Source organism: Eulemur rufifrons, chromosome 7 (assembly GCF_041146395.1).
Source record: "Eulemur rufifrons isolate Redbay chromosome 7, OSU_ERuf_1, whole genome shotgun sequence".
Lineage (NCBI taxonomy): Eukaryota > Metazoa > Chordata > Mammalia > Primates > Lemuridae > Eulemur > Eulemur rufifrons.
The window spans coordinates 187,353,383-187,607,620 of NC_090989.1; the positions used below are offsets into that span (position 1 = coordinate 187,353,383).

Here is a 254,238-nt window from a genome sequence, read left to right on the forward strand (position 1 = left end):
GCCTGACGGGCTGCCCCCTGATTCACAGCACAGACAGGCTGTGCTATTAGTTCAGAGTTGAACTTGACCAACCAGTGCTCATAAGCCGGGTGAGGAAATCAAAACAAGCAGAAAGCCCAGAATCCCTGCCTCTAGCGTTGCAGTTCCATGAACGTGCTGCCCTGTGGGACGTGGGCAAGTCCCTGGGGCCTCCGTTTTACCTCCTTAAAATGAGGACATCAGACAATCTCTAAGATTCTTTACAGCTCTAACTTCCTGTAATTCTCTAAATATGGGAATGAAAACGCACACAACAAAGCCGCGAGCACAAGATGGGCTGATGAAGCACCCCCCCCCCCACCACCACCAGTGCCAGCCTCGGCACAGCACTTGGTACGTACTCGATCGATCCTACAGAAAGAATGAGCGCGGACTGGGCAGGAAAGGTGGAAGCGCTCTGCTGAGACAGTGAGTTTTAAACAACTGAGATGTCATTTCCCACCTAGCAGACTGGAGAAAATGAAAAAAGAAAAGACCTCAGGGGAAGCTGGTGCTCTCAAACCTTGCTGATAGAAGCGCATTTTGGAATAGCCTCCTTTGAAGGAGGAAATTCAACAATATATATCAAAAGCCTTAAAAACGTGCATATCTTTTGACACAGCAATTAACTTTTCTAATGATGTAACTTAAGGAAATAATTGTTCAAAAATGCAAAGATATTTGTATGCAGATGCTCATCAGGCTTTGTTGCTAGTAGTGAAAAAGGGTTAGCAGGACAAGAGTGTTTATTATGTGCATCTGGTGAAAAGCCAGATAGAGGTTGAAAATGACAGGATGGATCTGTGCTCACCTTCGTGGAGAAGCAACATGTGCGTGTGCGTGTGCGTGTGTGTGTGTGTGCGTTGGGGGGAGAAGGAGAAAGAGCAGCTACAGAACAGGATATATAGAATGATACCGTTTTTATAAGTCTGCACAGAGAATGGTCTTAAAAGGATATTACAGACAAATTAGCAGCAATTATCTCTAGATGGTAGGATTGGGAGTGATTTAAATATTTTTACGATCTGTATTTTCTGATGTTTCGTGGTGAATATGGATTGCTATGTGAAAAGAGAGACTCTACTTCAAAAATGCCTCGTCACTCACTGGCACGGGCACTCCAGCCAGCCTCCATTTCCTGACCTGCCCCGCAGTGTGCAAGGAAGGGGGTGGATTCCTTTCGAGTGTTCCCAGGCGTTCTCAGCCAGCTGGCTGGAGTGTTTACAAACAGCAGCTTTGATCAGTGAGATGGGCAGCCCCGTGCCAGCCAAGAAGTGGCTCCTGCACAGCTCTTTAGGGGTCCTGGTGCGAGCAGGACACCCCCTCCAAAGGCTTTCCTGCCCCCAGCTCTTCCCACAGTGGCCGCGCACCCAGTGCTTTCTCTCCATGCTTAAGGTGCTCCTGATACCTCATCAACAATTTCTTAAAGGTGCCCAGTTCCAGCAACATGTCCATGCAAGAAAGTTGTACCAAACAAAGCCGGAGCAGCCAAGGGCTCCGCATCCTGTGTGCTTGGGGCGGTTAAAAGTGTAGGAGCAGGCTGGGCACAGTGGCTCTTGCCTGCAATCCCAGCACTGTCCAAGAAGGAGTATCACTTGAGGCGAGGGGTTCAAGAACTACCTGAGCAACACAGCGAGACCCGTATCTCTACAAAAAATAGGGGGGGAAAGTGTAGGAGTGCTTCTCTGAGTGCACGACAGCCAAAAGCTGGCACAGGATTCCCAAGGGAGCAAGGCATGCCTTGCCGCACGGCCTGAAAGGCAGGGATCCCAGGATGCTGGAATGCTAGAACCATGGGGAACACAGACACACGTCTGCATTCATCTCACACGTGACGAATCCGAGGCAAGTGCGGCCTCAGAGTGCTCAGTAAGGCCCACATTGCCCAAGCTGCTGTTCCAATACCACACTAACCCAACTCCCCGTCCTTAGCAGAGTCTTCTTAACTGCCCTGCACAGCCCCTTGGTGCCCTCGCCCCACCCCCAGACCTGCCTCCTTTCCACCCATGCCACTGTCCTTCTGCGCCAAGCTGGTCTCCACGGACACGACCTCCAACACTCCTGTGTACTCCAACTCCATGCCCACACTCAGCTCATTCTCTCCACTGGGAATGACCCCCCAGCTCATCCCTCAAACTATCAAATCTCATATCTTGTCCACTTTACAGATGGAGAAACAGAGGCTTACAATTTGCCTAAGTTGTCTGGCTAATTGGTATCAGACCAGATCTCTGATTCCCCTCCTACTCTGTTGCCCTTTCTCTGAGAACCGTCCTTTCTGGAATTTTGGAATAGGGTGCTAGAGCATGGGCATCCTCTGTGCTCCCTCCAAAACGGTTGATTCCTGAAATCCTGGCTCTTCTTAGGGCCTCTATTCCTGGAGGGCAGCAGATCAAGGACAGCAGAGGGGGATTTAGCGAATTGGCTCTTGCAGGCCCCCTGGTATAAATGTGCAGCCCCTGGAGTCAGCGTCATATAGAGGAGTCCTGCAGGCCTGGATTTAAATCCTGATGCTGCCACATGCTAACAGTATTATCTTGAACGACAGCACCAGTCTCACTGTGCCTCAGTTAAGCCAACTAACAAATGGTGATAGTAATATCACCCATGTGTTGCAGTTACTATGGCTACGTAACAAATTGCCCCAAAGTGCAGTGTTTTCAAACATTTGTTGTATTTTGCTCATGAAACTATGATTTGGGTCGGGGCTTGGCAGGGACAGCTCATTTCTGCTTCATTCAACATCAGCTGGAACAGCACAAAGACTGGGGGATTTGGAACCATCCTATGGCTTGTGAGACTGTCCTCCCGTGCAGACGCCAGTCCATTCTGGCTGCAGGCGGGCACCTGAGCTGGGCTGCAGCTCAGAACTCCTGTGTGTGGGTTCCTAGGCTGCCTCAGAAGATGGTGGCTGGATTCCAAAGGCAAGCATCGAGAGAGAGAGACAGAGACACGGAAAGAGACAGACAGAGACAGAGATAAAGAGAGTCAGAGACAGACAGAGACAGAAACAGAAATAATCAGAGACAGACAGAAACAGAGAGATGGAGACAGAAAGATAAAGAGACAGAAACAGTCAGAGACAGCCAGTGAGACATAGAGAGATAGAGAGACAGAGAGAGGCAGGAAGAAGCCATATCACCTCTTGTGACTTAGCCTCAGAAGTCATACTGCATCACTTCTGCCACATTCTATTCAACAAGGTGATCACAAAGTCCTACCAGCCTCAGGTGAAGGAGAACACAGGCCCTGCCTCTTGAAGGGAGGGGCAAGACGCTGGAGGCATGTGAGACCAAAAGTATCACTGTGCCATTTTGAAAAATACATGATCATACCATGTCACTGAATTGTTCAGGCTGATTCAATGAAATAAGAGCTAGGCTGGTGCCTGGTATGTAGTGGGTGCCCCATAAACAGTAGCTATTATATGGTTGCTGCCTACAAGAATGCCCAGAAATCTGCCACAGGTTAGGAACCAGTGGCCAGACCCAGTAGATCAAGCTGGAGTTTGTTCTCTATACCACAAGCAAAAAAGCTCAAAGTCCATCTGTAGTCACCCCAATTTGAGTGAACCGGGGCCTATGATAAGAGAGCTAAAAAACCATATTAGCAGGAGCTTTCCCCACATGCCCCTGCACCCCACATACCCACGACACCCAAACAGATTGCCCGGTGTCCCAGATTAGGAGCCAAGGATGTTGGTCCTAAAGAAACCACACGGTGCTAAACAAGACATGAAGTACTGAGCAAACAGAAACGTCTGCAAACTGCAGGGCCAGGTAACACAATGCAGCTTCCAGAAAGAGAGAGTCAGCTGTCATTTAGGTCAGCAAAAGCAGTCCCTGGAAGTACATGGTGCTTCTGGCCCACCCCAGGGACCTGGGCTGCCCAGCACTGGCCCAGAAGATGACTGGGCGTCTGTGCTCCTCAGTAAGGCTCCTCCCTGCATTTCCCATGAAAGATCAGGCCACTAATAAAAGAACCACAAATATCACTTCTCTCAGATGTATTTATATTTTGACCAGGGCAAAATATAAATACTTCACAGTGGGACCTCAGCGTATTTCCCACAGGGACCTCACAGTGTATTTCTCTTTGATAGTGGAAAATCAGGCATTATGACCAAGAAGCAAGCAAGCCCTTCCCAGGACACTCCGAGCCAGTACCTAAGACATCCCGGCAATCCTGAGTGTCTAACACGGCCCAGGATGGGCTGTAGAGAACTGGAACGAAGACAGCAAGAGAATTACAAAGATGTTAAATGTTGGGGCTACAAAGGACTACAGAAACCATAGATTGCAATCCCTTGTTCCTCAGAAAATAAAGGTGAGGTTCAGAAAGGGATCATGACTGGCCCTGGTTTCCCCTGACTCCTTGGAGGGTCTGACTCCTGTGGCTGAAGTCCAGGCCTGTTCCTGGTTGATTGTTGGGGACAGTGAGCCCTCTGGTTCCTGGGCCTGGGCCCCCTGCTCCAGAGGAGTTGGCTGAAAGACAGCCCGAAACTATGGTGAGGGCTGAGATCCCCGGTTCCAGCCCCAAGGGCAGGGATGGCTAGAACATTTGCAGGGCCTGGTGCAAAATGAATGTACAGAGCCCCTTGTTCAAACACTATTAAGGATTTCAAGACAATGACAGAAGAGGAGTAAACTGAATTTTTTTTTGAAGCAAGATGGAGGAATAGGAGTTCACCCACTGTATCTCCCCATAACAACAATTTGGCAGCCATTCGTGGGCAAAAGTGCCTTTGTGGAAGCTTTGGGATCCAGGTAGGAAGTTTTTGAAACCAGAGTGGAACCCAAGACCAAGAAAGGTCCTATCGAAAAGGCAGGTCCGCACCCAGGTGGCAAGCTCACCAGCTGTGATCCTGGCCACCCACCTGGAAATAGCCCCATCACCCTGTGGACTCAGCTACAACCCTATTTGGGCTTGGTCCTGCTGCTAGAATCATCCACCGTGGGACCTGGGAGGAGCACACACGTGTGCCTCAAGTAACAGGCCCACTGACCTCAGTCACAGCCGTGGACCCCAAAGCAACCCTGAGCTGGTTCTAGCCCCTCTCAACTGTATCCAGGGCCAGTCTTGCCAGACCATGGGCCCACCCAGGGACACAACCGGAGACAAACCTGTCCTTCACTTGTAAAAGGCCCGTATGTGGGAATTTAACTGCAAACCCCAAAGTAAGACCCTTGTCCCTGAAGCCAGCTCTAGGTCCTGGAGGTAGTCCCACTCACCCAGGGACCAGGCAGAATCCACACCTACCCAAGCCCCTGGTAACAGACCCACCAACCACAGACGTCACTGCAGACCTAGCAGCAGCCATGTGACCCGGCTCCAGCCCTGCTCACCTGTGACCGTAGAGGCAATCCTTTTAGCCCAGGGACCTGACAAGAGAAGGTCATTGCTGGCTGAAACCAGACAGTAAAGACTGGAAGAAATATTTGCTCCTTCAAATGCACAGACACAATATGAAAACATATGAAAGTATAAACCTCATTGATAAAGATAAACAGTCAAATTCATATATGGTCATGTGCCACATAGTGATATTTCAATCAACAATAGACCACATATTCAGTGATGGTCCCATAAGATTATAATGGAGCTTTTATACCATATTTTTACTGGATCTTTTTTATGTTTAGATATGTTTGGATATACAAATACTTATTATTATGGGACAATTGCCTACAGCATTCGGTATAGTAACATGCTATGCAGGTTTGTAGCCTAGGAGCAATAGGCTACACCACATAATCTAGGTGTAGTAGGCTACACCATCTCGGTTCGTGGAAGCACACTCTATGATGTTTGCACAATGACAAAATTGTGTAACAATGCATTTTTCAGAGCATATTCTCCATGTGAATTCTAGGATAAAAGTCAAAAGACAAAAGTATTAAAATACCTATAGCTACAATAATTTGTTAATGGATACACAATATGAAAAGATGTAAAGGTGACATTAATAGCATGAAATGTGGAGGGGGGGAGAAGTAAAACTTTAGTTTTTGTATGCAATTGAAACGAAGTCGTTACTAGCTTACAACAGACTGTTACAAGATGTTTTATGTAAGCCTCATGGTAACCACAAAGAAAAAGCCTCTAGTAGATAAAAATAAAGGGAAAGAACTCAAAGCTTATCACTACAAAAAAAATCAACAAATCCCAAAGGAATGCAAGAGAGAAAAAGAGGGACAAAAAGCTGTAAGATAGAAAACAATTAACAAAATGGCATAGAAAGTCTTTATATAGCAATAATTATTTTAAATATAAATAGATTAAATTCTCCAGTAAAAAACAGAGTACTGGAAGTCTTAGCCAGAGCAATTAGGCAAGATAAAGAAATAAAAGGCAACCAAATCAGAAAGAAAGAAGTCAAATTATCTCTTTTTGTATATTACATGATCTTATATATGGAAAACTGCAAAAACTCTACAAAAAACAGAACTAATAAATGATTTCAGTAAAGTTGCAGAGTACAAAATCAACATACAAAAATCAGTTGCATTTCTATATGCTAACAACAAACAATTTGAATAAGAAATTAAGAAAACAATCCCATTTATAATAGTATCAAAAGAATAAAATACTTAGGAATAAGTTTAACCAAGGAGGAGGAAGATCTGAATTAATATTGTTAAAATGTCCATATTACCCAAAGTGATCTATAGAGTCAAAGCAATCCCTATCAAAATTCCACACAATGAGTGCATTGCGCACCGTTTGGGGAATGGTAATGCTTGAAGGTGCTGACTCGGGAAGGGGGCGTGGGGAAGGGAGGGATATATACCTACATGATGGGTGCAACGCGCACTATCTGGGGATCAGACACGCCTGGAGCTCTGACTTGGGGGGAAATGCGGTACCTGGACAACGTATGTAACCTGCAATTCTTTATCCCCCATAACAATAAGATGAAATAAAAATTAAAAAAAAAAAATTCCAAAGGCATTTTTAACAGAAACAGGAAAAAAGAACTAAAATGCATGTGGCACCACAAAAGACTCTAAACAGCCAAAACAATCTTGAGTGAAAACAAAGCTGGAGGCTTCATGCTTTCTAATTTCAAACTATATCACAAAGCTTTAGTAATCAAAACAGGCATAAACACATGGTACTGGCATAAAAACAGACAGATTGACCAATGCAACAGAATAGAGAATCCAGAAATGAGCCCACACATATACAGTCAATCTTTGATAAGGACACCAATAATACAAAATGGGGATAGGATAGTCTCTTCAATAAAGGATGTTGGGAAAAATGGATATCCACATGCAAAAGTATGAAATGAACCCTTATTTTACACCATTCACATAAATTAACTCAAAATGGATTAGACTTAAATGAAAGACTTGAAAATGTAAAACTCTTAGAAGAAAACATAGGGGAAAGCTCTTTGACATTGGTCTTGGCAATTATTTTTTGGATATGACACCAAAAGCACAGGCAACAACAGCAAAACTAAAGTGGGACTATGTCAAACTAAAAAGCCTCTACATGGCAAAGAAAACAATCAACAAAATGAAAATGCAACCTAGGGAATGGGAGAAAATATTTGCTAACCATATATCTGATCAGGGGTTAATATCCAAAACACATAAGGAACTCATACAACTCAATATCAAAAAACCAAATAACCCAATTAAAAAATGGACAAAGGCTGGGTGCAGCCTGTAATCTCAGCACTTTGGGAAGCCAAAGTGGGAAGATTGCTTGCTCCCAGGAGTTCAAGACCAGCCTGGGCAACACAGCCAGATCCTATCTCTAAAAAAAAATTAAAAAAATAAAAAATTAGCCAGGCATGGCGGTACACATGCCTGTAGTCCTAACTACTCCAGAGGCTGAGGTGGGAGGGTCACTTGAGCCCAGGAGTTTGAGGTTACAGTGAGCTATGATCTTGCCAAGCATATCATTAATCGTCAGGGAAATGCAAATCAAAACCACAATGAGATATCACCTTACGAATATTAGGATGGCCGTTATCAAAATGACAAGTGACAATAGGTGCTGGCAAGGATGGGGAGAAAAGAGAATCCTTGTATACTGTTGGTGGGAATTTAAATTGGTGCAGCCATCAGGGAAAACAGTATGAAGATTCTTTAAAAAATTAAAAACACAACTACCATATGATTCAGCAATGCCATTTCCAAAGGAAATGAAATCAGAATTTCAAAGAAATATTTACACTCCCATATTCATTGTAGTATTATTCACAATAGCCAAGACATGGAAACAACCTAAGTGCACACAGATGGGTGAATGGATAAAGAAAATGTGGTGCGTGTATGTATAATGGAATATTACTCATCCATAAACAAGAAGGAGATCCTGCCACTTGCAACAACATGGATGAACCTGGAGACGTTATGCGAAGTGAAATAAGCCAGACATAGAAGACAAATACCGCATGATCTCACTGAGATGTGGGATCTAAGAAAGTCAAACTCACAGAAGCAGAGAGTAGAACGGTGGTTGCCAGGGTCTAGGGGTGTGGATGTGGGACACTGGAGAGAGGCTGGTCACAGTGTACAAAGTTTCAGTTATCAGGGGAGTAAGTTCTGGGCATCTAATGTACAGCATGGCGACTATCGTTATCACTGTATTGTGTACTTGAAATTTGCTAAGAGAGTAGATCTGAAGTATTCTCACCACACACAAAAAATGGTAACATGTGAAGTGATAGATTTGTTATTAGCTTGACTGCGGTCATCACTTCACATATATCAAACCATCACATTGCATACCTTAAATACATACAATTTTTATTTCTCAATTATATCTCAATAAAGCTACTGGGAAAAAAGAAGAGGAGCATTAAACCAAGCACGGGCCCTCTGAGTGTGGCTCCCACGCTCCGCACAGGTGTGCCCAGAAAGCTTCCTCCACACCACCCAGCCCTCCCCACTCTGCCTCCCAAACCTCTCCTGAAGCATCCGGCCCCATCTCCATGTGGCTGCAGCCCTTCTGGCTCCCTCCCCCCTGCTCTCCATATAGCCGCCAGTTCCCTTTGAAAATGGCACACGCGAAGACATCCTCTTTTGTTGAAAACAGTTTAATGTCCTCGCTCTGCCCCTGAGGTAAAGGCCAAACGCCTTAACGTGGCCCGCAGCGCCCACACGGTGCCGGCCCTGTGACCAGGCCTGCCTTTCCCACCACACGATTCCGGTTCCCAGGCTTTGGCCACTGCCCCACACCCAGGCCGAGCTACCTGTTGCCGGAGTCTCACGTCCCAGCAACGCCACCCCCCGCCCCCACCTCCTCTGAGCTCCTTCAGGACCTCTTGTCATACAGCAGACCTCTCCTTCTTAGTACTTTCCAAAAGGGTGGTTTTTCCATACGTTTGTGTGGGGTTTTGATTGATGCCTGCCACTAGGGACGGAGCCGGGTCTGACTGCATTCACCACGGTGTCCCCAAGCCGAGCACACTGTGTGTGCACAGTTCACACACTGAATGAGGTAACCACCGACTCAACGTCTGCCACACACGGAAATCCCGGGCTGACAGTGTGTCCGGCCGGGCATGACGGGGACTGTAACAAGACGATGAGAACGACGTCCCTGAGCAGATGTTGTGAGGATTAAATGAGACCATGGCTAAAAAGCACCTGGCACAAGAGAGATGTTCAGTACGTGTCCAGGAGACGTCTGTGGAGGGACTGTGTGAAGCCCGTGGCACGGGGACATCACGGGAGCCCTTCTTTCTTCCCTTCCCTTCTTCCACGTACCTGGGATTCTGGAAACAAACTCGTAGGTTAATTTATTTCTACTGCTTTACTAGCGATGCAATGCATGTCCCCTTCCTGAGGGATATGCATTTATAGAGGGACTTCCGGGACTAAGCTGGGTTACAGAACACCCCCAGGCCAGGCACGCTATGTAGGCGGGGGAAGGGCCAGTTCAAATCCAGTTGCAGCTAATACCAAACCCAGGTTGCATTCTTTCATACTAGATTGCCTTTTGGGGAGAATGCTTAACCTAAATTAACTAACTTTAGCCTAAACTAGGTTTCACCTGAATCCTAATTTCAATCTAAATTAACTGACTTTCAGCATCAACAGAAGCAGGTGGACAACCCCCCTGGCCGTATGCACAGAGCCGCTCCAGTGGGACCTCAGTGTGTGGATACCAGACAAAGCCGCTCCAGGCTTTGCCCAGCTTCCTTGCTCCTGGAAAGCTTCTTCCAGTTTGGACTCAATGAAAAGATTATTAAGTGGCCTGGTCAACTTAAGCAGAGTTGTCACACCCTGCTAAGGACAGAAGGTAGTACAAGGACTGCCGCTGCCGTGTCCCCGGCCAGCCTGACCTTTGCCTTGCCCTGCCAGGCTGGGAGGCAGCTGGGTATTGTGCAGTCCCCACCAGCGGCTGCTGGTGTGTCTAGAGAGAGGATGGCCATGTGCATCCAAATGAGGCCCCAGGCAGGGGCAACTGATCCTTCACAGCAAAGCCGGGCTCCCCTGAGCCTACATAATTTAGAGTCTGCAGGGAGCCAAATGTCTTTTAAAAAGAAGGCCTAATCATAACAACCTCTGCGTCTTGCTTTTGTTCCTCCTTGAGCACATTCCAGCTATTAGCTTGTTAGAGCTTCAAAACAACCCATGAGGTCCACAGGCAGGAATCATTACCCCCATTCATCAGAGAAGGAAACTGAGACTCAGGGGATCATTACCACCAGCGGCAGCAAGAATCATTATTGAGTGCTTGCTGTGTGCAGAAAGGTTTACATGAACTATCTCAATTAAATGCTGGGAAGTAAATTCTATTATTATCCTCATTCTATAGGTAAGAAGTCAGAGGCTGGGAAAAGCTAAATAACATGTTCCAAGTTACACAGCTAGAAAATACCAGAGCCTGGATTTGAATCACGTTTGCCTAACTGCAAAGTTTGTACCATGGGATAGTATGCCAGACATTTCCCAGAATGGCCCAGCATGGAGGTGCCCACTCCAAGTCCACAGTAGCAAGAATTGTTTTTGTTTCTGGGCTCCACCCTTCAACGAAGCTGAACCTACCACCAAGCTCCTCTCTCAAGCCTCACACCAATCCTCAAGTCTATAAACTCACAGCTTCTCAGGAAGTAGTATGCCTGGTCTCCATACACACCTTTCCTGGAAAATGCTGCTGCCGCCGCAATCATAAATTCCCATTCCATAAATTCTAGGCACATGGAGCTGTTTAATATAACATAACTCTGGCTTTGAGGAAATTATAGCTCAGTCGGATCCCTCACCCCCAGGTATGTAAACTCCCATCTTGCAACAGGTGTTAATCACACAGCACAGCTCCCGCTGTGGGCCAGGCGCTGATTCAGGCCCCCGGGATTCAGCCACGAGTAAGAGAGACAAAGTCCTTGCCCTCACGGAGCTGACATGCTAGTGGCAGAGGCAGACATAAGCACACCTGCACGTGGAATGTTAACATGACAACAGGAGCCGGCAAGTGCTCTGAAGAAAAATATCAAGGCAAGGAGATGGAGGCAGATGAGCTGCTGTTTGAGATGAAGGGTCAGAGAAGGTTGCTGATCAGCTGATGTGGAGATTTTCCTGGGTTCTCTGGGTGGACCCTATGTAATCACAAGGGTCCTTGTAATTGAAAGAGGGATGGGAGTGGAGTCGGTGTCAGATTCAGAGTTGAAGATGCTACACTGCTGGCCTTGAAGATGGAGGAAGGGGCCACAAGGCAAGAAATGCAGGGGTCCTAGAAGCGGGAAGGAGACAGACTGTCCCCCAGAGCCTCCAGAAGGAAGCAGCCCTGCCAAAGCCTTGATTCTAGTCCAGTGAGACCCACTTTCAGTTTCTGACCTCTAGAACTGTAAGGCAATAAATTTATCGTGTTTTAAGCCATTAAGTTTGTGAACTAATACACCAACCATCAGCACAATAAATTTTAGAACATTTTCATCACTTCGTGGTGAAATCTCATACCCATTAGCACCTACTCCCACTTCTCTCCAAGCCTCTCAGCTCTGGGCAATCACCAACCTCCTTTCTGTCTATATGGGTTTGCCTATTCTGGACATCTCATCTAAATGGAATCAGATAATATGAGGCCTTTTGTGTCTGCCTTTTTTCACGTAGCATGATGTTTTCAAGGTTCATCCATGTCACAGCATATATCAAGACTCCATTTCTTTTTATTGCCAAACACTGTCTCACTGTTTGGATATATAACATTTTATCTATTCATCAGAAGATGGACATTTGGGTTATTTCCATTTTTTTGGCTATGGTGAATACTGCTACTATGAACATTCATGTATAAGCTTTCATGTAATACATACATGGACATATATTTTTATTTTTATTGAGCATATACCTAGGAATGGTATTGCTGAGTCATATGACAATTCTATGTTTAACCTTTTGAGGAACTGCCAGACTATTTTCCAAAGTGGCTGCACTGTTTTATATACCCTAACAATGTATAAGTGTTCTCCACATCTTTGTCGATACTTGTTTGATTATAGCCATCTTAGTGGATGTGACCTGGTATCTCATTGAAGTTTTGATTTTCATTTTTCTGATGGCTAACAATGTTGAGCATCTTTTCATGTATATCTTCTCTGGAGAAATTTCTGTTCATCATTTGCCCATTTTTTAATTGAGTTGTCTGTCGTTTTATTATTGGATTGTAAGAGTTTTTATATTCTAGATATGAGTCCCTTATCATATATATGACTTGTAAACATCTCTCATTTTTTAAGTTGTCTTTTCACTTTCTTGATGGTGTTCATTGAAGCACAAAAGGTTTTAATTTTGATGAGGTGTAATTTATCTATTTTTCATTTGGTTGCTTGTGCTTTTGGTGTCATATCTAAGAAACTATTGCCAAATCCAAGGTAAAAAATATTTGTGTTTATGTTTTCTTCTAAGAGTCTTATAGTTTTAATTCCTACAATTAGGTCTTTGATGCATTTTCAGTTAATTTTTTGTTTATGGTGTGAGGTAGGGATTCAAATTCATTTTTTTGCATATGGATATACAGTTTTCCTAGCACCATTTGTTGAAAAGATTACTATTTTTCCATTGAATGGCCTTGAAACCCTTGTAGAAAATCAGCTGACCATAATTATGATGGTTTATTTCTGGACTCTCAATTCTATTTCACTGATCTACATGCCTGTTCTTATGCCAATACCACAGTGTCTTGGCTACTATAGCTTTGTTAGTGAGCTTTGAAATTGGAAAGTGTGAGCCCTCAAACTTTGTTCTATCCTAGGTCCTTTATATTTCTATATGAATTTTAGAATAAGCTTGTCAATTTCAGGAGAGAAATCAGCTGGGATTTTGATAGAGATTGCATTGAATCTGTAGATCAATTTGGGAAATATTGCCATCTTAGCAATAGTAAGTCTTCTGATTCATCAAAATGAGATGTCTTTCCATTATTTAGATCTTCTTTAATTTCTTTCAATGATGTTATGCAATTTTCAAATGACAAATTTTGTATTTCTTCTGGTAAAATTATTCCTATTTTATACTTTTTGATGCTAATGTAAAAGGAATGGTTTCCTTAATTCCATTTTCAGATTGTTCATTATAATTATATGGAAAGATAATTGATTTTAATATATTGATCTTGTATTCTGTAACCTTGATAATTCTTTTATTCTTTCTAATGACTTTTTAGTGAATTTCTTAGGATTTTCTACGTACAAGATCATATCATATTTAAAGGGAGATAGTTTTACTTCTTTTCCAATCTGGATGCCTTTTTTTTTCTTGCCTAATTGTCCTGACTAAAACTTCCAGTACAATAGTGAATATAATTGGTGACAGCAGACATGCATGTCCTGTTATCAATCTTAGGAGAAAAGCATTCAATCTTTCACCAGTAATATGAGGTTAGTTGTAGTGTGTGTATGTGTGTGTGTGTGTGTGTGTGTGTGTGATAGATTCCTTTTATCAGGTTAAGAAGGTTCCCTTTATTCCTTATTTGTTGAATATTTTTATCACTAAAGGGTTTTGAATTTGTCAAATGCCTTTTCTGTATCTATTGAGATGATTATGTTTTTTTCCTTGATTCTATTGATATGGTATATTACAATATTTGATTTTCTGATATTAAACCAACCTTGTATTCCTGGGATAAATTCCACTTGATCATGGTATGTGATTTTTTATATGTTTGTGGATTCAGTTTGCTAGTATTTTTTGCTTTATACATTTCGACATTGTCTGAACTGGTAAACATGCAGGCATTGTGCTAGTTAAATGAATGAAGGAATGGGAGGGAGGAAGGAAGGGAGAAAGGAAGAGTCTGCCTTCCATGCAGCAAAGCACAAGGGCCAGGCACTAACAGAGGCTGAGATCTGTGCCCAAAGCTCCAGAATCAGCTTCTCAAGCCCCCTCTCATCCCTTACCCTGCCCTTTGGCTTCCTTCCCACGGAGGAAGCAGTGCTCTGAAGAAGTGGAACCATAGCTCTGACACTTACTGGCTGTGGGACCAAGTGTCCCAGCCTCTCTGAGTCTCTGTGCACTGTACCGCTGTGAGAAATGGATGAGTAATGAATTCTAAGTGCTCAGCATGGTGCCAGGCATGTGGTAAGAACTCGAGAAGTGTCAGCTTTAATTAGCTCCTCATTCAGTTTGAAGCAAGCATGACGTTGGTCCCCTGCCCAGCTGCCAACCTCCAGCCCCCTTCTGTGAGCATCGGTGCTTCTCGCCTCCCACACCACGCTTCTCCCGCCTCGCCAGGGAGAATGACTCAGGAACAACATCCGTCCTCCACCTTCCACCCTCCACAGTGACCAAGGCCGCCTGTCTGAGAATGGCCTGATCAACTCATTCACGTAGAGATGCCACAAATTTAACATCTACCTATAATTTCAAGTGAGCAAGACCGATAGGTACAGAAACTAATCTACAGAAAGGAGCTTTGGGGTGGATTTGGGGGAGAGATTTGGGGAGAAGGTGGAGTTTCCTAGTGCGGGTGTTAGAGCCCCTGTGTAAGGCTGTCCCATGGGAGAATCCCCAGGGAGGCTGGCTACAGAGTGCTTCAGGAAGACCCATGCTGGCCTGGGAGGACCCCCTCCCATGACGGAGCACTCTGCATCCTGTGCCTCCTCCAAGAATAAGCCTCCTCCCTGGCCCTGCCGGCCTTTCTCTCTGCTTCTCCCTCAAGCCCTGGACAGGTCCAGGCTCAGCAGAACTTATTCCCCCAGGACTCTCTGTGATGACACCCACCATGAGGAACCAGTGGCAGCTTTGGACTGCAGTGCAGGGGGACAACTGCCCTGCAGTCACCAGCTGTAGGACCCTGGGTGGGCCACCCGTCTCTCTCGGCTGCTTCCTCTTGTGCCACGAAGGCCTTCCTCCCCGGAGTGTTGGGAGGAGGCAGGGAGAAGTCCGAAGGGCAATTTTCCAGCTCAGGGCCTGGTTGACAGTAAGAGAGAGAATGTCACAGAGGCATTTGGGGGTAAGGAGTCCTGCAACATTCCCCTAACAAAGACTGCCTTCTCGGTGCCTCCCTGTCCCTGAGCCACTGTTTCTGAGGTCTCGTTTGGGGGCCAGCCATCCCCTCCAGTTCTAATGAGTGTGCGTGAACTCTAAGGCTAGGGACAGAGAAATAGGAAGGGGCGTCCACAGCTAAAGCCACGGTGCCCAACCCAGGAGGCAAAAGAAGGCATGGAGCCTCGGATGCACCAGGCATTGCTCCACTTGTCTGAAAGAAAGAGACGGGCTAATGCTGGCGCAAGGGACAGAGTTATCTAACCAGACAGAAGGCAGATGGCAAAGGTGCTTGAGGAAACTGGATAGACACAGGGGATTCTGAACCACTGGTGACTCAAAGTCTTAGAGACATTAGCTGATAGTGAAAGTGGTTGCACGTGATCAGTGACAGGATCTCCCACGCCAGGCAGACGTGAAGCCTGGACATCACTCAGATGCTCAGGTGGGCACCGTCCCTTCCTGTGTCACGGCAAGCCCGGGGCCACTCGGTGGGCAGCTGCTGCCATCCTGAAGGCACAGAAGGCAGTCGGTAATTGAATTTAGGGAAGCAGCCTCAGCTTTTAGAAACAGAGACACAATGCACTTAAGCAAGCAACCCCAAAGACAGCCCTCCACACGATAATGTTATCAGTTTCAAATATCTGGGAAGTTACTTGAGTAAATGAAAAGGATTTTATGTGGTCGTTTCCCTTCACACCAAAGCAAATGTGTTTGTGTGATTGTTAAACAGCACTGCGTGCAGAAACTCCAACCGCCTTGCTGCTCGAGCGCGCTCGGTGGGCCAGGGGCGCCAGCGTCCCCTGGGTGCCTGTTAGTGTGGGATCTCAGGCCACCCCACAGTTCTCAGAATTACAGAATCAGAATCTGTATTTTAACAAGATCGCCAAGTAATCTATATTCTCACTGAGGATTAAGAAGCACTGCCCTAAGAGACATAATCATTTGCCTATTACTAAAGTTGCTTCCAAACAATAGTCGTTTATCAAATTTGTTAGAGGTCTAGGAGCCTGTCAAGCCCTAAGGATGCAGCTGTGAACAAGCGAAACCATCCTCTCCCCCAGAACTTACATTTGACTGGGGAGACACAGATGATAAACACATTCTGTGAATTAGATAGCTGCAGACTGTGGTAGGTGCTGGGGAGAAAATAGACGGGAGGGTGTTTCAGAGTGACGAGGGTGGCCAGAGAAGTCTCTCTGAAGAGACGGCCTCTGAGTGGGGTCTTGGAGAATGGAAAGAATCCAGCCACACCACGACTGCAGGCCCAGGGGGCAGTAAGCGCAAAGGCCCTGAGGCAGGCGGGTGCCGGTAGCACCTCTGAAGAACGGGAGGGTGTGACCACAGCATGGAGCCAGGAGGAAAGCGGCAGGCAGGGAATGGGTACTGCCTGTAAGCCATGGCAAGAATTTGGATTTTATTCTAAGTATCACAGGAAGTCACTCAAGAGGGATAATTAGGGGAGCGTTGGGGTCTGTTTTACGTTTTTCTCAGTGGCTTAAAACAGCAGCCCTTTGGTTGCTCATGATTCAGTGGGTTGGGAATCTAAGCAGGTCAGTGGGACAGCTCATCTCTGCTCCATGGGAGGCTCCCCGGGGGTGGCGGATCCCAGATGGGCTTGCTCACAGGCCTGGAGCTGCAGGGTGGGCTCTGGGGAGGGGGGCGCACCTCCGTGCCCCTGCACGTGGCCCCTCATCATTCTGTGCCCTCACCAAGCTGGTTTACGTGCGAGCAGCTGCCAAGAGCCGCTTACGTTTTTAACAGTCTCTCTGGCTGCTGAGTGGGACAGGATGACAGAGAGGACACGGCTGGGAGCAGGAAGCTGGTGCCAGCGGGAGACACTGGTAACTTGGGTGGGGATAGGTGGCAGGGCGTGGCAGGAATGGACAGGTGGCTTCGAAGTTGAACCCATGCAACTTTCTGATGGATTGGATGCCGGGGGAGAGCGCAAGGAAGAATCAGAGACTCTTTCCATGGTTCTGACTTGGGGAACCATGTGGATCGTGGTGCCAGATGCCACTTGCTGAAATTAGGAAGAGTAGGTTTGACAGGGAGGCAGAAGAATAGAGGGTTCTGTTTTGGACACCAGCATTTTCAGACGCCTATTAAACATCTGAGGGAGATTTCATGTAACCAGTCCAGTGAATCGTTCTGGACCTCATCGGGGAGGTGTGGACCCAAGATGTTATCAGCAGAAAGAGGACAGTCAAATCCATGGGGAGAAGTAGGTAGAGAGGGTGTCTCTACCTACCCTCAGAGGGGGCATCAAATAGGAGAGTGCGTGGAGGCAGCCAGCAAGGTGGGAAGAAAACCCGCAGAGTGAGTAGCATGACAGCCATGGGAGGAGAGGGGGCAGTCGGTGGACAGGCTCCTTCCGGGCTCATTCCCAAGATGGAAGGTTCTAGAGCATGTTGGGGTATTGTTGGGATGCTCTGGCAGAGGGGGGTGATTGCAGGAGAAAAGGCCTTGAGAAGGAAGGGGAGCAGACCCAGCACTCAGGCAGGGCCAGGGGGGCAGGCAAGGGCCCAGGTACAGGTGTGTCTAAAGGGGGACATGGGGCAGTTTCCGTCTGGTCATCTCTATTTTCTCAGCAAAGGACACGGTGAGCTCAAGTGCTGGCCTGCAGCCAGTGTGGAGGGGCTGTGGTAGGGAGGTCTGAGTGAGAGTGACAGACGACAAGTGAAAGGAAAAGCACTCTGTGGGTGGGAAATCAAATCGATCAGCACATAGATTCTCCCCTGCTCTTATCCGCATATAATAAATTCCAACAACTAGCATTACTGAGTTGTGTCCTGGCCATCTCAGTCCCTCATTTGTGCCTCATAACAATTTCAGGGACGGTGAAGCAGGGATAAAGATACTAGCCCAAAGAGGAAGGAGATTTGCTGGTATCCACGCAGCAGGTCCGGGAGGCACAGACAAAACTGGCCCCAGGGCGGCTGGCCCCGTCGGAGCTGCCACCCTATGCTCATGTCCTCAGAGCCGAGGGGCCATCCCCAGCCTCAAACTTGCCTCGTCGCCCCCTGGAACTGGCACCAAGTCTGTCCTCCCCAGGGTCCCTCCCCACCCATCTTTACTCTGGGCATCCTTCCAATCGGGCTTGGCTCAGGGTGGCGGCTGGTACGTTTCTCCTCTGAGCTCCATCGTCCCTAAATTGCTGTCAACCAATTGAGTTGGAAACTTAGGATCATGGTTAAGACATCTGGCTTTAGAGTCAAAAAAAACTCCAGTTCACGTTCTGAATTTGCATGTGATCATGGGCAAGCTATTTATCCTCTTTGATCTCCATTTTTTCCTCTTTAAAACAAGGGGGAGGAGTAGTCACAGTAGTATCTCAGAGGGGTTTTGCACAGATGAAATAACTGTGATGCACATAAAGTCCTTGAGACAGCTCCTGACCCATAGAAATCATTCAATAAATAGTGGCTACTATTAACATTAGGCAATAGATAAAAATCAGTTTGCACTGAGATTTTTACTTGAGACTTAATATTTGAGATTTAAGAACCCACAGAAAAATAATATTGAACACATCTATATTTTTATGTCTACATATAAGACAAGCCAGGTTCACTGTTTGCCCTCAATTATTAAATCAATGTATGTGTGGTTAGTCAGTGCTTCAGAATCACCTGGGGGCCTGTTAAAAATATAAGATGGTCCACTGCAGACCCAAGGAGTCAGCCCCTCCGAGAGTGGGTCCTGGGCACCTAAAAACACACACACACACACACACACACACCCCACACACACATACACATGCTACACATGTACACACACGTGTACACACACAAACATTTGTTCATAGGATTCTGATGCTTAGCTAGAATGTGTAGAAAATTTCAACAGAATAAGGATGATAATGCATTCATAAAGCTGCAATTAATTAAGAAATTCTGTCACATATTGTAAAAGAAAAGAAAGCAAAAATGACTAACTACAAGAAGTGCAACTTCCCTGGCATTTAATTCACAAAGAGAAGATGCAATTAAAAAGCAAACCTGGGTGGGTGAAGGGGAAGTTCAACCTCTAATAGTGAAGAAATGCATTAGAACATACATAAAAGAGACAACATCAGAAGTCAGGGAGTTTGTCCATTGGGGTAGGTAAAAATGTGAAATATTCACATGAAAAGCAGTTTTACACTGTTTAAAATAGCCTTAAAAATATAAATGCCTTTTGCTTCAGCAGTCCTATTCTTGTGCATTTATGGTAAGGTAATAATTCAAATGTGGAAAAGAATGAGGGGGAAGTATTTATTGCAGTATTATTTATAATAGCATAAAATTGGGAGCAACCTGAAAATCTAAAAACAGGGAAATAGTTATATAAGTTATGGTACACTAAGTTGGTTAATATTATGTAGTCATAAAAATTATTGTGTAATATGTATAATGAAATCATAGAAAAAGCAAGATTTACAATATGTCTAGTGGAAAAAAATCAGACTTCAAAATGAGATTTGTGTTAAATACGACTACACATAGCTTAAGTGCATGGGAACAAGAATTGTAAAGGTTACATTAAACTGGAAAAAAGTTGATTTATTAGGGAATGGGATTCTGGATACATTTTTTTTCCCTTTTAAATTTCTTTTGATGTGGCCATTACACTTGCACAGCACGTAATTCTAAATGTAAAAAGCGCATGTCTCTCCCTATGTAACTTTCAGTACATTTGGTTTGACTCATACATTGTTTCAAGCCAATTTCCATTAATAATCCCACATTCAATTTATCTTACTATGACGCACCAGTCTTTGTGGGCTCTAGGACAGCTTCGTCCTTGGGTTTCAGACTGGCCTTTCTCTTTCTCTCTGGAGCAGACAAGGAAACCCTCCTCTCTGGACAAAAATATGTGCCTCTGGTCTCGATCTTTGCTATTTGCCTGGTAGGGCGACTAGTCTGCCATGGGAACTTTGGAGCTAAGTCAGCCTCTCTCTCTGGCCCTGTCTTTGGTCCTATGTGAGGTGCCCAGGCTGGGTGAATAAAGCCTGGCAACTGTCTTCACGAAGGTGCTTAATAGAAGCCCGAAGACAAGTCCAGATAATTACGATAACAATGTCAAATACAATAGGGGTGATCAGAGAAGTACTAACAGGACAAGATTCACAATTCAATTACTAGTTAATTATTTAACTAGTTAATTAATCATTAACAGTTAATTAAAAATAGGATTAAGGGAGGGAGAAATCATATAAGCAGAGGGAGCTGGAAAGGTCCTGGGGAGAAGGGGATGATTGAGGAGGTCCTAGAAGGACGAGTGAGATGAAGATGGACAAGGTGAGGAAGGGGAAGGGGAGCAAGGGGAGGAGGGAAGAGAAGAACGAAGGAGAGAGGGAGGCGAGGGAGGGAGAGCAGAGCAGGAGCAGGAGCAGGAGCAGGAGCAGGAGGAGGAAGGGGTGGGAGCAGCTGCTTCTGGGTGGCTTTACCTCTCTGGGGGGCTGAGCAGTGGGAGTATTGATGGGAGGAACAAGCCCATGAGTGTCAGTGAAGGAGAGGGAGGTACACACATAACCACAGCAGTCGGACTTTTTTCCAAACAGTGGTCTTCTCCACAGTGGTCTCTTTTTCTTATTGCTTTAAACCACTCTGAGAGGCTGCACCCTTATTCCAAGGCAGCTGCCACTGCTCAGACACTTTAGGAACCGGTCCGTTCCTTTGACTACCTTGAATAGTGGAAAATACAGACAAGGACAATGAATTGTGATCAGAATGCTAGATTTGAGTCCTTGCCGCCCTACTGATTAGCTGGGACACTCAGGGCCAATTGGTGATTCTTGCTGAGAAGTATCCTCATGTGTAAAAGGGGTGATGAGAAGCAGTTCCGGGGCTGTTACAGGACTGCGTGAGAAGGTGGACGTACGGCACTGTGCAGGTACCAGTGGTGGAGGCTTCAGCCTGATCTTCGAAGCTATCAAAAGCCTAGAACCTAGAGACTGGAGAAGCTGAGTGGGCAGGCTGCGGTGTAGAGGTGAAGGTTGGATAAAAACAAGATACAATGAGCCGATTTCCTTGAGAGGCACATACTAAGGTTTGAAGGCAGTTTCCTACTTTTTTCTTTCTTTCTTTTTTTTTTTTTTGAGCAAATACAGCGTAATTGTAATAAGTATGTTGTCTCCAAGGGGATTACCTTTGTCTTTAAGATAAGAACTCTTATATTTTAAAAAATATAACCATAATTCCATTTTCTACCTCAAAAATAACAATAATTCCTTAATATCATCAAATATCCATAGAGGCTTCTATTTAATTTTTAATTGTATCATACATGTCCTCAATTATTTTAACAGTTTATGTGGATCATGATTTAAATAAGATCTAAACATTGAGATTAGTTGATATGGGTTTTTTGGTTTCTTTTAATTCATAGGTAGATCTCTTTCTCCCTCCTCCCCCCCTTAATTTTAATTGTGATTTATTTATTGAAGAAACTGAGCTCTTTTCTTACAGATTTTCCCATAGCCTGGATTTTGCTAATTGTGATGTTCTTCTGTCTTCTTAATTTCCTGTCAATTGGCAATTGAATCTACAGCAAGGGCCTATGACCCACAGGCCAAATCCAGCCCCTTCTGCCTGTTTTTATAAATAAAGTTTTATTGGAACATAGCCACGCCCACTTGTGTACATATTGTCTATGGCTGCTTTCAGGCTACATCGGCAGAGATGAGTAGTTATGACAGAATGTGGATTTATGGTCCACAAAGCCCAAAATATTACTATCTGGCCCTTAATAGAAAAGTTTTATCGACTCCTATCCGGAGACTTGATCAGATTCAGTTTTGATTTTTTTTACCCCACAATTATGTCACCGGGGGTGTTTGTGGACTTCTGTTGAGGAAGTACATAATGACTGGCTGTGTCTCTTTTTTGCAATGTTAGCAGTATTACTGCTCAGGACATAGATCCATTAAGTCATTAGGGACTGTCAAGTGGTGATGTTCTCATTCTAGCATGCTTTCTTCACTTAGCAGGAATGCTTCTATAAAAAGAAAATTTTCCTTACCTACTATTTGGTTACCTAGAACTAGAGCTCTTACAGAAAAGACAGGATAAAATGCTTGATTTTTTCCTTTTATTTAAAATGCTTGATTCTTTCCTTTTATCTACCAGTTTTCAAAATAACAAATTGTTTTCTTCCCTGGCATCCTTCCATGGTGATCATTTTTTTTTAAGTTTCATGGTGAACTTCTGGATTTTAATGCATTTGAGGACTTTCCATCCATTGCTGTTGTTAACCTTGCTCATGTTCATCTTGGGCCAGTGGGAGCCTCTTCAGATTGGCCCAGCCCTTCTGACATATGCTAGCCATTTTTGATGGCTTCCTTGCTAATCTGGAATGACAAGATGTTCCAGAGCAGCACTGATCTGCTTATATAAACTTGGTCATATTCAGTTACTTGGGTTTTTTGTTTTAGTTTTTAAGTCTTACGACTTTACACTTACACTATGGCCTGGAGGCTGGGTGATGTCATTCTCCTGTAACTGGCTACCTCCCACAGTAACTAATCAAGCTTGGCCTTTTAAGGTATACCCTTTATTTTGAATTCCATAGGCCAAATATTGTTAAGCAAATTAGAAGCAAACCTCTTTTTCTATACAACTTCCCACACTCATCTCCCTGCCCCTGGCACCACTAGCTGTTCTCAAGGGGAACCCTCAGAAAGCTCCCGGTGGAGGGTGGTAGTCGTGGGCTCTGCCCCCCATGGTGTGAGCACCCAGCATCCAAGCGAACCCTGCTTGCCTATAACTGCTCCAGCCAGGCAGCAGGCACGTCTGCTGTCTTTCCAGCCCTGTGCTAGCTCTTCCCCTCAGGGGATCACAAAAAGGTCTCATGGGACCCACAGGGTGCTTGAATTTGACAGCACCTACTGTTGGCTTCTTCCTATTGAGAAAGAGGAGAAGGAGGAGTGGGGAAGGTCCAGGGAAGGGGAGAGGAGGAAGACATGCCTAACTTATATACAGCACTTGAACACCTGCGATAGGCTTTCACACCTGTCTGTCTTTTAATCCTCACAGCAAACTATTCTGGTTTTATAGGTGAGGAACGTAAAGCCCAGAAAACATATACGACTTGTTCAAAGTCACGTGGCTAATAAATGACAGAACCAGAATCTAAATCTAAGCTTCTCTGCCTTTAAATCCAATGCTCCTTCCATCCTCCCTGCCCCAACCAGCACGACCACCACACATGGTGAGACTGAAGCCAGCCCCTATGCTTGTCTCTACACAAATAGTCAATTACAGCTGGGATAGGTAATGTGCCAAAAAACACAGAGCCCTTGTGGACAGAGAATTAGGTGACCTCACCTGGTCCTGAGGGAGGGGTGAGGGTTCAATTAACACCTCCTTGAAGGAAGGAAACAAGATGAGACCCAAAGGATGAAGTGGACTGGGCCAGGAGAGGGGAAAGAAGGAAGATCTTCCTGGAAGACAGTATGCACAGAGGCCTTGAGATTTGTGGGGGATCAAAGATGGCCACAGGTTCTTTTCCACCCCTCCCACAGAGAGGTGGAGCCTATTCTCCTCCCCTTAAATCCAGGCTGGCCCTGTGACTTATTTTGATCAACAAATGCAGCAGAAGTGATGTTGTGTGACTTCCAAGGCAAGGCCTTAAGAGATCTGCAGGTTCTGTTTTGGCAAGCTTGGAACACTCCAGGAACCCAGCCACAGTGCCAGGAGAAGCCCCAGCCATGTGGTGAGACCAGGGACAGGGAAGAGAGGTGCTCTGTGATGGTTATTTTATGTGCCAACTTGACTGGACCAAAGGGTGGCCAGATATGTGGCCAAATATTATTCTGGGTGTTTCTATAGGGGTGATTTTGGATGTGATTAACATTTAATTGGTAGACTGAGTAAAGCAGATTGCCCCCTGATGTAGGTAGGCCTCATTCAGTCAGCTGAAGGCCTGAATAGAGCAAAAAGGTTGACCCTCCCCTGGGGTAAGAGAGATTTCTTCCTGCCTGACTGCCTTCAAACTGGGACATAGGTTTCTTTCCTGCCTTCAGACTCACACTGAAACATTGGTTTTTCCCGGGTCTCAAGCTTGTTGGTCTTCACTGGGAACTATGCCATTGGCTCTCCTGGTTCTCAGGCCTCCAGACTTGGATTGGACCTGCATCATTGGCTCCTCTGGGTCTCCAGCTTGCCAACTACCCCTGTAGATCATCAGACTTACCCACCTCCATAATCACATGAGCCAATTCCTTATAATAAATATTTTATGTATATATTCTATTGGTTCTGCTGCTCTGAAGAGCCCTGACTAACATATCCTCCAACTGACAGCCTCAGCTGAACTTCTCGCTGCCAGCCATGTGAGTGTGTCATCTTGGCCATTCCAGCCAGTGGGGCCTCCATCCAGGTGACTACAGTCCCAGCAAACACCACAAGGAATGGATGAACCCCGCCCCCCACCCCGAGTCCCCCGTCAACCCACAGAAGTGTGAGAGATAACACTGCTTTTCTAAGTCCCTAAGTGTTTGTGGCTTGCGATGCAGCAATAGATAGTGAAACAAGGGGGAAGGGTCTTGGAGTGTTGGAGTAAAGAAGGCCAAAGTTGGAGCAGAGAGCAACAGGGAAGGCAGAGGGGGGCAACAGAGGAATGGGCAGGAGGGCAGTGCCAGATCATGCAGGACAGGATCTTGCAGGCATGGAAGTCAGGGTTAAGAGCATAACTGTCTCATTTGCCTCCATTTTCTTCTTTCTGTTTCGACTTGTCTGTTCTTTTGTCTTTTAGCATCAGGTTTATTGTCAAAGCGCTGTTTGGAATAAAGGAGCAGGAGTTCACCAGTGCCAGTACACAAGTGTAGGCTACCTCAGTGTCACTTCCGCAGGTATGGATTTTTTAGTTGCAAGAGTCCAAGAAACTCATGTGTGTAAAAATGTAAATTTATTTCTCAAAAATTAAAAGGTCTCAATCTACTGTTAATATTTTCATGGATGTAGAAAAACTGAAGCTTTCCAATTCAGAGTATCCAAATCATTTCTGATCAAAACCTCAGTCCTTCCTAGTTAATTTGGAATTTCTCCTTTACCTGCTTCCTGGGGCTGCACCAAGTGCCCAAGTTCAGGCCGTGGAGGGGATTGAGTCCTGGGCTCTCCTCCTTCTCTGCTTGGTGGTGTTGCTTATCCCCTGAGTGTTGGAAACTGAACTCTATTGTCCAGAGACATCACCATGTCCTTCAAAGCCCAAGCTCCTTGGGTCTACCTGTCCTCTTGCCCCGCCATGGTCCTCTCAGAGGTCTGGAAGTCTTGTCTCCTTTTCCCATGCCATGCTGGGGTGTGGAGGACCCTGTGAAATGGCCTCTGGCATAGCAGCTGAGCCACCTTCCTTGGCCAGTCCATTGCTCAGGTACTTGCTGGACAACGAAGCATCTCTACACAAAATGCAAGCTCCTGGGTCACCCCAGAAGAATACAGGCAATAGGTGTTTCTAATCTGATATATCCCTGGCTCTATCTGTGGGCTGTTTCTCAAGCTTTCTGCCTTCCCAGCCCCATCCTGGGGTTTGGCTTGAGAAGGAGATACTGATCTAAATCCCAATCATCTCCCCTCTTTTACTTCCTTTCTGGCCAGCTGATCAAACTCTTATTTCCCTTAGGAAACTTCACAGACTTAAAGAATAATCCTATCCTTTGAGACCTTTCAGTTCTTGATACTTAAAAGCTAAGCTTTTCAAACTCAAAAAAATTTTAAACCTCTTTTCTTTCTCAAAAACTTGTTTTTTACCATTAAGAAGTCATGGTTCAGACTATAGTCTGTGCTATGTGGATTTATAAGAACTTGATTCTCTTTATTTCATAGAGAAGTGTGTATGGAGAGCCCTTGCTGCTGCTTTAATGGTGATGGGAAGATAGATGTTAAAGGAGTGGAGTAAAATAAAGTTTAGCAATGTCATCCTTTTACAGTTTTCTCTACTATTTGATGCAAGTGCCAGAAAGAAACTAGAGGTGGCTTAGACAGTGTATCTCACTGCTCCCACCAACTTTGCAGGTGAGAATAGTGTAACTCAGAGAGGTCAAGGTTGGACTCATGTTCTCCATCTCTCAATGTGCATTTCATGATACTAGTACAAACTCCTCTCAGGTCATTCCACCCCAGTGTCTTCCAATTCATTCTTGTTTTGTTTTTAACTGTGTATCCCCTGATCCTTCTTGAAATGTCTGATTATGAAAGTAACCTGTAACCTATGGATGCCCTGTGTGACATATCTTTTCTTAGAGCAGACCCAAGTGTTCAACTGGGGAAGTAAACATCTCTGAGGTTAAAACCAGGATGGCTAATATATTTAATCCTGTGGACCAAATCTAACTGATGGCCTGGTACATTGTGTTGAGGATAGGGAGCACTCATCCAATCTCAACAGGAAAGCACGTGCTGGCAGATCAATTAGTAACTCCTGCCCTGGCTGCTGTGTATGTGCATGTGTGTGTGTTGGGGGATGGGAGCAGAGTGTCGAGTGACAGAATACGTGCCTGAGCTACAGGCGATCACTGAGATAAAATGAGTGGTGTGCATAGGGATCCAGAGAAGGGAGCCATTAGTGGGGTCTCTGGAAGACTAAGAGCTACTCAAACAAGGACTTTTCATGTATCGAAGAGAAAAATAAAATGAAGTTAAAATAAATGCAATTTCCACGCACACACAAAAATCCTCTAACTGCTTCTAGTTTATGTGAAGTGAATAGGCTGGGTTCAGATGTGGAAAGTTACAAAAACACCATTGCTAATAATCCTATCCTCTCCAAGCCAGAGAAAATGTTTCTTTTATATATATATATATATGTGTGTGTGTGTGTGTGTATGTATGTGTATATATATGTGTGTGTATATGTATTTATATGTGTGTGTATATATATATATATATCACGTGTATGTATGTATGTGTGCATGTGTGTGTGTGTGTGTGTGTGTGTATATATATATATACACAAGCTAAAATATCATAGTTTTAAAAAACTCATCAGAGAGCATGGACACAAAGAAATGTAAATGAACTATACTCCAGAAAGTGAGCCCTTCATATGAGAGAAAAATACCCCACACTTCCTCCATAGTTGGTGGAAGTATGAAATAAGAGTAATCCTCCACAGAAATTAGTACTTAGAAAGCAGCTGAACTTTTAGCAAACTTTTAGCAGTTTGGTGTGACTGATTAGAATCCTGAAGAGCCCTACCCACAGAATGAGTGTGCCCTCACTCACTACCTCTTACCCCGTGAGTCTTCAGCAAGTATGGAAGTTAGCACACCCAAAACAGGGAATGACATCAGATAAGGAGAGCTGAGAGAGATCCATGACAAGGTACTTGGGGTTGGGACCTCTCTCCAAGTGCAAGTTCCCCTTAGAAGGGCAGGGTTGGGCAGGAGGGCTGAGAGAAAACCTGTAGTGTAATGAAAATATATCTGGTCTTTGATCCAGGTTCCTGGCACATATTCAAAAATCCTTGGAATTTGGTGAATGACAGAATTTTCTTTGTAATGCTAAGAGTTGACTCATGGTGGGCCCCTAGATAGCTTCAAGATGGGGGCTGGTCACCAAAAAGACCAATCATGTGGTTAGAAGGTTGGAACTTTGGGCCAGCCTGACCACTGGAGAGGGGTGAAGGCTAAAGATTGAATTCAATCACATGGCTAATGATTTAATCAATGCTGAGGGGATATTACTGATCCTGCCCTCAAATAATTTGAAGCCAATGGTGAACTGAATCAAAGGAAGGCTACAACAAAGCCCAAACACTGCTCAATTTCAAATCCAATTAAGTCAGCCCCCTAACAGCCTAACAGAAATGGTATTTATTTTTTATCTCTATGTTCTTTAATACATGATATTTCTCATACAACCAAAGATAATAAGACATGTAAAAAAAAAGCAAGAAATATGATTTATCATCAAGAGAGGAAGTAGTCAATAGAAGCAGAACTAAAGATGGCCCAGATGTTGAAATTATCAAACAGGGATGTTAAAATAGCTATAATAAAGATGCTGAAAGATGCAGTGGAAAGGATGGCTAGCATATGTGAATAAATGAGAAATTTAAGCGAAGACTTGGAAAAAGCAAACAAACAAAAGAATCAAAATTGATGTACTAGAAGTGAAAAATACAAAGTTAGAAATAAAAAATTCATTAGTTGAACTTAACAATGGACTGGACATGGCACAAGAAATTATCAAGGAACTTGAAAAGTCAAATCAGTAGAAAGCATCCAAACTGAAACACAAAGAGAAAAGGAGTGACATAAAAAGACAGACTAAGGCATGTGGAATCTGAAGGAGAATATAAAATGTCTAAAATACATATAATTGGAGTACAGAAGGAAAAGACAGAAACAATAGAGCAGAAGAAATATTTGAAGAGATAATGGCCCTGAACTTTTCAAAACTGATAAAGTCATCAACCCCACAGAGCCAAGAAGCTGAGTAGAACCCAAGCAGGACAAATACAAATAAAACTACATGTAGGCACATCATAATCAAATTGCTGAAAACCAATGATAAAAATCAGATCTTAAAAACAGGCAGAGGCTGGGCATGGTGGCTCATACCTGTAGTCCCAGTACTTTGGGAAGCCGAGGCAGGAGGATCACTTGAGCCCAGGGGTTCAAGGCTGCAGTGAGCCCTGATGCTGCCACTGCACTCCAGGCAGAGGGAGACCCTGTCTCTAAACAAACAAACAAACAACAACAAGAACAAGCAGAGCAAAAAGACGCATTATGTGCAGGGGAACAACCATTTAAATGATGGCAGACTTCTTACCAGAAACAATGAAGGCCAGAAGACAACAGAATGATATCTTTAAACAAAAGAGAAACAAGTTGAAAAGCTGTTGACGTAGAATTCCATATCCATTGAAAATATCCTTTAAATAGCAAGGCAAAATGAAGACTTCTTATTAGTCAAAAACTGAGAGTCTTTCTCTCCAGCAGATACCTGCACCGCAAATGCCAAAAGAAGGTCTCTACGTAGAAATGATATGATACAGGATTGAACCAGATCTGCAGAAAGAAAAAAACAGCACCAGAAAGGATAAATATCTGCATAGGTACAAAAGACTTTTTAAAATTATGTATTGTTTTCTTTAAAAGGTTATCACTTTTTTTTTTTTTTTTTTTGAGACAGGGTCTCGCTCTGTCACCCAGGCTGGAGTGCAGTAGCCTGATCACAGCTCACCACAACCTTGAAGTCCTGGGCTCAAATGATCCTCCTGCCTCAGTCTCCTGAGTAGCTGGGACTACAGGCACATGCCACCATGCCTGGATACTTTTGCTATTTTTTGTAGAGATGGAGTCTTGTCTTGCTCTTGCTCAGGCTAGTTGCAAACTCCTGGCCTCAAGTGATCTTCTGCCTTGGCCTCCCAGAGACCTAGGATTACAGCCATGAGCCACTGTGCCCAGCCAAAAAGGTTATCACTTTTAAAGCAAAAATAACAATGTACTATGGGATTTGAACCACACATACATGAAAGTAAAACAAAAGACACCACAAGCACAAATATTGCAATTTTCCACATTATTGTTTGAAAATAACCTGTATTAACTTAAAGATAAATGTTATAATCTCTAAGACAGCCATTAAAAATAACATAAAAAGGTATGGCTAAAAAGTCAACATAGGAGATAACATGGAATACAAGACACACACACATACACTTCACCGGAAAGAAGTTAAGAAAAAAGAAATACAGGCAAACAAAATAAGAGAGGTAAAAAAGAAAATAAATACCAATATGAGAGACTTGCACTCAACCATATCTAACACATTCTGTATAAAAGGATTAAAATTTCCGTCATGACTAAGTGGGGTTTGTGACAGAAATGTGAAGTTGGTTTAACATTTGAAAATCAGTCAGTATAAGTGCATTCATTGTCTATTGCTGCATAGCACACTACTCCAAAACTTTAGTAGCTTAAGACAATAAACACTTATTATGTCACACAGTTTCTGTGGATTTAGTAGCTTAGCTGGATGGTTCTGGCCTAGGCCTCTCATGAGGTTGCAGTCAAGATGTTGTCAGAGGCTGTGGTTATCATAATGCTTGACTGTGCTTGGAAGGTCTGCTTCCAGGCTGGCTCCCTCACAGGCCTGACAAGTGAGTGCTGGTTAAGGCAGCAGGCCTCCATCCCTCACCATACAGACACCTCCTCAGGACTGCTTGAGTGTCCTCACAACATGGCATCCGCTTCCCTCTGCGTGAGTGCTCCTACAGAGGGAGCAAGAAGGAAATCACAATGCCTTTTATAATCTAGTCTTGGAGGTGTCTCGCAATTACTTCTACCATATTCTATTAATTAGAAGCAGTCTAACTAAGCAGTCACTAAGCCCAGTCCACACTCAAGGAGAAAGCAATTAAGCTCCAACTAATGAAAGGAAGAGTACCAAATAATTTGCAAACATATTTTTTAAAACACCACAGTAATATACCAAATCAATGATTCTCAACCAGAAGTGATTTTGCCCTGCAGAGGCATTTAGCAATGTTGGGATATTTTTGGTTGTCACAATTGGATCATTGCTACTAGCATCTAGTGATAGAGGTCAGGCATGAAGCTAAACATTCTATAATGCACAGGACAGCCCTCTTACATCAAAGAGTTATCCAGCCCAAAATATCAATAATCATCTTAATATATGACACAATTCAACATCCATTCTGGCTTTAAAAAATAAACTCAAAAGAACAAATTTAGAGCACTGATATTATCCAACTTCAAGACTTATTATAAAGCTATAGTAATCAAGACTGTATTGGAGTGCAAAAGAATAGACAAGTGGAACAGAATAGAAAGCCCAGAAATAGAACCACATAAATATTGTCAACTGATCTTTGACAAAAGGGCAAAGGCAAGAGAAGGAAGAAAATCTAGTCTGTTTAACTGGACATCCACAAGCAAAAAAATGAATGGACACAGACCTTATGTCCCTCACAAAAATTAACTCAAAATGAATCACAGAGCTAAATGTAAAATGTAAAGCTATAAAACTCTAAACGATAGCATAAGAGATAATTTAGATGACCTTGGGTTTGGCAGTGACTTTAGACATGACACCAAAGGTACAGTTCATGAAAGAAATAATTGATAAGCTAGACTTCATTAAAATTTAATATTTCTGCTCTGCAAAAGACACTGTCAAGAGAACAAAAAGACAAGTCACAGACTGGAATAAAATATTTGCAAAAGACATATCTGATAAAGCACTATTATCCAAAAATACACAAAGAACTCTTAGAGGTCAACAATAATAAAACAAAAAATTCAATTAAAAAATGAGTCAAAGACCTTAAAACCGCAGTCCCCAATCCCTGGGCTATGGACCAGTACCGGTCCTTGGCCTGTTAGGAACAGGACTACACAACAGGAGGTGAGCAGTGGGCAAGCAAGTGAAACCTCATCTGTATTTACAGCCACTCCCCATAGCTCGCATCACCGCATAAGCTCCGCCTCCTGTCAGATCAGCAGAGGCATTAGATTCTCATAAGAGCTCGAACCGTCCTGTAAACTGCACATGTGAAGGATCTAGGTTGTGGCTTCTTATGAGAATCTATTGCCCAATGATCTGAGGTGGAGCTGAGGCGGTGATGCTGGTGCTGGGGAGCAGCTGCAAATACAGATTATCATTAGCAGAGAGGTTTGACTCCACAATAAATGTAATGTGCCTGAATCATTTCCAAATCATCACCCACCCTTGCTCCATGGAAAAATTGTCTTCCATGATACTGGCCTCTGGTGCCAAAAAGGTTGGGGACTGCTGCCTTAAAAGATAACCTCACCAAAGAAGATATATAGATGGCAAATAAGGACATGAAAAAATGTTCAACATCATATGTCATCAGGGAAATGCAAATTAAAACAACGATGATATACCACTGCACACCTATTATAATGGCCAAAATCCAAAACACTGTTACCACCAAATGCTGGTGAGGATATGAAGTAACAGGAACTCTCATTCATTGCTGGTGGGAAAGGCAAAATGGTACAACCACTTTGGAAGACAGTTGAGCCGTTTCTTTCAAAACTAAACTCTTACCATATGATCCAGCAACTGCGCTCCCAAAAAGTTGAAAATATGTCCACACAAAAACCTGCACAAGGATGTTTACAGCACCTATTCATGCCAAAACTTGGAAGCAACCAAGATGTTCTTCACTAGGTGAATGGATAAATAAAATGTAGTACATGCAGATAGTGAAATATTATTTTATAGTAAAAAGAAATGAGCTACTAAGCTATGAAAAGACACAGAGGAAACTTAGATGCATATTACTAGATGAAAGAAGCCAATCTGAAAAGGCTATATTCTGTATGATTCAAAATATATGATATTTTGGAAAAGTCAAAACTATGGTGACAGTAAAAAGATCAGTAATTGCCAGGGGTTAGAAGGAGAGATGAATAGGTGGAGCACAGAGGAAAACTACTTTGATACTGTAACAGTGGATATATGTCATTATTCATTTATCTAAATCCATAAAATGTGCAACACCAAGAGTGAACCCTAATGCCAACTATAGTCTTCAGATGATAATTATGTATCAGCGTAGGGTCACCAATTGTAGCAAATGTGCCACTCTGGTGGAGGATGCTGCTAATAGGGGAGATTATGCATGTGTAGGGGCAAAAAATATATGGGAAATCTCTGTATATTCCTCTTTTTTTTTTTTTTTTTTTGAGACAGAGTCTCACTCTGTTGCCCAGGCTAGAGTGAGTGCCGTGGCGTCAGCCTAGCTCACAGCAACCTCAAACTCCTGAACTCAAGCGATCCTCCTGTCTCAGCCTCCCGAGTAGCTGGGATTACAGGCATGCGCCACCATGCCCGGCTAATTTTGTATATTCCTCTTAATTTTGCTGTGAACCTAAAACTGATGTTAATAAAAATAAAATCTATTAAAAAAAGAAAAGAAAACTCAGCAAGCCAGACTAGGAGGGAACTTCCTCAATATGATAAAGGACCTACAACTAACATCACACTTAATGATAAAATATTAGTCTTTTCACCTAAGATTGGTAGATTGGTAATAAGCAAAAATTTATGCTCCCAGCCATTTTATTCTACATTGTAGTAGAGGTCCTAGCCAGTGCAATAGAGCACAAAAAAGAAATAAAAGGCATAAAGTTTGAAAAAATGTAATAAGTAAAACTGCATTATTCATAGACAACAAGACTGTGTGTGCATAAAACCCTTTGGTTCTTAGATATGACACCGAAAGCACAAACAACAAAAGAAAAATAGATAAATTGGACTTCATCAAAATTAAAATGTTTTGTGCTTCAAAAGGTATTGTCAAGAAAGTGAAAAGGCAACCCACAGAATATGCTTGCAATCATATATCTGATAAGAGACTTGTATCCACAATCTCTTTTAAAAATAAATTCAAGTTTTTACAATTCAATAATAAAAAAGCAAGTAACCTGGTTTAAAAATAGGCAAAATATATAAATAAAGATTTCTACAAAGAAGATAGACAAATGGCCAACAAGTACATGAAAGGATGCTCCACATCATTAGCCACCAAGGAAATGCAAATCAAAGGCACAGGAGATACCACTTCACCCACTAGCATGGCTAAAATAAAAAAGACAGATAATAACAAGTGTTGGCAAGAACGTGGAGAAATTTGAAGCCTATACACTGCTAATAAGATGGAAAATGGTACGGCTGCTTTGGAAAATAGTCTGATAGTTCCTCAAAGGATAAAATTTAGACTTACCATGACACTCAGCAATTCCATTCCTAAGTATATACCCAAGGGAAGTAAAAACATGTCCACAAAAAAACTTGTACATGAATGTTCATAGCACCATTATTCATAATAGCCAAAAAGTGGAAAAAAACCAAAGGCCCATCAAGTAATGAATATATAAATAAAATTTATTACATCCATACAATGGAATATTATTCTGCCATAAAAATCACATGCTACAACATGTAAAACCTTGAAAGCATTATGCCAAGTAAAAGAAGCTGGTCACAAAAGACCACATATTGTATCATTCCACTGACAAGAAGTGTTCAGAATAGGCAAATCTGTAGAGACAAAAAGTAGATTGGTGGTTGTTTAGGGCTGTGAAGTAAGAATGGGAGGAAGATGAGGAGTAACTGCTAATGGATACATTGGGGGAGTGATGACAATGTTTTAAAATTGGATTGTGGTGATGGTCACACAGCTCTGGGAATAAGACTTTACACTTTAAATGGGTGAATTGAATGGTATGTGAATTATATCTCAATAAAACTGTTTTAAAAACACTATAGAATCTATTATACAGTTACTAGAATAAGTAAATTTAGCAAGGTTTCAGAATATAAGATCAATATACAAAAATCAATTGCATTTCAATATGCTAGCAACAAACTGGGAAATGGAATTTCAAAAGCAAATACCATTTACAATAGCATCAAAATACTAGCCAAAATCAAATACCCAGTAATAAATCTTATAAAAAGTATGTGATATCTATAAACTGAAAATTATAAAATCTTAATTTGCAAAATTAAGACATTCCTAAGGAAATGGAGGATATACTATGTTCATAAATTAGAAGACTCAGTATTGTTTGAGATTTTCATCCTCTCTAATCTACAGATTTATGATCTGTATCAAATATAAGCAGCCTCTTTTGAAGAAATAGAAAAACTAATTCTAAAATTTATATGGACATGCAAATGATATAAAATGGCCAAAACAATTTTGAAAATGAAGAACAAAATTGGAAGACTTTTAACTACCTGATTTTAAGACTCACTATAAAACTGCAGTAATCAAGATAGTGCGATGTTGGTTATAAGGACAAACAAATAAATTACTAGAACAGAATAGCAAGTCCAGAAATAGACCCTACACACATAAGATTAATTGATTTTTGACCAAGTAAATCCGATGGGAAAAATAAAAGTCTTTTAAGCAAACAACTAGATATTCACATGGAAAAAAGGAACTTTAACCACTTTCTCATTCCTTACACAAAAATTAAATTAAATATAGCAAAATGTTGATGTTAAAATCTAGGTGGGTGGTATATAGATTTTCTCTGAAAGTCTTTCAAGTTTGTTGTATATTTGACACTTTTTAATATAAACTTTTTGAAAAATAAGATCGAATTTAAGATTAAAAACATTAATTTGAAAACCTAGAACCATCAAACTTCTAGAGGAAACAGAATATCTTTACAGCCTTGAGGTAGCCAAGATTTCCTGGACAAGACACAAAAAGCACTGGCCATAGAAACAAAAAGATTAAATTGTGCTCTATCCTAATTAAAATTTTCTGCTTTTTAAAAGATACCATTAAGAAAATGAATAGACAAGCCACAGACTGGGGAAAAAGTATGCACAGTATATACAGCTGACAAAAGTGTTGTATCTATAATACATAATGAAGCAAATAAACAAAAGATGAACAATCCAATTTTTAAATGAGCTAATGTCTTGAACCGTCATTTTACCAATGAAGAAATGGGCAATAAGCACACAAAAAGGACACTTATTAATTATCAAAGAAATAAAACATAAAGCCACAATAAGATACTACTTCACACCCACTGGAATGCTAAAATCCAAAAGACAGATAATATTAGATGTTAGCAAGGACGTGAAACAGCAGGGACTCTTATGCGTTGCTGGTGGAAGGCTAAATGGTACACCCACATTAGAGAACTGTTTAGAAGTTTCTAATTAAGCTAAACATCTACCCTATCATCCAGCAATTCTACTAGTTATTTATCCAAGGTAAATGAAAGAAAAAATACTCACAAAAAGACTTGTAGAAGAATGTTCATGGCAACTTTATTCATAAAAGTCAAAAACTGGAGGTAACCCTGATGTCCATCAAGAGGAGAATGGACAAATTGTGGTGCATTCATACCATGAAATGTTAACCAGCAATAAAAGGGAAATAACTTATTTGGAATAGCCAAAAGGGGAAAACAACTTAGCCATTCATCAACAGGATGAATGGATAAACAAAATGTGATATATACATATGACAGACTATCATTCAGCCTTAAAAAAATAAATGAACTGTCGGACATATGCCACAACTACCTTGACAACACTATGCTGAGTGAAGTGAGCCAGACACAAAAGGACAAATGTTGCATGATCGCACTTATATAATTCCAAAAGCAAATTTATAAAGACAGAAAATAGAATAGAGGTTACCAGGACTGGGGGGAAGGGGGAATGGGGAGTACTTGGTTAATGGGTTGCAGAGTTTCTATTTGGGATGATAAAATTCTTGCCATATGTAGTGGTGCTGGTGGCACAATGGTGTGAATGTACTTAATACCACTGAAATTTTAAACGGTTAAAGTGGTGAACTTTGTTATGTATGTTTTACCACAATAAAAAAATGCAAAAAATACTGATTAGTGCGTAAACTTTGAAATATTCGGAAAACACAAAGGAGAAAAGCAATCATCCACAATCTCTCACTGTCTAGAGTCGACTAGTAACTCTTTTTTATATACAGTACTTATCTTTTCCTGTCTCTGTGGTGGGTGTGTATTTGGGCTTCTTTTATACAATTGGGATCAAATATTTGTGTTTGAAATTTTTATTATTGTGATGTTATCTTCTATATCCGAGAAATGGAGTCAATAAAACTTTCTTTAATTAGAAAAAAAGAATTAACTACTGATACATGCAATACTCTGGTGAATCTAAAAAAAAAAAAATATGTCAAGTGAATGAAGCCAGACACTAAAGAGTGTACACTGTATGATTCTATTTATATGAAATCCAAGAACAAGAAAAACTACTGTGCAGTGTTAGAAATCAGAAAGTGGTGGCTGGGAGAAGGAAGAGAAATTGTTGGACGAGGCATGTGGAACTTTCTATGGTGATGAAGTTCTGTAATTTGTTCTGGGTGGTGGTTACACAGGTGTATGTTGTCACAACTCATTGAAATGAACAGTTAAGATCTGTACAATTTATTGTTTCTTTTTTTATTTCAGCTTATTATGGGGGTACAAAAGTTTAGGTTATGTATATTGCCCATACTCCCCCACCCCCCAAGTCAGAGCTTCAAGCGTGTCCATTCCCCAGACAGTGCGCATTGCACTCATTATGTAAGTATACACCCATCCCCTCCCCCCATCCCCCACATCTGTCCGACACCCAATTGGTGTTATTCCCAAACGTGCACTTAGGCAATGATCAGGGAAACCAATTTGCTGGTGAGTACACGTGGTGCTTATTTTTCCATTCTTGGGATACTTCACTTAGTAGAATGGGTTCCAACTCTTCCCAGGAGAACATAAGAGATTCTATATCACCATTATTTCTTACAGCTGAGTAATACTCCATGGTATACATATACCACATTTTACTAATCCACTCATGTATTGATGGGCATTTGGGTTGTTTCCACATCTTTGCCATTGTGAATTGTGCTGCTATAAACATTCGGGTACAGATGTCTTTGTTATAGAATGTCTTTTGTTCTTTTGGGTAGATGCCCAATAATGGGATTGCTGGATCAAATGGTAGGTCTATTTGTATCTGTTTAAGGTATCTCCATATTGCTTTCCACAGAGGTTGCACTAGTTTGCAGTCCCACCAGCAGTATATGAGTGTTCCTGTCTCTCCACATCCTATAGAATGGGAAAAAAATTTTCACATGCTACACATCCGATAAAGGACTAATAACAAGAATCTATTTAGAACTCAGGAAAATCAGCAAGAAAAAATCAAACAACCCTGTCAAAAAGTGGGCAAAGGACATGAATAGAAATTTTTCGGCCGGGCGCGGTGGCTCACGCCTGTAATCCTAGCACTCTGGGAGGCCGAGGTGGGCGGATCGTTTGAGCTCAGGAGTTCGAGACCAGCCTGAGCAAGAGCGAGACCCCATCTCTACTAAAAATAGAAAGAAATTATATGGACAGCTAAAAATATATATAGAAAAAATTAGCCGGGCATGGTGGTGCATGCCTGTAGTCCCAGCTACTCGGGAGGCTGAGACAGGAGGATCGCTTGAGCCCAGGAGTTTGAGGTTGCTGTGAGCTAGGCTGACGCCACGGCACTCACTCTAGCCTGGGCAACAGAGTGAGACTCTGTCTCAAAAAAAAAAAAAAAAAAAAAAAAAAAAAGAAATTTTTCAAAAGAAGATAGAAGATTGGCCAACAAACATATGAAAAAATGCTCAACATCTCTAATCATCAGGGAAATGCAAATTAAAACCACAATGAGATATCACGTAAATCCAGTGAGAATGGCCTTTATCAAAAAGTCCCAAAACAATACGTATTGTTTCTTAATTATACCTCAACATAAGAAAAATTTCTAAGTGGGCCAAAAACTAATCTATGGTAAAAGATAGTCAGAACAGAGTCCACCTTGGGGGAGGCGCATTGACTGGCAGGGGATTACGAAGGGTGCCTGCTGGGTGCTGCACTGTTCTACATCTCGATGTAGATGGTGTTACACGTGTGTACACATTTGTAAAATTTCTTTGAGCTGTAGATTTCAGATGTATACATTTTCCTGTATGTTAATTCTGTCTCAACTTAAAAACAGTGTGTGGGCCTGGCCCCACACCTCCAAGTCCTGCTTACTCTCAGTGACTCCTGTGGGGTAATGCACTAGATCTGGGAGAGAGGACCCGCAGCAGGATGGGCAGATGGCATCTCCCTGTTCGTGTCCACAGAAAGAAGGAAAAAGATGTAATCCCAGCACTTTGGGAGGCCAAGGTGGGAGAATCGCTTGAGGCCAGAAGTTCAAGACCAGCCTTGGCAACATAGCAAGACCCTATTTCTTTAAAAAAATTTTTTTTTTAAATAAAAAAATTAGCTGGGTATGGTGGCACACACCTATAGTCCTAGCTAGTCCGGAGGCTAGGGTGGAGGATCACTTGAGTCCAAGAGCTCCAGGCTGAAGTGAACTATGATCATGCCACTGCACTGCACTCCAGCCTGGGCAACAGGGCAAGACCCTGTCTCTAACAACAACCACAACAAATAGTAGCTGCCACTGCATTGGCACAAGAGCTAAAATACTCTAGATTTGATTTCTTAATTTTCTCATTGAAGAAACTGAGATAATTTCATTTTTCTAAGAACAACAGCAAATAAGCTGTATTCCAAAGAATCATTTGTAAATTGGCTGGCTGAATGCAAAACCCATTTTCCACAGGAATACTGTCCCAGATGTCCATCACATGCCCAAGCTGACCCACAAAAGCTAGAAGGTAGAAGGTCATCAAAATACCATATGATTTTGTTAGAACATGTTTTGCAAAGTAATGTCCTTACCACAGTAGAAACTAAATCAATTGGAAACATAATGATGTTTAAAAAGTCTTAGTTTTCTACTTCTTGTGAATATTGCTACTTGATGAAAAACAATAGCACGTGTAATGAACACAGGATGAAGGGGAAGATTTTTTGCAAAGTTTCTACAGGGAATGTCTGGGAACCTTCAGGAATTATCTGATTTCACTTTGAAATTGCCACGTTCCTTGTGTTGATGAGTGTGTGAACCCTGATGATTACATCGTGTGCCCGACCATGATTACAACTTCTTTTTGGTGCACGGTGAAGAGTTGCCTGAGGAAATCAGGTGGATGTTGGAAGGTAAAAGGAAGAAAGAAAGAGGTTAGCAGTAAGAATGATACCAGGTCTTTCCATTCTTTTCTGTGTGAGGCTAAGTTACCAGTATCCTCACTGCCTGAGCTGGTGGCCCTCCCTCTGGGCCTCTGGGTACACTGGGTACATAAGATGTGAGACTCATTTAATGTCTACATGCTCTGAGCCACAAACAGGAAACAAAGCCCTCTTGATCCAAATGACCAGTGATTGGTTATTACCTAGTAGTTTAATATATTCCAATAACTCTATGTTTTCGATAACTGTTTGACAAGTCAACTCTTATTTTGCTCCCCTAGATGTTTTTTTTTTTTTTTTTTTAAGTGCAAAGATATTATCTGGAAGCTCTTTAGCTGTGAGAACAAAGAAGCTTGCCTCGACCTCATTTCCTGCAAGGAGAGTGATGTATCCCAGTACGAGGGACAATGACCACCCGTCACGAGCAAGAGGCTGTAAAGGTTCAGGGAACACAAGTGACATCATCTGAGTGGTGAGGACATTTATCTCCTAAAGGTTCCACTCCTCTCTTGGCCCAAGACAGGCAGGTTTCAGGAAGACTGAGTATCCTTGTGTCACGGAACAGGCATCCCAGAGGTTTCAAGAGATCACCTGGATGGCTCCATTTCATGCTAGTCTGTCCTACCAAATGTTAAGGACTGACTCACAGACAAGGTCCCTTGGGGAGTGAAAAAGATCTAGTGTGACAAATGTCAAATGGTCTGTGGGGAGGCAGATGGATGGCGTTTCCAGAGGCCTTGGTGACTGGTCCTGATGCACTCTCAGTCTCAGCCAGCTTCTCCCGGGGCCGGAACTAGCCCCACGGTGCACTTGGGCAAGCAGTAGCTGTTGTGGTGATTCTTCCAATACCAAGTCCCAGCTTTGCCTTGGACTAGTTCTATGACATTGTGCAAGTGGCTAAAGTCACTGAACCTCAGTTTTCTCGTTTTTAAGATGGTAATGATAACAAAGCTCAAATTGTTAGTGTTACGGATTAAGTCAGAGAGTTGTATATAAATAATGCCTGCAGGAGACTGGCGGTGAATTCAGGGAACCTCTCTGAAGTCTGGCAGAGATTCCCTTTGACATTGTGAAAGCCCAGATCCACATCTGAGAGGTTTGGGCATTATACCATTGTAACTCCACACTGTCAATATTCAGAATCATAGTGTATGAGCTCTAGAAGGATCTCCCCAGAAAAGCTTGCCTAACTCACTTGTTTACCGATGGATTCTCGTCCGTGAGAGAATGGAAGTTACTTGTTCATCAGATGTGAAAAAGTGTCTACTTAATAAACATTTGCTGAATTTTGTGAATTCATCCAATGACACAGAAAAAAAAGAGAGAAAAAGCTCAGACTGGAATTCCATTTTTTCTGATGTATAGAGAAGAGGTTTACAGTAGTAGATAAGGGTGGTCCCAAGGTTGTGAGATCTCAGACAAGTCATTTAACTTCTCACTGGTATAGTGGGGATAGTAGCAACCATAGCTCAAAGTGCTATTGCAAGAAGTAAATGAGATAACGCATATCAAACACAGGGCTCTCTCTGTTACAAAAGACTAAATATTAACAATGACCCAGAGGAAAAACAAATGAGTCCGAAATCTGGATATTCAGGTGACATCACAGGAAGCCTCTAGGTATTTGGTAACAGCGAAGCGAACTGATTCTAAGTTTGCCATCATGTCCATCATTCACAGACAGCATCCTGGCTGATACCTGTCTTGCCTCTTCCAGGGCAGTCACACCTGATGTGTAACCCAGGCCTTCCTGGGCCTTGGCTTCCCTCCCCCCAGGGCCGCCGACACCATGCTGGCAACAGTGCGGTGAGTTCGGGAGATGGGGTGTCAGGAAAGCTCCACTATGTGGACAAGTCACTTAGCCCCTGGAGCCCCCGTTTCCTCCTCTGTGAAAAGCAGGTAATAATGCCGTCCATGCAGGCGTATTGTGAAGGATGGAGAGGACAATGGTCTTGGAAAGTGGATAGCACTTTAAAAGCAGGAGGGGGGTTTAATGTACCAACCTAAATCAAGCTTTGGTCTAACTACAACACTGGCTGAAATTTCTTGGGAGTTTCTGCAATTAAAAATCTAACTTGGGGCTGATGCCAAAAAAAAAAAAAAAAAAGAGAGAGAGAAAGAAAGAAAGAAAAGAAAAAACCAACTCATTTTTTTAAAAAATATGGTGACTACTTCCCTCCCCCGCACCCCCGCCCAGTCCACCGTGGGAGCCCTCTCTAATCAAGCTGACATTTTCACAGAGAAAGACAGCGAGAGCCACTGCAGGCAAGCTGAGACGAGAGCTGCTTGGCCTAATCCCTGGTGCTGCCAGGGGTAATTATAGCACACCTGACATTTCCAGACCCCTTTCATTTTCCAGGGAGCCAAAATGCTTTGGAAAGTCAATCATTCAGAAAGACACGGAGGTGACAATGCAATGAGCGACTGAAAAGATAGAAAATACCGGGTTCTAAAGGACACTACCAGATCTGAAAAATGAACCTTTCTCATTTGCTTGAAAAGATGGATGGTTTGTGGCTGCACTTCCCGTGTCAGGGTGGCTCCACCGCCAGGTCATTACACACAGTGATGACTGTGCTCGTCTCAGGCTCCATCTGTAGCGCTCACAGGGCTACTCAACTCACTGACTACACAGTTTAACTCTCTCTCTGATCCGGGCACAACCGGACTGCCAAGGGAGATCTACGCAGTGTCTTCTCGCCCGTTGGTGTCATTTGTGGGTCGTGTTATTTTGAGGCAGCCAGTTTGACTCTGTGGACAAAGGGACAGCCACACGTATTCTGTTGGCCTCAGAAAGAAACCATTATGAGATGAGCATTTACCAAATTCCCCAGTGACGTGGGCAACAGGCCACTTCACCCCCAGCACTAAGGCTCAAGAATGACACGACGAGGCAGTGGCAGTGAGGTTGGGTGACATTTGGCATTTGGGTGTGGGTAAGGGGTGACCTGGTGGTGTTAGGGATGGTGGCAGGTCTGGGTCTGGGGTGAGGGTGAGGTGGATGCTGATGTGGGGTGAGCTTTAGTAACTGGGTGCGGGATGCAGTCAGTGTCCAGGCTGGAATGAGGCTCAAGAATGGGGCAGGGACAGAGCCGGACTGCGGTGGAGGAGGGCAGGAGGTGAGGCGAGTGAGTTCCAGTCTTTGGGTGGGGCCCAGGGGGCTCAGGATCAGGGTTGGGGATGGCCAGGCCCCAGGGGAGGCTGAGAGATGGCAGGTTTGAGACTGAGGGAGGGATGACAGGGCAGACCTCAGTGATGGGGTGATGTCTGTTGTATGCATTACTTGATTTTCCTTTTTTAAAGCTGAAAGCTTAAGAGCTTATTTCTTAAGGTCAAGAAACATGTCCTTAGCTTCATGCAAGCATTCTGCTCCACCCGATAGATGGCCCAGAGTGAGTCCAGAGCAGAGCTGTTTCTGTGGCCCCTCTTGCCCTTGCCGGGGGCTTTTCCTCCTTCCTGAAAGAGCCACCGGCAGGTGCCCAGCAGTTCTCAACAGCCTGTGGCGTGGTCCTGGCGTCTCCAGCAAGCTGTCCAGGTGAGGCTGGCGCTGCGCCCTGTGAGCCGGTAAGGGAGCTGCACGCAGAGGGGAGGAGCACTGGGTTCGGAGTCAAGGGGGACCTGGCTCTGGGCCTGGGTCTTGGACAAATCCCTGATCCTGACTGATTCCTGGCTGTCAATAGGGCTTTCGCTTATCTGATGGGTTTGGAGATGGAGCAAATGATGACCGTGTAAAGAACTCCCCAAGACGGCCAGGCGGTACTGTATTGCTGACAACTGTGATCGTCATCTCAGCACCAGGGAGCAGACCCTGAAGAAGGCAGTGGTGGGCTCTGGTGGGGGGCTCGAGGCTGCCAGATAATTGGTGTCAGCTCCTTTGAAAGGAAGAACTTCCTTCCTCCGAATCTTAGGTTCCTCACCTAGGTGTCAGCTCTAACAATCCGGGCCTCAGAATTCCTCTGCATTTCTGTGAGGAGAAGGAAGAGCAGAAGCAGGAGTGACTCTGGGAAGAGGCTTCCTTCCCTGGGCCGACAGTAACGGGACAGTTGAGAAGCATAGATGGCCTCTCCTTGCCCCATCCGCAGTCCTGGTTTCTACTTCAGCCGTTGGTATGTAATGTGTTTCAAGAATCAGCAAATGCAGCCGGCTTCCTGGTGCTGCCTGGGGCCTCCCTGGGTCCAATTTGAACAACCTTAGGTCTCAGTCCAAATCTAAATCTAGGTTGGCAGCATTTTTGCATGTTCAGCACCATTAAAAACTGTATGGGTTTCTTATAAATCTGATTTGAGTCCAATGTATTTGAAAAAAGTCACACCCACAATTGTTTTTGAGATATGATCCTCGAAAGGTCTACTTAAAAGGCAATAACTTAATTCTTTCAGTCCTTTTTTTTTTTTTTTTGGATAGAGTCTCATTCTATTGCCCAGGCTAGAGTGCCGTGGCGTCAGCCTAGCTCACAGCAACCTCAAACTCCTGGGCTCAAGCGATCCTCCTGCCTCAGTCTCTTGGGTAGCTGGGACTACAGGTGCACACCACCACACCTGGCTAATTTTTTCTATTTTTAGTAGAGACGGGGTCTCGCTCTTGCTCAGTCTGTTCTCAAACTCCTCACCTCAAGCTCCTCCCACCTTGGCCCCCCAGAGTGATAGGATTTCAGGCGTGAGCCACCCCGCCCGGCCATTCCTTCAGTCTTAACACGGGGTCATCCAGTCGCATCTGCATGTCCGTAGTGAAAGTTACACAAAGCTTCCACTGGCTTGAAAACCTCCTGCCTGGACGATGACAATTCCTCGGGTCATTACTAAGGAGTCACGGTGTCCAGAGCTTGCTCCTCCTGTGGACAGGCAGTGTGCTAAGAGAGGCACCAGGAAGAGACCATCTCGGACTCGAAAATCTTTTTATTTCTCTCATGCGTTAGGTTCCGTCAATAGAGACTTATTGTTTTGGATTAAGCAATAACCTGTCACGGGGAATCTACCAAGTGTGGCTCTTGTCATGGACGATGTGCGCTAATTACCTAGCTCAGTGCCTTGCCCTTATTCAGAGCTCAGCACAGTTTAGTTTCCTGCTCTCAGTCCATCCTACTTTCCCTAAGGGTCCTCTCTTACAGTAGTATCACGCCACAGGAGGGAACAGGGTAAAGCTCTACCACCTCTGTCCGAGTGAGTTTGTTGGTTGGTTCCCTGAGCAGGTATTTATTGAGACCTACTCTGTGCTAGGCACTGTTCCAGGCACTGGAACTACAGCCCCAAGTCAAGTCCATGCTTTTACAGAGGTTACCACCAAGTGAGGGGCAGACGGGCGGAAAATAAATTAAAAAACCCATAAAATAGATATCACAGTTGTGATAACACTATGATGGAACCGAGGTGAGGGGGCTGAGACTGGGCAGCTGGGAGCCCTGGGTGACTGATAGCTGGGACGGGGGAGGCAGAACGGAGGCTGGAGAGGCACGAGAAAGGGAGGCTGAGGACACATGCATTCCGGGCCTCCTCCGTGATTCTGCCTGATGACTGCAGAGAGGACACTTTAGTTCAAATAAACAAATAAATCTAGAGAAATGTGATCTGTCATAGCAAACTGAACACAATTAATCATGACTCCCTCAAGGACTGGAGCAATGGGCTTGGGTGTCAGAGTCCTCCATTCTAAAGTCAGCACAGCCCCAACTTTCAGGAGGCCTCAGTTCTAATGCCAGCATCACCCCAACTTTGAGTAAGTCCCCTCCACTCTCCGGGCCCCTGGTTCCTGGAGTCTAAACTGAGGGGGTGGGACTCAGCACTGTCTGACCACCTGTGGCTTCACAAAATGACCAAGACCTTCCATGGGCTTTCGGCACAGCTCCGGGAAGGCTGACGGCTCGTTCCCGCTGGGCTCTAGCTGTTGGATTCTCCCTTCTCTGCCCAGCTGTGCGCTTTCCCTGCCTCACTCCACTGGGTTCCAGCTCCGGGCCATCTTTCTTTTACGTGTTTACTCATAGCCCAGACGACTGGCAAACCACAGCGTCCTGGCTGCAGTGATGACCTGGCCCAGAGGCTGCTTCGGGAAGTCAGATCCGCCTGGGGACTGCCGCCGTATTCTGTGCATTGCAAACATCCTCTCTCCAAGAGCAAGAGCAGGTAATGGCAACAAACATCACAACAAGAGCCACCACTTATTTAGTGCCTACTGTGTATCAGTGAGGGAGGCATTTAATCCTTACTCGGTCCTACAAAGTGGGCACCATTGCCACGGTTTCATGGATGAGGAAACTGAAGCTCAGAGAGGTTAAGCTGGCGAGGGGTGTGGGTGTGATCCCCATCCATGAGCATCTGACTCCAGAAGACCCGTCTCTTTACCACCACGCTGGTGTGCAATCCTCGTCACCAGCTGCAGGGAAGAGCAGCAGGAGGGCTGGGGAACGGCGGCATCTGCCTCTGCCTAGGACTCGCCTTGTCTGACTCTTCCCCCTGCGCCAGGCTCCACCAGCAAAGCCGTGTTGCTATTCTGAAGCGACTTGCTCAAGCTCACCCAGCTGGACGCTCCTGGGCAAGTGTTGCTCAGCCGTAGCTCTGGTGTGTCATGAAGCAGATGTCTCTTTTCCATTTCCCTAAAGTCATCAAGTAAAGTAGAGGCCCTATTCTTTCCATTTCTGCCCCGCAGTTGGTGACAAAATTCATTTTCCTGCCTGGGTCACTTCCCTTGACAATAAAAAAAAAAAAAAAAAAAAAAAAGCAGAGGCTGCTGCTCCATCCCGACTTGGACTTGACACTCTCTAGGGACAGGAATCAGGTGGAGAAAGCTACCTACCTGCAAATGAGGCCTTTCATGGGAGTCCCAGAAGGTGGACCCAAAAGCCAGAGGGAAAAAATAGACCAGGAAGGCATTCTCAGGGAGCAGAACCTAGATCCGATCAAGGAATATTTCCTACTCCTGAGTAGGAAGAACTTTTAACAGAAGCCCGGCTGCATTTCTGTATTGCTGTGGGCCAGTGAGAGCTGTTTCCTTCCGGTTCTTCCCCCTTTGAATAAGAGTGTCCCCTATATTTGCCATTTACCCGTCTCGCTGATGCATTTTAGAATGTGTGGATCAGGTAACTTATCTTCTTGGTTCATGGGTCTCCAAATGAAGAGGAACCCCATTTGAGAAGTCTCGCTGAAACCTGATATAGATCATGAGATCCAAGCATGACTTCAAGCTTCATGTCCTAGTTTGAGGAGAGTTCTTTTGGATGCCGGCATGGGGGTAAGCATATTGCAAGTGGGAAGCCTGTGAATAACTCTGGCCAGAGAATTCAATTTAATAAACTGAAAAAATGTTCCCCAATCCTTCATTTCTTCCTCTGTGCCATTTGTAGTGTTACCCTGCAGCTCCTCCCACCAACAGACGGAGTCTATTTCCCAGCTTTGACTCTTGCCCGACCTGGTGACGTGGTCTGGCCATTTGCACACTTCCACTCCCTTTCTCCTAGAATCCTGACGTCACTGTGCGTCTTAGTTGCCTGTGCTGCTGTAACAATGTACCCCAGACTGGGTAATCTGTAAACAATAGAAATGTATTTTTCACAGTTCCGGAAGTTCTAAAGGTCCTATGTCCACAATGGGGATCAAGTTTCAACAAGTTTCAACATGGGGAGGACACAGTCAAACCACAGCACCATGTAAACATGCCCAGTGAGCCTGCTGAGCAACAGAAGATATGTGGCCCAGTCAGCTCCTTTGTCCAGGCTGACAGCCATACAATTGTTAGGCAGGTGAATGAGGTGATTCTAAACCAGCTGGCGCCCCACCGCCCCCAGACCTTCCAGCTGCCCACAGAGGCATGAGCAAGCTCGCTGACATGCACTGGGTCTGACCCAGATCAACAGCACGGCCTACTGGACATGTAAACAGTGAACAGTTATAAAAGGCTACTGTTTTAAGCCACTAAGCTTGGCAGTAGTTTGTTACTCAGCAAAAGCTAACTGATACGTTGTTCTTCAGCTTTTCCTTTCTGTCAGTCAACCTATGTATTGAGTCTGTTGTTTTACTTATTAGGTTTTCCTTGTCTGGTGTCATCTTCATCACTGCTTATCCCTGCTTCATGTTCTAATAGCTTCTCCCCCTCCTTTTTTTTTTTTTTTTTTGAGGATTTGTATTATGCTTATTTTTGTCTTGTGCTGTCTCATCCACAAATTCTGCTTCCTTTGGATGAGATGGAGCTTGGCAGGAAGCAGTTAGGCAGTGAGTGTGGTCGGGACAGGGGTAAGTGCAAACACACTAGTGAACGAAAAGATAGACGCTGGGGACTGACATCCTAAATTACCAGTGCTGGAAGAGATCTAGTGCAGCTTCCTCATTTTGTAAGTGAGAAAACTGAGACCTAGAGAGGAGAAATAACTTGCTCAAAGTCATATAGCAGAGCAGAGTCTAGAATCTAGTTTTTCTCATCTCCAACTAATCTCTTCCCACTGCTTTCTGCTACATCTCCAATCCCTACGATTTTGGAGTCTTTGGTGGATGCTGTCTCATTTGGTTTTACAGGTTTCCAAACTCTAGATATGCCCCACCCAATGTGTACCACCCACTTTCAAACTTTGTGATCTTCCTTGGGTTCCAATCAGCCTGGTCTCTTCACTGGCCCCTTGACACCCCTTCCCCCAGTGCTTCCCAATCCTATACCAGAGGTTCTGCCCTTCCCCTTGCCTGGAACGTCACACTCTCTCATCCTTACCCAGGTGATCCTGCCCATCCTCCAAGGCTCAGCTCAAGCACTCTTATCCATTTGTCTTCCTCATTCTGGTTTCTTCTCTTCCTATCCATTCCCTGTGCTCTCACCGTTTGCAGCTTTCTAAAATATGAATCAGACCACATCATTCCCCTACTGACATGTTTAAATGACTTTCGGTGCCCTGAAGATACGGCTCCCACATCTTCCCACTGTGGATTAAGGGTCTTCTGAGCCTGGTTTCCTCCTCCTTCCTTCCACCTCATCCTCCTTCTGGTCTCTAAACTCTAGTCATCATTCCCAACTTATTGTGCTCTTCAAGTCTCCAACTTTGCATTCATACTTTTCCCTTATCCTAGTAATGAACTTCTACACCAAGTCCACGTCCTCTGTTAATCCACTCATTTCTCCCCCTGAAAGTCACTGTATCCTTTTGCTCCCCAACTCAGCGCTTCAGAACATACCTCGACCACCACGTGTATCACACTGTACTCTAGCTGTTTACATGCCACCTCCCTCATTCAGCCATGCAGCCCAACCACAGGTGTGGCATCTCTTCACCCCCAGATCCCCTGGTGCTTAGCACAATACCTGCCACATAGTCGGGGCTTCGAAATATCAAGTGAACAAGTGAATAGATGAATACATGCACAAATGAGTAAACAGTAATTTGTCAAATCTGAATTTCTGTTTCCAAGGTGCAAAATAAATTCTAAGCGTTCAGGAATGAGACCGGCATGTCTCTCTTGCCTCCACAAGGCACAGAGCTGGCACAAAGGGCTTAGTGAAGACACATCAATGGCTGACGCCCTGGCATACTGCCCTGTCCTTGGTTCCATTTCTATTAGAGGGAAGGAATGCTCTTTATGGCTTCTTTGTCCATCCTTCACCCCTGGCCAGTTGAGCCCAGATTGTTGCAAAATCACTTTTTACAAATTAATCTGAAGCAAGGGAGCAAATTCCTTTGCCCTTAGCCATCAGGCCTGGCCTGGCTCCCTGAGGGTGAGTGAAGCAAACCTCTCCCTGCAAAGGCAGCCCTGAAGGGAGATTGGCTACTCCTGGAGTCTGGTTTGACAGTTTTAGTGGTAGAGTATACCAAAGAGCGCAAGGATCCATTCAGTCCATGAACAGGGCTCTGAATCAGGCCTCCGTTGAGTCCTGCAGGAACAATGAGAGTAACCAGATGTGGGCCTGCCCTTGAAAGCTTCCAGTCCAGACAGGGAGCAAAGACCCATAGACAAGAAACTACAAAATCAAAATTATTAAGTGCCATAAAAAAGACCCACTCCATAATTCAACCAGCATGTAATTAGCACTATGTTCCAGTGTGCCAGGAATTGGAGGATGCATAAGTGACCAATACATGGTCCCATGCTCAGAGACTAATTATCAAATGAAGGGAGAAGAGAAGGGATTCCTTATGATGTGGAGTGGGGAATAGCCAGGGAGATTTGGGGGAGCTCTGAAAGATGGGTAAGAACTGAGCAATTAGGAATGGAACCATTCTAAATGCAGTTAGAAGAAAACTCCAATGATAACCTCAAGTAGTGCAGTAAAAGCATTTGACAAAATTCAATATCCATGTTAAAAACAAAAATGCTTTAAGAAAGTAGGAATAGAAGGGCACTTCCTTAACCTACATCATAATTAATGTTGAAATATTAGGAGCATTTGCTTTAAAACCAGGAGCAAGTTAAGGATATCTGCTAATACCTACTTCTACATTTTACTAGAAGTCCTATGCTGTGCAGAAGATTAAAAAATAAAGGAAAAAATAACACTATCATTATTAATAGGTGATATGCCTATTTGCATAGAAAATTCCAAAGAACTCTCAGAGAAATGATTAGAATTATTATGATAATTTAGTAAGGTTGCTCAGTCTAAAACAGATAAAAATAATTGCATTTTTTATATACAAGCATCAGGCAGAAAGTAACTTGATTTTAAAAAAGATATTACCATCCAGGCTTAGTAGTGTATGCCTGTAATCCCAACACTTTGGGAGGCCAAGGCAGGAGGATTGCTTGAGCCCAGGAGTTTGAGATCAGCCTGGGCAATATAGCAAGAACCCATCTCTATTTAAAAACAAAAACAAAAACAAAAAACAGATATTTACCATAGCAACAAAAACAGAAGGTACCTAGAAAAAAAATTAACAAAAGAAATGGAAGCCATTTATAAAGAAAATGGTAAAACTTTATTAAGAACTATATTAAATAAGACCTAAGTACGTGGAAACATAAACCCCATCTTTGGTAGGAAGACTCAATATTGTAAATATGTCAACTCTCTTCCAATTGATCTAGAGGTTCACTGCAACTCTAATCAAAATTCCAATAGAGTTTTTCATGGATATGGGCAAGCTGATTCTAAAATATAAGTGAAAGAACAAAAGGCAGAGAACAGCCAAGACATTCTTGAAGAAGAAAAACAAGGTGAGACTTGTCCTACCCAATACGAAAATATATTTAAAGCTTTAATAATTAAAGCAGCCTGACAGTGCTGCAGACAAACAGACCAGTGGCACAGTGTGGACGGAGAGCCCATACCTACCCACGTGTTTATGGAAAATAGAGTTATAATCGAGCAGGTGTGCTCAATAGCTTGTTTGTCCATCCAGACGCCCTCTCCACCCTTCTCCACTCTGCCGTGTGCCCCAAAGTGGACATTTATAGACCTCATTGGTGAACTCCCTGCTCTCTGGCTTCTAGCTGGGTATGGTAGTTTAGTATGAAATCTGCAGGACGGACAAGAAAGGTATTTATTCCACTGGCCGACATCCTGTCTCCTGGGTCACAGTGATTGGTATGTTTCTCTACAGAGAGTTTCCTCTCCTATTTGGTGGCCTTCTACTTCTACTTTTCCCTCTAGGCCCAGTAACCTCTGTCTTCCCTGACTCTCAGGGTTAGAGGGTGGAAGGGTTCCCAGCTACTGCCAGCCCCAGGCTGCTTCACCGCCTGTCACTTTCCCTTAACACATTGACTGCCACACTAGAAAAAAATGTTTTCCCTTAGGGCCACGGTGTTTTAATATGAAAATAAAATTAAAAACTTCAAAAACAAAATGATCCTTTCTAATTTAACAAAAAATTCCTTATTTTTTATTGTTTTCTGTGTGTGAGTTATATGCAACTTGAAGAATAGTTCACATAGCTCTCACAGTAAAGACACGTGAGTTACATATGCTTCACGAGGCCCCAGGCTCACAGCTAGCATGAGTTAAATACAACTCACATGGCAGTTAATGTGTTAACCCTGCCTCTCCTTTGTAAATAATGCCTTTATTAAACTCTCTTTAATGACAACATTTGAGTGTGTCTTCTGTTTCTTGCCGATACTCTGATCAATACAGCCAGCCTGGCAGATTGGTGAGGAAAGGAAGGCCCATTCAGTAAATGGTGCTAGGAAAATTGGTTACCCATAATGGAAAGAAATTTATAATTTTTCATGGAATGCAAAAACTCAATTCCTAAGACCTCAGTAGAAGAAAGGATTTTATAAACAAGATATATAACAAAACAAAGTATAAAGAAAAAGGTTGATAAAATTCACTGTATTAAAATTAAGATTTCTGTTCATCAAAAGGCACCATAAAGGGAGTGAAAAGACAATCCACAAACTTTGAGAAGGTATTTGTAAAACGTAAAGCCAATAAATCGTTGTTATCTAGAACTGTGCTGCCCAAGATGGTAGCTATCAGACATATGCCTATTAAAATTAAAATTAAATAATATTAAAAATTTAGCTTCTCTGTTGTGCTAGTCACATTTCAAGTGCTCAATAGCCACATGTGGCTAGTGGCTACCTATTGGACAGTGCAGATACAGAACATTTCTACCATCATGGAAAGTTCTACTGCACAGTCCTGATCTAGAATATAGAAAGACTCCTGGGAATCACTAAGAAAAAAGCAGATAGCCTGTGATGGTTAATTTTACATATCAACTTGACTGTGCCACAGGGTGCCCAGATTAAACATAGTTTCTGGGAGTGTCACTGAGGGTGTTTTGAGATGAAATTAAAATTTGGATCAGCGGACTCAGTAAAGTAGATGGCCCTCCCAAGGTCCAAGGTCCACATCATTCAACCCACTGAGGGCTTGAATAGAACAAAAAGGCAGAGGAGGGAAGATGAACTGGGACATTCTTCTCCTGCCCCTGGACTGATGTTTACAGCATCAGCTCCCCTTGTTCTCAGGCCTGTGGACTCAGACTGGAATTACACCACCAGCTTTCCTGGGTCTCCAGCTTGCAGACAGCAGATCATGGGACTTCCCAGCCTCCATAATCATCTGAGCCAATCCCTCATAATAAATCTCTTCCTACATATATTTCCTATTGGTTCTCTTTCTCTGGAGAACCCTGACTGATACACAGCTCAGTCAAAATAAATAAATAAATAAATAAATAAACAAGACACAGGACAGGTATTTCAGAGAAAAGTAAATGCTTATGGTCTCATATGAAAAAATGTGCAGCCTCAACAGGCATGACAGAAATATATAAGGTAAGATATTATTTCATGCTCACTGTATTGACAAAATGTAAAAGTCAATTGATATCAAGTGTTGGCAAGATTATGGAGCAAAAGAAACTCACACTGCAATGGGATTGTAAATTGGTACAAGCACTTTGGAAAAGAGCTTACTATGATCAAGTAAAATTGAAGATATGTACGGCCTACAACTCCACTCATGCGCCAAGAAGGGTGTACAAGAACATTCACTTCTATATGTTTATAATAGACCAAAACCAGAAACAATACGAATGTCCATCTACAGTAGAATGGAAAAGTACACTGTATATAGCAGGGAAAATTAACGTCATCTTAGATAAATTTTAAAAACATTACCTTGAGCAAAAGAATTAAGACAAAATAATACATTCAGAATATTCCATTTACATAAATTTTAAAAACATGCTAAACAGTATAATTGGGAATGCATTTACAGGTTCTAAAACTGTAGAGAAAAGCAAAGAAAGATGAACACAAAAATGAAGGTAAGAGTTAGTTATGGTAGAGGGAAAAATGTGATTGTTGAGAGGTACACAGGGGCTTCCAAGACACTGATAATGTTTTATTCTTAACCTAGGTGGTGACACATGGGTTGTTTTATTTTAATGTACATATGCTTTATCTTTGTATGCTTGACATTTATCTCTCCAAGAACATACAAACTTCTATTTCTAATGACTGATTAGGTAATTAGGGTCAACCCTCCCACTGAGAACAATTATAATAGCTGAACAAAATAATGACAATAACCTTTTTTTGATAAAGAAACTGGGAATTCTCTCTCTCCTTGTGCTAGGACATCTATCTACTCCTGCCCTTGGACATCAGAGCCCCGAGTTGTTGGGCCTTGGGATTCTGGTAATTACACTTGCAGCCCCCAGGCCTTTGGCCTCAGACTGGAAGTTACACCATTGTTGCCACTGGTTCTCAGGCCTTTGAACTCGAGCTGAATTATACCACTAGCTCTCCTGGTTCTCCAAGGTTGCAGATGGCTACTGGGGGACTTCTTAGGCTTCATCATCATGTGAGCCAACTCTCATAATAAATCTCCTCTTCTCTCGATCGATCTAGCCAGTGAACTAGCTAACTATCCTATTGATTCTATTTCTCTGGGGACCCTAATACCAGCTACAATGGCAAAGAGAATGGCTGAATGGCATTCATCTGGATGGCAAGATTAGAGTGTCATCCTGAAGACACTATTCTACTCACAAGACGGTGGCTATGCTTCCTGTTCATCAGTTTGCGGGATCTCCTTCATTCCTACGTATTCCCAGGCCCAGTTGCCCATCACAGTTTGATCCTGGGAATGTTGTCTATCTTTGCAACAAATTTCTCCTTGTTTAATTAAAGAAAAAAAGAAAGATAAAGAAAAGAAACTGTTCAAAGCCCTCAGATGACTAATAAGGCAGAAAGAATGACCAGGCCATGATCTAAAAAAAGATTTAATCCAGAGAGCTGAAGATTTGGGGCTATCTTCCCCCAGGGGTGATTTGCTGATTCTGGAAGGTGGGGCTGAGAGTCTACACAGTGCCCCTGATACCTTCGTGAGGCAGGTGGACAAAAGTTAAAGTCCAAGGCCCACTATAGAGAAGGAGCCCTGGTAGCCCTGTCACATTGACTGGAAAACATGAATGGCTGCCCCTAGGAGTAAGAATAAACAGGAAGTAGACCAGCCCGGGGAGGCACTGCGGTTTGAAACTGCAGTTTGAAACTGAACTGGTTTCAGTTCATCTTGAATTGCTAATGTCCCTTGATGCTTGCCAAAAGCAAAAGTTAAAACTTCCTAGTGGAAGAAGATAACATTAATCCAAGACCTCAATTACTGACTTTATTCTAAAAACATGAAGCTAGTTTAACATTGGAAAATCAATTAATGTAATTATGCAATGCAACATTAACATAATCAAGGGGAATTCACACGATCATCTACATAGATACAAAAAAAATTTTTAAGAAACATCAACAACCATTAATGAGTTCTTTTTAAAAACTAATAAATTAGAAATAGAAGAGAACTTTCGGAATCAGATAATGGATATTCTCAGCAAACCTACTGCAAAAAAATCAAATTTATGGTGAAATACTGAAAGCTTTTATCTTTCTATCATTATTTCTCTTGACATTGTACTAAAGGTTCAAGTCAGTGCAATAAAGAAAGAAAAATAAATAAAATGTATAAAGATAGTAAAGGAAGAAATAAAATCAACTGAACAGCATATGGGAAAATAAATGAAACTTGACTCCTACTTCACATCGTATGTTAAATCAGTGGTTCTCAACTGAGAGCAACTTTGCCTCCTTTTCCCTACAGGGAACATTTGGCAATTCTGGAGACATTTTTGATTGTTGCGACTGGCAGAGGGGGTGTGCCCCTGGCATCTAATGGGTATAGGCGAGAAATGCTGCTGGGTATCCAGCAATGCACGAGACAGCCCTCCACAACAAAGAATTGTCTGCTCCAAAATGTCCATAGTGCCGATGTTGAGAAATCCTATGTGAAATCAACTTCACAGTTGGGCTGTTCATAGTATAGATAGTCCCTGTGACAAAAGACTGGTTCGACTTAAGATTTTCCAACTTTACCATGGTGCAAAAGAGATGTATATTAACTAGAAACTGAACTTGAGTGCCCATACAATCAGTCTGGTTTTCACTTTCAGTATAGTATTTATAGTATTCAATAAATCACATGAGATATTTAACACTTTATTATAAAATGGGCTTAGTGTTAAGTGATTGTGCCCAACCGTAGGCTAATGTAAGTGTTATGAGCATGTTTAAGGAAAGTAGGTGAGGCTAAGCAATGGTGTTTGGTAGGTTAAGTGTATTAAATGCATTTTTGACTTACAATATTTTCAGTTTACAAGGGGTTTGTTGGGACGTAGCCCCATCATAAGTTTAGGAGCATCTGTAAATCTAAGTGGCAAAAGCAAAGCAAAAAAGGCTGGAAGATAACACAGGATAACATATTCCTGACTTTGGAATAGGTAAAGATTGGTTAAATAGGACACCAAAAGCGTCAACAATGAAGGAAAAGATTAATAAAGTCTACTTATTCATTACATTAAAATGAAGAACCTCTGTTCAAAAAAGGGAGTAAAGAGGCAAGAATAGAAGATATTTTCAACATATATAAAAATCAGAGGACTCTTACCCAAAGTATATAAAGAATCTATACAAATCATAAGAAAAAGACAGAAATGGGCAACAGACTGAACTTCACAAATGAAGATATCCAGATGACCAATAAACATATGAAAAGATGCTCAATCTCATTAGTTATTAATAAAAAGCAAATTAAAACTATAATGAGCTACCACTATTCTCCCATCAGAATGATTAAAATTAAAAAGATTGACAATACGAAGTCTTGGCAAGAACAAAGAGAAACTCAAACTTTCATATGCTGCTTGTAGGAAAATGTTCCTACACTCACTTTGGAAAACTGTTTGGCAGTATCTACTAAACATGAACTGCCCACACACATACCCTAAAACTTAAGCAATTCCACTCCTAAGTATGAACTCAACAGGAGTGTGTACATTTGTACACCTAAAAAATATGTACAATGTTAGCAGCAACATTATTCATAATATCCCCAAACTGGAACCAACCCAAATGTCCATCAACAATAGAAGAGATAAACCAACTATAATATATTTATGCAATGAAATACCATTGTAAAATTAAGATAAATATTTGCTATGTTCAACAAAATGGATTAATCACATAAACATAATGTTTAGGGAAAGAAGCAAGACACAAATGAGTGTATGTGAATATACTCACATTTATATGAATTTCAAAAACAGTTAAAGCTGATCTCTGGTGTCAGAAGGCAGGAGAGTGGTTATCTTGAGGACAGAGAAGGATAAGTGACTGCAGGGGACCACGGCAGGCTTCTGGGGTGCTGCTAACTTCTATTCCTTAAACCATGTGCTCATTTTGTGAAAACGCATTGTCTACAATTATGATTTGTGCATTTTTCTGTCTATGTGTTATATTATACTTCAATATATAAGCAAAAAATTAAATGCAAAGAAAATAGAAGGAATAAAATAATAAGGATAACAGCAAAAAATTAGAAAGCAAATGCACAGTATAGAAAATTAACAAAGCCAAAGTTGGTTCTTTGAAAAAAATCCTGGAGAAACTAATTAAGAAAAAGAGAAAGTATAAATAGTTGATTTGGGGAATATGACAAGATCTTCACTACAGATTCATCAGACACTTGAAAATCATAAGCAGATATTGTTAATAACTTTAAAAGAAAAAATTTGAAAACTTTTTTGAGATAAGAGTACCCGCTCTGCTATCACCACTTCCATTCAACATTTACTGGAGGTTCTTGCAAAGTCAATAACAACAACAACAGAATAATAAAGAGAAGGAAAAAATAGGATGAAAGGAATAGCAATGTTTTATCCACAATTATATATTTTTATACGTAGACAATCCAAAAGAATCTAAAGATAAACTACTATAATTAATAGTGAATTAAGGGCTGGGCACAGTGGCTCACACCTGTAATCCTAGCACTCTGGGAGGCCGAGGCGGGTGGATCGTTTGAGCTCAGGAGTTCCAGACCAGCCTGAGCAAGAGCGAGATTTAAAAAATCTCTATTAAAAAAATAGAAAGAAATTAGCTGCACAACTAAAAAAAAAAAAACTATATATATATATATATATATATATATATATAAAAAACTAGCCGGGCGTGGTGGTGCATGCCCGTAGTCCCAGCTACTCAGGAGGCTGAGGCAGTAGGATTGCTTGAGCCCAGGAGTTTGAGGTTGCTGTGAGCTAGGCTGACGCCATGGCACTCTACCCCAGCAACAGAGTGAGACTCTATCCAAAAAAAAAAAAAAAAAAAAGTGAATTAAGCAAGGTTATGGACAAAAGGTCAGTGTACAAAAATCAAATGTATATTTATATAACAGCCACAATTAGAAACTATTTTTAAAGATATCAGTTACAATAGTACAAAAAAATATTTAGTATCTAGTAATCTTTTGAAAGAGATGGAAGTCTTCTGCACTGAAAAGTATAAAATGTTAGCAGTAGAAATTAAAGAAGACCTAAATAAATGGGGTTTGTAACAGGTACACAAATTGGAAGATTAAATCCTGTAGACATGTCTGTTTTCTCCAATTTGATCTACAAATTAAATACAATCTCAATAAAAATTCAAGTAGGGGTTTGTGTGTGTGTGCATGTGAGTGAAAATTGACAAACTAATCATAAAATTTATATGTAAATGCAAAGGGGTAAAAAATGCCAATATTTGTTGAAGAAGAAAAAAAAAAGATGAAAGAATTAAATTTACTAGACATCCAGTCTATCTCATTACTGGGCTTCAGTATTTAAGGCACTGGGATATTGGTGTAAGGACAGATAAATACACATAGATAACGAGGCATAAGATACCTAACATGGGACAAAGGTGGCATTGATGAGCTATGGGAAAAAGACAGTGTTTTAAATAAATGGTGCTGGGTAAATTGGATAGCCACCTAACCCCTGCCTCCCACTAGACACCAAAATCAATTCCAAGTGGACTATATATCTAAAGAAAAGATAAAACAATAAGCCTCTAGAACTGCACTATCCTATATGGTGACCACTAGTCATATGTAGCTATTTAAATTTAAGCTAATCAAAACTAAATTAAATTCACGCCAACATGTGTTGTTTTGGGTTTTTTTGATAAAGGCCATTCTCACTGGGGTTAAGTGATATCTCATTGAGGTTTTGATTTGCATTTCTCTAATGATTAGGGATGTTGAGCATTTTTTCATATGTTTGTTAGCCATTCTTATATCTTCTTTTGAGAAGTTTCTATTCATGTCATTTGCCCACTTTTTGATAGGGTTGTTTGATTTTTTCTTGCTGATTTTCCTGAGTTCTAAATAGATTCTTGTTATCAGTCCTTTATCTGATGTGTAGTATGCAAATATTTTTTCCCATTCTGTAGGTGGTCTGTTTATTCTCGTGAGTGTTTCTTTGGCTGTGCAGAAGCTTTTTAATTTAATCATGTCCCATTCATTAATTTTTGTTGCTGCTGTGATTGCTTTGGGGGTCTTCTTCATAAATTCTTTACCTAGGCCAATGTCTGTAAGAGTCTTTCCTACATTTTCTTCTAGAATTCTGATTGTATCACGCCTAAGGTTTAAGTCTGTTATCCACCGTGATTTGATTTTTGTGAGAGGTGAAAGCTGTGGGTCCTGTTTCAGTCTTCTACAAGTGGCTAACCAATTCTCCCAGCACCATTTATTGAATAGGGATTCTTGTCCCCAGAGTATATTCTTTCCTGCTTTGTCAAAAATTAGGTGACTATATGAGGATGGTTCTATATTTGGATTTTCTGTTGTGTTCCACTGGTCTGTGTCCCTGTACTTGTGCCAGTACCAGGCTGTTTTAAGAACCACGGCCTTGTAGTATAGTTTGAGGTCTGGCAAATTAATACCTCTCATTTTGTTTTTGTTGCTTAAAATTGCTTTTGCTATACGGGGTCTTCTCTGGTTCCATACAAAGTGTAAAATTATTTTCTCTACGTCTGTGAAGAATGATGTTGGTAATTTAATAGGGTTTGCATTGAATCTGTAGATCACTTTGGGTAGTATAGACATTTTAACAATGTTGATTCTTCCGATCTACGAGCATGGTATATTTTTCCATCTATTTGCAAGGTCTGCTATTTCTTTTCTCAGTGTTTCATAGTTTTCCTTATAGAGGTCCCTTACCTCTTTAGTTAGGTATATACCTAGATATTTTATTTTCTTTGTTGCTATTTTGAAGGAACACTCATACACTGCTGGTGGGACTGCAAACTAGTGCAACCCCTGTGGAAAGCATTATGGAGGTATCTTAAACAGATTCAAGTAGACCTGCCATTCGATCCAGCAATCCCATTATTGGGCATATACCCAAAGGAAAAAAGGTCATTCTGTAACAAAGACATATGTACCCGAATGTTTATAGCAGCACAATTCACAATAGCAAAGATGTGGAAACAACCCAAATGCCCATCAATACATGATTGGATCAGTAAGCTGTGGTATATGTATACCATGGAATATTACTCAGCTATAAGAAATAATGAAGATACGACATCTCTATGGTTCTCCTGGAGAGAGTTGGAACCCATTATATTAAGTGAAGTATCTCAAGAATGGAAAAACAAGCATCACATGTACTCACCAGAAAATTGGTTTCCCTGAACATCACCTTAAATACACATCTGGGAACGACACCAATCGGATATCAGACTGAGGTGGGGGGTGGGGGAGGGAAGGGGGGTATGCCTACACAATGAGTGCATTGCGCACCGTTTCGGGAATGGTAACGCTTGAAGGTGCTGACTCGGGAAGGGGGGTTGGGGAAGGGAGGGATATATACCTACATGATGGGTGCAATGCGCACTATCTGGGGATCAGACACGCCTGGAGCTCTGACTCGGGGGGGAAAGGCGGTACATGGACAACGTATGTAACCTGCAATTCTGTATCCCCCATAACAATAAGATGAAATAAAAAATAAATAAATAAATATAAAAAAAAATAAAGACACACACACACAAAAAAAAATTAAATTAAATTAAAAGTTCAGTTTTTTAGTTGCACTAGACACATTTCAAAGACACACTAGCCACATGTGGTTCATGGCTACTGTATTTGGACAGCACACATACAGAACATTTCCATTGTTACAGGAAGTTTTATACATATGTGTAGATCAGGCTTCAGCAAACTATGGCCCATGGACAAATCTGGCCTGCTGCATGTTTTTGTAAATAAAGTTTTATTGTAACACAGACACACTCATTCATTTGCATATTGTCTATGGATGCTTTCACATTGTCTAGGGCTGCTTTCACACTACAATGGCAAAGTTCAGTAGCTGTGACAGAGACCATATGACCCACAAAGCCTAAAATATTTACTATCTGATCCTTTTCAGAAGTTTGCAGACCTCTGCTCTAGAAGATAATGATATTGAAGGATATGAAGCAACAGGAAGTCTCATCCATTGCTAATGGGAATGAAAAATGGTACAGCCACTTTGGAAGGCAGTTTGGCAGCTTCCTACAAAACTGTGCATGTTCTTACCATAGGATCCAGCAATTGCACTCCTAGGTATTTATCCAAATGAGTTGAGAATTTATTTCCACACAAACACCTGCACATGCAGGTCTCTCCATGATTGCCAGAACATGGAAACAAACAAAATGTTCTTCGATATGTGAATGGACAAACTGTGAAATATTAATCCAAACAATGGACTATTATTCAGTGATAAAAATAAATGAGCTATCAACTCACAAAAAGACATGGAAGAAACTTAAATACATATTGGTAAGTGAAAAAAGCCAATCTGAAAAGTCTACTTACTGTGTGACTCCAACTATATGACGTTCTTGGAAAGGCAAAACTATAGACAGTGAAAAGAACAGTGGTTGCCAAAGATTTGGGGGAAGTGGGAAGGGATGAATAGGTAATGAACAGATCCTAGGGCAGCAAAACTATTCTGTATGATACTGTAATGGTAAATACATGACATTATGCATTTGTAAAACCCATAGAATTATACAATACAAAGAGTGAACATTAATACAAATTGTGGACTTTAGTTAATAGTAATGTATCAGTGTTGGTCTATAACTATAACATTAGTTATAACAAATGTTGGTCTATAACTATAACATTAGTTATAACAAATGTACCACACTAATGTAAGATGTTTATAACAGGGGAAACTGTGTTGTGTAAGGGAAGGAGAATATGGGAATTCTCAGTACTAACTGTTCAATATTTTTAAAAAATAAATTCTTAAAGGTGCTCAACCTCACTGGGCATGATGGAAATGCAAATTAAGCTATAAAGAGATGCTAGTAAATGACTGCCGGGGGCTAGGATTGAAAAGATAATATCAAATGTTGGCCAAGATCCATTCATATACTGAAACCACAGTCTCATACAAGTCCTGGTGGGAACACAGATTTGGAAAAGCACTTTAGAAAACAGCCGTACTAATGCAGATGAACATATCCATACCCTGTGACCCAGCACTTCCCTTCCTAGATACGTGCCCCGCAGAAACGTGTCCACATGAGCACCTGGAAGACATGTGAGAACAGTCACAGTCACATTATTCATAAAAGCCTCTCTGAGTCTAGTTTGCAAAATGAGAAAAACAATAATTCCCACCTAGGATTGTTGTGAGGATTAAATATCATCTACATGAAGTACTCAGTGCTCCACGTGGCATATGACATATCCTTGGGGAATGGAAGCTATTGTTTATGATTATTTGTGGCCTGTATCAAGCCAGTTCTCAGCTGCAAAAAGACAAAAAACGAACACTAAAAAACAGAGATTTATTCTGCCTTGCTGAAGCCAAAGAATTTATTGATAGGATATTGCACTGTTCTCTGACTCTATCAGAAAAATGGAGAACCAAGCTCAAAAAGTAGTCAGGAAACCAGGAGGCCAGGTGACAAAAACACAACTCAGGTCAGGCCACTTGAATAGATTGCTGGGTTAGATCACTTCTGGCACAGCTGCCACCAGAGACCAGCTGTGACCTCTGCTGAACTCTCAGCTTGTCCACTGCTCCTGCATGAATCACATGTGACCATTGTCTTTGTGAGACTCCTTTAAGATTCAAAGTTCAAGGTGGGAGCATTTGGTTGGCCGAGCATAGGTCACACATGCCCAAGAGGCCAGGGGCTGAGGAAAGGAAATGTCTGGCCCCCTTGGCACTCTGAAGGGGGAGACAGGACTGTGTCCATCAGCAACGAAGGATTCCCGCAAAATAAGCATTTTAGATGCTGGAAGCCACAAGACAACTCACATCTATCACAAACGTCCAACACAAATCTAGAATATCTTGGATCCATGTTCCACTTGATTCCCTTAGTTCTGTGTGAAGGAACAAAGTGGCGAATAATATCTGGTTATTTGAGGACATGGTATTTGCCCTCAGGGGGATTATGGTTTAGCCAGAGAAACACACTCATAAATTGTCCAACTCTCTGCATCTTGCAGTAAAATGGGTGGACAAAGCCTGCCAGTTAAGTCTCGAGGAGTCAGCCAGGATGGCTATTGCACCCCAGGTCTCCACCAAATCCAGAACTGGGATGGTGTGAGCAAAAAGCCTCTGGAGGAGTTGAGATGCAGGGGCCAGCAATTCCAAAGGAAAAACACCCAAGTGCGAAAGTACAAGGGCAAGATAACAAACGAGAGAGAGCCCAGAGTCAGGAATTGGACAGGAACCACAGAGAAGTCAGATTGGGAGTTAAGGAGTTGGGACTAAGCAAGACAGGGCTGGGGCCTGGTGAGTGGTATTCACAACTTGCTTTCATGGTCCACCGGTAGCATGATGATCAGTGTGTCCAGCTGGCTTAAGGGAGTAAGGTCAATACAGACGTAAACCAGCACTTGATACACATGACCACGCCCTTTCACTGGCATGGTTGGACCACGGTTATCCACCTGATATGAATTTGGCCAACCAGATTTTTCTCTCCCAGGATCTAGAATCAGGACACTGAAAGACAGGATCAAGAACGTCAACTAACACCATGAGTAATATGTGTTTTACACAAGGAGAATGTGTGCCATCTTGTCAGGCACTTGTCAGGATCTCACCAACCTGGATCTTAGGAAACGAAGCTGTGTGGTAACAAAGTCATTTCTTAAGATCCAAAAACCTGGATAATTCCCAACTCAAAGTGTAACACCCACCATACAGATGTCAGATAACAACAAACCCTTATATTACCATTGCACTCTACAGGTTTTTTTAAATTTCAAAGTATTATGGGGTACAAATTTTTTGGTTACATGGATTGCTTTTATAATGCTTGAGTCATGGTTATAAGAGTGCCTATCACACAGATATTGTTCACTGTACCTGTTAGGTAAGTTTTCTTCCATACCCTCCTCCCCCGCTCCTCCTGGTTGATTTCCATTGAGTTTTACTTCTCTCTATGCACCCCTGTGCTCATAGGTTTGTTCCAATTTAATAGTGAGTACATGTGGTATTTGTTTTTCCATTCTTTAGATACTTCATTTAGGATAATGGTCTCCAGTTCCATCCAAATTATTGCAAAGGCATTAAGTCATCCTTCTTTGTGGCTGAATAGTATTCCATGGTGTACATATACCACCTTTTGTTAATCCACTCATGAATTGATGTGTATTTGGGTTGATTCCACATCTTTGCAATTGTGAATGGTGCTGCAACAAACATTCAAGTGCAGGTGTCTTTTTGATAAAATGACTTCTTTTCCTTTGGGTAAATACCCAGTAGTGGGATTGCTGGATTGAATGGTATTAGGTTATTAAGTATGAAATGTCCAATTTCCTTAACTACTAAGTTTAACAGTTGTTATCTCTGACATTTCACTTTGACATTTCTTGTTTTATTTTTATTGTGAAGGTACATCCTCAATCTTTCAAATGCACGTTTTGGCTTATGATTATCTCTCAAAATTTTTAGAGCAATTTTTGTGAAACCATGGATAAGTCAAAAATTTGTGTTATTTTCGAATATGAGTTCCATCGTGGAACCAGTGCAGTGCAGACAGCTTGAAATATCAATGAAGTGTTTGGGAAGGATATGGCTAATGAACACGCAGCACATTGATGGTTTGAGAAGTTCTGTTCTGGTGATTTTAATCTTGAAAATAAACCACATGGGTGACCTGAGGCCAAGGTGGATAATGATGAGCTGAAAGCTGTAGTGGAAGCAAATCCATCTCAACCTATGTGTGAATTAGTAGCAAAATTTGATGTTACTATTCCAACAACACTGGACCATTTGAAACAAATTGGCAAGGTAAAGAAGCTGGATAGATGGGTTCTGCATGAATTAAACGAGTGTCAGAAAAGAAATCCCCTGGAAGCTTGCCTTTCTTTGCCGTCACAACATAAAGGTGAACCATTTCTACACTGTATTGTTATGTCTGATGAAAAATGGATTCTTTTTGACAATTTCAAGTGTTTGGTACAATGGTTGGATAAAGTGCAGAAACACAGTCCAAAACCGAATAATCATCAAAAAAAGCTAATGGTGTCCAGTGGTCCAGCGCTGGTATCATCCACTACAGCTTCATGAAACCTGGTCAGTCGATTACAGCAGATGTCTACTGCAACCAATTGTATGAAATGATGAGGATGCTTGTGATTAAGCAGCTGAGATTGGTCAATAGAGACAGGCCAATCCTCGTGCAAGACAATGTTCAACGACATGTCGCACAAACAACACTGCTCAAACTACAGCAGCTGGACTTGGAAACTCTCTGTCATCTGCTGTTTTTAAGAGACCTTGCACCAACTTACTGCCACTTCTTCCAGGCTTTGGACCACTTCTTGCAAAGAAAAATATTCAATTCTCAACAAGCTGTGGAAAACACCTTTTGCGATTTTATTGCCACTCGCTCTCTAGGCTTCTTCACTGCTGGCATAAACAAGCTACCGTTAAGATAGCAAAACTGTGTCAATAGTTCAAGCGCATGCTTTGATTAATTGTACTGCTTCTTGTCTGAGATATAACAAACTACACCTTCGATTTGAAATCGGACATTTCATATTTCATGATCTAATAGTTCTACTTTTAGTTCTTTGAGGAGTCTCTACTGTTTTCCATACAGGTTGTACTAGTTTGCAGTCTCACCAACAGTGTGTAAGCGTTTCTTTCTCTCTGCATCCAAGCCAACATCTATTGTTTTTGGAGTTTTTAATAAAGGCCATTCTGACTAGGGTGAGGTGATAGCTCATTGAGCTAATTTGCATTTCCCTGATATTTAGTAACATTGAACATTTTTTCATATGTTTATTGGCCATTTGTCTATTTTCTTTTGAAAAGCCTCTGTTCATGTCTTTTGCCCACTTTTTAATGGGGTTGCTTGATTTTTTCTTGCTGATTTGTTTGAGTTCTTTGTAGATTCTGGTTCTTAGCCGTTTATTGGATGTATAGCTTGCAAATATTTTCTCCCATTCTGTAGGTTGTCTATTTGCTCTGTTAATTATTTCCTTGGCTGTGCAGAAGCTTTTTAATTTAATCAAGTCTCATTTATTTGTTTTTGTTGTTGCTGTGATTGCCATTGGGGTTTTCTTCATAAATTCTTTGCCTAGGCTGATATCTAAAAGAGTTTTTCTAACATTTTCTTATACAATTCTTATGGTTTCATGCCTTACATTTAAGTCCTTTATCTATCTTGAATTAATTTTTGTAAGTGGTGAGAGATATGGATTCTGTTTCATTCTTCTGTATGTGGCTATCCAATTTTCCCGGCACCATGTACTGAATAGGGACTCTTTTCCCCAGTGTATATTATTGTCTGCTTTGTCAAAGATCAGTTGGCTGTATGTGGATGATTTTATATCTGGGTTTTCTGTTCTGTTCCATTGGTCTATGTCTCTATTTGCATGCCAATACCATGCTGATTTAGTTATAGCCGTGTAGTATAGTTTGAAGTCTGGTAATATGATGCCCCCTGATTTGTTCCTTTATGTTTTGACCCTGTCAGCAGCCCTGTGAGGAACAACACTCCATTGTAATGGTGATGTAGACAAGATTAAAAGGTAGGAAGCCACAACCCAAAAGCATGTAGAGCAGAGCATAAGGTAGATTTTTTTAAATGGCAACAAATTCTTTCCATCCCTATATACACACCCCTTTGTAATGTGATTTTGCTGCTCCTCTCATTAAGAAGTGGAGTCTAATAGCTTTCCATTCTTTGGATCTGGGCTTGGCCATGTGACACACTCTGTCCACTAGGATATTAAGCAAGTGTGGCCCCAGCAGAGGTTTAGAGGTACTGCCAGATTGAAGTTTGCCCTCTCTTGCTGCTGGGAACATGGAGATCACACGAGCAGCAGCCTGGGCTAGCCTTCTGGAGGGTGAGAAAGGACAAAGAGAGAAAGATCCAGCCACCCTAGCTGCTGTCTGTTCTAAATGCTGGTTTTATTATTATTCAGGTATGGTGAGGCCAACAGATCGGAAGACGACTGCCATAGGAGAAATAGCATGTTACTCACAGATCTCAAGAGAAGGAGCATCCCACGCCACAGGGACCACCGGGAAGCACCTGTTGGGAGGGAGGGAGGGGAAACATGGGCAAGGATCTTTATTGTGATTTCCACCAACAGGAGCAGGTGAGGCAGGGGAGGCCGGCTTAGAATTGGCCAGTTTGGATAATTTCAGGGCTTAGAATTGGCCAGTTTGGATAATTTCAGGGCCAGTTTGGATGGTACAGGGGCTGTCTCTAGACTGGCACCTGACTCTGAGGTGACAAAGGTAGGGGAATAGTGGCCCAGGCTGTAAGAGATCCATAAAGGAGGAGGTTGGGGCTACCGGTTCTTTATTAGTTAGTTTTGTTAGTTTGCTTATGAAAGGGGCACTCAAAGGAGAGTCCTTCACTATCTCCAGGAATTGACTGACCCTGGGAGGAGCAGTCCCTCCAGAGGCAGCAAGGCCCCAGATGTCAACGCATCAAAACTACAGACAATAAAAAAGCATGATTAATGCACTGTCCCAGCCGAGGACCCAGACATGTGAGTGAGGCCACTCAAGACCATCTGGTCCCAGCCAAAGTGACCAGACCAGAAACACCACCCAACCAACCCACAGAATGGTGGGAGATAAGTCATGGTTGTTTTAAGCCACTAAATTTCATCAGCAAAAACTAACTGATACAGAGGATGACCCCAAACTGGCCCACACATGTTCCGCACTCCCTCCTGATGGGGTGGGGGTGAGAGTGGGGCAATTTGGGCGTGGGGAGAAGGCATTACCAAATCACAGCCTGTTCTGCCAGGTGGCAGACAGGTGGGGAGGGAGGTCTTGGCAATCAGAATCCCAGCCCTCTGAAAGCCCAGGGAAAACAGCTCTCCTCCTACCTCGAGATATCTGTTCCTCGCTATCGGCTAATGCTGTGCAAGGCCGTGACAATGGGGTTACACGGGGACAGATTCCCTGTGCCTCACTCCTCAGGATGCTGGCTGCAGAGTGTCAGAGATAAAATCACCAACTTTGCCAGGAGGGCGGAGGGTCACAAAAACAGGTAGGCACATCTGTGTGGGCTCAGGAGGGGCTTCCTCCTCCCTGCTTCAAGCTGTCTGAGTCCCCAGCTGTCTGTGTGATGTGCCTGACCCAGTAGGCAGAGCAGCAAGACGCACGCACGTAGGGGTTTAGTGGGGGCCTGGTCAGCTGGGGGTGGGCAGCATGAACGGGGAGTCAACAGGATGCTCTCGAGGGGGTGCCAGGTCAAGGAAGCACATCTGGGTTTGAAGTTCCTGCTGTACCCATGTATGTAACCTGAGGCAAGTCAGATTTAACCTCTCTGAGCCTCAGTTTCCACATCTGCAGAATGGAGACAGTAACCTTTCTTCATCCTGCTTCACAGTTTTGTTGTTTCCACTAAGATAATGACAATGATGACAATGATAAATTGCTACACATATTGAAGATTTGTGTTTCAGGACCCCTGCTGAGTACTTTATGTGAGGTGTTCCAATGAATCATCACAATAACCTTACAAGGTGGCTATGATTACAGTCAGCCTTCAGCCTATGCACAGTATATGCTCCAGGGCCACCGGCATTAACCAAATCTGCACGTGCTCAAGTCCCGCTGTCGGCCCTGCTGCTGTGGATGAACGTCCGGACCTGCGCTGTGCAAACCCGTGTTGTTCAAGGGCCAATTGCATTTCCACTTCACAAGGGAGGAAACCAAGTTTTAGGTTAAATAACTTACCCAAAGTCACACAGCTAGTCTGTTGTGGTGGAGCCAGGATTTGAACCAGAAATATCCGAATTTAGATCTCAAGGTCAGTAGAAGCAGTTGGTTCTGGTCCCACCGGGCATTAGCAGTGAGTAACCGGCTAACAATGGGTCCCCCAGCAGTGGCCAGGGTCCCAGGGTCAGCCAGCCCTCACCGCTGGCAGCCACCGCACACGGAGCCCCTGGGCTTCCTTGCCTGGATGGAAATATGGGGATGGCAGGCACTTGTGGATTCCTGCCTACCTGTCTGTAACACCAAGTAACAGCCTTTGTCCCCACCCTGTCTTGATCTCACAGTGTGGGGACAAGTAAGGAGGGAGGCAAGAGCATCTCTGGAGTGGGGGTCCCAGGGACCAGGAGGGAGCTGAGCCATGTGTCATTGAAGAACTGAGCTAACACTTGACACGGATTGCGGGTCCCACTATTCCAAGCTGCCAATATTTTTTCTGGGAGAAAAGGTGTGTGAAGGCACATTGAATAAAGATCTTTGAGTGAAAAGGACTGAGCAGAGACTCGTGCTCTGTGTTCTTTACTGGAGACAGACAGACTGTGTGGAATTGTCACTTTGTCCCCTGGACACCTGGAGATGAGGGACACCCAGCTCACTCACTTCCCACTCTTGGGCAACTCATGGTCCTATTGCTTCAGGCCAACCTGTGGGCATTCAGGGATAGACAACCAAGTGGGCTCAGGAGAGCTGGGAAGTGTCACTCCTGCCATCTTGTCAGAGTGGTGAAGTCCCTCTGGCTGTGGTCCAGTCTTGGGGTTTAAAAGCATTTAAAATTTTCAGAGTCCTCAGAGAAAAAGAGAAGCAACACTTTTAGGCTTTTTAGTTACATCAGAGGCTTCTAAAAGTTCTAGGTTCACGGTGTCCTTAGCAGCTCAGGAATTTTTACACAATGCCCCAGGTCAAAAATACCCAAAAAACACAACAACAAAAAACCCCCTAACATTTCCATTTGTTAAGTAGTTAGGTACAAGCAACTTAATAAATATGCCCTAACTACAAAAAATAAGACACACAAATTAAAAGAAAAAAATATATTATCTCATTCTTAAAGAACCACAGTTGCTTCCTAATGAGATGCGTGTCCCTGTTGGGCCTTGCACTTCCCAAACACTGCCATCAGATTGGCCACTGCCACCTCCAATTCCTGTGCCACACTGATTTTCAGTGGTGCCCACTTTTCAGCGCTGCAAACACTGAAAACCCAACTTTGCAAAGATATGACATCATCTGAAGGAATGTAAAGTGACGTTTGCCCCTTTCACTTGGGCTGCACAGATGTCAAGAATTGCTCTGTTTCCCTCAAAAATTGAAAACGCCTGGCTGGGCTCCGTGAGTTCACAGCACCACCGCAGCACGGGTGGGAACTGCCGAGTTACGCCTTGGCAGGTGCCAGTCAGCGGCAGCCAAATTCAAGGGCCTGTGATAATTAATACAAGCCGGGGGTCTGGGGGACAGAGCAGGAAAAGGAAGTGTTTATGGGAGTAGGGGAGGGAGTGGAGGGGTATTGCACAGAAGAGGCTAGAAGAGGCGACATATCATCTGACTGCTCTGAGACTCCCTTCCCCATTGGTAAACGGGATCTAATCACAGCTGCCCTGCCTTAAGGAGTATCATGAGTCCAGATGAGACCACAGCTTGGAAACACCCTGCTTAGTACAAAGGCTGGGCATTGCAGCCACATTTCCTCCCCCTCAGATGCAACTGGAGGGATCTTTTCCCGCTAAATACGCTGTACTCCCAGCCCCTTCCCACCGCAGAGGACACGCGGCAGATTCCAACTGACATGCAAAGCTTATTTTGTTCTCTTTAGAGAACTCTGCAGGTTACTTGTCACAGCTGTTGGGCTGTTGCTGACGCCCAGAAGAGCAGCTGCTATCTCACAGGCAAGCCAGGTCCTTGAGCGAAGGAGGAGCACAGCCCTGAATGCAGGAAAGCAGCACCGGTGTCTCGAAACCTCACAAACAACTTCGCGAACACTGCGCCGGGCTTCCCTCCTGCCTACACAGGCTTCCCATCAAATATGAATGAAGAGGAGTTGACTGTATTACAAAATCAATAATGTAGGATGGTAGCTGCCAAAGCCATTCATAACTGTAATTACTTTTGCATGAGTTTTCTTGGAAGCAATTTCGTTTGTCAAGAACTAGGAATGAAGTCTCTTCCTTTGATACTTATATGTACAGATATAAAATAGAGTTGCACTTTGCTGCACATAATAAATTTTCTGAAAATATGTGTGCTTGAAGTCTAATAAGCAGACTTTCATTTCGCTCACATTAAACCCAGAAGAAAATGTATTCTTTAATGAGAACACTGTTCTACTCTTTTGTCCCATTTCTTAGTTTAGATTTTCCTAGGTGATTGCCCAAAGTACTTGGACCATGTAGAATTTCAAACTAAAGGCAAATATTATACAATCTCTATAGTCAACATTGGATTTTTGCAGTTGCAAAGGTACTAGAAAGGGGAAAATGGTCGCAGTATATAAGGGGCATATAATTCTACCAAATTGCATTTCAACATAAAAATTCTGCTCATTAGATTTGTAATTAGGTTAATTTCAAGGTTCCAGGGGAAAGGAGGGCGCTGAGAGCCACCACTCAGGAGAATAAGAGGCGAGTAAACAGGAGAGAGAAGCCAACAGCGTTTTCTCGTGAGCACAGGATTGAGTCTCCGAGCATGGACTTTCGGAGCTACTTCGAAGGACAATGACAGTGTCATAAGAGATGAACAGAACCCTCTGGTGCTCCTTGTAACAGATTCCTGCGTCGCAAAAGAAAAACCATAACTCTGTCCCTGCAGGAATGGAAGGCAGGCACATTGGGGGTTTGAATCCCATTTGGCCTGGGCAAGTTGCCTCATATCTTTGTGCCTCAGTTTTCCCATCTATAAAATGAGGCCAATAATATCTTACAAGGGGTTAAGTTCCAACACAGTGATGTAGGAGGTAGAGCTTCGCAACAGTAAAATCTACATACAAATACTTATTTTCCTTTCTGTTTCTGGGCCCAAGGAATTGTGGATTTGTGAACTGCCTCAGTCAGATCCTTCTGCTCCCTGCTGTGGGACATTCTCTTCCCCAGGTGGTTGCCCAACTTTGGTGTGTATCAGAATCCCCTGGAGAGCTGATAAAAAGCACAGAGGCCCCCAGCTGGTTGTTGCAGGAGAGAGAGGCTTGGCCTGTATGTTTTTACCAAGTTCCCGGGGTGAGTCTGACACCAGCTAAAGGTAGAGAACATTGTCTAAACGTATTGACAGCCCAGGAAAACTTTCAGCACAAGAAAAATCTTACATAGACCTATTACACAAGTTCGTTCAGTGGTTCTTAATCATGGCCGTACACTGTATGCACCCAAGGCGTTTTTTACATTACTGAGGCCAAAAACCCACCACCAGAGAGCCTGATTTACTAGGTCTGGGGCGCACCTGGGCATCCAGATTTTTAAAAGCCCCCAAGGTGTCTAACGTGCAGCACAGTTTGAGAAGCCCTGAGTTAGACCCTAGAGAAGAGCTGGGTGGTCTCTCCTTGCCCCTCCCGCCTCTTTCCCCCTCTGCCCCCAGGTGGCCCCTGAGTCAATGCCACCAGATCCCAAGGACTTCAAGAGTACAGTGTACAAACCAATTGACTCCAGTGTTTGGCAGAGATGTCCCGCCAAGCTGGTTTGACTCAGAACACTGTTTAGCTCCCGCTGAGTAGGGCAGTGAGGTGGAGGCAAGTCCCACAAGACGCCTGCCCCAGCACTGCGCCCCACACCTCTAGGGCCAGCTGTCAGTTATTGTCCCCTACTGGAATACAGGCTCCAAGAGGGCGGGCTCGGGGGGAGGTTGCCTGTTTTGTTCAGAACCGCGTCTCCAATATGTAGAACATACATGGCATTTTCTAGATGCTCAATAAATATGAGTTGACTAAATGACAAGATGAGTGAATGTGAGTAGAAATTGTTCATGCGCTTGCTGTATTCTTCCCAGAAATGCTTACATTTCTATGGGGGGGCATTCTGGGAAGACCAAAAACCTCTGAAGCCCCCAAGAGATGGAATTTTAGGCATCTAACACATGGCTGCCCAGGGAGATTCCTCAGGGCTGGGAAACCTCAACAGTACTCAATTCATATAGGTATGGTACACACAGGTGCCTTACCTACACCACCCAGCTGGGCTTAGTCCCACTTGTGGGCTTCCAGCTGTGTTCTGCACAGCCCTTGGGCTTCCACCAAGAAGCCTTAAGGGCCTCCATGGAGAGGGCGGGTTGAATGGGCAGGGTACCCCGCCCCTCAAAACTAGCGCCAGCCAAGAGCACTCCATGGTTATCTGTTTTACATATGCCATGTCTAAGTAGCTTTTCACTGAAAAAAAGGATTTTGCTTTTAAAAAAAAAAGTTTGAAATAACCCTAACTAGACTGTTTTGCTAAACAGGAAGATCTTTTACTTCCTTTACCAAGGCTGAGAGCTTTTCTCCAGCTGGTGGAAAGGAGCGGAGCTGACGCCAAGGTATCACCCAGAGGGACGTTCCCCTGAGTGCTGCGTGTCCCTGCAGAGTCTCTCTCCACACGTCCAGACTCCCGCATCCCCATCAGTTCCTGCTCTTGTCAATCCAGATATGAGGCTTTGGGAATAAGAAACAGGATGTCATCGCTCCCCAGCTCAAAAGTAAAACTGCCCAAAGCTTAGCCACGAAAAATGTCGTGGAAGAAATGCCCACGCAGACTTGCAGATAAGGTCCTAGCCCAGAGAGGTCTGACAATCTGAAACATTCTTGTCTGCCCTGGCAGACAATGCTAGGTCATGTTTCACTGCTATGGTTTGAATGTTTGTGTCCCCTCCAAAATTCTTGGTGAAATTTCATCTCCAATGCAATAGCATAGGTGGGGCCTTTAGGAGGTGATTAGGTCATCAGGACTCTCCCTTTGCGAACAGGATTAAGGCCCTTATAAAGAGTCTTCACACAGCATTCACTCTCTTTGTGCCCTTCTGCCTTGCACAGTGTTCACCCCCTCCAGGGGATGCAGCAACATCTAGTCAGTCAACTAATATTTATTGAGCATCTACTAAGTGCCAGGTATGTTCTACATATTAGAAGCAGAGAGCAGCTTTCACCAGAAACCAAAGTTGTCAGCACCTTGATCTTGGACTTCCCAGCCTCCAGAACTGAGAGAAATAAATTTATATATATAAATTTGGTATTTTCTGTAGCATTTTGTTACAGCAGCACAACTAAGACAATCATGCTAAGAAAATCCTACTTGACCTTCACATGTGTGGATCCTGGGCAGTAGTGCTAACGGCCAGCACTTTATAAACTGTTTTCTCTGTTAGATTGTAAGCTTGTTAAGGATTGTAAGGATTGTAAGAATTCTCATTAGTCTTTTTACTTACAGATCCTAACACATAATAGATGGCCCATAAATTGTTGTTGCTACAATCAATTTCATACACATTCTGTCACTTAATACTTCCAAAAATTCTATGATAGTGGTATTGCCACCAGCTTCATTTTATAGTTACAGAAATTGAAAATCAGAAAGAGTAGCCCAAAATTATAATTAGACTAAGATGGATCCTGTAATAGAATTAGAATCTTAATGCAGGTCTTCTTAGTCTAAATCCTATATTCTTGCAAGACACTCAGGGTTGTGAAGAGAGTCTAAACGGAGTATACCCAAAAGTTGGGTCCACTAAAGAAAGACAGGAGTCCAAGTCTACAGCCGGGATCACCGGTGAGGATCCCTTCCCTCCTTACCTGGGAAGACTAAGGAGGACTATTTCTCATGGGCTCTTGACCCCAAAGGATGAGGCTCTTTCTAGGGTATATTTAAGAGCCCAGCATCCTGCCTCCTCCTTCTCTGTGTCCAGCCCTGAGTCACGCTTGTCAGCTCGTTTCCAATGGTCAGACTGGCGTTGTTGGCTGTTTGTGCCCTGACTCACTTAGGACAACAGAAAGGAATAGACCTTGGCTGACCTGGTTTATTCCCCATCCTTTCACATGAGTGACAAGCAGGACATTCATCACAAGACCTTTAGCAAGTGTCTCAGAGTTTGGGTAAACCTTTTGCTAAGGTGAGAAATCCTACGGTCCAGGAAACAGTCCTAGGTCTGAGTACCCCAAACTCCAGGAAAGCGAGGTTCTCCTAATAATAGGTTTTAGGATCACACCCTAAAATAGGCTTTAAGGTTGACTAACAGGAGACAAAGTTTGCTTTAGTTAGATTACATTTGTCTGCTACGTGTATAGGCATCACATGCAGCTACATGGCGTTGAGTGGAAGGAAGGAACATTTCTTTTTGCGTGTAAAAAGCTTTTCCCAGAAGCCCCCATCATGTCCTTCATAGACCAGCAACACATGCAGTTGCCTTAAACAGTCTCTGACAAGGGGAATGGAAGCGCCATGATCGGCTTAGACCAATCAGCATTTGCCCCTAGAGCTGGGTGGGGCAACTCGTTTCTGAATCCTTGTTGTCAGGGCAGAGATAGACAACAAAACAAAGGAGGAGGAGGACAGAAACAACAATTTCCTAAACTACCACCATCGTTTCTTACAAAGTCAAATTATTCCATCTACTTGCTGATCCCATTATGCATCTTTAAAATTATTATAAAAACCATGTGGCAGCCTGGACAATGTCTTCTAATTTAATAAGATGGAAAAAATCAGGAGACAGAAACGTGCGTGTACTGGGATGGCAGCACACAAATACGCCTGTCCGTGGACAACATCCAAGGTCAAGTGCCAGCATGAAACTAATTCGCTGATGCATCAGTTGGAGGGATGAAGATGGACTTCATTTTTCAATTTTGCCTGTTATGTTAAAAAGTTAATGATTGTAATAATGTGGGTAATTAAAAATAAAGAGTATCTTTCTTGGCTGCATTTAAGTACGGTGGCGATATTGAAATGCAAGCAGAGTGCACGAATATTCTAGCCTAGGTCAGGGCTCACAGAGATTCTTCTGAAAGCCAGGTGCTGTGTTGGGGGGAATTATTTCTTGAGGTGAAATTCTGAGCTTCTGGATACCTCTCTAAATAAAAGTTTGTCTTTTGTTTTAACCACAGCATGTGAAAAAAAAAAAAAGTTTGTGGATTTAAACTAAATGTGAGGCTGGGCATGGTGGCTCATGCCTGTAATCCTAGCACTCTGGGAGGCTGAGGCGGGAGGGTCGCTTGAGGTCAGGAGCTTGAGATCCGCCTCAGCAAGAGCAAGACCCCATCTCTACTAAAAATAGAAAGAAATTAGCTGGGCGTGGTGGTGCAGGCCTGTGGTTCCAACTACCTGGGAGGCTGAGCCAGTAGAATCACTTGAGCCCAGGAGTTTGAGGTTGCTGTGAGCTAGGCTGACACCTTGGCACTCTAGCCCGGGCAACAGAGTGAGATTCTGTCTCAATTAATCAATCAATAAACTAAATGTGAAAGGTATGTTTTGAGTAGTGGCCTGACATTAAATACAGGCTCCTTGGTTCACCCAGAAGTCACTCTCGAAGGCCCCAGAGGGATCCTGAAAAGTTAGGTGGCTATCTTCCAGAGCAACTAAAACTGAGCTATCACGCAATGACAGCCTTGTGTGCTTCTCACTGGGAGAGACAAAAAGGGCTTTCAAAAACCAACACGAAATCTAAAGTCTCAAGGGCACTTTGCCCACAGGTGCTGGCTGGTGACAGAGTAGCTTCTCACTTGGCCCGCTCTGTGCAGCAAGACCTCAGGATGAGTAGCAGCAGATGTTATATATTAAGTGACAGTTAATTCTCCTGGACAATTCTAGCTGGTCTTATAAAATGAAAGGGATTTGTCTAAAATAGGGAGGTTCCCAGTGGATTGCCTCCAACTGGACCTAGGCTTAGAGAAGGCTTGAGGAGCAGAAGACGGCCGGCTGTTCCCTAGCAATGATCTCTCCTTGGGAGGAACGTCCACACTCGGGAAAGTCCTGGGTGTGTGATACCCTCTGAATGTCCTCTATTTCCTTTGTTTTGGGTACGATGCTGCATGTGACAGACAACCTCATCTCAAAATGGCATTAAAGACATATATTATTTAATATAAGAAGTCAACAGCCAGGTGAGCAAATTCAGCTGCTCACTGACATCTTCAAAGATGTGGATTTTCTCCATCTTTGTGCTCCGCCATCTTTAGTCTGAGGCTTAGCCCTTGGACTCTCCCTTCATGATGGCAAGATGATGGCCCCATTGCAGCATCACATCCAGACACGATAATGTCCAGAAGCCCCTAGAATACTCCTTCTCACAGCTCCTTGACCACACTTTACCAAATGCTCATGCTAAACTGGTTACTGGCAAAGGGAACGAAACTGCCACGCCGTAGAGAAGGGTGTGGCCATGTGAAGGGCACACTGACCACACGGAAGCAGAGTTCTATTCGCAAGGTGGAAGGGAACACAGCAGGGTGTTAATCAAGGCATTGCTACATCTAAGTGCTCTCGACATTGTTCCCCTGTCCTACAACCAAAAACCACGTCTCTGATCTCTTCCACTTTTAGGTCTTTGAGCGCCTGTCCTGCCTGAATGTTAGTTTCTTTTTAATGAGCCTGTTTTCTGATCCATGCAGACATTGGAAATTCTCTTCCTGGGAAGGTCTTACTTGGAGAATGTCACCACTTCTGTGGAGCTTGCTGGGAACCCCTCCCTCGGCCAGAACTCCTTCCTCTCTCATGTCCCATATCACTGTCACACTTGCCAGTGTCAGTCTCCTCTATTAGTCAGTTATGTGTGTTCTGTCTCCCATAAACAAGACCATGAGCTTCCAGGGGACAGACAGGATGCCCGGTTCATGTCTTGGTCCCCACAGTGTCTGGCTCTCTACCTGGCACATCGCAGCCGGTCTGCACTTGTTCAGTGGAAACCACCAGAGGTTTGTATCAAGTAGCTGAGCTCCAAGTACCCATCTAGAACACCCAAGTCCTGCTACTCAAGGCCAAGGCCTACGCTCCTAGTTAAAAACAGCCTAAGGGAACATGAAACACATGCCAAGCTAGGTGGGAGGCTGTGCGTTCCATTTGTCCGCTGGTTTCAAGTATGCCTGGAAAGAATCTGCATCCTTGAGATGCTACTGAGCGGCAGAGTGGGTCACATGGGCCGCAGTGAGTGTTCCCTGCAGTGTCTCCCCCAGGCTCCAGCCCAAAGAAGGCCAGGTCACCCATAGCAAATGTCTCAGAAGCACGCAGAGCATACAGGAAACGGGCCAGTCCCTTAGCATCGACACTTCATCTTTAAAATTAAGTTCAAACTAAGTTTCTGTTCACTCCTGTTTGGAGAGAGCCGTCCTGGCAGTCTTCAGGATGGCCAGCCCTTTGCTTCGGAATTCCTCTCTCTCCTTGTACACGCCATGTGAAGACAGTTCTCTCGTCCCCATCTCTGTTCCTGCAGCTGAAGCCTGTAAGTCCTCCATGGCTCTCCACATGGCAGCGGGAGCCTCCCAGCCGCCTGTCTGACCTCACGCGTTCAGACTGCGCTGGCTTGTTAACGTTCTCCATGCACAAGTGTTAAAGAAAGCCAGAGCCTGGCGGCGATTCGAGCAGTGAAGACAGATTTTGTTCAGGAACTACTGCAGTGGGGGAAAGGAGGCCTCAGAACTCTTGGAACTTTTGAACCTTAGAACTGGACTCAATTCCCAGTACAGCCAAGGAGCAGGCTGGGGTTGGGGGAGGTCAGTGGATGGAAACATCAGGGTGGGACTGGATTCTGGCTAAACCTACGTGACGGGATTCCTGCCGAAGGGAGGCGGGGTGATCAGATACCAAGGGTGAGGGATGAGGAATTTGGGGGGTTTGTGGGTTTTTTGTTTGTTTGTTCATAGGCAGTGGTCAATGGCCTAGGATGAGGAATTAGATCAGATACGGAGGGTAATCAGATATCAAGGGGTTTTTAAATTTTATTTTTAATTGACTAATAATAATTGTATATATTTATGGGGTAAAATGTGATTGTTTGATACACGTTTACATTGTGAAATGATAAAATCAAGCTAATTAACATATCCGTCACCTCACATACTAATCATTTGTTATAGTGAGATTATTTAAAATCTACTCTTTAGCAATTTTGAAATATACATTATTATTAACTATCATCACCACTGGGGACAATGGATCAGTAAAACTTACTCCTCCTTTCTAACTGAAATTTTGTGTCCTTTGACCAACATCTCCTGACCCCATCCACCCCTCTCCACCAACCCCTGGTAACCACCACTCTACTCTTTACTTCCACGAGTTCACCTTTTCTAGATTCCGCACACAAACGGGATCACGCGGTATTTGTCTTTCTGTGCCTGGCTTATTTCACTTGGCGTAATGTCTTCCAGGTTCATCCATGTTGCTACAGGTGACAGGATTTCCTTCTTTTTCGAGGCTGAATAGTATTCCACTTCGTATGTATGCCACATATTCTTTATCCATTCTGGGCAACGCAGAGACAAACACGGAAGCCCAAATGTCAAGGCCTAGCTGAGAAGAGGGTTCGGAGGAGTCTGACTAAAGTCTCATCAAGGAGAGTCTTTGTCACGGAGAGTCTTCGCCACAAGGGAACAGAACGTGACACTTTAGGCATGGGGCGTAGCCAAAGCAGAAAAGAGAAGGACTTCCCGCTCCCTGGCTAGGTACTAAAGTAGCCTCCAATTGCATATTTCCAAGAAACTACCTAAATGGCCACTCATCTTGAGCTTTCCAGTTTGGGAAAAGCACCGACTTTCAAGTCAGACAGGTGTGGGTTCAAATCCCAGCTCAGCCACTGATTAGCTAGCTGTGTGACCTTGGGTAGGTCAAACCACCTCTCTGAGCTTCAGGTTCCTCATCTCTAAATCGGCCATCACGAAATTGATCTCACAGGGTTGTCGTGAAGATTTTATAAAAGAACCAAGCATAGACTATGAGCTCAGTAAATGGGAGCCACAGTCCAATTACCAGAACAAATGTAAGCCCCTACGTTGTTCCTCTACATGCTGCTCCCTGTCCTGCACCGACACCAGACGGGGAGTACAGGCAGCGCAGAATGGCGAGGTGGAACTGCTCTCAGATATCACCTGAGCTCAGCGGTTCTCAACCCAGCTCACTCATCTGGGGGAGCTTCCAGACAATGTCCTCTCCCAGGCCCAACCACAGAGCAATGAAGTCAGGGTCTTGGGGGCAGAGTGCAGACCTCTGTGTTTTCTAAATACAGCGCTGAGCTCTCTGTGTTATTTGGGTTGGCAGCATATAGGAAGTTTTCATTCCCAGTCCCCCAAGGGGTCTTTTCTCAGTCAGCTCTGGGTTCCAGGGCGGGGCACACTCCAAACCCTAACCTCAGGAAGCTCACAGTCTGGTTAGAAACTCAGGGCACACTCCTAAAAATATAGTCAGTGGTCCCAGGCGTGATGTTATTCAGCAAACATTTGTGGTATGAGATCTGGCTTTGTTATTGCCCCTAAGCTCAAGGTCAACAGGAAAAGGGGAGGAGCAAGATACCAAAATAAGTGAAATAAGGCCTTTGGGATTGAAGCTCCAAACATGAATGCTGACGGAGACCCAGAGATCCCGGGCTCCAGCCCCTCATTGGAGGGTAAGAAAGCCTGACTCCTGGGGAGGTAACTGACGTGCCGCGTCCACAGAACATGTTACTTGACAAGGTGGGGCCGCGGCATCGTGAGCCCTGAGCCAGCACCCGTTCACTGAAACCTCCCGCCCAGGAGCAGGGAGACGAGCTGGCTGTTTGCATGTAGGGGTGGCGAGGAAGTGGGTGGAGGACTGGGGTGGGCAAGGGCGGGGCAAAGGTGTGGGTGCAGAACTCCCTGCCCCTGGTCACCCAGGAGCCCTAATTCCTCAAGCCAGCCCTGTCGTTTTTCCTCCCTCTGCTCTGGTGCAAAGCTCCCTCTTGCTGAAGTGTTCACAAGTGGAGCCCTCGCTTCTAGAAGGCATCTCAGCCTGGATTTCTAAATTGCGTTTTCAGGTCTGTCCCACTGGGTCCCTCTGTGGGAAAGAGCAGGACCAGGGGAGCCGGCCTGTGCACAGAGTGGTCACCCCGCTAACTGCAGGCGCCAGGCGCCTCCCTTCCCCTCCGGGCAGCCCTGCCAGGGTCCTGCAGAGAGGCTCCTGTGGGGTGGCACAAACAGCTCTTAGCTGTGACCACAGGCCGGAGCCTCCCCTGCCGCTCACAGGAGAACGTGGGTCCCGGGCCTGCCGTGGGCCCGTGCTGGGACACAGAGAGGACATGATGGTGGGAGCTTTGCCCTCAAGTGCTCACGAACAAGTCAGAGAAAGATATTTAATGAATATACACAAAACACCAACAACAGGCCAGGCCCTGTGCTATGCACTTCTGTATATATATTCTCAACTCACAGTGCTGAGAGGTCGATGGGGTTTGTGCTAGACAGAATTCTAAGGCAGCCTCCAGATTCCCACGCCCTGGTGTACACGCTGGTGCACACTTCCCCTGGGGTATGGGCAGGACCTGAAAATAACACGGGCATCATTCCCCCGACTGGGCTTATGTAAGACTCTGTTCTCGCAGGCCAGGGAGGGAGCCCTGCCGGCTGCGTGCTGTGAGCTGCCCACCTGGCTAGGGCCTGAGTTGGCCTCTGGGAGCTGACAGCACCCTCCAGCTGACAGCCAGCGAGAAAACAGGAAGCCCAGTTCTACAGACACAGGAACCGAGTTCTGCCACAGCCCGGGTAAGCGTGGAAGAGGGCCCTGCACTCCAGGTAAGCACGGAGCCCCGGCCAGCACCCTGTTAGCTCTGTGAGTCCCTGAGTGGAGAATCCAGTTCTGCTGTGCCCAGACTTCTAGCCCACAGACACTGACATAATAAAGGACTGCTAAGTCACTGAGTTTGTGGTGACCATCATGCAGCAATAGAAAACCAATACAGGGCGATATTCAAAATATTTAAGAATCAGCAAGGCATGGTCACCAGCCCATCAGAGCACACAGGCAATAAGTGACTGACGGCAGTGTGGGCAGAATACCAGTCTTGGAGGAAGGTTTTGTAATCCACTTTATAGATGTGGAGACGGACGTTCAGTGGAAATTGACTAGCCCAAGGCTTCAGAGCTAGTAAGAGGCAGAGCCACATTCAGTTCTAGGCCTCCTGGAAAGCAGCCCAGCAGAGCAGCCAAGGTGACAGGCTGTGGTGAAATGGACAGAGGCTTATTTTCTGGGTGACGGTGAAGTCAGTAACATGCCAGGGTAACTAGAATGATCAGGATTTGGCAGCGTGTGGGGGGAGACAGGTATGTGTGAGTTAGGAAAAGGTTCGATCAGAGAAGCAGAACAGCTATGAGTGATATTGAATAGGGAGTTCAACAAAAGGATTAGGCCTTCTGCAATTGTGGGAGCTGATTAAGAGGACTGTGTTCAGCTGTGGTCTTTGTCGCAGGTGTTGGCCTGGGGCATCACAGGTCTCCAGGTTGGCAGTTGGAGGGAGAGCTGGGCGTGGGCAGGGGGAGCAGGACAAACAGGAACCTGGGTGGACGAACCGTAACCCAAGAGGGCAAACTGTGGCTGAACCCACAAGAACACACTGGCGCTCACGCCTGTCTTAAACCACCTCCAACCTCGATGACGAGGTTGGTGAGAGAAGATGGTGCACTTCGCCACAGAGCTGCGTGAACATCGCCCGGGACTAGGAGGAGTCTGAGCAGCAGGGCCAGAGGGAGCCGGGGAGCTGAGGGCCTGGGTCTGCCCATGTCAAGGAGGCGAGGCTGCAGGGCCACAGCCGGCACGAGTGGCCGCAGTGGCTGGCGCCCTGCACTGGCCTTCAGAGCTTGAAAATTGCTGCTCCTTCATCTCACCTCCCAAATCTCGTGCACATTCCGTGTGCGAACTGACCCTAACTGAAAGCACACAGGAAAGGGAATGGGGGAAATGTAGTTCCAACTTGGCCAAGTTGACTCAGCCTAAAGATAAAAATCTGAGGCCCAGGGAATGACGTTCCAGGGTTGGAATCTCAGATACGAGCTTTCTGTGGCAGGCCTTTTGTGGAGGAGTCACTAAGACTTTGCACTCCCCCCAGGGGATCTTGGTCTCAAACCTGCCCACTCCATACCTCTGTCACATGCTGTCCCTGTACAGGCCACCATCCCTGGCAGTGCCAAAAATCCTGGACTCTGGCCATAATGTCTCAACAATCACAGCCTGGCATTCTGCTCCCAGGTCCTAGAGATTATCCTTTGGCTGACATCTCCCTCCCTTCGTCCTTCTACCCACACATTTTCTAAATGACCCCAAAGAGGTCACTCTGAGGTGGTGGATGTACACATTGCCTAATCAGTGCAGGATCCCCTCTGTAGTGTCCCTGCCAAATGCTCAGTTTGTTTACAACCACTGGTGGTGAACTCACTACCTGTCAAATATGCCTGCCTATTCTATTTTTGAATAGTGGAAATAGAGATTATTTATATTGAGCTGAAACACATCTATCTCCCTGTAGCTTCCACCTATTGGTCCAAATTTTACCACTAGGTGTCACACACAAAAATAAAAAAAAGTCTAATTCCCCATTTGTGCAGACAAAGCTGGGTTCAGATGTTAGCTCTGTCACTCATGGCTCTGTGACTTAGTTCTTTGCCCACTCACTTTAGCATCCATTGGTGGATCCTGCCTGTGGGAATTAGTACTGTGGTAGAGCAGTGATTTCTATTTCCTTGTGCTTACAGTTTCCACATCTGTAAAACAGAACCCATGAGAATTAAAGGAGGAAAAAAAGTATGCAATACACTTTCACTAGGACTAGTACAGACTTAGAGCCCGGTAAATACTAGCTTTTATTACTGAAACATAGCAACATCCCTAAAAACATTCTTTTCTAGGTTAGATAGCCCTGGCTCATGTCATGGTTCTCAGGCACCTCACCATCCTGGACTATAAGTGCAGAACATGCTCTGGGCTGCCCACAGTCTATTTGACGGGACTTGCCTTCCTGCCGCCTGTCCTAGCTGTGCCACTTCCTGCTGTCATTCCTGAGGCAAGGCTAATGCCAGTGGCTACTTAGATACAGAAGATAGAAGGGCTGTTCTGCAGGAACAAGTTGTGCTCTCACTTCGGCGGGAACAGTGAGGTTCCGGGGGAAGCTGAAAATAGCTGTCCTGGGACTGAGCAGAGGAGACGACAGCAGCTGGCGGGGGCGGGGCGCTGGGGTCCGTACCTGGAGGAACATGTGTGCGTGCCGGGGCCCTGCACAGCCCTGTGCTCCTCGCTCAGGAAGCAGCTGAAGGAGATGTTCCTTCAAAATTATAAATTCCCTTCAGTTCCATACTCCAGACCTCCTTGACCCAGAAAAACAGACCAGAAGAAAAATGTCTTCTCCTCTGCAGTCACAGAGCACTGGGAAAGGTCTCACTTCATCCAACTCTAAGGAAGCCGTGGGAGGAGAAACGAAAATGACAGAACAAGCAAGGTGATATGCACTTTAAAATAGTCATGGACTCCTAGAGTGTCCTACCAGGGGGGAGCCTCTGAAGATCACTTTGCCAGTAAGAAAACGATGGCCGGAGAACTGAGGCACATAGGCAAGTTGGAGTAGAGCCTGGCTTGGGACCCACGTCTCCTCTGTCTAATACAATCAATCTTCCGTATTTTCTGCTTAACCCACCCCCACAGCGTGTCCGTGTGTGTGTGTGTGTGTGTGTGTGTGTGTGTGGTGATGGCTAGTTGGCTGTGGTGTTCCTACAAGTGAACACCACAGATAGGTAGGAAGCCCACCAAATTCTTACTTGATCTGTGTAAGCAGAAAAGTCAAGTGAATAAAAATCTAACCTGAATCATAAAAGCAGAGAGTCGCAGTCCCTCAGTCGATTCCCAGACTTGAGCCAGTTTACAGCCACAGAACCCTTTGAATAAATGGGAGGCCAGTGCCCCTTGAGCAAGGACCCTGGTGTACCACCAAAAAGGTATACTGGTAATCTTTCTCCTGGCCTTCCCCGAGGGACCCCTGCACGGCCTTTTACAGGGTAACTGTGCACTGGGGAAAAGGAAATCATCAGACCTTTCAGGGACTCCTGGACACTGGCTCTGAACCGACGCTGACTCCAGGAGAGCCAAAATGTCACTGTGGTCCACAAGTCAGAGGTCACTAATGATCGAGTTTCAGTTTAGGTCCATCTCACAGTGGGTCCAGTGAGTCCCTGAACGCATCCTCTAGTTACTCCCCCAGTTCTGGAAGGCCAAATTGGAACAGACAAACTCAGCGGCTGGCAGAATGCCCACATTGGTTCCCTGACCTGTGGGATGAGGGCTATCATATTGAGAAAAGCCAAGTGGAAGCCACTAGAACTGCCTACACAGGGAAATAGTAAGCTAAATGCAATACCTCATCCTAGAGAGGTGGTAGAGATGAGTACAGGTAAGGAAGAGTATGTCTGGAATACACGAGATCCCTTTGGGCATCTCTTATCATGCTGTGTGACTAAGGTCAATGGAAAACTACAACAATCCCATCCAAGCAGGACTACTAATGGCCTGGATTCTCCAGGAATAAAGATTTGGGTCATCCCAACAGCTAAAAACCATGATCAACTAAGGCACTTGGCTGAAGGCAAAGAGAATACAGAGTGAGTGGTGGAAGAAGGTAGTTACAAATACTTGCTATGACCATTTGACCAGCTACAGAAACAAGGACTGTAAGTGTCATGAGTATTTCCTCCTTATTTTGATATGCATGTTTGTATTATATTTACTATTTATATTTATCATAAATGTTATATACATAGATATATATAACATATATATTTGTTTTCTTTCCTCTCTTATTCTCTTATCATGTATCATGATGTTTGTTTTAAGTAAATTTAGGGGGTACAGTGGTTTATTTCTTACATGGATGAATTGCATAGTGGAGCAGTCTAAGCTTTTGATATACCCATCACCTGAATAGTATACATTGTATCCAATAGATAATTTTTCATGCTGTACCCCCCACCCTCCCCCTTCTGAGTCTCCAATGCCCATTAAGTCACTCTGTAGGACCATGCATACACATTGCTTGGCTCCCACTTATAAGTGAGAACATGCAGTATTTGTTTTTTTGTTTCTAAGTTACTTCACTTAGAATATTGGCTTCTAGTTCCACCCAAGTTGCTGCAAAAGACATTATTTCATTTTTTAATGGCTGAGTAGTACTCCATGGTGTGTACATACCACATTTTCTTCATCCAGTCATCTGTTGGTGGGCACTTAGGTTGGTTCCATATCTTTGCAATTGTGAATTGTGCCGTGATAAACATTTGGGTGCAGGTGTCTTTTTTATAAAATGACTTCCTTTCCTTTGGGTGGATCCCAGTAGTAGGATTGCTGGATCAAATGGTAGGTCTACTTTTACATCTTCGAAAATCTCCATACTGTTTTCCATAGAGGTTTTGCTAATTTACATTTGCACTAACAGTGTATAAGCATTCCCTTTTCACCACGTCTGCGCCAACATCTATTGTTTTTTGACTTTCAGTAATGGCCATTCTGACAGGGGTAAGGTGGTATCTCACTGTGGTTTTAATTTGCATTTCCCTGACGATTAATGATGTTGAGCATTTCTTCATGTTTTTTGGCCATTTGTATATCTTCTTTTGAAAAAAATCTGGTCATATCTTTTGCCTACTTTTTAATGGGGTTGTTCTTTCTTGCTGATTTGTTTGAATTCTTTGTAGATACTGGATATAGTCCTTTGTCAGTGTGTAGCTTCTCCCATTCTTTCTGTAGGCTATTTACTCCATTGATTATTTCTTTTGCTGTGCAGAAACGTTTTAGTTTAATTAAGTCCTTTCTTGTTTTTGTTGTATTTGCTTTTGGTATCTTAGTCATCATAAGATGTTTTGCTTTATATCACAGTACTTAAGTATTGTTAATTTTACATCATAATATTTAAGTTGGGGATATCAAGGAGAAGGATATCAAGGATTTTATCTCTTCTTCTAGGAAAGTGCTTTTGTATTTTTTATTGCACAATATGTGCAACAGCAATTTTAAAGAAACTAGTTACCAGGCAATGAAGGACAGTGATCACTGAGACAGGAAACCAACAAGGTGAGCAAGCCCTTCAATGCCCCAGCCCACTTCCTTGAGGGAGTCTCCAGGTCAGGAGCCAGGGATGGGGAACCCAGGTGGAGCTTGATCAACTCCCTGACCTGAGGAGATGCAGCTGAGAGCTCTGGGAGAGGCGTGCACAGGAAAGAGACACAGGAGATTTCTACACAGAGAGCAAAGCCTAGAGGAACTGCAGCAGGACTCTCTTCAGTCTTGGAGGCGGGGAATACGAATTAGCATGTGTGAGGAAATTACTGGAGGCTGAGAAGAGACCATTTGAAAGGATTAGCGGTAACAGTGCCTAGCAATCACACACAGCTGGAAATTGGTTATTTCCACAGCTGGACACAGCCTGCTGCCACAGCCAAACTGCAAAAACTCAGAATTCACTGAGCACCCAGTAGCATAGTCAAGAAGGTTCTGCTTCGTTGGTGGGGAACAATTGGCCCTAGACTGATCTTTGTCCCGGACCCACCAAAAAATCTTAAGAGCAAGACCCAAACGTCCTCATATAGCCATCTAATCTTTGACAAAGAAAACAAAAACATACACTGGGGAAAAGAATCCTTATTCAATAAATGGTGCTGGGAAAACTGGATAGCAGCATGTAGAAGACTGAAACAGGACCCGCACCTTTCACCTCTCACAAAAATCAAATCTCGGTGGATAACAGACTTAAATGTAAGGCATGAAACTATAAGAATTCCAGAAGAAAATGTTAGAAAAACTCTTATAGACATCAGCCTAGGGAAAGAATTTATGAAGAAGACCCCAAAGGCAATCACAGCAACAACAAAAATAAATAAATGGGACCTAATCAAATTAAAAAGCTTCTGCACAGCCAAAGAAACTGTCATGAGAGCAAATAGACAACCTACAGAATGGGAAAAAGTGTTCGCATGCTACACATCAGATAAAGGGCTGATAACTAGAATCTATGTGGAACTCAGCAAGAAAAAATCAAACAACTTCATTAAAAAGTGGGCAAAGGACAGGAACAGAAACTTTTCAAAAGAAGACAAATGGCCAAAAAACATATGAAAAAAGGCTCAACATCTCTAATCATTAGGGAAATGCAAATCAAAACCACAATGAGATATCACTTATCTCCAGTGAGAATGGCTTTTATCAAAAAGTCCCAAAACAATAAATGTCGGTGTGGATGCGGAGAGAGAGGAACACTCATATACTGCTGGTGGGACTGCAAACTAGTGCAACCTCTGGGGAAAGCAATATGGAAATACCTTAAAGAACTAAAAGTAGAACTACGATTTGATCCAACAATCCTATTACTGGGCATCTACCGAAAGGAGAAAAAGACATTCTATAAAAAAGACATCTGCACTTGAATGTTTATAGCAGCACAATTCACGATTGCAAAGATATGGAAACAACCCAAGTGCCCATCAATACATGAGCAGATTAATAAAATGTGGCATATATATACCACATTTCTGGCTGAGTTCTACTCAGCCAGAAAAAACCATGGTGATCTAGCACCTCTTGTATTATCCTGGATAGAGCTGGAGCTCATTCTACTAAGTGAAGTATCACAAGAATGGACAAACAAGCACCACATATACTCACCATCAAATTGGTATTAACTGATCAACACTTACCTGCACATATAGTAACAACATTCATCGGGTGTCGGGCAGGTGGGAGGAGGGAGGAGGGGATGGGTATATACACAACTAATAGGTACAGTGAACACTGTCTGGGGGATGGACACACTTGAAGCTCTGACTCAAGTCGGGCAAAGACAGTATGTGTAACCTAAATATTTGTACCCCTGTAATATGCTGAAATAAAAAAAAGAAAAAAAAAAAAAGGATTCAAATTGTTTCCAAGTAACTCAACTGTGTCCCAGAACAAAGATTATATTATTTATACTACAAATACAAAAACATTCAGCATGTGACAAGGTAAAATTCACAATGCCTAGCATCCAGTAAAAAATTACCAAGCAGAATCAAGTAAAGAAACAGGAAAATATAACATATAATGTGGAACTAAATAAAAAAAATTGAAATTGACACAGCCCATTACTGTTGCCATAAGCCCTCCCTTAAGGTTCAGGAGGCTCTTCGAGCTGCTCAGCCCCAGAGGCCGGATTTCCAATCCTGCCTCTGAAACATTCGGAACTAGCGCCTTCCCTTCCCAGCTGACAGCTGAGCGGGAGGAAGCTTCTCTTTCTCCTTGCCGAGTGGTGGTATACCCAGAGACGCCAGGGAGCCCTCTCAGCTGGAAGCCGGGTTGGGCATCAGCTCTTATTTCACAAGGGAGGGACACGAGGAAACCAGCATTGCTCCCAACAGAGAAGCCTGTCCTCCCCGAGGCCCTGACCCCTGCCTTCTCCCAGCTGCCAGCCTCTGGCCTCCCCCTGGAGCGGCCCCACAGCAAGGATGTGCCTGATTGGCTGGGTTCCTGCGGTGCCCGACCAGAGGAGGTCACCTGATGGATGAGCTGGAAGGAACTCAGGAAGCCTCCAACTCTCCCTTCTTTTACCACTGGGGAAGCTGAACCTCGAGGGACCGAGTGACTGTTGCTTGAGGTCTCCCTCAGCAAACCTGCTTCTGCAAGGTGCTGCGACTCCCACCTCCAAAGCAGCAACTTTCTCTCAAGCCTGAGATGAGCTAGCCGGCCCGATGGAGAGGAAGGAAAGATCTCATTTCCGAGCTGGGGACGGCCGTGCCACCAATGTGGACAGAATGTACTCAGGGGGGCGGCCTTCCACCTCCCTCAGACACCCACAGGGGCCAATGGTCTGGGGTCCTCTATGAAAAGAGGGGCCCCTTCCTGGCTCTTTCCCTGCCTGCCCCAGCTCAGAATAAGAACAGCAGAGCCCCAGGCCAGCAGGGCCAGGACGTCAGGGAGCAGTAGGTCTCCTCTTAGGGCCTCCAGTTGTCCACAGAGGCCAGCGGGGGCTCCCAAGAGACCATCCATGGGGACGTTAGGTCCCTTCAGGCTAGAAAACCAAGCTCCAAGGGCAGCCTGAGGGAGGGAAGACCCCACGATGGTGTTATTGATCCTAAGCAGTTGCCTTGTTCTGCTTTGGTGCCAGATACTGAAAACATTTTCCTTGACTTGAGGGGCCCACTTTTGCGTAGTGGGAGACAAGAGATACCGGGATGTGCTCGTGCCACAGTAAGTGTACACGGGAAGAACACCAAGTGTCCTCAGTGTGTGCCTTGACTTTTGTGCCCATCACCATCCTAATCTTATTGCTCTCCTTGTGTTCGCTGAAATGCTGTTTTAATTCTCTGCCAACTTGCTGGTCTCCCTGCCAGACTTGAGTTCCTCATGGGCAAGGGCTATGCCTTACCTGTCCTTGTATTCCCACTGCTAGGAAAGAGCACAGCCCGCAGGAAGCCCTAGATGGATGTGCTGGACTAAACCACGGAGCTGGAGTCCAAACCCCGGTCTCACTAAGCCCAAGTCCAGCGCACTGTCTATTCTACTGTCAGTTCCCTGGATGAGCTGAGCTGCAGCGGCATGGGGAGGGACTGCAGTGTGTGCCACCATGCAGTATCTGTCTGCCTAGGGTCCTGGCTTCCTCTTCCGTGGAGATTTGGCCAGTGATGATGGAGAAGCCATGAAACATGGAGCGATGGTGCCAGCCAGCCTTAAAGTAAAGTTGCTGGACACAGCATTCACATGTAGGGAGGGAGGGACTCCTCTAGTGGCAGTCTCTGCTCTGGGGCGCCCATGGGCCTGGCCGAGACCGTCTCCGCACTGCCCCATCACCTGGGACTCTCCTTACCCAGGCTTCCTCCTCCCTCCTTTCTTTCCAGAGGTGTCCAAAAGTGGTCTGGAGGCTCTCCCCGCCTGTTCCTGCTCCCTTTCCTTTTTGTCCTTCATAGATGTTCCCTCAAGATGTCTCTGGCCCATCTAACTGTCTCGGCATCTGCCTCTGGAAGAGCCTGGACTGCCAGGTGCAGGGGCACTCCTGAGGGAGGGTCGGGAGGCGGCTCCCTCCAGGGACCTCTCACTATCCCATTCCCGACCCTGTCTGTCTAAGGGGGCCCAAGCAGGCCACTTGGCTTCCTCAACAGTTTGACAGGCTTAGAAAGTGGGAAGTCTGGGCTGAATTTTAAAATAAACTACATTATCCAAGAGGTAAAAGTGAGTTTGGCTGGCAGACGAGAGAGGACACTCAACGATAACAAGTGCTGCCTGGTAATTCATTCCTTTAGGAAACACACACAAGCTTCCAGAGCAGCTGAGTGCACAGTGCAGACATAGGGGTGATGTCAACATTGCGGTGTCTCGTCAATTCCTAAAACCCGAACCATGACGGGACAGAAACCAGGCACCCTCACGGAGACGTGAAACTGGAACCTGAATGGCAATGACTGCTGTGTTGCTCCAACTCAAGGTCTTTGCCCTCTCCCAAAAGAGGGGCATAAAAGCGGCCCGGGGAAAGAAACCTGAGCCTGGGGAGCGTGAGTGGCCGACAGGAGGGTCAGGAGGCTTGAGGCCAGAGTCAGGACTTGCAGCAGGTGCCCTGCGGGTTGGGGTGAGACAGTGGGCACAGCTGCCTCCTCCCGCACGGAAGCACTTTCTAGTCTTAGCTGCCCTGTGACAGGTGACAGGTTTGAGGGATGGAGACCATGACAGCACCACTCATCTGTGACCATCAAATCCCACTGCTTTGACTAAAAAGAGATACGGCATAAGTGACATCTACAAGAAACTGGAAACTTAAAAACAAAACAACAACTGGGTGTAGCCAGCGAGGACAAGGCATTCATTCCGACACTGTTCCCACTTTGCCTTAGCTACAAAGAAACCTAAAACTTAATTCAGAGTTTAAAGGCCTAGTTATCGCTATTCCTTTGTCTCTTTTCATCAATTTTAGTCTTCACTTTGTGGTGAGGGTAGAAACGTGTAGGTACAGAGGGGCTGGGTCTGGAGCTGTGCCCTGCACCCAGCCCCCAGCCTGAGCAAGAGCGGCGCAGGAAGGGAGGCCCGCGAAACATATCAATAATCTGCTTGCTAGTTGTGGTTTTATCCTCTGTGTTTAATTCTCGTACAGAAAGAATGCTTTTTTTTTTTTTTTTGGTGTAGAAATCTGTTTCATTTGTTCCATGTTGATTACTGTAAGCCCACACAGCACAAGGCCCAGGACAGGTCTGGGCAGGGTTCAGAAAAGCTCTGTGTTGACCCAGATAGTCAAGGAAGTGGGTGCTGAGACAGAGTATGCACGTGTGCGCGCGCGCGCGCGCGCGCGCGCACACACACACACACACACACAATCAAGCCCAGCAGCCGCTGAGGTGCAAGGCTAAAAAAGCGCCAACACAAGGGCCTAGGGACTCCGTGGGGAAGGCAGGCCCAGCCTCCCAAACGATCCTGGCCAAGGGCAAGCCACTGGGAGGTGCAACCCAAATGCAGATGATGCCCCTAGTACCCCGTTCTCTGGACAAGAGAAAAACACACCCATTGCATGACAGAGGTAGACAGGATAATGGCCTCCAAAGTGGGCCACATCCTAATCCCCAGAATTTAAGAATATGTTAGGTTACATGGCAAAGGGAAATTAAGGCTGTAGATGGAATTAAGGTGACCTGAAAAGAGGGAGATTATCCTAGATTATCTGGGTGGGTCTAATGTAATCACAAGCGTCCTTAACGGTGGAAAAGGGAAGCAGAAGAGGAGGTCAGAGTGATGTGACATGAGAAGGACTTGACTAGCGTTGCTGGCTGTGAACACAGCGGAAGGGCCACAAGCTCAGGGATGTGAGCAGTCTCTGGAAACTACAGAAGACAAGGAAACAGATTCTTCCCTAGAGCCGCAAGACGGGAATGCAACCTTGCCAACACTTTTGATTTTAGCACAGTGAAACTCATGTTGGATTTGTAACCACAGAGCTATAAGACAATGAATTTGTGCTGTGTTAAGCCACTAAGTTTGTGGTAATTCATTACAGCAACAATAGAAAACTAAGGCAAAAATCGTCACATACTTCATTATGTTCTGCCAATATGGACAAAGTATAATAGCTGGATATACAGATGGTCCCTGACTCACCATGATTTGACTTAAGATTTTTTTGACTTTATGATGGTGCCAAAGCACTAGGCATTCGTAGAAACTGTACTTCCAGTACCCATACAGCCTTTCTGTTTTTCACTTCCATTACAGTGTTCAATACATTATAAGAGATGTTCAACACTTTACTATAGAATGGGATGTGTATTAGATGATTTTGCCCAACTGTAGACTAATGTAAGTGTTCTGAGCACGTTTAAGGTAGGATAGGCTAAGCTATGACATTTGGTGGGTTAGGTATATTAATTGCATTTTTGATTTAGGGTATTTTCAACTTACAATGGGTTTACTGGGACGTAGCCCCATTGTAAGTTGAGGAGCATATGCAATAAGAACACAAAGAAATACACTTGATAAAGTTTAATAAGGAAAGTTTACACTAAAGGCAAAGCTCCATTTGGACGTTAAACCAAGCACAGAAGCTGAGTTGGTGGCAATCTGAGGAGAGAGCTTGTCTGACCTCCCCCAGTGTAGCCTGCCCCTCATGGTCCTCCCTCATGAAGCCACTTCCTCACTGCTCTGCTGGGACGCCAGCTGCCTCACCAGGCAGCTCACACGGCTGCGACTGTTGGAAAGGTTCCACACTAAGCCACATCCATTGCCCTGCAGCGCCCACCCACTGGCTCTAGTTACAGCCCTTGAAGTACTTAGAATATTTTCTTTACTGTAAGGCGATGAAGACATGTATCACGTATATCTCCTTTCTAAAGTTCCAAATATGGTTCCTTCATTTATTCCTCATATGCCAGGTATGGTCCTTTTCACCTACCACCCCCTTATGTGGCGCTCACAAACACACAATCCCACATAAACAGGGTGGCAACAAAGTGCGACAGTTCCAGTACTAGATGTGAAAGTGGGACCAGTCACACTCCCTCAAATGGTTACACTAGGGGATCTTGAAGGATTCTTCCAGCCCTAAGATTCCAAGATTCTGAGACGAAAGTACCTAAGAATATATTCACGCAACTAACAGATATTTATTGTTTATATACTAATTTTGTTATCCTCCGCTCTGACATTTACAAATACAACACCGATCAAGGGTTTGACCGTCCAGCTCAGGCTGGGCATGGAGTTCTCCGTGGTCTGCCGTCCTCTGCTCAGGAAGCAGGCACTCCGGGAGCGGTGGCCTCCCACAGGGACAGTGTGAGGCGACCAAAACTTCCAAGCACCTTTACCTCATTCTCTTCTGGAAGGCCTTCCAAGTTCTGGTCTGGAAACTCCCTGTCCCATATTTTTATTACGCAGATAGATATACATACCCATTTTTCTTATTTCAGATCCTAAGCCTCTGATTCAGAAGGACAGAGCCTATGGAGCAATCGTTTGGAAAGCAAAGGTTGAAAGCAGTATTTATATACAAGGCATTAAAGTGGCACAAACCATCAACATCTTTGGCCCACTAAGTTCACCTGACTGGAAATCTAAACATCTCTTAGTAGGGAACCAGTTCAAACATTATTGTATAACCATACAGTGCAATCCCATGCAGCCCTAAAAAACAAAGAGTAAACCTTATAAAATGATATATAAGAAGATACAGCATTAAAAGAAAAAAGCAAGGTACAGAACAATGTATACAATACACTTCTTCTGTTAAAAAAAAAAAAAAGAGGAGACTGCATATTTTCTTTCATGTACATAAAATGTCTCTAGAAAGATCCACTCAGAATTGGGAGAAATTGGTTGCCTCCAAGTACCGGAATTCAGTAATGGAAAATGGTGATGGTAGGGAAACTTTACTGTGTACTCTTTTGTGCTTTATGAATAATGAACTACAATAATATATCGCTTAAAAAGTAAATAACATTTTATAATTTAAATTAATTAATTAAAGACATTTTTATGAGATTATTACTTTACCTGTAAAAGAGCTAGCACTATTCCACAAACAACTGGACACTTAATAATCTGACGATAACTATAATACTGGTGGACTTTTCTCTGGAAAGCAGAAAGGCAGGAATTGGAGGGCCCATTTCACAGATAAAAACATAACACGGTGAGCCATTAATAGTTTTGTCAGTACTTTGGTAATCGACCCTTCACAAGTCCAGATGGGATTCAGTTTTTACTCTTTTTGTATCTCAGCTTTGGGGCCTTGGGAGAACCACTTTTTCTCTCTGAACGGAGTGTCCTCATCAGTAAAATAATGATATTGGACTAGGCAGGCTTAAGGTTGATTTCAAGCTCCAACATTTTATGACAACCTAAACTTAAGATCAAGAAAGCTAAAACAGTATCTCAGGCTCCCTTTTTTTTCATGATAGCAATTTCCCTAATCTTGATTTCAAGCTCCAACATTTTATAACATCTTGAACTTAAGATCAAGAAAGCTAAAACAATATCTCAGGCCCCCGCCTTTTTTCATGATAACAATTGCCCTAATCTTTCAGACAATCCCTCAGCTGTCCCTTGAGAATAAATCAGTATGCTCATAAGAGCTGAGCTTTGTATCCATAAAAAAACTCTCTACTCTTCTTGTCACAAAGCCTCCAGAGAAAAGGGATGTCAGTGCTGAGCATTTCAATATGACACAGACACTGCAGGATAATCCGTTAAATAAAAAGGAGAGCTGTTAATAAAATCCTTGAAGGCACCTAGGAGGATGAGTTTCTTAGTCATTTTCAAACGAAGATGTGAAGATGTCGTGTATCTAACATGCAGGTTAACACAAAGGTTCAAAGCTAAATTAAGTTTAGGCCCAAAGAAATAAGACTACAGGTAAGTATTAAATAAAAATAGAAAATTATTTCCACAATTTAGGTCTTTATAACATTTTTTAATTGGAAGAGGGTGTCCACACTACAAAAGTAACAAACTTCATAGAGACAGAAAAGCATTTAGGGTTGCAATCCAATAAGCTTATAATAAAGATTATCATACACCTAAGTGAGGATATATATAAAATTGTTATTTGCATCATGATGAGTTGGAATAAGTGGCAAACAGTTCACATAATTGATATAACTGGTGCTATTTTCATCCAGTTGAATCAATTTCTGGGACAGCTAAGAAGAGCAGAAACTGAAGAAAGGAGGAACTTTCTCCAATGGGCCCCTGACTCAATTAACCAGATCTCTTTGCTTCCCCAGCAAGGATTCACTCCACATCCATTTACTGACCACCTGATATGCTCAGCTGCTGTTCAGAGCACTGGGAAGACAGAGGTGAACACCACCTAAGCAAGGTCGCTGGTTTCATGGAACTCACCTTCCAGTGAGGGAAGATAGTCAACAAATAGTTTTTTGTTTTCTTTTTCTTTTAACACATAGTTTTTGAATGCCTACTAAGTACCAGGCCCTCTTCTAGGCCTGGCAGATAGTAGTAAACATGACAGAGTCCCTCCTGCCACGGAGCTTACATTCTGGTAGGGGAAGACAAACAATACACAAGCAGGCAAATTTAACTTTGGACAGGGTATGCTATGAAGAAAAGAAAACAAGAGTCTAGAGTAGCTATTGACTTGGAGGAGGGAGGAGGTATTTTAGAAAGAGAGGTCCAGGAAGGCTTTGATAAGAAGGTGCCACTCACACAGCTCCCCAGCTGACAGGCAGCAAGCAGCCAGCCTGCAGAGACCTAGAAAGACCCACAGGAGCAAACAGTGAGTGTAAAGGCCCTGAAGCAGGAACAGGCCTAGCGTGTTTAGCAGCTGTAAGGTCTGTGTGGCCGGAGCACAGCAAACGGCAGGACAGTGGAAGGACACAGGCCAGGGAGGGGGATGGAGCCCAGGCCATCCAGGGCACTTAGGTCATAGTAAGAAATTGGGTTTATTTGCAATATATTGGGCAGTCATTAGAGGACTTGAAGGAGGAGAATAACATCTCATCTACATTTCTAAAAGATGGCTGCTGTGGGAAGAATCAACCACCAGGGGCTAAGTGTGGGTGGAGAGAGACTAGTCAGGAGGCTGGAACAGCAGCCTCACTGAGAGATGACAGGGGCCAAATTAACATGGCAGCAGTGGAGGAGCTGAGGAGTGGACAGATAAAGTATACATTCTGATGATAAAAGATTCACATAAATCTTGGTGATGGTTAGGACGTGGTGGGTAAAGACAGATCAAAGAAGAGTTCTAAAACAACAATGAAAAAAACAAAAAAACTTAATGTAAAAGTGAGCAAAGGACTTGAGAAGACATTTCTCCAAAGATGATATACAAATGTCCAATATAAAAAGATGTTTAACATCACTAATCATTAGAGAAATGCAAATCAAAACCAGAATGAGGTGTCACCTCACACCCACTAGGACGGCCACTATCAAAAAAACCTAGGTGAGGATGTAGAATGGTGCAGCTGCTGTAGAGAACAGTATGAGGATTCCTCAAAAAATCAGAAATAGAATCACCAGCAATCCCACTTCTGGGTATACATCCAAAACAATTGAAAGCAGGATCTCGAAGAGACATCTGAACACCCATATTTATTACAGCATTATTCACAATAGCCAAGAGGTAGAAGTAACCCAAATGTCCATTGGTGGATGGATAAAGAAATGTGGTATATACATACAATGGAATATTGTTCATCCTTTAAAAAGGAGATCCTATCATATGCTATAATGTGGATGAATCTTGAGGACATTATGCTAAGGGGAATAAGCCAGTCACAAAAAAACACATACTGTATGATTCCATTTATATGAAGTATCTAAAGTAGGCAAATCTACAGAAATAAAGATGAGCTCCAAATGCAACAGATATTAAATGTTTTGGTTAAGGGAAGAAAACATCAGATGCCAAAGGGAAGTGTGAGACAAATAACCTAGGAGAATTTGCAAAAATGACATAGCTAAAAACAGGCTGCACGATGAATCCTTCAACCACCAGGAAGGTATAAAAAGGTTGTATGTTGGGAGGATATATTTATGATTTCTTTGAAATGAACTTTATTGAGAATCCCATATTGCTCTCTTCCTAGAGAGAAGGGTACAAGCTGCTTGCCCCTTCATTTCCAATGAAGTGAGAAGGCCCTCAGGAGGACCACTCAGAGAACTTAATATCCATTCCCTGCAGTGAGGAGGGCATGGGTGGACTAACGTCCAGCCTGGAAATGTAAAGCTGTTCTAGATCTAATGTTGGCTCTAGTCTCCGTATGGGTATTTAATTCGTTAAGAGTAAATGAAATTTAAAAATTAGTTCCTTAGTTGCACCACTATTTCAAGTGCTCAGCAGGCACATATGGCTGGCGGTTACCATACTGGACAGCACAGATGGAGAACACTTCCACAGCTGCAGAAAATGCTCCTGGACAGCAGTGACAAGAGACAAGCTGGCTGACTGCTTTGCTGCCACAACCAAATAGGGTTACTATGTTGAGATTGACTTGTATTCCAGAGTTTGTTAGGGAAAAGAATGGATGAGGGTTTCATCTGTACCTAATATGTGTGGGCTAGTCAGGAAAGTTGGCCTGGAGTGATTTTAAATCCTCAAGAGGACTGCCCAGGGAAGCATCCTTGACAGAGTCTACGTGGAATGGACCAGAAGAAAAAACAACAACAAAGATTGAGGGGAGAGCTGCCACTTGGAGGAAAATGCCTGCATAAGCTATAAGCAGCATGACAGAACTTGCCCAGTGGGCCTCTGCAGAACTGTGAGAGCCAATGTTAACTACCTGCCAGGCCCAGCATGTGAGCCATCTAATGATAGTGTCCATCAGGAAAGAGCTTCCCTGCTCCCTTTCTTCTCTTCCCTCTCTTCGCTCCTTGACCCAACTGCCAGATAGTGCAGGAAGGGTGAAAGTGTGAAGCAGGGCAGTGAGAGAAGTCCACAAGGCCCACCAGCTCTGCACCACAAACCTGCTGCAGGAAGTCAGACTCCAGCAAGCTCTAGCTGCGGTAGGGAGAAGACTTAGCTATAAATCAAGTTCACGGTCAGCAATTTATTATTACATGAGACCAGACATTTTAACTTTTGGACTGTAGAATTTTTTTACATTACTTAAGAGTGATCAGAAAAGTCACAGGACCACAGGAATTTTCATCCAGGGGTAGAAGACCCCCTGAATACATTTTTAAGTGCTCCTAGGAGATAAAAATGGTGACTTTCTGATTAAACCCCAATGTTTGTTCAACAACCCATCACTTGAGTTTTTTTTTTTTTTTTTTTTGAGACAGAGTCTCGCTCTGTTGCCCGGGCTAGAGTGAGTGCCGTGGCGTCAGTCTAGCTCACAGCAACCTCAAACTCCTGGGCTTAAGCGATCCTACTGCCTCAGCCTCCCGAGTAGCTGGGACTACAGGCATGCGCCACCATGCCCGGCTAATTTTTTTTGTATATATATATATATTTTAGTTGTCCATATAATTTCTTTCTATTTTTAGTAGAGACGGGGTCTCGCTCCTGCTCAGGCCGGTCTCGAACTCCTGACCTCAAGCGATCCACCCGCCTCGGCCTCCCAGAGTGCTAGGATTACAGGCGTGAGCCACCGCGCCCGGCCCACTTGAGTTTTTGGCCTGAGCAACTACATAAATGAAGGTATAATGAACTGAAATGGGGAAGACTTAGGAAGAAGCAGGCTCGGGGGTAGGAAAAGGAGATCAAGAGTTCTGTTTTGGACATGCTAAGTTTGGGATGCTCTTAGCCAAGTGGACATGCCAAGTGAGCCAGTCTGAAACTCGGAGAGGAGAGGAATAGAAAATTTTGAGAATCATTAGCATAGAGATAGAATTTAAAGCCAAGTGACTGGATGAAACCAACTAGTGAGAAAACATAGCTAGAGAAGAAAAGGGAGGACCAAAGACGTGGCAGTGGGGCACTGCTCCACTCAAGGTTAGAAGTCAGGCAGAGAGTGAGGCTCCGGCAGAGGAGACTGAGAAAGGGCAGCTAGTCAGTGAGGAGGAAAATCGTGAGGACCAGGAGAATTTGGTGGAGAGGCAAGGGAATGGTCGTGACGGGCCATGGAATCTGAACTGGATAACATGGAAGTAAGGCTGCGTGGGGGCAGGGACGATGGACAGTGGAAAAGTAGTAGGTTAAAGGAATGAAGGTCTCTGGAGGTGGTCAAAGAATTGTTGGCACGGGGACAGTGATCTGAATAGGAGGGCAGATGGGAAACCTGAAGTAGAGATTCGGCGGCAGTATAGGAAGGCCAGAGCATGGCTAGGGGAACACGTGGCAGTGGTGCGATGGGGAAGGAATCTTTTAGAAGTGGTCAATGAGCTGGGCACAGTGGTGCACACTCGTAGCCCCAGGTACTGGGGAGGCTGAGGCAAGACAGTCACTTGAGCCCAGGAGTTCAAGGTCGCAGTGAGCTATGATTGCACCTGAGAACAGCCACTGCACTCCAGCCTGGGCAACACAGGTAGAACCCGTCTCTTAAAAAAGAAAAAGTGATCAATGATCAGGTGGTCTGAGAGTGGGAGTGGGGGGTGAGCGGTTTAAGAATCTACTGGATAGAGGACTGGAGACACAAACCCCTCTTTCTTACCTCCTACCAGGATTATCCATTCTCATCTAGGGGGCTTGAAGAGTGTGACACTGGTCAATTGCCCTCGCCTTCAGCTTCTTGCCTGAAACCTAAGGCCCAGATGGTCTCTCCTTAGAAACGAGAGAGGGAGCAGCCCTGCCTTAAGGGAGGTTGCTGCTAGGTCCCCAGGCCCTCAATCCCAGGAGTTGGCAGAGCCATCCGGGCTACCAATCACTGGGGGGCCTTGATTTGCCTAGATTTCTGGTCTCGGTAGTATTCAAAGCCACCACATAGAAACATCCAAGCACTTCCTTCCTGTCCTCAGGCTGGAGGACTGGGTTTCCCATGCTGCTTTCAGTGCAGGCCCTATTCACAGGCAGGGCGCCCTGAGAGGACTGCCACTCCCTTCCACCCCATGCCAGAGCCGTCTTAGCCAGAAGTTCCACCGAGACTCAGACACTTGCGACATTACAGCCAGAAGACACCCTAAGTCTTAGGCTCTCAATCTGTTTTCGAATCTGTTAAATGAAGGGATCAAACTAGAAGACAGCTAAGGTCTCCTCTAGCTCTGACATTGTAGATTCTAGTTCGAACGCCCCATTTTATTGTTGAGGAAGCAGAGGCCCAGGGAGGGAAAGTGACCCACTCCTAGAATTGGATTAGTCACACAGGAAGCTGTTTGGCAGGGAATGCTTCTTTCTGGTACATCCTTTATCATCACAGCCGAACACTGTATTCATTAAATGAATATTCATTTAATGGCATTGTTTTCCTTTTACTGAGTGGGGATTTTGATGAAAATGGGGTGAGAGAATGGCACACTAGAGGAGGTGCTTTGGCAATCGAAGTGCAGCACTTGGTGTGGAGCTCCTAAAGGGAAAGGAGCACACCGAGAGGAAAGAAAGAGGAAACAAGGGGAAAATGGCAGAACAAACCAAACTCCCACACAGCTGGACTCCAGCTCTCTCCAGGGACAACCGTCCCTTGCTTCAACACCCCCCCCCCCGCCCCCCGCAATATGGCAGGAGCCACGATCACTTTGTCTCTGGCGTTCTCTCTACTTCTTTCTGCTAACGCAAACTGCGGTTCCTTCTTACAAACTTCCTAAATCCCTTCTTAAAAACTAATCCAATTCCCAGTCTCTCATAACAAGTTTTCACTGATTCACAATGAAATGAAAATAATACGTATGGCTCGTATGTTATAATCATTGCTACACTTAATTAGCTTTGTTATCTTTTCCTTAGCATTTTCCTTTCTGTGTCCTTTCTATGTTTCTTGTAAGCTGCTTAAAGCTAGATTGCTCGTTTTCTAAAATCTAATCTGACAAACTGTCACCCATTATTGTTGAATTATGTCTTGTGTCCTAGCTTCCTTGACACATTGGGCTGCTGCGATACCTGAATGAGTTAACACTGGCAAAGTCCTTGGCCCTGGCCCGTACTACACATTTAATAAACGTTAGCTATTATTAAGAGTTGAATAATTTTTATAGTGATTATTGATATATTTGGGGCTATAGGACCACCTTATTTTGTGTTTTCTATTCACTGTGCTTTTCCTAAGTTGTTTTTCTAACCTTTTCTGCCTCATAATGGTTTTATCAAGTTTTCCTGAAGCCCGTTTTCTGGCTGGGGAAACACTGGGTTGTTCTTTAAGGGTTGTTCTTAAAACTTTAAAATGGACCCATGGCTTCAAGTGTAGAGCACATCAATGCCTCCCAAACAACACCAACATCACGGGCTTTGGAATGCGTTGATGTTCTGGTCTCCCTTGCCCATGTCCCACATTGTTGTCTAATATTTTATTTTCGCCTTGTTTTAACCAAATTTTCCCCCAGTTTATATTTACTTAAAACTTGCCAATGGGTTTACTAATTTCTTTGCTCACAACTGCCTTTTGTATCCCACTCCTTTCTTCTGTGTTCCATTTCATTCTTCCTAAAGAGCATCCTTTAGTAAGTACTTTTGCCCATCACAACTTAACAAAGAGAAGCTGTGATCTCTCAATATAATATCTTGCATGAAGAACAAGCTAAGCCGGTTTAAACGGAACTATCTCACAATTCACCACTACTGTATTATTTTGCTTTGCAAGAAAAACAAAAACAAAAGCCAGCCCTGAATAGGGTATGATTTTTACCAACATTTACTCATCTATTTTCCACTTCTGGATAGAAACCAGCAATAGTCTCAACAACTGTATGATCTTGAAATACATCAAGACAAATATGCCTTAATAAAGTCTGCATTTCTATAAAACTGACAAATTGGGTAAGAATAGTCTCTTGACAGATCGGATTTTAGCCTTAAGTTATGCTACCATAGGCTCTATTTTAGCCCTATCCTCTTAAGTTTTTAATCTAAGTAACTCAATGCCATGTATTAAAAATAGAAAACGAATTGTTCTATGTAGATGATATGCTTTTGGAAATTTAATATTTATATTGTCAAAATAAAATGTTTTCAGAAGATATTCTTCAGAATTCGAATAGTTAATATTAAAATAGTTCCATTCAATAATAAATTTAAAGTTATCTAGAGGTGCATTTTGCAGTGAAGACTGCTATTAGGCATGGAAAAGTCAGGGTAGCTCAAAATTAGATGTTACACAAAAGATAAAATTCTTTTAAAATTGTCTTGCAGTTCTTATGTGATCCAAATGGAAATAAACAAAGCCATGTGGAATCCTGGGGTTTCAATTGTGTGCTGTGTGTTTGTGTAGTTCCAAAACTGTAATATGGGGACCAAAAAAATTCCCTGCTTGCTAACCAGTTGGCCCTCATTCAAGAAAAGACATTCATAATAGAATGTCAACCTTGCTGCCTATTCATCTGACACCCAAACCAGACAGCTTCTTTGGACAGCATTAGAATAATAAGAGCTCTAGAGTCTTGCCAGAAAATGTATCAAGCTGCTATCCAAAGCCTGGGTATGAAATACTATAAAAACATCCTCTAGCCATCCCCCTTGGAGATCTTAAATACAAATACAGATTCAGTATCACTTATCTGAAATGCCTGGGACCACATGTGTTTCAGATTTTGGTGTTTCTTTTTTTGGTTTGTTTTAGAATATTTGCATTATACTTACCAGCTGAGCATCCCTAATCCAAAAATCTGAAATACAAAATGCTCCTATGTACATTTCTTTTGAGTGTCATGTCAGCACTCAAAAAAAGTTTCAGACTTTGGAGCATTTTGGATTTTAGATTTTTCTTCTTCTTCTTCTTCTTTTTTTTTTTTTTAATTTTTAGAGATGGGGTCTCACTATATTGCCCAGGCTTGTCTTGAACTGCTGGCCTCAAGTGATCTTCCCACCTAAGCTTCCCAAAGTGCTGGGATTACAGGTGTGAGCCACCATGCCCAGCTTGGATTTCAGATTTTTGAATTAGGGATGTTCAACCTGTACTGTCACATTAGAACACCAAAAGTGTTTTTCGTCTTTGTTTGTTTATAACTCTTATAGAGTTGTCTTTTCTTAGTCCCCTTCAATTCTGGACCCTAAGCTTTGATAGTTAGCAAAAGTGGCTATATGAAAGTTTTGTACTTGCTGTGAAATTCCCACTGAAGAGCTCCAATATGATTAATATCCATTATTTTTAAACCCACAAGAAAATTCCTTTAGAATTTAATATTTTGGTGTCCTCTGTTTTGAAAACCTGGCAATATATTTTATTAAAAAGCTAATGTCCCAATAATTCCATTTTGGGGAACCTAATGAAGTAATCATATATATAGAACAAACTATATGCACCATGATGCCTACTTCAAAATTATATAACTGGAAAAAACTGGAAGTAACATAAATGTCCAAGAATAGGAGAATGCTTGGGTAAAATGTGGCACATGATTCAGATGGATTATTATGTAATCATTAAAGAGAACTGATAATGCACTGTGGAATTTTTTTGTGACAAAAGCACTGTGTGTATGTATGTATGGAGGTGGTCCTGGATAAGTCATAAGAAATTCTGCTTGTCCAGCTTGTCTGACATTATTGGGAAATTAGCAGACACATAGGCACCTATTTGCATGAGTTGACCTCCACAAGTATTCTAATATTTTGTATTTTGGAACCAAAGGAGTCAGAAGATACATGCATGAGTTTCTGAGTGCCTTAGTCCATTTGTGCTGCTGTAACAAAATACCACAGGCTGGGTCATTTATAAACAATAGAAATTTATTCCTCACAGTTCTGGATGCTGAGAAGTGCAAGACCATGGCACCAGCAGGTTCAGTGTCTGGTGAGGGGCTACTGTCTGCTTCCAAGATGGCACCTTGTTGCTGCATCCTCCAGAGGAGGTGAAGGCTGTGTACTCACATGGTGGAAGGGAACCAACACCCTTCCTCAAGCTCTTTTGTGAGAGCCCCCATGACTTAATTACCTCCTAAAGTTCCCACCTCTAAATACTATCACATTGGCCATTAAGTTTGAACACATAAATTTTGGGAGACACAAGGGACAAGGAAAGAACATGGTGATTAGCACTGTCTCGTTGGACTGATTTTCAGGCTTCCTACAGTGAATTTATGGGCAAAGACAAAACCCCTCTATTGCATGTTTTCACAGTGCCACATACCTCGCCTTTGCTGCACTCATCACAATTGTAAATTCATTTGTGTAATTAATGTTTGTCTTCCCTTCTGGTCTACAAGTTCTATTGGGGCAGGGTCCTTGTTTTGTGTACTACAGGATATATGGTCCTAATAGTTGAGGGAGGGAAGATGAGAGAGGGAGGAAATGGTAGGCAAGAGGAAAGAGGAAGTAAGGGGAAAGGAGAGAGGGGAAAGAGGGAGAGGAGAGGAAGCACATTTTTCTCATAAGGGATGCTGTGGGTCTGGGTGATGGTACACTATCACACTAGGAGAGCTCTCCCTCATCATTTCCACTTGGAACACAGCAAGGCCTAGAGAAATGGGCAGGAAGGCAGGGCTGCTGAGCACCTTGCAGGTTTGCATCTTGGGACTGCAAGGGGATGACGTCCTAGGCAAGGCAGGACTCCCCAGCAGGACCAGCCTGGTGCGTGTGACAGAGCACTGGTGAGGGGGGCAGATGCCCAGCCTGACTCTGTCAAGAGAGCAGCAACATATTCAGGCATGGGCTTGTGTCTGTATTCTGAATAGTTTGAGGCCTGGGGGTACCCAGAAACTTCAGGGAAGGGGATGGGGAAACACTCCCTGTAAGGTACAAGTGTGGATAAAGAATACAAAGCCAGTAATATGGGTGTTAATGCTAATGTGACTTGTTTATAGCCTCAGATGGTTATTCTTAAGGACATCTGATGGTTTATTCTTAAGGACATCTGAAAAACACTTAGGCTACAAACCAAAAAGTATTATTGAAATGGTAATAAATTCAATGGTTATGATTTTCCCCTCTATTGTTCATAATTATTTTTATAATAAAAAGCATATAAAGGAAAAAGTGTTTCTCATTTGAAGAATTGCTACTTTGTTTTATCAGATACTAAGAAGTTTGAAATCTACTGTTTCTGGTTTTTCCCTGGTTCTAAGGAAATTCAGTCAAATTTAGTGTTCAACCACAGTAACTATATTAATACAGTGGTCTGGATAGTGCTTTCTTCTCATTCTACAGGGCAAAGGGCATATGAAAATAATCCTTCACAGACCCTTCTCTCACTATTTGTCTGCCCCTTTTGACATATGGATCTTTACCATGTGATTTCATTTTTAAAGGCACATCACCCTATGGCATTCACAGGGTCTTATACATACGCATTCTTTTTTCAACTAGACCAGTGATCCTCAACGTGGGGTAGAGAGAAGAAAGATGGGAGTAGAGGATGAAGGGACCGCCTGACACATCAGAATCATCTGGATGTCCTTTTCTAACTTGCACACAGCAGCTCATATGCATCCACCTAAGCCATACGCATCACTGCCATTATGAGCTGACATAGCTGATGGGAGTAGTTATACCCTTGGGAGGAGTCAGGAGGTAGAAAGCATTAATAACCAGGGAATGACTGAGTTTGGTGAGGATTGTATTTTCACTAAAAGGTGAATTTCAGAATCAGAAGCTTATCGGTTTCAATTCTGGATCTAACACTTACCCTAAGTTCCTTTATCTTTGTCAAATGGATATAAAAATGCCCTTCTTTAAATGTATGAATATTAAATGCATGCTAAGTTGCTAACATATAGAGCTCAATAAACGCTCTTTAGGCCTCATTCTTCAGGTAGACTTGGGAATTCCTTTACATTGGGGATTTCTCAATCTTGGCACCACGGACATTTTAGACTGGCTAATTCTTTACTGTGGGGATATTATGAGCTAAATTGTGCCCTTCCCACAAATGCATATATTAAGTCCTAACTCCCAGTAACTCCAAATGTGACTATATTTACAGATAGGGTCTTTAAAGAGGTACATAAGGTAAAATGAGGTCATATGGGTGGGCCCTGATCCACTATGACTAGTGTCCTTATTAAGAAGAGATTAGGACACAGACATGTGCCCATGGAAGAAACACCATGCAAGGACACAGTGAGAAGGTGCTTGGTTGTCTGCAAGCCAAGGAGAGATGCCTCAGAAGAAACCCTACTAACCTTGGACTTCTAGCCTCCAGAATCGTGAAAAAATTAATTTCTGCTGTTTAAGCCTTCCAATCTGTGGTATTTTGTAATGGTAGCCCTAGCGAACTAATACATGGGTGTTGACTTGTGCATTGTAGGATGTTTTTACACCCTGCATCCTGGGTTCCACCCATAGAGACTGGCAGCACCCCTCTCCACCCCCCACATCCAGTTGTAACAGCCAAAAATGTCTCTGCACAATGCCAAATGTCTCGTAAGGGGCAAAACTGTTCTGACTGCCCCACTGGGAACCACTGTTTTAGATGACCTTTGATGACCTTTATATTTCCAGAGCCCAACACAGTGACTGATATATAATTAAGTAGATGAAGAGATATTTAGTGAATGAATTCGTGTGCCTGATTTTCTGTCCTGGGTCTCACCATTCCCTTGCAAATTCCTTTTGCTGCAATTAAAGTAGTAATTACTTCCAGTTTAATTTATAGCAGACTATGTAATTTTTAATGAAACAAGCAGTTTTCCTTTTAGCATAATTTCTGGCAAGTCAGTGACATAGATATGACATCAATGTTAACCTCTATTTTGTTTGCTCACTTACCTCACATCAGATCCACTGACAGATTTGGTGAGTGGTGCTGCTTTTAGTTTCCTTAATGCACCACTCATGATTTTAAGAAGATGAAATGATTATGATAAATTCTCCTACAGCCATTTGAAGTTCAGGGAACTCATAAAGAAAACAAATGGCCAGATTTCAGTGTGAAAACACTAAACTCTCAGCCACAATCCACACATTATCAGAAACCTCAAAGCAAACCAAAAAGCCAAAGTCAATGGAGACATTCTTTGGAAAGGAGAAGTCACAAATGCTGAAGCTGGCATGTTCATAAACTTGTCTTAACATTGACACATTTGCTGTCACATTAGTTGAAAGCTGATGTGTTTGGGTTGGGCGGGGCGGGGAGGCTGGCTCTCAAACGCCAAAGAGAGGCAGGTAGGAACTCTGGAAGGAACTGGCAACTGGTGGACATTTTGCACACAAAAGCGATTTCTGACCAACCCACTCCACTGTTTTCTAGCCAGTACTCAGCTATTCACAGGATATTGTTTTAGGGACATTATTTAAAAACTGATAGGGATTCTATTCATTTACAAAATTCATTTATTGCATACTTTTTTGTTTAACAGCTGGGGTTCAAAGCGTTAAAGATTTGACTGACCCAAATGAAAAGATACAATAACAGTAATCACTTTTAAGTGCTATTTCAGAAGAATATGCCCAATGTTTCGAAGTTATTGTGACTTTGTGACTATTGTGACTTTAAATTATGATATAATATCCTACGCCAAGTAATGTGTAAACAGAGTTCTAACAAACTGCTACATTAAATTCCGGCAACAATCACCACGGAACTGGTGTCATACAGGCATGTGGGTAGCCTGGCATCAGTACTCACACATACCAAGGATGTGAATTACGACATTCTGCCTTTCCAAAAATACAGATACTCTTAACTTCTTAAGTGCTTCCTGTGGTAAAGAGGTTAAGAAAGAATCCTTTTCTGAAGTTGCATTCTCCATGGAAGAGAAGGAGACTGGCTTAAGGACATTTAGAAACCAAACCAAACCAAATCAAACCCTCTGCTAAAGAGTCTGCCCACTCTGCAAGCTGGTGAACATGTGGATGTCAGTGTCAGTATTTTAGAGATGTTTTAGAGGCAGGAGGCAACCAATCAAGTGCAGATGTTTCGTAACTTTTTTCTTCCCCAGAAAGGTAGGAAAAAATGAAAATAAGCAAACCATAATATTTACAATTTAACATCTTTCCTTGGGCATTTATAAATATGAACTCTATATATGGCAACGAAAAGTACCATATTCTGATCACTGCATTAAAAAAGTTAGTAAAAGCTCACACTAATTCCTATTACGCTTATTTCTTGGTTCAATCTCAACACTTTCAGCCTCTCTTGTGCGGCGATTCTGTCTTGGACTTATTTCTGTGTCTTGAAGATCATTTCTGAAAACAGGAAAAAAAAGAAATGGCATCTTAGAAAGTAATAATCATTATTCTACAGCAGTTTCTAGATTACAAGTGCTTTCGTATGCATTATTTCATTAAAACCCTCTATTCTATTGACAAATCTATGATTATTATGCTATTACTAATTCTTCCCACTTGATAAATGAGAAAACGGTGAACTAGCAAAGATCACAGATAGTGAGAAAGCCAGGAAGTGAACCCCTCTTTTCTGAATCAAAGTCTAGCAGGTTTATGTTTCTCCTTAACACACAGAAAGCTTAAAAAAAGTTGTTCCCACCCTAACAAGAGTGAGCCAGATAGTCTACCAAAATCATAACTCTTCTTGATGCTGACAGAGAAGTGAGGTTGTAAGGTAACCAAGAAAACAAAATACTAAAGAAAAATAAGCCCCTTCGAAGAGAGACGGGTCACACAAATTCTCTCTTTTGGTAGAGCGTTGAAGAAACAGCTGGCTGCTAGACAACCAGATAAGAAGAAATCAGCTAAAATTTCCTGAATTCTTAAGTACGGGCTGGTATTGCAGGCCCCTCCCTGCAGGTGCTTGCAAGCTCTTTTCCATACCAGGTGCTCATGAGACAGATGGGGGCAGGGCAGGAGAACGGACAGAGTCCACTTTGGTGGCTGCTGGGGACAGGCAGAAAGTCCTGTCTGCTTCCCTGCATGCCTCTCTTGTGAAGCAAAAGCTTTTCAATTAGTAAGGGAAGAATAGGAAACTTGCTGGCCCATGGGGCTGCGGCAAATATCCACTGCCTCTGGGGAGAGGGGGAGGTCAAAGCAGTAGGTCTCAGCGGGAAGTACAGGAAATCTCCTGCAGGAACACAGGTAAAGATTCATTGCCACCGGAGAAGTGGAAGAAACTAAAACGTCTTCCTTAGAAGGCCAGAAAATCTCACACAGATACTAAGTATGGCGGGGAGGAGAGGAGGGAGTGCTGAGAAAGTCCCATCCCCGAGAGCCGGGCACACAAGGCCTACCTATGCATACGACTGTTGGACTAGGACAACAGTGTGCTCCCACCTGTCCCCCACTGGGAGCCTAGCACCAAGTAATAAGCAGGAGCAAGAAATGGCTGAGGGAGAAGTAAGAACATAGAGAAGATACACCCCTATGTGATTCAAGCATGGCTGAAAGGTAAGTGGGAAAAAATCAGTGAGCAAAACCCTCTGGCGATCAGCACCAACACCAAGCATGAGGTAAGAGCAGCCCACTGCTAGGGGAACTTGAAGCCACTGATGCACAGAAGGTCACATCAGTCATTAGAAAACTCCAGCCTGAGTCAACTTGTGCATTACCTGGCTGCACTCCCCACAGAAGTTACACCCATTTCCAGGCACAAACACTATTTACCTCAGTCTCTATGGCCCTTCATGGTATGTCTAATATTCAATCAAAAAGTGTGATACACAAAGAAGGAAGAAAACCCATTGTCAAGAGATAAGCAACCAGCAGATACAGACAGAGACAACTCACATGTTGGAACCATCAGATCAGGACCTTAAAATAACTGTGATTAATTTATTAAAGGCTCTAGTGGAAAAGCTGAGCAATATGCATGAACAGATGAGGAATTTCAGCAGATAGGGAGTAAGAGTCAAATGGAAATGTTAGTAAAAACACATGGTATCAGCAATAAAAAGTTCCTTCAGCAGGCTCATAAGTATAATGTACAAAGCTGACAAAAAAAAATGCAGTGAACCTGAAGATTAAAAAAATAAAAATCACCCAGATTGAAACATTAAGAGAAAAAAAGTGCACGTGTATGTGTGTGTGTGTGGGGGGGAGAATGCATAGAACAGAGCAGCCAAGAGTTGTGGAACATTATAAAATGGTGTAACACGTGTGTAACTGGAATCCCTGGAGGAGGAGAGAGAACGAACTATGGAAAATGAATATGTGAAGACTGGCGGTGGATTTTCTAAAAATAATGAAAGACCACAAGCCAAGATCAAAGGTGGTCAAAGAACCCCAATCAGATTAAATACTAAAAATAAAGCAATAATAAACAAATAAAAAAACACCTAGACATATCATATTCAAACTGCTGAAAATCAAAGACAGAAAATCTTAGAGGCAGGCAGAAAAAAAAGAAACCTTACATAGAGGAATAGAGATAAATTTACAGTAGGCTTCTCCTTAGAAACTGTACAAGCCATTGATGATGGAGTAACATCATTAAAGTACCAAAAGAAAAACACTGTCGCCACAGCACTCACTCTAGCCCGGGCAACAAAGCAAGACTCTGTCTCAAAAAAAAAAAAAAAAAAAAAAAAAAAAGAAAGAAAAAGAAAAACATTGTCAATCCAGGATTCCATATCTAGCAAAAATATCCTTCAGAGATGAAAGCTAACTAAAGACTCCTCAGACAAACAAAAGCTAAGAGAATTAAGTGCTAACATATTTGAACTATAAAAAGTATTAAAGGAAGTTCTTCAGGCCAAACAAGTATGACAACCAGATGAAAACCAATCTATGTGGCCGGGCGCGGTGGCTCACGCCTGTAATCCTAGCACTCTGGGAGGCCGAGGTGGGCGGATCGTTTGAGCTCAGGAGTTCGAGACCAGCCTGAGCAAGAGCGAGACCCCATCTCTACTAAAAATAGAAAGAAATTATATGGACAGCTAAAAATATATATAGAAAAAATTAGCCGGGCATGGTGGCACATGCCTGTAGTCCCAACTACTCGGGAGGCTGAGACAGGAGGATCCCTTGAGCTCAGGAGTTTGAGGTTGCTGTGAGCTAGGCTGATGCCACGGCACTCACTCTAACCCAGGCAACAGAGTGAGACTCTGTCTCAAAAAAAAAAAAAAAAAAAAGAAAACAAAAAAAGAAAACCAATCTATGCAAAAAACAAAGAATACCAGAAAGGGTAAAACTGAAGACAAATATAAAAGATACTTGCTGCTCATTTTTATCGGTGTAAAAAACTGACAGTTTAAAGTAAAAAGGATAACAATATACTGTGGGCTTTATAACATATGTAGAAGTAAATATAAGACAACAATAGGATAAAGAATGGGAAGAAAGAATTCGAAGTACTGCACACTGGTGTAAAGTTCTCATACTATTTAATGAAGAGGTACATTACTTGAAAGCTGTGATAACCTAAAGATTATCTAGGGCAAGCACTAAAATTTTAAAAATAAACTAATAAGCCAATACTGGATATAAAATTAAATAATAATCAATTTTCAAATGGTCCAAAAAAGGGTGAGAAAGGAGGAAAAAAGGAACAAAGATCATATGGGGAAAATAGAAAATAACTACAAATATGGTAAAATTTAAAGCCATCATATCAATAATTACATTAAATGTAAATGGCCAAAACCACCCAATTAAAAGGCAGACCAGCAAACTGGATAAAAAAGAAAGACTCAACTATATGCCATCTACAAGAAACCCAATTTAAATATGTCAAACACCATAAAGGGCAAAGATTCTATCCTATGTTCAAGCTAACCAGTTAGCCTGCCACAGTTTCATAGATACTGGCAGACAACACAGGACTCCTGCCTAGAGAAGGACCATTTACTATTCACCACAAGAATAGCAGCCAGAGTTTGAGTCAGCATTTGAGGTGGTTCTAAGCATTTCAGCTGTCACTCAGTTCCTACAGGGTGACATGGAAGAGGGCCATGTGATACCCACATAAGCAATCGTTTGCATTTCAGAGAGAAACCATGATGACAGAGAACCCGAATCTTTTATGACGAGCAGTAAGCTTGCCTCCTCTTTATTCCAGAGGGAGAAACTATATTTTTCAAGGCTGTTTACTATATAAACAATCTGTAAAAGGCAGACTGAAAATGTATACAAAGGTCAGTTAGTTCCTTGCTTTGCAGGTCATGCAGAAAATCAAGAAATACTTAGACATTTGTCTCCCCAAAATATCTACCCCTTATTTCTATACCATAGTGGCTTCTGGTGAATTTTCCCCATGTATACAACACTCCACTGGCCCCCTCTGATTAACTGACAGAGTTGGCATGAAATTCATTCTATTTGTCTCATACAGCATTTAATTAAAGTCAACCTCATCCACGATTTCCAGGGTCCCAGATCCAGAGAGCTGAACAAATTCCATAAACCTTCTATGTCCACCTTAGAAAGTCATGTGGAGTCTATCTTGAGCTATCTTCCTTGCCCAAGGTATTAATTCAGATACAGTAGGATGTATAATAATTGCACAGCCTCTGACTTGGCTTGCAAGGAGGAAATCTAAGGCAATTCTATCCTCTACAACAATCCTAGCCAGTGAGTTGAAGCTGACCTAAAAACCTTCCAGAGTTGAAGTGGTATCAATGATGACTTCAGCTAAAAGCAGGGACAAAATTTTGTATCCTCTTTTCTAATCGGATGATTTCCATCATAGAGATAACTGACTGCAAGGTGTGCATAAATAACAAGTCATTTATCCCTCTGGGAAGCTTTCTCCAAATAACCAAGGGTAGCCTCATTTTGGAGAACTCCACAGTTGTCTAAGGGCTACATGACCTCCTAGTCGTTTCTCCTTAAATACCTGAGGTCTATTATGACCATCCCTAGAGTGCCAGTCCCCATATTTTTGGGAGGGAGGCAAGTTAATGACTGGCTTTCACACAGTAAGTATAGTTCTGGAGGCACGTGGTTATTCTTGGAAAGAAAGTACTACTTACAATTGCTGGGCCCCACGAGTGGCACCTAAATTAGGGGTGCACAGGCTGACAGCACTTCCTATGTGGCTGTGCGGCCAGCTAGTAAACTTTAGGGTTCCCAATTCAGTCAAATCATTGAATCTAGTCCTTGTTTTTGGAGGGACTGCCTCAGGGCAGTCACTGCAACCTATCTCATTAGTCCATGTCACCAGTGGGGTAGCACTTGTCCACATGATCGAAAGACTGAGCAACAGCTATGAGAACGGGGATGGAAAAGACGCCTAGAGGTGACGACAAGTGTTTCCGCATGAGAGGTGCAGGAGCTGCTGTTTGCAATAGATCTCTCAAGTAAGGTTAAGGGGAATGGGCATCAAATCATGGTCAGAGTCATCTAGCAGGGGACAACAGACCCAGCAGACAGTAAACTTAAAGGCACCTGCAACAGTTTGGTAGAGTCTCATCAGGGTGTTTGCCCTTGTGAGGAAGGCTCCAGGCATTGCTCTGAAAGTCAAAGATCATTAGTGTCCCCTCCTCCATAGCTCCCAACGTCTAAGAGTTTCCCTCCCCAAGGGTCATTGTTGTTGCTCTTCCTCTTCCTCCACAAAATCAGTGTGCCCGTTTCTATTAGTTATATTAGGTTATTAAGCATGAAATGTCCAGTTTCCTAAAGTACTAAGTTTGACAGTTGATATCTCTGACATTTCACTTTGACATTTCTTGTTTTATGTTTATTGTGAAGGTACATCCTCAGTCTTTCAAACACACATTTTGGCTTGTGATTATCTTTCAAATTTTTTTTAGAGCAATTTTTGTGAAACTGAGGATAAGTCAAAAATTTGTGTTATTTTCAAATATGAGTTCCGTCATGGAACCAATGCAGCACAGACAGCTCAAAATATCAACGAAGTGTTTGGGAAGGACATGGCAAATGAACGCACAGTACATCGATGGAAAATGAGCCACGTGGGTGACCTAAGACCAAGGTGGGTAACGATGAGCTGAAAGCTGTAGTGGAATTGAATACATCTCAACCTACGTGTGAATTAGCAGCAAAATTTGACGTTACTATTCGAACAACATTGGACCATTTGAAATAAATGGGCAAGGTAAAGAAGCTGGATAGACAGGTTCCAGGTGAATTAAACAAGCATCAGAAGAGAAATCATCTGGAAGCTTGCCTTTCTCTGCTGTCACAACATAAAGGTGAACCATTTCTACACTGTATTGTGACGTGTGATGAAAAATGGATTCTTTTTGACAATTGCAAGTGTTCGGCACAATGGTTGGGTAAAGATGAAGCGCAGAAACACAGTCCAAAACCAAATAGTCATCAGCGAACCTGGCACCGGGACTCAGGGGAATTTCTGTGAGTTGAGGACCTCATAGAGCCAGTGGGTTCAGGTGGCAGAGTGGGGGACAAAATTTCCCCTGATGGGATAGATACTACTATTTTTTCACATAAAGCTAAGATGATACTGTTCTTCAATACATCATTTCCATTTGACAAGTAGGGCACATTGGGCTTTTCCAATCTTGTAAGTCACTGAGTCCAAGTTGACACACCTCAAAATGGGAACATTTGGCAAGACAGTTGCAAGGTCTCTCCAGGGTTTGTTGTTGTTGCTGTGTGCTATTATTGTTTAGTGACTTTTCTGAACTAATCCTGTAAATATGCATTCTTCGTTGTACATGGCCACTAATGTGTCTACTTGGTTAGCTTTGTAGTCCACTATAGATTGAACAGAAATTTCCTTAAGCATGTGGAACCAATATGTTAGAGAACCCCTTGGCAAAACCAGTCTTTGCAGAGAAGCTGCATGTGTTTGGGCATGTATTCAACATCCATTCAACACTCAGTTGACAACTCTGTCGTATTAGCCTCTACTTCTTGCTTGTACATAGCCTCATGGTTAACCAGAGGTAAGAGCTCAGGGCCTTCTTAGGTCTTTCCTAAGCATGCACAGAGCTCTATGCATGAGAGCTACCTTCTAGATTTCCAGGAATATTTCACAGCTGTTCAAACCCCCCATGGAAATCTTATTCTCCAGCTTTTACTGTAAGGCTTTTTGGTTAGCATATTGTTTGCCCCAACTGTTACCACCACCTCAGATGGTTGCAAAGTTGGTCAACTGCCTCTAGTTATTTTCCACAAACACCCCTGTAGAAAACGCTTTTTGAATTGGGTGAGCTCCAAGTCAGGCGACATAAAGATGGTTTCACAAGTAGGGTCTTCCAGGGAACCACTAGACAGGTTAAATAACAATTCCTGGGAACGAGCCTGTAAAGGTGTTCCAACCCCACTCTGCCTCCTCTGGGGGCTGCCAGCCTGCTGGTCCTCACCATGATTACAGACTGTTATTGGCTCCCAAGGCTACACAGGAGCTGAAGGAGGATGGAGACAGGGCAAGTCAAATCACCACAAAGCTCACTGCTCTTACTGAGATTCAACCATTCTTTTTTTGAATATGTGCTCCTTGGATTGCCAATGCCTTTGGTCAATTTTCAGAGTTTTTCAAAAGTTGATTCTGACAATTTTTGCTGTTTTGTCATGGCTTTGATGGAGGAGAGAATTTTCAGAGAATTTCCACCATTTTTGCTAACATCACTCTTCTTTATCTTTTTTACTTTTATTTTTTCAGCTCTTAATCCATGTCCTTAAAAATCTAAACATTCATGTCAAATTTTTCATCTCCTATTTTATTGCCATTTGTTTATTTTACTTCTTACTTTAAGTTTCAATGGCACATTCCTCGTTATATCTAACTTCCATTTTATTACCTTTTCTTTATTCTCGTATGTTGTTTTTAATTACACTCTAAAATTTTTAAGTAATATTTTCCTCCCAGGTTTCCCCTCTTTGATTTGCCTTTATAATAACTAGCAACAAACACAGCTATAGTGGTGGTGGAAGAAGTAGTCTATACCATAAGCAGGGAGTTGGAAGGGGAGTCCCTGGCAAGGATCTCAGTGGTTCTCCCAGAACAATTCTCTAAAACACCTCATCCCCAAAGATGCAAGAATCATGACAGAATAATCCAATCCATGATTTTTTTCCCATGCATATAACACAAAACTTACTGGAATGATGATACTTAATAACATCTCATGGGTACAGCAGGTTTTAAAAATCTTGGTCTCTAGAAAGTATAACCATTCAATTTTTTTTTTTTTTTTTTTTTTAGCAAAGTTCATCAACAGCATGCTGTTAGCCAAATGGGAGGATGTTCCTGGAGAGGACCACAGTGAGGCATATACTACTGAAGTGCCAAATCCTACTGAATGAAAAAGCATGCCTAGGGGATTGGTCATTTATTATCAGCCTGCTCCCAATATACATTATTTCCAGGATGATCCATTTTCCTTTTTGGCAGGGCCATAGAAAGAACTCCTTGGTGTGTGGTGTGGTTCTCCCTGCCTCATGTTAATTACAGAGAAGCTGGTCAGAGCAAGGACCAAACAGGCTTTAAACAGGGCTGGGTTTTCTGATTATTCTTTTTTTTTTTTTTAAACATAGGATTACTTGCTTTTCTGCTGAAAGTACTTTAAATCACAGTCATGCATTGCTTAACAACAGGGATACATTCTGAGAAATGTGTCATTAGGCAATTTTATCACTGTGTGGACATAAAACAACATACTTACACAAACCTAGATTATATAGCCTACTATGTACCTAGGCTATAGGGTATGGCCTGTTGCTCCCAGATTACAAACCTGTACAGCATGTGACTGTAGTGAATACTGTAGGCAACGGTAACACAATGGTAAGTAATTATGTATCGAAACATAGAAAAGGTGCAGCAGAACTATGATATTACAATCTATGGGACCACCATTGTATATGCAGTCCTTTGTTCACTAAAATGCCATTATGTGGCACATGACTATTTTTAAGCTCTGTATGGGGCAAAGCCTATCCAGAATAACAGTGCATAATGTTAAGTAATGGCCAAAACGTGATAAGCACACTACATGGAAGAAAACTTAGAGGCCAATTGCTCAACATAACAACAACAACAAAAAAATCTTAAAGTATTAAGAAACTAAGTCTAGGAACATAAAAAAAAAAGTCCAGCATCATTACTAAATTAGGTATACTTCAGGAACGCATTCTTAACATTTGAAAAATCAATGGAATTTACCACATTAACAAAATAAAGAAAAATCATCCCAACAGATAAACAAAAAAATGATAAAATGCAATACCCATCATGTTAAAAACTAGGAATAGAAGGTAAAATATTGAATGTTTTCCCATTAAGATTGGGAATAAGAAAAGGATGCCCTTATTATCACATCTAGTCAACATTTAAGTAGTGGTCCTAAACAGTATAATTGAGCATGAAAAAAGATATAAAAGGTAATATATGGAGATAACATGGCTACATACGTTGAAAGGCCAAAAGACTCTATAAACTATTAGAATTATTAAATAAATTTATCAAGATTCCTGAATACAGGGTCAATGTATAAAATTAGTTTTATATACTAGCAACAAGTGATTAGAAAATAAACAACAAAAATATTTTCAAGTATCAAAAAACATCAACTATCCAGAAATAAACCTAATATAAGACTATATAACCTCTACACAGAAAAGTATAAAACATTAGCAAGAAAGAATGTTTAAGAACCTAAACAAATGGATAAATATACCATACTTGTAGATTAGAAACATAAATTACAAAAGAACTTTGGGAAAATAACATAGGAAAATATGTTCATGACCTTGAGATATACAGAAGTTCTTACACAGCACAAAACACACTATAAAGAAAAAAACTGCTATACTGTACATGATAATTAAGAATTTCTGTTAAAAATACACCATAAAGAGGGTGAAAAGGCAACCCACAGAGTGAAAGACGACGCTTACAATACATATACCCAACAAAAGACTAACAAAGAACCACTATAAACAATAAGGGGGTGAAAAAAGATAACCCAATTAAGAAAAAAGGAGTGCAAAAGATTTGAGTAGAAACTTTACACAATAAGATATGCAAAATGTTAATAAGCATATGAAAATATATTCAACACAGTCATCAGAGAAATGCAAATTTAAATCACAATGTGATACCACTAGACACACATCAAAATGACTAAAATTAAAAAATTAAGAGTGCCAAGTACTGATGGGGATATGGAACAGCTGGACCTCCTACTGTTGATGGGAGCTGAAATTGGTACAACCACTTTGCAAAAATATTTGGCAGTACCTGGATGTCTGCATACCCACTGATCCAACAGTACCTCTCCTAGGAATACACTCAACAGAAATGAATGCACGTGCACCAAAGACATCTATAATTATGTCCCTGACAGCCTTATTCATAACAGCCCAAAACTCTAAATAAAACATAAATCCATAGTAGAATGGATAAATAAACAGTGACTTATTCATACCATGGGATACTAGAGACTAGTGGTTCTCAAACTTTAGCATGTGGTAGAACCACCTGTGGGGCTTGTGGAAACAAAGATGCTGGGCCCATCCTCTGAGTTTCTCATTCAGTGGCTCTTGGGTGGGTTTCAAGAATTTGCTTTACTAACATGTCCCCAGGTGATGCAAATGCTGCTGGTCTGGGGACCACACTTTAAGAAGCACTGCTATAGCCACAGCAATGAAAAGCAACAAACTATTGATATAGGCACCCATGGAAAAATCTCACGGATGTAATATTGTGCTAATGACGGAAGCCAAAGAGTACAGACTATATGATTCCATTTATATAAAGTTTAAATCCAGGCAAAATTAACCCATGGTGATAGAAGTGAAAATAGTGCTTACCTTTGGAGGGGGCATGAAGGAAGCTCCTAGAATACTGGTAATGTTCCACATCTAAATCGGGGTGGTGGCTGCACGGGAGTTGTGAGAGTCTGGTACACAGGTAGCCCTCGATGAACCACACTTCCTGCCTATGGGTAGTGCTCCCCATGAATCTGGGGCTGGTCCTGTGACTCACTTTAATAGAAAGAGTGTGGCAAAAAAGATGTAGCACTAGTTTCAGGACTAAATCTTAAGAAGGCCTGACAGCTTTCATATTTGTCCTCTCGGGAGCTTTATCAGTCTGGGTTCAATTGGGACTATAATCATTTGAAAAGAAGAGTTTAATATAAAGAATTACTAAATATAACGGGAATTGGAGTAAGGAGGGAATGGCTAGTAAGAAGTAAAGGAAGGCTGGGTATAGTGGCTCACACCTGTAATCCCAGCACTTTGGGAGGCTGAGGTGGGAGGACCACTTGAGGCCAGGAGTTTGAGACTGGCCTGGACAATGCAGGGAGACCCCATCTCTAAAAAAATATATAAATAATTAGCCAAGCATGGTGGTGTGCGCCTGTAGTCCCAACTACTCAGGAGGCTGAGGCAAGAGGATTGCTTGAGCCTAGGAATTTGAGGTTAGAGTGAGCTATGATTGTACCACTACACTCTAGCCTGAGTGACAGAGTGAGATCCTGTCTCTAAAAAAAAAAAAAAAGAAGAAGAAGAAGAAGTAAAAGGAACTCTACAATAGCAGATAAAAGGAACAGCCGCTACCCTAGGGCTCAGATAGAGCACCCAAGAAAGAGTGCCTCCCACCCAGGCAGATCCAGCCCTGGCTGAAGGGCTCACGACCGTGGCTAAGGGAGAACCACTGCTCTAGGTAAGGCAGTGGGCTGCTGGCCGTTGTGCACTGTAGTAGCACTACAGCTACTAGAGAAACTGAGTGCTGGAGGAGCCTCACCAGTGAGCACACAGGAACCAGGAGGCAAACCCTTTCCTCTTGCATTGTCTCTGCAGTGCTCTCTACTGATTAAGTTTGGATGACAATGGAAAAATACTTAAAGAGCCCAGCTCAATTTTCACAGAGCAGGCAAAAAAGGAGGAATTTGGAGCTAGAGGCAATAAAGTAGTAATTGGCACAAGAGCCCTGAGCCTCCGTGTAGGAAACCCAGCTATCCTGTTGAAAGATGGTATGGAGAGACCACGTACAGAAGACACATTGAGAAGAATAGGCTCCAAGACTACAGGGAAAGAGGGACAAGTCCAGACATCCCAGCCGAACATACCCCCAGCCAACCTACTAGCTGCATGCAGCAGTCTGAGCCCAGGCCAGACTGAAGAATGGTTGTCAGTTAAGCACCTAAGGTTTAGGATGGTTTGTTACCCAGCAATCAAAAACCACAACAGACACTGTTTCTGTTTAATATCTGTTTCAGTCATCTGTTGCCCAAACCACTCTCAAACTTAGGAAGCCTAAAACAACGTGATCATTTATTTGCTCATGATTGTGAGATCCAGGTAGGACTCGGAAGAAACAGCTTAGCTGGGTCAGGAGGATCCCCTTTCAAGATGGCTACTTTGATGGCTGGCAAGGTGGTGCTGGCTGTTGGCTGGGAGCTAAGCTAGAGATGGCTGGGTCCTCGGTTCTCTCCAACAGGCATTTCCCCATGCCTATGTTGGGCTTCTCACAGCAGAGTGGCTGGGTTCCAAAAGGAAGAAGCATCCTGAGAGAGTGTTCCAACAGGACAAGCCCCACTGTGCAAACGCTTATCAAACTGCTTCTCGCATTACAAGGCCAAGCCCAGAATCAATGCAGGACTTGATCGAGGGTGTGAACACCGAGAGGTATGGTTCACAGGGAGCCACCTGAGTAATCCTAACACCAGGTAGGTGTATTCAGCTGCAAAAACCCGTCAAGCTATACACCTAAGATTTGTGCACTTTAATGTAATTATGTTAAACTTCAGTAAAGTTACTACTCCCCGCAAAAAAGACAGCCAAATTGCTACTGGTCCTCCATTAGAAAATATGACAGGTTGGTAAGTGAATGCAAATGACTTCTCATGGGTTTAAAATAAAATGCAGACTATTAATAGAGAAAAGGATTCTTCCTTTTCTGATTTTACAAGAATATTAGATCAAGTTATTTTCTAAAGTTTCCTTTATAAGGCACTATGAGATAGTTAAAAAGATTCTTAAGTGGCGATCCTTACCTATTCACAGGTTCCTGAAGCCATGTAAGAACCTAAAATCTACTAGTGAGTAAATTCAAATGCAATAAACACTGACACATTCTTTCATTCATATACTTACAGTGTGCCTGTTATGGGCTGCCCAGGCACTGAGCTAGGTGTCAGGGATTCAAAGTCCAATGTACTTACTCTCTAGAAAGGGAGTCAAGCGTCAAGTGCAGAGCTCTGCCAGAGCAGGGTCAGGTGCTTCTGAACAGAGTTACGAAGAAGGGAATGACAAGTCCTATCTAGATAAAGAAAGGAGAAGATGCAGTTCAGGCAGAAACAAGAGTATGTGCCAAGGCTAAGAGGCAAGGCGGCGTAACGCATGAGGCAATTGTGCAGCTCAGCTTGCCTGAAACAAAGAGTTGTGGGGGTGTTGAGGCGAGGAGATGAAATTCCATGGGCCAGCCAGGTAGGCTGGGGAGCCCTTGAATGCCTTTAAAGTATAAAGAGAGGAAGCACCTATATTTTAGATTTCACTGGTGGAATGAACTGGTAATGACTAGAGGTAAAGAGACAGCTAGACAGCTGTTGCTGCAAGCTGGAAAGACAAGCAAAAGGCCTGCAGTGGCACAAAGGGGCTGATAGTAGCACAAAGGAAGCACAAGTTACACCTGGGAGCCAGTTAAAAATGCAAATTATTAAGCCTAAGCCACACCCTAAATCTACTGAATCAGAGTCTCTGGTTAGATTCCACTACCTGTGTTTTAACAAGTGCTCCAGGTGATTTTGATATGTATCAAACTCTGAGAACCACTATCTATAGGACTTAGCAACTGACTGCAAGTAAGAGTAAGGGAGAGCGAGGAGTTTAAATGATTGCTGGATTTCTGGCTTGAACATTCACTGAGGAGAGGGGATAGTGGAGGAGAAGCACATCTGGAGAGAAGGCCTTTGACTCTCTGAGGCACATATATGTCCCCCACATTTTATGTATAAGGAAACTGAGACCCAGAAACATGAAATGACATACCAAGGCCAGTTTTCTTCCTATTCGGTTCAATGTAAATATATTTTATAGCTTGTATTGTGTGTGTGTATACATATTTTTTTTTCCTGTATATTATGATATTTTGATAAAAAACCTTTCTGGTTGGGAAGAGCCTGCCCCTCCTGGGGTGGGGATTCTCAGAGACATCAAAGGGCCCGGTCAGGAGCACGCCTCTGATGTGCAAACCAACCAATCCAGAGCTACACCTCCTCCATCTGACCCCTGCACCCCAGGAGGCAATATTCCTCTTCCTTAATCATTCCAAGGCCAGGTACCAGGTAACTAGGGACCACCCTATAGTTTGGAGCCTGCCAAAATTATTCAGACTAGCCAATCCTAAAGTGTTCACCCTGCCCTGCCCTGCCTTTCCCAAGGAAACCCCAATCAAGGTTCTGCCCTCGTGTTTTCTCCTTGCTCCTGTCTTCTGTCTCCTGACCACCCTGGTGTCTTTCCCCTGTGGCCATGTGGTCTCCCAAGCCCCCTGCCTCTAGGACCTGTGAGTATAATAAACTGTTTTCCTGAGCCTCTCCTGTGTCTCCTCTTGTGGCCACTCCTGAATAACCATCTCATAAAAGAACACATAAATGTAGTTCAAAACAGCTGGATAAACCAAGACGTAAGACACAGAGACATAAGAATCCAAGACCAGTCTGTAGAAAATGAGTTTTTCTTCTGCTTATGAAAATACTGCTCTATAGGGAACAATGTGTTGCTAATGAAACCTCTAAATCATTAACAGAATCAGGAGAACGTGTTGGAACTGATACAGTATGTTCTAGGACTAGTATCTCAAATATGCCACTTGTGGTACCACGAGATGGCTATTTATAAGAACCACCACATTTTGCTGAAAAGTAAAGCTGTGGAGGCTTTTCCTGATTCTGTCTTTAAAACTATATTACACCATAAGCTCGTACATTGCAGGAATTGTGGTTGTTAAACTATTCTATATTTGTCTGAAATGAGCAAGCCTGTATTCTGATCCTGGCAGTGCCACTAACTAGTCCTTGGACCTTGACCCAGTCAGCTTACTTCTCTGGAGCTCTATAAAAAACAAATGGATTGGACTAGATGAGCGCTTACATCCCTCTAGCTTTAATATTTATTATCTGTAAGGATTAAGTGATGGAATTTGTTTTCTAAGTGCTTTCTGATAGTGATGACTTTAAGAGGTCCTCATTATGAAGAATGTGCTTAGGTTCAAGAACTCTGGGCTACAGCTTGTCATAGCCATTGGTGTCAGTTTACTTCAACATGAACAGGTACAAGAGGAGGTAGATGACTCATCTCCTCTTCCACAATTTGTTACACCATGCTTAGGTAAGAAAGAAAGAGTAATGCAACCAATATCTCCAACTTTCATAAACTGCTACTGTTCGAACCACCAGATATCTCATGATAAACCTATCCATGATGCATCCCCTGGATACACCACACTTTTGCACTCTCCCAGTGATTCAGGTGTGAAACACCCAATGTCAACAGTACAGTAAACAATCCTTCTTTGAAAAGACAGTATAGTTTAATGGTTAGAAGTGCCAACTTTTAACAATTGGGTCAGAATGTCATCTCCATTGATTATCACTTACTGCTATGTGACCTTGGCCTGGAGATTTACCCTTTCAGCCTCAGTTTCCTCATTATAAAGTGGCGATAATAATAGTACATCATAATATTGTTATGATATTTAAAGTAAAGTATTTACTATGGGTTAGACTTGTGTTGACATTGGGGTTACAATGGGGTTATTTACCATAGGGGAGACAGGTAAACAAGTAATCATATAAATGCGGTAAGAGGAGGACACAGTGCTATAACAGCCTGTAACAGGAGGAAGGGTCCAGAAAGAAAGGTTAATGAAGACTTCCAGAAGAAGTAGCTCTTGCACTGAGATCTGAAGGATGAGTAGGTGTGTAAACTAGGGTAGAAGAATGGGAAGAACATCCTGTGTAGAGGGACAAGCCTGTTCAAAGGCCCTGTGGTGGGAGGGAGCTTTGCATGTAGGAGGACCTGAGAGGTCTATATGATGGAACAGAGAGAATATGCAGGTATATAATAAGAGATGAGCCTGAAGAAGGAGATTAGATTTTAGGTATATTTAGGCATGCTGAATTCCTTCTCAATCCTAAGAGGAACAAGAAGCCATTAAAGATTTTTGAAGCAGAGGGATGAGTAATAGTGATCAGATTTGCATTTTGAAAAGATCACTCTAGTGGCAAGGTGGCAATTAGAGTATAAAGAAGCCAGAAGAAAGGAGGACAGACAAACTGAGACTATTGTCCAATCAAGACATGATGGTAGCATGGATTACAGTGATGAGAGAGGTGGAAACAAATTGGTGGCTTCCAGAGATATAGTCATGTGCTGCATAATGACATTTCAGTCAATTAAAGGCTATGTAAGATTATAATACTATATTTTTACTGTACATTTTCTGTTTAAATATATTTATATACACAAATACTTACCATTGTGTTGCCCACAGTATTCAACACAATAACATACTGTACAGGTTTGTAGTCTAGGAGCAATAGGTCATACTCTACAGCCTGGCTGTGTAGTAGGCTATTCCATCCAGGTTTGTATAAGTACACTCTATGATGTTTGCACAAAAACAAAATCACATTTCTCAGAACGAATCTGTCATTAAGCAATGTATGACTGTATAAATTGCCCATAGGAACAATCTGTCCTTATATTAATAAATTCTGATAAGTAACTGGAGTTATAATATGATTCCAAATCTAAGCAGAAAAAATAGAAACAAGTAGTGAAAAGGAAATCCTTACCTTGCATGTGGATCACTACTTTCTCACATCAGAAAGCAAAATATTCTTTTGCTTAAAAATCAGATATATAGAAGTATAACTTCTTAGGTTAAAGTACATGTTTACTTCTTGATTATGAGAACTCACTTATGTGATGCTTCCCAGGCTTCTTCCTCTTCTAGAAGATCTCTTATGATGTCTGAACTGGAACTAAAAGGATATGTACATCAGTATTGCCAGACAATAAGATGACTGTATGATTCCATTTATATAAAATTCTAGAAAATACAAACTAGTCTATAGTGACAGAAAGCAAATCTGCAGACCAGTGGTTGACGACAGGAGTAAGGGGGAAGGAGGGAGGAGTGGGAGTGGGCAAGGAAGATGACAAAGTAGCACAAAGAAACTTTGGGAGTGATGAATATATTCATCACCTTGATTGTGGAGACAGTTTCATAGTATACATATGTCAAAACTCATCAAATTATGTGCTTTAAATATTTGCAATTTATTATACATCAATTAAATATCAATAAAGATGTGAAAGAACCTTATTAAATTAGCAATCATGGAAAAAACCATTAAAGCTTAAATAAATCCAACATAAAACCTGTATCCAAATGGGATACAGTCATGAGATTTTTCAATTTCCTATGCCAAGCAAAGATCAAATCATGTTTGTTTGTTTTATTTCAAAATATTAAGGGAGTAAAAATGTTTTTGTTAAAGGGCTTTTAGTGTGCCCATCACTCGAATAATGTTCACTGTACTAGTAGGTGAGTTTTTTTACCCTTCCCTCCTTCTTGGTTTCCAACATCTTTTACATCTCTTTGTGCCATGTATTGCGGGGAGTTAGCCACACTCCCAGTAAAAGATCAGGTCCCTCAGACAGGGGTTGTTGCAAAGGATGAAAAAATAGTAGGAAACAGAAATAAAAATAATACACAGAGGCAAAAATATAGTTTATAAAGTACAGATTTATGAAGATAGGCAAAAGAGGGTACTCAGAGGGTTACACCCCTTTCCCGTTAGAGGTGCAACCCTTACTGAAGTTTCACACAGGTATTTATAGTGTACAGCATTTCAGTTGCCAGGGGTAACAGTATTTACATAATAACAGGTAGTTCAGTTTAGGTTCAAAGTCTTCCAAAAGGCTTCTACAGATCCCTTAACTAACTCTATCTAGGTGAACAAAGGGCTATAAAATCTTCTTGGGGCAAACTTCTAAGTTTTAAGATAAAGCTATCACTTTAGCAAAAACAGAGACATCGTAGCTCTGGTTATTGTGTATTAGAACACAGATTTCAGAAGTCAAGCATGAGCTGTCCCTTATGGTATTTACTTTAACCGCATGGTTCCATCTGGGCCTGGCTCGGGCAGCATATCTTATTGATCAGCTCTCATCTCTGATCAGCTCTCATCTAGGGTGGCCTGTCTTTGTTGATCAGCTCCCCATCCCGTGGCTCCATGGAAGACCTGCTTTGTCTTTCAAAGCAGGTGAGAACCACAGGCTTGAGACTGCAGTGTCACCTTGGAAAGCAGCTGCTACTGACCACTGAGACGCCCTCCTGAGGCGAGGCAGCTTTTGAAATGTGACCTAACATGTTTACATTTTCCTTCAGGGCAAAGCCTTGCAAGACTCATGAAATCATTTCTGTCTCTAAAAATATAGGGGGTATTTCTATAAATCAATATTTCTTAGGCTCAACAATGTATGTCCACTGATTAGCTCCCAGTTATTAGAGAGAACATGTGGTGTTTATTTTTCCATTCCTGAGATACTTCACTTAGGATAATGGTCTCCAGTTCCAACCAGGTTGCCACAAAAGACATTATTTCATTCCTTTTTATGGCTGAGTAGTACTCCATGGCATCTATACATCACATTTTGTTAATCCACTCATGAATTCACGGGCACTTAGGTTGATTCCACATCTTTGCAATTGTGAATTGTGTTGCGATAAACATTCGACTGCAGGTGTCTTTCTGATAAAATGTGTTCTTTTCCTTTGGGCAGATTCCCAGTAGTGGGATTGCTGGATCGAATGGTAACCCTACTTTTAGTTTTGAGGAATCTCCATACCGTTTTCCATAGAGGTTGTACTAATTTGTAGTCCCACCAACAGTGTCTGAGTGTTCCTTTCTCTCTGCATCCATGCCAGTATCTGTTGTTTTCTGACTTTTTAGTAATGGCCATTCTGACGGGGGTAAGGTGGTATCTCACTGTGGTTTTAATTTGCAATTCCCTGATGATTAGTGATATTGAGCATTTCTTCATATGTTTGTTGGCCAGCTGTCTATCTTCTTTTGAAAAACTTCTGTTCATATCTTTTGCCCACTTTTTAATGAGGTTGAGTTTGCTGATTTGTTTGAGTTCCTTGAAGATTCTGGATATTAGCCCTTTATCAGAGGTACAGTTTCTCCCATTCTGTAGGTTGTCTGTTTATTCTGTTGATTATTTCCTTTGCTGTGCAGAAGCTTTAAAATTTAATTAAGTCCCATTTATTTTTCTTCAACAAAGCAGCCAACAACACATACTGGGGAAAGGAAGCTCTATTCAATAAATAGTGCTGGGAAAATTGGATAGTCACATGCAGAAAAATGAAATAGGACCCCTATCTCTCACCATATACAAAAATTAATTCAAGATGGATAACAGACTTATATGTAAGACATGAAACCAGAAAAATTCCAGAAGAAAACATAGGAAAAACTCTTCTAGACATCAGCCTAGGCAAATAATTTATGACCAAGACCCTAAAGGCAAATATAGCAACAAAAAATCCTATTTTAAAAACTGCACTCTAGGGCCAGATGTGGCAGCTCACACCTGTAATCCTAACACTTTAGGAGGCCAACGTGGGAGGATTTCTTGAGGCCAGGAGTTTGAGAACAACTGAGCAACAAAGTGAGACCCTGTCTCTACAAAAAAAATTTTAAAATTAGCCCAGTGTGGTGGTGCACACCTGTAGTCCTAGCTACTTGGGGGGCTAAGGCAGGAGGATCACTTGACCCCAGGGGTTTGAGGTGGCAGTGAGCTAAGATGACTCCACTGCACTCCTGCTCGGGCAACAGAGTGAGACCCTGTCTCAAAAAAAGAAAAACCAAAAACCAAAAACAACCCCCCCCCCCCACCAACTCCTGCATTCTAGTGATGAGATTCATAAGAAATTTCAAGTTCCTAAGTGGCTTTTAGTCCTTTTATAACCAAAATAAAGTAAAATTTAATCAATTTGAACTGTGCTAATAATGGAATTTGTTAGAATGCAACCTGGCTTAAAATGCTGTATCTTTGGGTTACCTGTGCAAGAGTGCAGAGTAAAGATAGTTATAGAAGGCATGTACTATTTCTTTAAAAAAAAAATACTGTTTTAAGGCTTTTAGCATCTTGTTCTTACCCAAATAAAATTTAAAAAAAATTTAAGGATATGTATATCAATATCAAAAAAGCATTTCTTTTGACATCCAAGACGCAGAATGTCAGGGGCATTGTATGGGACAATTCAGAAAAAGTTGTCACTATCCCAGAATGGAAAGGACAAAAACAAAGGAAAAAAATCCCATTTTCTCTCAGGTGAGAAACAACAGGTTTGGAAATGTTAGTGTCACTCATATGTCTAATAATACTCAAATAACAAATGTTTAAAAATTATGAAGATTTAAAGTACCAATGAATCATTCTCAACCACTTCTGACAAATCACTCTGAAGCAAATTTTGCTTATGATGCTTGAATAAAAAAAGGCAACAATGGCCTTTAAATACAGTTCTCCAAATGTTTTACTGAAGGGATTTCTCCCTAACTGAATTCCCAGGACTCTCCAAGAGCTATATGACAGCCCCTCTGATTCCTATGTGTAATGGCCTTTGTGCAGGGGAATCCAGTCACATTGCCGATATAATGACCCTCAAATATATCTAGCACATGGTTCCCAGGCATTTCAGGAGAAGGAGCTTTTCTGGTAGTAGCAATATTTTTAGTATTTTTTCCTTGATAAAATACATAACGGTAAAGTATGACTATAAATTCAGTAATACTTTTTATATTTTAGTCATTATAGCATTGCATTATTTTTAAAATAGTAGTACATGCAGTTTTGAGACACTATTTTGTCTACAGACAATTCTGTCTTGCCCACGACCCACTGCAATCATTCCTTCAGGCCTCTGGGTTGGGAACCACTGATCTGGCCCATCACAGTATCTAAGCATCTGCTGCTCTTTTACATTGGAGGTAGCCCCTGCTCAAATGCAAGTGTCCCTGAGAACAGTTAACATTAATTTATCAGTCATTTTCACCTTAAACTGGCTCATAAAAAGCTTCCCATTAAACAGCTAGCTTAATGTAGTTTCCATTAGGAGAGAAGGAGGAAAAGCCAAAGATCTGGAAGGAAATTAAGGCAGATTTAACCAAGTTTATAATTTTCCCAAGAGATAGACCCACACAACCACACACTAGGGAGGCTTGTATTCACTGCCACTCCTCTATTTCCACAGAAGCGACTCTGAACCTTTCTGTTCGCCATATCTCAACTCTTGGCACTCCTTACTTTGGAGATAACTACTACACCTTTATAAAGGAAACTGAAGCTTTCTTAACCCAACCTTTTCATTCCCTTCTCTCTACTCCAAAGTCATCCATTCTTCTTTACCTGGATAGACCTTAAGGTGGTGTTTCTCAACCTCTTTTCATTATTATCTCCCAAAGGAACCTTTTCATACATTTTTCCCTCACCCTCTCCATGAAATTTTAATGCCACAAATACAATGTCTGTTTATAAACTGCATATATATCTGTGCTTTATACATAAAAGGAGTAACATTTTTTACTCTCTTCCCCAAGCCAAGAACCAATTTCCACCACCTTGGGGGTGATATCACTTCTATTAAGGACCCATGAGCTAGGGGAATGGGAGTTGCGGGGGTGATCATGTAGCTCTGGGTCCTGGTAGGGCTCACAGAGCTGAAGAAAGAATAAAGTCAGCTTCTTACCCACACTCCCAAACACACATTCACACACACATACATTTTTTTTTTTTTTAAAACAGGAAGGTTATGAAACATCTGTACTATTCCAGCTAAGTAAGCAGGATGGCCAAGCCTGTCAACTAACCTAGGAGAGTCCGTGATCAATTTACCTAGGGCCTTTCAAATCACTGGCACAAGTCACTGATTTGTTAAAGCAAAATATTTGCGGTACACTAAGGACATAAACCTAAGAGGTTTTTCCTATGCAACCTCAGTGAAAACAGATGGTAGAGGAGGTTTACAAAAAACACATTTTTAGAAGTTGCCTACGATCTCCTCTTCCTCTGTGACTTCAAAACCACTTCTCAGACAGGCTGCATAGTTCTCCAATCCTTAATTCCCATTATCCTCCTTCTACTCCACCCACACCCTCACCTGAATGATAACCACATCACTAAATGAGCAAAGTGTGTGAGGTTTGAAGTTTATCTAAAATGAAGTTTCAGGATTATTTGCTACATCTGCTGCTCCAATTCTAGTTACTACTGAAAAATTGAGAGTTGATGTTAATACAATTAAAATACCAGATAGAACTGGTAATTCCTTTTTAAAATAATGTACTTACTGTATCTACTCAAAAGCCACTTTCTTGAAATTAAACATAGTTTTACAAATAGAATTTTACAAAGAAACTCTTGGGTGTAACAGTGTTACTAAAATTATCACTCTCAGATCTCTTTGTAGATAGAAGCAATTAAGATTTTTGAAGTCTGACTCATTTTAATATGTCTTGAAGATCAAAACTTCCTTTAATATTCTTTCAAGACATCTAAAAATATCCTCCACAAAAGAAAATTACTCTGGTATATCTGGGGTCAGAGCATGTATAAGCCTATACAACTACAGCTTTTAAGTCTAGGACAAGGAACTTTTTCAGAGTAAATTTTAGCTTCCCTACTATTTGGTCTTAAAACATTCTGGACGACCATGCTTTAAGAAACTGGATGAACATGAGGTCTGGTACATGAAAGTGATAGCTCCCCTATGGAAGGATATTCACATAATCCTCTCTAATGTCCTCACTGGTCCAGGCTAGAATGGATATTATACAGACTACACATGAGAAAGACTCACCAATAAAAAATATGAATTTTGAATCCTATGGAATTCTCAACCTCTGTTCAGTAAGTTTCTAATAGGCTTATTTAGAACAACCAAATTTAATTTATCATACCTTGTAGATGTTATTTTCAGCTCAAAGGTTCAGAATTGTAAACTAATTCTTTGTGTGTGTACACATGTACCTTGGCCTACTTGGTCTTCCTGTAATATTTTACTTTTGTCATTTTTTGACAAAAGTAGAACAACTTCTTAGGCAAATGAAAACACTATCTTTGCATATTCCTTTTGTAGCATCTTATTTCATTCTACTAGTAAAGATTTTACCACCAAAGCTGAAAAGCAAGATGCCAAATACCTCTTGTGAAGAGACTGGTAATGTCATCTAGAGAAAAAACCCACAGATTTTAGTGTTAGACAAAGTTAGGGTACAGTCTTGTTTCTATATTGTCGTTTCTGTTTTTATGTATTAGGTTATTAGGTATGAAATGTCTGATTTCCTTAAGTATTAAGTTTGATGGTTGATATCTCTGACATTTCTTGTTTTATGTTTATTGTGAGGTATATCCTCAGTCTTCCAAACGCATGCTTTGGCTTGTGATTATCTTTCAAAAATTTTTTAGAGCAATTTTTGTGAAACCATGGATAAGTCAAAAATTCATGTTATCGATACCAATCTTGCAAGGTTGTTGTGAAAGTTATAAATAATATGAGTAAAGTATCTGATTTTGAATGCCTACTGCTATTCCAAGGCTGTGGTCTTTCATTAGGTGAATCTGAGAACCCACAGTTAAGGGTTTTGGCTACTTCATGTAACTCTATAACAGAAAAAAAAGTGGAAAATTTAATAATACTTTGTGGATTGCATTTGTACATAAAAAGCTGGCTATCTTATATTTCCTTAATTACGATTAAAGAGAAGGGTGTCGTTCAAAATGTGACAGACACAGAGATGTGTCACTCAGACCCTCCTTCGAGAAAGGAGGACTGGCTGCCTCGCTGTGAGGAGTGTGGTTAGCTCCCAGCCTCCAGCAGTTAGTCCTTCAGGTCTGCTTCGGCTTTCCAGACTGTGGGGTGGCCCCTGGCCAATGACTGAGGCAGGTAGTGGTAGCCAAGAGCATGTTCTTGAAGGAGCCTCCAGCCAATGACTGAACAAGCACTGCCACAAGGCCCAGCCATGTCCACCCCACATGGATCCCTCGCCGGGGCAGGCTGTGCTCCAGAGCTCCCCACGGGGCTGGCAGAGGCTTGGTCAGGATGGCACCATGGACTGGCAGCACCCCCTGCCCAGTGCTGCTCCTTCCTTTTTTGTTCACAGGTTTACACCCCAATAAATAGTTTGAACTTCAAAAAAAAAAATTCGTGTTATTTTAGAATATAAGTTTCGTTATGGAACCAATGTAATGCAGACAGCGTGAAATATCAATGAAGTGTTTGGGAAGGATGTGGCTAATGAATGCACAGTACATCAACAGTTTGAGAAGTTCTTCTGTTCTGGTGATTTTAACCTTGAAATTGAGCTATGTGGGTGACCTGAAACTAAGGTAGATAATGATGAGCTGAAAGCTGCAGTGGAAGTGAATCCATCTGAACCTACGTGTGAATTAGCAGAAAGGTCTGACGTTACTATTCCAGCATTTGGACCATTTGAAATAAATGGACAAGGTAAGGAAGCTGGATAGATGGGTTCTGCGTGAATTACAAGCGTCAGAAGAGAAATCACCTTGAAACTTGCCTTTCTTTGCTGTCACGACATAAAGGCGAACCATTTTTATACCATACTGTGACATGTGATGAAAAATGGATTCTTTTGACAATCACAAGCATTCAGCACAATGGTTGGATAAATATGAAGTGCAGAAACACAGTCCAAAACTGAATAGTCATCAAAAAAAGCTAATGGTGTCTGTTTGGTAGTCCAACACTGGTACTATCCCCTATGGCTTCATAAAACCTGGTCAATTGATTAGAGTGAATGTCTACTGCAACCAATTGGACAAAATGATGATGCTTGTGATTAAGCAGCCGAGATTGGTCAATAGAGACAGACTAATCCTCTTGCAAGACAATGCTTGACCACATGGTGCACATATCAACACTGCTGTAACTACAAAAGCTGGACTTGGAAACTCTCTGTCATCCACTGTGTTCACCAGACCTTGCACCAACTTCTTCCAGGCTTTGGACCACTTCTTGCAAGGAAAAATATTTAATTCTCAGCAAGCTGTGGAAAATGCCTTTCGCAATTGTATTGCCACTCACTCTCCAGGCTTCTTTGCTGCTGGCATAAACAAGCTACTGTTAAGATGGCAAAACTATGTCGGTAGTTTAAGCACATACTTTGATTAATTGTACTGCTTTTTGTTTGAGATATAATAAACTACACTTTTGATTCAAAATTGGACATTTGATATTTAATGACCTAATAACTTTGGGCAAGTTACTTAACCTTTTCCTGTGTCAATATCCTCATCTGCCAAGTCAGGATAATAATACATGTACTTTATAGGGATATTTTAAAGATTAATCAATATAACATAAAATGTTTAGCACAGAGCTTAGCACAAAGTAAATGTTCAATAAATGTTGGTTCCATTTTCATAAAACAGATTTGGGTCTGAATTACCCGAATAATTGCCTCAGCACTATGTTTCAATTTGCCCTAGGCAACCTGATTACTATGTGCCCTACTTTAATCTTTGACTTCCGCCGTAACTACGACACCAGAGTGCAAATTCATCAGAATTTGTTATTTATCCAGCATGGCAGGTACACAGGGTACTGTGGGGTAGGAAAAATGCAAACATCTGCTATAAAAATCTTGTGGATTAAGGATTACTTACAAGTAGAATTTTTCTATTATCTAGTAGTTAATCCCCCATCTCTTCTCTTAATCATGCATTAATTGGAATGTGGTTGAGTACATCCAACTTAAGAGGAAAAAAAAAAACTCCTTAAGGACAGATCACTGGAGGATTGATGGAGAGTATACAATGCCTACCAGACAATGGTACTTAAATAAACGCTGCCAGCTACCATGAATCCTTCCTTAAACTCCTGTTTTTAGTAATCAGCTTATATGCCAAATATTTTAGTAGTTGCCTGACAACATATTAGAAAACACCCTAGGTTCAAACAAAAAAAAATCGCTCAATGGTGATAATGACAAAATTGTCATTTTCTGAGCAACTACCCCTACCAATCACTGTGATAATTACATTATACACATTAGCTTTAATTCATAGAAGCAGCCTAGGTTTTCTGCTCATTTGACAGATAAAGGCTCAGAGAAAGTAAAGTAAGTAGAAAAACAGGGATGGGAATACAAAACTCATCTTCTTTCTACCACACCATGCAGCTTCAACTTGTGGTAGCAGAAAAATCAAATGCCCTTGAACTACAAGAGTTAAGAATACCTTTGCCTGTGTATAAGGTTCTTATAAGACAACCATCAACAAGATTCTGGATAAAGCAAGACTAAGAGTTTTACTACTCTTCACTAGATCTAGAAAAAGATAAAGTGAAGAAAGCTTCAGATAAGAGAATAAAGTAATTAAAAAAAAAGCTTATTTTTCAAGCAATACATGCAATATCTTTAACAAGAGATGCAACCAAGCAACAATAACTAAGTTTATGTACAACTTACAAAGCACTCACTATATATAATCATCTAATTTACATTTTAGGATCATCCAGGGAGGTTAGCAGGGCAAAAAAAAATTATCATTCCATTTTATCAGTGAAGAAATTGATGCTTAGGAAGATTAATTCAACAACTTCCCAGGTGTCAGGCACCTTTCTAGAGTTACAGAGCCAATGGCTAAGCCAAACGCCCACAATGGAACAAAGAAAACTGACTGCCAGGTACACGGATATCAAGGAGTCATACAAATCAAGGACTTGATGTCACAGTATCTTGGACAAAGATACATCCCCCAAAACGAATGGCCCATTTCTCCAAGATAGTGTATCTCATGCACCACCCACTTTAAACTCTTTCGAAAAATACAAAAGATAGTGAAGAACTATTTAATGTTCCCACATTTTCTCTAGAAACATTAAGCAAACAAAACTTAACACCTGAAACAGGATAAACTATTTACCTTTCAGGGGTATTTTAAAGTTCATATATATTTCCAGAAAAAAAGGCTATAACAAAATACAAAACAGTAATGTATATTAGCAGAAAGAGATTTTGTGGCAACATTAAACTCATTAAATGTCACATTCTTAACAGTTAGAAAACTAAATGTAATGTCAACCTTCCAATAGCAATTATGAAGATTTAAAAATTACAAGGCTATCACTGACTTACAGTAAAATACTTCCAACTCAGGTTACTGTTGAATTAGTTTTATAATGCTTTCTTTAGATATTCTCTCAATTTGACTGGAAATATAAATACTTAGCAATTTTTCAAAAAATCCTAGTGTCCCCTAAATTACAAAATCCCATTAATATATATGTCTTACTTTACTGCTTGAACTACCAAACATCATTAGCCAATCAATTTATGATGATAATAACACTGATGAGATGATGATTTCCAAAACTTTAAAGAGTACTTGCTCTTTTTTTGTTAAAGTAGATTAAAATATTTATACAGTTCAAAATCAAATGGCATAAAAAGATACTGGGAAATCTCACTTCCTCCTTTGTTCTCATCCAACCTGCCCCCCAACCCCTGTCTACAACATCAATCACTCTTTTTTTTTTTTTTTTTGAGATAGAGTCTCGCTTTGTTGCCCGGGCTAGAGTGAGTGCTGTGGCGTCAGCCTAGCTCACAGCAACCTCAAACTCCTGGGCTTAAGCGATCCTACTGCCTCAGCCTCCCGAGTAGCTGGGACTACAGGCATGTGCCACCATGCCCGGCTAATTTTTTCTATATATATATTATAATTGGCCAGATAATTTCTTTCTATTTTTAGTAGAGACAGGGTCTCGCTCTTGCTCAGGCTGGTCTTGAACTCCTGAGCTCAAACAATCCACCCGCCTCAGCCTCCCAGAGTGCTAGGATTACAGGCGTGAGCTACCGCGCCCGGCTATCAATCACTTTTTTAGTTGGTTGTTTATTCTTCTAGTGTTTCTTTATGCAAAACCAAACAAACATAAGCATGCCTTATTTTTCCCCCTTTTAGGAAAGAAGTAACATTGCTGTATAGTGTTTTGAATGTTGGCCTCTTCAATTATAAACGTATCCTGGAAATCTCTCTGTATCTGCACTTAAAGAGCTTCCTTTTTAAACAATCACAGCATTTCATTGTGTGGAGGTACTAATTCAATCAATCCCCACCAGATGAATGCTTGAGTAGTTTCCAGTTTTTTATTATTATAAACAATGATGTCACGAATAACCCAGTGTATAGGTCATTTTGTATGGGTACAGCTATATCCATAGGACACATTCGTCCAAATACTGAGCTAATGTAAAATAACAGTACTTTTAGTTAATCTCATCAGATTCCCCTACTTAGGGATTGTAGTATATAACCAGTAATAAATGAGAATGCCTGTTTCTCCACAGCTATACTACATAGTACATTATCAAACTTAAAATATTTGCCAACCTACTAGGTGAGCATGGTTTTAATTTATACGCCTCTTTCAGAAAACTGTCTGTCCATGACTTTTTTAAAAATTCAGAATATTACAGGGGTACAAATGTTTAGGTTACATATATTGTCTTTGCTCTGCTCCAGTCAGAGCTACAAGTGTGTCCCTCCCCTAGACAGTGCACACTGCACCCATGAGATGTGAATATGCCCACCGCCTCCTCCCCACTCCCACTTGTCCAACACCTGATGAATGTTACTACTCTATGTGCACATAAGTGATCAATTAATACCAATTTGATGGTGAGTACATGTGTTGCTCGTTTTTTCATTCTTGTGATTCTTCACATAGTAGAATGAGCTCTAGCCCTATCCAGGATAATACAAGAGGTAAGAGGTGCAAGCTCACCATTATTTTTTGTTGCTGAGTAGTACTCCATGGTATACATACATCACATTTTATTAATCTGCTCATATATTGATGGGCATGAGTTTATTCTACATCTTTGCAATTGTGAATTGGGCTGCTATAAACATTCGAGTGCAGATGTCTTCTTTATAGAATGGTCTTTTATTCCTTTGGGTAGATGCCCAGTAGTGGGATTGCTGGATCAAATGGTTGTTCTACTTTTAGTTCTTTGAGGTATCTCCATATTACTTTCCACCAGAGGTTGTATTAGTTTGCAGTCCTGCCAGCAGTGTCTGAGTGCTCCTATCTCTTTGCTTTCATGCCAACATTTGTTGTTTTGGGACTTTTTGATAAAAACCATTCTCACTAGAGTTAAGTGATATCTCTTTGTGGTTTTGACTTGCATTTCCCTGATGATTAGAGATGTTGAGCATTTTTTCATGTTTGTTGGCCATTAGTCTGTTTTCTTTTGAAAAGTTTCCATTCATGTCTTCTGCCTACTTTTTAATGGGGTTGATTTTTTTCTTGCTGAATTGCTTGACTTCTTTGTAGATTCCAATTATCAGCCCTTTGTTAGATATGTAGCATGCGAATATTTTCTCCCATTCTCTAGGTTGTCTATTTGCTCTGATGATAGTTTCCTTGGCTGTGCAGCAGCTTTTTAATTTGATCAGGTCCCATTTACTTATTTTTGTTGTTGCTCTGATTGCCTTTGGGGTCTTCTTCATAAATTCATTCCCTAGGCCGATGTCTGTTAGAGTTTTTCCAACATTTTCTTCTAGAATTCTTATAGTTTCATGCCTTAGGTTTAAGTCTGTTATCCATCGTAAGTTGATTTTTGTGAGAGGTGCGAGGTGCGGATCCTGTTTCAGTCTTCTACATGTGGCTATCCAATTTTGCCAGCATCATTTATTGAATAAGGATTCTTTTTCCCCAGCGTATGTTTTTGTCTGCTTTGTCAAAGATCAGATGGCTATATGAGGATGGTTTTGTATCTGGGTTCTAAGTTCTGTTCCATAGGTCTATGTCTCTGTTCTTATGTCAGTACCATGCTATTTTGGTTACTATAGCCTTGTAGTATAGCTTGAAGTCTGGGAAATTGATGCCTCCCAACTTGTTGTTTTTGCTTTAAGGTTCCTTTTGCCATACGGGGTCTTCTTGAGTTCCATATAAAGCATAGAATTATTTTTTTCTAGATCTGCAAGAAATGATGTTGGTATTTTAATAGGGATTGCATTGAATCAGTAGAGCACTTTGGGCAGTATAGACATTTTAACAATGTTGATTCTGCCGACCCATGAGCATAGTACGGTTTTCCATCTGTTTACATCCTCTGCTATTTCCTTTCTCAGTGTTTCGTAGTTCTCCCAGTACAGGTCTTTTACTTCCTTAGTTAAATATATTCCTAGGTATTTTATTTTCTTTGTTGCTGTTGCGAAGGGTATTGAGTTTTTTATTTGGTTCTCAGGTTGACTGTTGTTGGTGTATACGAATGCTACTGATTGGTGTACATTAATTTTGTACCCTGAGACTTTGTTGAATTTGTTTACCAATTTGAGTAGTCTCATGGCAAAATCTTTGGGGTTTTCTAGATATAAGATCATATTGTCAGCAAAGGGCAATAGTTTGACCTCTTCTGCCCCCATTTGGATGCCCTTGATTTCCTTCTTTTGTCTGATTGCTCTGGCTAGGACTTCCAGCACTATGTTGAACAGAAGTGGTAACTGAGGGCAACCTTGTGTGGTTCCAGTTCTAAGCGGGAATGCTTTCAATTTTTCCCCATTCAGTATGATGTTGGCTGTGGGTTTGTCGTGTATGGCTTTTATAATTTTGAGGTAAGTCCCATCTATGCCTATTTTGTTAAGCATTCTTACCATAAAACGGTGTTGAATTTTGTCGAATGCTTTTTCTGTGTCTATTGAGAGGATCATATGGTCTTTGTTTTTACTTTTATTTATATGGGTGAATTACATTTATAAATTTGGGTATGTTGAACCACCCCTGCATCTCTGGGATGAAGCTCACTTGGTCATGATGGATTATTTTTTTGATAAACACCTGAATTTTGATAAGGTGCTTTGATAAGCACCTGAATTCGGTTTGCAGGGATTCTATTGAGAATATGTGCATCTATATTCATCAGGGATATTGGTTTGTAGTTTTCTTTTTTTGTTGAGTCTTTTCCTGGTTTTGGTATCAGGGTGATGTTGGCTTTATAAAACGTGCTGGGGAGGATTCCTTCCTTTTTGATATTGTGGAATAATTTCTGCACCATAGGCACCAGTTCTTCTTCGTAGGTCTGATAAAATTCGACAGTGAAACCATCTGGTCTGGGACTTTTTTTTAGGAAGGTTTTTTTAATTGCTGCTTCAATTTTAATACTTGACATTGGTCTGTTTAAGAATTGTTCTATTTCTTCCTGACTGAGCGTAGGGAGGCTGTGTGTTTCTAAGAATTTGTCCATCTCCTCCATGTTTTCAAGTTTATGTGCATAAAGATTTTTATAGTATTCATAGATGATATTTTGTATTTCTGTGGTATCAGTTGTAATTTCTCCTTTTTCATCTTTGCACAGTGGCAGTATCATAACCAAGGAGTTGTGTCCGTGGTTTTTATCCACTTTTATCCATTTTTCTATTGGGTTTGTGGGTTCCTTCCTTCTCAGTCTCTAGGTGCACAAAAAGAATATTCTTGAAAGTTTAAAAAAAGATTCTATTAAATCTCTATAAATGATTTAAAAAAGTGTTAGCATCCCTTCTTTTATTGTCAAAAATATTTCTACTAAATTATACTGTGATTTCTAAGGTAAGAACTGCTTCTAGACCCAGGTATCCTAATTGAAATACTGATTTAAAAATTTATAGATCTAAATTAGTCCTAAGAAATAATCTGAAAAATTCTTTCCTGCAATAGCTAAATCTGTTTTCCCTTTTCTGACTACCCTAATCTACACAGTTCTAGTATGTTCACCTCTTTCACATGCAAACCAAGTGAATTAATTCAAACATTTCAACCATATCTGGGCATGCTTTCTTAAGGATCCTAAAACTCCCCAGGACCGAGGTTTTCTACCTAGAAGATATTTAGCACTCTTATTTTTAGAAGAAAAGACTCTAAATCTGAAAACCATGTATTTAATGAATGCACTGATAATTTTTCACTTGAAAAACATGATACATTCTACTTTGAAATGTAGCACTGGACTAGATTTTTCTTTCATTATGCACATTATCCTCTAAGGTTCTACAGTTACATGAAAATAATGGAGTGGGGAAACTAAAAAACTTATCACTTTTAATATTTCATCTATTCATTTAATTCTACTTCAACAAACACAGAACTCTGATCTGGCCTTGGTGCCTTCTGAGGATTTGGAGAACAGCAAAACCAAGCAGGAGAAAGTATTATGCCTGAATTCAGGAAACCTGGCTTTACTATTTATTAGGATCATGAGATTAAATCACTTAACTTCTGAGTCACTCATTGCCTTACCTGCCTAGAAACAGGGAATATTTCAAATGCTGTTGCAGTCCTTGCTACCCAAGGAGCACTATGAGTCTATTTGTCTACGTATGTCCCACCTATTCAACTGTTTAATGATGTATTAGCACAAAAGTAAAGCTTCCTAATTGGTGTAATTGGTGTGCTCTTCTCCTCCATGGGTTGATAGTACAGTAGGCATGAATCACCAGCCCTGGGGAGACCTAGGGTGGCTGAAGCCCATGGCAGGCACCTGGGGCCTATAGCATCACCTCTTTATCCTGGCATGACACAGAAATACTAGCATTTTCTATATGTGCCAAGGAAAAGGGTTAGGAAATATTGAATTAAAAAGAGAAGCAAAAAGAGAGGGAGAAAGAGACAGACAGAGAGAGAGAGAAGCATTCCTTTTATGTCAATCACTTTAAATTCTTATAAAAAGTGAAAAAAAGTGCTATATGTACTTTCTTTAAGGAAAAGAAATAAAAGAACATTAGATTAATTCCAAATACCAGAGTTCTCTTGGCTCTCTGGAAAAATTCAAATTCAAAACAGAATTAAATATTTGCTTATATTTAACTTACAAACTTAAATAAAAGAAGATATCAACTCTGAGAGTCTAATGTTAAGGGATAATTTTTTAAATTAACAGAATATTCACTGCTACAACTAGATACTGAATCAAACTCTCAAGTTAAATGGGAAGGGGAACAAAATTATGATGCTTCATTTTGTTTTTATTCTTTCAACTCTCAGCAGTATAAATGACTGACACAAATAAAAACCAAATACTAAAAGGAGATCACAGAAATGGGTTATAATACTTAGCCCCACAACGAAAAATAAAGAGACAAGCCACATCCCAAAGATGAAAATTCTCTCTTACCACCCAAGAAGCTTTAAATTGATTACAAGTTTCTTTGATGATAGGGACTGAGGGGTTGAGTATGAAGTTGGTGATGAGACTAGCATGTCTTCTTACAGTAAGGCCAACTTCTATGTCATCTACTAGTTACTCCCCTTTAGAATGCAATTCAGCCCTGCACATGTAGGATGCCAATACCAACCACCCAAACCATAGAACTCAGTATCAGGTCAAAGTTCAGGCCATAAAATTCTAATCTTATGATCTGTTCAAAGAGGATATGAATTTTAAATTCAACTTATATGACTGGATTTTAGGCATTGGACAGTTAACCTCCTGGGACACATAAAGTGTTAGACTAAATGATCAAAAATATATGAGAAGAATTATCCCTCTAAAACCATACTTACTCCAAACTTTTACTGTTCTGTTTTTAATTTTTATGTTACCTGTACTCCAATAACAGGTTATAAATGACTCTAATAAAATGTGCTTATTAGGGCAAGAGAAATATACTAAAGCCACACATTAATCAAATCCTAAAGGCTTCTATAATTGGCTTCTGCAAAATTACTTTAAAAATGATAAGCCTCTGCAACTGAAACCTATCATGCTTTAATGCTTGACTTCCTCTGAAATACAAGAACAATGTGTACCATTTATATGGTAAAATCAATAGGAGTAAGCAAAATCAGCAATTAGTATGTACTCATGTTTCAGAACATATTCGTGTGGGAGTAAAGAGAATAGACAAGATACACAAATTAATACTGCATGTCCTTATAAAAAGGTGCCCATACAATCATGTAAACCCAGACACATCAGAGAGTGATATAGTGCGCTATTAATATGCCAAGACAAGAAGTGGAAATAAGCTTATCCCAGGGAAACCAGAATACATGGTCATTCTACGTCTAACTGACATTTTGAATAATTCCATTCAATTCTTACTAGCAAAGGAAGCAATGATGTCTAAGATGTGGCCAGACAAAAAGTCTGATGCGACTCATGTTGAAATGGGCAAAAAACTGGGCTGAGAATTATTAGCTTCAATTTAATTTTACTGAATCACTTCAGATAAGTCACATCACCTCTCTAGACCTCCATTTCCTTATTTATGAAATGAACTTAATATATTTAGTGACTTCTCAATGTACCTTCTAACTCGAAAATGTCCGCTATCCTAACATACCTTTTCCCCAGGTTCTGAAGGTGTGCAAGGAGACCTCACAGCATCTGTTCCTCTAACTTAAAAGCAAATGTATCCAATGAGGAAAGGAAAATAAAAGCTGATTTGAACTTCCAGAGTGACTATAACAAATGAAATCTCAATCAATTAACTAAAAATATAAAATTCCAATAGCATGATATTATAAACTACATATCGTTTTTGTTCCATCCAATTTCATTCACCAGAACAAGGCCAAAAGGAATCTGATTTTGCCCCCCCCCCTTTTTTAACTAGAGAAAGCTCTTAACTGGCTACCCACATTTGGGGGTCTGAGAGTTTTGATCCAAAATAATTACTAATTGTGTGTCTAACAGAAGGAACTAGTAGTTCCTTCCAGGTTTCATACTTAGTCTTCTCAAAGTATTCTGAAAAGTATACTCTTGCACTCTTGGTACTAGTATTTTTTTTTAAATGAAGAACTGGATTCTGAGCCAGTGAAAATTATATCTCAGTTTTATGAATCAAGCCAAATATATGCAAAAGTACATGGGAAAATAATTTCTATAAAGTTTACAAAATGTCTGAAAAATTAAAAAGAGAAACACACGTTAAAAAATTCAACCTGGCCAGGCGCAGTGGCTCACGCCTGTAATCCTAGCACTCTGGGAGGCCGAGGCAGGCGGATTGTTTGAGCTCAGGACTTTGAGACCTGCCTGAGCAAGAGCGAGACCCCGTCTCTATTAAAAATAGAAAGAGATTATTTGGACAGCTAAAAATATATAGAAAAATTAGCCGGGCATGGTGGTACCTGCCTGTAGTCCCAGCTACTCAGTAGGCTGAGGCAGTAGGATCACTTGAGCCCAGGAGTTTGAGGTTGCTGTGAGCTAGGCTGATGCCACAGCACTCACTCTAGCCCGGGCAACAGAGTGAGACTCTGTCTCAAAAAAAAAAAAAAAAAAAAAAAAAAAGTTTACCCAATGTTAGCCATGACCTGCAATGAAAGGCCTGCCTAAAATCAAACTTCAAAATCTCAATATACATCCCAACTTTGCCCTTCTGGCTATGAGAGACTACTCTGATGATAGCAGTAGTGTTACCCCCTTCCCTTCACTAAGCAACAAACTCAGCCTGGTCTTATCACAGGCTTGAGGGTACTAGCATTTGACATTCCTTAGATCTGACATCCCCACCCCACCTGGGGCCACAGACTGGTACCAGTCCATACCAGTCCTTGGTCTGTTAAGGGACCAGGCCGCAGAGCTCCACCCACCCCACTTCAGTGTATAAACTGTCTTCCATGAAATTTAGGAACAAAGAGGCATAGCAGGAGGTTGGCGGGGGGCGGGGGGGGGGCAGTGATCTAGCAAAGCTTCATCTGTATTTACAGCCGCTCCCCACTGCTCACATAACCACCTGAGCTCTGCCTCCCCCACTCTCTGTCAGTGGAAAAACTGTGTTCCCTGAAACTGGTCCCTGGTGCCAAAAAGGTTGGGGACTGCTGCCTTAGATGAATGTCACAAAGGCACTTTTTCCCTTAAGATTACCTCCATCATTTCCCAATTCATTCAGAACTTAGGAAAGGCTGGAATTTAACTACTCATTCCATTTCTCCAAAGAATGGTAATCAAAATTTGTGCACATCTTTTTGGTTTTGGTTTTCTCTTTAGCTTTTAAGAATTCTGGATAACTCTTTCAAAAATGACTGAAAAGTGAAGAAAAGTTGTAGCAGAATTTATCAAACTCATGGCCAATAGTTAACTAGCCTTTTTGTCAAAGTCCTCGTGTTCTCTGCCTTCGTCTGTGTAGGATTTCCTACACAAAGATGCTGCCATTAATGTAGCATGAGAGAAGAGGTGACTGTTTTTGCCAGGAACTGTGAAAAGTTAAAATATATTCATTCATACCTTAACTGATGCAGGTTCTTTTATGATCAACCTTTGGCATCTGCAAGAAGGCTCACCTAGATTCGCCCTACAAACTTGGTCACAAAGTGGTGAAATTAGCTGTTCTTTATGAGTATGAAAATCACAGTCCCCACTTCACTAGCCCATATTCTCTAACAAAACAAAGCAGAGATAACCATGTTGCGCTGGTTCTCAATAGGCTGTCCAAAATAAATGAAACCATACTAAGCATCCCATATAGACCCCTGGCTACTGCTTTTTTTGGTCAATAAACTGTAAATATAAATCTTTCCCATTAGAAAATCTCCTAGATGCATAAAGTCAGCTATTTCTCTTCCTTAGAGTTTAAACAAACTTCTTTGATGATGAACACGACTCTTCTTAGAAATTTTAAAAATTTTAATGATTTCAAATCTACAAAAAATAACTCTTATACCCTTCACCCAGATTTTCCAACTGTTAACATTTTGCCACATTTGCTTCATCACTCTCTCTCTGTATGTGTTATAACATCTATATAACATATACTGTTTCTTTAACCATTGAGAGTAAGTTGAAGCCATCATGCTTCTTTAACCCTTCAGTGTGCATCTGTTAGGAACAAGTACATTTACTTGCATGACCATGACACAATATCAAAATCAGGAAATATTAATATTGCTACAATATTATCTAGAGACTTTATTCAAATTTCTCCAGTTATACCAAAAGACATTGTTTCTTTTTCATTTTTTTTGCCTCGACCTAAAATGCACAAATATTTTTTAAGAATAATGATCTAAAGGTTCTTCCAAGAAAAAGCATGACTACTACTCATCTCTGCATGAAGATAATGCTTCCACTCCACGGTCATAAGCAACTGCATCTTTTCTTCTAATTTAGCCCTCAATAAAAATGCAGTATTCTCTGCTTGCCAAAATATGGGGAACAAAAGCTCTTTCTTCTTGATTAAGAAAAATAACAAGTTAATTTACAGAAATTTGGACAAGTCTCTTAAACTCCCAGAAACCATCTAGCAAAAAGCTGCACAAAAATCTAAAATTCTTATCAATTTGTTTATCAATATTCAGGCTGACAAAATAAGATCAATATAATATTAATAATTCAAATTCAAATGAAGTACTTTTTGTTTATCAATATTCAGGCTGACAAAATAAGATCAATATAATTAATAATTCAAATTCAAATGAAGTACTTAAGAGTTAAGAATCAAGTTAGCAACAAAACCATTTCATCACAGTAATTATTTGGATTGGTTATACCTTTTCAATCTTAAACTAAGATTATTCTTATTTGTCAGCTTGCTATATTGTGTAAGTTTGAATATTGCTCTAATACAATGAAAACCACCATCTTTATTCAACAACATAACAGTGAGATCTATATTCTGTATTACAGTATGACTGCATTAATTAAAAAAGAATTCACAATACATTGGCACTCATATTAGACCTAAAACAGCACGATTCTTCCCTTACAAAGAGAACTATAAAAAAATGATAAAATAGTATGATTCTTCTTTTTAAAAAGTATTCATCTACCTGCCCATCATATCCCTATCTCTGGAAGGATGTATTTATGAAGGTGCTAACACTAAGTATTTGTGACTGAAAAAATTATGGAACTTTATTCTTTTTATCTAAATTTTCCATTTTTCACAATAAACATGCATAACATCTACTTTAAAAAGTACTTTTGAAAATTTGGAGCTTTACAATGAAAACAACAAAACAATCATAAAAGAAAAATAAAAAACTTTTATAAAAAATGAAAGAGATAAATATGTAAAGAACAATATGTAAAGAACAAACATAATTCTAGAAGGTTGGTTTATGATCTGCAATGGACAAGTAAAAGAACATACAGATAATTTACCAACTATTACACTTGTCAAAAATAACAGGACTACAGAATTTTAAGGTTGAAAAAGATTGCAACAAAGTCACTAAGTATAGGGCCCCATCTCCTTTCCCTCTGATTCCTGAGTATTATGGAAATAAAAATTGGACCAGACAAATAAAGACCACCTATCTGAGATGTGCTATGATTCTACTAGAGGAATTTGGTCTTGACTGGGCTTTTCTCACTTTAAACCTTTTCCTAAGTTCTATGGTGTTAATTATCTTAATCAAGTGGTTATCTCTCTTGACTATTTAAGTTTTGGAGTCTTTAAATATCATAACTGGCACTAACCAATGAATCATCATATTTTGCGACAGCCTTCTGCCAGGCTACCACCAACCAGTATTACAAGCCACTTTATGAGTTTCCAACTAGATGATGCAAATTATGCTTGAAGTGCGTCAGGGACCTTATTCATATTCAGACACTGCATTTCAAAACTCTAAGACAACACTGATGGCAACATGAAGCATTATTTTATCTGCCACTGAGAAAAAAACTGAGGTCAATTTAGCTATAACTTCCTTTTCACTTAGAATTTTTAATTTATACACATCCAGAGAGTTCTTTAAAACTTATGTAGACATAGGTTTTTATCTTAATACCACTGTTGTGCATATATAAAAAATAACTGAAATAAACTGGCTAAAGTATTCCTGAAAGAGCTTTATATTCAGAGCCCAACTCCTTTTCATCATGTTTTGACTCAGCATGCTATCTTAGTTTTTTCCATACAAACTCATCCTCTGTACCACTAAGTGTACTGGAGGTACAGCATTTATCAAATGCACTATACTTGTTGTTTCCAGGAATTTCATCTAAGGCACAGACACCCATTCTGCAAACTGAACTCATACTTTTCTTTCTTTCCTCAATCACAATGCATGTGCTGGAAGATAAGCAGTTTCTGTTCAAACACAGCAAGAAGTGTCTGAAAAACAGACACATAATACCTTAGCATTAGTTCTTTGTAACACGTAAATCAGTCATGCTAATTGTTATTGCTTTGAAATGTCATCCATCTATTCTAAGGGATTTGGCCATTTCTCCTCCCTTCAGTCAGTTATGTAAGAAACAGGTAATCCTTTGCACATAGCTCACTCATAAGATGTAGCATGTCTTCATGTACTTGTGGGTATTTTTCTTTCCTAGGTCCTATAAGGTACTTGATTGTTTTTCAAGAAAATACAGAATTGTGGTCATTCATTCAATGATGAACACTACCTAACTTGAAATGTATACCCTACTGCTCTGTTTCTGTGCTTTTCTTCATAGAAAATAAATTTTTTGTTTCATTATTTCACTGACAACATTATTATTAATAAATGATCAACTAATGTAATTCCAACAAATAATCCACGTAACCCAACGGAAGTTAGGACGCTATGAAGGGCCATGATGCACACCCACTAGCAAGTACATCATGGATGCAACTGGGTTGTCGGCAATTGAAAGATACTGTTGATTATGACACACACCACAATTTCAGACATTAAAATGTAAAACAGAAAATGTATGTCTTAAAATCAAAACAATTAGGGTTGTGAAAGTACTTCTAAAATGTCTAGCCATAAATCCCTAAATTTTCCAGTATTACTGAAGAAAACTGAATTGTTTTATGAAAGTATAACAATAATCATATATTTATCAAATATTCTCATATCTACCATCTCATTTCATCTTTCCAACAGATCTTAGACATAAGATATTTTTATATGCTTTACAAAGATATATGGAAACAGATTTCCAAAGACTGAATCCAAAATCACCCAGAACTTGACCCCAAAGCCATTCAACTCAAAGCCTACTACTTTTCCAGCTATACCAGAGCTGCTCCCTACTGCATACTCTTCAACAATCTACTCTTGAATCAGTTGCCAAGTGGTCCGTCCTGATATCAAATCAATACCACTATTTAAGGCTCATTTCTTTTCCATTTTCCCATTAGCCTTAGTTTCCAGGTCTTAAACAAGGAACAGATTCTACTTTTTTAAACTTAAAAATCTTAGACTGACAAAATAGAACAAATAAAAAGGGGATATAAAAAAAGAACTCAGATAAAATAAAAAATTTAAAGCCAGATAAAATAAAAAATTTAAAGACAAACTTATTTAATATTTATAATGTGTATAACACTTCCTATTCATATTTAAGACATGAGTACTATAGAAGACACTGCCCACTCTCTCAAGGCAAGCCCAATAAAACCTTACATACCATCACCGAAGCTAAGCTTCCAAAGTGTGCAAGCAAACTCAATTTCTTTTCTTGTTAAAATTGCAATTAGAAACAACTCAAATGTCCACCAACTAATAAAGGAGTAGATAAAACATATATCCATACAATGGAATATTATTTGACAATAAAAAGAAATATAGTACTGAAACATGACACAACATGGATGAACTACGCTAAGTGAAAGAGGCCAGTCACAAAAGATCACATACTGTATGATTCCATTTATATAAAATGTTTAGAATAGGCAAATCCATGGAGACAGAAAGTAGATTGGTGGTTGTCTAGGGCTTGGGGCAAGAGGTTTGGAGGGAAATAGGGACTGCTAATGGGCACAGGGTTTCTTTTTGGAGTGATAAAAATTTTCTAAAATTGTGGTCATGGTTGTCCAACTCTGTGAATTTATTAAAAACCATTGAATTGTACTCTTAAATGGGGGAACTGTTATCTCAATAAAGCTGTTAAAAACTTGTAATTATTAGGTAATTTCACTGAGTCATAGGTGTGTGCATGTTTGTGTTTGTGTGTGCACAGACATATACACATATATAACTAATTATACTGTGAAAGAGTATAAGAGCTTAATATATATATATTTTTTTTGAGACAGGGCTCCTTCTGTTGTCCAGGCTGGAGTGCAATGGTACAACTGCAGCTCATGGCAACCTTGAACTCCTGAGCTGAAGCAATCCTCCTGCCTTTAGCATCCCAAGTACCTAGAACCACAGGTGCATACCACCATGCCCAGCCAATATTTAAAATTTTTGTGTAGAGACAGGGTCTTGTTATGCTGCCCAGGCTGGTCTCGAACTCCTGGCCTCAAGTGATCCTCCTGCCTTAGCATACTAAAGCCGGGATTATAGGTGTGAGCCACCCCACCCAGCCCAAGAGCTTAAATTTTTTTTTTAAGTCTTTAACGGTTTGATCACTGCTAAACTGCAGCATCTAGAATAGTGCCTGGCACACAATACATGCTTGCTGAGTGGATGAGTGCAATAGTGTAATGTCAAGCCCTGTTATGAACAGAGAATAAGGGTAATCTAACATCACTATGCTTATTTTGAGTTGCTAACAAAATTCTCATCTCAAATATTACATAAGAATAAACTTTTATGACCTTACCAAAAGGAAAGCATTAAGGATGGACAAAAAAACTGTCTGATAATATTACCCAGGATCTTGGTCAGTAAAAAGGTAAATAATGAGAAGGGGCCACTCCCCTAATGAAGTGGCAGTAGGAACAATATGTCACTGGGGATAAGTGTCAAGGCACTTTTCAACTCTTTCATTGAGTGATGAGTTATAACAACCAAACTTTGGCCTGAAACCATTTTAGTAAATTGACCCAAGGTTTATTCCACATTCCCCTCAGCCATATTTCCTTTACCTTTTCTATGAAACCCAGAGACTAAAGCAATGGCATTTTCCTTTTTAATAGACTTCTCACAGGTCAGTGATGCGAGTAAGTCTGACTGAGGCCAGGACTCCATCAAAGTCACCCTATTTCCCACACTCTCACCACCAGGTAAACACACATCTGACTGCCATGTGTCTCCCCTTTCAGTTTCTTCCCCTCCCTCTCCAAGCTCACAAAATGTCCCAATTCACTCTGGCATTCCGAAACAATCAGGCATCTAGTGACTAAGGTTAAAACCTAACTCTTATTCCCTCTGACTCTGATTTTTCTCCATTTTTACCCTGTATTCCTAGAAGATTTGTGCTTAAAAAGAAATACTGCCCAGTGAACATGCAGGAATAGCCTGATCTAGAATAACAACTCAGGTTACTAAGTGTTTTTCCCTCAGTCAACTAGAGATACACTGTTTTTGACCTTGAAAACCTCTGGGATAAGGTGGGAAGATTTCCCCTTCTTAATACTTGATTCTGACTAATTTGAAATTGTTTCCCAGCAATCCTACGAAAGCAGAGGGTCTTGGGGATTTCTTCTTATAAAAAATTCCTTCTTAATTTGATGCTTCAGATTAGACATAATCTATCATTCTAAGAGCACTGTTAATAATTTTTAAATGAACTAATATCAAATATTAAGTAATTTCCAAGACACATTCACATGTACTGCTGACAGTATTTTAAATTGGTATAATTCATTCAGAAAGTGGCGACACGACAACCTACCTGGGTCAAAATGATAAAGATAAAAAAAATGATAAAGGTAAAAAAATAATAATTCAATAGAAGCAAAAGGAAGAGCTTTAAAACAGCATTAGGTACATAAATAAAACACTGGGAAAAAGGTAGAGATCTAACAAAAACTGAAGAATCTGGTCAATTATGACATACAAACATAAAAGAATACTGCACCCATTAAAAATAAGTTATAAACATGAGGTAGAAATGTGAGTAACATTTATAAGTGAAATAACAGAATATAAAATGGTGTGTATGTCTGTGTGTGTACACATATATAAATAAAATGAACATCTTTTGAAAAATATCTTTCAAGATGAATCACTGTCAAAGCTCTAGTTTTTAAAGCTTCCCCTATTTACTCAATTAAATTTTTTTGTTTTACTCTCCTATGCACCATGTCTTTTCGATCATCTTTGTTTTCCAATATAGTTGTCTTTAACTCCTTCATTCATTGTCTTGACAAAATTTCACTGCCTATCATGCTTCTTTTTCCAACTCTAGGAAAAAATATATATATAAAGGCAATAGAGTAGAAAACAAAGTCACTGTGTGGTTGCTGCACCACCTTCCCAAATGCTGCCCCGCCATCGGTGTGAAGATTACACAGCAGTAAAAGAGGGTTGTAATGGAAGAAGACTGACAAACTGCACTACGCCTCAAAGTTATTTTCTAATTATTTCTGCCTATCTATCTATGCGTGCGTAGGAAATAGATATTTAAGATACTTGACTATGACATGTTTCTTACCTATTGAATGAATCTGATTCTGGTGAAGAAGGCACTTCTTGAATATCAGTACAACTAGAAGAATCATCTGGTCTATCGGACTCCAGTTTCCCCGAGGAGCCCAGTTGTGATTTAGGGAAGTAGTTTGTTACTGAGGTCATGTCTGAGAACTTCATTTTATTATCTTCCTTTCCTAAATGGGAAAAGGAAATTGAAAAAAGAAAAAAGAAAACAAAAATTTACGACTATCTTAAAATCTACAACTTCTGTATGCCTATTATTTCTGCAACATTGAATATTGCTATTTGCACTTAGTAAAATAGAAATGTGTGTAACATTGATTCCAAAACTCTAGTGACAGCCAGAGAACAACAATCAACACTACAATGGTGCTAATTATATTGCCCAGCCCATGTTTTTCCAAGATTAATTTAAAAATAAAATTTCTTTTAGAGCCAGTAGTAGTAAGAACCTTATAAGTCTAATGAGGCATCTATTTACAGATTACTAAGGAATTCTTGCATATTTCATTGATAAAAAGACTAAAGATTCAACTAATAAGAAAAGCACAATATTTGTCACTAATAAGATTGTGAATCTGGACATTTCTCTAAATCTGTTAAATAGAATCTAATTGTTCATTAAAAAGGAAAACTAATCAGATAAAATGAATATTTCCATTTGACCTAATATGCATCATATTTCTATGCATCCTTTGTCCTATTCTCAGTTTCTGAGGTATCTTATTACAGATAAAGGCCCAAAGAAGCTGGAGGGATGAAGTCACAGTGTTTACAAGAACATGACATATAAGTATGGCCAAATATCTAGATATGAGTGAGAAAAATAATTATCTGTGAAAGATTTTTTAGTGCCCAGGACTGTCCCTCTCATGGTGTGTTTCAGGATTCTGCTGGGATTTTCATCTGTGCTGTCTTTAAGTTTCAGGAACTGAGTAAGTACTTCACATACAAGCCACACGTGCCAATAACGTGGGGCTCCTTTCATGTGTTTCCTCACAGAGAAACTTAGCTTTCATGCATCACTCATCAAGCATGCTTATAGAAGCAAGTGACCTTTAACAAAATACACTAAAAAGAATTGTCAAGGTTTTGTTATGCAGAGAAAATTTTTGGAAAAAGAATAGGACAAACTCTTCAAAAAACCTTTTCAAGTTTAAATAGTTAAGATTCTCCCAGAAATAGTTCTAAGATATTGTTATACCAGAAGAAAAGCATATATCTCAAGAGTTTAATTTCTAAAAATATGTTCCTAATGTCATCTGGCCATCGATATGCCATCATTACCAAAGCAAAACTGCACCTTCTGTTTACCTGGGAAAGGGAAAAAAGACGCTAACCAAGACAACCATCCAGAATCTCTAGGATCCCTCCATAAACAGACTCCAGGATCACATTAAGGGGAACCAATCACCCAGTGAACTCACTGCACCAGCAACTCTATCACTCAACTGGCCAGGAAAATCCAATCAAGCAGCAAACCAGGGAATAGGAATTCAACTTAAAACAATCTTTTATTTTTGCGCATTATCTGTATTCTTTTTTCTTCTTCCCCTCTTACATAAGCTTCTAGAAGATAAATTCCCTCTTGGAGACAAACATCATTCAACAAACTGCGGGCACTGAAAGTCAGCTATGCTTCCTACGCTTAGATCTCAGAGTGCAGACCCTCAAATAGAGCACCAAGCGTGAGGCTAAGATGTCAGACCTCCCCAAAGACATGCAACACAGACAGAATATGCATCTTGTTCACTTATATGACTACTTCAATGTTTATGCTAAAGAGCAACAATTACACCGGTTGTATGATGCTACACAAAATCCATCTTTTCAGTCAGTCTGTGTCTGTCTGCCTTCCTCTCTCTTACACTCCCCACTCCTCCCAGATATGCTCATTCATGCACTGCAATTTAACAGCAGTAGTCACCTTTGAACCCCAGAGAATGCAATATTTACAGATATCAAGATTATTTTAAGTGCTAAACTCGTTTCTAGGAATATTCTTTAATAACTGCATGAACAGATTCAAGTTGTTCAAAGACCATCGTATGTACTGAGGTAGACAGCAAGCAACCTACTCAATGGCACTAATAGAATTGAGGACAAAAATAAGGAATGAAATAGTACCTAAAAGAATAAAATACTTAGGAATAAATCTAACCAAAGAGGTAAAAGACTTAAACACACTGAAAACTATAAAATTGCTAAAAGAAATTAAAGAAGACATAAATAAATGAAAAGACATCCCATGTTCATGAATTAGAAGATTTAATACTGTTAAGATGTCAATACTACCCAAAGCAACCTACGGATTCAATGTAATAGCTTTCAAAATTCCAACAACAATTTTCGCAGAAATAGAAAAATCCTTCCTCAAAAATCTCAAGGACCAGCAAATAGCCAAAACAATTTTGAAAAGGAATAATGTTAGAGGACTCACACTCCTCAATTTCAAAATTTATTATAAAGCTGCAGTAATTAAAACAGTATGGTATTGGCATAACAACAGATACATAGACCAGTGGAATAAAATAGAGAGTACAGAAACAAACCTTCACATACATGGTCAATTGATTTCTGACAGGACTACCAAGAGCATTCAATGGTGCTAAGAAAACTGGGTAGCCACATGCAAAAGAAGGAAGTTGAACCTTTATGTTACATTATACACAAAAATTAACTTAAAATGGATGAAAGATCTAAACATAAAACCATAAAATTCTTAGAAGAAATCTTTATAACATTGGATTTGGCAATGACTTCATGGATATAATACAAAAAGCACAGACAAAAAAAGAAAAAAATCAAGAAAGCAAAAAGACAACACAGAGAATGTTCATAAATATTTGCAAGTGACATGTATAGTAAGAATATATAAAGAACTCGTAAAACGCAACAATAAAAAAACCCCAACACAACCCAATTTAAAAATTGGCAAATAAGGTACAGTGGCTCATGTCTATAATCCCAACACTTTGGGAGGCTGAGGCAGATCACTTGAGCTCAGGAGTTTGAGACCAGCCTGAGCAACATATTGAGACCCTGTCTTACCAGAAAAAAAGGAAGAAGAATTAGCCAGGTGTGGTCATACATGACTGCATATAACCTCAACTGCTTGGGAGGCTGAAGCAGAAAGATTGCTTGAGCCCTGGAGTTTGAGGTTGCAGTGAGCTATGATGATACCACTGCACTCTAGCCTGGGCAACAGAATGAGATCATGTCTCAAAAAAAAAAAAAAAAGAACAGAAAAAGAAAAAAAAAGAAAAGAAAAGAAAAGAAAAAGAAAAAAAAAAAAAGAAAAGAAAAGAAAAAGAAAAAAAAAGAAAAGAAAAAAAAAGAAAAGGAAAAAAAAAGAAAAGAAAAAGAAAAAAAAAAAGGACTTGAATACAAATTTCTCCGGAGAAGAAAAATAAATGGGCAGTAAGCACATGAGAAGATACTCAACATCATTAGTCATTAGGGAAATGTAAATCAAAACCACAATGACATACCTACTAGATGGCTACAATTAAAAAAAAAAACCCCAGAAAATAGCAAGTGTTGGCAAGGATGTGGAGAAACTGGATTCCTCATGTATTGCTGGAGGGAATGTAAAACAATGCAGCCACTATGGAAAACAGTTTGGTAGTTTCCCAAAAGGTTAAACATAGAAATGCCGGATGACCCAGAAATTCTACTCCTAGGTATATATCCAAAAGAATTAAAAGCAGGAATTTAAAGATATTTGAACACCAGTGTTCATAGCAGCATTATTCACAATAACCAAAAGGCAAAATTACTATATAACAGATAAATGGATAAATAAAATATGGTGTGTATATATACTATGGATTATTATTCAATCATAAAAAGAAATGAAATTTTAATATATGCTACAACATTGATGGACCCTGAAAACATTATGTGTAGAGAAATAAGCCAACACAAAAAGACAAATATTATATAATCTCACTTACGTGAGGTACCTAGAATAGGCAAATTCATAGACACAGAAAGTAGAATAGAGATTACCAGGGCTGTGAGGGAGAGAGGAAGGGAGAGCTATTATTTAATAAGTACAGAGTTTGTGCTGGGAATGATGAAAAGCTTTTGGGTATAGATAGTGGTGATAATTACACAATATTTTGAATGCATTTAATGCCAATGACTTGTACATTTGTTAGTGGTTAAAAAGATAAATATTCTTATGCATATTTTACCAGAATAAAGAAAAAGTAATAAGGAATTTCCTTGTGCACTTTTCCCCATTACGATTCTGTTCACTGACCCAAAGCCCTGGCAATAGAAATAGAATATTAATCTTGAATTTTAAAATGGATCAGAATTAAGAAATGTGCTATGCATTAGCCCACCAGGTGTATTAGCTTTAGATTAACAGAACATTTCATCCAAAGTAAACACCAGTGTTCTATAACAAAAATAATTGATTCTCTTTATAGGATATCTTGGGATCTCCAGCAATAAATCCTACACCTAGAAAATCCTCAAGATTAAATAACTCAGAAATTTATGATTTATCATTAACTGACAGGATGACAGACAAAAGAGATGATTTCTTCAGGACATTCTTCTAATCATTTTCCCCACCATGATAAACCTAGTTTATATTCAACAACTGCTATGAAGTTTATCTAAAAATACTTTTTCCTATTTCAAATAACTAATAACTCCAAAGTAAATTCCTTTGGTTTTAATTTATTTTTATATTAAAAGTAATTAATGAAATTCAACATTATTTCTGTTTTTAATTGAAGTCTCTTACCCATGCACACAGATAATAGCTTTTTTGTAGATTCATCTTCTTGTTTTGTTATTACTGTTTTTTGTGACATTCCAACAGTTTTCTTATATCCTTTTTTGGCCTGATCCACCAGAAGCTGAAATTCATTCTGATGTTTTTTACCTGAAATTCAAAAGATCTTTTCGGTAAAGCTAGGGACTACGAAGGTTAACCATCTACAACTGACAAACTGAATATCAAGAGATGTATAAGCATCCACAGGCAGGAGGATCACTTTAGCACAGGAATTTGAGGTTGCAGTGAGCTATGATGCCACTACACTCTAGCCGGGACAACAGAGTGAGATTCTGTCTCAAAAAAAAAAAAAAAATCCTTAGGAATCACTTGCAATAAATTTAAAAGCTGCCAAGCACAAGAATACAAAGGGCTAGGACATGGAAGCGTCTCCTTTTTAACTTCTCCCTTCCTCAAATACAATCATGAAAACATGATATTCCTCGTTTGCTATTCTAGGTTTCTTCCCAAATCTCATACTCCAGAGAAGCTTTTGATAGAGCATGAAATATGCCGCTTTCTTAAATATATCCAAAAATACCATTCTAACTTCCGAGATACGCAAGAGTACTAGGATAAGGAGTACTCATTGAATATAAAAAATAGAAGCATCTAGGAAATTTGAGTCATAATAACAAAAGATATCCATTCCAATTCTCCCTTTTTTCTTTATATTTCCTTCCTGTTTCCCAACAGAACTCCTTTATTTTAACATTCTAAGACCTTCCCCATGCAGATGATGTGCACTCATTAGAATGGAAAAAAAAAAGAACAAGGAAAAAAAAATAAAATAAAATAAGACCTTCCCCAGCCAATTCCACATTATCTTAGGATACTAAAATACATCAATCTTTATTTACTACCTTAATGCCTTTGAATATAATTTAATTAACCCTGACCTCAAGGTCATTATTATTAATGTACACCAATTTACTCAATAAAGAGTGGCCAGTCATCAGCAGCACGTCGACTTTAGGACATCTATTTGTGATTTTGAACCATGGTTCAGATAGCTGAGGTTGCAGTTTACTTATCTAGCAATCCTAAATATGTAGATCATGGTTCAAAATAATGTCATAAATCCTGTAAAATTTTTAGAAAAAATACAGCAAATAATTAAAATAAAATTTTGAGACTTTTTTCATACAAAACCCAACAATACATGTTTTATTACTCAGTTTCTTCCATTTTCCTTGTAGCACAATACTAAGGTACAGGGAATACACTGGGTATAGGGGAAAATATGTGCTTTAATTGAAAAATATGGCATTATCTAAAGCTACCCTTCCCGGATTCTAGCTATCTGCTGCCTGGGAGCTATGGTACAACTCTGTAGGTAGCAAAATAGATAACTGAGAGCAATGGAAACTAACTCTTGTCTACAGATATGCAAAATCCTGTCTGGTGAAGTTTAATTGACTTCCCTCTCCTACTATGGAAGAAGCCAGTTTTCCTCCATTTGCACATTCATTTCAATATTCCTGATCTATAAATGTGACTTTTCTTTGGATTCTCCTTTGAACACCTTATAACACCTTATCAGTCCCCTAATTGTGAGTTTTAAAACATCCTTAATAAAAAACATGTTTATTTTATATTTATGATAATATTTTACTTGCTTTTGAAAATTATCTTTTAACATGGGAAGACAGAGAACACTAATTATGAATTACAACAAGGAAGAGAGGAGAGCAGTTGGATTCTATATTTAGACATTGATAGGCACAGCAAAGACATTTGGGAAAGAATGCTCCTAATTCCAATATATTTATGTGTAGGGTACATATATGAAAACTCACAGTGAAACTAATGTGTTAGGTTATAAAATGTCTGGTAAATTTTAAGTAAGAGACTAGTTAAAATTTCAGCAAAAGAAATAAGCTGGCTGTAAAGATTCCTGGAAAAATTGAGCTCTTTAGAAACAGGTAAAATCCTATGTAGGACACAAACTAGGCGATTTCTTTCACATCGTCTTTCACTCTATGCAGCTGAGGATGATTATTAAATATCTTGTACTTCTTCAGCTCCCCAGAATCAATGGGCTAACACTATCACCATCATTACATAGTTTCTGTTAGGCAAGGGTAACACAGTACTATGGAATCTATAAAATTTAGCTCGACTAGGTCTAGGCCATTTTCCCGTTGAGGCCACTGCACACATAAATATTGTGGATTTAAGAATTAGTCAAGAAACTTGCTAAAGTAATTGCATTATCAGATAAGGAGGCCTAACGACTTTTATCTTCTGAAGTAATAAAATCTCAGATTTAAAAGAGATTTTCTTTTTCTGTTAAAAATCTAATCACTCTACAGGTAGGCTGGAAACCAAAAGTAAATGGCAGTCACTGCTCTGGCTTTGGCCCAAGAAGTCCAATAACTTCTGCTCAGAAAATGAACGATGCCAACAGATTCTCTATCATCTCTTCACCACGTTTTAAGACATTTGCCATTGGGCAAGGAGTACTCTAGAGTTTAAAATCTCAGTTCTGGTGGATACATTTCTGAATTTACCTCTTAAAAGTCTTAAGTGGCTCAATTAGTTATGGGAGATGATGATTAAGTACATGTTTAACCAACTCATTCTTTAAGATTTTTAATACCTGAAATCATATCAAACTTTCTGCCTCCAAAGTTGAAATATAATCTTTTCTACTGCCACGTCAAGCTCTTCGTTCCCTGATCACCTTAACTACTCTTCTTTAGACCAGCTCTCACGGTCAGTGTGTGTCTCTTGGTCTGTCCTTGAACCCAGTGGTACATAAGACCAAAACCAGGCTCTCCCATGAGTGGGACAGACTCACACCCCTCTACAGTGATGCCACTAATAAACTTACTCTACTGTTAACAGTAATGGCTAACTTTCACTAAAAGCTTATTCATTTAGCCCTGAACTAGCTCCTTTAAATTCATAATCATAAATCTCAAATGGGCATTCAACACTGCCATACATACAACTCTATGTTTCTCTGGTAGTTTGCTTTACTATTCCCCAAAACGACCATCTCACCCTTTCTCTTCTTTATTCCAATCTCCAACACTCCTGTCACGGCCCCCTCTTAGTTGGCCTCACACTACTTTGAAAAACATAGAATCATTCTAACAGGAACACTGTCATCTTCCAACCACCATTACATCTTGTCTGTGCACTTATGATCTATCTTCCTCGCTGTTACCATGAAATAGTTGTCCTTCCTGCAATTAAAGACTGCCCCCTAACTTATTCTCTGGATTCTACAGTGAAGGACTCTCAAAGAGGCTTCACTTTGTTTTTGAAATGGAGACTGTGGATTGTGAAAACAACTCAACAGGCCCAGACTGACATGTTTTTCTTAAGGAAATAATACAGAAAGAAAACAGAGGGAGAGAGAGATGAAAGCTTTTAATGCTGAGGAAGGCAAGTGTTAGGGTGTGGGGTTCACGAATGACCTTTCCTGTGCTAATCCAACTATATCCCCTTTATTCAGACTCTTGAGGAAGAAGAAATTTTAAACAAAAAACAATCCAAAAAATTCAGAAGAAATATGATGAAAGGAAAAAGAATGCTAAAATCAGCAGTCTTCTGGAGGAGCAGTTTCAGCAGGGCAAGCTTCTCGCATGCATTGCATTCCGACCAGGCCAGTGTGGCCGAGCAGATAGCAATGTGCAGATCACTAGAGTTCTCTCCCTCTGAGCTATTCTCTTTTTCCAGCATTCTGTCCTGCAAACTCTAAAGTCTTAACTCCTTTGGTTTCTCTGGTCTCTCTGCTCTTTTTCCTGAACTCATAGTCTCCAGGCTATCAAGGTACGCCTAGAATCCCCCCTGCCCATACCACAGCGGGGAAATGCTATCCTAAGGCTCATCACATTGTTTGCTCATCTCTCAGGGATTCCGGTGCTTTGTTGCTTGATGGCTGTTAGGGTGGCCTTGAATCTTCCAATTTTCTAAGGACAGCTAAAGATCAATTCTGAGCTCTCCCTACTCTTTGCTGTCTCTCTCCCAAACTAGCAGGAAACCTGCTGGGACTCTGTTTTCACAAACACCTAAAAGAACCAAAAAAAGAAATGTTAATCTTTCTCTTTACATTTCCCAGCTCACAGCTTTTACAATTTGTTTTACAGCCTCAAGGTATTCCAGACAAAAGCTCTGGGACAGACTGCAGGAGGTTAAACTGTAGGCCTTTGTTTCCTGCCCCCAAACCACATCTCAGGAGCAAAGATCACATCCCCTGCAATAGGCTGAATGCATTTCAAAGATGACCAGATCTCCAGGAACAGAAAAAAAAAAAAAAAAAAAAAAAAAAAAAGGCAGTCAGAAAGACAAGGACACTTACTTCCCAATCTTACTAATTTTTAATTTTTATCCTATTTCATACCTTACCCTTCCTTTTCTTGTATGTATATAATAAAAAGGGTGGAACGTGGTTAATGCAAAATTTAGGCTTGTAAAACAATAGCTGCAGGAGTCTGGGGAGTCCCCGGACTTTGTAAATCTGATAGACAGCTGCAGCCAGCATTCCTTCCCCCTTCCTCCCTGATAGAGAGAAGTTTATCCCTCCCTCTCTCTCCAGATAAGGATGACACTGGAGCTGAAGGATGGATGGGATGGATGTGACCGGGGCAGGGGTCCTAGGAGCTGGTTGTTTGAAAAAGAATTAATTACAAGAGGCTGTTTTGGCCCACTTACTTGCTCACCCCGGAGAAACCCTCTATAAAACCCAAGTCTCTCCCCTTTTCTCTCGTGGACACTTTTTCACCTCCACCCATCTGCACCCAGATGCTCAAAATACACAGCATTTTGTACACATGAGGCTTCCTATGTGTGTGTCTCTCTCTTTCTGCTCCAGACCTAACAATGACAATGTGATACATATCAATAGATATGACCCACATAAATAAAAGCTCTTTGGTGCCCTTGATAAATTTTCAGAGTGTAAAAGAGACGTGGAGAACTGAGAACGGCTGCTCAATGCTGGCAAGCCCAGCAGGTAGCCTTAAGCTCTGTCCCCGATGAGCACTCTTCTTCCAGATAATCCTACCTAGGTTCACAGCTTTAAATACTACTTGCAACCACAACATGTCTCTTTAGTTAGGTAACTCAGGTTTCGTGCCTAATTCTCTTTTCCACTTAGATATCCAGTAGAAACAAAAACTACACAGAAAAACCAGAAAATTTGATTCCCTTTCCCATCCATAATGTCCCCCTGGTTTCCATCTCAGTAAATGGCACTATCATCTCCGCTGTTGCTTAAATCAAAAATGTGGGAGTCATTCTTGATTCTTTCAGACATCTTCTATATTAAATTCATCAGCAAGTACCGTAACAGAGCAGTAACTCCTTCTCCCACAGATATGGAAGGGAAATATTGAGAGTAGGGAATATGCAACAGGGAATGGCCTTAAAAAAAATGGCAGAAATATTTTCTGTCTCTTTAAAACATCCTCCACTCCTTTTTGAGAACTAAAACCTGCATCCCTGCCTCAGGCCAGTGGTTGGGAATGTTAGGTTTGTTCCAGGTGGGAACTCAAAAAGTATGGCTAGGGTGGAATGCAGTTAACCAAGGTTTGTGAATCAGCAGCTGCCCGAAGGGGTCTGGAGAGACCTGGAGGTTGTAAAATCTGACAGTGGCAGACACCAGTGTTCCTAATCCCCCCTGACAGTGGCAGACACCAGTGTTCCTATCCCCCCCTGACAGTGGCAGACACCAGTGTTCCTATCCCCCCCTGACAGTGGCAGACACCAGTGTTCCTATTCCCCCCTGACAGTGGCAGACACCAGTGTTCCTATCCCCCCCGACAGTGGCAGACACCAGTGTTCCTATCCCCCCCTGACAGTGGCAGACACCAGTGTTTCTATCGCCCCCGACAGTGGCAGACACCAGTGTTCCTATCGTCCCCGACAGTGGCAGACACCAGTGTTCCTATCCCCCCCTGACAGTGGCAGACACCAGTGTTCCTATCCCCCCCGACAGTGGCAGACACCAGTGTTCCTATCCCCCCCGACAGTGGCAGACACCAGTGTTCCTATCCCCCCCTGACAGTGGCAGACACCAGTGTTCCTATCCCCCCCGACAGTGGCAGACACCAGTGTTCCTATCCCCCCCTGACAGTGGCAGACACCAGTGTTCCTATCCCCCCCTGACAGTGGCAGACACCAGTGTTCCTATCCCCCCCTGACAGTGGCAGACACCAGTGTTCCTATCCCCCCCTGACAGTGGCAGACACCAGTGTTCCTATCCCCCCCGACAGTGGCAGACACCAGTGTTCCTATCCCCCCCTGACAGTGGCAGACACCAGTGTTCCTATCCCCCCCTGACAGTGGCAGACACCAGTGTTCCTATCCCCCCTGACAGTGGCAGACACCAGTGTTCCTATCCCCCCCTGACAGTGGCAGACACCAGTGTTCCTATCGCCCCCTGACAGTGGCAGACACCAGTGTTCCTATCCCCCCCTGACAGTGGCAGACACCAGTGTTCCTATCCCCCCTGACAGTGGCAGACACCAGTGTTCCTATCCCCCCCTGACAGTGGCAGACACCAGTGTTCCTATCCCCCCCGACAGTGGCAGACACCAGTGTTCCTATCCCCCCCTGACAGTGGCAGACACCAGTGTTCCTATCCCCCCATAAGGACGGAACTACTCCCCTGCCTTATCTCTACAGGATGAGACTGACCCAGGGGTCCCAGAAATTGGTTGTTTAAAAAAAAAATTTTATGGCAGCGGCTGTTCTGGCCCAGGTACTCACTCCCCCCTGAGAAACCCTCTATAAAACCCAAGGCTTTCCCCTCCCTCAGGGTGGATGCTCTTTGGCCTCCACCCATCTGTACCCAGATGCCCAAAATAAACAGCCTTTTGCTACACATGAGGCTTCCTGTCTCTCTGGACTCCCGTCCTAAAAGGGAGGGGCAGGGTAAGTCTTTTGTTATTTGTGCAAAAGGAGCTGGCTCAGCCCAAACCTGGTCAACGGAGGTTCTGGGTGGAGGTCACAGAACTGTCTTCAGCTGAGATGGGAAGATCAGAATCGTCAACTATAGTTGAATGAACACTAATTACCTGAAGCTGAGAACCCACCCTTTAAAAGCTCTGTATTTCTGCTTATGATAAGGATGATGGCATTTCAGACAGGAGTCTCCATCCTCCTCCTTTGTGGGCAAAATAATAAAATGTCTCTTTCCTTCCTCCTCAAACCACTTGTTCTCGTTCTGATGCAGCCTCGAGAACAAGTGCTGAGCTTTCAGTAACAGTACCGTAGGTTCTACTTCAAAAGTTGGCCTCGAACTGCCCATTTTACTTCCACATTATTACTACTCTGGACGAAGCCCTATCTCTGGCCGCAATGACTGCAGCAACCTCACTTTATTCAGGTCTCCTCACACATCGTATCACCTTCTCAAAGAGGCCTTCCCTGACCACCAAATCTAAAATAGCAGCCCTACCGCTCTGAATCCCTGCCTTAGGATTTTTCAAGGCACTTACCACTGACTACCCGGCCTTGAAAAAGTAACAGGAAAACACCTAATCCTACCATTTCCACAGTTTATGGTTAAAGATCAATCCTATGAGTTCTCTCACTAACAGGTACTCTGCAGGAGTTCTGTTTTGCACAACTTCTGGAAGGAGCTGAATGAATGGTAAAGAGATGTAAACAATCTTTCTTTCAGAATTGTTTTTTTGAGAACCTGCTTTTACAGAGTTCCTGAGCAGACAGCAGAAGAATGAGCTATATCTCCAGGACAGAGTGACATCTCCTGTGATAATCCCTTCTCCAAGGAAGGTAGGAAACCAAGTCTTGGACTTTGACATCCTTGCAGTTTTTGTTACTATCTACTGCTGCTTTTCTTATCAACTGACAGCCATCACTACTTTTTTTTCTCTCTTTTCTCTTCTCTTCCCCCTCTTCTCTTTCTCTCTCTCTCTCTCCTCTAAGAAGAATAAAATAAACTTTTTTTACTTTTATAACTTAATTTCTGCATGAGAAATCTTTCTCCACCTGTGCCATGAGCACCTACTAGCCTTTCCATTCTAACAACTACTACAGATTTTACTCATAATTGTTTGGGCAGATATTTAGTCTGTTTGCTTAATGTTATATCCCAAATACCCAGAATATTGTCTGAGATGCAGTAATTGGTGATTGCTATGGTTTGAATGTGTCTTCCAATACACATGTGTTGGGAACTAATACCCAAGGCAACAGTGCTGGGAGGTGGGGCCTAATGGGAGGTTTTAGGTCACAAGGGCTCCACCCTCATGAATAAATGCTGACTATAAAAGGGCGTGAGGCTGTGAGTTCAATTGCCTACTCTCACTTGCCCACATGCTCTCTTGCCCTTCCATGGGATGACACAAAAAGGTGGCCCTAACCAGATATGGGACCCTCAACCTCGGGTTCCCAGCCTCCAGAACTGTAAGAAATTAAGTCTCTGTTCTTTATAAATTACTCAGTCTCAGGTATTCTGTTATAGCAGCACAAAACAGACTAAGACAGTGCTCAGTAAATATTTCCTGACTGAAGAGCCTCCAGATTGGTTTTCTTACTATTTCTTGCTTTCTTGCAATTTATTCTCTACTCAAAAGATATCATGATCTTTTAAAATATAGATAAAATCATGTTACTTATCTTCTTAAACCCTCCACTGGCTTCCCACTGCACTGCACTAACTAAATCCAAAATAAAATCTTACAAGGTCTTCCATGACCTGCCTCTCTACCCTTCTCCCCCTCACTCTACTCTAGCCACGCCACCTCCTTTGTTTCTGCTAACAGGGCCTTTGTTCTTGATGCTCTCTCTGCCTGAAATATTCTTCCTCTAGCTCTTTGAATGGTTGCCTCTTTATTTTTATTTTATTTAACTCAAGACTCATCTCAAATGTCAACTCCTCAAGAAAAGACTTTTCCTGATTACCATATCTAATACTCCCCATAATTTCTATCAAATTATCTTGTTTTATTTTCTTTATAGCATTTGCCACCTAAAATTGTGTTATTATCATTTGCTTATTTATTATGTTATTTATCTGTCTGCAATTAGAATGTAAGCTCCATGAGAAGAGAAACCTTGTAATCGTGTTCACTACTATACACCCAGTACCTAGAATACCAACTGGCACATAGTAAATACCCAATAGTTGTTGAATTTATAAATGACCAAACAAAAGAACAAATTAAACTACGTTAAATGGCTTTACCTATTTAATACAACTAAGCTAATGCTCCCAGGAAAAATTTCAAGAGATAACCGAGTACTCATTGAAATTTTTTTTTTTCTGGCAGAGTATAAAACTATTTTACCAAGATAGAGTATGAAGATCCAAAAATACATCTGTCATGGCAGTTGGCAAGTAGAGTAACTTCCCATCGGGTTATGATTCTGCCTCTCACTGGAGCAATTTGCGGCCTTCATTAAGACGACTTACCAAAAACATTTGATATCTGAAACCCACAGGTAACTCTAGCTCATTTGATTCAACCTTTAGATCAGATACACCATCCACAGATAGGCAACTAAAGTTCAAATTGACTGCTATCACTGTTTCTTTCCTTTACTTACTGAAAGAGGAACCCATAAATATAAATCTAAAAGATTGCCAGAGAAACTAAAAAAGAAGTATCATCACAAAACTACCACAGTGGCCAATTCATAAAATTAAGCTATTTAAAAAACACTATAACCTGAAACTAAAGCTTACCCCTGAAAAAAGAACTTCCCGACATAAGCGGTTCACTCAGATTCAAAGCATGGTACAACGCTGCCAAAGGCTTTGGACTGGAGCACCTGGCAAACCTGCGTCTCATCCCCAGCTCTGCTTCTTACTAGCTGTACGGACAATTTACTTAACGTTTCTGAGTCTCGATTGCTTTCACAGAGTTGCTGAGAGGATTATTAAAATTACATTAGAACAACATTCTCCTAGTACAGAATATATATTCCACAGTGGTGATTTTCTGCCTTTCTGTCTTTTCTTTTAAAAAGTGACAAAACAGAAATGAGTGGAAGAAAAGTCTGCACAAGTCAGAAGAGTTGAGGTAGCCAAAGCTTGCTTACTTAACTTGGAGAATAGATCTAAGCTTCTTTATTTTTTCTCAAAGGAAAGTAAATTGGAATAGTGAGAGATGTGAGAAAATGTTTGGATTTTCTTCCTCTACTTTTTATAGGCTTGATAGGCTCTGTTAAAAATTACAGTGGGCCAGCTGTGGTGGCACGCGCCTGTAATCCTAGCTACTTGGGAGGCTGAGGCAGGAGGATTGCTTGAGCCCAGGATTCGGATTCAGCCTGGGCAACATAGCAAGACCCTGTCTCCTAAAAAATAAAATAAAATTCAAAAAATAAAAAAATAAAAAAGCCCCAAAACCTATGGTAACTCTCCATCCTCATCTATTCATTTACTTGATCAAAAATGTACTGAGTCCTAACTATGCCTAAGACCCCACCTGCACACAGACACTGCTTTATCAAGTAGCGAGTAAGACAGGGACATCTCCTTCTTTGTAGGGCTTTCAGTTTCATAAGGGAAGAAAGCATACTTAATGCTGTTATAGGTATCTCCTATGTCTCTTCCAAATTCACGTCAAGCTCCAGTACCTCAGAATTTAGCCTTATTTGGAAACAGTCTTTGCAGAGGTAATCAGGTTAAAATGAGGCCATTAAGGGAGCCCTAATCCAATATGACTGACATATTTATAAAAAGTGGGTATGTGGACCCAGAGACACGCAGAGAGGGAGGATGATGTGAAGAGACATAGTGAGATGTCCATCTACAAGCCATGGAGCAAGGCCAGGGACAGATACTTCCCTCATAGCCCTCAGATGGACCCAACCCTGCCGACTAGATAATTTGGGACTTCTAGCCTCTAGAACAGTAAGACAATAAATTTCTGTTATTTAAGCCACGCAGTCTGCAGTACTTTGTTATGGTAATCCTAGCACACTGATACAAACACATAATTACAAATTAATCAGAAATAATAATAAATTACTTAACTGTACAATTAACAGATTGTTGCCATCCTATTCAAAACTTAAACTTTCTCATATCCTTCCTTGCTTTATTTTTTCACTTACCACTTTCAAAAATACTAATGGGATATAAACTCCAAGAGAGTGGGCTTTTTGTCTGTCTTGTTCCCTCCTATATCTCCACCATAGTCTGGCACATATTATTAATAAATATTCAAAAAATTTGCATTGACTGAACAAATGGAAGAGTACTACGAAAAAAACCAAGATGATATAAGTACATGTAAAAGGAAAACCTTATCTTTTCTGGGATACTACAGAGGGCTTCTCAAGAAAACTGCAATTAAGCTGATTAAGCATTGGGAGTATAGGGGCCTAGAGGCAATTAAGAGAAGGGGACAATTCCAGACAAAGAGAAGAGGGTATCAAATGCCCTAAAGCAGCAAAACACATGATAAATGAGACAAAAGAGAACCAGAGTGGCTGGAATACAAAATGTAAGGGGAAGAGAAGAGGCCAGGCTAGAGGGGCAGGCAGGACCAGAAATAGGGAATAACAGACTTTACAAACTCTATTTTAGGAGTGACAGAAAGCCACTGAAGAGTTTTTGATAATGGCAGGAAGGCAGCAAGGTAGGAATGGTGTGATCTGAAGACTTAGCAATTTTAGGAGACACTTTTGGATTCCTGGAAAATGGATTCCACCAAAACAAGGAAAGAGAAGAGGCAGATTTAGATCCTGGAATAAGTGAACTGACAGAGAAGGGAGGAGAGCAGAATCCCTAGAAGGCTCGTGACAGGACATTCCAGGATGGCAGCCACGTAGGAGCCCAAAGAGCGCCACCGTAGACTGGAACAGGACAACAGAGGTGGGGGGTGGCTGTAGGCAAGATGTTCCTGAGAAAATAACGAAGTTGACAGATAATCTATTTGTGTAAATGTATTAGAAAGCGACTTACAGTTCTGGTGAAGAGGTCACAGATATGTTAGTACTAGGTAAATAGAAAACTAAACAAATAGAAGAGAATTATTCATTATAAGAAGAACAGAATGTCTCTCTGAAAGGAATTATAACCATAGTATTGTCATAGACAGAAGAATATTGTCTGGCTCAAGCTGCCAACAATGTATCTAACGGGTATTACCAAAAATCATGACAAAACATTCAGAGGATGGGAAGAAAGCAGTGGTAAAGGTCAGGATTTATAAAAAAGCTAAATCTTCATTTACATCAATAGTAAACATGTAAAACTGAAAAACTTCAAGAACTAGCAGAAAGAATAGTTTTTTATAAGTAAGAAGGTAATTACCAAAAGAAAAGCCAAAGGTTGTTGCTGACAGGGAATGGAGGCAGGTTGTTGGTAGAGGAAGCAAGAGACTGCTGTTTTTTATAATAAACCCCATAGAAATATGTGATTTTTTAAAAAAAAACTTCATGCATGTAAAACATTAATAAAAATGTTTAAAAGGAGATATATCAATAGTACATTTATAGCCTTAATTCAAAATATCCGGCTAAACTGTAAGGCCAAGCATTTAAGCTTTACGAAGCATGTGAAAGGTCTGGGGGGAGAAAAGGTAAACAATGAGGTTTATTTTAGGGATAAATGAATGAATTTAACATCACCTGTTTAGTAAAGCTAAACTTTTTTTTAAGATATTTAAATGGTGGGCAATAGAAATTTGTATATTTTCTGGAGTCTGTCTACTCTAAATTTTTCCTAGTATGGCATAATTGTTAGATACCATCCTTTTAGTTATTTAAATTACTTTCTTTCAATGCAAATTTTCCAGTTTCTTTAACTTTACAGGCCTTAGTTTTCCCAATTCAGTGATCTCTTTTCTATCTCTTCTCTAAAGAAAAACCACTGTGGCATCCCAAAAGTTGATCAAAGAGGCTCACATCATACTTTCTACAACAGAACAACGGTGACTTTTCTTGTTCAGCCTATGGTCCAAGAATAGCCTAGGCTCCTTTTACTACTCTAGCAAGGCAGAGGCCACCACACCTACACCTAGTGCGTGTACTGCATCCTCCTCTTCAAAATACATCACTGCTGAATATGCCCCTTCAAAATTTAAGAACTGAAAAAAGAAAAAAATTCTCTTAGCACAATTAAAACACACCATGACTAGGAATACTCATTTAACAAACATTTATTAACAATCTACTGTTTGTCAGGCATTTAAATTTAAACTAGGTATCAACCAACCAAGCAAACAAAGAATAACATCTATCTAACTGACAAGACAGTAATGTGTTAGCCCTGGGAAACATGATGTACAAAGACCATTTAAGGAAAAGGAAGTGATAAAGTTGTGAAGCTGGTAACAAATAATAAAATGAAAACTATTTTGGGTACAAATTTACTAGCTATAGAAATGCTGAAATTCCTTACAGAAGTATTGTTATTTAGAGGCCTGAGGACAGGATAGAGGTAGGAATGTTTCTAGTTTCATCCCATCTTCTTCTCACAGAGATGCTTTGAGACCGGCTATTAATAATTAATATTTGCAAACTGCTTAGTGATAAGTTCAAAGCAGAATGCTAGTCTCAAATCAAAAAGCAGGCACATAGAGTACAAAAAAAGGTCACTGCCTGAGTAAACACTCAACTAAAATTCAATCTCTTCAGTAATATTAACAAAAGTTTGTGTCAAACATTAATATAAAACAGTTTTTTAAAAAATTACTTAAGATGAAAAACAACAACACAAGTTCTTTGCAAATAAAGAAAATATTGCACAACTTACGATATTTACTATGAATTTCATCTATTTCCTTTTCTGTTTGGTCCTTAGTAAAAACCATTACCTAAAATAATAAAAAAAAAAATCTTAACAAAAATTTCCCCAAAAATGTAAAAATGGAAATTAATATTACAAACTTTAAAATCTTAAATGTGGGCATTTAAAACAGAGAAAAATAATCTCTTATCTCTCTTTTATCTAAATCTAGGATGAATAACACCTATGTACTTCCCTTGAATACCATAAATAGTATACATTTTACTCATTTTTATTACACATTGCTTTATTCTCATCAGTAGAAAATGCAACACTGATTCCATTATAATATATGAAGTATTAAGATGATCAATTAAATTTCTATTAATAATATATAATTTTACACATTCATTCATCCAAAAGATAATACTTGAAACTAGAAAACTGAAGACATTTAACTGATTTTTAATAAGGAAGATTTCTTCAATTGCTTTCCAGCTTTTCTTATCTGCCTTCTTTCCTTTCCAACCTAACTTCTCCAGGTCATACTAAAAAACAATATGTATAGAAAATGCAATAATACAAGACTCTGTGTCTTAAATTTCTAGTTCCACTTTACAAATCTCAGACTTTAAAGATCAGAAATCTATTTACCCAATTCATTCTAGTCTCCATCTTACAGTCAGCATATGGGTAATAATAAAGTCATGTAAATCCCATTTTTTTCTACTATCTAGTAATAAACTTACTTCCCTAAGGTTGTTGCTTTCCTCACAAACATATTAACGATGGTCTAGGGAAAAAAAAGTCTACTTGGGAGAGCCCAAAACACTTTCTCCAGTGTCACAGGACACAATGACTATTTTCTTCTTTGGTATCCTGTCCTCAAGTTTTGGGCCATCAAGCTAGAGGAAGGCAACAGTGAAGAATTTTAGGTCTCTGATTCCCGCAAAAGTTCAGCAGAATAGTCAACCATCATAAACTCTCATAATTACTTATTACTCCATAAGTATAATCACAGAATTGCAGAATGCCAGAGCTAAAAGGGGATCTTAGAGGTCATATAGTTCAAACTCTTAGTTTTACAGATGAAGACCATAGAGAGTAAGTAGCTTATCAGGTGCAAGAAGCACAGAAAAAAACAGTATCAAAGCTACCTGATGCACAGGTATACGCTTTTTCTACAGGACTCTAGCTCATAAACAAACTCTGCTTTGGATTCCATTTTGTGCTAGAAGACTAGTAAATATGACCAAATATCATTCTAAAAATGAGCTGCAAGTAAATCATAATACAGTAAATGGAAATGTGTTCTAGTACATTTCCCATTGAACAAATTAACAATGGCTAGCTTTAATTTTATTAGCATACTGAACTTTTCTTTCCTTCATTTCTACCCAGATACTGAAATAGACCATCAACATACACTTTCATTGAGTTTACTAGCTTCAAGACGCATTCTGGTCTTCTCCATATTTTCAATTTCTTGAACTATTTCAGCAGCTGTTAAAATAAGAACATATAACCACTGTTAATTACATGGTTTCAATCATGGTACTATGGTTAAGTTGCTAACATCCAGAAGATGGGTGATGGGTATATGTGAACGCCCTGTCCTACCTTTTACAATTTTTCTGTAAATCTAATATTATTTCAGAAAAAAAGTTAAAAAAATAAGAACATGGAGTCAAAACACTAAACTCTTACACATGTACAAAGTTCAAAAATATAACCAGAAGTGTAAAGTGAAGTCATTTTGCTTAATCCTTTGAATATACAGGTATAAACTGCAGTCCCAATGAAAATTAATTTGTTCGTGTGAGTTCATTTGTTAGGTGTTGTTTGCTCAAATTCCAATGTACTAAATGCAGTACAACACTCTACTTTTCAAGGAAAGAGAAAGGTCTACAAGTAACAGGGGGAAATGTCCTTGCCTTCAGACCCTTTGTCTGTAGGTATAGTTACCTACATAAAAAGATACTACACCTGGAGTTTGCTTCAAAAACATCCATGGGGAAAGAGGTATAAATGGTAGATGAGACAACATTAGGATGGTTTGATAATTGTTTAAGCAGGATAGTAGGTATATGGGGAAATCAATAAACTCTTTCTCTACATCTATGTGTTTGAAATAATCCCTATTAAAGTTTTTTTTTTTTTTTAAACTCACAGACCTTAAGAGGATCACTTAAGAATGCAATAGCATATACATAAACTTTATGTTTTCCAAGGGCTGCAAGGCATCTTTTGCCTCCCTAATACAGTAAAACCGGGAGAAACCATATAAACAATCTCTCTGTGAGCATGAAGAGCTAGTAGTTCTCTCCTTTTCAAACTTACAGAGTTATGGTATAACAGGAAAGCAAAGGGACTACCCAATCCTTTAACATAGATATCATTCAACAGAGAACATCTGGCATGCCCTCTTCTAAAGTATTAAGAAAACTATATTAGGTATAATATTGGGTATAATTTAGGGACTTAAATCTTTTTCAAGGAGACTTCTGATTCTGTTTAGGATGTAGAGAGCTGGAAATAAGTGTCACTCTCACCCTAATGACCAGAAAAGGCTGGATAATTTATAAAACCCTAATTTTTCTTGAATCCATTAGAGCTAAAGCCAGTGGGCAACCAAGTAGTCTGAAACCTAAGGAAAGCCAGGTGCTTTAGAGTAGAGGGGATCATGAGCACTGGCTGACACAGGGCAGCACACAGAAGAAAAACTGGGACCATCCTACCTCTGGGTAAGAAGATCGCAGCTAAACTTTTTGATGAGTTGCAAAAGGCCAAGGGTGAGCTACCATGAAAATATAAAAAACCCTGGAAGGCTTGGACACAAAGGCATCACACGCATTTGCAGGATGTTTTCTATAGATCTCACTGGGTGCTCACAAGAGTACACAGTCTCTCTGTCTCTTACTGGGAATGCGCAGGAATTAGAAAAAGTCTTCCCTCAGATCCAATCCTGGAAAAAGAGAATAGCCCCCACTGCAGGAGAGACATGATGCCCCGACCAGATCTTTATCCTTAAAGAAAAGAGAGCATTAAGCCACTGAGGAAAGGTTAGCAAAACTGTTGTCCCAGAACACAGGTAAATAACCACTGTTGCTGGGGGAAGTAAACAGAAAAAAACAATAAAACAAAAAACCTCTACCCCTGCAGGAGGGTCAGGAAACCACCGCTGGCACAGACCACTAGAGGACCCCTGCCACTGGGGAAGGTGAAGGATCACCGAAAAAGCTCCACCCACTAGATACAGAATCAAAGGGCCTGCCTAACAGTGAGGCTAAATCAGAATAACAGAGACTACTCCCTTTCTCCCTATCATGACAAGTAACAGCAATCTTCCACTGGGAGACAAATAACGTGGAGAGAGTACCTCTCTGAGGCACAGGCTAATAGGGAAAACCTAAGTTGTGAGTGACATAGGTATATTAAAAAAAAAAATCTGGCAACCAACCTAAGCACAAGGAAATTCTCAAGGAATATGAAATTTGTGGTGAACTGAGGGCAGCCAAAGCAACAACAAAACCCAAATCAAGTTAAAAAAAATGACTAAACTTACACAACTCCAAACAATAAAGACCTAGCAGAAGAGAAGACATTGGCCATTTCTAGGCACAAATACTACTTACCTCGGTCTTTAGATTCTTGTATCACCTAGATATTAGAATTATCAGGCATGGAATTTTAACTATAATATGATAAATATGCTAAGGATCTAGCAGAAAAAGTGAACATGCATGAACAGATGGGGCATTTCAGTACAAATTCTTTCCTTTAGAAAGAATAAAACAGAAATGATAGATATATACCAAAAAAAAACTCACTACAGTAACAAAGATAACTTGACTCAGCTAAGGAAAGAATCAGTGAATCTGAAATGAGATTGGTATTATCCAATCTAAAATACAAAGAGAAAAATAAGGAAAAAAACTACAACAGAACAATCCCTATTAAAATACTAATGTCATTTTTTGTAGATCTAGAAAAAAATAAATCTATGCTTCATATAAAACCAGAGAAGACCCCGTATAGAAAAAGCAATCTTAAGCAAAAAGAACAAATTAGGAGGCATCAATTTACCAGACTTCAAGCTGTACAAGGCTGTAGTAACTAAAACAGCATGGTACTGGCACAAGAACACAGACATGGAACAATGGAACAGAATTGAGAACCGAGATATAAAACCATTATCATATAGCCATCTAATCTTTGACAAAGCAGACAAAAACATACACTGGGGAAAAGAATCCTTATTCAATAAACAGTGCTGGGAAAATTGGACAGCCACATGTAGAAGACTGAAACAGGATCTGCATCTCTCACCTTTCACAAAAATCAACTCACGGTGGATAATAGACTTAAACCTAAGGCATAAAACTATAAGAATTCTAGAAGAAAATGTTGGAAAAACTCTTATAGACACTGGCCTAGGGAAAAAAATTTATGAAGACCCCAAAGGCAATCACAGCAACAATAAAAATAAATAAATGGGACCTGATCAAATTAAAAAGCTTCTGCACAGCCAAGGAAACTATCACCAGCGCAAACAGACACCTACAGAATGGGAGAAAATATTCACATGCTACACATCTGATAAAGGGCTGATAACTAGAATCTATATAGAACTCAGGAAAATCAGCAAGAAAAAAATCAAACAACCCCATTAAAAAGTGCACAAAGGATATGAACAGAAACTTTTCAAAAGAAGACAGACTAATGGCCAATAAACATATGAAAAAATGCTCAACATCTCTAATCATCAGGGAAATGCAAATCAAAACCACAATGAGATACCACTTAACTCCAGTGAGAATGGCTTTTATCAAAAAGACCCAAAACAGTAAATGTTGGCATGGATGTGGAGAGATAGGAACACTCATACACTGCTGGTGGAATGCAAACTAGTACAACCTCTGTGTAAAGTAATACAGAGATACCACAAAGAGCTAAAAGTAGAACTACCATTTGATCCAGAAATCCCATTACTGGGCTTCTACCCAAAGGAAAAAAAGACATTCTATAAAAAACACAACTGCACTCGAATGTTTATAGCAGCATAATTCACAATTGAAAAGATGTGGAAACAACCCAAGTGCCCATCAATACATGAGCAGATTAATAAAATGTGGCATATATATACCATGGAGTTCTACTCAGCCAGAAAAAACCATGGTGATGTAGCACCTCTTGTATTATCCTGCATGGAGCTGGAGCCCATTCTACTAAGTGAAGTATCACAAGAATGGACAAACAAGCACCACATGTGCTCACCATCAAATTGGTACTAACTCATCAACACTATGTGCACATATAGTAGTAACATTCATCAGGTGCCGGGCAGGTGGGAGGGGGCAGAGGGGATGGGTATATACACAACTAACAGGTACAGTGAACACTGTCTGGGGGATGGACACACTTGAAGCTCTGACTCAGGTAGGACAAAGACAGTATATGTAACCTAAATATTTGTACCCCTGTAATATGCTGAAATAAAAAAAAAGACCCAAATGATTCAAATTGTTTCCAAGTAACTCAACTGTGTCTCAGAACAAAGATCAGATTATTTATACTACAAATACAAAAACATTCAGCATGTGACAAGGTAAAATTCACAATGCCTGGTATCCAGTAAAAAATTACCAAGCAGAATCAAGTAAAGAAACAGGAAAATATAACACATAATGTGGAACTAAATAATAGGTACAGTGCACGCCGTCTAGGGGATGGACACACTTGTAGCTCTGACTCAGGCAAGGGAAAGGCAATATATGTAACCTAAACATTTGTACCCCTGTAATATGCTGAAATTTTAAAAAACAAACAAAAATACTACAACAGAACAGAGCCTCTAAGAACTATGGGGCAATATGAAAAAACAACCTACATGAAGAAGAAGAGGAGGAGGAGGAGGAGGAGGGAGGAAAAAGGAGGAAGAAGAAGAAGGAGGAGGAGGAGGAGGAAGGAGAAGGAGGAAGAAGGAGGAGGAAGGTGGAGGAAGGAGGAGGAAGGAGGAGGAGGAAGAAGAAGAAGAAGAAAGAAGCAAAGAGAATAAATAGCTGAGGAACTAATGGCCAGAATTTGCCAAATATAATGAAAAACACCAAACTACAAATTCAAGAAGCTCAAAGATCAAGCAACACACATACCAAAACAATAGCAACAAAATAACAAATAAGCACAGAGACACAAATAGAAAATCATGAAGAGAAAAAAGGTATATTATATAAAGAAAAGTCAAGAATTATATCACATTTCTTATCAGAAACTATTCAATGGAGTGAAGAAGACAATGGAGAGACATCTTTAAAGTGTTGAAAAAAAGCTTGCCAACCCAGAATTTTATACCAATGAAAATGTTTTTAAAAAGTGAAAGAGAAATATTTTCTGAGAAAAAATACAAGCAGACAGAATGTATTCTTAGCAGGCCTCCACTACAAGAAGTATTAAAGGAAGTTCTTTAAGTAGAAGAACTAGAAAGAAACTTATCTCTATAAGAAGAAATGAAGGGTATTGGCAATAGTAAACATGAAGGTAAACAAAAAATGTACTTTTTTATTTTTAACTACTCTAAAAGATAATTACCTGTTTGATGGAAAAACAATAGTAATGTATTGTGTTAACAGAATATGTAAATTTGTGACAATAATACAAATTAGGAGTTAGTAGTATACTGTTATGTTTCTTACTACAAGTGAAGATGTATAGTATTATTTGAAAGTAAACCGTAACTAATGAAAGATGTATACTGCAAACCCTAGAGAGATCATTAAATTTTTTTGAAAAAGCAGTAAAATAATGAGTCAATTACAGAAATAAAATGTAATAAAAAATGCTCAAACCAAAAAACAGCAAAAAAGAAAAAAAAGGATTAAAAACAATGAGAAAGCAATGGAACAAAGAAAAAGCTAACAGGATGTTAAATTTAAAGCCAACTGCATCAATACTTATATTAAATATAAATGGTCTAAAAGGACAAATTAAGAGACAGAGAATGTCAGATTGGATGAAAAAACCAAGACCAAACTATCGGCTATCAAAAATAACCCATTTAAAATGAGAAGATAGGTTAATAATAAAAGTATGTAAAGAGATGTATCATGCAAACACTAATGAAAAGAAACCTGATGTAGCTACATTAATATGAGGTACAACAGGCTGCAGAACAATAAATGTTATCAGAGATAAAGAGGGAAATTAATGATAAAAGAGTCAATTCACCAAGAAGACATAACAGTTCTAAATGTGTTTGCACCTAAAACAGAAATAAAAAATACATGAAAAAGAACTTCTGGTTCCAAACAAGATGGATTAGACTCATTTCTCCCTATACTTCCCCACAAAGTACAACTAAAAACCCTGGATTTAACAGATAATTATAAGAGAACTCTGAAAGGTAGAAAAAGGAAGATAGACTGGCTAAGATCTCAGAATCTGAGAAATGACACAGCAATGAGTTCCTTGGGTTTTCTTTTCATATTCTATAATATATATTCCAGATTAGGCTGTAGAGAAGCCCACTGCCCAGAACCACTAATGGGCACACACAAAAAAGCCCCAAGAAAAACTTACTGTCTCTAAGCAAAGAACTGCAAAAAGGCATACCCAGAAACCTTTCTAACAATACCTGACCTACCCCAGCTAAACACTGCCGATGCTCCCTGCCCATGCAGTATGATAAGAGAACAAGTGGACAGTATGGACTTCAACCTGCCAACCAGGAGCAGCAGGAGGCTGAGGTAGGCTGTCCTCCCCACCAACACAGGGTTGGCGGAGGCCCAGTGAGGAGCCTTGACTTCTACCCCCGACATAGTGGTGGCAGGTGGCACCTTCATCCTTTCAACTAGTGACTCTGAGGAGGACCTCAAAGTGAAGGAACCTGGAGAAAATAATTCTTTAAGCCTGTATACATCCCTGACCAACTCACATGAGAAACTGTTTACAATTAATATGCCAAAGATTTGGAAACTGAAACCTGTGCTCTACCAGGTTTTCAGCGAGGCCTCCAGGTAGCAATCAAACAAAGCAGACCAGAATAACTCTGCAAGGGCTCCAGGAACTAAACTGTCACTAGAACCACAGCCCACAAAAGCAGGCCAGGATTTGCATGCTAAGGTGATTTCCAGTTAAAGTAGAATATTTAAATAGGATCTAGAAGCTCATAATAGTACACTCAAAATGTCCAAGATACAATTTAAAAAAAAAATCTTGTCTCAAACCATACTAAGAGCCAGGAAAATCACAACTTGAATGAAAAAAAGATAAAGATGTCAGTACTGAGATAACTAAGTTGTTGAAATTATCTGACAAGAATTTTAAAGCTGCTATCATAAAAATGATCCAAAAATTAAGAACACTTTTGAGACAAAAGAAAACAAAACCAATGTAATACTTTTATGACAGCAGTTAGTCCATTATAAAAATATATGTTTTGAATAGTTTAAATGTTACACTTGTTATTAATTTCTTGTAATTAGAAGGAAGAAGTAAACAATAACAAGAACTAGAAACAAAGTAAAACAAGTAAATCCAACTGCATATTAAACAAAACATAATCACAGTGAAGGAATATAAAAGGAAACTTATGAACACATATTAGACTTCATACCCTCAGTGGATGAAGATATGGGGTTGGGGACAGATATGGAAGGCTAGGTAAAGAGGAGAACAAAAATAAATTCTGAATTTTTTATTATAGGTCTGTTTTGTAGTGATGTAGTAGTATAGATGAAGCAATTCTGAAACTATTTTAGATATATTATAGAATTGGACAAACTAGTAAATGTGTTGATATGTTGGGAAGGAGGATTCTTACTGTGGGAAAAAGGGGGAAACACAAACATGGAATAGAGAGAGGTAAAGAAGAACCCTATGGGGTTGGATTGAAAGCAGAAGTATTGGTGTACTCCCGTGATCTCTGAAACATTTAAGTGTAAATGGATTTGTGGACATATACATACAGTACACATATATACATGCATGCGTATGTACATATGTATCTGTATGTGTATATATGTATGCAGATATATGCATATATTTCCAAGCTTCATCTGCTGAAATAGCCTAGAAGCAAGATACCAAGATACCAAGTAGCAATGAGCATAGCTGGTAGCTACCTTGGTTTTGCCAATAAAAAGAAGCAGAGCTCCTCAGAGAAATGGCTGATGTCGAGAGCTGGGACCTGGAAGGACAAGATGAGCCAGCAATATTTTGTTAGGCCACAAGTAAGAAAATGGTAACAAAAATAACAAGGGCATGTCACAAGGACCAGGAATCAGCACGAAGATACTCCTACTAGCCAAATATGGAAAATTACAAACCCTAAAATAATTAAGAATGGTAATAAGTTATAAATCTATAAAGACATATCAATAATAGACAAAGAAAAAAATAAGACATAAGGGAGGACTCTTGTTTTCAGAATCATGCGAAGTATCAACTAGCAAATGTGAAAGGAGTTAAGTTGAAAAAATCATCATTCTGCAACTCTCACAGAGAAGAGTAGTTCAGGTAAAAATTACTAAAGGATGCTAAACATAGGGGTGAAATTTTAATGAGTTATAGAATAAGTTACCTAGTATTAAAGTATCTCCCTGCAGATTTCTTATTAGTAGCAAGGGAGAAAATGTAAATCAACCTGTCATCACAAATGAGGGGCACATAGATGTCAAATGCCTCTGGATGTGATATTCTGAGGACAAATCAAAGGACAAGGTCATAAAGGGAAAATAAAGGCTGAGAAATTATTCTAGATTGAAAGAGATTGAAAAGGTATTACCACTAAATGAGATATGTGATCCAAAGCTGGATTATGTACTACAAGGAAAAAAAAAATCTATAAAGGCCATTTTGGGGTCCACTGACAAAACTGGAATAGAAATGACAGATAAAAGTTATATAACAAAGTTAAATTTACTGAAATTGGTAACTGTACTGTGGCAATAAAAGAAAATAGCCTTTTACTTAGGAAATATACAAGGAAGTATTTAGGGGTAAAGAGTGAAGATTATACAACTTATTCTCAGATGGTTTAAGAAAAAAAATATGTATGTATGTATATGTACACACATATACACATGTTCAGAGAAAAAGAGAAACAATAATTCACAAAGCAAATGGGGCAAAACGCTAACAATAAGTGAATCTGTATAAAGGGTATATAGCATGTGTTCTTCATGATAGTCTTTCAACTTTCCTGTAATTTTGAAATTATTGCCAAACAAAAAGAATTTTTAAAATTATTTTAAAAAGAATGCAAAATTAAGACTTTTTCAGACTAGTGGAAGCTAAGAACATTTGTTTTAGTAGCATATCTGTACTACAAGAAATAGTGAATAAAATTTTTCAGCCAAAAGAAAATAACACTAAATGGAAACTTAGATCTACATGAAGAAAGAAAGAATACTGAAAATGGTAAATATGTAGGTAAACAAAGACTTTCTTTTCCATTTTATATTTTCTTTAAAAGAAAATTGACAGTTTAAAGCAAAAATGGTAACAAGGTATAATGGGGTTTTTAACACAGAGAAGAAAAACCTATCACAACAGTAATACAAAGGATGGAAGTTTTAAGGATCTTTACATTATACATGAAATTAGTATAATATTATTTGAAGGTGAACTGTGATAAGTTGAAAAATACATAAACTAGAATAATAACACACACACACACACACACACACAAACACCACAATAACGTATGCTAATAAGCAAATAATAAAGATAAAAAAATACTCTATCCAAAAAAAAAAAAAAAAAGCAGGAAAGAAAAAAAAAAGAATGGATAGGACAAATAAAAAACAAAAAGCAAAATGGCAGACATAAAGGCAACCAAATAGAATAAATGAAATGAAAATAGTTAAAAATCCCACCTTTTAATGGTAGAGCTTGTCAAATTAAATTCTGTTAAAAAATGCAAACCATATATTGCTTACAAAAAACACAGTTTAAATACAATGATGTGGCTGGATATGGTGGCTCATGCATGTAATCCCAGCACTGTGGGAGGCTGAGGCGAGGGGGTCTCTTGAGCCCAGGAGTTCAAGACCAGACCAGGTAACATAGTGAGACCCCCGTCTCTAGAAAAAAATAATAATAATAAAAAAATTAGCTGGGTATGGTGGCTCATGACTGCAGTCCCAGCTACTTGGGAGGCGGAGGTGGGAGTACTGCTTGAGCCCAAGAAGTTGAGGTCACAGTGAGCTATAATCGGGCTACAACACTCTAACCTGGATGACAGACCAAGACATAGTCTAAAATAAAGTAAGATTAAAATAAAATAAGATCAATATAATCATGCAATAAGTTTAAAGAAAATGAATGAAATAAGAAATTAGAGTAGCTATACTAATATCAGATAAGAGATTTTGAGAGAATTATTACCAAAGATAATATGTCATAATAATAAACAGGATAATTTATCAAGAAGACGTAATAAATTGAGATAATAAAAGAGATTCAAAATATAATGAAAACTGAAAATACTGAAAGGAAAAATGGAAAATCTATAAATATAGTTGGAGATTTCAAAAACCCTCACTCAGTAATGATAGAATCAGTAAACAGAATATCAGCAAGGATGTAGAATACTTAAATATACAATCAAGCAACTTTACATAATTAACATTTATATATCATTGAACAAAAAAATCCAGATTTTTCAAGTGCTCATGGAATATTCACCAGGAAGACCTTAGGCTGAGTTATAAAAAACACAACTCAAAGTAAAAGGTCTGAAATCAAACAGACTAGGTTCTTTGGCCACCATGGAATTAAATTAGAAATGAATAATAAAACATATCTAGGAAATGTCCAAATATTTAAAAATTAAACAATTCCATATAATCCATGAGTCAAAGGAGAAACCACAATAAAAATTAGAAAATATTTTAAATGAGGTGAAAAGGAAAATACAACCCATCAATGTTTGTAGATGCAGGTAAAAGTACTTAGAAGCAAAACTGTAGTTTTAAATACTTATGTTAAGAGAAAAATCTGAAATTAATTATCTAAAGTTCCATGATAATAGGCTAGAAAAAGATCAAATTAAACCTAAAGTAAGTAGGAAGGAGAAAATAATAAAAGACTGCAATTCAATGAAATAGAAAACAGGCAAAAAATTGAGAAACATCAATTTGAGAAAAATGAAACTGAAGGCTGGTTCCTTGCAAAAATGAGAAAAACTGATAACTTGTAGGTAGAGCAATAAAGGAAAAAAAGAGAAGACACATTTCCAATATCAAAAATAAAGGACAATACATCACCACAGATCCCCCAGATATTAAAAGGTCAACAACGGAATGCTACTGACAAAAAAAATACAAAAAACCACGCTGAATGTAAATTCAACAATTTAGATGAAATGGACACACTGCTGGTAAAGGCAAGTGTTTAATATTCAAAAATTAATCAATATAGTGCAAATCAACCACACAATGATACACCACACCCATGAGGATAATAAAAAAGACAGAATAACAAGTGTTGGAAAGGACATGGAACAATTGGGACCCTCATACATTGCTGGTAGGATGTAAAATGGTGTAGCCACTTTGAACAACAGTCTGGCAGTTCCTCAAAATGTTAAAATAGAGTTACCATATGACCCAGCAATTCTACTCCTGGGTACATATTTGAAAGAAATGAAAGCATATGTCCACACAAAAACTTGTATATAACATCCATAGCAGCATTATTCATAAGAGCCAAAAAATGAAAAAATTCCAGATGTCAATTGACTAATGTATGGGCAACAAAAAATGTGACACATCCATACAATGAAAAATTATTTGGCAATAAAATAAATCAATATTGACCATGGATAAACCTTAAAAACATTATACTAAGTAAAAGAAGCCAGTTAGAAAAGGCCCTATGTTGTATGATTCCATTTAAATGATGTGTACAGAACAGCTAAATCCATAGAGACAGAAAGTTAATTAGTAGAACTAGGAAGGCTGGGAGAAAATGATGAATTACTGCTAATGGGTCTAGGGTTTCTTTTGGCAGTGATGAAAATGCTCTAAAATTTAATGTGATGATGGTTACACAACTCTGTGAATATACTAAAAACCACTGAACTGTACACTTTAAATACGTGTGAATTATATCTCAATATTATGCAAATTATAGCTCAATAAACTGATTAAAAATCAATATAATAAACCATATCACAGAATAAAGGAAAAATATATGATCTCAAAAGATGCAGAATAAGGATTTAACAATTCAACATTCCTTCATAATTCTCCACAAACTAGGAATAGAAGAAATGTCCTCAACCTCATAAAAGGAATCTATGAAAACCTATAGTTTAACAGTAAAAGACTGAATGTTTTATCTATAAGATTGGGAATAAGGAAAGGATGTTTGCCCACACCACTTTTATTCAACATTGAACTGGAGGTTCTAACCAATGCACTAAGGCTAGAAAAAGAAATAAAAGGCATATAGATTGAAAAAAGGAAGAAGAAATAAAATTGGTTTTATTAACATGCAACATGATTGTGTATATAAAAATTCCTACAGAATTGGTAGAAAAGAAATTAGAAATCAGTTTGATTAATTAACAGTATGCAAGGTAAATATACAAAAGTCAGTATATCAAAATGATTCTTTAAGATAGCAATGGACAATGAGAAATTGAAATTATAAAAAACCACTTAGGCTGGGCGCGGTGGCTCACGCCTGTAATCCTAGCACTTTGGGAGGCCGAGGCGGGTGGATCGCTCGAGGTCAGGAGTTCGAAACCAGCCTGAGCAAGAGTGAGACTCTGTCTCTACTAAAAATAGAAAGAAATTATATGGACAGCTAAAATATATATATACAAAAAATTAGCCGGGCATGGTGGTGCATGCCTGTAGTCCCAGCTACTCGGGAGGCTGAGGCAGGAGGATCGCTTGAGCCCAGGAGTTTGAGGTTGCTGTGAGCTAGGCTGACGCCACGGCACTCACTCTAGCCCGGGCAACAGAGTGAGACTCTGTCTCAAAAAAATAAATAAATAAATAAATAAAATTATAAAAAAAAACAAACAAACCACAAACCACTTACAAAAGCACCAAAAGACATGATATATATAGGGACACACTTCACAAACTATGTGGAACACACATACATAAAAAACCAAAAAGCACTGCGGAAAGAAATTAAAGGAGACATAACATGATCATACATTAAAAGATCTAATATTGTTAAGATATCAGTTCTAAGTTGATTATAGATTCAATGTAATCCCCAGTCAAAATCCCAGAAGGCTTTTTTTGTAGACATTAACTGAGTCTAACATTTATATAGAATTTCAAAGAACCTAGAACAGCCAAAACAATTTTGAAAACACAAGTTGAAAGACTTACACTACCTGATATCAAGACTTACTATAAAGTTACACTAATCAAGGGTGTGGCATTGGCAAAAGATCAGATATACAGAGCAATAGAACAGAACAGATTCTAGATAGATTCACATGCTATATGGCCAATAGGTTTTTGACAAAGGAAGTGAGGTAATTCAATGGGAAAAGGATAGTCTTTTTAACAAATGATGCTGGAAAACTAGATATGCATATTTTAAAAATGAACCTTGACACTTACCTCACACCATATAGAAAAATTAACTGGAAATGGATCCTAGATTTAAATGTAAAAGCTAAAATTATAAAACTCCTAGAAAATAACATAGGAGAAAGTCTTTGTGATCTCAGAATAGGCAAATATTTTATTGGCATGCAACAGGACTGAGTACAAAATAATGAAATCATACACAAAAAGTATGAACCATAAAAGAAAAAAGTGGTAAACTAAACCTCATCAAAATTAAAAACCTCTGCTATTCAAAGACACAATCAAAAAAATGACAAGGCAAGCCATAGCCTAAGATAAAATATTCACAATACATGCATTTGACAAATAACTGGTATTCAGAATATATGGTATAAATAACTCTTATAACTCAAAAACAGTGAATGGGCAAAATATTTCAACAGATCCTTTATCAAAGAAAATATACAAATCAAAAATAAGCATATGAAAAGATGCTGGATGTTATTAGTTGAAGGAAAATGCAAATTAAAACCACCACGAGATACTACTACATACCCACTAGAATAGCTAAAATTAAGAAAAAAGAAAATACCAAGTATTGGCAAGGATGTGGAATAAGTGGAACTCTCACACAATGCAAAATGGTGCAGTCATTTGACAAACAGTTTTGCAGTTTCTTATAGTTTTAAGCATACACTTACCATATGACCCAGCAATTTCACTTCTAGGTTCTTATCCAAGAAAAATGAAAACATATGGCTACACAGAGATCTGTGAACCCATGTTCACAACATCTTTATCCATCATAGCCAAAAACTGGACACAGTCCAGTTGCACATTAATCGGTGAATGGATATACAAATTGTGGTAGAGCCAAAAAGAGGAACACTGCTCAGCAATAAAAACAAATGAACTACTGATAAAAGCAACAACATGGGAAAATCTTAAGAGTACTGTGTTAAGTGAAAGAAGCCAGATATAAAAGACTACATACTCTACAATTTGTATAATTCCATCTACGTGGCCTTCTAGAAATGGCAGAACTATAGGAACGAAAAAGAGATCAGAGTTTTCTAGGGCCTTAGGGTAAAGGGAAGGACATTTATAGCAAAAAGGCAGAGGAACTTTTGGGGGTAAAGTAAATGTCCTATATTTAGAGTGATGGCTAAATGACAGCATACATTTGTCAAAAATCATCTAATTATACACTTTAAAATGATGTATTATACTGTTAGTAAACTATACCTCGATAGAAAAGGTACACACAAAAAGTGATAAGTCACCGAATACAAGGATGACATATATAAAAATCAGCTGTATTCTTTTGGGGGGTATTTTTTATTGATACATAATATTTGCACATATTTATATGGTACATGTGATATTTTATTACAAGTATAGAATGTTTCATGATCAAGTCAGGGTATTTAAACTATCCATCACCTCGAATATTTATCATTACTATGTGTTGGGAACATTTCAAGTCTTTTCTTCTAGCTACTCTGAAATAGTTGTATTTTTCTATACAAGCAACAAATAAAATAAAAATTGACATCTTAACACAGGACACCATTTACAGCTGCATCAAAACATCAAATGCCTAAGTCTTTAAAAAGACAAGTGAGACCTTCATACTGGAAACTATAAAACATTATTGACAAAAATGAAAGACAAAGGAACAAACCATATTCATGAATTAGAAGACTCACATACTATATAGATATCAACTATCCAAAAATTGTTCTATAGATTCAATGTAATCCCAAATAAAAGCTAAGCAGGTTTTTGTTCCTTGATAGAAATGTACAAACTTTATTCTAAAATTTATATGACAATGCAAAGAGCCTAGAAAAACTAAGGTGATCTCGATAAACAGCAAAGCTGGAAAAACTATACTACCAGACAGCAAGACTTACCATAAATTATTTATAAAGTAATTAAGATAGTAATTAAGACATCTGGTAATGCAATGGGGAAAGGATGGCTTTTCAATAAACGGTGCTGCATCAATTGGCTATCCATATAGAAAAAAACAAAAGAATCTTGCCTTCTACCTCACAACATATGCTAAAATCAATTCCAGATAAATTGTAGATCAAAATGTAAGGGCAAAAACAATAAAGCTTTTAAAAGAAAACAGAAGAGCCTCATGATCTTGTAATAGGCAATGACATAAAAAGCACTAAACAAAAGGAAAAATGCAATGAATTGGACTATATTAAGAATTTCTACTCTTCAAATAATGCCATTAACAAAAACAGAGGTGAAAAAACAAACGTTGAAGAGATTAAATATACATACATCCAGCAAAAGATTTGTATTCAGAAAATTTCAAGTACTCCCACAAATAAATAAGAAATAAAGAGGTCCACAGCATATAAAAATTGGGCACAATATTTAAGCAGGTATTTTATCAAAGAGTATACCTAGATCATCAATAAACACATAAAAATGTGCTAAACATTGTAAGTCATTAGGGAAATGCAAATTAAAACCATAATGAGATACTACCATGGTCCCATTAGAATGGCTAAAATGGAAAATTGACAATCATGTTGTCAAGGATGTGGAACAACTGAAATCCTCATACCTTCCTGATGAAAGTGTACAATGGTATTGAGTTTTTGGCTGTATCCGTGAAAGCTAAACATCTGCAAATATATAACAGGAACTCCACTCCTAGATATATATATATCCCACAACCATGTGTACCAATGTGCACCAAAAGACATGTAAAAGATTATTCATAGCAGCATTATTAATAGATAAAAAGTGGGAAAAATCCAAATGTCCACTAATCATTCAATGGATAAAGTAAGATATAGTTATACAATGGAATACCATATAGCAACAAAAATGAAAAACCACAACCATATACAAAACATGGATAAATCTTATAAACATAATGTTGCACAAATGAAGGCAGATGAAAAAGAATATAACAGCTATTCTTCCATTTATATAAAGATCAAACATAGGTAAAAATAGGCAAAATGAATATATGGCGTGAGAAATCAACATAGCAGTCAAACGTGAAAATGAAGGGGGTAGTGATTGGGAGCGGGGAAGATGAGACTTCTGGGATTCTGGAAGGGATCTCAGTGGTGGCTACAAAGGCACTGTCACTTTGTTTAATTTACTCTGTGATAATTCACCAAACAATACACTTACAATTTGTACGCCTTTATGTTTGCATGTTATTGTAAAAATTAGGCAATTCTATATATGCTAATAAAAAGAACTCCAGAATATGTGTGTGGTTTAATGAAAAGGACGACCCATTAAACATTGTGCTATATAGAACACTAACGTTTTTGCAATAAGGACATATGTTTGTGTATAATAATCATAGTGGTAACATCTGAACGCTAACTCCTTGCTAAGGTACTGTGCGAGGCACTTTACATGCATTTTATCATTTATTCCTCCCCAAAACATTATGAAGTAGGTAGTATTATAACTAACTCTTATTTTATGAATGAGAATACTGAGGTGCAGAGATATCAAGCAACCATAAAATAAGTCACCCAGCCATAAATCTGAAAAATCAGGACTATATAACCCAGGCTCTCCAGAGCCACTCTTCACCACCATCCTATTTCTGGAAAGACACATGACAAACTGCCAACAGTGGTGCTTCCAGAAGGGGATTTGGGAACTGGGAGACAGGCTGAGAGGAAGGCTGGCTTATCAGAGCATATTCTAGGTACCTTTTGAAGGAATATATTTGCATGTCTTATCTATTATCAAAAATGTATTTATTAAAAATTTTCTTTTATGGTTTATAGTATCTGAGCTATACAAAATTGTTTTATCCCAAAGATACGCATAACTCATTGCTTTACCTGATTTAGGATGCAAAGCATCACACTGAGCATTGTACATATGTACAAATTCCTGGTGCCTTTTAATGAGCTGCTGTTTAGTTCCTTGAATAGATAATCCATGCTGTTTCAGCTTTTTCTTTAAATCACGATCAGAGAGCAAGTTATATACAGTTTTGGGCAGCGGCTTCCTTTTGTGAACAGAACTGAAAAGGGTAAAAAAGGTCTTTGAGAATTATTGTGAATTATCAAATGCTTTTCACGTAAAATGATAAATTACCTTCTGACTCAACATCTGAGTGACTGGGGAATAGTAGAACCATTAAGTTAAGAAGGGGAAAGAGAAGAATCAAGTTTGCAGTTAAAGTTGACAGTGCTTGACATGATGCACCCAAGGTACTGGTGGGATATTCAGATAAAGGGGTCTAGGTAGCACCAGAAATAAGAGACTTAGATTTTAAAAAGAGGTCAGACAAAAAGATGCACACTTGGAAGGCATATATGGAAGGCTTGTGGAATAATACTACGAAGAACTTCACTTAGAATCACACTTACGTAGACCTATTGTTTCTCCACCTCTTTACAGCATGCTTTTTCTAAAATTTTACCATGGTTTCCATGCAAAATCCCTGTAAAAACCAGTTATTTCAGATGATGAGGGTACAAATGCTACTAAGGCTATGGATTTAAGGATATATCATCACACACAGCTTCTTTAAAGCTATAATCCACAGGAAAAACTGCCCCCTCAAATCCAAGGCAGTCATTTTGCAAAGGCATTAGACAAGTAATAGAAGACCTATTAGGACAGTTATCTTTACCCAACTCATTATCACCACTGAAAAAATAATTCAGAAAGTTGATGAGTAGATAATATTCTTACAGGATCATCTTTAAAGAACACAAGTGAAACCAATAAAAAATACAACAGGGTATTGTTATCTTCAACTATTTATGTTAATAAATACATAAGAAGTACAGTAGCAAAATCACCACCTGGCTTTTCATTCTATTTACATAATTAATGCATTGAATAAGCACTAAATAATTTCAAATATAACAAAGCCATATTAAATTACTTTCTCCTACTCTCTCCAAAAAAGATAGTTAATAAACATTATTTCTTAAAGTGGACTGGAATTCAAGCTACCTAAAAGTATCAATGACTTGAGACAATTTCGTAAGCAGGAACTCCACTGTGAGTTTTAAACCATTTCATCTGATTATAGCATTGTTCTCTTGAGTACATTGCCTGGCTCAGCTCTATGGCAATAGGTGCCTAACAAAAATGCGCTCAGGTGGTCATTAAAATTGCTATCATTTCAAAATGAGAATAGCAAAGGTTCAGGTGAAAATTAATAGAAACTTGAAATAGGTTTATATAAAAAGCAACCTTTTACAAAGGATTTGCATATAACTAGTTCACAAAAGGCTGTGCTTCCCAAAGTTAGCATGCCTCAGAATCACCTGGAGGGCTTGTTTAAAATGCAGATTCTCAGTTCCCTTCTCCATACCATCTACCAATTGTGGCTCAGGTCTGAAGTAGAGACATAAAATCTAAATTTTCAACAAAGTTCTACAGGGTAAATCTGATGCAAATGGTCCAAAGGTCATATTTAGAGTAATATTACAGTCAAGTATAGACTGAAAATAACCAAACATTTCTCTATTAACCAACAGTGCCATTCCCTAGCTAAACTATTTTTTACGCACTATTAATAAAGTCTAAAAGCCGGAAATAACTACTTAACTGTGAAAAGAACTGAAAACCCTCAACAGATTATATTTTTCTGAAAATTGCTCTCCCGCTACAAGACTGATAAAATTATGGCAAAATAAAATCACAGCAGGTAGTAACAGCTGAATCTTTCTGTAGGTGTTTATACAAGCACACAGGGAGGGAGGACTCATTAAGTCTGTATCTAAAACATTTATTTTATCAAGGATAGATGATTAAATTTATGACTGTAAAATTCTAATGGAGAACTTTATTGTTCGCTGGCATTTACAATGAAAAGCACTACCAGAGATCAACAATTTCTATCAAGAATTTTAAAATATGCAGCCTGATGTTTCCCCAAACATAAAAATAACATTGATCGTTCTTCCATGATTTAGTAAAACTGAGTAATACATTTAAGGGGGCTGAGAATCTGGGACATCAAAGTAAGAGCGCATTCTTTGAATCACTGTGAACCACTGACATAATTTTATATAGACTGGTTAAGTGCTGCCATCCACATCCTGGAGATGGCCTGTCAGGATGTTGTGGAGGAGACTGAAAAGCTGGCAAGGCCTCTTCTCTAGCGCTCTGTCTCCCAGGCTGCAGTAACCTCAAACTCCTGGCCTCAAGTGATCCTCCTGCCTGAGCCTCCTGAGCAGTAAGGACTACAGGTGCGTGCCACCACACCCAGTTAATTTTTTTTTTTTTTTTTTGTAGTGATGAGGTCTCCCTATGTTGCCCAGACTGGTCTCAAACTCCTGGCCTCAAGCAATCCTTCCATCTCGGCCTCTCAAAGTGCTGGGATTACAGGCATGAGCACTGCACCCAGCCTGACAGAGCCAGTTCTATGTAACCAAACCCCGAGGCCATGATACAACTAAAAAGAGATGTGGCTCAATGTTTCCCTCAATGTGTCATCACAAATACCGGTTTTGCCAGATGAAGGTTATGAGGACAAAAAGGGTTTGAGGTCAAATAAATTTACGAATTACTGGATTAAACAAATTGTTATCCCTAATATAGGAATTCTTAGAGCCTTTAACACACTAAGAGGGCAATATAGTAGGCAGTGCTTCTAAGTTGTACTACTGAGCAACTGGTAGTATTGTTTGGAGCAGGATTTGGAACCACCATTAGAACTTAATTACACTTGAATGAGTATGTCTTTGGATAGAATTGACAGTGCCAAATGTGTCAGAGATACGATGGATACATTAGAAAAACAGGATTACAAGCAAGATTATCAATACTGATTCCTTACTCTTCAAGGAGAAAATACTCAGCTTCTACATTCCCAACTCATTCTTTGGGAAGAAATATTTCTAAAGAGAAAAGCAGGTCATCAGACTCTCCTGGTTTATGGGAAATAATCCTTAGGAGTATCCAGTTTCATTTATTCCAAATCTCTACTAACTAAGCAACCTAAAAATCTGAACTTTATTCTCATCAACAAATGTACCCACTAGGTGGAAGTATTGTGCATGCAAGACTGCAGCAGGTTTGGACTCAAGTATGCCCCCCATCATAAATTAAAATTAATAAAGCACCACTGTGTTTTATGTGTTAGCTTTTGTAAGTTATAACAGCATGAGTCAGTCCCTTGGAACGTGCATTCACTCTAAATTTATTCATAAGAATTAAGTGATACCTTTTCTTTAATCATAAAAATAATAAGATGGCTCTGCCTTATTAACAGTTTTTAGAAAATAATCTTCAAAGTCCTTCAAAACAGATCAAACATAAGAGCCAATCATTCTATTCATCCCTGCTTCCTAGATATCATTAATTTTTTTCAGCTTCCTTCCTCTTAGTTTCCAAATATCTCTGATTTATCACCTATTCTCTTCCCCTTTCCTCCTATTTCAGAAGAAAAGTCCTTTTTGCTTATCTAGGAAAACATCATTATCAGACTCTGATCCCTTGTGCTCCCTACTTTGTTCTATTTATCATCTGCTCTTTCCTTGGAGAGAGTGGAAGGAAGGAGACTGAAGGCTTAATCCCTATTCTTAAAAATAAAATCTTCCCTTGATCTTGCTGTTCACTCCTTTCCCCAAATACTCTTTCATCTCTCTTCCTACCTTAATCACTGAACTCATCTAATTTGCAGCTTCTGTTTATCTTCATTAACCACTGATTCCTTAATACCCTGCAATTTAACTGTGACTCAACTTTCATTCCTGAACAACTTAGTGGACTGGTTTAAGAAATCACTGTTAATGGACAAGGGAGGCAGAACAGCACCGTAGTTTAGGCACAAATACTGAGCTGACAATTTATTAGTTATGTCACGTGGGTGGTTTGGGGTTGGGGGGAACATTACATTTCATACATACCCTTTTGTACCATTTTATATCACGTGTATATAATTGCCTAGTCAAAAATAAATAAATTTTTGAAAAATTCTATTTAAAATTTTAAAACTTCTGAGCATCCTAAGAACCAAAGAAAGAGTTTACATGTTCTATACTCAAGAGTCTAATCTTGCCTTCTTTGGCCAAGGGGCTTTATGGTAGTTCTAAAATTCTAAGAGAAGAAAAAAAGTTTGAAAAGGATTGAATCCTAAGTTACTAATTTCCTATTAAGTCAAAGTTTAGTAGCAGTTCAAATATTCAATACAGCTAATTATATTTGGCAAAGTGGGACCTGAGAAAAGAACAGGAGGAGAGGGACTGAAAGAGCTCACTAACAGGATTAACGGAAGAAGCAAGTGAGAGAGGTAATATGCAACTGGTCACCCAGATAAAATGAATACTATATTTTTTTTTAAGTTTATAAAGTACAAGAGACACCTACAGTAGCTCAATAGTTATGCTCAACTTTCTTACCTTCTGAGACTCTCCTTCTTCTCTTCACGTGATAAACAGCTGTCTAGGTGCTTATTAATGTGATTTTCTGGAATGTTAACCCCACAAACAGGACAATCCACTGTATTTTTTAAAAAGAGAAAAAGAGGCTTTATTAGCTGTAGAAAGGGCAAAAATAATACAAGCTGCCACTTTCAGCAATTAAGGTAAAAAAAAGAATCCCAAAATGCACTTAGGCAGAAAAGAAAAAGAATGACCCATCAGGGGAACCGGAGTGGGACAGGCTTGTTACTAGGTAATGGCTAAATTGTAGGAAGTCACACAATTAGAGTTCCGGACCTAGAGAAAAGAAAGAGACTGCAAATAAGTTTGGAAATTAGTTTATTAGAAAACGCTTTAGGTAATCTTTTCTACCAAGGTATGACCAAACTATAAAACTAATCTTAAATTTCCCCAAGTCTTAGGAGCTATCCATTTTCAGCATAGAAGCAATGGTAACAACTTGCATAAGACGTACTGGCCTGGGGGTGGGGCAGGGGATGGGTGCAGCTAAATTAAAGCATTTATTGGGTTGGGCCAACTACTGCTCAATTTTGTCAATGGTTACAAGTTTTGTTTTTGTTTTTTTTTCTGAGATAGGGTCTCACTCTGTTGTCCTAGCTAGAGTGCAGTGGTATGATCATAACTCACTGCAGCCTCAAACTCATGGGTACAAGCCATCCTCCTGCCTCAGCCTCCAGAGTAGCTGGTACTATAGGCACATGCCACCATGCCTAGTTAATTTTTCTATTTTTTTATAAGACAGGGTCTCACTCTTGCTCAGGATCATCTCAAACTCTCAACAATTCTCCCACATCGGCCTCCCAGGGTATTAGGATTACAGGTGTGAGCTATCATGCCTGGCCACAAGTTTGTTAATTTAGCTCTCATTTGTAATTGCATATATAATGTTAAAATTAGGAAATGCAATCATTCTCAAAGTGTTTTATCAAGTTGCAGAGATCTGTGGAGGTATCTCAAGGCCTAGAAACCACCATGGATAATAGGCAGTGGACAAGGGGGAGGTCAGATAGAACAGCACAATCTCCAGGCCCTCCATCCCTATTTTAACAGAGCAGGGCCAATTTTATTTACTTTACAGGTTATAGTTCGTTGTAAGATTTCATTTGAAAAAAATGTTCTGCTAGGGGAAAAACAGCTTACTATCAAGCTAATAACACTACAATAAAAACTGTCAATTGGGGAAAAAAAAAAAAAAAAAAGACTGACCAAGGATGAGACATACTAGAGAACGTAAGTGAATTTTATATATCCTTAAGAAGTGTAAACATGTGAGTACTAATAAACTAATTTCAATCTAAATTTAATAAGCACTAACATTTCTGCACTGTGTATAGTATGAGTATACCAAAGATGTCTAAGACAGTTTCTGCCTAAAAGATGCTTAAAACTTCAATGGCACCAAAGACACAGAAACAAAAAGTTAAACAAGCACCAGTTAAGCAAATGACATACAACACAGCCCAGAAAACAAGTGCTATAGCACTTCATAGCACTTTAGTGATGTGAGATATCAATGTTTTCTCACATAACCAAAGAATAGTTAGGATCTGGATAGAGTCTGGAAAGGTATAGACCAGGGATTGGCAAACATTCTTAGAAAAGGGCAAAGGAGTAAAGAATTTAAGCTTTATCGGTCATATTGCTTCTTTTACATATGCAACTCTGCCACTGTCACATGAAAGCAGTCATAGACAATATGTAAACAAATGGGTATATAAACCTTTATTTACAAAAATAGGTGGCAAGCCAGATCTGCCCTGCAAGTTGAAGTTTATCAATCCCTGGGCATGTTGGAGGAACAGTGGGGAGATCAGCTTGGTTAGAGAAGGATTTCTGAGAGGGATAGGTGTGAAATAAGGTTGGGATAGCTAGGGTAGGGCTCAAATTATCAAACGCTTTAAAGGTCAGGCAGAAAAGCATGGAGGCATTCAAGCAGTGATATAATAAGATAAAAAGAGCTCTTTATAATTAAACAGGATCTGACAGGTTGAATGGGGAGAACATTAAAAGCTAAAAAATAGAAAGCTACTGCCATACATTATGAACTAATAAAAATTGTTTCATTTTTGCAGGCTGAATTCCTACCCTATGAGAGAGAGAGAGAGAACAAATATACCTAGAAGCACAGACTACATCTCAGAATGCGATAAGGTGAAATCTAGTTTTTCCTTTCCCCCTCAAAAATGCTACCTATTTATTGTGTCATGAGGATAAGAAGATTGCCATTAAGTAAGAAAATACACATATGAAAATAATTTCCTACCTTTAGTAACTTGTTTCAAAGTGGACGTAGATGGTGACTCAGGACCATCAGCAACTGAGGAGCCTGGAGCCATCTTTTCTACAGAATGGGTCTCTCTGGTCTCTGCAGTAGTGCTTGCCTCTTTTCGAGGGCTCAATTTGCTTTTATTTTCTCTTAACAACTCTGATGTAGAACCACCCACTTCTCTGATCAAGAAATTGTCCATTAACCTGCTCCCCTGCTTTAAAGAATGTCTGAAGGCTACAGGAGTGTGTGCTTTGACAGCAAGGTTCTTTGAAGAGGAAGATGCAGGAGATACGGGTGGTGACTCTAAAGCAAACTGCAACAGATGATTCCTTGAAGCACAAAAAACACAATAATTAAAATATCAAATTAAGCATAACAAACTAACTGACATAAGCTGCTTTCCCAATTAACACTTGTTTCTCTGACATATAGAACTTATACTACAATGACAACCAAACCAAAGTGTTTCTTCTAGAATAAAACACAAAGCAATAAATCTGACTTAAAAGGCAGTCAATATGCCTACAAAAGAAAATGGAGGGACATCAGGTTCTGGCCATGGGGAATAGCTGATTACTCTCCATCCATAAATAACTCTAAAATCTGGATAAAACATATAAAACAACTGTTCATAGGCACTGGACTGAAATCAACATAACGCTGTGATCCCTGAGAAAAGAAACACATGAAGTGATCCAACTTCCCCTCAAGATTTTACCCTGGAAGCATTTTCTAGGTGCCAAGTATTGAACTGAAGTCCAAACAGGAACTTCTCCTCTCACAGGGTAGAGGAAACAGGGATCAGAGTTCTGGGTAAAGGTTCTTAGGATTGGGGGAACAGGGTACTTGGTACAAGGTTGCTACAGAAAGGCAGCTTAGAAATTCTCCTTCATTCCTGCTCATCTCCAGGGCTGCTCAAGATGAGACAAAAGCACAGGAGATCTAGTAGGAAACAGATACTGGGAAACTGAGATTCCAAAGGTTAGTGCTGGAAAACTATTGGTGTTTGAGCCCAGCCAAAGCTGAGAAACCTTAGTGAAAACCATGGACATTCAGGTGAGACCCCACAAAGGTCATACCTTAGGAAAAGGACCACATTGTGGAAATATAAACAAAACCAAAACAGACCCTACCTAATAAAACACTACAACAGGCCTTGAAAGAACAAAGGTGATGAGCTAGTAATTTCCTGCCTGTCAAAATTTATCTTTCCAACAAAGATAATTCACAGCTTCTACAACATTTCACCTACAATACTCAGCACACATTTAAAAATTATTGAACATGTAAAGAAACAAGAAAAAGTAACTACTAATCAAGAGATAAAATATTCAATAGAATGACAAAACTTTAGAAGTGGAGGGTAGATTAGTGGTTGCCAAAGGTAAGGGTTGTAGGTATGACGGGTTGGGAGGGACATGGGTGTAATTATAAAAGAGTAACACAAGACTCCTTGTGGAGTTGGAATTGTACAGTGTCTTTATTGTGCTAGTGGATACACAAACACATACAGGTGATTAAATTTTAGAACTTAATATGCACACATACAAATGCGTACAAGTAAAACTAGGGAAATCTGATTGGTGGATTGACTCAATGCCAATGTCCTAGTTGTGATATTATGCTAGAGTTTTACAAAATGTTACCTTTGGTAACTGGGCAAAATGTACAATACAATCTCTTTGTGTTATTTCTTACAGCTTGTATGAATGTACAATTATCTCAATAAAATCTTCAATTAAAAAAAATATTCAATAGAAGCAGACTCAGAAGTGATCCAAAGAGTGGCATTAGCAGATAAGGACCTCAAACTATGATAAACATGTTAAAGAAAAAAGAAGAAAACACAGAAATATGGACAAAAAGATAATGTATTATGAGAGAGACACAAAATCCATAAGAAGAATCAAATGAACAGTCTATAATTGCAAAATACCACATCTAAATTGGGTATAACAGCAGACAGAAGACAGTATTAGTAAACTTAAAGTTAGGTCAACAGAAAATATCCAAACTGAAGCACAGAGAGAAACAGACAAAAAAAAAAAAAGTATGATAATAGGACATAATTGGAATCGAGAAAGAGCAGAAAGAGAGAATGGAAAATAACCAATATTAGAAAAATCAAAGGCTGAGAATTTTCAAATCTGATGAAAAAAAGAATTCACATGAAATTCAGTGACAGAAAGATAGCTAGAAAATTTCTAAATGTTAAGAAATTAAGCACCACACTCCTAAACAACCCTATAGTTCAAATCACAATGGAAAGTAGAAAATATTCTGAGTTGAATGACAGATGGCATGTAGGTTCGCCAAAACAGTCCCTAGAGGGAAAATTATTGACAACAGAAAAAATGAAAACCAATATTCTAAGCTTCGAACTTAAAAGGGTAGGAAATGAAAAACAGACTAAATCCAAAGAAGAAAGGAAATGATAACAGATACTATTGAAATAGAAAAGAGGTATATATAAAGAGAAAATGAGCAAAGCCAAAAGTTCGTTTGAAAATTTAACAAAGTATTAGATCCCTACCACTAAGACTAAACAAGAAAAAAAAAAAGTGAAAATACAATTAATAAAACAAAGAATTAAAAGGAGAAATCATTATAAATCCTACAGAAATCAACAGATAATTAAAGGACACTATGTATCATTAGAACACCTTATAATGATAAATGTGAAATTTTAGATGAAATGGACAAATTCCTCAAAAAGCACTATTCATCAAAACTGACAAAGGAAGACACAGAAAATCTGAAGAGTCCTTATTATTTATTAAAGAAATTGAAGCTATAATTTAAAATCTTCCTACATAGAAAACTCTAGGCCCAGATGGCTTCACTGGTGAATTCTACCAAATATTTATGGAAAAAATAATATAAATATTACATAACCTCATCCAGAAAATAGAAAAGAAGGAATACTTCCTAACATTTCGAAGCCAACATAGCCTTGATAACAAAATCACACAAGCACATTGTAGAAAAGGAAAATTATAGTCCAATAATCTCTCATAAATATAGACACTAAAATCCTAAGTGAAATATTAAAAAAATGTGAGATAAATTTTTAAAACATAATACATCCTGACCAAGTGGGATTTATTCCAGAATACAAGACTGGTTTACTATTTGCAAAGTCAATCAATGCAATCCATCACATTAGTAAAATAATGGAGAAAAATTATATAATCATCTCAATAAAGGTAGAAAAAGCCTCTGATAAAATTTAACATCCACTCATAATAAAAAACACTCAAAACATCAGGAACAGAAAGAAATTTTCTTAATTTGATAAAAGATATTTTCACAAAACCTACAGCTAATATCAGTCATTAGTGAAACACTGAACATCTTTTCCTAAGATTGAAAACAAGATAAGGATGTCTATTTACTACCATCATTTCTCTTAAAATTATACTGGAGGTCCTAGCCTATTTGGTAAGATCCCCACCCCACCCCCCAAGAAAAGGAGATAAAAGGTAAAAGATTGCAAAGAAAGAAAGCAAACTTTCATTTATAGATAAAAAGATTACATATATACAGAAAACGCCAAAGAATCTATAAAAAACTAGCATTAATAAGTGAATTTTCATAAGGTACTGGATATAATGTCAATAAACAAAAATTAAAGTTGTGCCTGTATATTAGCAAACAGAAAATAAAATTTTAATACCACTTAAAAAGCCATAAAAAGTATTAGTATTTATGAATAAATTTAACAAAAGTGTGCAAAACTTATGTCCTTAAAATTACAAAACATCGCTTAGAGAAATAAAAGGCCTAAATAAATAAAGAGATATTCCACGTCTAGGGACTAGAAGACACAACAATGTTAGGATGCCCAATTTTTCCCACATCAATTTATAGATTAAATGCAATCCTAATTAAAATACAAGCCACTTTTTGGGGATGGAAATGATACATTCACTCTAAAATTTACATGGCAATGCAAAGGTCCTAGAATGCCAGTAGTCTTGAAGAAGACAAGAGTTAGAGAACTTGAACTACCAAATTTTAAGGACTTATAGTACAGCTACAATATTAAAGAAACTGCAATATTAGCTTAATGGAAGACAAAGAGAATATGAAACATAATGTATCCAGAAACAGACCCACACAAACACAGTCACTTGATTTACAACAAAGGAGCCATTGCTATATAGTGGGTCTTTTTAATAAACAATGTTGGAACAAATGAATATTTGTTGAGAAAAAATAAATCCCAACTGCTACCTCCATCACGTACAAAAATTAACTTGAATAGGTTCATAGACCTAAATGTAAAACTATAATAATTTTAGAAGAAAACATATCAAAAAACCTTGACAAGCAAAGATTTCTTAGACTAAAAAAGCACAAATCATTAAAGAGAGAAAAGAGAAACTAGACTTGATCAAAATTGAAACATTTGCTCATCAAAAGATACCCTTAAGAAAATGAAAAGGCAAGGCATGGACAGGAGGACAAAAATTGCAATATATATATTTGACCAAATACATAAAGAACTTCTACAAATCAATAAGAAAAAGGCAAACATACAATTTTTAAAAATTGATCAAAAAACCGGAAGACATTTCAAAGATGTAAGAATAGTCAACAAGCACATGAAAAAAGGTACATTAGTCATCAGGAGATGCATAAAATCACAATGAGCTACCATTTCACACCCAATAGAATGCATAAAACTAAAAGGACTGACAATACTGAACAGTAACCAGCATGTGGAGCAACTAAAAATCCCATCCACTGCTGGTGGGTATGGTACAACCACACTGGAAAACTGTTTGCCAATTTCTTAAAAAGTTAAGCATACATCTATCCTATAATCCAGAAATTCCATTCCTAGATAATTACCGAAAAGAAGTACAAGTATATGCCTACACAAAGATTACATACAAATCTTCAGAGCATCTTTTATTACAATAGCAATAAACTGGAAATAATCTAAATCTATCAATAGATGAATAGACAAATAAATTGTGTATGTTCATATAATGCAATGCTATTTAGCAATAAAAAAGAGTGAACACCGATACACACAAAAACAGACAAATAACAGAAAGAGTATGTGAAGTGAAAGAAAAGAGTATATACTGTATGATTCCATTTACAGAAAGTTTAAGAACAATCTGTTATGACAGAAAACTAAATGGTGGTTGCCTCTGGGGGTGGAGATTGACTAGAAGCAGAGTAAGAGAACTTTCTATGGTGATGGAAATCTTCTATCTTGATTGTAATAGTAATTATATAGATGTATGCATTTATCAAAATTTAATGATCAAAATCCAAATTTGCTTTATGTATTTCACTATGTATTTTTTACCACAGTTTTAAAAAATCAAGAAATAGTAAGAATAATAACAATTTAAGGAACCTCACTGATACACTAATTAGAAAAGCTAGAATTAAAAAGACAATACCAAACACTGGTGAAGACATGGAGCAATTAGAACTCTCATTTTGCTAGTGAGAGTATAACAGATTCTAACAATTTGGAAACTAGCTTTAAAGATACCAACAAACAAATGAATACCTATCCTATGACCTAGCAATCACACTTCTAGATATATGCCAAGAGAAATATATGCCAAAAGACATGTAAAAGAATGTTTGCAGCAGCTGTATCACAATAGACAAAACTAGAAACAACGCAAATGTCTATTAAAAAAATGGACAAAAAATTTATCCATATAATATCACCTGAAATTGGAAGACTCAGAAGAAGATCAAATGTTTACAACCTGACATATTACTGGATTGGATCTCCCTTTTTCTATCGGCCTCAAATCAAAAAAACCACTCTATTAACACACACACCACCTAGGGGTTAGTTGCTTCATTCGACAGGAAATGGTATAAAAAGACTCAACACAGCAATTATTTTATTCTGCCTCACAGTTTTATAGAAATTCACAAAAATTCTATTTACATCAAGATGTTCTGCTTCATATTATATCTAATTGATAGCCATAATCTGAATGTTCTCTGACCCTTTTAATTGTGTCCTAAGAGTAATAGGCATATCTAATATTTTAAAATAAATAATCAGGATTTAGGGAGGATAAGGAGATGTATAGAAGAATTAAGATTGTGCATGAGCTGATAAATGTTTAAGTTAAGGGATAGGCACTTTGTGGGGGTCAGAGGAGAGTTCCCTATACTATTTTCTCTACTTTTGTATATGTTTGAATTTTTCCACAATAAGAAGTTTGAAAATAAATAAATAAAAGCTACAATAGAAGGGAGGTTAAAACAAAAACTTAAGGATCTTGGTCTTTGAGAAGAAACAGAAATAAGATAAAAGTATAGAACCACAATAGTCCCTTTTCCTTCCAGGATCTGAATTTGGTACAAAGAAGGTTCTTAAAAAGCTTTCATCTCATCTACTAGTAAAGCAGATACTATTCAACTAATAGATAAAATTTTCACCAATGAATCATTTCCATGCTACACAGTGGTAGTCCTTTTCAGCTAAGTGTCTACCTAGAGATTACTATTTTTGCTTTTCTTCACAATTCAAATAATTCTACTAATTTTCTCTCCTACATCAGTACATGCTGATAAAGACGGACAAACTGTAACACCAATGCCATGATATAATTATCCCCCATGTTAAAGTTAAAATTCATTAATTTATTCAAGTGCCAACTACTTTTTTTTTTTTTTTAATTTTGTTTTTTTGAGACAGAGTCTCACTCTTTTGTCCTGGCTACAGTGCCGTGGCGTCAGCCTAGCTCACAGCAACCTGAAACTCCTGGGCTCAAGCAATCCTCCTGCCTCAGCCTCCCAAGTAGCTGGGACTACAGGCATGCACCACCATGCCTGGATAATTTTTTCTATATATTTTTAGTTGTCCATATAATTTCTTTCTATTTTTAGTAGAGACCAGGTCTCACTCTTGCTCAGGCTGGTCTCAAACTCCTGACCTCGAGCGATCCTCCCACCTGGGCCTCCCAGAGTGCTAGGATTACAGGCGTGAGCCACCGTGCCCGGCTGCCAACTACTTTTGACAGAGAAATATAATGGAGATCAAAACAAAGTCTCTGTCCTCATGAAGCTTACACTACAGTAGGGGAAAAGAATAAACATAAACATAATATATGAGGAAAGTGCTATTAAAAAAAATGAAGCCAAGTATGAGGAGATACTCTTTATACTTGAGTCTCTTTTCTTTTTGTTTTGGAGACAGTCTTGCTCTGTAGCCCAGGCTAGAGAGTGCAATGGCGCAATCACAGCTCACTGCAACCTTGAACTCCAAGGTTCACACAGTCCTCCTGCCTCAGCCTCCCAAGTAGCTGAGGCTACAGGCACATGCCACCATGCCTGGCTAATTTTTTGTAGAGACTGGGTCTTGCTATGTTGCCTAGGCTGTTCTCAAACTTCTGGCCTCAAGCAATCCTCCAGCCTTGGCCTCCCAAAAGTGCTGGGATTATAGAGATGAGCCACCACACTTGGCCAATACTTGATACTCTTTTTTATAGGATGGTCGGAGAAGGCCTCACTGAGAAGATGACCCGTGACAAACAGAATCCAAAGAAAGCAGAGTGACTAAGGAAGAGTCCAAAGAAAGTGGAGAGAATAAACCACTTGGCTATCTCAGGAAACACTGTTTCACCTAGAAATAACAGCAAGTACAAAATCTCTAGGGTCAGGGTACAATTAACATGTTTGAGAAATGCAAGAAGGCTACTAGGAAAATCTGAATAAACAAAACGGAGAGAGGTAGGAGATAAAGTCTGAGAGGGAACAAGACTATGCAGGGACCAGAGGACTGCCGCTGAGAGGACTTAGGCTTTTGCTCCAAATGAGATGGGGAACCACCACTGGATGGTTTTAAGCATGGTCTGACTTTTTATTTTAAAAGAATCACTCTGGTTGCTGTCCTCAGGAAGCACTTGTAAGAGGGTAAATACAAAAATAAGAATACCATTGGGAAGTGATCACAGTAATACGGGCTGTCACTGGCTTGCACCAGGATGATATTGGTAGGGAGAAGAAAAGCAGTCAGATTCTGGAAGTGTTTTGAAGATAAAGCCAACAGGATTTACCAATGGATTGACAGATTAAACAGTGTAAAAGACAAGGATCAAGGATGACTCCAAGGTTGTTAACCTGAGAAACTGAAAGAGAGTTTTGTTTCAGAAATGTTAAGCGAGAGTTGATCTTAAGAGGTCCTAGTATAGATGTGAGATAAACAGTTTGATATAGGAGTCTGAAGTTCTGGGCAAAGATCTAGCTGAAGATATAAATTTGCATGCCATGGCATTTAAATGGTACAAATGGCATTTAAAACCATGAAATTGTTTATGACAATTCATATACTTTAAAAATAAGCTGGGTGAAAATACTAGTTCCAAAATTGATGCTTAGACTTAAATTGAATTGGTAATTTTCCCTTAATTTTCATCACCCCTTTGAATTCATATTAAAGTGAGCTGGTATTGCAATGCCTAACAGCACACCATAGGCACTCAGATATCTGTTTGATGAATTATGAACTTTCAGAGCTGGAAAGATCCTCAAAGATAAATCAATATACTTATTTTTACACATGAATAAATAAAGTCCCAAAGAGGTTTACTGATTTGCTCTAGGTCACCCAGCTAGTTAGGAAGGGCACTCAGATAGGATCCCAGATATCCAGACATTTAGTCCAGTAAATTACTCTCCACATGATTTTTTGCTCTAAGTAACTTTGACTTAATAAAGTATGGGGAAATCTTGCCCATTTGTTAACTATACAATAACCCTACCTCTTCAGAATGCAGCTAAGAATCAAGAGTCAAAATAGGCCTTCGTGTAGACATGAGCAGCTATAAAATGTATGCAATCAAGCCCATGGACTTCAGTAACTAAAGTCCCTGCAATGCTTGTTCTGATCTGAAAACACGCAAACAGCAGTCTAGAACCATTTAGCTAAACAAGCAGAGGCTCACTCAAGCACAAATTCTTATTAGCACCTTAGGGCACCAACGTATCAGAGAGCAGTTACATGAGAATTAGTAGGGCCAGGACTGGAGCTCAGTCTGCCTAAATTCAAAGTCAGTATGATTTAAACTGCACCAGAAAAAAGTGAAATTATGTTCTACATCTACTTTGTGAGCTGCTAAAGGAATTCTCTACCATGACTGTGACCTAAAATGTTTAAATTCTTAAACTTTGAGTGCTTATAGAAAAACTCATACCTTGATGGTGGATAAATCAAAGCAGTAAATGATGCTCTCTACTCTCGATTCCTAAAAATAATAATAGAGATGGAAACTGCCTGCTATATGAAAACAGAGAAACAATTATTTTCTTACTTAGGTCAAGAGTGATGTTCCACTTAGACAACAATATTCTAATTAAATTTTTATTCAACCCAACGGGTTCTTAAGAACATTATTTTAAATAAAACTAAGTCAAGAATAAAACACATGTTCTTTGAAAATAAAAGCCACAAGTCAGAAGAAAATGTAAGAGCTGCATGTCAGTCTTTTGTCTGAAAACCTCTAAAATTATTTCCAATATCCTTTTATTATTCATTTTAGAATATTAAATTTTTAAAATCATAATGGCACATAAGATGGCAATGATAGATGGAATAGACAAGAAGAAATGAAATTGACAAACAAAATAAATATCTTACATTTTAATCATAAGATTAAAGTTCCTCCCTCATCAATCTTAAACCAAAGTTTAAGTAATAAAATTGATTAGCACAAATTTCATCCCTACTAATTTTGCAAATGAAGTACCATAGCACTGTACACATGACAAATGTCCAAGAAATGGTCGCCACGGGATGATGCTAATAACAATGGCAATTCCAAGAAGGCAAACAGAGGGAGAAGCAAATTATATAATCTATCTCGACTTTACAAAGACTGCTTCCCACCCCACCACACCTACTATAAAGAATAATTAAACAGCCTATTCCTTTGGAAGGGAAGAGGAGAGTTCAACCATTCCAAGGCCTCAATTTAAGTTACCAAAAGGTCCGTGAACACACAGATACTGACCACTTCTCTTCAAAAAACAGATGCTATTATTTGCAAGGCTTCCTTTTTCGTAGCAATGAGGCTGTTATGCTTTTAGTACCAGCTGAAGGAAAAAATACACCTTGAGATGTAACTTTACTGTCTCAGAGAAAAATCAAACAGCCAATAAATTCACTTGTAAACACACGGCCCCGGCGTCGAGCTTCCTGCGGCAGCGACCGCCCAGACAAGTGCGGGGGGCCAGGGCGTGGCCACGTGGGGAGGCGCCGCGGCCGCCACCGCCCCCCGCGCGAAAGATACCAAGTTGTGCTAGTACAACCATGTAAATAATTAATACCTGAAGTCTCAATCTAACATGGACATTAACAGTGATGACAGATAAATACAGATGATTGGGAATCAAATATTAGGCGAAACACTTTTAAAAAAGTGTAACAGGCTTTTAAGAAACACATCTGCAGGATCCTGTCTATCTTAATGCCGGTAGAACTCAGCTAAAGGAATTTAGGAGGTTCTAGTATTCTCCATCGCTGAAGCTGAGAGTCTGAAACCCTGATGCTTAAGCTCTATTCTAGATCATAGCTCCAACTCCTTCAGGATATAAGGAAAAGAGATAATATCACCACAATGATAGATCTTTGGTTGTACAGGTTCCCAACGAGCGGATCATGATGATCGTATTATAGGGATCTGCCATAGCACGGCTGCTTCCCGATCTACTCGTGTTACAAGATCAACAGTGGGTTTAAACGGCCTGGATGAATCTTTTTGTGGTAGAACTTTAAGGAATCGTAGCATTGCTCACCCTGAAGAAATCTCTTCTCATTCTCAAGTACGATCAAGATCACCAAAGAAGAGACCAGAGCCTGTGCAAATTCAGACAGGAAATCATAATGGAAGAACCACTGATTTAAAAGAGCAAAGCACCTGAGAATCATGGGTAAGCCCTAGGAAGAGGACTTTCTTCTTCTGAAAAGGATAACATAGAAAGGCAGGCTGTACAAAATTGTGAGAGAAGGCAAACGGAACCTGTTTCACCAGTTTTAAAAAGAATTAACTGTTGTCTTAGATCTGAAGCACCAAATAGTTCAGAAGATTCACCTATAAAACCAGACAAGGAATCAGCAGAACAGAGGAATATAGTAGTGGACAATGATGCAGATTTTCAAAGGACTAAACAAGCCGGTCAGTGTCTTATACTGGATGATTGTGAGAAAAGGGAAATTAAAAAGGTGAATGTCAGTGAGGAAGGGCCACTTAATTCTGCAGTAGTTGAAGAAATCACAGGCTATTTGGCTGTCAATCGTGTCGATGATAGTGATTCAACTGTTATAAACTGTGATGACTGTCAGCCTGATGGAAACACTAAACAAAATAGCACTGGTTCCTATGTGTTGCAGGAAAAATCAGCAGCTGAAAATGGGGATTTGGATACCCAAACCTCAATGTTCCTTGAAAGTAGGAAGGAGTACAGTTATACAGACCATAACATGCCTTGCACAAATTCAGAAGTGCAGGTCAAGTTGGAGGACCACAAAACAGTAACTGCCTGCCTGCCTGCGGAACATGTTAATCAGCTGACTACTGCCCCCTTTCTGAAATTCAGTCAACTTTAAGGGATTGTGAGGAGGAGGTAGATGAGGTGGGAGATAGCAGTGCCTCAAAAGAGCAGCGTAATGAAAACACCAATAATGACCTAGACACAAGTATTGAGAGTATGCCAGTCTCTGGGCCGGAACCACCTTCAGTTTTAGACTGTGTCTTTATCGGAACCTCAAGAACATCGTTATGCCCTGAGAACCTCACCATGAAGGGCTGCCCCTACCAGAGGTAGTCTCACTAAAAACAGTTTTCCTTGCAGAGAAAATGGACAATTTGAGGAGAATAATCTTAATCCCAATGAAACAAATGCAACTGTTAGTGATAATGTCAGTCAATCTCCTACAAATCCTGATGAAATTTCTCAAAATGAAAAAGGGATACACTGTGACTCTCAAAATTATGGAAGTGAAGGACTAAGTATGTCACCCTCAGAGGCAAGACTCAGTATTGGACATTTGCCATCTGCCAAAGAGAGTGCCAATCAGCACATTACACAAGAGGAAGATGATGATCCTGATACTGATTATCTAATTTCTTTTAACCACAATGAACTGTTCTTATTACTAACAGTGAAGCACTACAGGAGGCAGCTGTGGCATTGCTTCCTTAACCAGCTCATGGTGTGTGAATGTTATAAAACTGTCACTCAGATATATTTTTTAAATGTAATGTTATATAAGATGATCATGTGATATGTACAAACTATGGTGAAAAGTGCCAGTGGTGGTAACTGTGTAAAGTCTCTAATTCCTGTAAAATACACAGCCTTCTGCCTCTGTATTTGGAGTTGTCGATACAACTCATCAAAGAAAACTGCCTAATATAAAAATCATATATATGGTAATAATTTCCCTCCTTTGTAGTCTGCACAAAATCCATAAAAGATTCTATTTTTATTACTATTTAAACAAGTGATTAAATTTAGTCTGCACAGTGAAGAAAAGAAAAAAAGAGACATAGCCCCTTCCTCTCACAGACTTTAAAAACTAACTGGTGAAGGACTTTAAAATAAGGAAAGCAATACCTTTAATTAGAAGAATCAGGGAATTTCAGAGTTTCTTAATCTAGGAAAGTACACCATCTTTTTATGATCTTAAGGAAATAACTAACCAGCCAATTTCTACAATATCATAGTAAGTGAGTTCAGAGTACAGTTAGCTCTCTATCTGCTAGTTCCACATTCATGGATTCAAGCAACCATAGATTGAAAATATTTTAAAAAATAAAAACCACCATACAAAATAACACAAATTTTAAAAGAGAGTATAAGAACTATTTATATAGCATTTATATTGTATTAAATATTATAAGTGATCTAGAGATGATTTTAAGTATATGGGAATATGTGTGTAGATTATATGCAAATGCTATACCATTTTATGTAAGGGATTTGAGCATCCAAAGATTTTGGTTCATCAGGGGTCCTGGAACCAATTCCCCGTGAATACCAAGGAAGACTGTATTAAACTTGATCATTTTCAGAATGCAAACCAATGAAATGTGCAATTCTATTGCAAGAAATATGTTTATACTTTTGGAAGCAATGTAAGGTACCTCCAAGAATGTTCCAACAAGCCTGGAAGCCATATATACTCATGAGCCACATAATGACTTTTCATTCAATGACAGACCAAATATACAATAGTGTTCCAATAACATTATAACGGAGCCAAAAAATTCTTATCACCTATGGACATCTTTTTTTTTTTTTTTTTTGAGACAGAGTCTCACTTTGTTGCTCGGGCTAGAGTGAGTGCCATGGCATCAGCCTAGCTCACAGCAACCTCAAACTCCTGGGCTCAAGCAATCCTCCTGCCTCAGCCTCCCGAGTAGCTGGGACTACAGGCATGCGCCACCATGCCCGGCTAATTTTTTCTATATATATTTTTAGTTGGCCAGATAATTTCCTTCTATTTTTAGTAGAGACGGGGTCTCGCTCTTGCTCAGGCTGACCTATGGACATCTTGATGCTCTTGATCCTGTGTAGGCCTAGGCTAATGTGTATGTTTGTGTCTTTGCTTTAACAAAAAAGTTTAAAAAGTAAAAAAAAAAAAAAAAAAAAAAAAAAATTTAAGTAGAGCGAAGCTTACAGAATAAGGATATAAAGAAAATATTTTTGTACAGCTGTTATAATATGTTTGTGTTTTAAGCTAAGTATTATTTTTAAAAAGTTAAATAAATTAAAAGTTTATAAAGTAAAAGTTATAGTAAGCTTAGGTTAATTTATTATTGAAGAAAGAAATATTTATTTTATAAATTCAGAGGGCCTAAGTATACAGTGTTTATAAAGTTTACAGTAGTACACAGTAATGTCCTAGGCCTTCACATTCACTCCCCACTCACTCATTGACTCACCCAGAGCAACTCCCAGTCCTGCAAGCTCCATTCATGGTAAGTGCCCTATACAGGTATGCCATTTTTTATCTTTTATACTGTATTTTTACTGTACCTTTTCCATGCGTAGATATATTTTGATACACAAATACATACCATTGTGTTACAATTACCTGCAATATTCAGTATAGCAACATGCTGTACAGGTTTGTAGCCTAGGAACAACAGGCTATACCACGAAGCCTAGGTACGTAGTAAGTTGTATCTAGATTTGTTTAAGTACATTCTACAATATTCACACAATGACAGAGTCACCTAATGACACATTTTTGAGAATGAATCCCTATTGTTAAGCAACACATAACTGTACTTAACTATATAGGCACCTGTTATCTAAACACACTATGTTCTTAATAAAAATTCTTGCTTGACTTGTATGATTAAAACTAAAAATAATTCAAGATATTGTTTGGCAAAACATGCCTTTTAATATCCCTTTGGATAACCAAACTCACACATTCATGCATTTGATAGCTAGGAGGTAAAGCTGCATATCTGAGCTTTATAAAGTACAAGCAATTACATATTTCACACTGCACATCATTTAATACATGCTGAGTGAATCAGGTTAAGAATTAATGGGTTAATATATGACAGAACCAATTATAGATATGTGCATATACATGGGTTAACACACACATATGTACACACACACATATATATATATATATATATATTACCCAGCTCTGTCCACTTAGAGAGCTAGAAGCAATGACACCCCAGTAGCAACAAGCATACGCTGCACCAGATCCTGGTTTCTAAGTAACATTCTCCAATAAAAGGAGCTCTTTGGAGAAATGGTTGATTCTAGGGCTGGGGCAAGATAAACAAGATAAACAAGGAGTATCCTAACACCTAAAAGTAAAGAAGTCCTCAAATCTGTATTTTGACTCTTAATTGTTCTTTATAACGGGAGAATTTGTTAAGTAAAGGAAGAAAATCTTATTACTATTAGATTTTGTATGTGTGAATGACTACTGTCACTTCCCTCCACCCTTAAAAGAAGTGAAGGAAATGCAGGAAATCCTGCATTTCCTAATCCAAAAGTGCACAGAGTAAAGTGAAAACACATATAAAAGGCAAAAGTAGTTAGAGGTTAGTCACACAATTAAATCATACCGTGCAAAATTCAAGCTTTTTACCAGTTCATCTAATATGCGGTTATTTTTCAGGTCTGTCTCTGTGACTGTCTGGAAAAAAAAAAAGATGGAAAAAGGTCAAAAGCCATAATTAACTTGTCATAATCTTGTTTTTGAAAATGTCTGACCCATCCTCCTGAGGCTCTCCATCCCACTAAGTCTTCCAGGAAAGCCTCAAAATAAATTTCATTTATCTCATACTAATATGGAATTTTAAAATAGTGAATTAGTATCTGCTGACTGGAAGTCTGATAAAAACTCTCCAAATCATCTGTTAAAATCGTATATACTCAGTACTAAGACAAAACCTAACATGAGCAAGAATCTTTCTTCAAAATGCCAACACTCAGCTTTCCCAAAAATTTCTCCTGAAAAACAGAAGAGAGATGGCTCTTTTAAGCAGTAACATTGAAAGAGGCATTAAGTGTTCATAGAGAGTTTAAAAATAAGATTGGTTTTCAGGAATGCAAGAGAAAAATGACAAATCCAGTACTTATTTAGCATGAATACACAGTTTGCCTCAGTGGTATCATCTTGACAAAGGCAGTATAGATCATTGTAAAGATCTCAAATTTGGGAGACAAACTGCATAATTTCTTACATAGGGAAATAGTTCAGACAAATTCAATGACTTCCTGATACCACGTACCTACCAAAGCGGCCAAACTAGCCAAACCCTCTAGCTAGTCCTTTCCATTAGACCTCATTGCCTCTTCTCATTTTATTCCCACTTATGTTTAATTTCCCTTTTAATCTACCTTTCCACCTGTTCCTATTACTTGAAAAGTTTCAGAAACTATAACAATAAATTTCCCAGTGTTTTCCCTGAAGATCTGGTTGGGGAAAGAGGTAAGGCTACCCATTAGCCTGAGAAAGCCCAACGGCCATGAATCTCTTTGCCTTCTGCACAAATACTTAGACCAGTCCTTTGCAACTGAATAATCATACCATCAGAGTTTCTGCCAAAGGTGAGAAACAATAAAAAATTAGGAGCCATAAAAACATAGGTCATAAGTATTAAAGAGTGCTACATCCTGATCTTAAAATTAATTTTTATTTCCTAAAATACATTTAGGTTATGAGTAATCGTAATGAAAAATTCAACAAAGCCCAGTTCTCCTTACATGTACTTTAGGAGTACTTCAATAACTACACATCTTCCCATGGGCTTTGCATGTAGATAAAGCAGAAATATTTGCACCAATCAATCAATAAGTTAGAAAAAGAAAAACTCACCACACAACAAGTTGGACATTGAGTTTTATAGGATAGAAATTTTCTTATACAGAGAGAACAGTCTGCAAAAACACAAAATGCAACATAATAAGTTAATTAAGCTATATTAATAATACAGGAACCTGACTTCTAACAAAATCTGACTTAAGCCCTAAAATATATCCATCATCTAGGGTATATTATTGTAGTCTTAAATTTCTAGTACCTCTAATCTATGCACATTTATATATGTAATTAAACTATTTTTAGGGAAAGGAAATATGTCAAATATAATGATCCCTAGGACATCACAAATCCATGAGCAACATACATCACTCTGTGTACTCTATCTGTAAAACACAGGAAACACACATGCCAGACCTGGGCTGGGTATTGTATAAACATGCTAGATATCTCTATTGCCTACCATTTGAAAATATATATTTTGAAATAAGATACATAAACATGTTAAGAAATAAAATATTCCCAAACTATCAAATTAGGATTTCTACATCCTAACTCTGTAAATGATATCCATCACCCCTCATTTAACAAGCATTTTTGTGGCAAGCACAAAGAAAAGAACAGTGTATAAGGGAAGGTTCTTGACTTCAAGGAGCTAACCAAGTAGTGAGGCAAGTACAGCACAACTTAATGTAATAAGTCCTAACAATTTAAGCAAGAAATAGGCATAAACTAAATTTGCCACACACTCAAGACAGTATGAAATGCTTTCCCAGTCAAAGAAAAAGTAGATGTGACTAACAGAATGGTACCTTACTGGCAGCTAATTTACTAGTAGCCCAAATTCAGCCGAGTTAAGGGGTCTCGTTAAAAGGCATTCAGTTTAGTTGAAGAGGAGGAGACAGTATAATTTCAATGGTACAGATATCCAGAAAATAAACAAATCTTGCCACCCTAAGTAAGAGTATCTCAGGAGGAAAAAATGAAGGAACACGTTATAAAAAGGATAAAACAAGCAATAGGTTAAGTTCTTCTGGGAAGCAAAGATGAACAGAAGGGACCAATGAGGCATGTAAGGGGCTTGGAAGTCACCACTTCATCCTAACAACAAGTAAAAAGCTGAACAAACTGAAAAACCAACAACTCTTCTTAGATTCAGCAGAGAAGCAAAGTGACAGGCAAACTATTGCGCCCCAAACTGGAGAGGCAGACAGGCAGGTACAGCAAATCACAACTTACAAGAGCAGAAACCTCCACCAGAACCAGAGAAAAAAAATCCATGCTGGAACCATTGCTAGAGGAGGAAAACTTGAACCATAACTGACAAATTGCTGGAGGCTCAGTATGGACAAGTCTGAGAATTAAAAACTCCAGGGGAACCTGTCTTTGGGGAGGGAGGCATTCTACCAAGTTCTCACAGTAAATTTTTGAGAAAAATAGCCTGGTACTTCTGGCAGGGAGAGAGTTAAAGTAATCACTTTGAAATAATAAACCCAGAGCACTCAGTTCTTCTTAATGAGACCTGCCCTCAGGAGAAACTATTTTACCAAAGCCTAACCTATTGTGGTTTTAGCAGAGTTCTGCTGACCTGGGAAAGGGGAAATACACAACTCTAGCCCTCTCTAACCATCTTGTCCAACCTAAGGAGGGCAAAAACTGAGAAGCACTTGTGAAGTTCACAGTCTAGGGGCAAGGCTCACTAAAAGATTGAGACTTAATCATAGGACTACAGAATGCTTCCTCTCCCACCACACCTAAAAGCCTATTTACTGTAGTTCCTTTCACCCAGGACATTTCTGGCTATTTAAAAAAAATTAGGCTGGGAACGGTGGCTCAAGCCTATAATCTCAGCACTATGGGAGGCCAAGGCAGAAGGATTATTAGACCAGGAATGTTTAAAAACTATGATTAAAATGATAAGGGCTCTAATACAAAAAGTAGACAACCTGCAAGAAGAGACGAGTAATGTAGAAATTCTAAGAAAAAATCAAAAACAAATGCTAGAGATCAAAAACACTGTAACAAATGAAAAATGCTCATTAGTAGATTGGACATGGCTCAGAAAAGAATCTCTGAACTTGAGGATATGTCAATAGAAACCTTCAAAACTGAAAAGCAAATAGAAAAAAGACTGGAAAATATGGAACTGAATATCCAAGAACTGTGGGAACACTACAAAAGATGTAACATACACATAATGGGACTACCAGAAGTGGTGAAAGGAACAGAAGAAGTATTAATATTTCAAGCAAGAATGACTGAGAATTTCTCCAAATTAATGTTAGACACTAAACCACTTATCCAGGAAGACCAGAGAACATAAAGCAGGATAAATGCCTGAATGAATGAATGAATAAATATCAAAAAGCCACAACACCTCAGTATATGATATTCAAACTACAGAAAATCAAAGATTAAGAACAAAAATCTTGAAAGAAGCCAAGGGGATACAACACCTTACCTCCAGAGGAGCAAAGATGAGAATTACATCTGACTTCTCCTCACAAACCATAGAAGCAAGGAGAGAGTGTGGTGAAATATTAAAAGTGTTGAGAGAAAAACACCACAGATATAAAACTGTATATCCTGTGAAATTATCCTTCAAAAGTGAAAGAGAAAAAAGGACTTTCTCAGACAAATAATAATTGAGAGAATCAGTTGCCAGTAAACCTACCTTGCAAGAAATGCTAAAAAAAGTTCTTCGGAGAGAAGGATATGATTTAGGTTGGAAACTCCACTCTACATAAAAAAAAAAAAAAAAAAAAAAGGAAGAGCACTGGAGAAGGAATAAGTGAAAGTAAAATAAAAACTTTCATTTTTCCTCTTAATTTAACAGATAAGTTTGTACAAAATAATAACAACAAAGTATTCGTTAAGTATGCTTATATGTGTGTATATATATCCATAAATACATGCATACTTATGTATGCTCATATATAAGTGAAATGAATGACAGCAATGATACGAAGGACTAGAGGGAAGAATTAGCTGCCTTAGCTCCGGCTGCCATAACAAAATACCACAGATTGGTGGCTTAAACAACAGAAATTTATTTTCTCACAGTTCTGGATGCCAGAAGTCCAAGATCAGGTGGCAGTATGATTAAGTGTCTGGTGAGGGCTCTCTTCTTGGCTTATAGACAATACCTTCTCATCATGTTCCCACATGGTGGGGTGGGGAGAGACAGCAAGTTCTCGTATCTCTTCTTATAAGGGCACTAATCAGGTCGGGCGCGGTGGCTCACGCCTATAATCCTAGCACTCTGGGAGGCCAAGGCGGGAGGATCCCTTGAGGTCAGGAGTTCGAGCCCAGCCTGAGCAAGCGCGAGACCCCATCTCTACTAAAAATAGAAATTAGCCAGACAACTAAATATCTATATAGAAAAAATTAGCCGGGCATGGTGGCACATGCCTGTAATCCCAGCTACTTGGGAGGCTGAGGGAGAAGGATTGTTTGAGCCCAGGAGTTTGAGGTTGCTGTGAGCTAGGCTGACGCCACGGCACTCTAGCCCAGGGAACAGAGCACGACTCTGTCTCAAAAAAAAAAAAAAAAAAAAAAAAAGGGCACTAATCACATCATGATGGCCCCACCCTCATGACCTCATCTAAACCTAATTATCTCCCAAAGACATCATCTTCTAATACATTAGGGGTTAGGGCTTCAACTAATATAAACTTGGAGAGGACACAATTCAGTCCACAGCATTCCACCCTGGCCCCCAAAATTCATGTCTTTCTCATATGCAAAATCCCAACAGCCCCAAAGGTCTTAACTCATTCCATCACCAACCCTAAAGTCTAAAGTTCAAAATCTCATCTAAATATCACCTAAATCAGATATGGGTGAGACTCAAGGTATGATTCATCCTCAAGCAAAATTCCTCTCTAGACTCATTCTAGTAATTGTCAACGTTATTCTTTTTGTACTATAAAAAGTCTTCTGAGGCCGGGCGCGGTGCCTCACGCCTGTAATCCTAGCACTCTGGGAGGCCGAGGTGGGCGGATCATTTGAGCTCAGGAGTTCGGGACCAGCCTGAGCAAGAGCGAGACCCCATCTCTACTAAAAATAGAAAGAAATTATATGGACAGCTAAAAATATATATAGAAAAAATTAGCCGGGCATGGTGGTGCATGCCTGTAGTCCCAGCTACTCGGGAGGCTGAGACAGGAGGATTGCTTGAGCTCAGGAGCTTGAGGTTGCTGTGAGCTAGGCTGACGCCACGGCACTCACTCTAGCCTGGGCAACAGAGTGAGACTCTGTCTCAAAAAAAAAAAAAAAAAAAAAAAAAAAAGTCTTCTGAGCAATACTGTAAGTCAAGAATTCCTAAACCTGATTCTTCAGCTCAGGCACCTAGGAGAATGCTGTTGTAGTGTCTCCAGACACTACTCCTGGTCATACTGATTCAATGGATTTTAGTCAGTAAATCACACCCATAACATGTATTTTGATTCAACAACAGTAACAACAAAAATTAATTTCTTAAAAGTTAATGTAAGTTGCTACTATTAGGTTGAACTATGTAAAACTGTCATTTAGGGTAAGTAAAAAAAAAAAAGGGCCAAATATTGGCAATTTCGTGTGGTTCAATCTTAACACTGTGCACCTTGTATGCTTTGTTCTAAGTACTTTACATGTATTAACTCTTTTGCACCTTAGAGCAACCCTGAGGTTGGTACTACTATTAGTCACATTTTACAAAAAAGAAAATGAAGCACAGACAGGGCTTAGCCAACTTGCCAAGTTCACAGAGCTTGTGGCAGAAGCAAACACCAGAGCCCATGCTTTTAACATATTAAAATATTATTTAAAATTATGGATGCTCCTTGACTTACAATGGGGTTACATCCTAATAAATCCATTTTAAATATCTTAAGTTTAAAATGCACCTAATAAACGTATCACTAAAAATTTGAAGTATGGTTATATAGCCAGCTCCATAAGCAAAAATGCCTTTTTATAGATCTCTTATGTTTTAAATTCCCTTATGTTTTATTCTTTATATAAATTCTCTTATGTTTTAAAGCCCATAAGATTTGCTGACCATAACTTTGTAACTTCTATTGAACTGATGCATTCCTTTTTGAGTTTTTTCCCCCAGAAACAGCAGAACCTCCTTGCAGCCATGAGATAACTAGAAAGCCTTACACCACCTGTTTGTCCAGAGAAGACAAGATAAGCGACACCCCACCACACAGATCATGCCCAAGGACCCACTACGCCAACTACTCCCCTCATCCCACCTGTGCACAAGGATGAAAGAATGACCAATATTAACACTTAGCTCATTATACTACTAAAATCCCCACACTGGGAGGGATATATCTGCCATTTTTGATCATGTGATGTATGTACTAGCATGATTCCTCACTGTGCTTGCGTGCCCTGCACTCCACTCCAAACAGGCAATGATGCTCACTCACCATGCATTATTCATTTCACCTCTAGAAAAACCCCTGACACTGTTGGTCAGGGAGTCAGACTTGAGGCAGTCCCTTCCTCCCACCTCCCGGTTGATGTATCCTCCACAATAAATCTCCTTTCTTCCTTGACAATCCTCATTGTCTCAGTAATTGGCTTTCTGTGAGGTAAGCAACAGAGGGAACCTGCCCCCCTTGCAGGTTTGTTAACAATGTGGGGGCTTGTCCAGGACCTGTTGCTCGTGGCTTAGTGGCCACGGAACAGGGAATGACTTTAAAGCCTGCCTAGCAGCTGCCCTGATGAGCTTCTGAGAGAGGCTGGGAGAAACCTCCAGTGGGAAAAACCGGTTTTGCCGGGTCTAATCCTGGCCACATTGTGTACCAGGCATCTGGTGAGGTAGTCCCCAAGCAAAACCCCCAGTGGATTTACGAACATGAGAAAGATCCGTTAAGAATGAACCATTTCTTCAATTGCATGTCGGAGGGAATGAAAAATGCCAAACCAAACCAGTAAACTATGATAAAGCAAGAGAGATTACTTAGGAAAGGGCTGGATATCCAGCTTAACAGGCTCTCTGAGGCTCTCAGAAAATATACTAGCACAGACCCAAAGACTGCTGAGGGCCAAACACTTCTGGCTATGCACTTCATAACCCAAGCTGTGCTAGATATTCAAAGAAAGCTCCAAAAGCTGGAAATTAGCCCCCAGACCCCTCAGGCAACATTGATAGCAGAGGCCTTTAAGGTTTCTAACAATCAGGACCTGGCACAGAAGGAAGAAAAAGATGAGAGAATGAAAAGAAAGGCACAGATTTTGGCTGCCATAATTATAGGCCCTCCTCCAGGTGACCCTAAGCAGCAGAGGAACCCTGGTCGAGGGGTAACTAAACCCCAATCGGCATTGGCAGTACTACAGCACAACCTATGAGCATACTGTAAAGGAGAGGCATTGGAAGAAGAATTGTCCACTCCTTTCTGGGAAGCTGGGATGGATGGGACCTCCCCAGCCCACTCCTCTCATTACTAGCCTCTCAGATGAGAACGCTACCTCTCCTGCTGAGGGGGGCCAAGAGCTCACCTGGTTCCAGCCCTAAAGGATTCCATTTTCATCACCACTGCGGAGCCTCACATGGTGGGTAAGAAAACTGAATTCCCTTTGGATACTAGAGCTGCCTACTCTGCCCTGACCCAGCCTGTTAGACCTCTCTCCAGTGCCAACTGTGCAGTGACAGGAATAGATGAACCAACTGAAGGTAAGACAGTTTACCTTTCCTTTAACATATGAAATTGGATCTAAGGCTACCACGCATTCCTTCCTATATGTCCCTGAGTGACCCCTTCCTTTATTAGGTCGGTACTTATTGTCTAAGTTGGGAGCCTCAGTTTCCCTCGAGGGGATGAGGGGACCCCATGTGGGTCTTGGTACTCCCTGAAAAGGGAATCCATTTGCTGGAACTTTTGGCTCCCCGAAGACTATTGGCTCCCCTATTCTGGAAAAAATACAGGCTCAAGTGAAAGAGTCCATATAGGACACCAACACTCCAGGACGGGCCATCAATGCTGAGCCTGTTAAAATAAAATGTAAGCCCAGCATACCATACCTGTGCAAACCCCAGTACCCGCTGAGGCTGGATGGAAGCTTTACAGGGAATATGGCCCCTCTTGCAAAAATTCCTACCACATGGGCTAATCCAGCCCTGCCAGTCCCCTTGTAACACCCCAATCCTGCTTGTGAAAAAGCCAAATGGAGAATACTGTGCTGCCCCAGAGGTTTTGAGATAGCACCCACCTCTTTGGGCAAGTCCTTGCAGAAGACCTTACACACAGACCTTATACTAACAAACGAAGCCTTACTGCAACATGTTGACAACTTGCTTATCACCCGTGAGGATTTCTATAGTTCTCAGGAAAATACTATTAAGACCTTGGATTTCCTAGCTGAATATAAAGTCTCCTCATCAAGGGCCAGATCTCTCAAACACAGACCCAATATCTGGTATTTATACTTACTCCAGGAGCTAGAACGCTTGCTCCAGACCAGACGCTGGTCAGTGCTTAGCTACCAATTCCCAGCAACAGAAGGGAGCTGCGAGGATTCCTCGGGATGGTTGGCTTTTGCTGGATTTGGATCCCAAACTTTGACATCATTGCCAAACCCCTTTATAGAGCACTCAAGGGAGGAAAAAAGAACTGTTCCACTGGGACAAGGCTTGCCAGTAAGCCTATGAAACCCTGAGGTCTGAGCTAGGACCAGTCCCTGCCCTGGGACTCCCAGATTTGAAGAAACCTTGTTTTCCTTTTTGTACATGAGAGGTCTGGTCAAGCCCTAGAGGTCCTAGTCCAGAAACCAGGGCCTGTCCAGAGGCCAATGGCTCATTTCTCCAAACAATTAGACCTGACAGCTCAGGGGTGGCCTGGCTGCCTCACAACAGTGGCAGCCACCAGCCTCTTAAAGAGGCCCCCACACTTACACTAGGCCAGCCCCTTGAGGTTGATATCCCTCACCATGTCCACGATGTGCTAGAAATAATGGGGCACCACTGGTTAACAGAGGCAGGCTAACTCCATATCAAGCCTTCCTGTTAGACACCCCAGACTTGGCCTAAAAAGTATGTCGGACTCCAAATCCTGCCAGTTTGCTTCCATTGCACACTCCTAAAATGTTGGAGCACACCGAAGTAAAGACTTCAGAACAGAACTATTCTAGCCAAATGGATCCGCAGGACTCCCCCTTAGAAAACCCAGGTGAATAATGGTTTACAGATGGAAGTAGCTTCACAGACAGTGGAGTCCAGAGGGCAGGATATGCTATTGTCAGTCTAAACCAGACCACATAAGCAAAAGCATTTCCCCCAAGCACTTCGCTCAAGAAGCAGAGCTTAAAGCCTTAGCTAGGGCTCTGCAGCTTGGGGAAGGAAAAAGACTCAATATATATACTGATTCTGAGTATGGATTCTTGGTGCTTCATGACCATAAAAGCTGTCTGGAAGGAGAAGGGAATGCTAACTGCTAGGAGCTTCCCCATAAAACGTAAGGAAGTGATTTTGTGTCTTCTTAAAGTAGTCCAGCTCCCTGCCCAAATAGCTGTTATACACTGCAAAGGGCATCAGAAAAACAACTTTATAAACAGCCAGCAAAACAACCAGGCTGATAGAACTGCCAAATAGGTAGCACAGGAGGGACAACGTGATACTTTGGCCCTTGTAGTAGGGCCCTCCATCTTGCCCTCAAATCCCCAATATAATCAAACAGAGCAAAAGTTGGCAGAAGAGAGAGGGTACCATCTAAACAGTCGGGGTGGATGGAAAATCAGCAGGGATGCCTCTTCCTACCAGAGGCTGATGAATGGAAAATCATCAGAAGCCTTGGTAAGGCAATACATTATGGGAGGGACTCTAAGGAATTTTATCCAAAATCTCCTAGTGGGTAAAGCTCTAAAATCCACAGTGAACCAGGTACCTTGAGCAAGTGAAATTTGCCTTATAAACAATCCTCTGGCCCATCCACTGGCCCCATCTCTAAGGACCCCAATGCAGCATAGGTGAACCTACCTCAAAGAAGACTGGCAAATTGATTTTTACACAGATGTCCCCTAAGGGTGGGTTCAAGTCTCTCTTGGTTTTCATAGACACATTTACAGGCTGGGTAGAAGCTTTCCCCACATGAACAGAAAAAGCCACAAAACTTTGCAAATGGCTGCTTAAAGAAATCATTCCTAACTTTGGGGTTCCAACTCCCCTACGAAGTGACAACAGGCCTTCTTTTATTGCCCAGGTCACCCAGGGGCTGTCAAGGAGCCTTAGTATTCAATATAAACTTCACTCTGCTTGACATCCTCGATCCTCTGGGAAAGTTGAGAAAATGAACCAAAGCCTTAAAAAAACTTTGGCTAAGTTATGTCAAGAGACTTAGGAATCATGGTCAAGCTCCTCCATATTGCCTTATTAAAAATAACAGCCCCAAAGGGAAATGTAAAACTCAGCCCCTTTGAAATGACCTACAGGAAACCATTTCTCAAAACAAGTTTCCTATCGGATGAAGACTTAAACCAGGCTGTAAAATACATTATTAATTTGGGACAAGTTCAGCAAGCAAGCCCATAGTATGGTAATAATGTATTGCCTCTACCAGATAAGGGAGCCTTAGACTATTTCCTTGTTGACCCAGACACCAAGTCCTACACAAAATATGGTGAAAAGGAATTCCAGAGAGTCAATTAACCAAGAAATAGAAGTGTCTTCACCAGGTTATTCTGGCCACTCAGAGGGCCGTAAAGCTGGAAGGGCTTCCTAGTTGCTTCCATGTTTTTAGAATAAAGCCTTTTACTTCTAATGAATAGGCCAGCTCAGAAGAAGCAGAATATTCCTGTAAACCTGTAAAGGACCTCAAGTACTTTGTTCAAGAAGCTGCCTCCTGAAGGCAGCAAGAAAGTTTAGTAACACCCTCCAGCAAATGACTACTATGAGTGCACTTATTTTTCTTTTCTTGATTTTTGCTGACATTTTTCTAGTTAGCCTTACTTTGTTTGCTTCCCAGTGGCTGAAATCAAGTCACTTCTCAGTACATAGTTATTAACCAAACTTGCATTTTGCTTTAGTTATTAACCATGCTTACATTATACTTGCTCCTCACCTGAAAAAGCTATTAAATTACATTAATGTTTCAGGGGAGGTAAAACAAAGGGCAAAAATCATCCTCCAACAGGCTACGTGGCTACATAACATCAATAACTCCACTGCCCAGACCATCTGGATTCTATTAAGGGATATTTGCCCAGCGTCACTTGGTTTCTTCCCTTCTTAGGCCCTTATTAGCTATGCTTCTACTTTTAATCTTTGGACCATGCTTATTTAACCTGCTGGTAAAATTCACGTCTTCTAGATCACAACAGTTTCACGTCAAGTTAATGGTTATGCAAGGCTTCTGGCCTGCACCGGAGACCACAAGTCCAGAGCCATTATCAACTCCTTTAGGAATCTGTGAGAGATTTCTATTCCTCCTGGGATTATGTCCATGTTCAGGAGGAAGTAGCTCCAGAAGAAGAGACTTTCGTCCATGGCCACTTAAGTATAAGGAGGACGAAATCTCTCAGGGGGGAATGTGACAGGTATCCTGTCTTGAGGCATCTTGTCCAGAGGAGGGTAGCAGAAGCCCCTTGCTCTAGCTGAGGCTTGCTGAACTTTTAGTCAATTAGACCAAGAGACCAAAAACCTGTTAACCACAATTCCTGCTTTAGAGAGTTAGGGACCGTCCGGGAACCCCCACAGGCGCAGTAAAGCTTAACTTATGATAACCTTTTCTTCATTTTAATAGTAAAAATCATGCCCAGGGGTGGAGACTTAAAATGCTAATGCTACATATAATGCATGAAGATGTATGTAAAGCTACTGCACAGGAGCTAGAAAAACCCCTCCTATACATGCTTTGACATAAAACTTCCCTTTAGAAAAGCCCTATAAAACCAACTCTCCTTGGGGAGAAGCCCTAATTTCTTTCTCTGTGCTGGCTCCCTGGTGCACAAGCTAAATAAACTGTATTCTTTGCTACTATGTCTGGTGATCTCTCTTGATTTCTATCCTGGTAGATTACAAGAACTCAGGGGCATCAACAACAAATGCACCTCATTCACACCTTTATAACTGCAGAACTGCAAACAGTATTCATTACTCTTATCCAAAAACCTAAACAGAGCAAAACAAAGTGATTTAAAATGATAAATCACAAAATGTTTACGAAGTAGCAATAAATGGCTAGGATTCTGGATCAACAATACTAGTCAACCCAGGATGATACAAGAACATGACAGACCAAGCTTCTACTAAAGTTCTGGAGGCTTTTGTGTCATTGAAACAACACTACAGACTTGGCGCAACTTTTAGACTTGAGGGAACCTGTGACAACTGGTATTTAGTAGAGAAGGCCTACTGAATCATAAGACTTAGAATATGAAAAATAAGTGCTCATAAAATAAATCATCGTTACTAAAAGTACCCTCCACTGACTTCCTCTTAGATAAAGAATGACATCAGTGACAGCTGTAAGTTACATGGAAGTAAGCAAAGAAAAACGAATGGAAGTAAAGCCTAATTTTTCAGCTATCAAGTAGAGTTCATTGAATTTATAAAAAGCAAACTCTTTCTTCCCAAAATGACATAATTAAAATCCACACAAAGAATTTCCACCTCTGTCCATGAGAAACTAACAAGGTCCAGAATGCTGGGGCTAAATATAAAACAACTATTTTCAGACATCGGACAATGGGCAGAAATGAGCAGAGTTCTACCATATTCCAAGCTCCCTCTCTGGAGGCAATCTCTTGACCATAGTGCAGCGAGAAGAGCCCATCATCAGTCTTACTAGCTGAAGAAAGAAAGGTTAGAGTTCAGGGAGATCCAGGCTAGAATCTGTAGGGCAAAGTACCGGAAAGAAAGAGGCCACATAGAAAAAGACCTCTAGATATCGATTCTGTGGCTGAATGCAAATCTGCACATACATAGGATGAAAATCCATGAGGCCAGACAATGAACAACTTCCAAGGAAAGAATAATTAACTGGAGAGACCAAACAGGGCCAGGAATTGTTAAAATTTTCACCAGCCAATTTGGAGAGATCTCACTGAATGCATGGGCACTCACTAGATACCCCAGAAGATAATACCTTAACCCTAAAGAAAGGGTGATACAAGCAAGATGAGGGAATAGGAAGCTCCAGATGGTCCACCATGAAGACACCAATCCAACAACAATATACAACCCAATTCTCTTCATAAAAAATCCAGAAACCAGTGAAGAGGCCCCTGTACCCCAAATGAATGGGAAACCAGCCACGCTGAAACCTGTAGGAAAATTTGTGGTACACGCTCACTCCCCCTGACTCAGCAAGGATGCACTAGCCACATCTGTTCACACAGTACTGGAAATCCTAACTAGAGCAATTAGGCATGAAAAAAAATAAAAAACATCCAATTTGGAAAGGAAGAAGTAAAATAATCTCTGTTCACAGATGCTATGATCTTGTATGTAGAAAACCTTAAAGATCCCACACACACAAACAAACTGTTAGAACTAATAAAGAAGTTCACCCAAGTTGCAGTATACAAAATCAACATAATGAATATCAGTTGTGTTTCTATACACTAACAACAAACAATTCAAAAAGAAAATTAAGAAACAATCCCACTTGCAATAGCATTAAAAAGAATAAAATACTTAACAATAAACTCAACTAAAGAGGTAAAAAATTTTATATTGAAAACAACAAATATTATGGAAATAAATTAAAGACACAAATAAATGGATAGACATCCTGTATTCATGGTTGGAAGACTTAATATTGTTAAAACATCCATACTATCCAAAGCAACCTATAGATTCAATGCAATCCCTATCAAAATCCCAATGGCATTATTTGCACAAACAGAAAAAATATTCCTAAAATTCACAATTCTTAAAAAACATTCCTAAAAAAACTCTGAATCCCAAACAGTCAAAACAAAACAGAACTAAGCCCAAAGTTAGCAGAAGGAAGGAATAAAGATTAGTACATAAATATAAAAACTTCAAAACATATTACAAAGCTACAGTAATCAAAAAATTATGGTACCAACATAAAGACAAACATATAGAACCACAGAACAGAATAAAGAGTCCAGAAATAAACTTTTGCATATATAGTCAACTGCTCTTCGACAAGGGTGCCAAGACTACACAATGAAAAAAGACCAGTCTGTTCAACAAACAGTGGTGGGAAAACTAGATATCTACATGCAAAAGAATAAAATCAACTCTCGAAATGGATTAAAGACTTAAACATAAGACCTGAAACTATAAATTTCCCAGAAGAAAACATAAGGCAAAAGCTTCATAACATTTGTTTTGGCAAGAATTTCCTGGATATAACACCAAAAGCATGGGCAACAGGAGCAAAAATAGACAAGTGGAACTACATTAAACTATAAAGCTTCTGCTTTTATTGGTGAGGATGTGGAGAAAAGGGAACCCTTATATGCCATTGGTGGGAATGTAAAAATGGTGCAGCCACTATGGAAAATATGGAAGTTCCTCAAAAAATTAAAAATAGAATTACCACATGATCCATCAATACCACGTCTTGGTATTTATCCGAAAGAATTGAAAACAGGATCTCAAAGAGATGCTTGCACTCCCACGTTCATTACAGCATTATTCACAATAGCCAAGAGGCGTAAACAACTTAAATGTCTATGAACAGATGAATGGATAAAGAAAATGTGGCATCCACATGTTAGAACCGGTTTCCCTCAGTCCCAGGAACAGATAGGCAGAGTCACCAAGGCTGCAACAGGCAAAGGAGTTTATTGTCTAGCTCGAGCTAGGGTCCAAGTCCCAGAGCGCCAACGCAGTGGCCTCTCCACGAACCAGGACCCCGCCCTAGGGTGGGAACTAAGCTTTTATACTCATCAGTAGGTTACATGTACCGGGCACACCATCCCCTCAACCCCCCTTAGTTCATTTGTTCTTTCAAAAGTGGCTGATAGTGTTGGCTCCTGATTGGCCGGTTTCCAAGCTGCAGGACTTTCAGTTGTTACCAGCAGCATTCCAGGGAGGCGGAGGGCCCGCGTCGGGGAAACCGAAACTTAGGCCTATCCTAGGAGGTCCAGTCTGTCATGGAGTCACTCCTGTTTTCCTTCCTGCTCTACACACATACTATGGAATAGTATTCAGCCTTAAAAAAAGGAAATCCTGTCATATGTCACAAAGTGGATGAACCTTAAGGACATTATGCTAAGTAAAATAAGCCAATCACAGAAGGAAAAATACTGCATAATTCCACTTATAGAAGGTATCTAAAGTAATCAAAATCATAGCAGAAAGTAGAATGGTGGTTGCCAGGGGCTGGAAGGAGGGGGAAATTGGAAGCCACCATACAATGAGTATAGATTTTCAGTCATGCAAGATAAAAAAATGTCCTAGAGATCTACTGTATAATAATGTACATATACTTAAAAATAATGTACATATAGTTAATAATCAAATATTTGTTAATAGGGTAGATTTCATGTTAAGTGTTTTTAACCATAAAAAAAAATTAGTCCTCAATTAAAGGCTACTCTAGACCTGCCCTAAACAGAGCTTAAAAACTTACCTTGACAGGATCAATCTGATCTAGAAGTAACTTAATTGTCTGCCATAATAAAGTCTAACATTCTAATAAAGAATACAATAAAAGCTAGACACTCAAAAATGTAAATACAGGTTAAGCATCCGTGATCCAAAAATCCAAAATCAGAAATGCTCCAAAATCTGAAACTTTCTGAGAGCTGACGTGATACCAGAAGTAGAAAATTTCACACATACGTACTTCGCACAAACTTTGTTTCATGCAAAAAGTCACTAAAAACATTGCATAAAATTACCTTCAGGCTTTACATTAAAGGCATATATGAAACATACATGAATTTTGTATTTAGATTTGGGTGCCATCACCAAGATACCTCATTATGTATACGCAAATATTCTAAAATAAAAAAAAAAATCCAAAACCCAAAACACTTCTGGTCCCAAGTATTTTGAATAAAGGATATTCAACCTGTAGTACAATGGCAAGTGTCCAATCAAAAATGATCAGACATTCAAAGAAGCAAGAAAATGTACTCTATAACCAGGAGGGAAAAAAAGAAATCCCTCAATAGATACATATTCAGAAATGACAGAGATGATGGATTAGCAGATAAGGAGGTTAAACCTGCTATTAAAAATATGTTTAACATACTTTTGGATTAAAATACACACACACACACACACACAGACGGAGAGAAATGGAACATAAAAGATGTGTTAACAATACAACAACTGAAATGAAAATTTTACTAGATTAGGCTAACAGCTGATAAGATACTGCAGAATAAAAAGTTAATAAACTTGAAGTCATAGTAATAGAAATTATTAATATCTAAAATTAAGCACAGAAAGGAGAGGGGACCAAAAAGGGAAAAAAGACAAAACCTCAATGTCTGTAGGTAAATATCAAGCAGTCAAATAAATGTAATTAGAGTATAATAAAGTGTATCTAGCACCTGAAGTGGGAGCAGGTGTGAACAAAAAAAATATTTGAAGAAACAAGGGCTTAAATTTTTCCAAATATAACCCCACAGATCCAAGAAGTTCAGTGGACCCCAAGTAGGACAAGCAAAGGTAAACCACACTAAAGCACATCAGAAATTTCTAAAAATCATTGAATAATAGAAAATCTTAAAACCATATGGAGGGAAAAAAAAGACCCATTGTACAGAATGTGACAGATAAGAATACCACCACACCTGCTTTCACCTGAAACCATGAAAGTAAGAAAACAGTAGAATGACATTTTAAAAGGAAAAAACAGTCAACCTAGAATTCTATACTCACTGAAAACATCTCTCAAAAAGTAATGAAATAAAGACTTTTTTGGACAATCAAAAGCTGAGAAAATTATTTGGCAGTATATCTGCACTATAAGAAATGTTAAAGCAGGGAAAACGAAACTGACACCAGACGTAAACTTTGATATATACAAAGGAAAGAAGAGTATCACAGATGGTAAATACATGGGGTAAATACAAAAGATTATTTTTTCATTTCTTAATTTCTTTAAAGATAATTGTCTAAAGCAAATATAACAATGTATTGTGGCATCTACAATATATGTACATGTAAAATGGAAGACACAACAGATGACAGGAGCGGGAAATGGAAGCACACAGTTGTAACAGTCTTACACTATTCAGGTAGTACAATATTGTTTGACGAGAGAGTGTAATAAGTTAAAGATGCATATTTTAAACAACAACTAAAAAAAAAATAAAATAAAAGAGTGGAACCAATAAGGCAATTGTGGGAAAAAAATGTAATACTAAAAAAAGTTCAATTTTTTTTTTTTAAAAGGCAGGAAAAGAGGAAAGAATAGATCAATAAAATTGAAAACAAAAAGCAAGGCTGTATATTTAAATCCAGCCTCACCAATAATTACATTAGCTTTCTCAATAGTGGGAACGTTCTATAGCTGCACTGCCTAAAATAGTAGCTATTACCCATATGGAGCTATTCAACACTTGAAATGTGGTTAGTATGACTGAGAAACTAAAGTTTTAATTGCATTTAACTTCAATAAATTTTAATTAAATGTAAATAGCTCCCACATGTGGCCAGCAGCTACTTTATTAAACAGTGCAGGTCTAAATATTCCAAGTAAAAATAGATATTGTCAGGCCAAATTAAAGGGCAAGACTCAAATATACACTGTCTATAAAAAACTAAATGTAAATATAAAGACAGGTAGGTTAGAAGTAAAAGAAAGGATGGAAAAAGATAAACCAAACAAACACTAACCTTAAAGAAGTTGGAGTGGCTATATTAATACCAGAAACAAGGAGACTTCAAAACCAGGAATATTACTAGGGATAAAGAGGGATATTTCATGATAACAAAATAATCAATTCATCAAGAAGACAAAACAATTCTAAATGTCTGTGTGCCTAAAAAAGTTACTTCAAAATACATAAAGCAAAAACCGATAGCAGTGAAAGGAAATATCGACTAATTCACAATTATACTTAGAGTTTTCAATATTCCTCTCTCTACTGATAAAATAATTGCCAGAGAATAGAGATAGAGAAGACTTAAAGAACACTATCAACTAACTTGACCTAATTGACATTTATAGAACATTCTACTCAACAACAGCAGAACAGACATTCAACTACACATAAAACAGTAACCAAGAAAGACCACATGCTGGGCCATAAAACTAGTCTCACAAGTTTTATTTTTAAACAGTGACAGGGTCTCACTATGTCACCCAGACTGGATTCAAACTCCTGGGCTCAAGCAATCCTCCTGCCTTAGCCTCCCAAGTAGCTGGGACTACAGGTGCATGCCACTGTGCCCAGCTAAAATTTTAAATAACTGAAATCAAACAGATTATGTTCTTGGACCAAAACATAATTAAATCAGAAATTAGTAACAGGAAGATATCAGGAAAATTCCTACATATTTGGAAATTAAACAACAGAATTCTAAGTAACTCATGGCCAAAGAAGAAATCACAAAGGAAATTAGAATTTATTTTAGACTGAATAAAAATGAAAACACATATATCAAAATATTAATGATCTCAGTTTCTATCTTAGCAAACTAGAAAAATAAGAGCAAAGTAACCATAAGTAAAAGGAAGGAAATAATAAAGCTAAGAGTATAAATCAATAAAATAGAAAAGACATAATATAGAAAACAATGAACCAAAAGTCAATTCTTTGAAAAGAGCATTAAAATTGATAAACTTCTAGCTGGATCAATCAAGGAAAAAAGAAGACATACATTTCTAGTATCAAGAATAAAAGGGTACATCACTACAGATCCTTTAGACATAAAAAGGACAACAGGGAATATTATTTTAAAAAAAGAATAATTCTATGCCAATAAACTCAACAGCTTAGATTAAATGGACAAATTTCTTAAAAGGAATTCCAGGTTGTTTTAACATTCAAAGATCAATATAAGTAGCCCTATTGCAAAATAAAGGAAGAAAATCATATAAGCGTCTCCAGAGATGCAGAAAACACACTTGACAAAATTCAACAACCATTCATGATTTAAATAAAAAAAAAAAAAAAAAAAAAACCCTCTCAGCTATCTAGCACCTGGGAGTAGAGAAGTGCCTCAACTTGATAAATTTATGAAAACTTATTAAGATTATGAAAACCTTAAAACTAACATCATATTTAATGGTAAAAGACTGAATACTTTCCCCATAAAATTGGAAATAAGGACAGCATGTCCACCCACACCACTTCTATTCAACATTGTACTTGAGGTACTACCCTGAGTAACAACAAAAAAAAGAAATAACAGGCACACACATTAGAAAGGAAGAAATAGGACCAGGCACATAGGCTCATGCCTGTAATCCCAGCATTTTGGGAGGCTGGGGCAGGAGGATCACCTGAGCCCAGGAGGGAATTCGAGACCAGGCTGAGCAACATAGTGAGACCTCATCTCTACAAAAAATTTAAAAAATTAGCTGGGTACAATTCCAGTGAACATCCAAACAGGCTTTTTTTTTGTAGAAATGGACAACCTGATTCTAAAATTTATATGGAAATACATTTAAAATGCAAAGATCCTTAAAAAAGACTAGAGACTAGAGAAAAACAAAGATGGAGGACTTACGATGTATGGCTTCAAATTACTAAAAAGCCACAATAATAAAGGCAGTGTGGCATTGTCACAAGGACAGACATATAGATCAACAGAACAAAAGAGTCCAGAAATAGACCACCCATGGTTGGCTGGGGCCATACTGACTAATGTGGGGAGAAATTTATGAGATGATGAAAATATTCAGTACTTAATTGTAGTGGTTACATGGTATACATATTTGTCAAAACTCATTGACACTTTTACACTTTAAAGTGCACTTAAAATGGATGTATTGTATTTTATGTACATTATACTTAAATAAAGATAATGTTAAAACACATTTAGAAACAATACCTAACACTTATCTTGGTTTTTAACGTGAATCTGGCCTGGAAGGAAACCAACATTTATTGAGGACCCATAACGTGCCAGACACTGACTTCTGCATTTTTAATTCCCACCACCATTTTCTAATGGAGGGATTACTGACCAGATTTTTACATTTGAAGAAATGTTAGGCAACTGCACACTCATCCACCTAGTAAGTGGAGAGTCAAGAGTTAAGCCAAAATACGTCTCTAAAGACCATGCTGATGTGGCTACCACTGCCATCCTCTTAGGTCTTCTCTACAGAAACTTTTCCACCAAAGCTTCTACCCACTAAAACCATTTTTTTAGGCCTAACTTGATTGTTTTTTAACATTCCAAGACAAATCAACTTGAAAATAAAAGACAAGAAAGATCACAAATCTAAATAATTCACAAACTGGATGGCTGGCTAGCTCTTGAACAAAGATAGGCTAACCTCTATATGCTAAATACCACAAGCCACAGTATTAAAAATGTTTATATACCTGACTTAAAAAGAGAACTACAGCAAATTCCAGTATGAGTCTTCCCGGCATCACATAGCAGTTAAGTTATAAAACTGTCCATAACACTCTTCAGTGGTCGAATTCTCCCACTGTGGAAATGTTCTTATTGTTACAGATTTTTAAATTTTGAAATTATATACCAAGTACTACTTGGTTGAACCACCTATCTGTTATCCTAAACAAAAATTCTGAAACTTAACATCTAAAAGCACTTGACAAATAAAAAGCCATATATTGTGACCAAAATCTTTATTGCCATAAATACTATAAAAGGCATAAAAATATCCAAGGGGAAGGTGGTAGAAAATATGGGGGCCTTGTAAAAACTTCAATATTCAAGAGTGGTGGAAAAAGACCTTGTGAAAACTTCAAGATAGAGGAGCCTAAGGTGAGAAATAAACATATGTACTTATCTTTATTGTGAAATTGACACTACCTTATGTAAATATCACAATTTACTAACTCACAGAAACAAAACATACTTACAGTTGTGTGAACACTGAGGAATTATCATTGCAATGTTGAAATATTCAAAGCAAATTCCACACCGCAGCAAATCATCTATAGTCTGAAATGCAAAAATACATATATAAATCTCAGAAAGACACCAAGATTGGAATGTCTGCCATATAACTTTATCTCCATCCCCTAAAAAATTAATTCAATAACACATCTTTGTCAAATATACATACTCAAAAGCTAACTCCAGATAAACTGCCAGGGATCTTGACAAATAGAGAAAAACCTCTCTCATGTGACTCTTACACATGTAATCTCAGGTTACCCAAATTGCTTTAGACAGATAAAGTTGATACTGCAGATTCCTGTGCCATACTGTCAGCCCTTCACAAAAGGGCTCCACTTTCCACGTGTTTCCAGTTTTTATGCCGAGTCTCCTCCCTCTCAGACTCTATGCCCTAGCCTATAGTCACTGTTGGGTGAAAAGTACCAGTACCAATAGTCACCACACAGGTTAAAAACCAAATCAGAGAATATTAAATCCAAACATTAGAAATTACCTAATTATAATAAAACCCTTACTTCACAAATGAGGAAACTGTATCCAGAGCAGGCACACAATACTGGGCGTGAGTCAAGCAAAAACCAAAATTCTTGTCTCCCTACTGACTGTCCAGTGCTTTCTGCATGTTACTACACAGTGGAGCCAAATGAGGAAGCCCTGGAAATAGCTGGAGCCAGTGACAGCAGAGGAAGGTGAGTGGAAAAGTGGACAATCTAGAAAGACAGATAGCTGTATGTCAACCTGGAATGCAATCTAAATGGGAAAGGACATAGTCTTGCTATCCTAAAATCTTTTAAATCATTTAAAATAAAATGTTATTCCATTCAACAGAATAATGAGCAAATTTTCTTTTTTTTTTTAAAAAAAAAAAAAAGAGGAAGCTTTCCTTTGTATTGATATGAAAAGACTGCCAAGATAAGTGAGAAAAAGAAGTAAGGTACAGACAGTAAATACAGTATTGTTAACGGAAAAAAAACCAAACTCTGTAAAATAATTTTAAAGAGATTTACTCTGAGCCAAATTTGAGGATCAGGACCCAGAGCCACGCCCAAGAAGCCTTGAGCAAGTAGACTGGCTGTGGTTGGGTTACAGTTTGGTTTTATACATTTCAAGGAGACAGGGATTACAGGTAAAGTCATAAATCTATACGTGGAAGGCATACATTGGTTTGGCCTGAAAAGGTGAGGCTTCTCAAAGTGGGGGGAGAGTGCTTACAGGTTATAGGTGAGTTTAAAGATTCTTTGACTTGTAATTGGTTAAAGACATGAAGCTTTGTCTAAAGGCTTGGAATGGTTTAACATAAGGAGCTGTTTATCACAGATAAGCCACGTGGACATATATTTGTTGTACAAATTGAGGACCTGTAGGTTTGTTTTGCATACCCTTAGGCCTGTTAATGGGTTACAAAGGATGTCCTCTAGAAGGTAGAGGGACATGATGAGGCATGTCTGACCTCCCTCCTCATGGTGGGCAATTTAGTTTTACGATATTCCTTTGGCCACAAGGGGGTCCATTCAGTCAGCCAGTAGGGGGTTGAGCCTTAAGATTTTATTTTAGTTCACAGTATGCTACCTTTTGTTTAAAAGGGAGGGGTGAATAAGAATGCAATCTTTTTTTAACATATATATAAAAAAATTCTGAAAAAGATAAACAAAAAAGTAATAACTAATAATTATTAGGAGTCAGAGAATTGGACAAACGAGGAACATGGTGAGAGCGAGATTTTTACTTTCCATTTTATGTATTTTTTGAACCATGTAAATCTATTACCGAAATTTAAAAAATATAAACAAAAAAACACTACTGTCACCAATGGTCCATACAGTGAAATATTATATGGCCTTAAAAAACATTCTTTCAAAGAATAATGCCACAGAAAAATGTTCGTGTTTTAATAGATACCTTTTTTAAGTCACAAAACAAATCTACAACAATAATACACACTAATGGCAACTCTGTAGTTTAATCTTCATAACAATCTTTTCAAGTCCATAGCATCAGTATCCCAGTTTTAAAGATACAGGCTATAATTATGGAGGTATCTTAAACAGATTCAAGTAGACCTGCCATTTGACCCAGCAATCCCATTACTGGGCATATACCCAAAGGAAAAAAGGTCATTCTTTAACAAAGACACATGTACCCGAATGTTTATAGCAGCACAATTCACAATAGCAAAGATGTGGAAACAACCCAAATGCCCATCAATACATGATTGGATTAGTAAGCTGTGGTATATGTATACCATGGAATATTACTCAGCTATAAGGAATGATGAAGATACGACATCTCTATGGTTCTCCTGGAGAGAGTTGGAACCCATTATATTAAGTGAAGTATCCCAGGAATGGAAAAACAAGCATCACATGTACTCACCAGAAAATTGGTTTCCCTGATCATCACCTAAATACAAATCTGGGAATGACACCAATTGGATATCAGACTGAGGTGGGGGGTGGGGGAGGGGATGGAGGTATTCCTACACAATGAGTGCATTGCGCACCGTTTGGGGAGTGGTAACACTTGAAGGTGCTGACTCCGGAAGGGAGGGTGGGGAAGGGAGGGATATATACCTCATGATGGGTGCAATGCGCATGACCTGGGGAACAGACACGCCTGGAGCTCTGACTTGGGGGGAAAGGCGGTACAGAAGCAACATATGTAACCTGCAATTCTGTATCCCCCATAACAAGATAAAATAAAATTAAAAAAAAATAAAATAAAAAAAATAAAATATACCCAAAGTTAATGATTGGAAAAAAAAAAAAAAAAAAGATACAGGCTATAAAGTTCCTGAGTGGTTGGATCAAACCCAAGAAGTTGACTCCAAGGTGATCCCAAATTTTAAATGTATAAAAACCTGAAGGAAAATAAGATAAAATGTTAAACAGTAGTTATCTCTGGGTGGTAGAATTATGGGTGATTTTCATTTTCTCCTTTATCTTACTCTGAATTTTTATTTTTTTTTACTGTGTACATATATTACATTTATAATCTGTCAAAAACAGTAAATTTTTATTATAGTAAAACCAGGGAAATAAACATTAAAATGCCATAATCTCCCATGATTCTGTATGGTAAACTACCACAGACACAAAAAGCTAAAGGCTTATGTTGAAGATCAATTAAGAGCAGAGGCAGGACCAGAGCCAGAAGAGTCTATTACACTTTTTTATCTATGCGATCCTGATCTGGGGGACGCAGTGGTTCTGAAAGATCTGCAGAGCACAATGTGTGGAAGGTAACACTGCATGGGAAAAGCTGTAACATTCTTGTGCAAATTTCCAGTCATGCCACTCCAAGACGGCAACACGCATATCCCATGTGTCTCAACCGAAAAAGAAAAAGAATGCCTGAATAGAAAGTGGTCAGTAGATGCCCCACGATTTCTTCAGAGAGAAAGCAAAAGGGGGAAGCAGAAAATAGGTGAAAAGACAATAATTACAAAAATATTCTTAAGTTTTTTGGGTTACAGATCCCTTTGAAATATGGATGAAAAGTATGGACTCTCTTCTCAGAAAAACATACATACAGACAAAACTTTTATAAATAATTTGAGACTCCAAAGTCTTTCCATGGATCCTCGGTTAGGAACCATGGATTCTGAGTCAGATTTCTATTATAATATTCAATATAAGAAAGAACTTCGAACAATCAGATGGGCTTCTGGGAACAGGTATTTCTGTGTCCCTGGAGGAGTTCAAAGCAAAAATTAGATAGGAAATTAGCAGATATGTTATAAAACGGATTAAAATACTAGAGGGGGCTGGCTTTCCAACCTTAAGATTCCATGATTCTAATAGGAGCTAAATATGGACTCAACCATCTCTCTGGTTGAACACACACTGAACACTCTCTGGTACTGAACTCTATATTCAGTGCTGTGGTGAGATATCAAAGTCAGACAAAACATGGAACCTGCCTCAAAGGGCACTGAAGGTGTGGGAATATACAAAATATGCTTAAATCTACAAAGCGGGAGCTTTACGGGTCACAGAGCTCTTTTACTTTCTTTATCCAATTCAATCTTCATGACAACAAAAGGGGAGAGAGAGAAGCACTTAGGACGGTTAAGTGATGATAATAATAATAAAGATATATTAATTGAAAAGAAGACAGAATAATGGCCAGCAAACATATAAAAAATTGCTCAACATCTCTAATCATCAGGGAAAAATGCAAATCAAAACCACAAAGAGATATCACTTGACTCCAGTGAGAATGGCTTTTGTCAAAAAGTCCCAAAACAACAAATGCTTGGGTAGAGGTGGAGAGATAAGAGCACTCTTACACTGCTGGTGGGACTGCAAATTAGTCTCTCTAATCTCTATGGAAAGTAATATGGAGATACCTCAAAAAAACTAAAAATAGAACTACCATTTGATCCAGCAATCCCACTATTAGGCATCTACCCAAAGGAAAAAAAGTCATTTTACAGACACCTGCATTCGAATGTTTATAGCAGCACAATTCACAATTGCAAAGATGTGGAAACAACCCAAGTGCCCATCAATACATGAATGGATTAATAAAATGTGGTTTATGTATACCATCGTGTACTACTCAATCATAAAAAACAATGGTGAACTAGTGCCTCTTGTATTATCCTGGGTGGAGCCAGAGCCCATTCTTCACAAGAATGGACAAACAAGCACCACACGTACTCACCATCAAATTGGTACTAACTGATCAACACTTAGATGCACACATGGAAGTAATATTCATCAGGTGCTGGGCAAGTGGGAGGGGAATAGAAGGGATAGGTAAGTTCACAACTAATGGGTGTCAAGCACACTGTCTGAGGGATGGGCACACTTGTAGCTCTGGCTTGGGAAGTGCAAAGGCAATATATGTAACCAAAATGTTTGTACCCCCATAATATTCTGAAATTTTAAAAAATCTGCGTGTGCACAGAAGGCACACTGTTTTTATTTAGATTACATAAATAAAAACATCAAGAACACCTAAAAATGCTTTTGTTCATTTTATGTAAAGTTGAGAAAATGTAAATGTCTTTATAAAATATTAATACTTTATTAAATAATAAAATAAAGATATATTAATTGAATGCTTACCATGTTCCAGATACTTTCAATTAGCAAATAATTTTTGAGCACCCACTTTGCATCAGGAACTGCATTAAGCACCATGAATAAGCCAGCAGCATCAGTATCCACACATATCAACTCATTTAACCAACCGGTTATTTTTATCTCTAGTTTATAGTTAAGGAAGTTCAAGTTCAGAGAGGTTAAATAACTGACTCAAAGTCACAGTTAATAAAATGCAGATGCCAGACTTAACCCAGAACCACTGGAACTCAAACCTACGCTTTTCATTGCATCTTGGTGCCAAGGACACCACAACTTCAAAAACACAGTTTTCTTGGATCCTTCCACAGTATCAGCTTCTCACCATGGGAATATCTCAAGTACCCAACCACTGCAGATGACGCTAATGACAACAGGAAGAACAAGTCCTTATACTTACTTTAGCCTTCAATTAATCCTCAAAGTCAGGGGGACAGATACTATGATCCTCAAGTTAACAAAACTGAGGAACAGAAGTAGAAAGTTATTTTACCCACAGTCACAAACAGAAATAATCACAGAGCACGAAGAAAAGCCAAGCAAGTGATTCTTAGCCGGTGCAGCAAAGTGCAACTGCTCTTGAGCAAATCTAGCAGGAATCCAGGGCCCACCACTCCTGTAAATGGAAACTGGTATGCCTTGCCAAAACAGAAAGTAGCCATAAAAATAAGTGTTATTAAAATGAAATAATTCGATGAAATGAAAGACTAGTCCTGATCTCCGTTTAAAAGAGAGATAAGCAGAGTTAGAGCGGAGTTAGGACATGTTAGCGGGGAGTTGGGGCAATATGTTAGGGCAAACCAGCCCTAGGCTCAGCGGGTAAATAGAAGAAAGGGCACGTAAAGGAGACTACCTGCTAAATAAATGTTATTTGATACAGTGTTCACCAAAATTATGTCCGGTGTCACTGTTTACATAGTGCTTGGCACATATGTGCCAAAAAAAGGTCAGCTGTCATTGTCATTGTTTAGAATAACTGGTTTTCTCGATGTCGTTATTATTGTGACTGAACAGCAGACTATCCGCTTCCATAAGACGGCCAACCTCAGCTCACCATGTGGGACCGAGGTCTGTCCCTGTCTCTTCTCAGGGGAGGAAACTTAGGCCCAGAGCCACGCGACAGGCTAGTGGCACAGCAGAGCCGGTTCCCCTGGCCCAGTTCGCCGTTCGCGCTTTCTACCTTCTCTCCCTCGAGCCGGGGCTGGCCTCCCGCGGACATCCGGGAACCCTCAACCTCCCTGAAGGACTCACCTTCATGACTGCCAGGCCCGGAGGCCACCGAGGCTCAGCCAAGGAGTCCATGGTCGCTCCTGAGGATGCCGCGGGCCCCGCTGCCCACTAGCCTCCAGCGTTCCACTGCTACTCGAAATTCCCCGCGCTACAAAGCTACGTAAGCAGTCCGCGACGCGCCTGAGGCGGGCGCGAAGCCTGCCGGAAGTTGTAGTACGGGGGCGGGACACCGGCTAAGGAGCTCGCACTGCGCGTGCGCCAGGCTTCTGCTGGGCCTCTTATGTAGAAGTTGCGTGATTAAAAAGCCCGAAGAGAATAGTGGGAAGAAACAGCCAGGGATTCAACCAAGTCCAGGTTTTGCCAGCTCTTTCAGGGTCTACGCTCATGCCTCTTCTTTCGGGCTGCCCTCCCTGATTGCTATAATGATCTGTCCCTGCTCTAAGAAGTTTTCATATCCATTGCTTCATCCCTACCAAATTACAACACCGGGAGGAAGGTAGTATCATTGTCAGTTAACACAACAGGAACTAGCTGCCCAAAAAAGTGAGTAGAGTTTCCTTGAGTCACACAGTGGCATTGACTAGACTCCAAATACGGCCTCTGGGCTTTAACTAGGAAGTCTTGCTTTTATTCAAATTAAAATTTTAATTTATATTTATTTTTCTTCAGAGAGAACCACCATTAATTTTGGCATACAGCCTTCCAGATATTTCCTATGCAGATTGACAGCTTCTTTGCTTGAGCAAACTTTAGTCAGATTCCTGAACCTTCTCCTAGGCCAATTTGTGTACTTCCTTATAAAATCCAGTTTTATCAAAGAACCCTGCTAAATCACTTCAGCCAGAACCCCCATCCTTGATATCTGATCACCCTTGATACCTGACGGGTTCTTCAATCTCCAGTGTACCCCATGTGATGTCTGATCACTCAGGCCTCTTTTCAGCGAGATTCCTATTAGGTCGATTTAACCAGAATCCCCTCTCACCGCTGATGTTTCCTCTTAGTAACTTTACATGCATTACCTCCTAGCCTGCTACTTGGCTGTAAATTCCCATTTGCCCATGCTGTATTCGGAATTGAGCCCAATCTCCCCCATTGCAGGACCTGGCTGCAGTGGTCCCTATTCCTATTGTGATTGTCCTTACTATTAAAACAAGTATCATTGAATAATTTTTTAATAAGATACAAACATAGATACTTTTTACCCCACAAATGTTATATTAAATGCGTAGGTCTGCCAACTTGGGTTTTATTATTTGTTTGTTTACTTAACAAACATCTTGAGACCTCTACATGTTTGTACATGTAGATTTGCCTCATTCTTTTTAACAGCTGCAGAGTCGATAATACACATGTATCACAATTTATCGAGTCCCGTATTAAGGGGCATTTAGATTGTTTCCAGATTTTCACTATTGCAAAAAGCTGCAGTGAACATGCTATCTCTATAAATCTTGGCACACTTGAGCCAGGCTATCTGGGGAATGACTTGCTATAAATTCAACTACTAGATCAATTTCTGTGCTGTTTTAAAACTGATAGGTATCACTAAAAATGATCCTCCAAAAGGAGGTACTGATACACTTGCACTCCACCGTGAGTATAAGAGTGCCTGTTAACCAAATTCAAAGTGCTGACCAGCACATCATGCAGCCTGTGCTTAACTCAGCTTTCACTTACTGCCTTCTGTAGGCCTCTGTTGCATCAGGTCTCATGGGCAGCAAGTAGCATGGATATTGCTTAGGGCAGAACTCTGCAGCTTGCAATGCCACTGTGGCCCCATGTGGTCCATGCATTCAACAAATATTTTTTAAATGCTTGCAATGGGCAAGGCAGTTGAGCTTTCCTGGGAAGTAGGCAGAGCTGAGGTTGTTATTGCCATTTTACAGATGAGGACCCTGAGGCTCAGAGAGGTTAGGACTTCGGTCCTTTGAATTCTCTTCTTAGGAGAGAGAGAGAGCCAGAGCTGTACTCAAGTGATTTGTCTTAGCTTGTGCCCAGATACTCATTTAGTAATAATAATAGCATTTGGACAAAAGACCTTGATATACATTACAATAATAGCTGACATTTGTTAGACACTTGTATGCAAAGCACTGTTCTATGTGTTTTGACACATATGCATTTATTTGACTTAGTCACTAATTATTCCCTCTCACTCCAACCAATTGAGGAAAGGAAGACAGGTAACTTGTCCAGGGCACCCTGCTGGTAGTGAAAGAGGAAAGGTTTGAACTCAGGCAGCCTGGCTAAGCTATATTAGCCACTAGGGAATATTCTCATAAGGACCTCATCGTGAGAATTATTCCCATTTTATAAACATAGGAACTGAGTCTAAGAGAGGCAAAGGGATTCATTTAAATCACACAGTTTGTCAGTGATGATGCCCTGGCTTGAACTTGGGTCTTTTAAGCCCAAGCCAGAAGAGATGACCCACTGACACTTTATTGAGGAATAATTGAGCACACAAGGTCACAAGGCAGAACCAAGTCTGAGAATCCCAGGACGCTGGACCTAGTGGGACTCCTACAGTAAGATAAGAAGTGGAGGGTTAAGTGCGCCAGTGACTTTGTATCAGCCAATCAGAGAAGGGCAGGCAAATGAACACCTGGCAGAGCTGGATGAGGTTGGAGTGTTCCAGATGTAGGGGGAGTGGGGTGGTCTTGAAGAGACAGGGAAATGAGCCTAAGACCAGGTCCCTGGCCTGAGTGCACCAGTAGTTGTTCCTTTGTGGTATTAGTTGGTTACAAGGTAATTATTAATAGGTTTAAGATGACAAATGTCTTGGAAAGTGAGAGGGGAAGAGAGAAGAGACGGGAAGAGAAAAAGAGAGAATGGGACAGAAAGGAGAGAGAGAAGATAGGGAAGGAAATGTGTTCTTTCCATTTACCCATGAAGACAGGCTTCATTTGGAAGCAGGCTTCATTTGTTGGTGCTGGGGTCAAAATTCATCTCGCCGTCTATGGAGAGCCTCCAGGACAGCACTCTGTGCCATTCACCTTTGAGTCTCTGCTGCCAGCCACTAGGTGAAGCCAAATGAATGGGTGAATCACCAAATAAAGGAACAGTCCCATAAATCTTTTCTTCCCAGGCTGAATCTTCTCTTCCTGCCCTCTTTAGCAGCACCGGGGGAGATAGATACCACTTAAGCCCACCTCTGTGCTCGAGAAGGAAAACTCACACTTTGGACTCAGGACAAGGCATTTGTCTTGCCCTCCCCTCTATATCTGTCTGCCCCCGGGAGCCATTCTCTGCTTAATGAGCTACTGCTGTTTCCAGGGATGTTCTCCTTCTGTTAGATCAATAAAGAGATTGTACTTCCTTATTCAAGAATAAAAACAAAATGTTCCAAATTTAAAAAAAAACAGCAGACTAGTGCTCAGTGGAATCACCCGTGGCACTTAGAACAAAGTGAGGGTTTTTTAGTATAAGGATGTCCTCAATATTGCATACCACATACTTATACTAAACAAACATTTATTGCTTATCTGAAATTCAAATTTTTTTACCGAGCATCCTATATTTTTATTTGCCAAATCTGACAACCCTAATTGGGGAAACATTCTCCCAGCTGAGTGTGAGGTCTGGCCTGGATTAACCTTGAGAAGTCCTCTGACCACCTCCTGAGCTCCTTTCCAGGGTCTCTTCATTGTATTCCTCTCTGCCCACTACTCTCTCTTCCTCTGGGACCCATTCTCCTCATTCTAGTCATAGGAGAGGAGATATTGAAGGAGCCCAGGGCCTTGTCCCTCCCTTCCTTCCTTATTTCCTCGCTCCCTCCATCTCTCCCTGCCTCCATTTGTATTAACACATCTTACTGGGCCACTACCCACCTGTGCCAGGTGCTAGAATACAGAGGTGAACAAGACAGATGTGCTCCCTGTTCTTGAGGGGCTGATACGCTGAGAGTAAGCATGGGGCCAAGACAGAAACAAGAGAGTATGTAAGAAAATGAATAAGATAAATTCATAAAACAGTAATCGATGTAAAAACAATAAAAAAGGATGATGTAATAGGGAGTGGGGGAACACTCTAAATTGGATGATCAGGGAAGCCCTCTCTAAGGAGGTGACATTTATGCTGATAAGATAGATGCAGCCATATGAAGACCCAAAGGCCCCAAGGGTGGAGAGTTCCAGGCCTTGGTAGAGAGTTTGGAGTTTAATCCATGTTTACTTAGGCAAGTTATTGACTTCTCTGTTCCTCAGTTTCGCATCTGTAAAATGGGGGATAATAGTAGTAGTGTGCATCATGCTATAGTGATTTTGTGTGAATTCCATGAGTTATTGTAAACAAAGTGCCTAGAACAGTGCCTGACACCTAATAAGCCCTGCGTGTGTGTCAGCTGTCATTATTAATATGTTGCTATAAGCACAGGGAGAAGCCCTTGGAGGTTTTAGGCAGGGGTGTGGCGTGATCTCATTTACGTTTTCTAAAGGTCACTCTAGCAGCTGGGTGGAGAAAAGGTTACAATGGAGAAAGGGCACAATAGAAGGTGACAAGGGGCTGGAGCAGGGTGGGCAGTCAGGAGGGGATGAAAGTGTGGGCCTCACGCTTACTGTGGACCCCAGTTCTAGGAACCAGGCCCTGCTTTGTCCCTATGACAGGGCCCTATCTTCATTCCTCCTACTCATGGGCCCTGCCTTATTCTCTTCCTGCCACCTTGGAGCCCCAGCCCTGGAGCCAGGTAGGCCTGGCTTACACTGCCTATTAGACCACCCTGTCTGGGAGCTTCTCCCTGAGGCCAGCGATCTGTGTGACCACAGCCTCTTATTAGGATGGGTCCCAGCCCCCCTTACTAATCTTTTCAATAAGTGTTTACTGAGCACCTACTCTATGCCCAGGAAGGGGTGACAAGCAGTATACAAGACAAAGGAATGCCCAGTCCAAGTCAAGATCTGCAGATGGAAAGAGCTTTGAGATCAGAGAGGATAAACTACTAAAGGAGGAAGCTGAATTAGTCAGGATTCTTTTGGTTACCAATGTTGAGTTAGAAAGGCAACTCAAAATGGCCTAAAGAAAAATGGGAGTATGTTAGTTCATATAACTGAAAAGTCCAAGAGTAGGTATTCGGGTGTGGCTTGATCCAGGTTGTCATCCGAATAGTCTGTCTTTCTCCCTTTCAGTCTGTCTTTCTTAATGCCTTCTATTTGCTTTCCTCAGTGTGGGCCCAATGCTCAGGCACGTGTGGCAAACACGTGGTGGCAAAAACGGCCTCCAGAAAGCTCCCAGCCTGCGTTTTACCAGCATAAGTGCCTCGGAAGAAAGAAAGTACCTCCCTCCCAATAGTTCCAGCAAAAGCACCAAGGCTGAGTCTCATTGGCCAGCACTGGGTCACCGGCCCACCCTTGAACAAATAACTGTGCCTCAGATTGTCTAGGTATGATTTTAGGGGTGGGAGTGGATGCCCTAAATAAACAATGGGTGCTGTGTACAGAAAAAGAGGAAATGGGTGCCCGTAAGTAAGCAGATTGCAAAAATGCTTACAAGTCCTTCTCCTTCCTATATCCACAGCTCTGTACAATGTGACTCCTCCTTCTAGCAACAGGCGGGGCTGTTTCTCCACTCCTTGAATCTGGACTTGAGCATGTGAATTGCTCTGGCCAACAGGACATTAACAAAGATGACACAAGTGGAGGCTTGCAGAGTACCTGTGCACTGGGGCCTGCCCTGCCTCTTGCTGCTCTTGGGAACCCTCTAACTGCCACCGTGTGAAAAAGCCACGGCTATAGACAAGTGACCAAGTCATCCTTGTCCCCCAGCTGACATTAAGCCACCCGAAAGGCCTATCAGTGAGGCCATCCTAGACCATCCAGCACCAGCCGAGCCACCTGCTTACCAGAGATGAGCTCAGCCAGCCCTGACCAGAAAACTATTCAATATACCCACAGGGTCATGGCACATAATAAAGGTCTATTATCATAAGCCACTAAGTTTGAGAGTGGCTAACTGATACAGTGAGGGAAAAGCACAGTGACCCTGCACAGGAGTCTTCCACCTGCCCGCAGCCTGGCTTGGGAGCCCCCAGATAAGAATGGCTGGAGCCCCAGTCCTGTTGGTACCCCCTCTCCCCGACAGCCGACTCCCAGCCTCCTCTCTAGCTCTCTTAGACACGGATGCTCTGCTCTGCTTCCAATCTGGTGCATGATTCCAACTGCGGGTGTCAGAGGTGGGCCCAGCCAGCTCTTCTTGTCCCCATAGGCTCCTAGTTCCTCCTTTTCAAAGAGGAGGTGCTGCCTACCTGGAACAATTTGAAGGCCACGTCCTGAGCCGGAAAATCTCTCCCACCATCTGTTATGGTGTTTGGACAGCACCAATTCTTCGTTTCGTAAAGGCTGTTGAGTCTCCCAGAGCCCCCAGGAGAGCTGACTGTCCCTCTGGGGGTGCCCAGGCAGGCTGCGCCTCTTACGCAACAGCACGAACACACTGTGTGGTAGTTACGTAGTCTCCCCAACTACACTGCAGTTTCCTTCTCATCCCAGCGCCTCTGTGCTCTAGCACGAATGTAGGAGGGGCCCAGAGAATGTTCCCTGGGCGAATCACCTGGAAAGACACAGACAGGTGCCCGAGCCTGGGTCCTGGGGCGTACGGAGTGCCTGGGCTCAGGGAGCTGAGCAAGGAGCCATTGAAAGGAGACAGGATTGTCACCAACTGATAAGTCCGAAGTGACTAAGGGAACATAACTGAAAGTCACACAGACTAAATTTGAATCCATGCTCTGCCACTTACCATCTGGTCTTGGATAAGACACTCTTTCTCTGAGCCTTATTTTTCTCTTCCGTAAGATTGGGGTAATAATGCCTACCTCAAAGCGCTGTTATAAGAATTAGGTCTTTTGAAAGTGCTGGAAAGACCTAGCAGAGCACCTGACACATAGTGAGCAGCGGCCTGTGGCCGTAGCAGTAATAGTATTGTTACTGTGACTACTAAACATTGTAAACCAGAGGGTAGAGAGGCTGAGTGCTAGCTCTGAAGCCAGACTGCCTGGGTCCAGATCTCAGCTCTCCCACTTCCTTGTGTGGATTGTGGTCTCTAAATGCCATCCCCACTGAAAGAAATCAGGCTTCTTGGAGAAATGGTTGGGTTTAGGTCTGGGGCAGGGAAGGTGAACGATGAGCCTGGAGCATCTTATTGTGCCCCAAATGAGAAAGTTGTCAAAAACTAGTGGGTGCAAGAGCCAGCTTGAAGTTGCTCCTACATACTTAAGCATCAAAAAGGATATTGATTACAACTAAATGAAATGCATTGATTTTTTTTTTAAATCCAGAAATTTATAATGAGGCTCAGCAAAAGAAAGGAAAACCCTCATTTGCTGCCATTGGAGATTGTCAGTCTATCAGCGTCTCATTCTGAAAGTTGATAAATAAGAGGAAAGAATTAAGAATTTATTCTTCCTTTCCATAATGAACTGTTTTTTAGAGAAATACTAGCCCTTATTGATGAGCATTCTAGCTAATACATATAGAAGGAATGATAAAATTACTCACCATTTTGCAGCTCTTAATGAAATATTATTGTTTCAGGCAATGATCATGAATGGGTAATAGAACCATTACACGGGTGGTTCTTGGGGAAATGAATATGTTTCAGGCTCCAAAACTATCGGTCCACAGTTCACTTGTTGCTCATAGGGAAAATGTAGCTTTTTAATGGAAGGACGAGGGTGAACCCACCTGAACTTATCCTTTAAGTGTCTCATTCCTAAAAGTGGGCATCCAGCCACGTGTACTTCCTGGTGTGATGTAGTATGAAGTACACATCACCTGGGAAGTGTTCTTGCCAAAGGGTGAAACCAAACCTAATCAAAGGTTTAGATCCAACTCCCAGTTTGTAAGACATCCAGGGGAGGGCAGTAACCAGTGAATTGGCAACTTGAGAAAGCAATAGGTAAATGCAGCCTGTGGGGCATTCTACCAGGAAACGAACCAGAGTTCAACAAGTCATCTGCAGGGGACACTGCTGTAGCAAAAAAGACATAGTATACCTTTGTTTGGATCCTGATTGAACAAACCACCTTTTAAAGGACAGTTTGGGCACAAGCAAGGAAATTTGAATATGTATTATGTAATGCATTATATTGAGAAATTATCATTAATTTTATTTAGTGTATAATGATATTGCCTTTATGTAGAAAAATGTCATTTTTAGAGTTGTACACTGATGTATTTCAGGGTGAAATGTCATGATGTCGATTTATTTGAAATTCAAAAAAAGGTAAAGCAAACTCTGAAAAATGTAAATAATTGTTAAATCTAGATGATAAACATAATGGGTCAACTATACTATTCTCTGTATTCTGTAAATTTGAAATTTTTCGGAATAAAACTTAGAGGAAACTTACCCTGTCTGCCATCTTAGAAATGACCACATGAGGGCAGCAGAGTACCAGACTGGATGTGGGCTCAAGCTTGGAAGAGGAAGGCAGATGGGCGCTCATCCCACTCATTCATCATGTATTTATTTCCCATCCTTTCCCTGAACCGATCATTTAGTGAGCACTGACTACATGCAGGGTCCGGTGCTGGGCCTATGGGGGACAAAGTCGAATTCACCCCCATCCCTGCTCTGCTGCAGCAACATGTGTAGTGTTTGTATCCAGAGGCCAGAAAGGAGTTGTTACCAGGAACCCCTGTCCTGCTGGGTCCCTGCAGACACTGGTGTCTCTATGTGTGACATCACTGGAATGGAGACCTTGGCCAGGCAAGTCAGAAACAAAGAAATGAATGTGGGGCCTGCAGGGAGCTGGCTACTTGTGTGAATCGATCTACAGCCTTGGAGTTCACCATTTACCAACTGTGTGATCTTGGGAAAGTTACTGTACCTTTCTGCACCTCATGGCGCTAAAAATAGTTCATACATTATAGCTTTCGTGTTGTAGAGAGAATCATATCGTCTACGTAAATTGTTTAGAACAGTGCCTAGCACGTAGTATGTGTTCGATATGAACATAATTACATATCTATACGGAGGAAATGGCGAATGCAGCTTTGGGACTGGTGTGCTTGGAATTAAGACTTTATGAAAGGCAAGATCATAATTATAGTAGCTACATTTATTAAGGTTTTTCTCTGTGCCAGACACTGTCCCAACAGCAAGCCTACGAGGCAGGTGCTGTGACTGTCCCTACTTTAGAGATGAGTAAACTGAGGTGTTAAAGAACTTTTCTGAGGTCTCTAAGCTGGAAAGGAGGGGCGACCAGGATTTAAACCCAGGCAGCCTAGCCTTGGAGTCCTCATTCAAATCCACGAGGTTGGCTGTACTCCTCTTTGGGGACGGGTGCTGCGGGAAGACAAAGCATTTACCTAGAGACTTAGAGACAGGGGTGCTGTCCCGCAGTTGACAGGAGTCTGTGGACCTGGGGAAGAGGTGGCAAGAATGTCCTAGATCACACTCTGCATGTGTCTCTCGAGAGTGCCCCCTGGAGAGTGCAGCTCTAGATAAGCTCCCTGAGCTTTGCCTGCCCAGCATCGTTACTCTAGTAAGAGAACCCATCTTTTCCTTTTGGGAAACCGCCCTTACCCTACTGTCAACTGTGGGGCCAGGCAAGGCTGACCCCAACCTCTGGCTCAAGATTTGGTGGATGACCAGACCTGGTCAATGACGGTAAGACCGCCCTCCACTCAGTGATTGGTTCATGATAAGCATGTGACTAAAAGTAGGCCAATCAGAGACAATCCTGGGACTGCTGACTCATCCCACGGAAGAGATGCACTTTTCTCTACTGGTGTAGCTAAGTGTGAGGATGTAAGCCTGGAACTGCTTTGGGCCATCTTTGCCATCACTTGGGAAGAGTCAGCCTGAAAATGCAGCCAGTGTGGACAAAGTGAAGGGCAGAGCTGAGAGGGGGAGAGACCCAATCCTGTCTACATCCTCAGAACACCTGGGCCCAGCCTGCCTGAATCCAGTTTTACCTCTGGAATTTTCATTCAGATGGGGCAAAAAATACGCCTTGGATTTAAGCGAGGCTGAGTTGGGATTTTGTCACCTGTAACCAACCAAGTCCTCAACGCATTTCTCAACAGCATGAGGTAAAGCAGAAAGGGCCAAGCTATTTGTCAGGAGATTAAAGACCTATGAGCACCAGTCTAGGTTCAGTTAAAAGAACTGGAAAATCAAGAAAAAAAGTCTTGGTCCAGGGATGAGAGGACTCTCCAAGTTGCCTGGGAAGGAAGGTCTGCAGCTTTGCTCTGTGTGTAGGCCACTGAGCTTCATACCAGGAAGAATTCAAATCAGCCCCTCAGGGGTAAGATGGGGAATGTGTGGATGTCTGCATGGAGAAAGGAAGCAGAGCTGCAAGTCCAGAAACCACACTGGGTGGGGGTGCTCAAAGACCGTGAATAATAACCATAATACTCCGCTGCCTCCTCCTGCATCAGCGCTCAGGTAAAGAGAAGCAGGTTCGTTATAACCCAAAGTTTATGACACAGCATCATGGCCCCATGCAGCACTTAAATCCTCAATCATCACCCAAGCCCTACATTGTTAAAAAGTAGCTGTGGTCTAGAAGCCATAGATTAATTTTTTAACAACAATAAGTAAGATCAAGTAATGCCCCTATTACAATCTTCCAAGGGCTTCTCATTTCTCTTGGAATGACTTCAAAACTCTCACCCTGACTCAAAAGTCCCTGCCTATCCCCCTCTCCTTGCCAGCTGTTTTCACATCTCTTACCCCCTTGGCTCCAACTACATGGCCTTTTCCATTCTTCTCACACACCAAGCTCTTTCTCACTGAATAGCATGTGCCCACTTGGTCACCCCTTGGCATGGTGTGCTCTTTCTCAGGCTTCGGTTCCCAGTTTAAACCTCCCCTCCTCAGAGAGACTGTCCCAATCTCTCAGTTGAAAGCAGACTCCAATATCCTTCCTCACCACACGCTTGGCATTTCTGGCTTTGTTGTTGTCATTGTTTGTTCTCCAGCATTTAGCCATAAACGCCCTAGAGATCTCAGTCTGCTTTGCTCATGGCTGCATCCCCAGTGCCCGGGATGACACTTGCCATGTTATAGGTGGTCAAGGAGTATTTGTTAAATGAGTGAATGAGAGCCAAAGATGGGATTTTGTTTAATTGCCAAGCCTACCTCACTTGGAAATGGCATTTGCCCCCTAGTGATAGATGGATATTCATTTCATCCACAAATATTTATTGAGTACTATGTGCTAGGCACCATACTACTGTCTGGAGATAGCGTAGACAAGACAGACAAAACTCCAGACTTTCTGGAGCTTACATTCTAGGTTGGGGGAAAGAGACAATACATAAGGAAACAAGTAAAATAAATTCCACTAATGATAAGTGCGATGAATAAAATAAAATATATTAACTTGATGGTGACTGGGGCAGGGGGCAGCTTTAAGCAAGGTGGTCGGGGAGGCCTCTCTGAGGCAGTGACATTTGCACAGACGCTGGAAGGAAGAGAAGGAGGCAGCCAGAGAGGCTGAGAAAGAGGACTGGGTGAGGGCAGAGGCCTGGAGGTAGGAGGCGCCTGGTGGGTTCAAGGAGAGGAAGGCTCAGGTGGGAGTGCTGGGGACAGGGAGAGAGCAGTAGGGCGAGCTGGGCAGAGGCAGGTCCCGTCGGGCCTTGCGGGCCACAAGGAGTGGCTCAGAGATCTGATCCCAGGTGCTGCATGTGGCGGAGGGAGGTTGCAGGAGAGCATGGCACCATCTGCCTCTCACCCTCGCCCTGTGCTGACCTGGATCGGACGCAGGTAGGCTTTCTGGGGAGGCTAAAAAGGACTGTGAAGTTCTATCCTCTGTCTGCCTCTCCTTAGCATCCCTTTATTCAAACACAAACCTCCCCTCACTGCCCAAAGGAAAACTTCCACTGCTGCTGCTGTGGAGGGTAGGGTGCCTCTTCTCCCGCCCCACCCCCATCCTTCTCCACCACCCTCCTCTACTAAAGCTCCTCTTAAGGCCACTCCAGGGCCATCTCCCCTACGGCTTCATGTACCTAGGGGCAGCAGCAGGGTCATTTCTAGACCTTCCTGCTCAGGGGTGAGGGACAGTTGTCTGGCAGGGTGTTCCTAGGAGGGCTTCCCCCACTTCCCATACACCCCCTTTTACTAGGGAATTTTCCAACATATTAATAAAATGCTCACTCGTGTTAGGTGCAGGGCCTGGGCCTCAGCTACAGCCTGGGGCAGGGCAGCCTGGAAAGACCCTGAGGCCTTCCTTGCTCCTTCTTTGGGGGCTGTGTGAGCAGCAACAAGCAGCAGCCGACCACCCATCCACCACAGTTCCGCAGTGCCAGGCACAAGGCCCCGTTGGGTGAGATATCGTGGGTCAGACGCTCCCAGCCCAGCGAAGCTCACGGTTATACACTATTCTCTGTTCCAAATCATGCCCAGGCTCCTGTCTGGTCCTTGGGCCTAGGAGAGAGTGGTGGAGACCTGGCTCCAGAGTGAGACTGTCTAGTTCTGAACTCCAGTTCCCTGACATCCTAGCAGCGTGTCCTATGGCCAGTTACTTAACCCCTCTGTTCTACTTCCTCATGGGTTAAGTCAGAGGAACATCAGCACCTGCTTTGTAGGGTGGTTGAGAAAGACGATGCGTTGGCTTTTGTATGTGAGAGGCTCAGAAGAATACCCGGAACCTAGTTAGCATGCAAAACGTGCTATTGCCATTCTTTCCCCTTTTACATTTTAACTGCAAGAAACAGAAACTCCACTCGTTACCCTAAGTAAGTGAGGGTGGATCATAAGGCCTCTAGGTGGGGACAGGCACTGGGTGGCTCTCTTTGGGGACCTGATGGCTTCACTTTCAAAGCCATTTGCCTCCCTTTGCCCACCGGCTTTCTCATTATGCCCACAGTGTCCTGTGGCTCGTGACTTCGGCCTCCATGTGGTCCACAAGGGCCACCTCTCTGCCTCTGACCACCTCACCATCGTGGCCTCTCATCTTCTGCTCCTCCTGCTAACAAGCTCTGTCATTTTGTTACTTCCTGGTCAAACTTCCTAATAAAGGTCACTTATTGGTCCAGCTTACCAAGGGCCACGGTTGTTTAACCAATCTCCCATCAAATGCCTTTGGGTCAGCCCCATCCCTGGTTGGGGCCAGGGAACAGGGTAACATAATACCAAACATGGCGGCCAAGGCCATGGGGGCAGCCGGCTGTTCCCTTCAGAAAGCAGGGTGCGTGCGGCAGGGGTGGTTGACATCGTCCACATGTGTTTCTGCAGCCTTTGGCCAAGGCACCAAATGAACCCTCAGAGCTGGAAGAAATAGTCAGGATCAACTTTTCCAACTCCCACATTGTACAGCTGAGAAAACTGAGGCCCAGCCTGGGGAAGGGATTTGCTCTAAATCTGGTAGCTGATGAATGGTGGAATCCCAGTTCAAGCTTATTCCGCAAGGCTCATTTGGCCCAGCTGTGCGTCGGATGCCCCACAACCCGCTCTTCCTTTGCACAGAAACTCTTTAGTGAGTAGAAGCCACCAGGGACATTTGCGTGGCCTGGCCACGTTACGTAGATCATCCTTTCCACACTGCAAATGACCCTGTGGAGCAGAGCCTCTTCTTAGCCCCACGTTCCTGAGGAAATGGAGGCTCTGGGAGGTTTCGTCACTTGCCAGTGTCAACCAGCTGATACAGTCAGCGCTGGGATCCGCACCCAAGCCTGTCTGAAGCCGGAGCCTTTGCACTTACACCCACGACTAAAGCTCGTCAAAATCGTTCAGGCAGTCAGTGTGGAGCGTGGGGGTGGTGCACGCTAGGGCGGGGTGTGGGGAGAGTGGCTGGGGTCCAGGCAGCATGGACCAGTCCTGGGTCCTGGGACTTGGGGCAAGCCCTGGATCTCCTCTGTTCCTCAGCTTCTCATCTGTCAAATGAACACCCCATCTCACAGGAACTGATGTGTTCTTTGGAGAGTAGGAATAGAAAAATGAGAAAATAGAAAGTGTTCTCAAAAATAGTAAAGACAGGCCGGGCGCGGTGGCTCACGCCTGTAATCCTAGCACTCTGGGAGGCCGAGGTCGGCGGATCGTTTGAGCTCAGGAGTTCGAGACCAGCCTGAGCAAGAGCGAGACCCCATCTCTACTAAAAATAGAAAGAAATTATATGGACAGCTAAAAAAATATATATATATAGAAAAAATTAGCCGGGCATGGTGGTGCATGCCTGTAGTCCCAGCTACTCGGGAGGCTGAGACAGGAGGATCACTTGAGCCTAGGAGTTTGAGGTTGCTGTGAGCTAGGCTGACGCCACGGCACTCACTCTAGCCTGGGCAACAGAGTGAGACTCTGTCTCAAAAAAAAAAAAAAAAAAAATAGTAAAGACAAATGTGGTGCTAATGCAAGGAATCGATAATAATTACTCTTCTCAATGTTAGAGTTTAAAAGAAATCAAGGAATGGCAGAGCTAATAGGTTCCTGGAAGAAGTTGAGATAGACTTTACTGCTCAGATGGTTGTCAGGCAACCTCTCCCTACAACGAGGCGTTTGGGGGACACAGAGTCCTGGCTGACCTGAAAGGGCTAAACCAGAGGGTGGTTCCTGTGTTTTGTCTTGCAGGCAGGGTAGCAGAAAGGAAAGGTTTGGGCTCTGGAAGCAGAGGGGTTATGGAATACTGGACTTAAATTTCCTGAGCTTCAGTTTCCTCATTTGTTAACTAGGGTAGGGATGCTAGCATATCTACCTCCACAGGCTGTTGTAAGGAGACAGTGAAGCAAGTCATACGAAGTGCTTTGCACTGTGTCTGACATACAGTATGCACTTGATGAATATTAACTTTATTATTGTTAAGTCAACCTAGAGTCCATGGACAAGGGCAAAATTGTAGAGCATTTGCATGAGCATTTTTTTCTAGTGTACCAGTTAGCTATTGCTGCATAACCACCCTAAAACTGAGTGAAAACCATCACCATTTATTATTTCTCATGGGTCTATAGGATGAAGACAGCCCGCACAATCTCCCTTAACTATTCTTTCCTGATGAAAAGTCTTGGTGGGATTGATACCACCCTTGGAACCAGGGGTTGCTCGGGCCATTTGTCCATTCTGTCACCTTGGCCTGCTTCTGGGTTGGACCTGTGGCTCAGTTCTGGTCAGTGAGAAACAGACTCAAGACTTACTCTACTGAAGCTGAGAAGATGCAGGTAGTGGAAGCTTCTGCAGCCATTGAGCAACCATGAGATATTGGACAGGCGGTCTGAGCATAAACTGAAGCCACAGGGATGGGCAGAGCCGACCTGAGAGAAGAAGAGAACTGCACCCTGGAGACAAGGCTCACGTGCTCACATCATCCTGGTTTGAAGCCAGTCCTGGCCAGAAGTTCCCAGTTATGTAAGCTGATAAATTCTCTTTTGCTTAGGGCTGTATGGGTTGAATAGTCTGTCATCTGCAAACAAAAGAAATGTCCTAAACAGATGTGCCAAGGAAGTGGACAGTCCAGCAGTGGACTGTGCTTTGTGGCTGGCAAAACAGTCAAGGGGCTAAAATTTGCCCTTTGTGCCTCTGTGGGTTAGAGACACTGTTTTATTGTTGAGTCAAAGTTGATTTCATGATTCTAGAATGACCATTTTGTACAATTTGACTATAAGCAGGTTGAGGGCAGGAACTGGGTCTCATCTATCTGACCCAGCAGTCAGCTTGGGGCAAGGTATATAAAAAGGTACTTCATACATACTGTATGAATGAAAAGCTTCTGATTTGGGGCCTTCAAATAAGTACTGTTGCTATGAGCAAGTAAGCAGATTAGGGAACATATACAACATTTAGCCTCTTAGGAGGTTTCTGCTGTGGTTTGAAGGTTTCCCCCGAGTTTATGGATTGCAAATTTAATCCCAATACAGCAGTATTGGAGGGAGGGCCTAATAGGAGATGATTGGGTCATGAAGTCAGAGCCCTCATGAATGGATTAATGTCATTATTGTGGGAGTGGGTTAGTTACTGTGAGTGCAGGTTGTTATAAAAGGGAGTCTGCCCTTATGTTATCTCTCTTGCTCTTCTACCTGCCACTATGTGAC

The 254,238-nt window shown here is 40.6% G+C and overlaps 1 protein-coding gene and 1 pseudogene across 1 annotated transcript; one reads left to right on the forward strand and one right to left on the reverse strand.

Moving 5' to 3' along the window:
- Window positions 1-108,996: 108,996 nt before the first annotated feature.
- On the reverse strand, window positions 108,997-238,351 carry RAD18 (RAD18 E3 ubiquitin protein ligase). The gene is made up of 13 exons (XM_069473849.1): window positions 238,301-238,351; window positions 231,923-232,004; window positions 212,048-212,109; window positions 210,792-210,862; window positions 195,688-196,022; window positions 193,383-193,482; window positions 188,856-189,040; window positions 171,897-171,973; window positions 170,498-170,558; window positions 156,778-156,918; window positions 152,017-152,188; window positions 125,662-125,724; window positions 108,997-109,099 (listed from the first exon to the last, which is right to left on the reverse strand). The coding sequence occupies exons 1-13, from the start codon at window positions 238,349-238,351 to the stop codon at window positions 108,997-108,999; spliced, it is 1,503 nt and encodes a 500-aa protein (XP_069329950.1).
- LOC138387822 (ZZ-type zinc finger-containing protein 3-like) lies at window positions 196,738-207,970 on the forward strand (annotated as a pseudogene).
- Window positions 238,352-254,238: the final 15,887 nt, after the last annotated feature.

What these genes read in the sequence shown, in the direction of transcription:
- RAD18 (XM_069473849.1), bottom strand. Translation starts at nt 238,351, where the DNA reads ATGGACTCCTTGGCTGAGCCTCGGTGGCCTCCGGGCCTGGCAGTCATG. An exon ending in TTTGAAACAAGTTACTAAAG is followed by an intron (nt 193,483 to 195,687) that starts GTAGGAAATTAT and finishes TAAAAAATACAG; the next exon opens with TGGATTGTCCTGTTTGTGGG. An exon ending in CTAGTAAACTCAATGAAAGT is followed by an intron (nt 170,559 to 171,896) that starts GTATGTTGATGG and finishes TTATTATTTTAG; the next exon opens with GTAATGGTTTTTACTAAGGA.